We start from the raw sequence: 288358 nt of genomic DNA, 5'->3' as shown, positions 1-288358 counted from the left end.
AAATAAGTAAACTGTAAGGATATATTGTACAGCACAGGGAATATAGCCAACATTTTATAACTATAAATGGAATATAATCTATAAAAATTTTGGATCACTATGTTATACACTTGAAAGTAATATAATGTAAGGCAGTAATATCTCAAAATAAATTTTTTAACTCAAAGGATATTCTAAAAATAACTGTTAGAAACTCTGCAAAAGAGTTAAGTCACATTTATTGAAAGACAAAGACTAAGGGACATCACAGATTGGAGACTAAGGAGACACACTAATTAACTACAGTATCAGGTTCTGGATTGAATTTCAGACCAGGAAAACAGCATTAGTACAACAGTTGGAAAATCCAGAAAGTCTATGTATCATCTAATAATAAAGTATCAATGTTTGTTTGCTGATTTTGATCGTTGTACTATGGTTATGTAAGATGTTGTCACTTAGGGAAACTGGATGAGAAGTACATGAAAATTCTTGGTATGCTTGCAACGATTTTGTAAGTCTGAAATAACTTTTTTTAGTCTACAAAATGAAAAAGTAAGAAATTTTAATTATTAAACTCAGTAGGATAGAAGATGGACAATTGAAGAGGACCCTTGAAGTCAGACAGATTACAAATGACATCTGTCATATTTAGATGGATATTGGCTGATCAGAGCAATGATTGGCCACACTACTTTGGGGCCACCTTACCCCACCCATTCTCCATACACACACAACTTCTCAACTCTGTTTTGATTTATGTCAAAAAATCCTCAAAATTTCAAAATAGTATTGCTCACAATTCACTTTGATTTTACAGTGTGAAATATCCTGTAGAAATATTTTTTACAAGGGAGAAGGGAAAGCAGAGGGGAAAATCATACGAAAAACAAGAAACTAATTTCCAAAGAGGTAGTTCTGAGTTTTAAAACCATCAACAGTTAAAGCAGAACCACCTGGGTGACTTATTTTTAAAAACTCTCATGCCAAACCCCATATCAGACCTAGAGAATCAGCATCTGTAGGAATAGGGTATTTGTACACGCTCACTGTGGGATTCTGAGACCCACCAGAAAAGTTTGAGAACTACCGGTTAGAAAATGACTGGTCTTTAAAACAGGATTCATTAACCACTAGATGGTGCCAGGATTCCGAAGATGGAACTTTCAGGTACCGTGTACATTTCCCTGAGTCTCCTCCACATCTCCCCAACTTTTAGTAAAGGAGGATGTCACACCAAAATAAGTACTCAGTATCAGAGTGGCACTTTTTCCTTCAATTTATTTTGGCTGTAATAGTCTTGTTCTGAGGGGATTTGGGGGGAGGCTTTTTTAGCACTCGTTTTTCCCTTAGGATCTTCCTTTCTGACTGCAAATGTTTGGAAGAAGGAAATCCACTGTGAGTAGTGACCTCATCAGCATGTGGTGATTGTCTAAGAAAAAACTATGTGACAAGTTCCTGAAAGCCATATATTTTTTTGCCGTTATTTATTTATTGAAGTATAGTTGGTTTACAGTGTTGTGTTAGTTCCTGGTGTTCAGCATAGTGGTTCATATATATATATTCTAAAAGCCATATTTAACCACTTGTAGCTTTGATCTCTGCTCTTTCTCCAAAACTATGACTTTAAAAACATACCAGAATCATTAGTTTATTCTGCCCTGACTCCCAGTGCTTCCATGCAAAAGTATTTCACAGCTTCTTTAACAGTTTATCCTTTATATCTCAGAGTTCCTGCAAATTAAAAAACCCTGCATGAAGATAATCTCTTTTCAAAATTTTTCTGAGAAGTTCATTTGTTTGAAATCTGCTTCAGGACATGTATGTAGCCTTACATGTGTTTATTTTTAAATGGATACTGAGCAGAAATGGCCGGAAAGCTAAGCAAGACAAATAACATATCTCTTTTATTAATCCTGCAAATATCTGAGTAACTGTGTGTACCAGGCACTGTGACACATACTAGCATAGAGATACAGGTTCACCAAAACAAATAAGATAGAAATCTCATGGACTTGCATTCTAGTTAAGAGAAATATATAAATTAATGAAATAATGATGGTGACAACTCTTTTTGTTGTTAAGGATAATCGGTTTACAATGTTGTATTTATTTCTGGTGTATAGCATAGTGATTTAGTTATACATATATATAATATTCCTATTCATATTCTTTTTCATTATAGGTTATTACAAGGTATTGAATATAGTTCCTTGTGTTATATGGTAGGACAACTCTTTTAAAAAATAAGGCAGAATGATGTGATAGTTTCTGCACAAGGTAGGATTATTTTTGACAGGGTAGTCAGGGAAGGCAGCCCTGAGGAGGTGCCATTTGGGTCAAGATTGAATGATGACAAGAAGAGCTGGAGGTTCAGCTGCCCAGGCACAGGGTAGAGCAAGTGCAGAGATTTGGGGGTGGGAACAAGCCTGATACGTTGCAGATCAGGAAGAAACAGAGTGTAGGGAAGCATCAGCCAAATGAGGTTGGAGATGTGAGCAAAGACCTGATCAGGAACGTAGATTGCAATTTAGATTGTTAGTTTTTCATAAAAATGGGAAATCATCAGTAGGTTTTAAGGAGAACAGCAATATGGTTTAAAGTCTTTTTTTTTTTTTTTTAAGATCATCTTGGCCCCTGATTGTAGAGAGAACACAGTGGAAGCAGAGAGAACAATGGGAATAATGCTGTCATAGTCCACCAAGTACAGCTGATCAGACTTGGTGGACTGCTTGTGGGGAATGAGGGGATGAGAGAATCAACAACACCTAAATTGCTGTTTGATCAACCTGATGGATAGGGAAACCATTTACTGAGAATAAAATGGAACAAGAAAGTTTTGGAGGAGAGATGTGAATTTGAGATTCTGGTTCGGTGACAGTTTGAGATGTTTATTTAATATGAGTAAGATCAGGAGGGAATTATAAAACTTGAGTCATCAGCATATAAATAGTATTTAGAGCCACACGGCTGGGTGAGATCACCTAGAGAACATGTGCAGATAGAGAAGACTGTTGAGGGCTGAGCCCACTGACTACGTCGATGCTGTGTTATCACGCTCTCACTAAGACTGCAGTGGTTATAAAAAAAAATGATGAGGTTAAGATCAACATTGGTAAGATGAGAATAATAGTACTCTGTATGGTTATTGCAAGAAATAAATGAGGAATACACAAAATATCTAAGTGCCTGACAGAGTAAACAATCAAAATGCAACTTTTTTTTCCTATTTCATTCCTTGGTAAAAGTCCACTCTGCAGTAAGTTGCAATAGAACTAAAATCTCTCCATTTGCTCAGATATCTGCACAGCGAAAGGAAATCTTACGAATCATCTGTCTCCACATATCCAAAATGAGGTTCTTCTAAGGTACTCACAGGTTTCCAGGATCTCTGTTAAACCTGAGTTAATATAGTTTAACAGATTTCCTAAATACATCCCTTCACAAAGGTTTCTAAGGAACAAAACTTGTATCTGGCATTTCCCAATTTTCATACAAGTTGGAGAAATTGTCCATAGACTGCAGTATAAGAAAGCACTGAATTACTCCAAGCCCACATTTTACAGATGGAAAAACTGAGGACAGGGAGGATAAAGTCTCCTATCTTGAAGCTTGTTACTGTAGAATATTAAGCTACTGTGATATTGCTTATTGTTACTCACATCATCCCAACCTTCTCACCAGCCTTCCCCTCTGAGTCATTTATTCTTGTTCCTTTCCTAAAAGCTCAGTTTATGAGGTGTCTATAGTAAGCTTTCAGGTTGATGAACTGCCTACAGAAGGCCTCCAGTTCCTTTACTTGTCTGAATAGCACCCATGTGGTTTATGAAAAGTTGTCTAACTAAGCATGACTGTGTTACATATCTACAACATGGAGTGGGAGGTACATTTTTAATTTTTTTAAAGTGCAAAGTAGATTATCAACCTGTTGCTCTATTTATGGCTTCACGTGCAGTCATGTGTGTGACTTTGGATCCATCTACATCATGTAAAATCTCTGAACTTTCATTTCTCTGGCTGTTAATAATAAGGGCAGTAAAATGAGGGTTAATATTTGCTAAAGCTTTGGCCCATAACTCAAAGTTTCCAGATCAGCAGAAAGTATCTTTTACCAGTGATCAAAAGAACCTTGAACTAACTTAAAAACTTTAAAGCACTTTAAAAGCACCAACTTCTGTTTCCCTAATTTCTTTCCTTAACTGTAAGGCTAAAGCGTTGAGAGAGAAAACAGAGCTTTGCTGAGGGGCACTCTCTCATCACTATTTTGCAGAGAAGAAAACTGGAGCACACGGGCGTCAAACTCCTAGCATGTCTGAGGACCCATGACACGTTAGGCATGAGCCAAATTGGAAGCTGCTTCATCTTACATGGAAAGTGTGTTATCCACAACGCAAAAAGCAGGAGCACAGTCGAAGGAGAGGTGAGAAGAAGGACTTCCATCACAGACCTGACGAGAGTGAGTGGCGGGTGCTGCTGTCAGCTTCTCGTGGGATGTAGGGGGCTGAAGGGGAGGCTGGGGAGGGGGGATGTGGTGGCAATAGTTTGTAGTCTACCAAATATGATTTTGAGGTCTTTAAAAGATGTCCTCTACCCCACCTTAAAGCTACCTTTCCATCTTTCTGATAATAGTCCTCTGAAGCCTATTCGGCTATTATCCCAGGAAGATTCCACTGCATTCCCCGAGATCCCTCTAGTCATATACTGAAACTGAAGACACTCTCATTCATTCATTACATTCATTTAGTGCAAGCAGCTGACAAGAGTTATTATACTCCCTGGAGGAGCTATTATCATCTTCCCTGTTAATAATATGAATATAGAATCTGAAGTAGTTAGCTATTGCTGCATAACAAACCATCTCAAAACATATGGGTTTAAAACAACTATTTATTATTTCTCATGAATCCACAGCTTAGCAGGTAGTTGAGCTTATTTAGATTTGGCTGAGCTCAGTCAAGTGTCAGATGACACATCATCTGGGAGCTGAGTGGTCTATTAAGGCTGGCAAAACTCAGGTCCACTCCATGTGGTCTCACTTGGAGCAAGCTCCTAAAGCAGGCATGTTGTGATGGTTACCAAAGAGAAGCCAGAGAGGATGCAGAAACGGGCAAGTCTTTTTGAGGTCTAGACTGAGAACTGTCACATCACTCGTGCCACATTGTACTGGCCAAAGCAAGTCACAAGGGCAGCCCAAGTTAGAGAGGCAAGGACTACAGAGTTATTAAGCCAAGTGGGTAGACACACAGAGAAGCCATTAATTTAACTGAGGTCATCAATGCCGTCAATCTAACACAGGATGGAAGGCAAATTTTTATTGAAAGAGTCAGAAAGGGAGGATACAAATGAAAGTTATTTGCATTCTTAACAATCTCATGCATGGAAGTCTCTTTTCTATTGTCTAGTTTTGAACTCAAGCAAATTGCACTCTTCCTTCTCTATGTAAATCTTCACCTTAGTATTTCCTATAAAAACTAATCATCTCCCTACATACATTTTGTTTTGCAATGGTCTTAGATTAAAATTAATACTTAAAAATATTTACTTTTGAGTTTAGCCAATTAGATTTTTATTTGAAACACAGTAAAAAATGTTTAATGTTAGTTTATTATTCTTCTAATTAATGAGCAACTTTTGTGTTTGCATTAGTGTCATGGTGGAACAGCTAAAAAGAAAGAAGAATAATGAAGATCAACTTCTCTGTGCATTTGCTTCTAGCATAACAGGTTTATTATCAGTAAATATTTATTGAGCCCCCACCATGAGGAAAGAACCATTATGAAAGCAGTACAAAATCTGTTCTTTAAAAAAAGTATATTCTGATTATAGAAAGCACAGATGAGACATGGGTGATAAAATATTGATATTTTATCAATATTTTGAAAATATCAAATTTGTTATGTTGGATATATTTAATTTAAATAATGTATAGCCATGTACTCCTAGGAGGAAACTGAAAACTATCTAGGGAGAATTAGGGAGGAACCTCTGAGGTAGCATATACTCACTATCTTCTAAATTGAGGAAAGACATCAGGATTGGAGTAAGACATAGATCATCAATAAGGGGTCAATGGAAGTAACCCCATACCAGCCTCAAGAGAAAATGAAACTCCTGAGGCAAAACAATACTTTTATCTTAGGAGTTCATAGAATGTCTCTGTGGTCAATCGCTGACCCACAGATGTGGGTTTCAGGTGTGGTTGATCTGTCCCTCTGAGCAGACTCTGAGAGAGAAACTTTCTGTTATAGCACTTGTCAGGCCACTTGGCCAGAAGGGCTGTCATTGGCCAAATCAGTAGTAAACATAAAGTTCCTTCCTGGTACTCCTCAGAGTTTTTTGAAGATCAGCCGGCCTCCAAAAGATGTGGAGAAGACAGCAGGCTCTCCCAGCAAGGAGGAGCATCCAGCAGACCTTCCGAGCACAGCTCACGCCCTGGAAGAGTGGGCTCCAGGGAAAAGAAGTGAAGCAAATGGATCCAGACCTGGAACTGTAAGTGACAGGTCCCAGACCTGGAAAAAGTAGCTGGGAATACAGTGTTGCCTCTTTGCTATATGAAAGGTCTTTTTGGTATCTCAAAGACAGGAAGTCTCCACACGGAGGAGATCTGTGGTTGCCCATTGAGGGCAGTTTCCTTGTTTATCATCAAGGACTTGAGCAAAAACATGACTGACCCCACATGCTTTCAGGTGCTCAGGAACCTCTGACACACATGCCTTTTGCTTATAGGTTGATTGCATAAAAGAATTGGCAGAGTTTGAGGTTTTACATGTTGTGGAAGTTGAGGAATGAGAACTCAAGCAGAGGGGCAACGAGCAATGCTAAGAGAGGCCAGAAGTATGGATGCAATCTAGGACTGCTTGTCCAGGAGAACTCACTGTATTCCAGCTAAGGGAAAAGGGGGTGAACACATTGCACTGTCACCCTTGCTTTGTCAACTCTGTATGTTTTGGTTTTAAGTTCCTTTTAATCCAGAAAGATACATTTGGCTTTAGGTTAGTTTCTCTGGCTTCCTTGTAAGCAGACATTGTGGGTTAAGCTTTTGGTTTTTTTGGCTTTGGCCATGTTTTCCAGTTTAAAGTTTGTAATACTACTAGCAGAGCACCAAGTATATGGGGAGAGTTATTTAATTTTTTTAAAAATTCCTCTAGAATTCCAATGACAATTGCTTAAACATCCCTCAAAGGATCCTATCTTCAAAAGATTCTCTTTTGGGAAGGTTATTAAGCTCAGTCCAGACCTGGGGCAATAAAGAGAAGGCCTCCAGGAGGACATCTGAAGGCATTCTGCTGGGTACACATGGACATTGGAGGCAATCCTGTGTGAGGCATGATGGGAACAGAAAACATGCTATGAAATGTACGTAGATCAAAGAAACTAGGGACCATGTGTTTTATTTTCCTTTCGGGAAGACTGTGTACAACAGTTGAAAGACACAGGGCTTACATGTACAGACCTGCATTTGAATTTCAGCTCTGCTGTTTTTTAACTGCATGTATGAGCTACAAAAAGAGACCATTTCTCTTGAGTTCAGTTTTCTTATCTCAGAAGTGGTGAGAAATATACCTATTTCTTAGCATTATAGGATTAAATAAGTTTCCACATGTAAAGTGCCAGGCATATAGAAATTACACAATAAATAAGTTGCTTTCCACACTCTGTCCTCCCGCCTCTAAAACCTAATGAGAAACAGTCCGTGTCTCTGCAGTTTGCAAAATGAGGATGGGAACTCCTTTATGGAATCATTTCCAGCTTTGCGCACATGCATGTTAAGAAGCCTACCACCGTCACCACAAATGTGGTGACCTTTTGAAAACTGCCAATTTGTTGCCTAACAGGGGTCATCATCTGCATTTTTTTAACTAGTGGAGACTATTTGTCACTTGTTTATTAGCCATGTGCACTTCCTCCTCCATAAATTGCATGCTTATATCCTGACTCACATCTTAAGAGATTCCATGAAATAAATTTTTAAGACTGAACTATCACAGACAGTACCATCTCAGTCAGCTGTTGTAAATTCAGCCTAGCCTTACTGCTTTCCACTGTTTAAAAAAAAAATTGCAAGATGAATGGTAAATTGAAGAGACATAATCAACAGTAACATAGAAATGTATTCGTGTAAGAATCTTTGTCTCTTTGATAGTCTTTAAGAGATGATGATAGTTCATGATCTTCTACATGGCTGAAGAATCATCATTATTAACATTCTTTGTTATACCACCTTTACAAACAGGTGAAATAAACAACCACGCAATTTCAGGACTACCAAGAAGGATAAAACAAAAATACCATAACTCTGAGCCCTGGACTTATGTAGATTGCATGAAAAAGGTTTTTTTTAATATCTTTAAAAGGAGCAGTAGTGATCAAATTAACCAATTGTGAATACATTTCTAGTTATATCATTTAAAATAACCAAAACTAAACCCTAACATTTATGGTCAATTCATTTTCAATGATAGAGTGAGAAAAACTGCTGAAAGAATTAAGTGCTAGGACAATGTGCAAAAGAATAAAGTTGGACCCCTACCTCATGACACACTCAAGCATTAGCTCAAAGTGGATCAAATATCTTACCCTAATGTTAGTGCTAAAACTATAAAACTCTTAGAAGAAAATATAGGAGTAAATCTTTACCACCTTGGGTTAAGCGATTATTTCTTAAGTATAACACCAAAAGCATGAGTGATAAAATAGAAGGTTGATAAACTGGATGTTATCAAAATTTAAAACTTTTGTGTTTCAAAGGACACCATCAAGAAAGTGAAAAGAATGCGGAAAAAATATTGCAAATCATATATTGGAAAAGGGATTTGTATCCAGAATATATAAAGGATACCCAATTTGAAAGGAACCCAATTTGAAAATGGGCAAAGGATTGAGTACATTTTTCTCTAAGCACAGAAAAATACGCTCATTATGCAAATCAAAAACATAATGAGATACCATTTCACATGTACTAGAATGTTGTAATCCAAAGGAAAAAAATACTAAGTGTTTGCAAGCATATGGAGGTATTGGAACTCTCATCCATTGCTGGTAGGAATGTAAAATGATATAGCCACTTTGAAAAACAGTTTGGTAGTTCCTTAAAAAGTTAAATATAGCAATTTCACTCTTCAGTATGTAACCGAGATAATTGAAAATACATTTCCACACTAATCTTGTACACAAATTTCCATAGCAGCATTATTCATAATAGTCGAAAAGTGAAAACAATCCAAATATCCATCAACTGAAGAATGGATAAATAAAATGTGGTATATCCATGCAATGAAATATTATTTGGTCATAAAATGGAATAAATTACTGATATATTCTACAATATGGATGAAACCTGTAAACATGCTAAGTGAAAGAAGCCAGTCACAAAAAATCACGTATTGTATGATTCTAATTATATAAAATATCCAGAATAGATAATTTCTCTCTATAACTGATATGTGAAATGCCTCATATAGAAAGAGTGGTTGCCTAGGGCAGAGAAGGAGGGGGGTGGATGGGTGGGGAGTAACTGCTGATGGGTACAAGGTTTCTTTTGGGAGTGATGAAAATGTTCTAAAATTAGACAATGGTGGTGGTTGTGTAACTCAGTAAATAAACTAAAAGCCACTAAATTATATATTTTAAAAGGTGGACTTTATGTTATGTAAATTATGTTTTAAGCTGTTTCTAAAACCTTCAAAAACAGATAGTTACTTTAAATAAGGCCCTATGATTTTATTATAAATGTTGCTCAGAGTAATTATAAATGTTGGTAATAATAATTACAGCAACTTACTGAGTGCTTATTATATGCCAGGCAATATTCAAAGTCTTTACAAGTATTAACTAATTTACTTTCCCAACAAACCCATTAGGTAAATACTATTATTATTCCCATTTTACAAATTAGGAAACTAAAGTTATTAAATGGCAATATAAGAATTCAAACACAGAGAGTCTGTGTTTTTAAATAAAATATGTACTGGCTCTGGAACCCAACAGCAAGATATGGGGAGAAAATCCCTAAAAATCAGAAAATTGGGGAAATTTTTAAATATTGTAATTAATGACCAATTCAGACATTTACCAAACACTGAAGTTGGAACATTTAAATGTTTACTGCAGCATGAGGGAGTCAGCTTGTACTGGCTCACAAGACCTAGTGATCAGCACCTCTTCCTAAAGCCTTGTTCAGTGGCATCACGTTGGTAGCTTAAAATCAGCCATGCTGGGAGTATTTACAGTCTGGAACTTGGGTGTTCTAATTTCTTTCCCCAATATGACCAAGAAAATCCACGAAAAGAAAGATTGCCTTAAGTCTGATATTACCATGTTTACTGGAAGAGCAAGATCACTTTCTAATCTTCCTGAGAGCAAAACTTTCTCTGAAGTAACCAAGTGCTGCAGATAGAAATAGTTTCCCTTCATGGGCAACACAGTCATTCTCTCCACATCATCTCAGAGAAGGGCTCACGACTTTAGGGGAGGAATTAACCTCTCTCAGAAACCACTGAATAAAGGAGCTTGAGGCAAGAGGAAGATACGATTTAGTCCATTAGTTAGACTGGAGTATTCCAGGCTGCTTGGCAGGGCTGTTAGGGCCACCAGTGTCAACACTCTATGGGCCCAAATTGTTAACACTTGCTCTGCCTGTGGGATTAAGTCTTCTACAAGCCACATGCAGACACACAACTAATGTGACATTCAGAAAAGGAAATCATAACTTTCAGTAATAAGAAGAATCCACTCAACTTTAGAGAAATATGACCAGCTGAAATCATAATCTTCCCTCCTTCTCCTCATCAGTGGTATTTTCTGAATGCTTACTATGTACAGGCTTCATACTTGAACTTTACATTATCATCAAGTGCTCACAATAGTCTTTTATATATTTTTTTCATATTCTTTTCCATTGTAGTTTATTATTACAATAGTTGTTTTATACAGGCTTGGAAAGGGTAAGTACCTTTCTAAAGTAGCACTGCAGGGAAATAATGGAGCCACCCTTCCAATCCAGGCAACCTGACCCCCAAGCCCACACTCTAAACCACAACATTACACAGCCCACTCCAGGAATGTGGGCATATTCACATTACACCCAACTGGCTTGCTAAATATGGCTATTCCATGATCAAGTCTGACTCTCCATGTAACTCCACCAGGCCATAGGGCCCTTTAATCAAAGGGCGGGAATATGGGCTTAGTTTACAAACTAATTTTGTTAATACTGATCTGAAAAAAACACGTATCAGATAAATCTTAAAGCACAAATATTTATGTTGCTTAATCATAGGTAAAATCTAGTTTATTTATAAATGAAAATTTGTATACCATTCCTTAGAAAGTTTAGTTCTGAAGCTCTGTTTCTCTGGTATTTTCAGTTGGGTCCCCACCTCCTATCTATCCTGACACTAGGAGGTATATTTTTTCTTTATTTGTGAACTTCAGAATGGTTGGATATAATAATCAAAGATTATCATCATTGCACAAGACAAAATTCTTGGAACCATGGACCTTGTTTCACTGAAGAAAGAAAAAAAATTTTACAGTGAAACTTTCATGAGCAGGGTTTAAGGAAAGAAAACTAGAACTAGAGAAAATGTTCAACATCACCTAGGCTGGGGATTTTAAACTCAGATGCAGGTTATGAGAATAAGTGAAGCAAAGCAAGCAGAGTGAGACAATAAGGAAAGCTAGAGACTGTGGTAAACTGCAGAGGTCAGCCCCATCACAAGGGGGCTCTGCATCTTAATACCAGACTATTGTCAGACTCTTGTCAGATCTGATTTTCTAGGTTTTCTAGATTAACCATGATTTTCTAGATTAACCATGTTTTCTCTGAAATGCATAGGAAATTTCTACTTGTAAAACATGGTAGAGGCCAAACAGAACCTGTCAGCAGGCCAAATCTAGCCTACTTTCTCTTCATGTAGTAGAAGAGAACAAAAAAAATCCAGAGATGTTAACCAAATTTACCAAGTGGAGAGCCCACATTCACTCTTCTCTTTTCTATGTCAGTCTATTTTTCAATCTCTGTTTATAAGGATAGAACATTGCGACTTATTGGAGAGCATCAGAAAATTGAGGTATTTCAATCATTGGTGGTCCTGCTTAAAAGTTGCTGCTAGTTGTCAATTTTCATCTTGTCTGGTTTTGCTTATTAATCTTACTTTCCATGTAAGGATATAAAAGTTCTCTGCTACCTTCATTTTTGTTGTATTCTGGTTTTTATCATACATTATTCATTTTTTGCCAGTGTCTCTGCTCCTTTCACAGCTATATTTACAAAAATATTCTACTCTGGTTATTTACCTTTAATTGCCTGGTCCTTGTTTTAATTTTCACACATAAAAACAAAAGCTGTGGCAAAGGCTAGAAGTATCTTGAGCAGAAGCCATATCTAAACAATCAGAGGGGTCAAACAGTGGCAGCTCTGTGCTCGCAGATGTAGATTGATGCACAGCAGTCAACTGCCATTCATTCTAAAAATAAAACCATGGTGGGGAGGACAGGGGGAGTATAGCTCAGTGGTAGAGTGTGTATTTAGCACGGGTAAGGTCCTAGGTTCAATCCCCAGTACCTCCCTTAAAAATAAATAAATAACGCTAATTACCTCCCCCTTCTTTTCCCCCCTCCAAAAACAAGCTTGTCAAAATTCACGTTTTCTTTCAGTGGTTATGTGCCATCAGAACCTTATTCCTGTTTGAACATAAAGTCCAAACATAACTACTCGCAGATTTCAGAAGATTGATTATAGTCAGCTCATATCAAGCAGTGAAATTCAGGGCAAAAGCCACAGCTGAATCCTGCCCTCAGATAGGTTGAGTTGCCCCTCCCACCAGCATTTGTAGTTTACCACTTAAACGCCCCTAGAGAGGGCACAAGCGCTCCACTTAGTTCTACCACTCTCTGCTGACTTCTGTTCCCTGCCCCACCTCATAGTTTTACTCACCTTCCTGGCTCTTGAAGGCATTTGAGTTTGTGACCCATGCTCTAGAGTTTCAGCAAATCCCATCTCTGACACAACTTCTTCTGATAAGGAATTAACCCAGCATCTTACATAAGAGTTCAGTCAATACTGTTTCAACTTCTTCAGAGCTGCCTCCTGTAGACTGGTAGTTGCTGCATAGATGAAGTAACCATATCACTAGGTGATGGCTATATTAAGCCCACTTATCCCCTTCTGCTTATAAAGCATAATGCCCATGGCAATCAAACTAATCTTCCATCATTTTATTCCCAGCACCTTCAAGATAAAGCTTCAACTACCTGCTGGCATTCAGGGTCCTTCATAATTCAGCCTCCATCTAAATGTTCAGAGCTCTTTCCCTGCCTCCCCAGTGCAAACTCTCCACTCCCATACACACCTGGTCCACGCCTGTTAATTTGCTCACAAGCTCTGCTCCCTTCCCTTTCTGCCTTTCCGATATCTCCTCATTCTTCAGACCTCAACTCAAACTCCACCTTTTCCACTAGGCTTTCCTAAATCATGCTAGTCTCAAATGATCTTGCTTCTTTTTAAATGTAAATGCTCAATACATTTGTTGAATGAATGAATCCATTCTGGCATGACCACATTCTTACGACCACTTAATTATGGCCAAACTGCTTAACCTTTCTAAGATACATTTTCATCATTTGTAAAAACATGGTTTGGGCAAGGATTAAAATGAGATGTGATTCTGAAATAATCTAGCAGAGATGCTACATAGACTCAAAAGATATTAGTAGTACAGAGGTTAATGAAATATTAGCCTGTTTTATTGCCTTACTTCCTCTTTTATTGGTAACTTTTCAGTTATGTGTATTTTCCCTTCTTAGCTACATTATTATAGCAAGGATACATTTCTTAAAATATTTTTGTATCATTCACTGCAGCTAGCATGGAGCCTTGCTGATAAAATATTGTTGATTGAGTATTAAGAAAGCTCCTCTATTGAAAAATATGTCCAAAGACTGGCTACCAACACTAGAATTTCCTCCTTAGAGATGTTTTGTCCTCAGTTAAGCATTGCCCCCTGTTAAAATCCAAACCTGCCTGGGGAACAGTAACATACTATGCTTTATTAGATACAATATCTGTGCTGATTAGACCTTTTTGTTTACAAGGAGCAAACTACCTTTCAGGTTGTTGGTATTATATGAGGTATGGTGCTGGCTTTGATTTTTTTTTAATTGATGTGTATATAGTTGATTTACAATGTTGTGTTAGTTTCAGGTGTACAGCAAAGTGATTCATATATGTATATGTTAATATATGTATATACATTCTTTTTCAGATTATTTTCTATTATTGGTTATTACTACATATTGAATATAACTCCCTGTGCTTTACAATAGGTCTTTGTTGTTTATCTTTTTTATATATAGTAGTGTGTATCTGTTCATCTCAAACTCCTAATTTATCCCTCTCCCTACCCTTTCCCCTTAGGTAACCATAAGTTTGTTTCCTATGTATGTGAATCTATTTCTGTACTGAAATAAGTTCATTTGTGTTGGTTTTTTTAGATTTCACATATAAGTGATACCATATGGTATTTGTTTTACTCTGTCTGACTTACTTCTCTTGGTATGATAATCTCTAGGTTATGATGGGTTTGATTAATCCAGTTTAGTATACTTTAGCTTATTTAACATATTTCTAACATACCTGCAACATAAAGGGAGAACATAAGAGGAAACTAAGGGGAAAAAGAGAACTACAGATACTACACTATCAAAAAGGATAAAGAGGGGAGCTGGGTGTAATGCACCATCAGAATTGTAGCAAGACGACACTTGGAACAAGGGTGACCACTTGTCCTGGTTTGCCCAGCCTTAAGAAGTTCCTATGATGTGAGGCATTCAGTGCTGAAACAGAAAATCCTGGACCAACTGGGCTAAACTGTTCACCTTATTAGGCACCAGTAAAATCCCACTAAAAGATATACTTTGTCTAATTTCAAAAGTGTGCTTGGAGTCAGTACTGCACGTGGAACAGCCCAAATTGTCCCTGGCTGGTTATCAGCTGATTGGAAGAAAGTGCTAACAAAACCAAGGCTAAAAGTTTAATTTCCCAGGAAACTTTGCCCTCTTCCACAATCAGAATCTGTGGACTTCATTTAAGCCAGACATTCTCCAAGGTCACTTACTAATCACAAGGGAAACAGAAGAGAGAGAACATAGCTACTTTGGACCAAATCCTTTCCTGCTGCTAAAAGACATGAATGGAGGGACACATATTTTTCTTGTGCATAAACCTTAAGTGACTGAATATCATCACATAGGAAATTCATTTTCCTTCCTGCTTTTAGTAGGGTTCCAAGTAACAAGAATGATAATGCAAAGCATATTCTTCTATATGATTTCATTGTAATCTTGTGAGAGTTGCATGGTAGACACCAAACTCAGCAGGGTTGGGATCACCTGTGGTTACACAGCCAGAAAGCAATGGATGGAACTGGATCCCTCGCCTCCTAGTGTTTTTGATTTGTTTCATTTTTTTAATGTTGGGGCTCTCCTGACTTTGTACATATGGTTTCCCTAAGAACTCCGGGACTTTTCAGGTCCCAAGGACCAAGCAGCACAGCCTGAAAGCTCCTGTGTGTCTTACCACACGTGGGCTGGTTATTTCTTGCATATATAAAGGCATAAAACACATTCACATTCCTCTTTCAGAGGTTTAGAGAAAGCATCCCTGCTTTTCATGTTTAGATGTTGCCTTTCTCTGCACCTCATCCTTTTATTTTGAGTCTTTACTTCTCCAGAGATTTTTCTACCTAAATCCAGAGTTGTATGGTGTTTATATCAGTAAACTGAAAACTGGACTTCCGAACACATCTACTTTTCCTTCAGAGCAACTGTGGATAGGATGAAAACCACTCTGTGTCATACTTACATGTTACTCATTAACTGACTTCAAAAAAAAAAAAATCGCCTCAGCTAGATTAGGAGTCATGTGAAGAAGGAGCTTCCTGCAATGCGGCAACCCAGCAAAGCTAAAACGCAGAGATTTTCACATTATCAGGGAGGTTAAGAAATGAGCCCTTGAGCTTATTTCTCGACTTGGCTGTTGACAAGTGCACGATGGGGAAGAGAAGGCTGCAGTCGTCCAGTGACGCGGTGTTCCGGTCTGAGATTCCCAGCAGTGCAAGCAAAGCAGGCGCAGAGGTCCTGTACAGCAACCCTGACAGCCCAGGCTCGGTGTTTCCCAGGTGGGTGCGTCACGTTTGCCCCCGATGGCCTTGGCACCGACAGGTGTTCCTTGGAGAGCTCCTTCCTCATCCTCGGAGGGAGCAATCAGCCAAGGAGAAGGCTCAGCCGAGGCTATTGGGCCGGTGGATATTAAGGTGGTCTATAGCAAAGGACGTGATCTGCTGAGCATATAGAAACTCTTACCACCATTAGGGGAAAAGAATTATTAGTGCCTTCTTTAGTACTTTCTTAGTACTAGAAAACTAGTTGGCTCTGCAGTTCCTCAATTCCTGACTCATTCTTGGGCTCATAGGAAGTAAAGCCAAATTGCTAAACCAAAAACCTTACTTTGATATCAAAATTACTGTACTATTATCAAAATAGTAATTTTTAAAATATTTTAAAATTGCACTCTTTTCAGCTTTCTTAATTAAATATTAAAATAATACTAGCTGAGCTCTGGTTCAACTACTTGCTGGACAGTGATTTATAGCAGCTTTGACTATATACAGAACTTATCCTTTTTAGCTGTAAATATTCATATCTATATGAAACCACTGACAATTATGTATTTTTAATGAAAATTCATTTATCTACTCTTTTTTTGCTTTATCACATAATAATTCTCTAGCCACTTGTAAAATGTAGAAATCAAGTGCAAGCGGAAATCATTTAGAAGAAAAAGTTCCTCATCCAGCTTCTTTTTTTATTGAGGTATAGTTGATTTACAGTGTTGTATTTGTTTCAGGTGTACAACACAGTGATTCAAATTTTTATAGGTTATGCCTCATCCGACTTTGATGCAAACTTCTTTTCTAACTGAGGTGACATTGGTTTATAATATTGTGTAAGTTTCATGTTTACAACATTATATTTCTACTTCTATATACCTTATAGGGTGCTCACCAGCAAAAATTTACTTTCCATATGATGTAAACTTTAATGTAACTGCCAGATAAACTTATCAAGTGAAGGCAGAGGAATAATCTCTCCACCTGTACTTTGCGTTTACATAGTACCGTATATCAAAAGTCGATTATTTGATTTATTTCTCATCAACTACACAAAAAAGTGTTCAAACTTACAGCTTTTAAAAATTAAATAGAAAATAAAGAAATTCCACTTCATTTAATAGCATTCATATATCAGACTGTCAGGTTAGGAAAACAAATTCAGTAATTTTTAAAAAGAAGTTTTAGAGACCAAGAGCCTGAATTTATGCAAAATGTTTCTTAATATATCTATTTAAAGTTAGCGTAATTTTTCCATCCATCATTAAAACGAATCTACCTAGCTTGTATTATGGTTGTTTAAGCAAGAGCACAATTCCTGTGATTGAAAATGTAAAACTTTTGCATTATTTCCATATTTTGCTGAACTTTGAGTGTTTCTTGAACCCCTTTGCTTTAATCCTGCTGTTACGTTGACTGTAATGCGAACTCTTCTTGGAGCTCAAGTACCAACCAGGAAAAATAAAATTAAATTAAAATGTATTAAAAATTTTAAAAATATAGACAATATATAAAGTATAACTTAAATAAATGTAATACATATGATTTAAATAAGTATAGATAAATAAATGAAATAAAAAATCTGCATCAACCTAAATTCAAGCCTTTTTAAAAAAAAGGCCAGGCCTATTTCTCCTGCATATTTGAATATTCAATATCAAATCTCTATATTAGTATCTATAAGGTTTTTTAATGTGTATTGGAGCCAGTCTTAAAACATTACACATACCTCCAAGTTGTCTGGCACTGGAGAAGTTCTAGTCTAGTTGAAAGATCTACTTAACATATTGTGTATAAAATCATTCAAAGGAATTTGTAGAAACACTAGGGTACATGTTGGTTATTTGAAGTAAAAAAAAAATCACTATGCTGTACACCAGAAACTAACACAACATTGTAAATCAACCATACTTCAATAAAAAACAGGAAAAAAAATAAGATAGATAAATACGTCCCTTTACCTGCTAAGTAAACATTAAGAATTTGTATGATTCTTGTGATATCCCATTATCCTTCTCATGAATTAGAGCTAATCAAATGTACTGCCAGAACAACAAACCACTTCAAATAGGCACAGATACATTTTATGCAGTCTTCTTTTTCAGTCATGCAATTCAACAAAGATTTGTTGAGTAAGTATTATATGCCAGGCTGTATGGAAGCAAATACAATCATAAGTGAGGTAGACCTGCCCTCACATAGGTTAGAAGTTTAATGTCAAAGACAGGCAAAAAAAATATGAATGAATGTACACATACATATATAATTCAAATACTTAGGTATATTATTGTAGGAAACAATTCCAGGGCAGAGATGGAGAATAAGACGGGAAAAAATTTATATGTGGTGGCAAGTCAAGGACTCTCTGAGGAAGTGATGTTTAGGCTGACTTCAAGGACGGGAAAAGGGCCAAGCATGAAATCACTGAGAAGGAGCATGTTGCCCTGAGGTGGAAAGGTCTGTGTCCTGAGGAACCTGGGCCAGGGGAGGGAGGTGGGCGGCGGGTGGCACCTGGAGGGTTTAGAACAGGGAAGTACCATGACGTCATGTTCCCTTTAGAAGGGCGTTCTGGCTCCTCTCTGGGTTATTTTCAGTTTGTTGCTTACTCACGCAGTACTCCATCGTGCCCGTGTCTCCAGGTGCTTGTGCAAGAGTGTCTCTAGGGTGCACACCCAGCAGGGGAACTACTGGGCCATTCCTCTTATTAATGGACATAATTAACTGTACTCATTATGCCAAATTCTGTTCCAAAGTTCTGTGTCATGTATGCTACTACCAGCAGTTATTCTGCTGCCTCAACAACATTGCCATTGTCTGATTGTTTAATTTTTCTTATCTGGAAGGTGTGAAATGGCATCTCGGTGTAAATGGTTTTAATGTGCCTGTCCCTTATTAATACTGCAGGAGCATCTTTTCAACATGTTTGTTGATCATTTTCATTTCCTCTTCTTTAAAATTCCTTCTTATGGATTTAGGGCCCTTTGGGAAAAGAGATGAGGGGAGAGAGGTTACTAGCTTCTCCTTATTTTAGATGGCTTTTGAAGTACTGCAGGTGCTGACCTTTTGTTAGCCATGTGTGTTGCAAACATTTTATTCCAGCACATGACTTGTCTCTTCGTGCTCTCTATTATGTCTGAGTTCTTATTTTTAATTTATCAACTTGTTTATTTTATTCTCTTATTGAAATATAGTTGACTTACAACATTATATTAGTTTCTGGTGTAAGTAGCAATTTGATGTTTTTATAGATTATATCTCCATACAAAGTTACTATAAAATATTGACTATATTCCCTGTGCTGCAATGCACATTAATTACATCCTTGTAATTTATTGATTTTGTGCCTAGTAGTTTGTACCTTTTAATCTTCTTTACTTATTTTGCCCCTGCCCCACCCCTCCCCTTCCATTCATTTGTTCTCTTTATCTATGAGTCTTTTTGTGTTTTGTTATATTTTTTCATTTATTTTATTTTTTGGTTTTCCACATATAAGTGAAATCATACAGTGTTTGTCCTTCTTTGACTTATTTCACTAAGCATAATACCCTCCAGGTCCATCTATGTTGTCGAAAATGACAAAATTTCAATCCTTTTATGTCTAAGTAATATTCCATTATATATATATATGTGTGTGTGTATTTTATATATATATATCACATCTTTTTGATCCAGTCGTCTGTTTATGGACGCTTAGGTTGCTTCCATATCTTGACTATTATAAATAGTGCTGCTATGAACATTGGGGTGCATATATCTTTTCGAATTAGTGTTTTTGTTTTCTTCATATAAAAACACCCGAGTGGAAATACTGAATTGTATGGTAGTTCTATTTTTAAGTTGTTAAGGAAACTCCATGCAGTTTTTCATAGTGGCTGCACCAATTTACATTCCCACCAGCAGTGCATGAGCATTCCCTTTTCTCCACAGTTGTTTGTTGTCTTTTTGGTATTGGCCATTCTGACTGGTGTGAGGTGATATCTCATTTTCTTAATCATTTCCATTTTCTGTGACTTGAGAAATCCTCCCCCACTGTGAGGTTATGAGAATGTTATTATGTATTTTCTTCCAAAAGTATGTTTTTCTTTCAAAGTAGGATCCTTTACATATTTGGAATTTATTTTTGTTTCTGGTATGAATTAGGGCATCATTTAATATTTTATATGCATAATTAGTTGTCACATTATTTACTGAATAGCCTTTTCTTTCCCCATTAATCTACAATGCCAGCTCTACCATACATCGCTGTCTTTATTAATATCATTTTATAATAAAAAGTTTTGTTATCTGATAAAGCAACACTTCTTACCCACTTCAGAAGTGATTGGCTACTTTTGATCCTTTGCTCTTCCATTTAAATTTTAGAATTTAGCTTGTCAAGTAAGGGCTTTTTTGAAAAATTGAAACCGCTTCTAATCTATTCCTCAGTTTGAGGAAATTTGACATTTTATGGTGTTAAATATACCTATTCATACACATGGTGTGGGTCTCCATTTAATAAGGTCATCTTTAACATCCTTCGATAAAGTTTTAGAATATTCTACACAAGATCTCACACATCATTTCTTAGATTTTTTCCCAGGTACTTTACACCTTTGTTGCTTTTGGAAATACATTTTTAATTGCATTTTCCTGTGTTGTTGCACAGAAATGTAATTAAATTTCTAAATCGATCTTATATTCCACATTCTTGCTAAATCTTCTTATTAATTTTAACAATTTGTAGCCTAAGACATTTTCTTTGTACACAATAATATTATTTGAAAAAAATAAATTGTTTTTACCTTTCTGATCTTTAGTCCTTTTAAATCTTTTTTATTTTATTGCACAAGCAAGGGATTCCATTTCAATGTTGAGTACAAATAGTATTCCAGGCATTCTCATTTTGTTCCTAATTTAAAAGGGTGTGCTTTTAACATTTCAGGTTTTATCAGCCTGAATTATCTCAGGTTAAAAAAATCTCCATCTAACTGATGTTTTCTAAGAGATTTTTGAAACTACTGAGTACTTCCCTGGCCTCCACTGAGATGACCCTTGTTTGAAAATCTTTCACACTCATACAGTGCACAGCACCTCAACATTCAAAATTCACAAGAAGTCATCATTTCCCAAAATATACAGAACATTGGACAGCCTTGAAAAACGTGAATTACTTTAAGCTTTAGAAATAGACTGAAAAAAGCTGTGATGAATTAATAGTTCCATAAATTAGTCATTCAGCAAATAAGAATCAGAAATGTTTTTAATTTAGCTTTTGGAGATTTATTATGAAAATTAGCCATTAGATCTATTGCTTTTAATAAATTTGTTTTCCCAAACTATTCCTTTGTAGAGTATCAGTCTAGTTCAGTTTCAGGCAAAGATGAAAGTTGCCCAGGGGAGCTAATGTGTCGAATGGGGTGCCATGGGCTTTGGGGCACAAACAAGGTCCAAGATGATAACTAAAGAGGGCAAATATGGGACAGTACTAAGCTGGAATGTGGAACCAGGGTGGGATGAGCCCAGGCCTGCTCAGAATCCTCTGGGCTCTGGTCTGGGGACCACTCCAGGATGTAGTCAGTGATGACTGTGGCAGGTGCAAGGCAGCCTTGAGGCACCTTAACTAGGCCTCCACTTAGTGGCTCCGGTGACTCTGCTTCTGCGCCTCTGCTCATCCAGTTGTCACCAGTGAGAAGATGAGACACTGGCTCTTCTTCTCTCTTACCTAATCTCCATCCCAAGAGCCTTGCTTTTTTTTTTTTTTTTTTAAGCCAATTCCACTTCTCCGGCTATAAGGGAAAGGATAGAAGCACTATTTGGTACCTGAAGAACAAGAACAGAGTAGACATTATATCTTGACCCATTTTTACGAGGAAAGCCCATGGCTTCAGCTCCTGTTCACAAGAGTTACAGAGTTAAGAGCAATATTTGGAAGCTGAAGGGAAGCTAAGTTCTAGGAAATGGGCTTCCTTCTCCAGGAACAAGGATGTGGGGGTAGCAATCAAAGAAAGCAGCACTGTGTTAAGGAGAAAGATAATAGTGTCCTGAGTGTGAGGCGAGTATTTCAGGAAATGGAGTAAATCTGTTCTTGGTGGGTGTGATCGGGGTGGCAGGACCAGTGAACTCTGGAGGAGAGTAAGGGATGCTGAGTCAGAAGGCCAAGAATGAAGTGCACCGTGTTGTAATGAAGTGGGTCTGTGGAAGTTAGAATGAGGAGGACGTGTAGAGGAATAGCTTCTTGGACCGGAGACTTAGAATTTTCCAAGCAGGTGAAAATAGAACTCCCCAGCAGCTGGCATTGCCAGGGGAGACACAACCTAAAGTCTCTTTGCCATACTGTGCCACACACTTGCCCACAGTCTAGACAAAGCACCCAGTATCCTCTCCATACACATGCTCTGTCCTGTTACCAGGCTTTTAAATGAGCAGGAAGTCTGAAAATTCCTATTCATCTTTCAAGGTGCACCTCCTGAAAGGTCTAGGATAACATCAGAGGAGACCCCCACCTTGGCCCCCTGACTTCCACACCTCAGAACTAACAGCCTTTTCTTTCTTTCTTTCTTTGCATTTTTTTAAATTGAAGTATAGTCAGTTTATAATGTTGTGTCAATTTCTGGTATACAGCTTAATTTTCAGTCATACATGAAGATATATATATATTTATTTTCATATTCATTTTCATGATCATTTACTATAAGATATTGAATATAGTTCCTTGTGCTATACAGTAGAAACTTGTTTATCTATTTTGTATATTTAGTTAGTATCTGCAAATCTTGAACTCCCAATTTATCCCTTCACATTCCCTTTTCCCTCTGGTAACCATTTGTTTGTTCTCGATATTTATGAGTCTGTTTCTGTTTTATGAATAAGTTCATTTCTGTCTTTTTTTTTTAAAGATTCCACATATAAGTGATATCATATAGTATTTTTCTTTCTCTTTCTGGCTTATTTCGCTTAGAGTGATGATCTCCAGGTCCATCTATGTTGCTGCAAATGGCATTATTTTATTATTTTTATGGCTGAGTAGTATTCCATTGTGTAAACATACCACAACTTCTTTATCCAGTCATCTGTCGATGGACATTTAGGTTGTCTCCATGTCTTAGCTATGGTAAATAGAGCAACCTTTTATTATTTGCTGTTACCACATCCCATATTAACCACTTATCAGAAGGTATTGCCATCAAGGGAGTACTTATTACAAAACCAAAGAAGTTTAAACTTCTACCCTCACTTATATGGGCCCTAGGAAGATTCCTAGCAAGATTCCACGTAGTCATATGCTTTTTTAAACTTTTAAGTACAATTTGAATTGCTGTCGCTCTCCACTTCAATTTTTCCTTCACTACCCTCCCTTCCAATCAGGTGGCCAAGGGCTTTTTTGGCATTGTGAGCCAAGGGGAAATTGTTTGGAGACACATTTAATTTGAGATTAGTGGAATATATTTATGTGATTTGCTGTCATTTCTCTGTGCATAAAGTAAGTTATTGCTAGTCATCTTGGCTGCTAGGAATCCTCCCACTTCCCACCAAACAAATTCGCCCTCCTTGGTGACACAGAAGTGCGGGGCCAGAGGTGGTTTCATCCTACAAACATGTCCTACAGGTGCTGTGCATCAGAAGTATATGGGTAGTGGAAGAGAAACAAAATTGGAAGTGTGCAGAGCCAGAAGCTAGTCTCTGGCAAATTCTTCCCATCAGCATACCTGTCAGTTGTAAGTGCTGGATTCTGTTCTCATTAATGTCAAGTCAAAACAGAAGTTCTCTCCTGTTAGGACTTGATACTTGATAATGCAGCTCATATAATTATAACTATCCCAAACTTTATTTATGCTTATTACACAATTTATCATAATCCCTGTGTTTATTGGGCACAAACCCAAAGGTAATACTAATAACAGCCATTGTCTCTGTGTGTGTCACAAGTACATCACATCTTAGCATGACATTACCAAGAATAGGTTTGAATCTGGAAGAAAATGTCTAACTTATCAGTAAAAATTCAGCTTTTTCTAGAGAAAAGACTAGACTAATTCTTTATTGAGAACATTATAAAACTGTTGCCATATGAAGAGATCGACAAGGATCAGTTAAAAATAAGAAAGTAGCATAGAGGACGTCAGGCAGTTCATTTATCAGATGCAACATTCATTTTCTAGATTTGGAGGTGTAATGGAATTTATCAGCTATTTCAAATTAATAGCTTGATTTCTTTCACATCCAATTTTTAATTCAAAATTTTTCTTAAAGAAGACCCTAAAGTTGTACAAGCTTCACCTTCACAAAACCTTAGTCTGCTACTGATTCTAACCACTTCTATGTCTGTGTACTCCAATAGACCTGAGCGTTTTGTTCCTGTAGAACTTGGCACAGGCTGTGTCTTTTGTAGCGCTGAGTGAAGAGGCAGGTGGGATTCTTCCAGCTGCGGGGATGAAGTCCTGAGTGGTATGCGTGTTGGCTGATAACTGACTGCCTGTTATTGGTCCCTCACTTTTGGCAATTTTGAAAATATTTACAGAAAAACTAATTTTACAAAAATATTTGTGATCAGTGTTCATGTCATTCAATTTTTTAGAACACCTAAAATTGTTTTTAAAAAAAAAAACACAGTTTAATAATCTATGCTTTAATCTTTGACTTACTTTTTAAGTGAGGTTTTAAAACCTCGTGGAAATCTATTACGGATGAGTTTTAACTTAAAGCCCCACTTTCATTAAAAGCCTTTTATCATCACAGATTTTCAAAAATCAGGTTTATTTATTTGCCTTCATCTCTCTCTCTCTCTCTCTCTCTCTCTCTCTCTCTCTCTCTCTCTCTCTCTCTCTCTTTCCTCTGTGTTTAACAAAACAAAACCAACCAAGGGTAATTGAAGTGGAGGTCCTAGGATTGCTTCTGTGTGTAACTGGGGCTACATGAGGGCAAACTGAAAGCCTGGCCAAGAAGTACGTAAGTGATGAATGAGTGTTTCTGTGTAACCTAGCGGTAGTAATAATAGTAGTCTCCTCTATTTGCATAGAGGCTTACTCATGGGAACTTTTTACGGACATGACCTTATAAACCTTGGTGGCTTTTCACTGATGGATTACAGTTTTTCCTTACATTGCTTAGGTGAGGAAAGCAAGTAACAGAAAAGGAAGAGAAGTTTTCTGTTGTCCATAAGGCAAAATTAAGCCAATGAACTTAGTTCATGTAGTGAATGCACAGCCAGATACGTGACCAAAACAGCATTATCCAACTTCATTGACCAGTTTATTTATCTGGCTTGGCTCAAATTATTTGGACTATTTCCAAAAATCGAATCCATCTTCAAGGGTCATTTCATTCAGTTTCTTCATCGCATCTAGGCTGATTTTTACAACCCAAGAGGGGACACTGATTTCAGAAGTAGGCATGATTCTCTGAAAGACTAAAGACTTTCTGGGATTCTAACTTCTATACTGAGCCATTATATGATTCTGTGAGTTTCAGTTAAATTTATCTGTAAAAAGACAATGGTGTTTGCTCTATGAACTTTTGAGTGGTGATAAAAGAACAAATATGATGGGTAATTTCATTCAGTAAACAAAGTTACAGAATACCTTCTGTAATCTCTGTGTCGGGAGGCTCTGCTTAAGGAGGACTGCTTGGTGTATGTCTGGTTTCATCACTTTCTAAGCTGTGCAGTCCCTCTGTGCCTCACTTTCCTCAACTGTAAAGTGGGGATAATCACAGAATTGTGGAGAGTATTAAGTGAGATAATACATAAAGTGCTTGGCACACAGCGTATGTCCGAATGGTAGCTGTGGTTACTGTAAGGCAGTGGGGGAAAGCCTTGGAGGGATAATGGGAATATTCACTGATCACCTAGAGCTTGGAGAGGCTAGGAATGCACCGAGCGCCTGGCAAAAAGATGAAAGTATAGTGAGCAGAGACCCTTGTGGAATAAATAAATGGCTAACGGCCCCACTGTCTGTTGGTGACAGACCCGCACTCAGGCTACTATAGAGGGTAGGCAATGCACGTGCACCTTGAACATTAAACTATTAGCCTAACTCTCCAAACTATAATTTCCCACAGCCTGTTTCCTGTTAATCCTCATGTTGCAATACTTAGATCGAGAAATAAACAGCACATTTCAAATGCTTAGTGGAACAAAATAAACTTGGCCTGATGTGAAAATCTCACAGCTGCCAGGATCATCATGGAGAAAAAGAAACTTCTATTTAATTCCCTCTAATAAACCCAAGGGGGCAGAACCACGTGCTATGACCAAGCCTCACTCCAAACATGCCCCTGCGACAGGGGCAAGAAACCAGGAAGCAGGAGGTCATACGAGTGTGTCCGTTTATCTCAGAGAGTTGGCCTTTGGACTGTGAGGAGGACACTCTGTGACCTGGTCTGCTCCCCCGTCACATCTGTTGCCCTCTTCTTGCCCCAGAAAGATTACACTGCAGCCGTGTGTGCTTGTTCTGGCCCTTTGAACCTTCTCTGCCTGTCACTTGGCATAGTACGTGCTGAGCTGTCTTTCAAAACTGGACCAGGTATCACTGCCTTCAGAAAGCCCACCCTGACACCTGTCTCCCTCTGTCTGTGCTCACATTGTACCTTCTGTTTATTTCCATTCCAGCATTTCTCACACACTCAGCCTCACTTGTTCTGTGTCTTTCTTCCTCATTCTGCTGCCTTACATTCCTAACCAATCACTCAGCATAGTGCCTAGCAGAAACTAGACAATGTTGGATGAACAATAAATGGCGGTGGGTGATGGATAAATAAAGAGCTCCCTTGAGTTGACAAGTGAGGCTGACCCTTGCTGGGGTGCTGCTGACCTCACCCTATGAAAGCTGAAGGTCAGCAGAACAGGCAGGGCACGCAAGTCAGTCACCTGCTCAGTGCGGGGACAGTAGCTAATATCATAGTCATGACCTCTCAGACTTTCTGATTCAGAGTCTAGACCTTCTCCCTCCTCCACAGGGATTCGTTACTAGATCTCAGCTGTGGTCTTTACCTCACTGTGGTCCCAAGTGTTTTATCCTTGCCACTGGGAAAAGAGAGGGGAAAATTACACAACTAAAAGACTACAAGGATTAATATAGGCTGAAACTTCTGTTTCCATTGATTTAAATATAAGCTTATTTTTAACTTAATTTCACAGTGAATTAATTTAAGTGTAAAAATAAATTTAATTACTATAAAATTGAATTAAATTAGGTATAAGAGAAATAACTTCATAAAACATTGGTTTTTAATTTAATAGATACTCCCTCACACATGCCTCATATTCATATCTTCACGCCTCTGTGCCTGTTTCCTCTCTGCTTGGAATTACATTTCCCCCAAACGGTACTTAATCAACAAGTATTTTGCACTTTTGCAATATTCTGTTGGTGACACAGGTCAACCCTGGGTTTCAGTGTGTAAAAGGACTGTGCAAGGGGGAAAAAAGCAAGAGAGGGGATCATCTGGGGCCATCTTGGAGGCTGACCACATAGTAGCTATGGGTGACACCAAAGCCAACACATATTTCTTTTTTTTTCAATTTACTCTGTGTGTGTGTATATGTGTGTGTGTGTGTGTGTGTGTGTGTGTGTGTCTATGTATTTTATTGGTGGATAGTCAGTTTACAATGTTGTGTCAGTTTCTGGTGCGCAGCACAATGCTTTAGTCATACATGAATATACATATATTCATTTTCATATTCTTTGTCACCATGAGCTATTACAAGATATTGAGTATAGATCCCTGTGCTATACAGTGTGAATTTGTTGTTTATCTATTTTATATATAGTAGTTAGTATCTGCAAATCTCAAATATTCCTAATCTGAAAGGTGGCATATGATGAAAGGGCAGTAGCTGTGGGATTACTCAGACCCGTATTTGAATCACAGGTACCACTTAACTGTGTCACCTTAGTCCAGTTATCTAATCTTCTTAAACCTCAGTTTTCTCATCTGTAAGATGGGACAAATAACACCCACCTCTTAGGACTGTTTTGAGGATTAGGTAGGGGTAATAGAGGGTGGCTGGCACAAGTAAGGCCCTCCAAAATTGATGTTATTATGGTTACCAGGAAGGTGAAGTGTTACTATAGAAACACAGTTGGAAGTCGTAATCCACAGAATCCTGTATCAAACCTTAAGGGTTTTTTTTCCTATTTATTTTATTATCCCCATGCATTCTTTCATAAATGACTTAGTGAGAGCTAAACACAGGGAGGTAAAAGTATATAAAGCTAGAGAAATGTTCTTTTATATATTTGAAACATGGAGAAACATGAGGACTTGAAGAGCCAAACAGCTGTCAAGTTATTTCATTTCTCCCATATGGCTGAAGTTCATATTATGGTGATCTCAAAGAAATATGAAAATAAGTTAGGGGGAAAAAAAACCCCCACCAGTACTGGGCTAAGTAGTTTTCTCAAAATTACAGCTCTCCTGGGGAAAGAAATGTAATTATCTCTAGAAAAAAAGACAAGCTACAATGGTCAGGTTCTGTCTCACATCAGAACGAAACATTTTTCCAACTGTGCTACTGGCTACAAGGTTAAACAATGTTCTATAGTCAGGAATTTGAGCCTTTGGGCTTTGGCTTTCTTGTAAATTTGTCCAACCTTAGCTGATTCTCCAGTAAAATAACAATAAAGACACTAAGAGAAGAGGTTTCTTCATGTCTGACTCAACATGTTATTTCTCCAAATTCATGTACTGAAAAAACAGTGGAAAGAGCCCAGGTCTGGCCATGACCGGCCTCTGTGACCCAGAGCGAATCACTAACCCTCTCTCTTTCCTCATCGCACAAAACGGAAAGAGCTATTGTGAACAGGATTTTTCCAGACAATTGAGAAGTTAAAAGGAGAAAAAAGTCAAATGAGGTGATATATTAAAAGTTTAAAATTACAAGCTCCTTCTGGGGGAGATAAAAGGAAAGAATTCTTCTAGGTATTATTTTATTCTTATGGTATTTTTGAAAAATGGTTTTTTGGATTGCAAGTTAAGATAACAATAACTAAAATAGAAAACCATGTAGCATAACTTAAATATTTCACAGTATAGGATCATTACAGGCTTTTTTTTTTAAGGGTTTTCAAGATTTGCTAAATTGTCCACATTACTAAATATAATTACGCCAATTACTGACTAAGAGTTGAGCTTTTGAAGATGAATAAAGCAGGAAAATTTTAGGTTGAGTTGTTTAAACAGAAGGTTAAAAAAATTATCTTTCTATTAAGTATTAATAAGTATATTTCTACTGGAAAGAGCCTCATTTATTGGTCTACCTGCCTTGCAGGGGGAGGCTGAGAAGATGATTTGACTTTGAACTTTCATCAATATCTGGGTTTACCATAATAAAACAGAGTATGTTTTATTGTGGTGCTGAACTGCTGTGTTCCTGCGAATACTAAAATCATTGGGTTATTCAAATGAAAGATCTGAGGTAATGTTGTAAAGTATAGTAAATATTTAATGGAAATATCAAGTGACCTTTCTTAAACTCTTCTACCTAAATGACAGGGAAGGAATTTTGTTTGTTAGTTTCCATGTAGTTATGTAAACGGTCCTTAAATAACAAGCACACATTGGGATGAAACCACTGAGACCACACATTTTAAAATGGGCAATGGATTTGAATAGATTTTTCTCCAAAGAAGATATATAAATGGCCGATAAGATGCAGTATGGTGCTCAACATTATTAGTCACTAGAAAAATACAAATTAAAACCACAATGAGATGCTACTTCACACTTAGTAGAATGACTAGACTCAGAAAAGAAAATACCAAGTGTTGATGAGCATTTTAGAGGAATTGGAAGGCTCATACATTGTTGATGGGAGGGTAAAATGCTACAGCCAGCTTGTAAAACAGTTTGGCCGTTCCTCAAAAAGTTAAATGTAAATAAAGTTACCATATGACCCAGCAACTTCACTCCTAAGTATACTGAAAACACATGTTCATGCAAAAACTTGTACATGGATATTCATAATAGCTAAAAAGTGGAAATAACCCAAATATTCATCAACTGATGAATAAAATGTGGTATCTCCATAGAGTAGAATATTATTTGGCCATAAAAAAGAATGAAGTACTGTTGCATGCCACGACATGGATGAAAGAAGCTAGTCGCCAAAGACCATGTGATTCCATGTATATAAAATCTCCAGAAGAGGCAGAGCTATACAGGTAGAAAGTAGATTCATGGTTCTTAAGGGCTAGGGAGAAGGGACGATGGGGACTGACTACTGATGGTCACAGTGTTTAATTTTGTGGTGATGAAACTGTTCTGGAATTAGTGGTGACAGGTACATAACTATTTAGTGATACTAAAACCACTGAATTATGTATATATTTTAAAACAGTGATCTTCATGGTATATGAATTATCTCAATTAAGCTGTTACTTTTAAAAAGCTAATGAGAGATCCTAAGAAATCCTTTCTTTTTTTGAAAGTTCTTATTCTGTTAGTACAAAGTATGTAAGTAAGTTTTCCACGACCAATACATTGGCTTCCTGACTTTCAGAAGGATTGATGTATTTTTATTTAACCAGGTCTTCCTGATCAATATTTTCTTTATTTGCCATTTAACTTTCCAGAAATGCTTCCCTTTTACCCTGTCACTGGAATTGTGTAGGGTGAGGATAGGGATGTAGGAGTGCTGGAGAAAGGAGATGGTGTCAGAGGTCCTCAGGACCACCCCACACTCAGAGATTCACTTGAAGGACTCACAGAACTCAACATCTAGTTGCACACAGCTCAGATTTGTTACAGTGACATAGTAAGCTAGGCCACAAGGGGAAAAGATGCAGGTGGAGTCTGAGGACCCAGGTTCAGGCTTTCTCATGCTCCCCACCTCCCACAGAGGGTCACAGAGATTGCACTCCTGCACAGCAACATATGTATGATCTTTCTGCCCAGAGAATCCCATTAAAGACTCAGGACCCCAGGTTTTTATTGGCGGCTGGTCAGTTAGGCACCTTCTGCCTAGTACGAAGTCCCAATTTAACCCTCCCGAAAAAAAGCAGATGATCAGCATAAATCATATTATTTACATAGTCTAGTCCCAAGGAGCCACTTTTACCAGTTGGGGCACAGTGGGAACACCCCCCAAAATCCAAGTTCCCAAATGCCAACTAAAGTCGACCTTGCACATAGGTCTTTCTAAGAACAGCAGTCTCAGGCTTGCTGTGTTAACTCTTTTCTGCACCGGGGTAGAAAATGAAGATCTCACAACCACCGTCAGATGAAAACAGATCCTTGAGGGAAAAAGGAAGAGGACTAAAAGACTCTTGAATAGACTCAGCAGGGTTTCTGGGCCAATGGGATACTGTAAGATTTAGTTCTCAAGTAAAAAGTCTCCTGACACCCACAACCCTGAAATAGGACTGATTCAAGGAACAGCCTAGGGCTAGTCAGGCCGAATCACCTTGGTGTGGTCCCAGGAGTTTTTGCTTAAGTCTTATCTGTAACCCCTGTCATGGGCCTGCCAATTCCCAGCCCTTCAAGTGAAAGTAAACCTTTGGTGCTTTCCTGGAACCAGCATGCTTTCTAGAGGAGCAGTAGAAGGAAGGATAGATGGAGTACAACGTTTCCTTGACTCTTACCTTTTGGCCCTGGGATTCAAGAAAGATTCCTCACAAATAAACAGACGCTGAAATGATAATCACCGAGAACGGAGTTAATGACACACTCTTGAAATATTTATGAACCCAGCTGTTCTTATTAGCCCAGATGTGATGGCCAAAGAGGTAACCTTGAAAAAAAAATTAGGAGGACTCTAATTTAGTCTCTTTCTTTCCTGCAAATGCTGAGGGAGAATTACCTTCTATCTCATGGAAGGGTGGAAGGATCTGTTTGCTGTCCCAGCTCTTTTTGGAACCAGTAACTATTGTAAATCAGCTAGAATACATCTGAAAAAGAAACTGAAAGAGGTGTCTTTTTTCCTTGAACAATAAATTTCTATTACATAAGAATTGTTTCACTTTACCCTCGAGTTACTAAATATATCATAGTGCACACAAGGCAATAGTTAAGAACTCTGTGGCCGCTTGGAATTTCTTAGACATTCTGCCTCTCTCTGTCCCCTTTCCCTGTTAGCCCCCCTTCTTCCTTTTCCCTTCCCTGCTTTCACCCATCTACTTCCTCCTCTTTCTTCCCCTGCTTTCCATCATCCCCACCTCCCCAAGCAATTATAAACTAATTGTAATTTCAAAGGATTCAGATAACTACCAAGAAAGGGTTTCCTTTTACAGTTTTATTTCTCTACCCAAATGTAAACATATTATCTCACTAATAAATTATTTCTAATAAAAATGCCTACATGTTTGCATATATGTGTAGCTACATCTTCCACATTATTAGTTTGATTTTTAAATTATCTCCAGCACATACAAAAGTTCATGAAAGTCAATAAAAAATTTTCGTTTTGCTAAATTGTACCTTTAGCCCTATGAGAAAACATATAGTAAATTCTTTTTTATCAGCAAAGTTCTGCCTTGACTATCAGGCAGCCTCATGGGGAAACCTTCATTTCCCAAAATCATACTTGGCAGTCCTGATAACTGGCTTAACTGCCATGGGGGAAATGTTCCTGGCAGAGATCACCTAGGGAAAGATGCTCTGTCTAACCCTCCAGGTTTAATCTTCACAAAGAGGCACATTATCTTGAATTCAAATAAGTCATCTTGGAAATGTGACACAACAGATGAACAATTAGCAAGCTAAACCTGTCTCCAAGATAACAATCATCTCCCGTTTAATTTGCCTTCCTTTTAGGTAGGGTTTGTTAAAACTGAATTAGAGGTTCTCTATTAAAAGCTGAAAAAGATTGGTTCCTCCAAAAAAATTAAAAAGTTAATTTGATATCAAAGAGCATCAGTAGCCTCCAGAATGCAGAAGGTAACCACCCCATCCAGGTCAGGCCTTCTCTGACTATCCTGCCTACTTAAAGGTGATAATCTGGAGCATGCTCAGAGGGGAGAACTGAGAACATGCCAGGACACTCGGATCTTTGCCCCTTGTGAAAGAACTAGGGATAATTGTTTGCAGAAGCAAAGCTCAGAGGCCAGGTGGAAAGAGTGGGGCATGAGGGTCAATTCAAGTATTTAAAGGTTTGTCGTGTAGTAGAGCAAGTCTCTGCAGCCTGAAGGGCTAAAATGGAACAAATGAGTGGGAAGAGATGACAGTCCAATGAATAAATAAATAATAAATAATAAAAGTAATTAATTAATTAAAATAAATTAAAAAGAATGCTGAACAACCAGAATTGCCCAAAGATGAACTGGGCTGCTTTCAACAGTCCCTCATAGCCAGAGGTGTTCAAGTTTTGATGGAGTCAGTCAACATTCTACATTTCTTTTATCAAACACTCACTCCGAAGGCTGGGCATAGGCTATGCGCAAACAAATAGAACCACCATGGTTCCTGCTCTCATCCCACTAGAGTCTGGTGGGGTGATTTGGTCAGATGTACAGAGAGGACTCAAACATATATCTAGGTAGGACCTGTGAAGATTCTCCTAAGAGCAAAAAATGGATTCTATGAAGTAAAACCCATGGGATTTTTTTTCTGCATTTGAAGAGCCCCAAATGTGTTTTTATTCTTACCAAGAATGAGCCAGCTAAATTAGTAACCCTTTACTATGAAACAGCTTAAGGCTAACATTAAGAATATTTGGGATGCTATTGGGATTAAGGCATTAAAGTTATAACTATGAGTCTTCAAAGTACATTAATGAAGGAGCCTCAAATCCATTTTCCTAAAGTGAGCTATTTAGAATCATCCTTTTGCTCTCAGAGTTTTTCTAATTGAGTTACATATGTTTCATAGTTGGAAGCTATTTTTCCTTTGGAAAAATTGAATAATAGTGTTTTGTAATTAGGAAAGAAAAACAAGGCTGGATTATATTGAAGAGAAGGATTTTTTTAAACAGTTAACTTCTAGTCTCAGAGTTAAATTCCTTAATGAACAAAGCTGGTTAGTACAATCTCTTTTTGCCTATTAATTTTAATTATTGAAGTTCGTTTTCTAGTTACTTACCTAATCACATTTCAAGATATGATTACTTTGATCTGTATTTAACAGCTGTGATCTTAGACTTGGATCACATGAGGATTTGGAAAAATGACCTGTTGTTGCTAAAAGACCCCTAGAGTTTGCCTAGCTCCCCGGGGAAATTCCAGGAGATTTGGCTCCCTGAACCTCCCAGCACGGCTCCAGGCAGCACAGAACTCACAAACATGCCTTTATGGAAAATACACCGGTGTTAACAAAAACTCATTTCTTTTTTGTTTGTTTGTTTAAGCTTTTTTTTACTGCTAAGACTAATCCCAAAAAATCTATTAGCCAACTATGTTAATCAATTCTAGAATGCTAGAAGTGTAAAAGAGAAGGAAAAGCACAATTTCAGGGACTGAAAGAAAAAAGCAGCAGGAGAGAGCCTGCTACTCAGTTGCCAGAGCAAGAGGGAGTGTTTTATGGAAACTTCTGGATCAAGTCTTGAAACTTAAACAGGAAAGTTTACTGGCAAATAGAGCATTACATTTTACATTTACTATACAGTTACATTGTGTAACTATACATTACTATACAGTTTCTAACCACATCTTGAGCAGACCATATTTACTCAGTATAGTCCAGATAGCTCTGCGGCTGGCTAAGCTCAGACAAATACTGAGGGGACCCTTATGACCCCACGTCATTCGCCGAGGTCACTCTAATCACAACAGCTGGCACAAATGTGTGAATCATAGAAGTAACATAATAAGAACCACCAGGCCAGCAGCAAACCATAACTTTCCCAGCTTACTGTTAGGGTTTAAAATTCTAACAAAACACACTGGTTGGTCATAGTTAGCTGAGGGTCACCATTTTGTAACTGTTGAAACAGCCATCGGGGAAATCAAAAGTTAGGGGAGTCCCAGCTGAATCAGATTTCAGGCCCACCCTGTCCCATTATTGGTCCTCCCCTCCAGCTCCTTCAGTAGCATCCCACCCTTTACCTGTATCTGTGAGGCTTCTGCTAACATCCCCACTAGGGCCACTGGGCTATCCTGTCTCCCTACCCCAGGTAGAAAGTCTTCTAAGTGTGACAGTTCTTTCAGCCAATTCACAAAGCCTGGCTTCATAAGCAATTGCCCACTAATGACAAACTATGGCTAACAAGCTCAAAGGTTGGCTGAGCCAGGAGGCACTAGTAAATAAATACCACCTTGAAAGCTGTTCTCAGCCTTCATCCCAGGTGCTGTGCCAGCCTCCTCAAAGGAAGTAATTCTTCTCTGTCACTGGGTAGGGTCCCTGCTGCTTCAGAACCAAGTCCAGGATTCTGAGACTGGGACAACCTTCATCATTTTTCTTCTTTGAGACATAATCCCTCTGGATTACAGGTCTAAATCCCCTACCAGCACTTCCAAGACAGAAAAAGCTCTAAAATCCAAATATTTGTGACTTGACTTGCAGAATCTGAATTGAAATGATATGAGGCTATAAGCAATATCTATTTATCTTACTTAGTGGGAATATTCACATATTTAGCTGAAGAAATACTATGTTGAATTATAAGCTGGGGAAATTATGTAACATGTAACATATGTGTCATATTACCTTCCTAAAATCCAAAAATCTCTCTGAATTCCAAAACACATCTGTCCCTGTGGGTTTTGGATAAAGACCTGTGGATCTGTCTGTGCTGGCATCAAAATTAGTTCCAGAGCTTTTTTTTTTTCACTATTTCCCTCAGAGGGTGTGAGGTAATTATACAGGTGTGGCTAAAAGGAGGTCACATACAGAAATTAGAAGTCCTCATAATTTAGTGGGGAATTTAATGGAAAGAGAGTGCCTCTACAGAGCCAGTAGTTAGGCTGGTCTCCCCTAAAGCCCTGGAGAAGACAGTATTTACCTGTTAATGGCCAGTTCTTCATCTCTCTGGATACCTTTGACTAATATTCATCTAGGAAGGAGATCACACAGAGGAAAACCTATTCTTAAATTCAGTGAGGAGTTCATTGTAGGATAAGAAGTTCTTTCACCATATAAACAAGTTTTAAAATGATGATTTGATTCCTGAGCCAACCCCCAAAAAGCTTGCTCCTAGTGTAGCTAAAACAATAGAATTCCTAATATGGGCTGAACTCACCTTTAGAAGTGAGTGTAGGGATCTAAGTTCTTTTCACGTTACTGTTTAACATGAGAAAATATATTCTACAACCCAAATAACGAAATTCAAAATACCACTTAGAACACAATGCATTTTTACGTTGGATGTTGCCTGTAGTATGTAGTGTTTTTCTTTTGTCATTATTTGTTTTTCAAGAAATATTTACTATGGGGTTGGTAAATGAGCACTTCTCATAGGTGCTAGGACTAGAGGGCTCGACAAGAGACAAAGAACCAGCCCTCACACAGTTCAGACACTAGCGGCAGAGACAGCAGGGGGAAAACATGTAATACAGGCTAAAGTAAACTCACCTCGTGTAAAATTAAGTATTCAATAAAAGTACATTTTTCTTGTTGTAATTTTATACATCAAAACATTCATATGATGAGTTTTATCTTATATAAAAGCAGCTTTATATTTCCTGGTATCAAATTTGACACACCGAAAGATTCATATTGAATAACTTAAAAGTCCCCAAACTTTCCCAAAGGTCAGAGAGGCTTTCTAAATGCCCATATTCATCCCCCAGGTTCTGCTAAGAAGGAAGAAGTTATCTGGAAAGGAACAATTTACAAAATTCACTGTGGAATAACAGCATCATTTTTCCAAAACATAGACATTGAACAACGTTTGAATCTCAAAACAACAGAGCTGAATTTGTCATTTAAAAAAAAAATCCACAACTTTGCCAAAAAGAGAATGGAATGCTGAAGTCTGATTGCTGTAGTCCACATTTTTGGAAAGCTTGTCACAACATTCCACATATCATACTTTTGAAAACAACAGTCCCCTGCTGCTGAGATGCCCAGGTTAGATTTTCGGAGTGGAAATCAAAAAACAATAGCTACCTTCCCTGAAATCAGGAAATCTCAGGATTCCACGATCTCAACACAACTCAGGGAAGGAAGCCTGGGACTTTTCTGAGATGGCAACGTTTGATAGAGAGCAGAATGTGGAGGGAAGCAAAAAGCGTTAAAGGCCTTTCTTTCCCTCCTGGCAGCTTGAAGCGGGAATAGAAGAAACAGCACTAGTGGAAATGGGAAGCTGTAGGTAGAAAGCACAGATTAGGATTACTTGCTTGTTACATTAGTTCAGTTTGCATCACCCACATAATGCCAAGAATAGAAAGTCCAGTTCATGCATATTCACCCCGGAAAGGAACAACAAAGAAATAACTAATTCCTAAATTGAATCATGGGCCCATGCAACCACCCCTGTACATGTAGATTTCTAAAAGCAATGAGGAATCCAGGGGATAAATGAAGGCCTGGAAATCAGTCACTAGGAACTTCAAGAGTAGCAGAATCATGTTGGGGAGACTTGGATTCTGCACTTGGAGTCCTTAACTGGGGAAATTTGGAAAATGTGGAAAATTTGGAAAGTCATTAACTAAGTAAATGAAATCAATCCAATAAGCCTTTATCCTGTGTCTAGAATTGTTAAACCCTATGTAAAAATAGATTTTAAAAGTTGTCGAACCCTGATCTTGGCACTGACGGGAGAATAACTAAGATGTGCAAGACACCATCTCCATCTCAATAGAAAAATGAGCCTGTACACATGTAATCATAAATCAAGAGGGAAGTGCTATGCAGTGTAACAACAAAAATGAATTGCTAATATTACATGCCACACCCCATTCTAAAGGGCTATGCATGTTTTAATTCATTTAATTATCACAACAACTCTGTGAGATAGGTGCTGTTATTCTCTTCTTGTGCACAATGAGGAAACCAAAGCTCAGAGAGGTTGAGTAACTTACTCAAGGTCACACAGCTCATAAATGATAGATCAGAGATTTAAACCCAGGCTCCAGGAGCTACTTGCCCTTGCTTACTGCAGAATATAGTATGCAAAAGATTTTAATTCTAACTATGGTAGGTTAGGGGGACAAGATGAGGTAAGGAGGTGAGAAGAGGATTAGAGGGAGCTTCTGGGAGAAAATGGCTATTGAGCTGTGTGTTGCCCACTTCAGAATTCACCTCTTATGACATCACCAGAAGTAGCACGTAAGGAGCAAGCTTTGGAAATCAACACAGCTGAAATATTAGCTGTGTGATCTTTGGAGGGTTGTTTACTTTTTCTATACCTTAGTTTCTTTACTGATGCAATAAGAAAATCCTCATAGTGTTGTCATAAAGATTAATAACCTATGCTACGCACAGTGCCTGGCACACAGGAGGCCCTCATTTAATTTTAGTCTTTCCCACTCCCTTTACTTTTTCTTTAACTGTATATAATCTCAGTTCTTGAACTCACCTGAATCTTAAATCATCGTGTGACTGGCTACGCATTAGTAGAGCACCCTTTGGAAGTAGATAGCAAAATAAAAGATAGGATATTTGAGGGTATCAAATATTTTCTAAAATGCCAGTTAGGTTCTAATTTGCAATGCATCTATTTTATAGTAAAAGCTATTTGCTTCTCTCGATCCTTTTGATTATACAACCCAACTAACTTACTAAACAGTCCCATGATAAACTGGAAATCAAGAGGTGAAGGTACACACTCTTCATAAACCATGACTTACATGGCTCGGAAAGCTTTTGGTAGAAATTTTGTGGGTTATGCAAAAAGTATATAGTTAAAAGAGTTTAAAACTTTGTAATGTCACATGCTAAAATAAACATGTGAGTGGAAGTGGAAAAAAAAAAGTCCTGTCCAAAAGCTCTTTTGTCATAATTCGAAGTTTTTTTTTAATCAAAGGTTAAGGATAGAGATAATAAGACTTACATCCATAAAAAAAAAAAAAAAAACAAAGAGTAAGCAAAGAGACAAAGATCATATTGCTATCCAGGAGAAAAAAAGGGATAAAAAAACTTAATGTAAGTAGGTGTTTTGTTTCTTCTTTCTGTTACTTTATTAACCAGAGTACATTTTTGGTTTTTTAACCAGCTCAGGCTAAAGAGATTTAAGGCTTTTCTTTTACTTCTTCTAGTTGAAGTTTAACTTGCATACATTAAAATGCACAAACCTTAAGGGTACATACAGTCTGTGGATTTTTACACATGCATGCACCCACAGAACCACCAGATCAATATACAGAACATTTCTAGCACCCTTGAAAGGCCTCTGCCCCCTTCTTAGTCCTTACCCACAGGTAACCACTATTCACACTTTTAAATAGAGCAGATACAAAAATAATAAATGAAAAAGTAAAGGAATCCTAAACCTGATTTTTCTTGTGTTTTTTGGTGTGTGTTGGAGTTTTTCTTTACAAAGTTTACATGGACAGTTTAGTAACCATTAAATACCCAAGACTCTAAGGAATTAGCTCACGAAGTGAGAGATTGAAAACCGTAGTCTGGGGCTTAAGAGAAGCAGCATCCTTCAAATTCTTGCTGTAGAAGAGTCAGGTGACCTATTTCTTTCTTCTATAGCAAAAGGATTTCAGAAAGCTTCTGGAGAATTAAATCAGATTGTTTACAACCTCAGGATCAACATAAGTGTGACTCAATTAGGTCTAAGCAAAACTTCTGCCTTGTGGTTAGCAAAGCCAAACAAGTAATAACAATGAGTCACTTAGACCCAAACTCTTGGTTGGATCGTGAGGGTATCAACTCCGTGCACGCCTCTGATTTGACATCTGTGGAGCATGAGCGTTGAGTTGTTTTTCAAGTAATTGTGGTCATTTGACATTCTTATATACATTGATTTTCACCCCAGTGTTCTGATATGTTTCAGGTCATTTAATAAAAGTTGGGAATTCAGTAGGTGACAGAAGTTTCCCTACTGAGCAGCAAGGCAGTCAGATCCAAGAGTCTGGCTCATGAGATGCCTAGCCTCAACAACTAATATGATGTTTCGCTTTGGCCAGTACTGTAGATTAGCTGTCAATAAATTACCCAAACAGGGACACTTTCTGAGAGTGAAAGGGACATTATTATAATTACTCCAGAACAGCAGGACTAAATCAGGACTGTCCCAAACAAACCAAGACATACAGTCACCCTAGCTATCATAAGCCTCCAATCCATAAGGTTCATATTGATTAACTCTTAATTCCAGTAACTCCTTTACTAGTTAAACTAAAGCTTTTACAGTGGCAAAGATATCTGAGAGAGGGGAGAAAAAAAAAAGACACATGAGAGATTATAACTGAGTTCTAGCAAGTGAAATATACCAATACCACTGATACAAGAATGCAGCCTTAGCTTCTGACATAAGGGAATCAACCTGAAGAGGGCTGAGGACTCAGAGGAACAGAAGTTACATCTATAGCTTTTGTAATTCCATCTAGCATGTAGCATAATACTCCACAAACTGTCTTTTTATACTGAGAGCTGATGAACTAGGAGGGGAATACCCTCAATTTGTTAAAATATTATCCTGGTCAGTAATAATTTAATGATGATAGTGTATATGAATTGACTGCTTACTATGAACCTGGCATAGTGTATTATTCCTTTATATGTATTTGCTCTTTAAATTCCCCATTAATCCTATAAGATAGATACTACTCCTATTCCCATTTTTTTTCCCTCCACAGATGAGGAAATTGAAGCTTGGAGGAGGTTAAGTCATTCGTCCAAGGTAGTACTATATATATTAGGGTTCTTACATCAGTCTGACTCTTATCCACTCCCTCACTTTACACGTCCTGCTCCACTCCTTTTAAGGCTCTTTTATTGCCAGATCAACTCACTTAACCAGATCAAACAAGAGGAGTTGTTCACTGAGAGGATACCACAGGCAATCACTTGGACTCCAAGGGCAGAAAAGCAAATACTGTAGGACCACCTGGGGCAGGGGGTGGGGTGGTTGTGCAACTGAGAAGCTAGGAACCAAGACCATTCCCACCAGCTCTCATCTCCTTTTTCTTTGTAGTGTCTACTACAGGTTTATACAATAGTTTCTTGAAATCCTGGGGCTTGAGATTCTATAGGACCAAGCAATTCCAATGTCTGATTTGCCCTCTAATATGTGTCTTATTAAGGAAGTTCTTACATATTTTTTAATAAGGAGGAAGGATGAACTATTTATTTAGTTGACTGACTACTATTAGAAATAAAAATTAAATTCTGATTTTAACTAGTCTGTGATCTTAACACACAGGGAAACATCCTATTTTCATCTTGTATGCTTTTACAAGTAGAAATGAGTACACTAGTGCACAGACATAGAAAACAAACTATGGTTACCAAAGGGGAAAGGGTGGGGAGGGATAAATTACAAGTTGGAGATTAACAGGCACACATTATTATATATAAAGTAGGTAAACAACAAGGATCTACTGTATAGCACAGGGAACTACATTCAATTTCTTGTAATAACATAATGGAAAAGAATCTGAAAAGAAAAAATATATGTGTATATGTATAACTGAATCACTTTGCTGTACACCTGAAACTAACATTGTAAATCAACTACACTTTAATAAAAAAATTAAACAATAAAACTACTGCAAAGAAGCACAAAGTCCTATAGGAAGGAGGTCAATGCACTTAGCTTCCCCAGTGAACAGATGAATTATTCTCCTCTCATAAAATTTATTTAAAATTGTCATTTGCAATTGGTAAACACAACATTTCTGTGTAAGAGTTTTTTCAATCTTCTTTTATTTTTCCCCTCATTCCTATAGTTAGTCTATGTAAGGCAGAACGTGATAGTGCTGTAACCATGAGTACAGGGTCCTTTCCTTGAGGCCAGCATTCTCTTACTTCAGTGCCATATTCCATTAATAGAGTCACATTCCATGACAAAGCACAGTGCTTGGACTAGAGCCCAGTCCTCCTGACTTCCAGCTTAAGGCCTTTTCAACAAGTTATGCAGATGTCTGGGGGCGGGGGAGGGGTGGCTTGTGTGTGACCCAAAACAGAAGAACTTGAAGCATCATTTTATGGGCATCTCCTTCCCCTCACCCCATATGACATCATGATGTTACTTGGTCCAAAGTGTCTGGTTGTGATACATGAACATGATAGATTTTGACTAAGTTTCTGTGTATGTATGAATTGTAAGTATCTGCATCTTGAACTCTCCCACTTAACTGCATACTCACTTACAGCCGGCAGGTGCTTATTTATTTTTATATCTCCATCACCCAGAATATAGTCTGGCACATAAAAGGCATCAAAAAAGTATTGATGGAAGGAAGGAAGGAAAAAAGAAAGGACAGACAGATTGCACAGCTTGCCTCAAATGTAGGGTCTATATATAAGATTCAGCCAAAAAGTAAAAGCATAGAAATCTATAGCTACTTGAGAGAAATAGAAGAACATCCTTATTTGCCTGAGGTCTTTTTTTGCGTTCCCCTCGCCCATGTTCCTTCTTTGCCAGCTTATTTGTTAGATAATTTTTTAAATGAATAGTGCTATAAAGAGAACAGATTGGAAGAAAAGATAACAAAATGCTAAAAGGAATTGTCAAAAAAATATGAAAGTATGTAAAACGAGAATGAAAGGCAATTAAAAGTGTGCAATATAGGTGAAACGAAGAAAAAAATGTAGCTTGCAGAAACCACATTCGCAATAATTAAATACTACCGACTTTGAAGCAGTGTGCTGATTGCACTACCAGGCTGCAGTGTCAAAACATTTCACAGGGAGGAAAACGGAACACGCCAAACCAGGGTGCAAAGAAAGAGAAAGGCCAGTCCTCATATTGACGGCATAATCATTAGTTCCCAAAACAAGGAAAGGAAGTAGCTGTATGAATGTTTCTCTAAGAAAATATTTGCTATTTTAAATTGCTGCCTGTGGGTTATAAACAGTAATTCTTGGACTTGTTCCGGAGCTGGACCAGCTGGGAGTCATGGGACCTCTCTGACCTATTTGAAGCACTTGCACTCAACTAGCAGACAAGTGATAAGTAGCATGGGTCAAAGGTTTTCCTTCCTAAGCTCAGGGTGGTGGGCATGCAGTCAGGAGGGATTTAAGTTATATTTATTTTCCATGCACTCTTTTTTTTCCCTGAAAATCGGAAAAAAGAAAAAAAGATCAATATTATTCACCATTAACATCTCAAGTCAGCTAGAGTTCCAGTTGAGAGAACCACTGGTTAGAAACAATCACTCAAAGCTTCATTATTCATTCAGCACATATTTATTAAGCATCTAACATGAACCAGGCACTGTGGATACAGTGGCTAACGTAACAGACTAGTCCTTTATTTTTGAGAAGACTTCATTCTTGTAGGAGAGGACAGATAATAAGCAAATGGACAGAGAAGATATTATCTCTAGGTAACCCTCTCCCGCCAAACTTCCCTTCCCTCCTTATACCCCAGGTGCAGTGTAGAGCAGGGACTTCCTTGCTGTCCCTAGAATATGCCAAGCTCAGTCCTGGCTGCAGGCCCTTACCCACATCCTTCCCTCTGGGTGGCAGGCATTGCACCCAGACTTCACATGGCTTCCTCCTTCCACTCCTTCAAGTCTCAGCTAAGATGTCACCTCTCAAAGAGTCTTCTTTGATCATCCCGTGTAAAATAGGCCTCCCTCACTCTCCCTGGTTTTCTATTTTATCTTCTTTCTCTTATCTGTTGAAACTGTGTTATTTATGTGTTTACTTTTTTTATCTTCGATCTCTCCCACTAGACTGTAAGAGCAATAGCAGCATTCACGTCTGTGTCTCGCGTTTAGAACAGTGCTGTTAGAAATGCCCGTTTACTCACATGCCCAGTGGCAAAGTAGAGTCAGAGGACCTAATCTATCATCTGCACTATAGTACCTGGTCTCTAAAGATGGTCCCCAGTGAACTGCACTCCTGGTATTCACACCTTGGGTGGTTCTCTTTCTTTGAACCTGAGCTGGTCCTGTGTCTCACCTTTGATCAACAGAATGCAGTAGAGGTGAAGATGCCTGATGTCCTAAGCGATCTCATAGGGAGCCTTGCAGGTTCCATCTTGATATCATGGAACACATTCTCTGGAGGAAGCCAACCACCAAGTGAAAGTGTCCAGCTGTACTGGGACCACCATGTAAGGAAGCCCAGGCTAGCCTTGTGGAAGGCCACGTAGAGACTGAAGCGCTCGGCTAGTCCCCAGGCTGTTCCCGCAATCTCAGCTGAAGCACCAGACATGAGAGTGCACATCCAGCTCAGTAGAGCCTTCAAGTGACTCCAACCCTGGGGAGCATCTTACTGCATCTTACTGCACCCCAAATGACAACTGTCCAGCGGAGCTCCAGCAATCCACCCTACCATAAGAGAAAATAATACTTTATTGTATTAAGTCACCAAGCTTTGAAGTGGTTAGTTATACAGCAATAGAAAACTGCAAAATGAAGCCACCAAAGACAGCTCTAGATTCAAACATTTCTTTCCCCACCATTTATATATGTCTAAGGGTACTTGGGCTTTGGCTCGCATACACTCTCCTATAAGGCCTTTGTTTCTGCCGTTAGCACTGTTCACTCTCCTACGCCCTTTATGAGCACCCATCGGAAGTCAGGAGAACTAGGTCTTCATCCTCATGGGACCACTGGAATTTTGGCCAAGTCAGTATACTCTATGGAGCTCGGGCTCTTCTCTGAGAAATGATGGCAGGGACTTGATTTTTTAATTTTGTTCAGTGTGTAGCAGACAACCCTTTCCCCTTCCCTCAAGTGGAAACTAATACAGAACAGAAATAAATGGAAGAAATACAAGTAAAAGAGTTCTAACTGAAGCAGGACAGGCTGTATGTCAACATAGTGGTCAGAGGTAGGAACTGGAGTCAGAAGACGTGAGCTCAAGTGCCAGCTCCTCCTCTCACTAGTTCCCCCAGAACCTGATGTGAAAACCACTGTACGGCATGGTGTCAGAGGCTTCCCCATTTCACACGTTGTGATCTGTAACATTTACCACATGGAAAATAGACATACATTTTAAAACTTCAGGGTAGATTTTAATTTATTGTTTATATGGTGTCATTTAATTTAAAAACAGAATATTGAACTGGAAGTGTTTTCTTATTGCTTCTGCTTTCTCACAGAACCAGATTTATACTAGTTTTTCCCAACTACCATCTGCCCCTAGAACAGTAAGCCCCTTTGGTCTTGCCTATTCCTCTTGACACAGGTGCAAAATTTGGTTCTGGCCTCTTCCCTAGAGAGAGAAATAAGAGTATTTCAAATTTCTCCATCTGCAGTATAATGTGGCTTGGGAAATACTGATTTAAAACCATTCTGTCTATCACATGTATATATATACATGTATATATATATATTCATTTTCATGTTCTTTTTGATTAAAAGTTATTATAAGATATTGAATATAGTTCCCTGTGCTATACAGAGGAAACTTGTTTTTTATCTATTTTTATATATAGTATTAATATTTGCAAATCTTGAACTTCCAAGTTTATCCCTTCTCACCCCCTTGCCCCCAGTTAACATAAGATTATTTACTATGTCTGTGAGTCTGTTTCTGTTTTGTAGATGAATTCATTTGTGTCTTCCTTTTTCTTTTCTTAGATTCCACATATGAATGATATCATATGGTATTTTTCTTCCTCTTCCTGGCTTACTTCAATTCTCTTTCTGGCTTACTTCATTGATTCTTTTGTAAGATATTATTTTCAAAGGCCTCTAGAGTAAGAGAGTCCATAGCCTACTACAGATCCCCATTCCAATGCTTAACAGCTGAATATATTAGGAAACTTTCCTTCATTTCTGACAGAAACCACTCAATAAAGTTCCCTTTTACATGATGCTTCACAACTTTCATTCTTACAACTTGTAAAAAAGTCTTATAATTAAGTTCTTCAGTGTCATTGTAGAGCTCTCTTCTGGACTCTCTCAGTTTTTTCCCATTTTCTCCTTTGCATAGTGACCTTCAGTTGAAAACAGGAATGGTCAGAAGTGTTCCTGGGAAACAGGAGTATTCCTGGAATTCTTGGACTTATGATGTTGTATATTAAACATTACACATGTTTTGTGTTACAAATTAGTTAGCTACTTGACCATACATTGCAACCAGATAGCCACTCAAATCTCCAAACTCATATTTGAACTCTGCCCCTGAGACTATGGACAGATGCTCAGTGTACCGGATCAATCTAAAAAAGAGACCACCATTTGATCAATATTGTCAATCGAAGAAAAGTGCACAACCTAAACTTGCAAGTTAAGTTTTATTCAGGGATCTTACAGAGGACAATAGCCCAGGAGACAGTCTCTCAGACAGCGCTGAAGAACTTCTCTGAAGAGGAGAAGTAGGAGCCAGGATATATAAGAGTTTCCTGCTGGAAAAAAAAAAACATGTAGTTGAACATGAAAAGATAACTGCTAATCACAAAGAACAGACATCTTAAGGTAATGATTTTTAGTGCTTTTCTGTGTATGAGAAGATAAAAGAATCTGGGTTCATTGAAATTATTCCTTATATATGTATCTTAACTATCTAATATCCAGGGCCAGTATCCAAAGCACAGAAAGCTTCTTGGTTTTCTCCATCCTGAATTCCCCATAGGGCACACCACCAGTGGGCACCTGCCAGGGCTAATGGCCTGGTCTTTGTAGCAATGGAATGTCTAGGAACATAGTTTGTTTACTGGAATGGGAGGCAACATTCCCTATCTACAGTATTCTAAGCTGTTGATAGAAGCCCCCACCTCTTGATAGGTTAGGCATTTTCTACTTGACCTGCTTCAATAACTGGGAAAAGTATCAGCTAGTACTTTTCTTTGATGTTAGAAAGAAGAAATTATGTTCTCATAGGCTTGGAGGAAGAAGAATAAAGGGTAGGGTTTTTATTGGTACTAAAGCAAAAAGTTCTCCAAAATATATTTTAGACATAATCTTATGTCTCTATTTTATCACACTACAGTGAAGTTTCCTCTGTCATTTGTCTTTTACCTTTTAAGTACCACATTCCATTTTATTGTATAATAGTCCCAAGAATAAACAAGTTAGGAAGCTTTTTGATAATGTCTTTTAAACTTAAGCAAATGCCACTAAATAAAATAATGTAGTTTACTATTTCCTTTCTAATTCCCCATTCTAGGAAAGGACTATTGTCTTTTTTCCCCACTAGACCCTTCTCCAATCCTCCCTCACCCCACCCCACCCCCCACCTTTCTCTCCCTTTCTCACTTAAGACCACACTCCTGGAAGTCCTCATCCTATACACAGAAGAACAAATTTTAGGACAACTGAGTGCTCCTTAATTGAGTTGTAAGCCATACTGGGGAAGCTATAAGCACTTGCTCTTACTCATGCATCAAAGGAGGCTGTCCATGGTTTCTCAAAAGGTTAAATATAGAACTATTGTAAGACCCAGCATTCCACTTGTAGGTATATACCACAAACAGTTGAAAGCAGGGACTCAAATAGATACTTGTACATCAGTGTTCATAGCAGCATTATTCACAATAGCCAAAAGATAGAAACAAATCAATTGTTTCAATCAAGAGATGAATGGAAAACAAATGTAGAATATACATACAATGGAATATTATTCAGCCATAAAAAAGAATGAGGGATTAATACATGCTACCACTTGGATGGAACTTGGAAATGTTATGCTTAGTAAAACAGGCCAGACACAAAAGGGAAAATATTGACTGATTCCACTTATATGAGGTACTTGGAATAGACAAATTCATAGAGACAGAAAGTAGAACAGAGGTTACCAAGGTCTGGGAGGATGTGGGGAAGGAGGAGTTATTGTGGAGTTGCTACAGTTTATTTGGGTTTTTTAAAGTTTTGGGTATAGAAAGTGGTGATGGTTACACACATTGTGGATGTATTTAATGTCACTAAATTGTATACTTACCAGTGGTTATAATGATAAATATTACATGATGTATATTTTACCACAATAAAAAAAAATTACTTAGGGGACCAAAAAAAGTGATTTCTGATCTGAGTTTTGCAGTGAGGGTGGCTTGAAGGGCATCTGAGTTTTAAAGAGAGAGTCACTGCCCAGAGTTTGGGACAACCTCCTCTATATTCCAAGTCCACCCTCATCCTGAGTACAATAGTGAACTAGAGAAGGGATCTGGAGGCTGAAGGCATCAGTAATATCCCCAAGAACTGATAGCTAAAGAGACAGTTTCCAAGTCCTCAGGTCACCCAGAGCCTTCGCCACCCTGCCCAGCCAGGCTTCTGCAGTTAGGGGGTCATTGATGATCAGATAGGAAAAAAACGGGGGGGGGGTGGACAGAGAGCAGCCTGACCAGACCAACTCAAATGGAATTTCTGTAAACGTTTTTCTTTTACTTATTTTCTAGAGTCATGTGAGTCAATTTTGGAGCAAGCAGGTTACAAAAGATGCTTTTGTTCTCTCAGCCAAATAAACAAGCTAGTAAGCAGAGACGTAATAAGAAAACTTTGGAAAGGACTTGCATCTCCAAAATGTTTGAGGTTATTTAGAAGGGTAGGTATTTTCTTTTACACACACACACAGACACACACACACAATGTCAACTGAAAAAAAAATGCACAACCTAAAAGTTGAGAATTATGTTTTATTTGGCAGACATACTAAGGACTTAAGCCCAGAAGACAGCCTCTCAGATAGATCTGAGGGACTGTCCTGAAGAGGTATGGGAGAAGCCAGGATATACAGGAGTCATTGAAAACAAAAAACAAAAAACCAGGTAGTTGGAACATCAAAACATTAATTAAAGAAAACCAGACATCTCATGTTAATTAATTCGGCACTTTTCTATATATGGGAAGATGCAAGAGCCTGGGCTTACTGAAAGCATTCCTTTGATAAGCACCTTAACTACCTTAGGGCCAGTACCTTGTTTTTCTTCATCCTGAATCCCCTCAAGATGCACACTTGGGGAGGCTGCAGTGGCTGATGGCTTGATGGCTGCAACACCCTTTGTTTACTCATATGGAAGGCGATATTATTCCTTCACAACGTAAATATTATGGTTGCATATTCCTTGTAATTATCCTTAAATAAAAAATTAATTTTAAAAGAAAAAAACGAAGGTACCCCCAGAGCATAGAGTCAGTAATTTTTCCCCCGCCATGTCAGGTTCAGCTATAGATACTTGTAATTGTTTTAAAATTAGGCTTCCAACAATAAGATTTTATATTAGTTATTCTCATTCTCAACTACTTTGTAGCAAATCAGAAATCTACCAACACATACATTATTTGCTATTGTAGGGGAGCAAAATTTTCCACCCCAAAATTATCTCTTTGACATGCAGATTACTTCAAGCTAAAAACAATCAAGCTCAAAAGGCTCTGACCTTTCCCATAAGAGCCTAAAAAATTCAGACAGAGGACCTGTCCCAGGAAGGGAGCTATCACTATAGATAACTACAGTGTAATATGAACTCCCTGTATAAGCAAGGAGGAACATAGCGAAGTCTATTTGTTACAATTCCTCTCTGTGTCCCATTGTTTCTATATGGCCCAGCAGACTTTTTTTTGTTTGTTTTTAACCAAACATTTGCTCTTTTCCTTCTTCCTGTAAATTGCCTTCCTTCTCTTTGAAGTCCCAAACCCCTGACCCCTTCTCCTGTCTCAGGTGACATATAGGCATCAATTGCGTAATTTGTCCTTGGGCCCTCTGTACGCAGTTAATTAAATTTGGTTTTCTCAACTGTTAATCTATGTTGCATCAGTTTAACTCTTAGACCAGCTGGAAGAACCTAGACAGTCAGAGGAAAAGTTTTTTTCTCCTCCCTCACTATAGTAAGTGGATGTTTAGAATAATGCCTGGAAGATGGTAGCTAACAAAGTTCCTTAAATTAGTAAGTGGTGCTTCAAATACAAACCTTAAGACAAAACCAGCAAGGCAGGAAGAAGAGGCATTGTTTTATGGGTTGGGTGCCTAGGAAGTAAGATGCTGGTGAGGTTTGAGGACTGCTTCTCCATCCTTGCTCTGCCCCTACCTAGGAAGGATTAACCAGGCAACTACTTGATTACTTTTGTTACTAAACTGACCTATTGTTTAAGCCCTGACAGGCAGCCCTCAATGAGGCTACATCCTCTTTGAATAATTTAGGCTGAGGCACAGGCCAGACCTCACGGTGCATCTGTGCAAGAGAGCCTCACTTAGTCGTATCGTTTCCTTTATCTACAGCTGGTTGCCCATTTATCAAGTCTAGTTACCGTCCGAGTAGAGAGGAGCGGGGAAAAAAGCCCAGTTTACCAGGGCTTTCTATACGGCGCCTGGATAGGCAAATGTTTCACCTGCTTGGCCAATTAGCTTCCTCTCCCAGAAAGACTAGTTCAACAGGTTTCCTTTTTCTCTTCCTCTCCCCTCCCGGGTTGGGGAAAGAGGCTGTCATTTCGCTTCGACCCTCCTCTTCCCTCCCTCGCGGCTCTGCCCCGCTCGCTTTCGGACCAATCGCGCCGGCTCGAACGTGTCCAGGTTGGCGGCCCGCGGCGCGGGCGGCCCGGATGCGCCGAGCCCCCAGGGCGCAGGGGAGGGCGCGGCGGGCGGGCTGGGCCTGCGCCCCGGACGGTGGGAGCCGGGGGAGCGGGAGGAGGAGGCTGTCTGCGCGCCCGGGTCTGAAGGTGCCCTCCGGACGCTGCCCTGATGACTGAACTACAGCAAGATGTGGACGACGCAAAGTCTGCCAAAGTGCTCGGCAAGAGAGAGAGCAGAGTTGGCTCAGCCCAGTAAGTATCCTCCTCCGGATCCCATCCGGGACGGTAGGACGCGCGCTACCCAAACTGCTCTGCCAGGAACGAGTTGGGAGTGGAAACGGTTTTCTGGAACTTTAACATTGACAGCCTTGGGGCTTGAACTCTTTCTGTGGCGCCTGGTCTCTTTTTCCCTACTTCTTCTAGTAGAGAAAAGACACGGACTGCAGCGTTTCAGGAATGCCCTGCCGCTTGCAGTCCGGTGGGGATGTGAACTTTTTGAGCCGAGAGCACGATTGTTTAATTATAATTCCCAAGGGTGGTCTGGGGCGACCTTTCAGATCTCCAAGCCATATCAAGAAACAGAGCGCTTATCATTTGTTTTACTTGTCTTTCTTCCTAATGACGTGTGTAAAGATGCAGCTGCCCTGTATACGTCATGTGGTCATTTGCTTCACAACGATGCACATTTTGTTATTTAATTAGAGCCTGAGGGTGTTTTCACCTTTCCCTTTTCACTGTTTTCCCTCGAGAGAGGAAAAGTAGTGGAAAACATGAAATATGCTTTATCTTTCGTCTTCGAAGACTGCCTGCCTTTATTGGGTACTTAACACAGACTTACACACTTTTTTTTTTTTTGAGAGGGTGTAGGCTGGAGTAGGGGAGCACAGGGAACATATAATAAAATAAAACACATCAAATATTGGGTTGACTGTCCTCTTAAAAGATTCGTGTGTGTGATAGGATTTGCACATTGTTTGACCTGTAAACGCTTCTGGTTTAGCAAACTGAAAACTCAAATATTTGATCCCAAGGATTAGCTTCCTATAATAAAACCTATTTACCATACGTACTTTTTTTAAAAATCTGGAAGTATGATTATTTACGTGGTTGTTAGTCCCAAACTCTTCTTTTAAAAAGGAAAGGAATCTTTATTTGCTTATTTTCTGTATCACTATAACATTAAATGAGATTAAGATGAACATCTAAATAAGTTCAATTTTAATTTTTATGGTACCAAGCTGTTGGGTATCTAAAATGCTTTCTTGATACTAGTATGTAAAGATGACAAATGTATTAATAGTAAAGATTCAGTCCCCATCATTCATTGTTTCAGCATTTATTGGAATACCTACTATTTGTTCCATAATGGTGGGGAATACAGGAATGAGTGTGATTTGGTATCTGTCTTCTGTAACCCAAGAACAGTGTTGAGGAGAGGCACACATATGTGTTACAGCTTTTCGAGGGACATTGGTGGCCAGTGCCCCATTAAACATACAAACAAGGGATTATAAAAAGTTTGGCCTGTAACTGAATCATCGCCACAGTTAGGATGTTTATCCATTCAGCAGTCTTTTGTTAATTGGGTTTTTTGTTTTTCCCTGCAAAGTGGGAATTCCCAGGCCTACTGAAGTTGCTTCTGATTCAGTCTAAGGATTTTAGGTGCTCTTTTCTTCTGAGCTCTTAAACTCTTGCTTTGGTAACAGAGTAAAAATAATTTAAAGACACAGGTGAATACATTATCACAGTGATATATTGGTTTGATAATTCCAACTTTGAAATCATGTTGAGTCGCAACATTTTTATGCTTGGAAACTCAGTGTAATAACTTCTCTGTTTTGAATTTCATATCTTAGATTAATTATCACTAAGCTCAAAGTTATTGAAGTCAGAGTGTCCCAATGAACATTTTCTTCAAGCATGTTAGAGTGGCTTGCTCCTCCCCAACCCGTGCATCTGTAACTAGGCCCTATCACCATGTAGGCCCTGTCACCTGGAACCTTAGCCTCTTAATTAATAACAGCTGCCATTTGTGGGGAATGCTTGCTTTGTGGCAGGCGGTTGCTCAATACATTGCATTCATTTTCATACAGAATCAGGTAATACTATCACTATCCCCATTTTACAAATAAGACCACTGAAACTGAGAAGTTAAGCAACTAGGCAGGCAGAGACAGAGAGCAGCTCAGCTTCAAGTCCAGGACTCCTAACTCTAGAGCCTGAACTTGAATCTTTATCTGTACTTCTATACTCTAGAATCTATGATGGCCCTCCATGGCCTTCTCTAAAAAGCAAGCTCGTCTGCCAAGAATTTAAGACCCTTACTGATCTGGACCCACATGGACCACTTCAACCTCATTTCCCAAATACCAGTCAGCATGCACAACTTCTATAGCCAAGCTGTCACACTAGCCACCCCATAATTCAGAGGTGATAATGAGAAGAGTAAGGAACAAGTGTCCCAAACATAGTACTGAATAAGGTTCCCTCCCTCTTCCTTCTCGTCTCTGTTACTTTGTTCAGCAGTTCCCTTTCTTCTTTCTCCCGATAAACTTCGAAAATCAACTCAAGCTTTCCTTCATTTAAAGCCTCTCCTGGAGGGGTGGATATAGCTCAGTGGTAGAGCTGATGCTTAGCATGCACGAGGTCCTGGCTTCAATCCCCAGTACCTCTGTTTAAAAAAAAAACAAAAAAGCAAACAAACAAAAAACAACAACTTTCTGGGAAAAAAAATAAAATAAAATAAAGCCTCTCCTTATCATTGGCCACACTCTTCTTTCTTATCAGTGCTCACCTTGTATGTACATGGTCAGCCCAGGGAATTTTGCTGCTACTGTTATTACTATTAATTAACAGTGAATGTTTATGTAACGTTTAGTATGTACAAAGCACTGCTTTAAGTTGTTAACATATATTAACTCACACCCTAGATCAGTGTGTATTAGTTAACTTTCCCTAAAATAGATTACCAACTCTGATCACATTTTTTCTCAATGAATTTCTCAAAGGGTCCAACAGATAATCACTTTGAATAACTATCTGTTGATGAGCTGTGGAAGCTGACACCCCCCCCAAACTCCCTAATTAAGGTATTTAATATGCTTATAGCTGATTTTCAGTTTCACTATCTCAGGGGAAATTTTACTCTTAAAATTTCTAAATCAGATTTTCTATCAGTAGCAGTAGAGCTTACTTGCCTAAGAGCTGTGGCTTATTTATTCATCTTTGTGCTAGAAGTGAGAGTGCACATTTACTCACCACCAAAATACATATTTGATTTAAAAAATAACCCCCTTTTAATCAAGAATTGGTAGTTTAGTTGAATATTTCCTTTTGAGATCCTGGTTTTCCCCCACTTTATCTTTCTCATTTTTAATTTTATGTTTGCAATGCATAGACTTTTCTAATATAACCTAACTTTTTTGACACACATTTTATGAGATACACTTTAAAAGTCTTAAAGTCTCTGGCAGATCTAACTTAGTAATGGCCTGGTTACTTGTATTTGCATGACTTTCAGAAAATACCTAACATTAATGCTGATATATTTCTGGGCAATTGATTCATATTTTAAGTAATAAATTACATCACATGTAACTGGTAATGCAATTTGAATTTTAAACATTTAAATTTCAATAACTTGGGACATAAGAATTCTAGAAATGTGTTCAATTTCATATACATATGGAGAAAGAGAGGGTGAATGTGGGTAACATAAGCAATTTACCTTAAAAGGAAGCTCTCTGGGGTTATCAAGAAGTAATAATGATACTAGGGACATATTTTGACTTTAAATAGTGAATTCAAGTAAAAACATTACCTGCAATGGCAGCATTTATCATCGAACTATGCTGTCTTTGTGCATATTGAGGATACTTGACAAACAGAATTAAGGGTTACAGCTGGAAACTGATCTAGCATTGGAAGCAAGAGGAGCAAAGATGAATAATTATTGAATATAGCTCAATCTCTTAGAGCTTGCTTAACTCCAAACATTGAAAGTGCCTATCTAGGAAAAAGAAGTCTCTCTGTATTATCTATCTTTCTGTACATATAGGTGTATACTTTTCTCTTTTTTTTTTAAATTCAAATTTCCAGGTCACCAAATCTGACAGGTTAGCCAGTGTGCTTCTAAATATAAAGTTTGGGAAAGGAAGACAAAATTCTAACATGTTAGAAAATATTAAGATTAAAGGAAAACAATCAATTGAGGAGTTTGAAAAAATGGAGAAAAATAAACAATGTTCCCTGGTCTAAAATGTTTTGAAAAGGAATTTAATGAACCAAATCAGCTCCATGGCTAGAGGGTAGTACCACTAAAAGTTACCAATTTCCAAGGTACTGGTAATTTTTAACCTTTTTATGTACCAAGGCAGTACATAAAGAGGTTAAAAATGAAGGTTCTAGGAAACCAGGATATGAAATAAATTTGACTTTCCTATCTCCTAAAAGTGTGACCCTGGCGAGTGACTTAGCACCTCTAAATCTCAGCTTCATTATCTGTAAAGAATGATAAAGTCAGTTGTTTCACAGAGGCTTGTTTTGAAGTTTAAATGGGAAGTGTAAGAAATGCACTTCACCTTGTGCCTGACATTGTCAGCTCTCCATGAGCCATAGCTGTGGCGGTCCTCACTGTTGAAGTTCTGGGATGTGCTATGGGGTGGGCATGGGAGGGTGATATAAAATGTAACAAAACGGAATTCAAAAGGCCTAACTCTTACAGTAGCAGGCACCAGTGTTTTATTAAGTGAGCCTCCGTTCCATCAGTTCGGCCTTGAGGGTACCTGTGACAGCCACGGGGCTTTTCCATGAATCCAACATGGCAGCTTGGTTTTTGTTTATGCTAAAAGGACCTCATGCCATAACTATTTAGTGACCTACCAGCTTATTTAAATACTACTTCCCGATTTGGAATTCTCACATCTAATCTCTGATCCATTGATTTCTATATCCTGCTGCCTTGCACTCAGCTTTTCTTTCTTGGCTCGTCATCTTTAAACTGCTGAGTTGTTTCCATTTGCTGAACTCCAATAAAACTCTCCTTCAGCATCTTTCTAATTCTTTAAATGCTCAGCTTTAGGCATTTCACACATTTTCAAATGGCTTAAAGCACAGGTCCTGGAGAGAGGCTCCTCTACAGCCACCTTAGTGACTGTTCTTCCTCTGTAAGGAGGGTGTTTTTATCCACACTTAAATTTGATTATTTGCCCTTAGAAGAGAAGCAGAACCAACTAAGACTCCATTCCCTAAGGTAAACTAGTTAATATGTTCTTGTTGGTCACCCATGTGCCAAAGGTTCCCATATTCACGATGGGACATGATGCCCCCAAGATGCAGGTTTATTGAGGTGTATTTTACATATCATAAAATTTATCCATTTCATGTGTACAATTCAGTGACTTTAAGTAACTTTACTGAGTGGTACACCATCATCATACCCAGTTTTAGAACACTCCCCACACCATAAGAGTTCTTTGTACTAATCCCTGCTCCCACCCCCAACCCCATGTGGTCACTGCTCTACTTTCTCTCTGTATATTGCCTTTTCTGGGCATTTCATATAAATGGAATCATATATAATAGGTGTCTCTTGTATCTGGCTTCTTTCACTTACCATCATGTTTTTGAGGTTTCATCTGTGAAGTAGTATATGTCAGTGGTTCATTACTTTTCATTGCTGAATAGTATTCCATTATATGGATAAAGCACATTTTGTCTGTCCACCTGTTGGTGAAAATTTAAGTTGTCTCCACTTGGTTACTATGAATACTGCTGCTGTGAATATTTCTGTGCAGGTCTTCATGTGGACATATGTTTTCACTTCTCTTGAGCATATACCTAGAAGTGGGATTGCTGGGTCATATGATAATTCTATGTTTAACTTTTTGAGAAACTGGCAAACTGTTTTCCAAAGCAGCTATACCATTTTACATGCCTACCAGCAGTGTATGAAGGCCCATGGTATAGAGTTAAGAGAAAGTGCTTTCATATAGCAGGAAAAAAAGATCATAAGCACCTTCAACGTAGGTCATTTCCTTACACTTTATAATATAATAAATATCTGTTAAATTGCTGAATGAGTGATAATCATACTTAGGATTTTGAAAATTCCCCCAAATCTCAATGTTAAGGATAACTCAGGCTGTCATACTTGGTTACTGTTTTTACAATCCTCTAAATTCTCTGCATGTAACATTTATTATTGTTTTTTTAATGACAGAATAATACAAAGAAAATTTTTTTTATTCTTTTCCATTATGTTTTATTATAGGATATTGAATATAGTGTCCTGTGTTATACCATAGGACCTTGTTGTTTATCTGCTCTGTGTATAGTAGTTTGTATCTGCTAATCCCACACTCCTAATTTATCCCTCCTCCACCCCCTTTACCCTTGGGTAAATGTATGTTTGTTTTCTATGTCTGTGAGTCTGTTTATGTTTCATAAATAAGTTCATTTGTGTCATATTTTAGATTCCACATGTAAGCGACATTGTATAATATTTGTCTTTGTCATCTGTCTGACTTTACTTAGTACGATAATCTCTAGGTCCATCCATGTTGCTGCAAATGGCATTATTTCACTCTTTTTCTGTCTGAGTAGTATTCCATTGTGTATATATACCACATCTTCTTTATCCAGTCATCTGTCAATGGGTATTTAGGTTGCTTCCATGTCTTGGCTACTGTAAATAGTGCTGAAGTGAACATTGAGAGATGCATGTGTAAGAAGAAATTTTTAAACAGAATCATAATCTTCCCCCATCCATGATGCCGTATTTTAAAGCAATACATGTGTTCAGCTAGAAAAATAAAACAGTGTAAATAGGTACAAAATGAAAAGTGAGGGACTACCTCCTGTCTCCTTCCCGATAGTTCTTTGTCTAAAAGGTAACCACTTGCCAAGGGTTTGGGTTTTGTCCTTATGCTATTGTCATTTAAGGCCAGAAACGAGTTTTTTATTGGTTTGTTTTTCCTTAGAATATCCACCTTCCAGTACACATCCAAGTGTGTTGAACTTGTCAAGACGAAGCGCCTCGTGAGACAGGCATGGGATTAAGTATGATTATACAGCATTTGTACTGGACACCAGAGGAGAGCTCAATAAGTGGCAGACATTGTTCTCATAAACCACTTTTTCCCCAGACTTCTTTGCACAATAGTGATCTACCAGTGACCTACACACTTTCCATATTGATAGATAAATAAATCCATCAGAGCACAGCTCAAGTGCCCTTGGTCAGGTGGACTTGGAGTGTTAGGTGGAAGGGCTGACTTCTGACCAAGTCATCCTCAAGTTACCAGTTCACCTTCTAATCTCTTCTGTCCCCCTTACCTAACTAGATGATCCGAGACAGGCCCCCAGTCAGATGAGGTCGCAAGAAATCTGCGACCACCCTGTGAACAGCCAGGTAGAGGTCACAGCAGTAACACCTCTTTGAAAAGAGCAGAGACCAAAGTGGTGAAATGGAAATGTGAAATTGGAAACAGTGAGTAAGGAGGTGGGGAGGGAAGAGAAGAATTAGGGAAAGAGAGGGGGAAATACTGAGTCATATTGGAAAGATGAAGAAAAAAATGCTACTTTACCACTAACCTGTGTGATGCTCCCTTCTATCCTGGCAGGTGGTCCTCCTCTTCTTCCCCTGTGCTATTCCAGGTCCTGTCAGTGAAATCACAGGCACTGAGCTGCGTGGCTCATGGGCCTCTTCTTCCCTAATGGAGATTCTCATCTGTATATAAATGTTGGTATTTTCTTAAAGTCCATATATATCAGGTTTATAATTATATCTATGTTTGTTATCTCCCAGATTTTTCTAATTATGTCTTTGGTCCTGTGCAATAAGTTAACAACTGGGAAGAACCTCAGAAATATTCCAATTTTTATGTCTTTTACTATTAAGGATTGTGATTTGAAAATGGTTATCTTGTGATCATACAGATTATTTTGAAATCCCTTGTGTGTAGGGCTGTAAAAGGTATACTGTGAGTTGAACTGCTCTGTGTCAACAGTAAAGAAAAACTAGTTCATCATGACAGCTTTATCGCTGTACTGTTTCTATAATTCATTGGAAAATAACTCCTCACTTGATCCTAACAACTTAAGTATTTCCTGGGTGCTTCATATGACATGTAATGCCAGTCCTCTGAGAGCCTATATGAATTGTCAAGAATATTTTTTCCCTCCGTCGTGTCCTTCTCTTCTAAAGTTGGACTTTTCTGGCGTGAAGTTGGTAGATTTCTTATACCTGTTCTTGGTTTGATCAGAATATTTTCGGAAAATTTTACAAAGAATCACAACATGTTTTCTAAACTCAAATTCTGAAATCACAAAATGTCACGCCTTTCATGAGAACCTGAGATGAGAGCAAGATAAAGGCTTATGAGCTAGGAGAAAGGCAGTATTTAACAGGTGATAATGACCAGAGAGACTTGTTCATGTCGTCCACTGACATTTACTAACTAATTCTGGCGCTGGGTACCCCGCTGGGTGTCACGGAGATCACGATGAAGAAGGCCTTGGCCCATAAGGAAAACAGAGTAGAGCAAAGGAATGTTTTGTTCTGAGATTTGATCTTCTTTCACAAAAGAATTTAGGTAGCTCCAGAAAATGTACCAAATGTATCAGTTGATCTATTTAGATAAGATAATATCATCATTACATGCTAGACATTGTTCAGGTGCTTTTACTTATGTGCAAGTAATGAGGTAGGTACGGTTATCATCACATTTTATGCTTAACAGAGACATAGTGACTTGCCCAAGGTGACAACAGCTGTTGAAGTTTTGGAGTCACAATTCAAAGCAGGCAGTCTAATCTGAACCAGGCTCCTAAAATCACTGATTGCATAACCTCACCAGATTTAAGAAGAACAAAGATAGCAGAAGGCAGAGTGGCCCCCATCAGGTGTCTGTGTATCCCTGCGTAGATCTCTTAACTTTTGTAGGCCTGCTTCGTCAATAAAACTTCCTTTCTGCAGAAAGGTTCACTTCCTTTCTGCAGTTCTAGCAGTGAAAGGATTTCTAATGTTCTATAGAGGACAGAGTAGAGAGAGCACCTTCAGCTATTAACCGGGCGCTGCTGCTTTCTCTGGGTGCTGTCAGACACAGGTGTCTCTCTGGATACTTGTGTCTTTATCTGTGCTCAGACCTGGCCGTAGGGAACTGTATTGTTTCAGTTGCAGCTTTACATGGTGATTTGCACAGCAGTCATTCATAATTCCAATTTTGAAAAACCATAGTTGGGGTCTTCTTTGCACAAGGACACAGTATTTCCATAAACAATGTGACCAGTTTGTTTAAAAAACATGTGAATGTTGTTTTTTTAAAAAGTAGTCACCGAAGGAACCCAAGAACTTTTCCAAAAATGCTGCAATTGCACAAAATCTTTTTTGGAATTCTTCTTGCGAGTTACTTTGAAAGCCTGGAGCTCATTCTTTGAATAGTCATAAGGCTGGCAAGTCCTCTTTCTTTGAGAATGAATTCAGTTTTTTTTAAAACAGCCTAAAGCCAAATCTGGTGAATAATGTGGATAAGAATAGTCTAAATACCTTTAAACCATTCAATGGATATGGTCGTTTTTGACCCCAAAACAAGATAAAATAAAATATATAAAATAATAAGATTAAGTTTCTGGTGATCCTTACAAACCAATTTCTACACTTCTAATTTAGATTGTATTGCTTTGTAACCTCATTAGGAAAACAGTAAAATGTTAAACGGTTATTATTCTGTCCTAAAATCATTTTTCAGTGTTTATAATATATCCAAGAAGGTTTTGGGCATATCATAAGCATCAAAAAATACTTCGAGGATGCAGATGTAACATATGATACCTTTTCCCGAAGAGTATACCCTATGTGTTATGAAAAACAATTTTTGAAAAAATTCCCATGACAGTGAAGTAAGGTTCAGCTCTCACAATCATCTTGCCTTCTCTTCTACTTCATTACACACTATGGGAATTTGCATGCAAATTACACTTCTCCAGGTTCCCTCCCCATATCTTAGTTTTATACCTGATGGACTTTCCCACTGTATGCAGGGCATTACTCCTGACTGTCCCATACGATGGCAATCAGTTAGCTATGAAGCTAGTGAAACTTTACACTTTTTTCCATTCTAAGTGTCACCTGCTAGTTAGTATCTGTGAGATGGTTGGTCTACTGTCTGGTCAGTCCTGGAGCCTGCTTAAGGACACGAAGACTTTCCTGTTCCCTTTTCTTGACTTTTGGTCAGAATGGATTCATTAGCATAGCATATCTCAGATCTGACTTTCATCCTCAATTGTGTGGTAACTTCTTTGTGACATATCTCCACTCTTCTCTAATCCAGGGACATTCAGCAAGCGCTTCCCTGCCATTTTCTCTGTGCTGGGAATAACCGGCTGAATTTGAGATGTGGGCAATGACCTTTAGGAACCCCTAGTCTGGGGAGAGGAAAGTGGGACACACACACACAACTAATACCGTATGATAAGAATTCCACGATAATTATGAAGTACTCATAGGAACAGAGTCATAGGCGGTTTGCTTTTCTTGAGGCGAGCTGAGATACGATCAGAAGTGAGGTTGATGAGTAAGAAAGAATTTGGCCTCAGCTGGAGGGAAAAGTTATTCCAGGCAAGAGAAGAACAAGGATAGGATACTAGGAAGTTCAAATGTGTGTTTTGGATGAATACTTAGGGGGTCTCCTGTGGCTGGACTGGCGGACTGGTTGGGGTAGGAGTGTAGAACATGGAAGAACCTGGGGCTCCCAGTGAGAATGCTCACTGCTTGGTTCTCTGTGCATCACTTCTGGGTTTGGCTCTGCTACTGATTCTTTGAAACTTTAGAGAAGTCATTCTCTGGTCTTTGGTTTCATCCTCTGTAAAGAGAGAAGGCTGAGTGACCTGATTTGTTAGATCCCTTCCAACCTTAAGAGTATGAGTCTTGGAAGAAACTGCCCTACTTCTTTGCTTTCTTCTGTAGCCTTTGTGTACAGAATTCTATCAGACAGAGCAAACTGAGGAAAGTGTTTTGAATATGAATAGAATCCTTGCTTTCTTACTCAGTTTGGCCTCTTTCATTTTTTTAATTTCTTCCCCTTGGTAAACTTATCCCTGGTTGTGGCAAGACTGCCTCTGAAACATACCACGACTGTCGTCTTACACATTTACAGATATATATCAGCATTCATGTTGCATGGGGACAACCCTGCTTTGCCCTTAGGCTGCGGGTGACAGGAACACAATGCCTTCTGGACAACTCAGAGTAGAAAGGTCTAATCAACTTAAGGTAAAGCCTAAAACACAAATGGGGAGCAAATTCATTATCAGTAGAATTGCAAACTTCTCTGGTATGAAAATCATATATAATTTGATTACACTTGACTACAGAATACAATTTAAAATTAAAAAGCCATTTTCCTCAGAAATGAAGTCAGGGACACTGGTTTACCATTTCAACTTAATAATGACTGTAGAATTTTTATAGCACTTTCTATTTCATAAAGTACTTTTATTTATATCAGTAGCTGGAATTTAACACATTTTTTGAAGATCTACTATTGTTAGGCATTACAGTATGTTACAGGATATTAGGAGGTTTTAGATGTGGACCCTGCCCTCAAGAACATTATAGCAGATTTCACAGTAACCTGAGCAGTATCTCACTATGGCAATAAATACAAATTTCAATCTATTGTGGTAAATTAAGGATATGTACAAGCATTTTAAGAGAATGTGGAGAAGAAACCAGCCCCATGTGGGGATTGAGTAAAAGGCTTCTTAGAGGAAATGATGATACCTAAATTTTGAAGGAGGTTTGGGAGTTAGGCACAACCCCCCTCAAAAAAAAAGAGAGAAATAATGGCCTAAATGAAGACCCAGTGATGTGAAGCAGATTGGCGATTATGGAGAATATTCCTGGAATGTAAAATGTAACGTGTATATTGATTGTCATCACCTGAGTCAAGAGCAGTAGATTGGAGGAAGCTCACAGAGGATGCCCTTTTTTGCCATGAGAAGGCGCTTAGACTCACCTAGAAGACATAGGGAGTCGCTGAAGGGGGGGTTTACCCAGCGATGTGCTAAAGTCAGGTTTGAGTTTTTTAGAAATGACTCCAGTAGCAAGGTTTAAGATAGACTTGATAAAGAACAAAAAAGGAAGCAGGGATTAGCTGACTGTGAAGCAATCCAAATGAGATTGTTTTAGTAGGAAAAATGGGAGAATAGATCTGAGAAATGTCAAGGGGATAAAATTGGAAGAATCAGGTGATGGGTTGGATTGACTGAGGGAGGAAGGTAGAGTAACTCTTAGTTTCTTTCCCCAGGAAGGCTGCATGGACTGTGATGCCTTTAATTAAGCCATGGAACATACAAGGAAAAGGAGATTTGGGGTATTAAAACAATGTTTTCCCTTTTATAAAAGTTGACATTGGAACGAAAGTCTGTGCTGTAATGAGAAACATACTTGGTCTTTGTACCCAATTCCTGGCCCAGAGCTCCTAAAGTTGGTATTTCCTGAGTGATAGGAAGGAGTTTCTCTTGTTATTCCTAATGACCCCTTTGGATCACACCTGAGTTTATGCTAATGAGCTGGTATAGGGTACAGCCCCTAGATGGCCTCAGGGTGGGGCTTGTCACCAAAAAGTTCCAGTGATTAGAGGTTGGGAGCTTTTGGCCCCATCCCTAACCTCCTGGGAGGGCCAGGAGATTAAGCAGTGTGAAAACTCTTGAACAACAGGATTTGATGAGCTTCCTCATTGGTGAATCCATCAAGGTTCTAGGGGGGCACTGCACCCAGAGCCAGCATGGAAGCTCAACATGCCCATTCTTCTCTTCCATCTGGCTATTCTTGAGTTGTATCTTTTATAATAAACTGGTGCAGGTAAGTTAAGCATTTCCCTGAATTCTGTGAGCCATTTTAGCAAATTATTGAACGTGATGAACCCCTGGTTTAAAACCAGTTAGCCTGCAACTTGCAGCTGGCATCAGATGTAGGGGCAGTCTTGTGGGACTGAGCCCTTAACCTATGGTGTCTGCCCTAATTCTGGGTAGTTAGTGTCAGAATTGACTTGAATTGTTGGCTATCCATTTGGTGTGTAGAGAATTGGTTGCTGATGTCAGAAAACATCCCAGAAGGTCAGAGTTCCTGAAACACCCTTCACATTTAGCAATGTAGAGATCACCAATGAACTCTGCCAGAGAAATGTTAGTGGAGCATTGGGAACGATGACAGCCAGGCATTGGCGGTGATTTATGTGAAGTGAAAATAAAGATCACTGGAGTTAATGCCAAGTTGTTGGATGCCACCCACCTGGACACTGAAGGATCCAGGTGTCAGTATTCTCAAGAAGGGAGTGTGATCAGTGTGTGTAAGGATGAAGGCACTAAGGGACATGAAATGAAGCTTGGCCAGGGGAACCCACAGGAGGCTGGACTCTGTGCTGAGTCTAGATGAAGATTAATTTTATTTTTTAAACTCAGGTGAACTAACAAACTTAGAAACAAGAAGATTCAATAAGTTAACTGATTATCAGACAAATTTTAAAAATCAATTACCTTTTTTACTAACAACACAAATTTTCAAAATAAGTAAGTTGGAGGAAAAGGTACTGACAAGCAACAGAAAATTAAAATTCCCAGAAACAGATTTTATAGGACTTAAAGTGAAACAATACACCTACTAAAGGAAACAACTTAAATGGAGAGGTCTACCGTCTTTAAAAGGAAAACTGCAGATCATAAAGATAGCTGCGGTGTTCCTTAAATTTATAAGTTCAGTGCAACTGAACAAAACCTCAATAACTCTCTTAAAAAAATTACAGAATGATTCTAAACTTCTTCTAAAAAAAATAAGCATGTAAGAATATTCAGCTTAAATCTAAATGATAAAAGATAGATTTGTGGCTTGTCATGATGTATTCTCAAGCTATAGGATTTAAATTTAGCACATTAACCCATTCACTCCTAATCTCATCATCAACAACCTTCTTTACCTGAATATTTATTTACATCAGTCATAATTTTGAAAAAAACTCATTCAGAACCTTATTTAAAATGCATTTTCCAAGGTGTGTTCAAATTTATGCACTATAATACTTTTAGATTTCCTTGTGAGCCTCCTGCTTAAAAAATCCCTCAAACCTTTACTTGAAATCTGCTCTAATTTAAGATACTGTGCATAACTGGTGTTTCAGAATCCACTGTCATCCTTTTTCCTTCTATTTTTAAAATAACTTTTAAACAGATTAACATCTATGATTATAAGAAGCTTGTTGTAGTAACCTTGACAACCACAGATCAAAGCAAAAAATAAAACAAAAACCACCAGTGATTGTAACTCCTAAAGGAAACTCAAACATGGTTCGTATTTTTTTTTTTGGATAGTGCATTTAACTAATGCAGACACTTCATTCCTGAACATAGCATTACATATTCAAAATTACCAGGGTTACTTTCCCAGAAGCACTGGTTTGTGCTAAAAAATTTACCACTCTCCGGCCCTCATCATATGACTCCTAGGTGAAAGAAACAAAAGTTAAACCACTTGTTTCAATAATGCTGACATGACTGACACTCAGCTCAGTAGTTTCAAGGTTTTAGTGGGTATAAGACTTAAAAAGCTCTGAAGTTGAGCTAAAAATGTGCATTTTTACAGCCCACCCCCCAACCCCAGTGGTTCTGACATGGAAAGGCCTTAGGCCCCACTTTGAGGACCACACATTTGTGGCATTCACAGACTGATCTCACCAGAAACCCTGTGGCTCAAGAACACCCAAAATCCCCATCCTGAAGGAGAGAAGAGTTCTTCAGCCTGATTTGTATTCTCAGACCTGGTTTTGTTATGTGTGGTTTCAGTCTGTGTATCTGTGTCCTGAGTGGAGGTCCCATTAGTTAGTTAAAACAGGCTCCAGGCAAAACCCAAGGGCACAGAGCCCTCCCGCATCCTCTTTCACATCTCCCTTCCCCCTCCGTCTCCAGAGGCACCCTTTACCCAGTCACCTGCTGCTGTCCCAGTGGAGGTGTTGACACAGTTGATAACTTTCCTGCACAGTAACTTTTCTGTCTCCCTTCTGAAACACCAGCTTCAACTCAGCTGTGATGGAAGGAGGGAAGGATGCTGTCAGTTACTTCATGTATTGGTGGTATTACATTCGTAACAGTAAAGCTAGAGATGCCTTCCAACACCTGTCCCCTCCCCAATCCTAGCTTCCCTTTTCAAAGATTATTCTAAAGAAATATAGGTGGAGCACATTGGGTGGGGACACCTGGGGTTGTGGTACCAAGATTCATGGATGCAACAAAAGTGAGGCCCTGCCCAGGATCTCACACTGTTGAGCAAATCATACTACTCAGATAGCTGCCTTTGAAACAAACTGTCTTTCCAGCTTAGGAAAGATGTTTCCTCTGTTTCCTTTAGAAGATAACCTGCCTGTGCGGTAGCTGAAGCCTTTCAAGGAGAGAGTAGGAATCGTTGTTACATAAGAGCTGTTTTTCCTGAACAGAATTCTGTAGGTTTTTGTTCTAAAAATTGGCAGAATTCTTGCAGAAATACAGGGGCAGGTACCATTTGTGGCGTTTATTTATGATTGACAAATTCTGAGAATCTAATACTGTTGAGAGTGCTGATTTTTGCACCTGGAACGCCATATTTTGTTTCAGACCCACATACTGCTTGCTTTTTACACCAGTGTAGAATTAATCACTTTTCTGTGTTCTGGATGTCTGACGTAACTCTGCAAATTCTCAAAGCATGTCTGTGGGAAAGCCCAGACAATCTCCAGGGCTAGCACAGCCCGAGGCTTCACTGAGACCTAGTGTTGATGGGCCAGAGGATACAGGTGTGGCTCCATCATCCCACCGAGATTTCTGGTAGCTCATCCAGTTGGATACATCCTGCTCACAACTGCAGCAAGCTTCATGTTGGTGTATATAATTTGAATCTCTTTTTCTTTACCCTCAAGAAAACATGACCTAGCCCAGGTGTTGAGATTAGGGAGTGTCATGTCTGTTTCTTCCTCTCCCCAGAGTAGTCAGAGCAAGTAGGCTCCCAAGAGAAAAAGGCAGCCCAGCAAGTGGAGATACCAGGGTGGGTACCTTCTGTTGCCAAGCTGGAGACAACCATGTGGACCAACACAAGGAATGGGACCTCTCGCAAATCCCATACTGGATATTCAGTATCCAGCTCTGTGCCTAGAGGTGATTTAATCTGTTCCAGTCCTACATACTGGACAGGAAGAAAAATAATTTTCCCCCTACCTTTCTGAGTTCTTAGCTGAGACCCCTGTAATTCAAGATAGTTTAACAAGAGAAAAACAAACTATAAATGAAGTATAACCTTTAAAATTTGTAAATCACTATATGGTGCACCTAAAACTTATATAATATTGTACATCAACTATACTTCAATAAAGATAATTTTAAAAAAGAATTTTATTAACATATATACCTCATGTATTGGTGGGAGAGTCCCTGGAGGGAAAATGAGTAACTCCCCAGATGGTTACAGAATTTAGGATTAAATACTATCTTAATAAAGAAAGAGGAGGGAGGATCTAGGCCTGTCAGGGACAGTAAGTGATTTTCAGGGAAGATGACGGGTCCATAGAATAAAGCGGAGGTGTGCTAGTTTGTGATGGAGTTTGGCTGTGGTGTGGGCTTCTAGTCTTCTTTCCATGGTAAGAATCAATCTTCCCTGGTTGATGAAACTTGGGGAGGGAATTTATGACAATTCAGTTCCTTTTGGAGGATCTGTCCAAGAGAAAGTTTCTCCCTGCCTTTGCTGTTTTTCAAGTGCCTACAATTTAAAATGAATATACCAAATTGGCATCTTTGGGGGTGGCATGTCCTGCTACTCTTCAATAATGACACCAATGCTTAAACCTTCTCTGAAGAAGAGCTAGACCTCACTTTTTTTTTAATCAATTACGATTGCTAAGCCTTTTTGAGTTTGTTATTGGTGTTGTGTTTATCTTTTTTTAAAAAGAATCCTTATCTTTTAGATCTACATACTGCAGTAATTACAGATGTGAAGATAATGTGATTTGCTTCAAACTAAATAGGAGGTGGGAGGAGTGGGCAGAGATACAGATGAAGCATAAGTAGATCATCATTCTTCTGCCTACTCTGTGTATGTCATTACATTTTCATAGTAAGTGGCTGGACATTTTCGTGATCGTTCATGAAAATAAGTGGGTACCTTTAATTACTCAGCCAGCTATGATGTAAATTAAGTAGTAATCCCCCATACTAGACCAGTCTGAGTTTCTTTAATGAAACCTGGGACTGACCTTCAAATATCGTCCCTGTTCCTCTTGTCAGCACCACCTCACTTCACTGGTCAAAATGAATATATTCCCCTAAGCTCCTTTACCCCTAATTTTTTTTAAAGTGGGGAAAAAAAAAACCCCATGTGTTTTCTAAATTCAGGTTTTACGTGACAGGCAGCAGCTCTGGGCACTGCAGCTCTGTAACACATGCTGTGGGAGGGAGGATCTGGTGTGGAGGCGAGAAAGCCGGGCTCTTATTAAGACACTGAAATATGATAACCATCTCTTATGAAGGCACCACTCCCAGAAACCATGCATTGGCCTCCTCTTAGGAAGCCACAGATCATGGAATCAATTCTTCGCAGGGAGGCTTTTCCAGTTCAGAGGTGTAACATGAAGAAAAGACAACCTGTTTCCTTGCTGTTTCTTGGAATCTGCAATAACTAAGCATTGCCCTTTAAACTCTTACAGTAAAGCCAGCTGAGGTGTGATGGCCCCTCCCAGCAGTGATGACAGCTTATGCGGCCTTCCGCAGGCAGACTCTGCTACCTTTCACCCAGTTTAGGGGGGAAGAAACGGCGACACTTCCTCAATGGAAATGTTTCTTCTTTGCCCACAACCTTTGCAGGATGGATTTGTCAGATCTTTGTCTGAAAGGATTGGGAGGGTGGGCCACTGCCTCACGGAAACTGCCCCTGACTAGTATATTTAGTCCGAGTTTGGCAGAACATGACCCAACCCTCAGCAGAAAACTTCCCTGGCCTTTCCCATGCCAGTCTCCCCAAGTCCAGGAATTCCTAGTAAAGTACATTCTTCCTGTTTCTATTTATACTGTCTAGTGTAGGGCTCTGGGCTGGAAGTCAGGATGCCTGGCCTCTGGTGCTGCTGTGGGAACATGAGGTACTTAAGGGGAATAAGTAGAGCACCTTCCCCCACCTCAATACAGAGACGTGATAAGACCCTGCCCTCTGGGGGTTACAGTCTAAGGAGGGGAAAGACAGGCAAATAGTACCCATTCATAATTTTTAAACACACTCCATGTTAAAGCATACACTTGCCATGGCTGTCATACCCTTACAAGATCATATAAATAAAGGAGGGTCAGTCTTCAGGGCACAAAGAAGGTTGGGGGAGGCTTCCTGTAGGAGGAGGCCCCAGCCAGAGCTAAATCTTGGAAGCTGAGCAGGGCTTCATGGGGCCATGAGAAAGGGCTTGTGCAGCCCAAGCGCAGGGATGGGCAAAACATGGCAAGAGGTAAAAGCCAGTGAGGGAGGTTCCAGATTACAGAGAGCCTCCTGTACTCCACCTTCACTTTATCCTGTAGGCAATGGAGAACCAAAAGGGCTTTAAATGGGATGGGGTCAGGGAAATGATGTATCAGATCATATTTGGGCTTTTCAGAAATCACAGGGCAAAGTGATCGTCTGTATAGATGAAAGGAGGAAGTGTTGCATATAACTCAGATGAGGTGGGGAGGTTTAGAGGTCTGGGCAGGAGACACTGAGGACCCTAGCTAACCCAACAGAACTGGGAAAGAACAGGAGGGGACATAACTGCAAAGTATTAAGAAGGTAAAATCCATAGGTCTTGGTGTCTCACTAGGTTTAGTAGGAGACAGGTAGTCAAGGTATGAGAGTAATGGAGTTTCCAGTCACCCAGATTGTTGTTTGGTCCCTCAGCGCTCCCATCTTAGTTTCCTTGTTTGTGAAGTAAGGATAACGCCTGTCTTACAGACCTGCCTCATAGGCTGGCATAAGGGCTAGTATGGTATCGTGGTATGGGCACGAATGCTCTTTGGGAACGGCAGTGCAAGTGTCAAGTCATCTGGAAAAGCCAATAAGAAGGCGTGGCAAGGAAGACGGAAGGGGCCAAGAAGAGATGTTTTCCAAACCAATATATTTTCAGCACAGGTAGAGAAAATGCCTATTTGTGGTGGGAGAAATTAAGGGCAGGAAATAGGGACATCAGGTGTAAGATTTATTAGACTTACTGCTTATTTCCTTGAAAGAGGTATTTATTGTCAAATTTCATTGATTCTAATTCTTCTATCCTGTGCAAATTAGGTCTTTAAAATATTGGGGTAAACATTTCTTTTCAACAGCCATGCAGAGTTACTAGTTCTACAATTATTCCATATTTTGACACATGTAATACCAACTATATATAATAATAGCTCATATATGATATCCATGATATTTTGGTATAAATAATATTCTGATGCATTAAATATAATTTATATCATATATGATATATAATTATAGAATAATTCCATATCATTGACACTAATATGTACAAAACACAGTGATGAATTCCAGGGAAAAACAAATATATCTAAGAGACAGTTAATAGGTTTACTTTCATAATTAGGGTACATTAACACTTTGGGACCTTACAACTTGAAATACCTAAACTCCTTTATTTTCTGCCGTAGGACAACATGAACTGTTCTTTCCTTAAGTACCTTTCGTTTGGAAGTGTTTTGGTTAAATGAGATCCTTTTATAGCAAACTGTTCTCTCTAAGGTAGAGTTATCCCATTTTTAGAAAGTGACAGTATCTTTCTTCTCTAGAAATTAAGTCCCATTAATGTTTCATTTGAAAGGGAACCTGAGTTTCAGTAACACTACATCGCATTTAAACAAAGAGAATTTTCATGTGAGCCAGTGGTATCCATAACGTCTCATGCATTTTGATCACTGGGGATGATGTAGCCAAGATAGGAAGCTGACTTCTGGGAAATTCCTATGTGGCACACCCTGAGCTGTCCTCATCCACAGGCCATTCTGAGGCATGAGATCAGAATACAGGAGGGTGAGGAAGGGGTACTGCTGAGTCTCAGTGGGGGGCAGCAGAGGAGAGACACGTTTCTGGAGTGGTCTCTGGTGCTATTTTGGACCTTAGTGGCAACTTTAACTCTGCTGTAGTGCCCACATACCTCTGTCTTTCAGCTCTCTATCGTTTGATCTTTTTTTCCCCCTACATGGAACAGAAAGACAGAATTCCAGGAAGGGAAGGGTATAAGGAAAGAAAGCACTTTAGTCATCACAGATGACAGCCAGGGTGATGGGAGACAGCTCAGATCTCCGATGCTTCAAGTCCAAACACCTCCTGCAACAGCAAAGGGCCAAAGTAGCAGCTTGTCTCCACGGGGACCGGGCTCCTCAAAACAAAAGCAAACGTTTCTCTCTTCCCAAGTCGGCTTCTAATGGCCCTGGGTTTCTTTTATTGCTTTTTTTAACCTTAAATGTTACTGTGCTATTAATAGGTAAAATATTCCCTTCTGGCTAAGTACATGTATTTCTGGTATGATACATCCTCTCTCTCTCTCCAAACAAAAGTTATTCCCGTAGGTATGGTAACAAGAGAGAGGAAGTCTAACTCAAAAGGAATTTCTGTGAACATGAAAAACTCTTCTGCCCATGAAGTTTACCAGGACTGACTCCCTTTGGGGTGTCTCTCCCTCCTCCCTTTTCATTTTGTCATTTACCACCTGGTCCTCATTCCTTCTCTTTCCTAAACGAGTACCCCTAATTTGGGTCTCCCTGACATGACTCTCTTCCAGTACCCATCTAGCAGAAAAGACACAGTAATTTTTTCAGGGGTATCACTTTCCTAAAGCTGAGCCTCATCTCAGGAGACCATGGCAGGGTCCTGGGAATCTCGCAAAAACCCAGAACTCCTCTGCTCAGCTACACCCTCATCCTTGCAGCTGCAACTACCGCACCTCAGGCACTCGGCTCCTTGTAATTCTACTCACCTCTCAGGTTCTTAGGCTTCCGATACCTTCTTACTGGCATTACCCAATATGCAGGTTACTTGTTCTTTCCTTTCCCCTTATTTGAATACAGTAAAATTTTACGACTTTTGCCCGAAATCCTCAAATTCTCAATTTTGTTCTATTCTTGGTCCTCTGGTCCTTTAAAATGGGGTTCCAAGTGGATATTCTGTGCAATGGACTCCACTTGCTTCTGAAAAATCCAAACTGAAGGTCTTGACATTGTTTGATTCTGGGTTTTAATGGGGTCAGTATGTGCTTAGTCTTAAGTACCTGAGGTAGTTTTCAGTCTTACTGAATGTTTATGATATGTTGAATATTTGCCGTAATAGCTGAAGATTTGTTCATGTTGTACATTCTCTAAAAAATTTTTCCTGGATTTCATGCCCTAGCCTTTTGCATTCTTATCTGTCTGTTTTGGTAAGTTTCTCATTACACTTTTAAAATACAGTTCTTCCCCCAAACACTTCCTTCTGGCAAAAGCCTTAATTAAACACATTCCCTCTAACATATCTTAGATGTATGAAAAGTGGCTTATTCTGACATTCAGCAGTTGCTGGTGGAAGAACAACTTCAAAAAAGAGTAGAGACAGAAATGCAAAAAATGTTTAAAGTTGTTTCCCCCAGAAGATGACTAGTTTGAAGGAGATATATTAAATATATGTTTTTAGAAACTTTGTGAGCACTGAGCAATGCACTGTACAAAATCCTCTTTATGTGCTAAGGGTGTAAATAACAAAAAGGAACTATCAGCAGCATCAGTCTACCTTTCCTGGAAATTGGAAAAGTCAATTGCTGTCTCCTTGATGTACTTCCTTGTCATTTTCCTTTGTTGTTTGTCAACCATGCTTGGCCTCAAAATACCACTGCTGAGAAGTTAACTTAATTTGATTATGATTTTGCTTTCGATTGTTGTTTCTTCCAACAGTGAAGACAGTCGAGTCAAGTTTCCATATAATTTCAAATTATTTTTCATCTAACTAATGATCAGTTTGAGAAGATTGCACACAGTGCTGACTCAGTGAAAGGGAAAGTGAAAAGATAGCCTTTTTCCCTCCTTCCACCTTCAGCATGACCCTCTTTCAACAGAACTTGTCAGTCACACTTGGGAAGGAGTTTACGACATAGGTCTTGAGATAAAATTTAAGCCCAAGCCCTTTTTCAAATGCTGATTATTGTTCTGAACTGCAGGTAACTCAAAGTTGCCCAATCAAGAAGTATGAATTGCATGATTTCTTATAACCAGATATTGGAAATAGAGATGGGGGCCAATATTAAGATGGTGTATAACTGGACATGTCCTGGACTTAGAACAATGGATAGTTATGAGTAAATAGGATAGAGCAGAGAGGAGAGTCCAGGCTAGAAGAACCAAGAGCCATGCCCAGAGGGAGGATGGAGCATGACGCAAGCCGAGCAATGGTGAGAAGACCAACATGGCTGGAATGGAGAATTACTTTTGAAAAGTAGAGGGAGACTGCAGAACTCTGGAGGGTCTTGGCTCATACCCAGATGCCTCATTCTGATGCTGAATAGAAAGCCATTGTTGGATCTGGAGCAGGGGCAGGACATAATGGGAGCGGTGTCTAAGGAGGATGAATCGGGCATTGATGTCCCAGAAGACTTGGAGAGGGGGACCCTGGAGATCGCCGCTGCATGTTCCCGAGGTTGAGGGGACACATCTGCAGCTGCAGCTATTCTCCGCTGTTGACTTCATCTTAAAGCAGTGACAGAAGCCCTTGTGGGTGGTTTTTTTTCTTTTTAAACATAAGCTAGTTTGAATTGGGGTTCTATCCCTTCAGAATCAAAATTCCTGAACTTTAAACACTTTTTGGAGTTCTGTGAGTTGCCTTAGGCTTTGAAAGAAAAGCAAGAATTTAGGAAAACAGAATTGGGAGTCGACATAAAGGTGGGAGTGAATCACATGTCTGCTCATGAGACCAGGTTAAAGAGGCACGTTGGGGCCAGTGGGTGGCCTGTGCTAAGCCATCGCTCCAGCCCTGGTGCTGCAGCTGAGATCTAGGTACTCTTGTCTGCCATGCAGTGTGCTCGGGACTTAACCGAAATCGCTTCCAACTGGCAGAACCCTTCCTCTGCGAAGTCAGTATCCCTTTTTGTTGTTCTTTTGGGCTCTTCTCTTTTTTAGATACAGTTTCTAACCTGCTAACAGTATGTCTATTATATCTCAAACGAGATTTGCAAAATCCCTCCCCCCAAACTACATTACCTCGTGTGTTCCCTGTAACTTCTCATGGTGGTGCTAGTCGTCTCCTTTCCCCAGATAACCTTTGGGTTATCTTGGCTGTTCCTCTCCACTGATTGCTCTCTAACTCATTCTGGTGTTACCTCTGAATTTTATCTCTCCACTGTGGTCTCTGTTTCTTGCCTTCAGACTCCTCCCCCATCTGCCTTTCCATGTTCTCACTATCTCCAGCCTCCACCCCTGCCCATCCTCATTCTTGTACACCAATGCCAGTATAATCCTCCAGAAGCACGTGTCTACGTGTCTCATCCAGCCTCCCATGGTGTGTGCAGGGGGAGAAGGTGGCCACTTAATAGCTCGTCTTCGTCGTTTCATTCCTTCTGTCTAAAAATCTTCAGTGAATCCTTACTGCCAACCAGATGAAGTCTAAAAGCAGCGCTTTCTCATTGGGAATCAAACTTCACAACAACCCTAATGTGTTTCTTTCTGCTGCCTTACTCCAGGGAAAACCAGACTGCTAGGTTTTTCATCAGCTCCCCTCGCCACCTTCAGTAGTTTTAACTATGCCTGATTTTAGTGGTGGTGGTTACTTCATTATCTACAAAATGTATGTATTTTGCTCTTTCTTGCTAATTCTACATATTATCTCTCAACTTCCTGTTTTGATGGAACATAAGAGTCAACTCACTTATATTACCTCTCTGCTTCCACCTCTTCCTGCTCCCAGTTTCAAATAGGCACATCATTCTCTCTGCTTCCTATTTTCATCTTTAAACAATACATCCACCTAAAGCTCTTTTAAATTAATTTGACTCCCAACTTTTTAGAATAAAAAATTAGTAACCTCTGCCCTTATTTCATCTTTTTTTCTGTTTAGGATTCCTGTTCATTGGATATGGAAGTGCCTGTCTTAAACATGTCTTCTTTCTCCCTCTTACTTTTTCTTTTTTTTTTTCTTTTTGAATTTCTGTATCTTGATGCTATTTTCCAGCACTTTGGTTAAATAAATAGGTCTCATTGAGAAGATGACACTTGAGTAAAGAGAGGGGGAAGCCACGTGGCGCCAGGCAGAGGGAATAACTAGTGACCAGATCTTCTTGTGGCAGTCGGGAGTGAGGAGAAGGGACTGGAGAGAACAGGAGGGTGGACAGGGCAGGTATGAGGTGCCTCTGAGGCTGGTAAGAACTTGGATTCTGAGAGCCCTGAGGAGTCAGGAAGGTTCCCTTTTCCATAATATTGTGATCTATTTTATGAATTCTGTCCTCTCTCTCTGAAGATATTAACTAGAAGGTTTGGTTTTTTTTGTTTTTTGTTTTTTCTTGTTGGCTTGTTTATTTCAAGTTTTCTTCTGTTCTCTGAAGTCAGTTTTCTAAGGGTTTTATTTTCTTGTTGGTTTATCTTAGTCTTTTCTTTAAAGATTTTCTTCAAGGGTCTGCCAATCCTTTGTTGTCATTTGACATTTAAGAATGCGGGACTGGGGAAAAAAATTAAAGGACTAGAGGAGCTTTGGCAGAACATGGATAGGAAGTAGGTACTTAGCTTGGGACCACTTTATTCAAAATAGAAGGTAAAGAAGGGATTTACCCTGGGGTTCTATGCCCCATACTAGGTACCTTGATTTTCTGCAGCTCAGTTACTCAGTTTTTAAATTGAAAACCCTTCTGATACTTTTTCTTCATAGGCTAGTACTCTGCTAGGCACTTTGAATTTTTTTCTTAAGTGTAACACTTTGATTAGAATGTGTGAACACTGCTATGTATTATAAGTCTGTGGCCTACCTCTATGGAGGGCAGTTTGGCAATGACTGTAAGTTTTTTAAATTGTGTACATTTTAACACAGCAGTTCCACTTCCAGGAAATTATCCTCTGCATATATTCACACATAGTAAACATACAAGGACATTTTTTGTGGTATTGTCTTTATTTGTGATATGACTGAAATCACCTAAATGCCCATCAATAAGGAACTGGTTAAATTATAATTCAGCTACTACAGTGGAACTCTATGCAGTCATTAAAAAGAATGAGTAAGCTCTGTGTGGACTAATAAGGAAAGAGCACCAAGATACTGTTAAGTGAGGGGAAAAAAGCAGGGTGTGGAATAGCATGCTATGAAGGTGCCTCTGGAGAGAAACAGGGCCACCATAAAACGGGGTTAGAGGGGAGATTTGTTTTTGAATTGCGTTCCTGTGCTTCTAGCACCTATTCAGAAATAAATATAACTTAAAGCTTCTAGAACTTCCAGTATGGAAATTCCTCAGAAAACTAAAAATAGACTTACCATATGGTCCAGCAATCATCCCACTCCTGGGCATATGTATGGAGAGAACTCTTAACTTGAAAAGATACATGCACCCCAATGTTCACAGCAGCACTATTTACAATAGCCAAGACATGGAAGCAGCCTAAATGCCCATCAACAGATGACTGGATAAAGAAGAGGTGGTATATTTATACAATGAAATACTACTCAGCCATAAAAAAGAATAAAGTAATGCCATTTGCAGCAACATGGATGGACCTGGAGATTGTCATTGGAAGTGAAATAAGCCAAAAGAGAAAGCAAAATACCATGTATCACTCATATGAGGAATTTTTTTAAAAAGACACAAATGAACTTTGTAAATACAAAACAGAAACAGACTCACCGACATAGAACACAAACTTATGGTTACCAGAGGGGGGAAGGGGAACTAAAGTGATAAATTGGGAGTTTGAGATTTGTAGACACTAACTAATATATGTATATAATAGATAAATAAGTTTATACTGTATAGCACAGATATTCAATATCTTTTAGTAACCTATAATGAAAAAGAATGCGAAAAGGAATATATGTATGTATATGTATGACTAAAACATTATGCTGTACACCGGAAATGGACACACTGTAAACTGACTATATTTCAATTTAAAAAAGAAAGTTTCCAGAAAAAGATACACTTATATCAGAACTGTAAATGAAAGACTTCTTCCTGACTTAAAGTCTAGTTTGGGAGATTGCATTTACTTTGCTGTTGGAGAGGCTGGGGGGCCTTGGAGAGGTCCTGGTCTCCGTCACCAACTCCTGCACCTTCTGTGATGTTTGTTTGCACTATGGCTGCTGTCCAGCAGTCCCCAAGGCCCTCCTCTGTCCCTGTAGCCCATTTTTTTGCTTCCCAAGTATTGTCACCCTTCTTTGCCAGCCACCCCTGTGTGTGAGCCATCGAGCAGGCCCCACATCAAAAACAAGAGTCTGTGAGGCCCCAGGTCTTGGCGAGTCCAGGTGAAGCCTGGTTTTCAGGACACGGTTTCAGCAATACTCTAGTCTCACAGACCTGATCTCAATCATGACCATCCTGTTTCCAGGATTTGATCTTCTGGAGATCCTCTGGTGAAACATAGCCTATCTACAGGTCACTTTGTAACCTTTGTTGGTCAAGACTGGTTTTGATCATCAGGGAGTTTTATAAATGATAGTGGGTATAAAATTATCTCACCTGTACTATCATAAGGGAGGTCAGTGACATTTTTTCTGCCTAAGCTTAGACTAATTTAACTTGAAGGTAGACAAACATAGATTTATCTCTGTAATTAGGAAGGAACACAGCTTCCTAGACTGATCCACAGTGAGACATTTGTTTGCATTTACCCGAGATAACAGCTTAGTCACTCACCTGAGACAGAACTTAATCATCACTTACATGTGATGATGCCGGAATCCAACACATTCTCAGCAGGAGAGGTAAAGGGCCTAGGAGATTGATATGACAAGAGAAAGGAGTGCAGCGTTTACTTAAAACCCAGAGTGACTCTTTCCAGGAGGAATGATCGTTGACACCGTGTAAAAATTCTAATTCTGAAAAACTATGAAATCTCAATCAAGTCGTCGTCAGTCTGATAAGGTCTAAGGAGGTGACGAATATTGGACTGTTGATAGGGCCTGTCCAATCTGTTTTTTTATTTATAGGCTGTGTAACATTGTGTGGCAGTGTCTCAGTGAAGCCAGCGCTTCCTAGCTGGTAATAAAAGTGTCCCCTGGTAGGTGAAGTCAGGCTTGGTTGGTGTAAGCGTTTCTGTCTGTCTCACTGCTCTGAAACTCCTGCTGAGAAGTTTTCAGGGCCCATAACTGGCTTAAATTGAGCTGGAGATGGGAGAAGAAATAACCCGCCAAAGCCAAGTGAAGGTTGATCCCGTGTTCCCAGCATCTGCTGCTGCTTCTGTGGATACTTAAAACTGCCACTCATTTATCTGTCTTGCCCGCCTGGCTCTGAGCATCCTCCTGGCCAGCAGGGACCCTTCAGTAAACATTTGTTGAAAGAAGAGGACTGGTTTGGTTTGTTTAGTTGACTCTTGGAGTTGGTGTCCCTGAAAGGGCTTTATCCTCTTGTTTTAAAAAAAATAGCAACTGAATTTTTTATTTTCATGACTTAAGTGAGATGTTATTTCCTCTGCCTTGTCAGTGGGAGTTCAGCTTCACTGACGGTAACTTTAAAGTTACTGAGAGGCCTTGAGGAAGCGGCCCATTTCCCCTCCCACGCTCTCCTCACTCAAACACAGGCGAAAGTCTCTGCTGTTTGGATTCTGCATACTTTCAGTTTGCTGCTGACAAGACCTGCGCAGTCAGGGGTGCCTCCAGGAATCATCTTGCCTGTGTCAGGAATGAACTTGCCTGAGTTTCCATGGTGTCTTTAAGTACACAAAAACCTGAAATTGAATTGACTCATAGATGAATTTCGCTTCCGCTTTGAGAAGCTCCAGAATTAATGCCACATCAGTCAACACTTATAAATGACGACAATGAGCAAGATGCTAAGCTGAGTGCAGCAAAAAAAAAAAAGTTCCTTGCTTTTAAGGATCTCAGTCTCGTAGGTGTATTGATAAGGCAATTGGGAGAAAAAAGTTAACAGTGCGAGGTGTTAATTGATGAGGGGGCGGGTGAGTTGTAAAGCCGGCAGCAGCAGGGCCCAGGTGACTGGGATGGAAGGCTCTGTGGAGCTTGAGCTTGTGCTCGCTGGGGAGGCCTTCAGAGGAGGAGCCTGTTCAGGGAAAAGAGGGGTGGAGACTCTCTAAAAAGAAGTCATTTTAACCTGAGGACACCTGATACTCTGTCATTAAATGACACTGATTGGGTGGGTTGGCATAGAGGCGAGCTCTGCAATCCAGTCAATGCAAAGCTAGGGGCCCTGAATCAGGACCACCACGTGCTGAAGGCACAGTGCCCTGCCCTGCACAGGGAGGGCAGGGCACAGACGGGCTGAAATTCAGCTGCTGCGCTTCCTTGGCACCTTGGTGCTGGGCTCTTTCTGCCCAGAGCTAGGGGCACCGTTTCTCTGCCAAGCTGTGCATCAGCAGAGCTGCATCCAGGCAGAGAGCACCTTTGAAGAGTCCTAGGCAGGAGTGGCTCTGTGAGTACACAGAAGTGCCATACAGGACTGCTACCTCCCTGCCTCCGAGTCTTAATCTGGCCCTGCATGGAATTCAGTAAATGTTTGAGTCAATGCAGAGGTGGATTACTGAAGTTCCACACACACTTCATCTCTCTACTTAAAGAGGGACTCTGAAGTGGATTTCTTACACTTTTGAAGAATAGGAGTAATGTGTGTGTGTGGTGGGGGTGGAGGTTAGAAAAGGCAGAGATGGCTTGAAGGGCCGCTAACAGTTCTAAATTTTTTTGAGTCCATAGGTTATTAAACTTGATGCTAAATTAAAATGAAATCATCTATTTTAACCCAAGCAATATTTCAAGGCTTCCCATGTACTTTCTGTCACATAATGCAACTCAGTTATGGACTGAGCCCTTTTATTGTACATAAGTGCTTTAAAAGAATTAAAGAAGTAGAAGGTTGAGCCCATGTCCTCAGATGTTTACCTACTTAGGAAAAGAGAAATGCTCACTATAAAATGAGAGCATCAACCATTTGTAGAGATTATTACTCAGATACCTTGTCAGATGCACTTGGTCTTGATTTTGACATTACAATAGGACTCCTATGCGAGCTGGAATCTTCATGTGCTGTGAGAAGTGGTAAGCAAGCAACCACAAAGGTTCAAGCGACCAATAACATTTCCTGCCTGTGCAGTCGTTTGCAAGTGAGAACGCCAAAGGGGTGGTAAGTTAGGATTAGAATTAGCTACAGTGTCACAGCAGTGCCGTCTTCCTTTGTGCCTAGCCACCGTGGAGTTCTCACATTCTAGAAGTATGTCTTGTGAGTCCTCCGCTGTGCAGGCTGACATCAGAGATGGCCTGATCTGTGCGTAACACCTTGTGTTGTCCCTTACCACATTCCTTCCTCTCTTCCCGTAATGGAAACGGTTTCCCCTGATCCTGAAACTCAGGAAGCTCACCTCTATGCCCACCGCACTGGCCACCCTCCATTCATTCGTGGTTCAGCATGCGGACCTTCTCGACTTACTATCTCCTTTACTCCTTCTTTGACCAAGTCAGACCTCGTTTTCCAAAAGCCTGTTGAGCACAATTATCTACCAGCATTGTCCTAGACCTTGTAGGCAGAATAAAAATCAGTAAGGTTCTCCTCCCACACTGAAAAGTTAATAAGGGGGCTTGATGGAGACAAAAGTGTTGGGGGGATGGCTGGATGGCAGCGGAGAAAGGAGAATGGATGTGTACACAAAGGCCTCCCAGATGGACAGACCTGAGTTTGAATCCCATCTCAGATGGACACTAGTTCTGCCAACTTGGGCAAGATAGGGAATCTGAGGCTCTCAGATAGTGAATATCTATGAAATGGGGGGTAAAAATTCCCAGCTAGCCTGAGTGGTGGCACGGATTAGAGACTGTAAATTGCTTAGAGAACTGCTTGGTGAAATTGACAGCCACCCAAACCGGGACGGAAAACTACAACAAAAGGTGAATAGTGACGTAAGTGCAAACAGAGCAGGAAGGCTCACACCTGGCAGGAGGCCACATGTGAGCCCTGCGTAGGGGCCCTCCCAGCCTCCAGGTGATCTGCCACCTCCCAGGTGGCTGGGCAGGGCAGAGCTGGGCAGCGCAGGACCCACGGGCTGCCAAACCGGGAACAGCAAGTCCCCACAAAGTCAGACGTTTACCTACACTGAAACCTGCACGTGTTCCTGAAGCAGGCCTGCCCTGGAGCTCCTACCCTGGGGGCAGTAGCTGAGGAGGGGAGAATGGAGAGTTGGAAAGGACACAGCTGCCCAAGTTGACTTCAGCCTCTCGTGGGGGTTGAAGATCATTCCTCTCTCCAGAAAGCAAGGTTACTTCATCGTTTCTGCATTCTCCCTCCTCTGGATGTTTAAGGTGAAGTGTTTTCTCTTCTCCAGCTCAGAGGCTGAGAATGGTGTGGAGGAGAAAAAGAAGGTCTGCAGGTCGCCAACAGCCCAGTCCCCTGCTCCGACCAGTGAGGCCGAGTCCCAAGACCAGAAGAGAATCATTTCCCTGCGGTGAGTCCTCGCACTGACTCTCTCCGTTCTTTTGGCCTCTGGGGAGGTGGGGTTGCTGCAGGAGCTGATGTGTCTGGTTTTATGGCGGTGGTTGAATGAAGATCTCCTGTAGGCAGATAAGACCCCCGAGAAAGAAGTGGGCCCTGGTGCTTGCCTTCCTCTCTCACCTCTTCCTAGCAGCCTCTCTACACTTTCCTGCCCCAGCCTTCTGCAGAATTTCTGCCCCTTTCTGAAAACACTGATTTTGCTAAGTGGTAAAGCCAGGGTGGCCCCCTCTCTGGCATGCAGTTATAAAGCACTTGGAGAGGCTGGCAGGGTTGCTGATGCGGCCCGCCCGGGCTGGAGTATCTGCCCAGCCTGTGGGTGTGAACACCTGCTGTCTCACTTTCCTGGCAGCCAGGAAAAGAGCAGAGGGGAACCCTGCCTGGGTGTGCTGGAAGACAGACTCAGTTTGGCCACGGGGCTGTCAGGGGACAGGCGGTTTTGAGATGGGGAGCTCTGGTTCCCATCACACTCAGGGGCACTAGTTAGGTGCTGTCTTTCACATGGAAGGAAGAAGTAGGAACTTCAGGTTGCTTTTTTTGCCCTTAAAAGAGAATGGTTACGCCAAGGATCAATTATAGGTAACTGTGGCCGTTTATCTACACCTAGTGGAAAGGTGCTAGCTCTCCTCCTCTTATTAGAACTGTCAGAACTGCTGCCTTCTACATCTTTTGGCCTCTCTAAAGGATGAGTAAATAACTCCTGCTTTTCCCTTCCTTCCTGGCTACTCAGCCCATATCTTCTCTCCAAACCTATACCTCACCCAAGACCAAGCGTAAGTCTGCACTCGGCCCCCAGCATTTTCTTTTCCGACTGTCACTCCCAATTCTCTATCTTTTCTGCATGCCTGTTTCAACACATCTCACTTTTAACCTTTCTTTCTATAGCTGTTTCCTGTCAGAGCATCCTGCCTCACTCACCAAGCATGTTGTTTCTTGTATCTTTCACCACTGTGGACTGGCTACCGCAGGCACTCTGAAAACATGGCTGGTTTAACTCCACCTTCCCCAGGCTACGGATGAGAACAGTACACATATCATGGCCAGGGCATGCTTGTTATACTTCACGGCGTGTGATCTCTGTAGCTGCAAAGAGCCCTGTGCTTGGTTTAATGCTCAGCTCTCGCTGTCTGGAAAGTTTTTAATAAAAATTCTGCACTGGGCTTGCGGGCCTGCTCATCATCACCTGTAGGAAGTAAGATTAACACCATTGAGAAGACACAAAGAAATCATTGTGTGCAAATAAGCACCCAGCCCCACCTCAGAGCCCAGTGCTGTGCAGAAAGGCCCCTTCTGCTTGTGCTTCTCGGAATCATCAAAGGCACAGCTGCCCTTCTGTCACACTGGCTTACAGTCCATAGTTCTCCAAAGGTCTGATTGTTGCCTTGACGGTACCATTAACATTTATTAATTTGAGTCAATAGAAGTGATAAATTCAAATTAGTCAGTAGTATAAATAATAGGTAATTTGACATTTGTAAAAACAACTTTAATTTCAAGTAGAGTACAAATGTTTACTCGTAATCTTTTTAAAAGTAACTTCTGGGGTTCTAAAGGAATTTTATATCTGTGAATTGGTTCAAGGGCCAGTAGCTGTATCCAAATCCATGTGCCTTGAATTGATGAGAGGTATTCCACCTGTGGTTTGAGCATCGTGGACTCAAACTGATGGGGCTGGCAGGGGCCGAGAACATCGCGTAGTCCATCTTTTCAGAGCAGAGAAAACCAGAGCCTAAAGTCTCCCTAACTTGATTTCTGTCCCTCTGTCACACGCACAGACCACCCAAATTGCATACGATTTTTCTTATATTCACTGTGAACCAAATATTGTTTTTAACTGAGCCTTGTCCTAAAGAATCCTGCTATGGAATCATGGGTTTCATGTGCCATTTTCCCCTCAATGAACAAAAAAAAATCTACATAATTGTATCAAAACCTTGTTCATGTACATACGTCTGAAAACGGTGCTTGCGTTCCACTCTGAAATGGCTGTTTCACTGTAGGGTTGAAAATATGTGCAGACTGTACTCAGACAGAGCCAGGAGTGGAATCACTTTAGAAAGAAATCCTGGAGCCCTGCCCTCTGCCCTTATGAGAACAACAGAAAGGTTTCCAAACATGTCCTTCTTTTTCATCTTGATTTCACTTCTGTTTTCCCACTCTGGGATGCTGTCTCTCTTTTCCTCACATCTAATTCCTGCTCACCCAGTTAGGCCCCGTGTATTAAACCTACATCGTCCTGTTTGTCTCTTTTCTTCTGTCCTATTAGACTTACTGTCTCTATACCTCCTCCTGACGCCTACGATGCATATTATTTCGGTGCTGCATCATGCCCTGCCTTTTTAAAAAGATGTTTTTGATGTGCACACAGGCTTCTTGTGCCCCCCAAGGCATTTAACCCAATGCCCCACTCAATTAACACTTGTTAAATATTATTAGAATTCTGAAACAAAGAGTCTTTGATTGAACTATAGCTGCCATTTTAATAATCAGCCTCTAGTACTCCTCTTCATACTGCTTAAAATACTTTTGAGATGATAGAGTTACTTTCACAACTCCATTGATAACTTCTCCCATCCATAAATTACAGTTTCTGCAGTTTGAGATTACAGCCTGCTGACATCACCCCCGTCTCCTAAATCCCGTGCTGTGTCATTGCCCTTAGACTATTAGGAGTGACTGTTAATGTCTAGTAGAGAAAAATGAATGTCAGGACTTCTTGTGAGCTGGTATAATAATCAAGATTTATTACAATAAAATTAATGAGTAGTGTAAAAAAATTCATCTTATAGGCTCCTTGGATTTTCTTTCTTCAGGTCGAAATCCAGTTTTGACGGTGTCTCTTTAGTAAGTGAGAAGAACGACTGTAAAACTGAAAGCAAAAATGACTCTAAGATTGAAAGGAAAAAGTCCTCATCTTCCAGCCAGGTAATTTGGGAACGAGATGTGTCTTGTCCCAGAGGGTGACAGAAGCATTAAAGCTAATGGAAGGAAGGAACGCAGGGTCAGGGACTAACAGAGGCTTAGATTTTAGAGAATCGGAAAGGACAGGCAGTTCCTTCAGGCGTCTTTCATCAGTATGACATGTCACAGCTGACCTTTCAACACATACTGCATGCTGTGACCTCTCACCTGACAAGTGCTGGAGAGCAGGGACCAGCCCAGAGGCCTGTGCTTGTCTGATGATTAGCCAAGACCAGGTGAGGTGTGACATCTTTGCAGTACAATTAAAGAGTCTGATAGGGCACCTGTGTGAATACAAGGCCTCCCACTGGTGCACGGAGGAGGAAACCTGGGAACAGGGTCATGGTTCTCCCCCAGAAGCAGTTCTGGTTCTGCTCCAAAATACACCCAGATGTAGGTCACAAAGCCGGTTCTGTGTCGTAGAGTGTGGCACACTTCCTGCGGCCAACAGTTTGGGGCTTTTTGACACTTCAGCCCTAAATACTTGAATATGTGTCTCCTAAGAACTAGACCAAGAAACTATTGGCACACCCAAGAAATTTAACTAAATAGCAAGTATACAAAAATATTATTAACATAAAATCCATTTTTGAATTTCCACAACTGTCTCAGGAGGGACGTCCCCTGTCTCTAAAAGCCCACCATGAGCCCTGCACTGACAACACTGTAAATCAACTATACTTCAGTAAGAAAAAAAAAGAGCTATGCATTGCATGTATTTGTCATGTCACCTTTAATTCAGATCAGTTCCTACCTGCTTAAAAATGTTATTTTTACTAAATTCACATTTTTGAAGACTCCATGGCCCAGGATATTTTTAAATCAAGCATGCAACCAGTGCTCACTGTAGCCATTAAAAAAAAAGTCTCAGTAAAGCCCTCACAGGAGACCTAGCTTTAATCAAGGAAACTTTCTGGATGCAAGATGTACTCCTGCGGGGAGCGTATAGCTCAGTGGTAGAGCACATGCCTAGCATGCACAAGGTCATGGGTTCAATCCCCAGTATCTACATCAAATTAATAATAATAATAATAATAAGTAAATAAACCTAATTACCTCCCCCCAAAAAACAAACAAAAAAATTATTTTAAAAAGAGGTACTTCTGGAAAGCTGCATGAGCTCCCCTACTTTATATGAGGCATTCATCTGTGAAATAGCTGGCTTGCAGGGACCAACCATCATCTGCATGGCCTGTCTGCAACTCTTCTCTACAGCAATCCTAGGGACATTTATGCCCTTGAGACCACTTCTAGTTTGGATAATTATCATCAAGGGCCTACTTGTGCTTTCTCTCTGTTGTGCTCATAAGACTCTGCCCAATAGGATGCTTTTGAAGAAGAGTGGTCCTGTGGACGGAGGACCCAGCTCTCCCTCCTGGTAGCCGTGTGGTGCCTGAGACACAGTGTCCTGACCTATGCAATGGGGACATCAGTTCCCAGGTCATTGTAGGGGTGGGGGTGGTGTCTGTGAAAGCATTTTACAAGCTATATAATTGCTGTCTATCCACAGTTGTCACAGCTGTGGAAACAGATGCCTCGAAAATGAAGTGATGTGCAGCATGTCAGACTGTTGGGCCTTGTACCACCCTAGGGCGTTAAGTCTTGTGTGTGAAATCCTACTTGTCATCTCCCCCAACACTGGCCAAGGAAATGCCTTCACAGCAGTACTAGGGAAAATGACAAAACCAGGGAGTAGGTCCTTTAGTTGTCTTACCCTGTTCAAGCCTTACGGCATCCCTTTGAGGCAGGTGCTGTTTTACCCTCTGGCACAGAAGAGAGGACTGTGGCCCAGAGAGGTTAAGTAACTAGGCCGCAATCACACACCACAGAAGAGATGCGGCCAAGACTTAAACTCAGGGTTATCTGAGAACAGAGCTTTTAATCACTACCCTCTTCTAAGAGTACTCTCTTGTATCTTTAGTGTTCTGGGATCCACTACCTGGTGAGATTTCTTACAATTCCATCTCACGCCTTGTTAGGGACGTCCTTGTCCAGACACTTCGGCAGAAGGCTGACCACCAGCTGCATCATGCTTATAGATGACTGTCCAACTAGCAAGTCACTAATCTTGCTGGAAAATGACACCTTTGTGCCTTGCCTTCCACTGTTGTTCACTGAAGGGTTGTGTTGGAGATCAGATCAGAGAGAAGGAATTCTTAAAGATACTTTATTCAGGGAGGGGCAATTTGTTGCATAATTTAAATTGAAGTTACAGTCTGTGATATTTCCACAAGCGAGACCAGTGGTACCTGTGTTCTGTCCCTCTTGTAGGACAAGGCAAACATGCACTTCCACAAGTTGTTTCTGGATGTCCCCACCGAGGAACCCCTGAGGCAAAGTAAGTTCTCACCTTTTTGACTTTTTAAAAAAATTTTCTGTGTGAGTTAATACAGGGTGATTTGTTTGTTTTATTTATTTTTAGGGGGGAGTTAATTAGGTTTATTTATTTATTTATTTAAACGGAGGTACCGGGGATTGAACCCAGGACCTTGCACATGCTAAAGCACACGCTCTACCATTGAGCTACACCCTCCCCCTCAAATTTGTTTTGCGTTTTTTTTGGGGGGGTGTAATTAGGTTTCTTTATATATTTTTTAATTAATTTTTAATTTAATTTTTTTTTTTAGTAGAGATACTGGGGGTTGAACCCAGGACCCCATGTATACTAAGCATGCACTCTACTACTGAGCTATACCCTCCCCCTTTTTGACTTTTTAAGCTACCTATTTGAAAAGATGATCATTGATTTGGGGAGAGAAGAGCCTGGGGACCTAATCACGAAGGGGAATAGGTTTCTGAAAGTCATGGTGTAACAGTAATGCCGACTTCATTCATTCAACTTTCACCAAACACCTTGAAAGGTAAGGGAGTAGAATGGGAAACTGAATTTCTCTCCGTGATATGGAATCATCCATTGCCTCCCATGTTCACTGCTGAAATGCGTTGTGATTGGATTGTACTGAGTTTTAGGACAACAAAATAAGAGCAAGAGAGGCCACCAGAAGAAGGCCACATAGACCTAGATGGACAGATGTGTCAACCTTGAGCTTTGCAGGGCTCAGTGATCACATCTAAACGTCTGGCCAGTGGGCCAGATAAGCACCTGTTCCGCTCCGCTGAGGTGCATCAGGGCCCATGGTTCCATCCCAGCCTCCCTTGGTCTACAAATGTTCAGGCGACACGCTGGATTCCCACCACCATCTCCAAACAGGAAATTGTGGGTCACGTGCTCATCCCACAGTGAGACCGCCTATTTCAAAAGGAGTCATTAGTGGCCATCCCAGGGAAGGAGGGGCAGCATTGCTCAGATTAGCACAGGGGTGACACACCTTCCCAAACAGAGGAGACTTTTGAAACATCATTCTTGAACTCTCATTTACAATGACAGGCTTACCTTTCCATTTTGACGTTTACACTGAAGCTTGTGAGACTTTAAATTAGAAACAAACTCTCGTCCCCGTAGCTGTGTTCCACTAGAGGACTGAACAAGAGGTGAGAGATCTTTTGTGGATGTGCGTGTGTATTCTCTCTGCCCATCCCTGGGTCACCAACATATATACACAATTTTCATTTGAAATGGGAATTCTGAATGATGCTATACGTGTATTTGTTTTCTCAGGTTTTACCTGTGCTCTACAGAAAGAAATATTATACCAAGGGAAGCTCTTTGTATCTGAAAACTGGATTTGTTTTCATTCCAAGGTCTTTGGGAAAGACACTAAGGTTGGTATAATTATTTTTTAAAAGAAAGCTAACCACATTTTTTAATATATTGTGTATCTGACTTGTTTTAAATATAGCAATGTTTCTAAATATTTGTGTCATTATTATACTTCTATAGCAAATTTCCTTTACTGTAGTTCCAAATACTACAGGCTGTAAATGCCTCCAGATGACACTAACTTCCCTTTTTCCCTCAACACTACTCTTTCATGCATTTCCTTACATACAGGCATCTCTCCCATAACCCTACCTTAAATCCTTTTTACCAGCTGTCACCAGCAAACTCTCAAAGTTCTTCATATGGAGGGTGTGCCCTACTTTGTTTCAAAGACATACATTAAACCCAAAACAATTTTTTAAAGAAACACCAGCACAAAATGAGCAGTAATTGGGGCATTTTAGGTCGAGTCTGGAAGAGTCACATACCCACAATCCCCTGTGGTCATTGATTGACATCTTCTCATCCTCACTAAACACACATCTGGAGGCACAAAGGCCTGTGACACCTGCATTACGGAGAATAGTCTGAAGGAATTGGCAGCTTTCCCAGGGCACCACCTTCTAAAATAAGGACCTTGGACTTTGGCACCAGAAAGAAAAAGCTGCTTCCATCCCACTGACATTCCTTCCCTTTGAGCTGTGATATCACACAGTTCATTCAGGCAACCAGAATAAGGAGTCAGAGAAACACCCAGGGTTTGTGGGACGTCTGAGTTTTTAATCATTTTGATTCATGCTTCTGAATACGCAGCTTTTCTACTCATGAAGTAGCTGATTTAAAAACTCTTTTTGTTTTGAATGGGAGATGTTTTATTTAAATATTCTCCGTAAAGCCACTGGCAGCCTTATGCATTAAGACCACTTAACAAATATGATGGCAGTTCCTTACTTTGGTTGGTGTTGAATCAGCAGACTAACATCAAACATGTGATTTTTATTGTGTAGGGTTATGTGCAGATAAACATCATTTTGATTCACAGTATTATTTGAATCAGTATAATGCAAAGCAGTATTGAGTAGTGTTGCACCGTATTTCTAGATTTCTGGATTATAAGCACTTGTTCAGGGAGTGGGGAAGGGGACTGAGTAGTACTCATCTCCAGTCCAGTGGGATTAAGATTAATTCTTAGGAATACAGAGAGCCAACACCTCCAACCAAAGCAGCAGGGGTTGAAAACATTAGTGAACAAAGAATTAGTCTTTGTTAAGGGATGAGGAATTCACAAAGCCAGTGAGTGCAGTTTCAAGCTAGTATGACTGCAGCAGTGGTTTCAAAATCCTACCTCTACCTTAGAGAGAACATACCAAAAAAAGCTTAAAGGAGCGAGCTGGTTTTTTAAAGGCATGGATGCGCTGGAATTGCTCTTGCATGTGCTGCATCTAATCTAAGAGACCAAAGTGAGCGGGACAATGTGAACCACGATGGTGACTTGCACATTCCTTCCCCACTGAGGATGGTGTCAGGGAGACTTGGACTTCAGCTCACTAGCCAAATTTCCTCACTGCCAAAAGGACTTAGTCCAGTGTGATCCAATATGAACTAAAAGCAACTCAACAATTTACTCTAGGAAAGGGAGTTTTCTAAGCCCCCTACCCAGGAAAAATATTAATAAGGTGAAACCTTAATTCAATCAGGACCTTTCAGTCAGCCTGTGTGTATTTTTAGATGCAAGTAAAATTAAATGCACACATCCCATTCCATCCAGGCTCAAACTGAGAAGTGATTCATGCTTTATTTCTCAAATGTTATCTAGTTGTCATTTTTATACTCATGAAGCAGTTGATTGAGAACTTCATAAGGGTGTTTGTTCCATGCCTTAGATTATGCAAAAATCCAAATTTATAGCCCCTTGTCACTGTGTTTGTGTTGCTGCTCAGAAATAAAATGAGACTCATTTTTATACTATCATCTATCTTGGTAGAGCTTTCCAAAGTGATCCCAACTTATAACTTCTGAACTGTCTCCCACACTTCACAAGTTTTGTGGGTAGAGTTCTTTGGCAAAAGAGTTTTTTTCTCTTTAACATCGAATTTAAATTAGCCCCACATTCTCCCATGGTCTTCCATCTGGTACTTTGAGGAGCAGTAGCCTAACTCTATCTCCTAAACCTAAATAGGAATGCAAATATTCAAAATTAAAAATTTTCAAAATTAAAAGCTCAGTTTTCATCCTTCCAGCTGGCAGTACATATACAAGGCCCTCCTCGTCCCCACTGACCTTGCTGAGCTCTTTCAGAGTACGTGAACCCTTTTTTACAAACCATACATTCAAGTCAGTGAGTGCACCTGCGGAGGGATTCAAGTCCTTTTCCTGCCACCAGGAGAGGGGTGTGTGACAAAGAGATGAGATCCAGTTTTGAGACTAAACATGGTTGAAGGGACATAGCATTACAGTATCAGGAACACCTGCTATTCTTTGTCGTATCTGATACAGTGTGGTCCATGCTTTGTGGCATGGAGCACACTGTATTAAAAAGAACCCATATTTTGGATCAAATTAGTTCACATTCTGTCTTTGTAACTTATTATATTTATGACCTTGAACAAATCCTATACCTCGCCAAAGAAACTCCTTTATCTCGTAGAATATCTACTTTATAGGAATGTCATAGTTAAAGGACATGCGCCATCTGGTAAACAGGTACTGACAGTGGTAGCTACTATAACTGTCATTGTTAATCTTTATTTCTTTCATTTCACCGATCCTCTTTTTATGAGACAAATGAGGAAGTGAATGACATTTTTACTGCGTGTTAGGCATTTTCCATATATTATCGCATTTAATCCACAGCCAATTATGGGACGTAGGTAAGACTATCTCTGTTTTACAAGTTGGGAAACTGAGGCCAAGGAAAGATAGCTCTTAAGTTTGAGTAGGTCATGTAGAAAGTAAAACAACTAAGAATTCATGTCTTCAACTTCCTGTCCAATAACGGTTCTACTACACCAGGGCATTGCACCGTTTTCCCCTAAGGTCAGAGGGGAGTCAGGTATGTGGAGATTAGCTCAAAGTGGATGACCACAAGCATGTAACTTCTTCAGAGCCTTGGGCTTACCTTTAAAATAAGTGTACATTTTGCATTCTCTTCCCATGTCTACAGATAAAGGTTTCCCATCAAGCCCTTCAGTAGACTTGATCCAGATTTATCCTCCAGCTTTGTAAACACCACGTTGAGGAGCTCAAGTGATATACCTGTGCCACTCTTTAAGATTCGTTTTTCTTCATGGAGGCTGGAGAGCTTGCCCCTGGTTTTGATTGATCTTTTTTTATTTTCCCTTTATGTGAAGATTTGGAGTGCTGCTCTGTGAAGCCCAAACCAGTGTTAACTCAGTGATTCTGTTTCAGATCTCTATTCCGGCTTTCTCAGTAACCCTTATAAAGAAAACCAAAACTGCCCTTCTGGTGCCAAATGCTCTGATTATAGCGACGGTCACAGACAGGGTGAGTACACAACAGGCAAGGGCACCTTCCTTTGTCCTGCTCAGGGTTTCACTACCTTAGGGGCCCCTTGCCAAGGACTGAAACTCTGAACCATAAATACCATCATCTCCTACGGTGAATCAGGAGATATGCTATGAAAACTAATTAATGAGATCACAGCCCTTAGAGATGTGTGTGTTGTTTCCCCAACAAGGTGATTTATTCTAATATAATTGTTGCCAGTTTTGAATTTCCTGCTGAATTCATTATACTTGCTTGACTAGGGTCAAAAAAATAAAATTCTTTCCCAACTTCCCTTTCCCTAACATCTATTAGGTCAGGTCAGGCTAACAGGATATATTTCATTGCTTTCATATTATTTAAAACACCACCACCACCACCTTGTTCTCAGGGTGAGGCAGGGTGATGCTGAGGAGTCCCTGGGGCCGGGTGGCCATCCTCCCCACCACCGCCATTGGAGCCTCTCCAGAGCCAACCCAAAGGCATCAAACTTGTGCTTGCTATTCACGTGCAGCTTCAGGACCAGTTCCCAGCCTCTCTTTGCTTCCAGGTTGTCTTAACTACTCTTCGATACAGCAATTCGAGAGTTGTCGTTGACTGTTGGGCTACCCCAGACATGTGCAGTATTTGCCTGGAGAGTGGTGTTTGTTTTAGCTTGGCAAGAGAGAGGGTGTGAAATAGTTTGCTTACTCATTTTGACTTGAAATGATTCTTTAAATATTTTACCTCCTATTTCTATGAAAGCATAAAAGCTACATTTCATGGCTAACCACACTGAAAAACTAAAGAAGGAGAGAGAAGGAAAGATAAAAGAGGCTATTCTGATGAGCTAAGAAACATGTTAATATCTATTCTGAGATTTTTTAGTTTTTTAAATACTAATGGCTAACGGGCATCAGGTCCTTCTCACCAGGCATGCACAAAATGCTCTTCTTACATTTACACGTTCTTTCCACACTACCACGCTGTAAGGGGATAGGAATTGTTAAGAAACCTGAAACTAAGCGGGATTAAGTAAGCCATTTGCCCAGTGTCACCCACTTGGTAAGTATCAGAGCCAAAAGCTGCAAGTCAGTCTGCCTAATGCCAGAATCCATAATGTTAACTACTTTGGAATACAGTATTTGCTTGGAAAGTGTATCAAGTTCTGTCATGGGTGAGCGAGAGGGTAATTACAAACTTTGGAAAAGGGGTGTGAAAAGATCCCGTGGCTCAAATAGAAGGAAAAGAATGAGCTTTTATATTTTCTCAGCATATGGTTCATGGTAAAATCATTTTTCCTTACGTTATTTGTCTCCAAATGACTTGTCTAGCTCTGATTTTACTTTTTCCCCATAACTTACTTAGAAGCATCCACGAGAAAGTCTCCATATTTGTACAAGAAGGAATCTGGAAGTGGCTTGAAAAAGAATGAGCCTATTAGAGCTGCTGGGAAACTGTCAATGGAAATCTAGGTCAGAGCAGACAAAGCTGACCTCGGGAATTGTTAAATACCTTTAAAAGGGGTGGGCATAGGAAGGGAGGAAGAGGGACTTTAAAGAGGACCTGGCAGATACCACTAGCCTTTTTTTTTTCATGTCCAGGTCTTTTTCTATCAATGCTTGTTTAGGGCACCAGTGTCAGGGTATTGGGACTTCATTCTGTCCTACACTTCTGTATTATTTAAATTGTATTTTAGGGTTTTGTTGCTATTATGGGATATATTTGCTTTATTCCGGGAATGGAATAAAAAGGTGTGGGTGTGGGTAAGTAGAATAAGAATATAGACTCTGTATAGAATATAGTCTATGTCAGATGGACCTAGGGATTATCATATTAAGTCAAGTCAGACAGACAAAGACAAATAGTATATATCACTTACATGTGGAATCAAAAAAAAAAAAGATACAAATTTTATTTACAAACCAAAAATAGACTCACGGACATAGAAAACAAACTATAGTTACCAAAGGGGAAAAGGGAGGGAGGGATAAATTAGGAGTTTGGGATGAACAGATACACATTACTATACATAAAATACATAAACAACAAGGATCTACGGTATATCACAGGGAGCTATATTCAATTTCTTATAATAAGCTAGGAAAAGAATCTGAAAAATATATATATGTATGTATATGTATAACTGAGTCGCTTTGCTGTACACGTGAAACATTCTAAATCAACTACACTTCAGTAAAAGATAAAATTTTTAAAAAGAATGTAGTCTATGTTGTTTGAAAATGAAAAATACATATACAGATAAATTTTTGAACTCTGGACTCTCACTTCTCATCAGGCAGTATCTGTTAATAATTGTTATTTTGTTTTTCAGTACATATTTGTCTCCTTGCTCTCCAGAGATTCAACTTACAAACTACTAAAATCTGTCTGTGGACACTTAGAAGTGAGTACAACAACCCTGAGCCTCAGTTGCTGTCTCTTCTGTGATTCTTACGGTTTCATAGTTGATCTGATTTTTTTCATTTTGTTTCACTAATTTCAGAACACAAGTATTGGCAACAGTCCCAATCCGTCTCCTCTTGAAAACAGTTTCCGGGCAGACCGCCCTTCATCTCTGCCTCTGGTGAGTTGCCTACACAATTATCTAAATGCAAGAGAAAGTGAGAATGTCTCATAATTACACTTCTTCTTACACCTCGACTGGGGTGTGGGAGGAACTTAGGACCATGATATTAGGCAAAGTTGAAGAAACAGGACATTTCTGTCCTAAAGAAAAGGGGATCAAAGAGGCCATAAACTTTTTCAAGTAATAGAAGAGTCATCCTGCAAAAGGAAAGAAACATGATAGAAGGCTGTCTTGGCGAGTTACTGGTCCATGGAGGTATTCATAAAATCTTGGTCTTTTTGTCAGTGTTGTTTTAGAGGGATTCACCAATCTTTTTGGGGTAGGGCATCTTTCATCCCACAAGGTGTCAAATGTCTTTGATGGTCAAGGCACCATGCTGGTGTACCCCTAGGATACCAGGAGAAAACAAAACTAGTTACTTGCCTTCAAAGACTTTACAGCTTAGTAGAGAACATGAGGGATACCCAGAGATAACTGTAAAAGAAGAAAGCTATAATGCCCAAGTCAAAGGTAGAGATTCTTTGATTCCTTTAGACTTTGTTGAGCACAGAGTAAATCTCTAATGGAAAGTAGCTCTTCCTATTTGTGCAAGATTTATACCCATGATGGTATAATGTAGGCCCAAGAAAGTCCTAGCCATATTTTTCAAATGGTTGTTCCCAAACTGACTACTGTTCAGTGTTTTAATACCTTTGGTAAAGCAGTATGAGCCCACAGTTTCAACATCTACAAATCTTTTTTGAGAGCGGTAGTACAGGGATTGAAAGGTGAAAACATGTTCACACAAAACTTATACAAGAATGTTCATAGCTGCTTTATTCATTATAACCAAAAAGTGGAAATAACCCTCATATCCATCAACTGATAAATGGCTAACTAAAATGTAATGTATCCATACAATGAAACATTATTTGACCATAAAAAGGAGGAACTACTGACAGATAATAATACAACATGGATGAACCTTGGAAATGTTCTGCTAAGTGAAAGAAGCCAGACATAAAAGGGCACATATTGTATGACTCCATTTATATGAAATGTCCTGAACAAATTCATGGGGTCAGAAAATGAATTAGTGGTTGCCAAGGGACAGGAGGAGGGAGAAATTGAGTGACTGCTAATGGGTAAAGCGTTTCATTTTGGTGAGGGGCGGTGGAGTGGAAATATTCTGAAGACAGTGGTGATGGTTGTACAACCATGTGATGATTCTAAAAACCACTAAACTGTATACTTAAAATGGCAAATTTTATCTCATTTAAAAAAAAAACCCATCTTAAAAAAATAGTGGGAAGCGATACAAAATAGAATGAGACACGTATGGTTTGGAATCCCACAAACCTGGTTTCAAACTGGGTCCCACCCAGCTGAGCCATGCCGTCGGGCAAGCTCTCTAACTGCTCTGACTTAGTTTCTTCATCCAGTAAAATGCCAGCCTCTTGACGTGCCTGCGAAGAGCAGGTGCAGTCACGTGTGTGCAGCTTTGCCTCCTGCCTGCTATGTAACAGGCATTCAAGCAATAATTATTTAATTGAAGAGACCTGCATTTTTTGACTTGCCTCTCCCTATAAGTTCTTGCATGAAATTGAAAAGACTGTTGAAATGGTCAAGTGACAGCTAGTTGAAGGTGAAAGGCTGTTAACTTACTTACAAGATGAGTCCACTCTTCTTCACTTGGCTGCTAACTAAACAGTGACAAGCTCAGCCTAACTGTACCTTCACTGGGACACTTTAATGTTGCCTCTTGTGTCTCCCAGTTCTTAAGTACTTTGGGGCAACACTGGGTGACAAAGTAGAACACCACTGCTTTTTCCCCACCTCCCATTCCTCTGTCACCCTTTTGCCACTTAGAAGCAATGTCACTGACCCCATTTTGATCTGGTTGTGGGAAGAAAAAAGCAACAACTTTCCTTCCAGTATCTTTAATTTTCCCTTTTCTGTTTCCAATACCGTTTTTTAAGCTCTTATTTGAGAATACCTTTCTCTGCATTTAGAACATGAATTTAGAGCTTTCTAGCTCCTTTTTTCTCTTGCATATGTCTATTTCAGTCACGTTTTCTCCTTACAAAGTGCTCAGGAGACTTCTCCAGCTTTACCCTGGAAGCTTTTCAATCATCAGTGTTCCAAGTTTTTTCTACACACTTGTTGTTTCAAACAAGTTGGCCACTGTTTCTTGACAGAATTCTCATTGCCCAGAAAAATCTGTTGCAGTAACCAGACACTCTGTGATGTGCTGGGAAAACCCAGTAGTGTGGGGTAATCCTTCTTTCTTGCCCGTATGTTACAAGTCAGACCTAAGAGACAGGGCCAGGAGTTACAAAGGCCTGCCTGTTGAATAAGGGAAAACGGGCCTTTCACCATTTCATTATTTCCCCTCAGGATTTCAACGATGAATTCTCAGATCTGGATGGAGTGGTTCGGCAAAGAAGGCAAGACATGGAAGGATACAGCAGTTCTGGATCTCAGACCCCTGAATCTGAGAACTCGCGAGGTCTGGGAGATTCGTGTATCTTTACTGAAATTTAATTCTTGGGGGGAGGGTATAGCTCAGTGGTAGAGCATATGCTTAGCATGCACAAGGTCCTGGGTTGAATCCCCAGTACTTCCATTACAAAAATTAATTCTCCACAAAACGTCCTTATCTCACCCCTGAAAAACAAAAACAAAAAACCAACCCAAAACAAAACATCTTCCGAGTTAGCAACTAAGAAGGGACTCTCAAGAAAGGCTAGTTTGAAAGTTCAAGGAAAAGGGATTGCCTCTGTCGTTAAAAAAAGAAAAAACTCACTTCCCTTTACACACATTTAAGAAACATCTCTTGGATAGACATACTATTGGAGTGGTTGAAAGAGAGAAACATGTACTATTTTCTGACCTCTTCTTTAGTAATATTATGAAGTGCTGTAGCTGAATCGTCCCCATGAGTCAGCGGGCAAGGACAGATTGCCCTTGTATCTTTTCAGTCCTTATTTGCTTGAGAATTGGATTTCAACCCCAAAACACTCAACCAGCTGGTGAGGGCATCCGTTTATATTCTTGGCCATTGTGCACATTGAGGGACTGATTTGCCTTGTGGTTGACGCTATGTGTTTAAATACACTGGGGAGAAAACTTACCCAGCCCTGTTTTGATAGATTTCCATGTGACAGAATCCCAGACAGTTCTGAATGTCTCCAAGGGAGAAGCAAAACCAACTCGGGCAGATGCCCTCGTGAACAGAGTACCTGAAGGAAAAGCCAAGAGCCTCCCTGCACATGGTAAGGAATAGATTATTTTGGGGGGTGGCAGGAGCATCTGCTTGTAACTCTGAAAGGGTCCCCAGGTTTCACTTTATGACCTGCTGTAGGTCTTGGCATATTAATTCATTTATTCACTCAGCAAACAGTACCCAGTTCTCTGCTTTACTATGGGGGATACAAAGGTGAAGAGCCTTCATGGAGGACCCTTCATTGTTCGGAATACTTTGAGACTGTGATTCAAAACTTACTAGTAAAATTCAAATTATTTAATTATTATTTACTGATTAGTCTAATAACTGGTTACCAGCTGTACCAGTAGGAAATCGAGGATGGTGTCTGTATTGTTCACCAGCCCTCCATCGCAATGCCTGACACAGAAAGCTCCCAACAAATATCTATCGAATGAAACACGTGGGAAGGAATTGTAACCAGTTAAAATGAGAACCGGCATGCTTCAGTTAGTATTTTGTCTGATTTCTATTAGCTGGAATTAATTCTGTCTCTCCAGTGCTTCTTCCCTATAGGAGTGCTGCTGCATGAAGAAATGTGTTAACATTTTTAAACAGTTGAAAACTTTCTGTTTTCCACCCAGCAGGTCAGCCAGAAACCATTGGAATCGTACACAGAGTTAAGTCTCAGAAATGTCCAACTCTCCACCATATTCTTATATTCTATGCAGTTGTGTAAGTAAATGAATTTACTATGAGTGCCTTAAGAACATGATTTCTTTCCACTTACAGAATAATCTCACGTTACCAAGAGTCACTGTGAATCTCAGTTGTCTCTAGTGTGACCCAAATCTTCTGGGGGGCAACTTTTGTCTCCTGCTTCAACATCTTTTTTCTAAAACTTAGGTCACATTTTCATATTTGTCCCCTTCTTGTTTAAAATAGTGAGAAGGGAGGAAGGAAAAGCAAACTATGCCAGACCCAGCAGAGGACTAAGTTCTGGGTGGATACTCTCAGGTGGGAAATCGGGTCCTGAATTACGAAGCATCTTTGTTCCTGTTGTTTTCCGTCTCTCCCATGTCCTCTGGGTAGAGACCAAAACAACTTTAAAATGTCACCCACTTTTATTGAAAGCTTAGGCATAGACTTTAACTTCCTCCTCAGCTTCCAGTCTATAACCAATTGTTCTTCTAAAAATAGCCTGACCCAGTTCTAGGCTGTTCCTCACAACCAAGGAGGATGCACCAGTTTGGTTTCCAGATAAAGCAGGGATCTGGGGAGTCACAAGGCTAGACCCGCACTGGCCAGGGCCTCCCACAGTACCTGGTGGGAGGAGGGGTACCAGCTCAGTCCTCTACCCTGCCTGGCCTCAAGTGATGCTGCTGAATGGCCGTTATTTGTAAACTGAGGAATTAGAGAATTTTCAGTAATATCCCTCTAGTTCTAAACTTTTGTGACAAGCTTCTGTTTGTTGGAAAAAAAAAAAACCTTTTTAAAGTCTCTTTAGCCAATTTATTTTGGAAAAATATCTTGCCTCAAATGTATAATGTTGCCTCTGAATTTATTGTTTTATGACCATCAGGTCCTGGCCATTAACCTATGGAGAATTTCTCTTTTATCCTTTTCCAGTGTCTGTGCACTAATCATCTCGACCTTCTACATGAGATACAGAATTAATACTCTGGAGGAGCGGCTGGGCTCACTCACCTCCATTGTGGACACTCATCAGACTGAGTAAGACAGTTCTCTCCTTGCTGTCATCTGCGTGCTCTTCACATTAGTATAAAATTCAACCTAAGCTTAGCATCCTTCTTAGCAAACATTAATTGAGGATATATTCTGCATGAGACATTTTGTTAACTGTGTATATGGGAAGTTAAGAGGCAGGAGGGTCCTAAAAATAAATGAGTGACCTGACTCTCCATGTTCTTGAGTTGCTATAGTGTTGCCAGTGATAAGGCAAGAAACAAGCCTAATTTGACAGTATCTTGTTCTTTTATCCTAAGACTCGGTTGTGACCTTGGCCCATTTATTAAAGTATTCAAGTTTATCTTCATAAAATGGCAGTGAGTCAAGACAGTTATAGAAAAAAGACAATTCATGCAACTTAGCACATTTCATCCTATATAGCTCTTTATATGAACTCATTTATTTACAAAACTCTTGATCACCGTAAATATCCACGTGACTAGTAATTAGGTAAATGTGTCTGTGAAGATTTTCTACCACAGTATTTTTAACATGCCTGACCTAATTAAATCTATTGACAAAGGTCGTTCTTTTAAACCTATCTACATTAGGATTTTGACACATTCCCTAAAAGGTAAAATAATTTCATGTTAAAAGCATACTTTTAGCCCAAGTTTCAAAATTAGATATAATTCTTTACAGAGTATATACCATGACTTAGAGACTGTATTAGAAAAGACACGTTCATACACCAATACAAACAATTTTCTCTCATTATATCTTCATCAAAATGTTATAAGATAGCAATTATTCCCATTTTACAGATGAGGAAACAGACTCAGAGAAAGAATTCGTTTGTGATGGAATTAGGATTCAAATGCAGGTCTCTATGACTACGAAGACCATGGGCTTCCTAGTCTACCAGTGGTTCCCTGCTTGTGAGGAACAGCCTAGAAGTGGGTCAGGATCTTTTCAGTGTGCGTGGCAAACATCTGAGCGGCTTTTTAAAACAGACAGCAGGGCCAGTCCCCAGTTTCTGGTGCTGTCCTGGGGTCTACACTTTGATAACTATTATACTATACCATTCTAGGGCCTTTTTACATTCTTTAACAGTTATCGTGAAGTCTTTTGTGACTTATGAGTATGCTGGTGCACAGGTTATTTTTGAACCACAAATATGTATCTGAGGCAGTAATACCCAACTCTAAAGAATGGTTTGGAATAAATCCATACCCTGCTCTTACTTTCTGCCATCTTGTTCATAATGTTAATAGACTTAGATCTAGAAGGTGACTACATTATTGCAGACTTTTAGTTCACTATCATTTAAGGGATGGATTTTATTAGGAAAACATACCTCATGTCCTGTTATCATTTAATTAACTTGGTGATGAGGAGGAGGAAATTCCACTAATGGAAGGCAAATGGAATATTTCTTCTGCTCTTTAAATAATCAGCCCAGAGCGGGTACAAGAAAAACAGCATTGAAAAGAAAAAGATCACAAATGTCACATATGACAGGAGGTCAGGGCACATTGATGATAAGGTCTGTTAATAAAGTAATTTAACAGGACTCGAGCTTCCTCAGTATCTTACTTCATCCAGGGTCATCCACTCATGTTGCCCAGGTAGCTGAAGCCACACTTGTAATCTGGTGGTTTTGTTACTGCAGAGGCAGAGACATCTGTCTGAATACATACAGGGTACTAGCTTTGTTAGTATGTTCACAGCCTACAGACCGTCAGAGTCCGTCAGAATTTCATGTAGATAAATTAGTACTCTGGGTCTCAGATCCCTCATCTAGACACCAGAAAATTTAGATTCAGTTTCCTTCTTGGAATCTAAGGTTTTGATGCTATAGATCAAGGATAAAGGAAAAAACTGTCTTGGTACTACACAATGAAACACATCTGACCACTGTCTTCACAGTTAAGGTAATCATCAGTAAGTTGCCAAGTGCCTTTATCTTAAAAACGGATCATATGTAAAATAAATTAGACCAGTCATTGCCATCTAAAAATTTGACAGCTAAAATTAAATTACAACTGAGAAATACAGAGGAGATACAGACCATGGTTCTTAACCTTAAAATGAAAATCTAATAAAGGGGAGCAGGGTCTAGCTCAGTGGTAGAGCATGTGCTTATTTTTTTAGCATGCACAAGGTCCTGGGTTCAATCTCCAGTATCTCCTCTAAAAATAAATAAAATAAAATAAAATAAGTAAGTAAATAAATAAACCTAAGTACCCTCCCCACCGAAAAAGAAAATCTAATACAGGGTTTTAGACTAACTCTCCAGGAAAAAGTACACACAACTCTAAATTTCCTAGTTTTAGCAGGCATAGGACTTCAGTGGACCCCAGAGTAAAAGTCAAATGGCAAATAGTGACTACATCAGTTATATTACAAGGGCGATTCTGTTTGTACAGCAGGTCTCAAAGAAGGAACTACAAATGTCTCACATGTCAACAGACATTTGATTAGATAAAGACATTCTTAAATGTTATGAAAGTTCTAGTGTAAGTGGTTGCTTCCCCCATAAGCACTGTGTATATGACTGAGAAGATCAAAATCCTTGCAAACATGTGCTGTTGTGGGCAGAGAGAGGATACCAGGAGTTAATAAATAGGATCTAAGAAACCGCGTGCTTGAGAATAATTGTCTGATCGCACAACACCGCCACTTAAACAAAAATAGCTTGAGGGACTTCCAGCTGAGCTTTGAAGAATTAGTCCCCTAAACATCTCATCCAGACTTGTGGATTACTGCAGAGCCTTTCGGATGTTAAGATGTTAAATGCTTACTGTCTTCTATTTTAACCTAGGTTTCTGTTCGAATCAATTTAAACTGTGTTCATCCCACTTCTTTCTTTGCCATCCCTGCCCACAATAGTTCTTCTCTTTGTTCTTACAGACAGACAGCACCATCCGGCCTGGGGTCACAAGTACAGCTGAATGTGGAGGTCCTCTGCCAAGAGCTCACAGCTAACATAATGAGATTAGAAAAGGTGACGGCTTTCTTTCCATCTTTCTGGGGACAGTCGCAGTAGTACCTGTCCGTGGCCGTAGGTCAGGGGTTACACACTCACTGGTGTGCAAGCAGGCAGGGTAAATGACCAAGCCCAGCCAGGGAATTTTCCACAAATAGGTTTCAAGATTATTTTCCGTGTTGGTTGATCTTGTGGTTTTCCGCATCGGTTAGAAATAATGCTCTGCACCGCAGGGCTCAGCAGGAAGTGACAGCTGACCCAAGGCTCAGGGGAGGGACACAGCAGGGAGTGTCCCGACCAGAGAGGACAGCCCCAGCGCCACCCAGGCTGACCGGTGCCACACACAGAATATTGCATGCAGTCTCTATACCATACGTGTCATTATTTCCATCTGACAAAAGAACCAAAGTTTCAAGTTAACTTGCTCAAGGAGACACACCTCAAAAGCTGGCAGACCTGGAAATTTGAACCGGCTCTGACTCCAGCGTTGTGCTTAGAAGCCCTCTGCTTTACTGCTCCCCAGAACCCAACCTCCGGCTCTGAGAATAAGGCCACTGAACAGGGGGGGTGAACAGGAGAAGGTAGGCATGCCAGAAATATTCCAAAGCTAAACCAAGTTAACATCGCTTACTTCTCCTTTCAGCATGTCTGTCCCTTCCCATCTGAGGCTTTGTCTTGACCCTTAACCCTGAAGAAAAGGTTTACAGTGAATTGTTCACATCGTTGGCACCAAAGCCCAGTATCTGGTGGCTTTCCTTAATAGTGCAGTTAAGCTCACTTGAGAACATGAAATACAAATGAGTCAAGTTATACTTGTCCTTCGATACTGAATGGTATCTAGCATGTAACCAGTTAAGTATGTAGAGCAAAGGAGTTGGCAAACTTCTGTTCTAAACCAAAGCATGACAGATCATTCCCACTGAATCACTGTATCTGTGGATAACCTTGGAAATTTTTTCTCTTTGAAATCCAGAATCAACCTAGAGAAGGTATGGGGTGGCAACCAAAATTGTTTCCCTTTGGGAAATGTTAGTTGCTAAGAGTTGAGGATAAAAAAAAAATTCTTTGATGAAATGTTTGGCTTCCATGCTGACCTAGAGAACAGGGTGGTGGTAGTTTTCTCGTTCGCTCACTCTGGCATGCAGTGATGTTCTTTGGACTGGAAGCACCCAGAACCCTGCTGCTCTCTTTTGCACTTCTTCCCACTCTCCTGCTGGGCCTGGTGGGGACACCACATTCCACAGTGAGGGACTGGAAAACAGGAAAGCTTGTCCACTACAGGCAGGCAGCTGGCTCCATCTTGTGCAGGGCTTCAGACAGAGCCCAGCTGCTCAGCTAGGAGGCGGGTAGGACCAACAGAAACCTTGGTCCCGGAGCAGAAGAGTGGATTTAGGGTCAAAATTTGCACCTGTTGAAGTTGTAAAAAGTCCTTAGTTGCACACATTGCTCACAGGGATCTTGGCATAAAAACAGGCCACAGAGTTCTCGTGGCTGGGCCTGCTCACCCCCACCCGCCACAGGCGGTCTGGCGGTGCCCCAGGGGCCCGGCACGGTGGGCGGACAGCAGCTGTGGGAAACTGGAGCCAAGTCTCAGCTCTGCCCACGCAATACCAGCCACTCCTACTCCGCAGGGACTGCTCACGTCTCAGCCCCTTGACCTGCCCTGTGTGTAACATCTCAATTTCTGTCCATGGCATCACTGCCCTTTCAGTCCTCGTGGGAAATTTAAGAATAATTTTTAACTCCGGGCTTTTTCACTTGTCACTGATAGACCAATTAGTTGACAAGTCCTGCACAATCCAGCTACCAGTGTCTCCTCAAATTCTCCGTTGCGGCCCCTCCTGCTAGTCTGATAGTGTGAAATCAGATTTCAGTATGGTTTTTGTTTTTACTTTCCTGATTATTACTGCACTTGAGCATGTTTTGATGTATTTGTTGGCCATATGGATTTTCTTCTAAAAATTGCCCATTTATCTCCTTTGTTTTACTTTTGGGGTTGTTGTCTTTGTAGGTGTTTTAAATATTTTGGGTATGTCTTTTATTTCATTTTTTTTTCTACCTTTCCTTTCCTGCTTTTTCATTTATCTTTGGTCCTGAGGGATGGGTAGGGAAGACATGAAGTAGGAATGTGGGTGATAAAGGCAGTGCATTCTACAGGTAAAGAAGTAAATACCTTCTTAGCGCTGGAAATGGCATTACTGGTGGAACAGTGCAGAGGAAAGAGCATAAACTCTGGAGTCAGATGTCTGTTCTTTTCCCTACTCTGCCACTTAACGAACTGTGTGACTGGTCTTGTTACATAAATGCTCTGGTCCTTTGATTCATGTGTAAAACCTGCCTCTGGGTGGTGGTGTGTGGTTACGGTGGCCACACATGTTCCCGGCACGTGCTGATTAGATCTCTTCCTCTCCACTTACCCTGTGTGTGCCTGTCCTCCCAAAAGAAGACTATGTTCTCTTCCTTTTGTTCCACGGGGTTCCCTACTCCCATCGCAGTATTGGTTCTTGAGAATTCCTAGTTCGTTTACCCAACAAACATTTACCAAGCGTATTTTCAGTCCCCAACGCTGTACTGTGGTCTTGAGATCCAAAGACAGGCACGGTCCCCGTGCAGTTCTGTCTTCTGGGAAATGTTGTACCTGACGGGGGTGCTCATTATTTGTGGTGTTTGTCTGATTCAGACCATTAGATGGACTTTGTCAAAACCAGCTTCTCATTGTCACTGAATGCATCTGGGTCACACCTGGTGTTGCCTGAGCTTTTGTTCTGTTTCTCTTCGTCTCTCCTGACATTTTCATCTTTGTTCCACTCTTTCATTTTTCACCTTGTCTCTTTTCATTTTAAAATGGATTGTCAAATAGAATTCTATTCCATGACAATGCATTTATTTGCTTGGTCTAAATTTAACCCATGTGTAGCTTTTTATTCAAGGCAGAATAGATTAATCTGAAGCATTATATAGGCCATAGCAAATATGACCTTAATATACTCCATTCTATTTAATAACAGGAGCTTTTCTCTTATTATTTCAAGATACAAAACAACTTACAAAAGCTGCTTGAGAATGGGGACTGACCGGCCAGACTGCTTGGGCTAATGGAATACCTCGCACTTCCCTTTCAAGTAGGTGCTCCCCGAGGTGTTCTGGTGGAGCACTCCCTGCCGGCCAGAGGAGCGAGCGGACAGGCAACCCCAGCCATGCTTGCCCCTGGAGGTCTCTGGCTCAGGAAAGGGGGAAAGGGGGACAATTTTGGTTCCTGTGCAATAAAAGTGGACCTTGACTCTCTGAGGACGTTTTCAGTATTGCTGCCTGAAGAAAACAGACCCATCTCTGGAGGTCTCAGGAAGGGCCCAGTGGTCACTCTTGGATGAGTGTGGTTCAGTGGGTTATTGTGACTGTGTCACCAAACACACTCCACTCCGTGCCTTTTAAGTCCTACCCACGTTCCTCTTCTCCCCGTATAGCCCGCTTAACCAGCCTTCAAACTAAAGGATATATCATGTGCCAACAAACTTGATATGGTCCTTGAAAGAGTTTGCCATGACTTGCCAAAAAAGTGAAGAAAAAAAAAAAAAGCTCTAATGGATAGATTTGACTCAAATAAATAACATTTTTAGTTTTGGGGTCTTTTTCCTTCTGCTATTATGTTCTGGTTTAAGTCACCTTGTATCTTCTCAGTTGAATATTGGCAAAAATATCAAGCAAAGCAGATTAAACTATCCCGTTTTATGTTTTGTTCCTCTAACTAATACTTAATAGGACTGATTCTCCCCAGATCACGAATCTGTGAGACATGAGACTAAAGCACTAAATTAAACTTACTTTGAAACCAGAACTAATCTTCAAAACAAAAAGTATTTTTTGTACTGATTTGAAACTAGATGAAAAACATTGAATTTTTAAGAATGTACGTGGACTATGTTCATTTCGGAACAGGATGTCCGTAATTAATGCTGAAACCCAGTGCAGCATGATGATAGCATGTTTTTCTCTTTTGCTGACTAAAATATGTAACTGGTGGTTTGCTAACTTCTATTTACCATGTGGGTTGGCTGGTTTTTATTAATAATTATTTAGGTACCCTAAGATCTGTAATATAAAAGATATTCCGTTTATCTACAATGCATTTTATAATCATTTCTATGAAATGTATTTTGTTTAATCAGATAAACTAACAAGTGAATTGGCTACATCATTTGTATTTGCTAGCCTGCTGCACAAGAACTGTGCCTGGTGCACCCCTGGCTTTTAATAAATGCTCATTGGCTAAAATGCCCAGCCAACACTGTGTTTTGTCAGTTTGTAAATCCCTTTAACTAAGACGACATGCCTTTTAACTGCTTCTCACCTCCTTTTTCCTGCTTCTAATTGGCCCATATATCTTTCCTCCCAAGTATTCATTTAAAACAAAATGATTTAAGGTCTTGGGTTGCAATGATATAAGGGAATGAAAATGAACTTTGAAATCAGAAAACCGATGCTTGATTCCTGAGTCGTCATTTTATGAGTTATGTGATCTTAAGCAAAATATCTGGTCATTTCCCCCCATTTTATTGATGAGATAAAAGTACCAATGAAAGTGCCATTGTGAGGATTAAATGTGATAATGTCTCTAAAGCACGTTGCCATGTGAGGCAAGTAGTACACTCCTAACGGGAACCATGTTCATTCTTTTAAATGTTTGCAGTCTGACAATCCAGTCTTATGAAAGTTCTGTCAGTGCTTTATAGTTAAAATCCATTAGAGATTCAACAGTGGATCAGCCACCTCTGGAGAGAAATTTTACAACTGTACGAAGAGCCTTTAAAAGCTTCAAATTTTACTGAATTCATAATCTGCTATCCAGGAATGTATCCCAAAGGAAAAAGCAGAGATCTAGTCAAAGATTTATATATAAGAATATTCTTTGAAGCTTTAGCAGCAAAATATTAGAGACTCTATTCAATAGCTGAGCAGTTAAAGTATGTCGCTATTTAGAATTGTCCAAAAATGGCATAGAAAATAGCATTAAAAGAGTAAACATAAAACTATAGGGTATGAGCCAATGCGGTAAAGAAACTCCTACATATGTGTGTGTACACGTACACACACACACGGAAGCACGTATACATTGACTTTCTATAGTTCCTAAATTTTGTATAATGACCAGCTGCTACTTTTTAATCAAATTGATTAAAAATATTAAGTGGAATCAGATCTTAGAACTGCACTTCCCCCTGTCCTGCCCCCCATAAACAACACTGCTGCTAGTCCTGCACCAAGAGGCACTTTTTTTAGTGGTTTTTTCCAACAGCTGCTACAGCTGACTCTTCCAAAAAAGAGAGAAAACACTTCATCGTTTCTAGATTTAGTTATTATTTTTGCTTTGGGGATGTTGCTGCCTATTTTATTTTTGTGTTACTAGCTCCTAGTCAAAATCGAGTGCAGGTAGATCTGAATGGTGACAGCAGGTCACATGTCTGCATATGAACTCCAAAGGAGAAAGCAAGCATCTAGGATTTTCCACCCTCCACCTTCTAGACACAAAAGCAGGAAATTCCAACACAGAAAGGAGTTTCAGATGCCGAGTGGCCAAAACAATAGCAAATACCTACCATACACCTTGCCCTTTAAAACTGAATGTTACCTTCCTAGAGTCAGAAAAACAAACAAAACTTTAAATACATTCTATTTTAGTAAACAGAAATTACGAGTCTTACAAATATAAATGAGAAATATTATTACTCCCTCTCAAGCCTCTAAAATACTTTCCAAAATATATGCCGCCAACACTCCAAGGCATTTCCTAGGTATTCATTTATGAAATTCTTTGAAACCATCCCAGACACATTTTTAAAATGCCTTTTCCTTGCCTTCCACAACTCATCTCAATTCATAAATTCATTGGAGTCAGACTGAAAGTTTCCCACTTAGATGTGAACTGTGTTGTATGCTGGTTTGCTGTATGTATCCCGAACAGTTAAATCCAGTTGATACTTTCCTTATTTATTTGTTTCTGGTGATCTAAAGGTCGTGGACACTAACATGTTAAGGAGCACCAGGTGATTTTTGCTCTCAAGTATTTTCTCAAAGTCAAAATTCTACTCATCAGTAACAGTTAATTCTGTCATTTGGGATCTTCCTACAAAGGAGCTCAGTGATATAATATTATTTTCATACACTTCTTTTAAACCTATCCCTGCTAATAATGATGAAACTACCACTTCTCGACTTAAAAAAAAAAATGAGAGACATTAAATGGAGCATCTTTGACCACTAAGTTTATAGCACTTTCATTTTTTTCCAGATGCTAAGCCTCACCCAAAGCAATCTACAGATTCAGGGCCGTCCTGATCAAAATTACAATGCCATTTTTCACAAAAATAGAGCAAACTCCTAAAATTTGTATGAAATCACAAAAGACCCGAATAGCCAAACAAAGCAAACTTGAGAAAGAGGAACAAAGGAGGCAGCAACACATTTCCTGATTTCAAACTTTATCACCAAGCCATAGGAATAAGAACAGTAATGATCCTGACATAAAAACAGACACATAGGTCAATGGAACAGAACAGAGAGCTCAGAAATAAACCCACACAGATATGGTCAATTTATGACAAAGCAAGCAAGAATATACAATGGAGAAAGGACAGCGTCATCAATAAATGGTGTTGGGAAAACTAGAAAGCCACATGCAAAAGAATGAAACTGGACATCGATCTTACATCATACACAAAAATTAACTCAAAATGGATTAAAGACTTGAAGCTAAGACCTGAAACCACAAAACTCCTAAAAGAGAAACATAAGCAGTAAACTCTTTGACATCAGTCTTGGCAATGATTTTTTGGATCTGACATCACAAGCAAAGATACTAAAAGCAAAAATAAGTGGGACTATATCAAACAAAAAGCTTCTGCTTTTTAGCAAAGGAAACAAAATGAAAAAGCAACCTACAGAATGGGAGAAAATATTTGCAAACCATGTATCTGATGGGGCTAATTAATATATATAAATGATATATAAAGAACTCATACAATTCAATAGCCAAAAAAACAAAACAAAAAACAATCTGTTTAAAAAATGGGCAGAGTATCTGAACAGACATTTTTCCAAGGAAGATATACAGATGGCCAATAGGCACATGAAAAGATGCTCAAAATCACTAATCATTAGGGAAATGCAAATCAAAACCATATTTCACACTGTTAAAACGGCTGTTACGAAAAAGAAATAACAAATGTTGGTGAGGATGGAGAAAAGAGAACCCTTGTGCACTGTTGGTGGGAATATAAATTGGTAAGCCACTATGGAAATCACTATGAAGTTTTCTCAAAAAATTAAAAGTAGAACTACCATACAATCCAGCAATATCACTTCTGGGTATTTATCTGAAGAAAATGAAAACACTAACTCGAAAAGATATATACACCCCCATGTTCACTGCATCATTATTTACAATAGCCAAGATAGGGAAACAACCTAATTGTCTATAGATGGATGAATGAATAAAGATATATACACACACGTACACACACACACATAAATATATATATGTATAAACACACATAAATTTATACACACACACAAAATATACGCAATGGAATATTATTCAGCCATAAAAAAGAATGAAAATTTGCCATTTGTGACAATATGGATAGACCTTGAGGGCACTATGCTTAGTGGAATAAATCAGACAGAGAAAGAAATATCCTATGATCTCATATATATATAGAATCTTAAAAAAGCAACAACAATACAGATACAGAGAATAGTTTGGTGGTTGCAAAAGGCAGGGAGTGGAGGTGGCAGGGGTGGGAATGGGTGAAGAGGTTAAAAAGGTACAAACATTCAGTTATAAAATAAATAAGTCATGGTTATGTAATGTACAGCATGATGACTATAGTTGATAATACTGTATTGCATACTTGAAAGTTGCTAAGAGAACAGATCTTAAAAAAGTTCTCATTACCAGGAAAAAAATTGTAACTGTATGGTGATGTTAACTAGACTAACTGTGGTCATCATTTAGCATATACACAAGTATTAAATCATTATGTTGTACACCTGAAATTAATATGATGTTATATGTCAATTATACCTCAAGTTTTAAATAAGAAAAGAAAAAAAGAATTTGCTTTTAGCTACTCCTGCTAAGGAAAAATTCTCAGTGTTTGCTTTTAATCTTCTAAGTGGCTGCTCTAGGTCTAATTCTGTCTTCTTGGGAAGAATATTTCCTCAACATTTTTTAAAGCAGCAAAGATATATATGATGTTATGATAGTAAAATGGCTGAGCACAAAATTATACGGTAACTTCTAGGTAAAAATATTCAGCCTTAAGGACAAATCCCTGGAAGGGAATACAAAGTAACAAAAATGCTTGTTAAAATGGTGAAATTATGATAAGTCATCATCTCTGGACCTACGCAGTGCAGGCTCTTGCCCTTCCTTATCCTTGGGCCCTGGTCAGGCACTGATGCCTTTACCCCTTCGCCCCTTCTCCATTCAAAGATTATGACTGCGCCTCCTATTCCTTCTTGTCTGCACAGGCATGGGCCAGTAGGAAGTAACAAAAATCTTCCCCAGGACTCAGAGCTGGGGACTGCTTGCCCTAGGATGAAAGCTACTTTAGTTAGAGTGCAGTCCAAAGCAGTAGAAATAGGAGAGGGATAGGTTTGTTAGCTGCCAAAAGAAATGTTATCTGCAGTTTTGTCTAACAAACATTGTCCTAATAGCATTCCGATTTGTTTTTCTCTAATCTTTAACACCTCTATTAGGTAAAATTTATATACAATAATGTACACACATTTAAAATGTACAGTTTTTGACATAAATATATTCTTGTGAAACCATCACCAGACTCAAGATTAAAAACACACCCATCACCCCGAAAAGCAATTCCTCTGCAAGTTCTCTCTTGTGCCCCCTTGACAGCCCCCATCCTCAAGCAACCCCAGATGTGCTTTCTGTCTATATATATCTGCATTTTCTAGAATTTTATATTAATGGAACCAAACAGTATCTATTTTTTTGTCTGGATTCTTTCATTCTGAATAATTCTTGTCAGATTTATCTACTTCTTGCCCCTTTCAATAATTTATTCTTTTTTATTTCTGAACAGTATTCCATTGTATATATACACTGCAAATTGTTTACTCATCAGCCTGTGGATGAACATGTAGGCTGTTTCTAGTTTTCGTTTATTACAAATAAAGCTGCTATGAACACTTCAGTACAAGCCTCTTTCTGGACATACACTTTCATTTCTCTTGGGTAAACACCTATGAGAGGAATGGCTGGGTCATAGGGCAGGTATATGTTTAACTTGTTAAGAAACTGTCAAGCTATTTTTCCAAAGTGTACCATCTAACATTCCCACCAGCAGTGTATGAGGTGCCAGTTCCTCTCCGTCCTCACCAACTTGATATGATCAGTCATATAAATTTTAGAGTTTCCACCCTAGGTGTGCTGTGGTATCTCATTGTAGCTCTAATTTGCATTTCCCTAATGACTACTGATGCTGATCATCTTTTCACATGCTGTTTGACAGCATCTGTATACCTTCTTTGGCAAGGGGTCTGTTCACATTTTTTGCCCATTGTTTCATTGGACTATTTCCTTATTACTGAGCTTTGAGGGTTTATTATATATTCTAGATAAAAGTCTTTCATTAGAGATGGGATTTGCAAATAATTTCTCCCAGACTGTGGCCTGTCCTTTCACTCTCAGTGTCTTTCAAAGAGAGCTTCCCTCCTCCTGAATACTCTGCTCTGCAAACTCTAGTCACCTGGGCTTTCTCCCACCTCCATCTCTGCAGCCGCCTTCTCCGTGGGCTCCCTCCCTGCACCACAGCCTGAACGCTCTCTCCAGGAAGTCAGATGGGGCAATCGGAGGGCTCACCTCCATTGTTTCTCTTCTCTCAGGCTTTAACTGTCCTTCATAACCTGATCTTGAGCGTCTTGAAAAATACTGTTTATATATTTTGTCTGGATTTTTGTTTGTTTGTTTCAGGTATTAAAAACAAATGTAGATTGCCTTGAAAATTCCTTGAGCAGGCAAAAAAAGTTTAGTCATAGTAGCAAAGCTCAATTTAGTTTATTCTACAAGACTCACTTGCCCTGGGTCATTTCCTGTTTATGCCTCTGGAAATTATAAGCAAAAGTTAAACTGTTTCTCAGCGATGATGTGAGGTCAACACTGACCAGTTCTATCATTTAAGAAAATTCAAATATTATAACCAATCACTATGAAAAAGTCATTGCCTTCCCACTGTGTAAGATGCTCTGTAACAATATACACCTGAGCCTCAAAGCAGAGCCTCATTCCTTGTTTGGTTTGAGCGCTCCTGGGTCATGAACTGTCTTTTTGGTGTGTGCATGATAAAATTCTATCACTGCAGTGATTTATTGGTTTTACTTCGGCTGTTGTTCAACTTCTGACACACCTGAAGTCAAATCTAGTCCCGTTACTCCATCTTGGATGGAAATTCCCACACCAGAGAAAATTTAAAGTCAAGGACTCTGAATCAGTCCTTGAAAAAAAGAACTGTCAATTTGGTGACAGAAAGGGGAAACAGAACACTAAGATACCATGGAGGGAGCAACCCCAAGTGTGGGGGGAACAGGAGAGAAGTGGCTGAAACTTTCAAAGCTTAGAAGCTCAGGAGGGGCTCCCGGGGCTGAAAGTCAGTCCCCACTACCCCGCAGAAGGGGCACACCAGGTGGCACTAACGTCCCGGACGGGGTGTAAAGAGGCTGGTACTGCAATCTAGGAAAACTGCAAATTGGATCCAGCTGCTGCTCCAGAAACGCACTGCCATTGCCAGGCTGAAGACGTGAGGATAGGGGGACACTCAATGGAACAAGAAGTTAGGAAGTTCTGAGGGAGCGAACAGGACCGAGCGATCCCTTTTTCCCTTCCAGCCTCATGGGCTCTCCCTAAGGCCTCCTGTTAGCAGAATCTAACAGGGAGCAACTGGCAAAACAGAAATATGGTTTGAAGTCTTAACATCAGAAATATGGTTTGAAGTCTTAACATTAGCATCACAAAGCAGAGTCTAGAAGCGCCGGCTTCCAGCGGGGCCAGAATCCCTTCAATACTGGCTACCAGCCTCAGGGTTGGCTACGCAGCGTCCATACACATCCCTTCTGAATATAAACGTGAGCTCTCACGCGAAGAGAAACACCACTGTTTCTAACGAAACGCAACTACACTTCATACAAAGGAAGATACCCTCATCCTCACCTGAAAATGGTGAGATGCAAAGCCCCGTTCGTCGTCTCCATCTCTGTGACACAGCAACTTGCACGAGCCGTGTGAATACGGGGCCAACGCCGGCCCACACCCAGCGCAACCTCTTCCGCCTCCGCCTCCTTCCAGAGACCCCTGCTTTCCTCCGCCCCACGCCCCGCGCCCAGGTGTTCTGTGGTTCCCGGACTACGGATCATTTAATCAATCAAGGAGTCGCGAAAGGGGGCTGAGGATTTGCTTCCCTTCACCGCGCACATCCCGGCACTCAGCAACAGCCCGCAACTCTAGTTCATCGCGGGTGGGGAGGTGACCCAGCCCTCCCAGGTGTCCAAGGACCTGCACATCCTGCCACCCTCTCTGATCCCCACATCGCCCCCACAGGAGCTCATTCTCTGCCTTATGAGGCTGCCCAGTAGACCCTGGAGCTCCTCTTTAACTGTGGGGGCAGAGGAGGCATCCAGTTGCCCCTGCCGAGGCCCACTCACCGGACTGGGCTTGCCCTCTTGGACCCCTTCTCCAAGGAAGAAGGTGCTGGCCTCAGTCCTACCGGCCTAGGTGAGCTGGCAGCCATGCAGGCAGTTTGAAAGGCTAGACCTGAAACCTTGGGAGCCAGGAGGGCAGGAAGAGGAAGAGGAGCGAGGACCTGCGCTGCCTATCTGAGCTGAGCCACAGAGCTCCTCACCCAGGCCCTGCGGGAGAAGGCAGGCACCCAGCCCTGAAGGGCTACTGGGATGGCTGCACATCCTGCTTCAGGGAGACCCCAGTGATCCATTCCCTGACCACAGGGACGGTTGAGGAAGAGAGTACCTGAAGCGGGCAGAAGCAATCCTGTCCCAACCCCCACCCCCAGGAGTGGACCTTGGCTCCCAGGCCTCCAGCCCTTCCAGCCACCTCCTTCTCCTCTCCCTAGTGCCTGGCCCTGTCTTCTTGTCTTGTAACTTGAGGGGCCATTTCTTTATGTAACTGGACCAAGAACGGAAAAATAATTATTTCAAAGCTCCTCTAAAAGTTTGAATTAAAATAAAATTAATGCAACTAATTATTGTTAATTATTCCTCAAATTTGGTCACAGTGCCATCTGACTATTCCATTCCCTAGTGACTAAATTGTAAAGTTAGCTTCCAACAAAACTGATATAGAGTATTAAAGAGAATAAAGAGAAAAGAAGAAAATTGTTACTGTACATACATTTACAATATACATACCACACAAATGCACGCACATACAATTACACACACACAAAGCAAGAAAATATGCACACCTGCTTTAGTCTTCATTTCTGTAACTAATCAGAAAGGTGTATTCATAATCTTCTTCCATCTTCCATCTTCTACTACCCATTTCATCTTTGCTCTCCAGAAGAACTGGTCACAATTCTTTACCTGGTGAAGTAACCCAAACCTTTATTCCTGCAGGATCTGAATTCTCAGGGCCTTTCTTTTCTTTCTTCTTCCTCCCCCCACCTTTGTTGTTGCAGTTGTTGGTTGCCTGTTAGTTCAAGTACATTAATAGTTCAGAACAGGTATCGGGCAGTCTTAGTTTCCAGTTCAATGGAAACATGTATGTTGGGAACCAAAACCTCTAAACAAGCAGAGCTCAAAACTGCAGGGATGGGAAGCAAGAATTCCATAAGTGGGTTATTAGTTGTAATAGTGAAAGGATCCACTCTCACCTCCAACTTTGACTCTTGGACCCATGCCTACAGCAGAGGCACACATATGTCAGTTTCTGCTTTATAGCATCTACTGCATCCTGTAAGATAGAATCCCATGCTTTCAGGGTGTCTCTCCTAACAGGTAGTCGAACAGGGCCTTCAGTAGACCATGCCATTGTCTTATTAAGCCAGCAGCTTCTGAGTGATGGACTATGTGGTAAAAACCAGTAGATTCTGTTGGCACTGGCCCTCTGCTGAAATTCTTTTGCTGTGACACAAGCTCCTTGATCAGAAGTATTATGAGATGAAGACACCATGATAGTGACTAAGGCAGAAACATTATGGACAAGGCAGGCAGATCAACATCAAGAACACATATCTATTCCAAAGGCAAATCTCTTTCCCCTCATGCTGGAAGTTAAGAGTCTTGCCCCTAAATGGCTGGTTGGCCCACAGAGGAAGGACGCTATGTCAAAGGCTGTTGTCAAGTTAGGCACTCAGCTGGGTTGGCCTTGGATGAGAGGAAGACTGTGTGTTGAACCCAGAACAAAACTTTATGAATTTCATAAAGATTGAAGTGTGAATGGGCTATTTTAGATTGAATGCAGAACAAGGACTCTAACCCTTGCAGCTGTCCTTTCAAAAAAATAGGTAATCACAGGTTCTGCTCTGCCTCCATCAGCCCTGGACTTGTTAAAATGCTATTATTAGTGAATGCCCATTTAGGAAGTCTGTGCAAGCCAGTAAGCTGTTGGAGGGGTGGGGGTGGGGGGTATAAGGAATCTCCTAGATTCTCAGCATTAATCAGTTCTGCTGGCTACTCCAGGAGAGAACAGCAGTGAGTGAGCAATCTGCATCTCTTCCACTGCATAGCCCCTCATTTTTAAGGCTGTGGCAAATTTCCATTTAAGGGTTAAACTCACCCACTGGAAATTAAGTCATTTCTTGCTAAACACAGAACTAAGGACAACAATCACGTGATAATGCTGGGCCTCTGACACGGTTGATCTGCGCAACGTTGCGTGGAGGATGTGATGTGCTGTCGGTTTTACAGACAAGCATGTGTGACCCAATTTGTTTGCCAGGCAGTTGTTCCAGAGAGGTAGTTTACTGACAGAAGAAAAATGAAGGCAGAGTACTGACTGCACAATCAAAGCCAAGAGGCTGCTGAACAGAATAAAATGCTGTGTAAATCCAGATGCTACCCTAGAGTAAAGAAAACTAAATAACAAGAGGGATTCCCCAGAAATGAAATACTGGGTGATTTCTACTTGCATCGCAACTCCCCATAAAATATTTTTTAACATTTGGTAACTAAAGTAGGTTATGGGCTTTACCTTGGTAGTGCTACTTCAGCTATACATTTAACTTTCTTAAATTCGTTTTAAACTTAATTTTATGGTTTCGGTTTCAGACTGCAAACATTTAAAATCTGCAGCAGCACGTTCTGTTTTGCCAGTTCTTTTACTGTCATGTAATCAAGTAACTTCATATGTGGATTTCAATGTAAAGTATACATGCTACTTATTGTGTATTTAATCATGAAATTTAATTTTGCACACTTATTTGTGATGTTTGTTTTCAATAAAAGTGACTAATTTTGTTGTAAAAAAAAAATGGGAGAAGGGGAAAAAAAACCTAGTAAATCAGTCTCCATTTGGGCTCAAATGCCTCCCCATGAGCAGAATCTGACTAGCGATCTTAGTCAAAGAAGCAAATAAGCTCTGGGTTACCACACACATCCTTTGTTGTCATTGTTGTTTAAGTTCTCTTAGGAAACCTTAAGAGAGATTTTCAATTGAGTTTTACATCCTTTTGTCTGAACAATGAGTTGTATATGATATTGATGCTTTCCTTGAACACTATTTTCTCTAATGCTGCAACATGAAATTCAACTTGAGGCAGGTCTATCTTGCAGGCTTGTGACTGTATGATCCTAATGCCCAAATGGATTTTTAAGTTAAGTTTTTATTAAAAAAAAAAAAAACCACTATATGCGGGCTTTTTGAGGGTCTTGAGCCTCCTCAAGGCTTTTGATCTTTTTCCTTAGACTTTCAATGCTAGGAATAATCATTAATTTCAAAGAACGAATGATATGAAAACAGGTATCTAAAAGTGAGATGAATTTGGTAATCATATGAAGCAACTGTAAACTTTCCTGAGCAAGTGATTCATTTCTCCTTTTGAAGGACAGAGTATTAAATTGGGTGGGAATCCAAACTTTATGCCAAGCTGTAGTCACCAGAAGGACTTAGTCAAGGGAGGAAAGAATGTAACTGGCTCCAGTCAGACCTAGAGTCTTCCATTTTTACATGGAGCCTAAATGAAGGTTAAAATTTGCTAGATTCAGATGATGATGGTAGAGTAGGAAGACCCTGCACTCACCTCCTATCATGGGCACACCAAAATTACAATGATTTACAGAGCAATTACCGATGAAAACAACCTGAAGGCTAGCTGAAAAGATTTTCCACAACTAAAGATATAAAGAAGGAACCACAATTAGATGGGTAAGAGGGGTGAAGACGCAGTATCAAGATCCACATCCCCAGGTAGGCAACCCACAAAGAGGAAGATAATCACAATTACAGAGGTTCTCCCTAAGGAGTGCGGTATCTGAGCCCCACACAAGGTTCCCCAGTCAAGGGTCCTGCATGGGGAAGAAAAGCCTCCAGAATGTGTGGCTTTGAAGGCCGGGGGGGCTTACTCTGGGGAGAGCCAGAGGGCTGTAGGAAACAAACTCCACTCTTAAAGGGCTCTTGCAAAATCTCACACTCAGAGACCCAGCATAGAGGCAGTAATCTGACAGGAGCCTGGTCAGACCTGCTTGCTGATCTTGGAGAGCCCCTCAGAGAGGCAGAAGGCAAGTGGGACTCCCCCTGGGGACATAAATGCTGGCAACAGCCATTTGGTAAGCCTGTTCTACCCCAGGGACACTGGTCCTGGCAAGCACCATTTTGGAGTCCTCTCTCTGGCCTGTTGGTGCTGAGGAGTACCTGCCCACCAGCCAGTCAGCACCAGTCCTGGGAACCCTGGGCTGCACAACCAACTGCCCCAGGATTTGGCCCTGCCCACCAGCAGGCCAGCATCAGCCCCAGGACCCCCTGGGTCATGCAGCTAGGGGCCAGCCTTGCCTACCAGCATGACACCACAACAGAAGGGCCCACACAGCCCACATAGGGGGCACCCCTAGAGCATATAAATCTGGTGACCAGAGGGGAGTATGCTGCTGAGCCCCACAGATGTCTCCTACATAAGGGTACGTCTCCAAGATCAGGAAATGTGGCTGACCTACCTGACACATAGAAATAAAAACACAGAATTAGGCAAAATGAGTAACAGAGGAATATGTTCCAAACAAAGTAACAAGAGGAAAAAAATACAGAAGAACTAAGCAAAGATGAGATAAGCAAACCACCCAATGAAGAGTTCAAGGTAATAATCATAAAGATGCCTAACGAGGGTGAAAAACGGATGAACATAGAGAAAAGCTCAAAAAGGAGTCAGAAAACATAAAGAAGAACCAAACAGAGCTTACGAACGTAATAAATGAAATTAAAAATACACTAGAAGAAATCAACAACAGATGATTCAGAAGAACAAATCAGTAAACTGGAAGACAGAGTTGTAGAATCACTCAAGTTGAACAGAAAAAAGAAAAAAATTATTTTATAAAATGAGGATAATTTAAGAGACCTCTAGGACAACATGAAGGGTACTAACATTCACATTATAGGGGCCACAGAAGAAGAAAAGAGAGAGAAAGTGTCAAAACACTTATTTGAACAAATAATAAATGAAAACTTCCCTGACCTAGGAAAGGAAACAGACCTCCAGATCCAAGAAGCACATAAAGTCCCAAATAAGACTAATTCAGAGAGATCTACACCAAGACAAATAACAATTAAAATTGCAAAAAATAAAGAATCTTAAAAGCAGTAAGGGAAAAGCAACTAGTTATATACAAAGAAACTCCCATAAGCCTACCAGGTGACTTTTCAACAGAAACTTTGCAGGCGACAAGAGAGTGGTGCAATATATGTACAGTGATGAGAGAAAAAACCCCACAACCAAGAATATTCTTCCCGGCAAGGCTCTCACTCAGATTTCAAGGAGAGACAGAGTTTTACAGACAAGCAAAAGCTAGAGGAGTTCAGCACCACTAAATCAGCTTTACAAGAAATGTTAAAGGGACTTCACGAAGTGGAAAAGAACACAACTAGAAATATCAAAATTACAAAAGGAAAAATCTCGTTAGTAAAGGCAAACAAACAGTAAAGGTCAACCACAGAAAGTCCTCCTGTCTGATACTGCGTCTGTATTTTACAAAAGTGCTGGGAAGAGAAGTATGGCAGGAAGGTTATGCCCATTTTACAGAGAAAGACATGGAGCCTTAGAAGAGATGTGGTTTTCCCAGTGTTACATGGCCCAGAGTTGGGAATCGAACCCAGCTCTTTTGACGATCCGGATATGAGAGGTTAAGTATCTACTGAGCCAAAGTAGAAAATAGAGCTAAGGGGCAAGGCTGAGGGACACTTACATCTGGTCCCCAGCCTCCTTCCCTTTTCTCATTCTCTTCCAGCAGCACCGACTTTTCCAGGTACCTACTCTTCCCATTTGGCCTGCTGGCTCCTGAAAGGATTTCCTATCTTTGCCAACCCTATCTCCAACTGTCCCATTTGTCCAAACTTACCTCTCCCACCTCCTGCTCTGTCCTAAACAACATATAGTTTCCCTGAAAAACAACAAGGTCCTACTGTATAGCACAGAGAACTATATTCAATATCTTGTAATGGCCTATAACAGAAAAATATGAAAAGAAATGTGTGTATATATGTATAACTGAATCACTAAGCTGTACATCAGAAATTAACACAACATTGTAACTCAACTATACTTCAATTTAAAAAAAATACTTCTCTAAATAAAAAAAAATTAAATTTAAATTTAAAAAAGGAAAAAAATTTTCCCTGTTTGGCTGCTTTTGAAAGCTGATTACTTCTATTTTTCATGAAGGGGTGAATGACAGATAGCCCTGGGAAAGGATAACAGAATCGAAACCAATTCTCAGTTGGCTGATCTGGCTGATCGTCAGACAGCACAAGAAGTAAAATGACATGTGAGGAGGACATTCTAGACAGTGGGTGGAGGGGAGTATTTTGAACACATACTGTTGTGGAAGCTGTCCATTGTCTCCCAATACCCATCTGTCCTCTCTCAACAGAACTGAACACCTAAGTTTGGCCAGAGTACGCGGATCCCAAAAATAAAGGTTTGTCAACCTCTTGTTCAGCTGTATATGCTCTGTGACTGAGTTCTGCCACTGGGATGTGAGTGGAAAGGACGTGTTCGACCTCTGGGTCACACCTTAGATGCAAGAGGGCCCTCCCCTAGATGTGTATGAGCTGAAACAGGCGGCCGCGGTGAGCGACCTTCCACTAAGGAGACCAACCACCACAAGCAGCGCAAGGCCCGGACACCGTGGGGTCACCGGTCCGCCCTAGACCACCCACACCTGGACTGCTTCATGGGCAGGAGAAACTATCTTGTCGAGCCTTCATCTTTGTAGTCTCGGTTAGAGCAGCTAAAATCCTACCTTGAATAATAATACCAGGGCCCTGAATGGAACTGTTGCTCTTCTTGGTAGAAACAGTCTTGAGCCAAGAAGGGGCAGACTGAGGCAAGTCCGATTCATCACTGCTTGGGGAAGAAAGCCACAGAACCTGTGCGCTACAAGGAACACTGTGAAGCTGGGAACGGTCCTCTGAGCCGTAACCTTCCTGCAGCTAATTGGAGCACACAGCCTCCAGCTCAAGAAATTCCAATTCGATTTTTCCGAAAGCTAATTTCCAAGTATAAATCAAGCACTGAGGCCAATTTTGGCTCATGGGATACCAGCTTTCTATTTCAGATTTGCTCCAGCCTATTCATTTTACAGATGACAGCACCAAGGCACAGAGATGTCAGATTATTTCTCTAAGAGCATTCAGCCCGTTAGAAGCAGAGCTGTGCCTAGAACACAGGTGCTTCACCTTCCAAACCTGTGCCACTTGTATTTCCAGCTGAAGCCCCAGGCATCTCAGCTCCTGGACAAGCAAGCAGGGTGGGAGACAGTCAAGTACCATTTTGATTCTGACTCAAAATTCTACATTTAAGGAAAGGTCAGTTCCTCTTTCTCTATCTCATTTCTTCCAGAACAGTTCAGTCCTGAAGCCATCAGGTGGGTGAGAAGGAAGTTCCCATGTAGGGGCAGCTATGCATTTGGTGCCTCAGTTAGGTGAGGAAGACATTAATGTCGGGGACGAGACCAGTACCCTCAGAATGAGAATGAGGTGAGGGAGGTGTCCTTACAAGGACAGGAGATTCGTTATTCCAACGAGAAAAATGCACCAAGGGTAATGAGAGGCAGGTTTCTTACTATAAGATGTAGAGTTACAAATATTGAAAGGAAAAAAACTGAATTGAACCCACTGATGTTGGCTTGAAAGGAATACTGCTGGCCAAATGAGGGACATCAAAATGCATTTGCAGCATCAAAATAAGTAATAAAAATAAATGGATTATAACTCACTGGATAAAATAGGAAAATAGAAGATAAAATAAGTGAATGGAAAATTTGAGGGAGAACTGGACATCTAGGTTGTCTCAAAGACTAAGGAGAAACACTACAAAGGAAAAAGCTGGCAGACATCAATGTAATCAAGAGATCAGTGTTAACATGAGAAACAGAAAAATCACCACCAGGCATCACGGCAGGATACATTTAGGGGAATATGGCATCACTTCTGCAAATGTGCTGCTTAAGATGCACAACCTGAACCATATCATGAGGAAACACCAAGTTGAGGACCATCCTACCAAACGAGTAGCCTGTAGTCCTCAAAGTATCAAGATCATAAAAGTCAAGAAGAGACTAGAGGAAACCAAGGACATCTGACAACATGGCCCCTTTTGCTATAAAGGACATTACTGGCACAAGTGACAAAAGTTGAATGGATCTTTGAATTATGTTAGTAACATATCAGTATTGGTTTCCTGATTCTGATGGTTGTACATGGTTATGCTGGAAAACGTCTTTGTTTGTGGGAAATATACGCTAGAGCTGGAAGTGATGCGGCATCCAGTGAACGACATAGTCTCACTTTAGGCGAAAAAAAGTTCTTCATATTGTATTTGCATTTTTAAGTTTGTGAATTATGCCAATAATAAAAACATTACAAAAGAAAAAAAGGAAAGATCAGCAGTTGAGAGACAGACAGGCAAGGAAGGGAGGCGTTCCAGTCTCAGTTCACATCACCAGAGAACTAACTCGGGGCCAGACTGTTCAGGTGCAAATTACAGCCCCACCGTTTACCAGCTGTGAAACAGACGAAGTTGCTTAACCTCTCCATACCTCAGTCTCCTCATTAGTAAAATGAGGACCATGATAGTATCTACTTTGTAGAATTATTATGAGAATTAAATGGATTTGTATTTGTTAAGTGCTTTGAAAAGTACCCAGAATATAGTGTAAGAAAAATAAAATATCCCCTGGAGTTGTCAAAAATGGAGTAACTTCACACATATGCTCACTGCAGGGAAGGCAGAGTGGATGGAAAATACAACAACCGAATTAGTTTCTTAATTTAAAAGACACTACTCTGCAATTATAGCCATTCTTTTTTCTGACATTTTGGGGCTTATGTTTTACCTAAGAACAGTAATCAACTGCAACAGAGGTAATCTGTGTAGTCAGACGGAAGGTAGGGGAGGTGGGTTACTAATGGTGCTGGAATGAAATACAGCCGATATAAGTGGGGCACTGAGTTTAGCACATCTGTCTGCTGAACGCAAAACCTTCTCCACAGTGACTTCCAGGACACCAAAGTGTGGACACAACTCATATCCCTGCCAAACCGAGGCACTTGCTCTGAGCAACACTGCCACCTACAGGTCAACATCGTGAAGACAACTTCATAATATGTGATTCCTGGCCGGATTTCTAGAATCCTGCAATTACTAGAGTGAAAACTTCCACAAGCAAACAGATAATGCTTAGGAGTTAGTGGATTTGTGTTCCTATTTTCATACCTAATCTCCCTTGGAAAGTAAATTGCCTCTGCATCAATTTACACATAAAGAAAAATCCAGCTGACAATAACAAACCATAAAACACACAGGAATACACTTAAAAAGAATTTTGCTAAGAATAATAAATATTTGAATTCAACAAACATATGGCCTAGATTTTTTAAAATTTAAGTATTATAAATTAGTTCTTTCCTAATTTATAAATTTAACATTATTTCAATAAAAATCTCAAAGAACTTTCTTTTCAAAAACCTGAAAAATGCATCTAAATTTCATTTACAGATTTAAGACTATAAAATGTGGAAAACACCCTAATAACAGTAGCCAATATTTATTGACTCTTACCATTGCCAGGCACTGTTACTTTTGTGTGCGACGGGCATTATCACCACCCCATATAGTGGAAATGCTAACCACTGCTCCTCACGTCCACGGTGGGGGCTGGGAACTGATAGCATGACCGTAATACTGGATGCAGGCAGACAGGGATAGTCACACATAACTCAATATAACCAGTAACCAGCAGTACAGGATTCCCAGCACCTTAAAACAAATGGCAGTAATAACACACACAAAAGTACATTTTAACTTCTGTGGTTAAAAACACTAGTAACTTACTTTTATTAAGTCAATAAAAAAGAACAAAGGGCCAATTTAAAAGCAGTATTTTTTAAATAAACGTTATGACAAAAAAAGTCCTTGTTGCTAGAAACAGGTATAGAAAAATTGTGGATTAGTTTCAAAGAAAGCTTTCAGAACCAGTTTAATTTGACTTAAATATCTTAAGATTAGAGCGAACAGTCACCCTCTTTCACCAGTAGATTATTATTCGAAATTGATGACCACGGCCTGGGTTTAGCAGATACACAGGAGGATGGTGAGTCTCCTTAAATACCCAATTGGAGAGACATTATAAATGTAAAAATTTAACAACAAAACCACAGATACAGCTTGTATTTTAAAATACTTGTTTAAAAAATTTTAAAAATTATATGCTTGGAAAAAACAGAATACAAAAATATTTCAATCAAAATTAATCTCATAGAATTTCAAAAATGAAAATAGCCAATTATCACATAGTTCCTAAAAATGTTTTAAATAGTGCTTTACTTTCTTCAGACAGTGTTACAGTTACTAAAGAAGACAGGGCTAGAATACCCAACATTGTGACTTACAACTTAAAACCACAGCAAGGATTTTTAAAATAAATGCCCAAATGGCATGATTTTCTTAAGCAACTATTTACATTACAATGTATGTATGTATCAGTACAAGGTAGTCTAGTCTATTTTGGACTTCAAAAATAGAAGAAAACTTGGCTTTCAGCATGATCTTTTAGTGAGATGTTTTAAAAGCATCCTAGTGCAGTAACAGGGAGCAGATAACTGCATGTATGTGCGCTGGGGAAGCAGGTGGGGGGAAGGGGACCTGGAAATGTAGGACTCCAACCACCTGATTCTTCAACATCACTTTCTTCTTTGCTGGTTTTAGTTTTTAAGTTACACATCCTGTTGACTTAAAAAATCAGATATCTTTTTAAAACTTATGAAAAACAGCTCTCTCTCCAGTCTCCGTGCCCTACCTCCAATTTGCCCTCCCCTGAAGCAATGATTTTTTTCAGAATTTACCTATCTGTATAAGCCTATGTTGCTACTTCTTGCTTTTGTAATTTTAGGCATTACTAATTTTCCACTACAGAACCTAAAACTGCCTTTCCAGCCTACCCTCAAACCCTGAGTTCTTACTGCCAACATGCTCTCAGAAGGTCTACTGTTAGTGCTTGGCTTAATTAATAGTCAAGGTTGACAACGGCACACTTAGGTGAACACTAGTCACAGCTTGGCCAAGGAGCATGTTATGAATACCTTTCCTTCCCTGATAAATTTATCATTGCTTGGTTTTTTCATCTGCCTGCTTCTCTGTCATGACTCAACCTCAAACTCTTGGCCAGTAGTCTAAATCTTTCCATATGTCCTGACCCATCAGGTCATCTACAAATGTCATCTTCTTCCAAGGCTTCTGTCCCAGTCCAGTCTGGCAGGAGTAGAGGGGGTGGTGGCTGCTACCCACCGGGGGAGCATGGGCTGCCGTGAAGACAGAACTGCAGGAGAAGGCATGAGCTCCACAGGGCCCCGAGCTGAACCATTCCAGGCGCTCCTGGGCTGCTTCTCCAGAGAAGCAAGCGGACCGTCAGCAAAGAGACAGTGAATTATGCGGAGTTCACTATGAATACATGCTGTCACACACATGGTTATTCTCCGAGGACAAACCTAAGGGCAATTACAGAAGCCTAACAGCTCAAGAAAACAGACTGAGGCTGCCTAAGAACTCCAGGAGAGCTTTGCATAGAATTCTGCAGTCGTCAGCAGGTGCAGGTTCTAGGACAGGAGCAAAATCTACAACCACCCTGCCAATTTCTTCTTTGGTGACACAAGCCATCCTGAGCAAGAGAAGCCGAGATGGCTGGAAGTGCCCTCAGTCATCTTAAACAGCAGGTCATTCCACAGGGATACTGTGCTATGGTCCTCCACAAACAAGGGACACACTCCCTTCAGTCACACCCTCTCCAGTACCTGCTGAGGAGGGAAATGTGAGCCAATGCTCACCACCGATTTCCTTACCTGCTCAGGGGACGTTCCTGCATCTACTGATGAGACTTCTATTTTCTTCTCTATTATATTCGGTGTTTTCCCAAATCCCTACTACTTTTTCTAACCTATAAAATAATCCTAAATGTACTACTTTTTCTAACCTATAAAATAATCCTAAACTTTAAAGAAGTCAGTAACTACTAGTAACATAAAAATCTACCTGATCTATCTTTTACTCAATACAGCCATGGCATCACAATCTTTATTTTTAAAAAACAAAACACGTCTTTTGACTGAGGCCTCAGAGGCATAAGAGGTGAGCCACTGTCATATTCAAAATAATGCATTTGTTCTAGGCAAATCTGAATTTTCTTGTCTTCTTCAGAAGAGCTGCAACAATGCCTGAAAGACTGGAGGTGATGTCAGTTTAAAGCACCTTTACTGAAACTTGATTCCTTGGGCCAGGGGAAGGTCCTTACTGTAGTTGATGGTACTAAAAGAGAAAAAAATGAACAAAATTAAATGATATAGGATATCTTATCCCAGTAAAAAAGTGTAGCAGAACTGTATATATTAACAAGGTGAAATGTCCAAGTTCTAAGTTGGTGTAGAAAAAAAAAATTAAGATACAAAACAATGTTAGTATAGATCCAGTTTTATAAAAGAAAATAAAATGAGAGAGAGACCCAAAAGTCTGGAAAGACACAGAGCATAACTAAGTCCCTCTTAGTCAGCCATCTGGTTTTTCTCCTGAGAGAGAGGTGTCCCCATTGAATGCGTTCGGGAAAGGCCACAGCTACACACTTACCCCTCTGGATCTCAAGTGCACAAGAAAAGTAAAAGGGACATAACTGATTTCAAAGAATGGGAATCGGGCAAAGAGAGTGCATGCGTCTGAGACTAAACAAGCCACAGCCAAAGACCTCACAAGTTCCTGACATAGACTTAAAATTTGCTGAGAGTAGATCTTAAGCATTCTTACACACACACACACACACACACACACACACACACACACACCCCCGTTGTGAGGTGAAGGGTGTACTAACCGGATTGTGGAATCTTTTCACAATGTATGCCTATGTCAAATCATCAGGTGGCTGACTTTCAATATATTACAATTTTATTTATCAATTATACCTCAATAAAGCTGGAGGGGGAAAAAAATTCCTGGCAAATGTGAAGTTGCTGAGGGGATAGGAGCTAAGGTGGAGAAATCCACCCGAGGTTCCACAGCCAGTGAGAAGCAGGAAATAGGACTAAGACGGTGTCCTGGGATCCGCACTGTGCTCTTTCTACAACATACCACCACGTGGGCCTTACCCCACGTACCATTTATTGCACTTGGATAAAGCTACTTCTACCCAACAGGCAGGGACAACAGAACACAGGTCAAAGAAAATACTCCTAGTCAAAACCTCCCAGCTACGCCTGTGCTGGGTGAATGTGCTACTCCACTCCCAAGGCTCGTGCTCACTATTCCCAGAGCTGTTAACCCCCAGCTTGTGAGCCAGGCCCACGGGCCACCTGCCCACGTCCATGTCCTACTGCCTCTGCAGTCTGCAGGGCTGGTAACCGCACCTAAGGGGAAAACTCAAAGGACAGCCTCTTCCACTTTCTCCTGCTGGTGGACCCAAGAGTCCTGCTCCTGCCCTCTCTCTAGACAGAAACCATCCCAGGATGGTTTCACCATCTGACGCTGGGCACTAGCTGAAGCTGGACAAAGAAGAGTAGGGAATTATCAGTATCAAATGGATGCTTTGGGAAGAAAGAACTGTGGAATGTTAGAAACAAAATCAAGTCATACTGCATGAAGACAGAGCACAAAGTCCAAGAGTGTAAAAGCACGTTCCAGAAGCGTTAAGGCTGAACCAATTTTCCCAAAGCCTTTTCTTACCAAGTAGATCTTCTCATGTACTGTTTCCAGGCATCACTACCGGACTCCCTGCCACCGCCAGTGTGCTTTTCTCCTCCTAGAGAAACACAGAAGCAGCTCGTGAATCTTGGGCGGCGTCTCTGTGGGGGCTCCTAGTCAGTATCACCGAAACGAAGATACCAGAAGGAGACCAGAGCCAGCTGGCCAGTCACCTTACATGTAGCCAGAATATCTCCCCTGCAAACAAATATGAGACAGACACCAAAACAAACAGGAAAAAGGAAACTAAGAGGGGAAATTAAAGGAATTAAGAAACAGATATGGCAGGAAGCAGAAGAAAACCTTAAAAAAACCTTACCATTAGACCAAGGTGTTAGGAGTGGATAGGAGAAATGTAATTTTATTTTCTCATTTATGCTTATGTATATATAATTTTCTACAATATACATAAGCTGATTTTATATTAAGTATTTTTCAATGTTATATTACTATCTTTAAAGAGGTTATAGAAGATAACGATTCCATAAAACAAGAAAAGAAGTGTGCCATCAATGCTCACTTCATACCATTTTTTTTTGTTGTTGCTCTTCTTTCAATAGAGGTGCTGGGAATTGAACCTGGGACCTCATGCATGCTTAGCATGTGCTCTACCATTGAGCTATATCCACCCCCTGATACTGTGTTCAGTAAAAGAAGAGGTAAAAAAACTTAATAGAAGAATTAGAAGCTTGAGGAAATGTCCCACATAAAAAAAAAAAAAGATTAAAAAAAAATTTTTTAAAGGCAAATAAGAGGAAAAAAAAAACAAAATTAGATTAAGTCTTCCAGAGATAACATTCAAATAATAGGAGTTCTAGAAATTAAAACAGACAAAAATTAAAGAGAAAAAACTGTCAAAGAAACACTAGGAAAACAAAATAAAACTATCAAAAACTTCCCAGAACTGAAAACCCTAAGCCCTAATATTCTAAGGCCAATTTCTGGCCCACTGACTGTTAAACAAAACTTTTTATGAAGATCTCCACTGAGGCATATTATAATGGAATTTGAGAATACGAGACGTAAATAATAGACACAAAAATTTTTGAAAGAGGGTAAAAAAAGATCAGCTATCAAAGTGGATTACGCTTTTCAACCACAGTACTAGAAGTCAGAAGATAGGCAATACCTCCAAAAGTCTGAGAGAAATTACAAACCGTGCAGAAAAGGCATAGCAGGAACCCCAAAATGTTGCTGGCATTTGGGAACTTGTCTGAACAGTTCCCTACACTGTCTCAATGAGCCTAAACTGGTTTTGAACAAAAAATGTGGTTTATGTTAAAAGCCCACTTTCCTTTTGGGAGCCTGGAATTTGGATATGTGCTAGGCAGAGGGTGCCGGCGTGACCAGCTTCACAGAAAAGCCTTGAGCACCGAGTCTCTGCTTTCCTGGGAAACAGCATCTCACATACGTTGTCACAGTCTGATGCTGGAAGAATTAAGCACAGCTTGTGTGACTCCACTGGGCCAAGACTTAGAACCTTGCACCTGGTCTCCTCTAGATCTCACCCTGTGCAATAACATCTTTCTTACCAGTAGGGAAAGAGTCAAGAGGGGTTTAAGAAGCTTAAGCTACAGTAACAGAGGGTCAGTACGCATCTAAAGTTGTGAAAGAGAGAGCAGTTAAAGCACATTACTTTAAATTCAGTTTTTCCTTTTTCCTTTAGTAAGAAACTCACAGGAAAAGAAGGAGGAAGAGGAAAATGTGGGGCACATCTGCTTTTCTCCAATAGAAGACTTTAAAACTTTAAAAGTTAACTGTCAAGGCTGAACTCAAGAGTCAGAAGAAATGGGTGGAAACAGGGACTTGAAGGCATACAGAAGGAGCAGACGCTCACTCAGCAGTGCAGGGCGGAGGTGAAGGGCCGAACTGAAACCAGGAACTTTTACCAAAGTCTGCACCCAATACTAATTGTAGTACTTGCCCCAAAATGTGTACAAGAATGCCTCAAATGATTTAAACTTCTATAGGTATCAATTTATGTTGTTTTGCTTGTGTGTGTATATGTGAGTATATATATATATACGGCAATATGTTTTTACTATCCTTTGCATTTTTTTGAGGTATAGATTATGTACAATATTACAAGTTACAGGCATACAATATAATGATCCACACTGTTTAAAGGTTATACTCCATTTATAGTCATTATAAATTATTGGCCATATGCCCTGTGTTGTATATCCTCGTAGCTTGTTTATTTTATACATAATAGTTTGTATCTCTCAACCCCATACCCCACCTTGCCTCTCCCCTCTTCCCTCTCTCCTAAAATAACCACTAATTCGTTTTCTGTACCTGGGAGTCTGTTTCCTTCTTGTTAATATTCACTAGTTTGTTTTACTTTTTAGATTCCACATGTAAGTGATATCACACAGTATTTGTCTTTCTGATTTATTGCACTTAGCATAATACCCTCCAATTCTACCCATCCTGTTGCAAATGGGAGTTTTTCATTCTTTTTTATGGCTAAGTAATATTCCATTGTATACATGTACATCATCTTTATCCTTTCATTTGTTGATGGACACTTAGGTTGCTTCCTTATCTTGAGAACTGTAAATAATGCTGCTGTGAACAATGGAGTGCATCTTTTTACATCAGTGCTTTCTGTTTTTTTCAGTGTTTGGGATTATTTTTAATAAGTAAAAGTTAATACATGATTGTTGGCAAAAGCTTTTGTAAAAAAAAAAATACTGTTAGTATTGAGTTGAAGCATTAAAAGCTCAACGCTTATTAAAAGAGGAACAAGGCCTAATGAAAACAACCTGGCATTTTTTTCTAAGACAAATGATAATGTATAATATTTACTAAACCCACTTTGCAAATTTTTCATGTGAAATTTTCTGGCTTTAAAGCAGGGGCTCTTAAGCTCTTTTTGGGTCTTGGATCCTCTCCCAAGAAAACATGCCCCCATTTCAGGGGTTCACATATCTCAGGTTGGGGGCCCTGCTCTAACATGACGCTGCATCTGAGAATGAAACAGAGGACCTTGGACAGTGACTCTGAATACGGAGCACAAGCTCTCTCACGCATGTTAGACCAGATATTATATAATAATGAAATATTATTTCATTTCTTGGTCCAAGTTTTCTAAAAGCTACTACTACTTTTTCTTTGCTGCCTGTTATGGACTAAATTGTGTGTCCTCCCTGCCCACAATTTCATAGGTTGAAGGCCTAACCTCCAAATACCTTAGAATGTGGCTATACTTGGCAACAGGGCCTTTAAGGAGGTAATTAAGGTTAAATGAAGTCATTAGGGTAGGGTTTTAAACCAACAGGACTAATGTCCTTGTAAGAAGAAAAAGAGACACCAGGGGTGTATGTGCCCAGAGAGAAGGCCATATGAGGACGTGGGAGGAAGGCAGCCACTTACAAGGCAGGAACAGAAGCCTCAGGAGGAACCAAACCTGCCAACACCTTGATCTTGGACTTCCAGCCTCCGTAACTGGGAGATAATACATTTCTGTTGTTTAAGCCACTGGTATGTTGTTGCAGCAACCCTAATAGACCATACACCTAGCAGACTAATACACCGCCCAACGTGGGAACCTAGCAGACTAATACACCGCCCAACGTGGGAACCTAGCAGACTAATACACCGCCCAACGTGGGAAAGGAGAAGCAATTCTCTACATACCAAATGCACCTCCAATCTCAGCCCCACTTGTTGGAATGTTGACGTTTACAATGCCACAGTCTGATCCTTTTGGTCTGTGTGTGAAAAGGGAGGCACAGTGAGAGCAAAGTATAGGAAAGTAAAAAAATACAACAAATATACAAAAATGAATAATCCAGACAAACCTCTAGGACTCTCAATGTTGAAAAACAGATTTTCACCTAAGTGGTTTCATTTTCTTTTTTAAAGTTCAATCAACACAGAAAACAGACTTATGTAAGTTTTCAAAATACACAAAGTTATACCCAAGCCAGCGGAAGATTCTGCCCAAATCCTTGGTAAAGATGCTACTTGAAAGTCCCTGTTTGACTTCGTTATTCCACACAAAGACCTCATCTTCATTCTAAAAGGACAGACATTGGAAGCTGTTAGATGATACACAGTGTTCAGGTCCAAGTTCACTGAAGGTAAACTCATTTTGTGAGACTTAGCAGTATGATTTCAGTGCACAAAAGGAAACTAAAGAGTGAACAGCTTCCTAATTCTATGTTTCTCTTACACAGTGCTTTGTGGGATTTTCCCCTTATGTGAACTTTGAGAAAAACATCTGAGTCCATTCTTCCATTCAGGCCACTACTTGTAAGAGCTACTATCTACTGAGCTCTTACTATGTCCAGCACACTGACCTAGACACTTAGCCTGCATTTAGTTATTTAATCCTCACCCAATGACAAGGGTTCTACATTATCCCTGGTTGACAGATTAGGTAAGAGAGGCTAAATATTCTGCTCAGGAACTCAGTCAAACACACAGACACATCGCAAAACATGAAATTATATTCTCTAGTCACATGTAAAACAATGATAGACAATTTAAAGCAAGATTTTAATCAATGCAATCATATAATTGCAACAAGGTGTTTTTAAGTCTCATTATCTCTTAACTGTTAATCATGGTGCAGTCAGGCCTTGATTCAATCTCTAAGTATCTGCTAGTAATGACAAGGGCCTGTCACATGCTGGGGGGGAGACCCTCTAGGTACCTTTATCTGTTAAAACCTCCGCAGCCTGTCCTCTGACAGGTTGTAACTGTAGGTCTGTTGATTGCCCCTGTATCTCCTCATTTTCTGCACTGCTACTGAGCACTCAGACTATCAAACTATCTGATTCCTTTTGTGAAGAAGCTGACTTCATAGCCCACACAGCTCAGCATCATGTGACACAGGGGATGAGGGCCACACCCACCATAAATTCCAATGCTGGCTCTCTGCTTGTCTCAATTCCCCTGGCAGCTGGCTTGACAGGCTCTACTGTTTAAAGTGTTCATCTCATGATCGTTTTTCCTTAACCTTCAAAAATCTCTACTAACCCGAGTGACTTTCTCATACCTCCTTAATGGCTAATTGAGTGAAATTTAATACATCTTCATTTTCTCCTAGTCCTCTCATTTGCTTCAACATTAAACTAGAGGAAAGAGAGACAGAATCCATTTTTTACCTTGAATTTAAAGACATAAAGAATCGGGGCAAAAGTCTCTGTGTGTGCAATGCGCGCACTGTGGTCAAGACCTGTCACAATTGTTGGCTCTACATAGTTTCCAGGGCGGTCCATAACCTGCAGTAGGGAAAGGAAATAAAACCAGTGAGGGCATTCGTCTTCTGGTACTTGGGGTCAGAGGATACAATCTCTGCCTATACCTTCGAGAAACAAATAAACACCATTTACAAGTGAACTATTTCTAAAAAATAACTTCCCAACATCAGTGAAAATTTTCTCTGCCTCCTATTGGTTCTAACTTAGTTGCTCAGAAAAAAGCTGAAATAAGGAGACAAGGATAGAGATCTGTGTCATGGCTTATGACCAAGTTACACTGAAAAAACACTGTTACAGGCAGTTATTTTTAAATTTACATAATTTAAAAAGAGGTAATCTATACTTACTGCGTTACAGACTGTATTGTGCCCAGACCACTCCTCCCCCACCAGATTTATATACTGAAGCCTTAACACACTGCCACCCCTCCCACCCTATCCCGTATGACTCAGTTTGGAGACAGAACCTTTAAGGAGGTGATCAAAGTTAAACGAGGTCATGTGGGTAGTGCCCTATCAGACAGAACCCATGTCTTCACTAGAAGAGAAAGAGACACTGGGGCTCTCTGTGCAGGAAGGAAAGACCATGTCAGAACACTAACAGAAGGTGGTCATCTGCAAGCCAGGGAGAGATGTCTCACCAGGAACCAACACCGCCAGCACCCTGATTTCTGACTCAGGCTCCAAACAGTGAGACAATAAATTTCTGTTGTTTAAGCCACCCAGTCTGTGATATTTTGTTATGACAGCTCTAGCAAACTAATATGCATTAATATAGAAATCAAAAGCTCCACACTTCTAACTAACCTCCACATAACCAAATTACTAGTTCACCTCCACTCAACTAACACGCACTTTTCCTTCTATAAAATATTCTGCCGCCTGCCTGCCGCAAGCTGCTTAGCTGGCGGTCAACTCTCCAGCATGCTGTGAAATCCTGCTCCCACCCTCTGAGCTGTAATATTTACCAAGAGTCATCTGTACTTATTATAATACCGTATTGTATTATGTAAATAAGTAAATATTACACAAAGAGCTACTTCTGAAGATTACGTTAAATACTTAAAAAAAACTCAGTGTAAGTTATAAGAGATACAAATACGCATATACAACTCTATCCAATGAGATGTGGGTGTGTCAATGTTAAGAGACGAGGGAGAAGGATTCTGCCCTCAAAGAGCTTTGTAAGAGACTCAGTTCTCAGCGATTTTTAAAGAAAGTGAAAATAAAATGTAGATAATAAATTACAAGCATAGCTTATTCAAGGATGAAGATAAGTTCCTACTATACATGAAGAAAACACCTTGGAACAACATCTGAAGATTCAAACAAATATAGTGTGAAATAAAATCCATATTTTATGGCAAGACAAGAAAAATTTAAACAAAAAAAATCTCTCCGCCCTTTGGCCTCCTCTCTCCCCTCACTGTGCGTTGTGTGTCTGCATCACCCATCGACCAAACCTCCCCTGTGGGCAGAACACCCGCTCAACCATAAAAAGCAACACTCTCCTACCATCAACAAGACAACTCCTTAGAAGATAACATTCCTTCTTGATCTTCAAGAGGCCATGATGACTCTTAGATCTGGATTGTGTAACCTATCAATAATTTGTCATTTAATGCACAGCCCTCTGTCTCAAAAAACTTATAAAACTGTGCCTTGACTCCCAACAGATGGAATGGTTCTCAGAGCCTTCTGAGATGCTGTTCCCACGTTACAATCCTCAAATGTGACTCGAATAAAATTTTCCATTTCTTTCTTAGATAGACAGATTAATTTTCATCAATAATAGTAATATGTGTTAAATTACAATGTTTGGGGTATATATTTTTTTGATTCTCTGCCTTAGATGACTTTTATAAATCATAACTAAATACGGATTTTTTAAATTGCCCTAAATACAGTCTTCTACTGCCCATGAAAAGGAGGTCTCCCTTCCATTCAAATTCCCAGGGACTGAATACAAAGGCAACTAGACTTTCAGTGTGTGTCCTTCAGTAATGTTCCAGGCATTTTATGTTGCCATTCTTTAAAACATGTACTTTCCCATTATAAAAGGGATGGAGGAAATCAAAATGACAGTTGGGGACCCTTCACCAATTTACCCAGAGCCCTGCTTGTGTGAAAGGGAAAGTAAAAGCTGTCACTCCCCATCTCGAGTTGACATTACCTTGCCACCATAGACCACTGTGCCACCTTCTTTCTTTGCTTCCTCCACTGCTCCAAGAAACATGCTCACTGCCTGTTTGGTGTGGAGCGGCCCATAGAGAACATTAGCTGGAGAGAAAAAGGAATGCTCTTCACTTCACCATAAACGGCATCATTTTATGACTATAACAGCTTTCCCAATGAACAGACCAGTCCCTCATATATCCTCTTATGTTTAGAGAAGTCAGCACCTTTTCCCTGCAAAGAGCCAGATAGGAAATATTTAATGCTTTGCACAACATATGTGGTCTCTGCCATGACCACTCAACTCTGCCAATGTGGTATAAAAGCAGCCACAGAAGACACAAAAAAGCTGGTGTGGCTGTGTCCTGATACAGAAACAGGGAGGGCCAAATCCAGGGAAAGGGCCAGCAATTCATCAGAACACTGCAGTAAAAACATAGGCCCTGCTTATCATTACAGCGGTGCTCATTCACCAAGACTTCACAGGCTCAGCAGTCAGTGCACAATTTAAGGGGCGGAAGATAAGGTTGCCCTCTGTGGCGGCCAGAAGCCAGAGCATGAAAAGGGACAGAGGAAGAAGGAACATAGGTAGGCCTCAGTGACAAGGTGGGAACTGCTGGACAAAGAGCATTTCCAGCAGGGCAGAGCCTGGAACGCTCAAGCACCGAAAGAAGGCTGGAGAAGCTGGCATGCTCAGGGAGCAACAGGGCAAATGGTACACAGACGGTAGGTGGTTGAGGAGGCAGCCGAGGTCAGATCATGGAAGATTGTGCATTTGCTAAGGGTCTCAGGAAAAATCCAGGTTTTAACTGAAGAGCAATGAGAAGTCACTGGAGTGCTTTAAACAGGAGAGTGAATTATCAAATTACATTTTGGTTACTGTGAAAGGCAGAAGTGAGTGGAAGGAAGTGGAAGCAGAAGTCAGGCAGGCGACTCCTGCAGCCTTGCCTGGGGCAAGATGGTGGTGCTTGGACGAGGGGAAAAGCTCGTCAAACCCATCCCATCTCAACACCGTCCCCCAGGCTCACCCACTAGCCCACATCAAGCACTCATATCCTAATCTAACAGTAGACATGACTCCCCAGATGCCCAATAACCTGCTTTATTCCTTCCGGCCTCTCAGTAAAGGGGAGAAAAACAGAAGCAGAAAATCAGAAACACTTGTAACACCAGCTGTCAAAAAGGAACATCTCTGAAATCAACCAGATACTCACAGTCCAATGGGTTCCCGACACGGATCTGTGCGTAGGCCTTTTTAAGTCTATTAACAACTTCATCATGGATGCTTTCTTGTAAAAACTAAATGAAAAAACAAACATTCAAGGGATTACTGCATATAAATGTACTATAAATACTACATATAAACATACAAAATTAACAATGTACAATTTTTCTTAATAGTACTGATTTATACAGTTGACCCTTGAACAACATAGGTCTGAACTACATGGGTCTACCTGTATAAAAATATTTCTGAAGAGTAAATGCTGCAGTACTACACGGTTCCCAGTTGGCTGAACCTGCTGACATTGGAAGAACCATGGATACGGAGGGCCAACTACCAATCACGGAAAAGTCCGTAGCACCAGAATGGGTTTCCCCCTATAACACTACTGTCCCTGCAGAAACTGATCTGGGCCATGACTAATAGTATCCCCTAATACTGAACACTAAATACAAAGCATGGCTATGTGTATTTGTTCCAGGACACAAAGGAAAAATAAAAGTTGACCAAATAAAGAAATGTTTGATTTTTATGTCATTTCATAGTTTACCATGCAATTAAGATTATAATCTTTTGGAGTACCCCGTTTCCTTTTTAGCATTAATGGAATAAATGTTAAGGTGAACAAATTTAATAAATTATAAATACTTTATGGAGCCTGTAACTTAGATTTTTTTTTTGAGGTTCAACTGATAGAACAAAGGAAAGACTGATGTTCATTCATTGTAAAATATAGGAAAATGTGAATGTGAAAAGTTATGTGCAAATTAAAGACAACTTCCCTTTACCACTTACCTTACTCTAATTAATTTAGACTATGTCAACCATAGTAAAATTTTGTTCTTACTCATTGTGGGTGACAGGAAAAACCCAAAGACAATTCCTCTATAATTCAATTGTAAAATGTGTTTTTAATTACAGGAGGAAAACTCAACAATAATAATTTTTAAAAAGGCAAACATAGCCAAATTTTTTATCAAAACTTGCTTGTAGTTCACATAGTTTTCCAGTAGCATAAGAGACATGAGAGTCAAGGTTGTATCCCACACAAAAACTAAAATCCAGCTCAAATCTAAATGTGGAGACTAAACATCCCAAACCCCAAACGCTGATGCTAAATCACTCTCATCATATGCACTCAATATTAACACATCCTCTGTATATGGGTACGGACTATACATTTATAGAGAGAACACACATACATTTACTTTTCAATAAATCATGTCACATCAAGTCAAATTAAGACTTGACTTATAAACCAAAAATCAAAAATTTTAAAATATTTTACTACTTAAAATGGTTTTAGAAAAAAGCCAAGACTGCCTATCCAGTAGCTAATTGTTTTGAATTTTTCAAATTTTTAGCTTGTTTTATTCTAAGTGACGTGGGACTTTGTCCACCTTGTTGTAGGTATAAGGCTGACAATACGTCTCATCTCCCAAGTCCAACTCCAGTCACTGAGGGCGGGACAACTTTCAGCTCCGGGAGGAGGTAGGGCAGAGTCCCAGCTGACCAGCAGTGCCCGCCCTGAGCACAGGACAGAGCAGCAGGGCCACATACATGCCAACCACGTCCAGGGAATACATGTTTCCAGCAGCGTTTCTACGACATCTCTGTAACAGTACGATGCCTTAAAAAGTGGTGTTTGAAGAGGACAGTGTGCCCACGCAGCCACACTCACCAGGCGCCTCGCAGTGGTACACCTCTGGCCGGCTGTCCCCACGGCCGCAAACAGAGCTGAGGGAACGACTAAGCTGAGGTCCGCATCCTCAAAAGCTTAGGGAAGCACAAACACACTCATCAGTGTCATGAAGAAGGCAGACAAGGCACCCTTCTAACTGCTCTAAGACGACGCCTTTGGCAAGTGCAGCGAGAGAACATCAGAAGTATCCTGTAAAATAAGCAGGTTCACACCGCAGAGGCAACTCTTCTCCCAGGGGAAATGATGAGAACAGAGCAATGAGCTCTCCCTCCTCTGGCCTCCTCTTCTTTCCTGTCTCCAAGTGTCTGATACTCACTAAGCTTCCACTGCACCCTCCTGTGGTCTCTTCTCGAAGACCACCATGTCTCTGGCAGTTTCACTTGCTTTCCACCTCAACCCCATGGCCCATTTAGACAGCAGCTTCCTGGGGCCCACAGAGAGCAATGGGACCCTTCTGATTTATCACTGCCATCAAGCCAAGCTCTCTAACAACATCAACACCCTCACCTGCACAATCCATTCCCTTCAATGCCTCCTGCTGCCCCCTCTCCAGGAGCTTCTTCCAATCTCTGAAACCCTTCAAGCTCTTTACTACTGCACCAGATGACCTCATCCTCTACTTTGTGGAAAATCTCAAAGTGATCACACATAAGGCCCTTTTCTGCTTCCTCTGCAGTTATGAAGAGATCAATGCAAACATCGCTTTCAGATTCCTCTCTACTTTGGTCTATTCCTTCTTTCCCCTCTTCTGCCCACAGTGTTTACAAGGTTAACCTTTCCACTGATCCACTGTATGAGTTCTAATGTTTCCTATCCCTTCCAGAAGCATACAGTCCCAGTTCCCTCTTACATCTTCCATTTTCCCCTGTTTAATCTAACAGCATTCTCAGACCAGTATGATGGTTAAGAAGGTGGTTTGTACAGCAGACTAGGGTTCTTATCCATCCTCACCACTTTTTAGTTGTGTTATTTTACCTTCTTAAGCCTCAAGTTTTCTTATCCATAAAATGGGATAATATCTGGGGGTATTAATGGATGGCAGTAAGGAGTCAGGGAAAGAGCTGTGCTCTGTGGTCTGATGACCAGGATGCAAATGCCGGCTCTGTCACTCGCTAGCCTGTCACTTCAGGTCCATATCATTTTAAACTTCAGAGTGTAACCTTTAAATGAGATTATTAATGTTATCTGCTTCATGGGATTTTTGTGGGGATACACTGCCTATAAAACAGCTGAGCACAGTACCTGGTAATTACCCACTGATCAGTAAATACGAAGTGTATTTTTTAAATCAACTCTCTCTTCCACAAGATTAGAAGTTCATCCAAAACAAACCCTTCATTATGCACTCTTAAAATTTCTGGTGATACTGATGGCAATATACAACTAACAAGTTTTTTCCTTTTTTTTTAATTAAAAAAAAATTTAAATTTAATTAATTTATTTTATTTGGGGGGGGTAGTTAGTTTTACTTATTTATTTTTAGAAGAAGTACTGGGGATTAAACCCAGGATCTTGTGTATGCTAAGCATGAGCTCTACCACTTGAGCTACACCCTCCCCCCACCAAGTTTTTCTGTTTTACTACAAAATCCACAATTCTATGAAGTCTCAACCTACTGGTGTTCACTATATTATCCAGAAGTTTTGCTGGTAGACTATTTCCTTTTGTGCCAAACAATTGAAAAAGAGAACGAAATAATCTCCAAGACTATAGGTAAATGATAAAATGCCTTAAGGAAGTGTTGTTTTCCAATATAAAAGTACTCAATACTCTACTAAAGACAAACTAATATTTTTGGAACTAGCAGGTCGTGTAAGAGTTATTTATTCTAAACACGTGGCCAGTTTTCAAAAAATAGGAGAAGGAAAAACAAGAAACAATGCCACACTAGGAAGTCTCATACACAAGTTTTAAGCCCCAGGTAACAGTTTCCAAACATGACCACCTTTCCCTCCAAGTTGTCTCTGCTTCAAACCACTGTGTCCTGTTCCACAGGAATGGGATCTCAAAGACAACATCAAAGGCGTGAGTTCTTACACAAGTTCTAAACATTCAGAATGGCTATTAAAGAGATTCCGAACAGAAAACAAACAAAAAAGGGCAGCCTTACCTATGATGGCATTGTTTCCTCCAAGTTCCAACAAACTTCTCCCTTTAAAAACATAAGCCCAAATTAATGCCTATTTCAGTGTTTAATGCACACAGCTAGATGGCCTCAAATCAGCTCATCCCAATTGCTTTTACTCTCTGATATAAAACATAATAGCATGAGCATAAGTCAAATGTACCTCAATAAAAAAATTTTTTCAAGACAGAAAACATAGTATGAGCATTACATTCATGTCCAGTTTCCTGATTTTAGTAATTGCATCATGGTTATATGACAGAATATCCTCGTTCTTAGGAAATACACCAACATATTTAGTGGTAAAGAAACATAATGTCTTCAACTTTCTCAAAAGGTTCAAAAATATTATGCCCTCACAATAAATATGTATATATATGTGTGTATGTTGCTTGAGAGAGAAAAAATGATTTTTAAAATGGGGCAAAATGTAAGCAGTTGGTGAATCTCTTTAAAGGGTATATGGGAATTCCTCCTGTTAGTCTTAAAATTTCTCTCAGTTTGAAATTATATCCCCCTAAACTTCGAACACTTAGTGTAAAAGGGTGTAGTCACTGTGGAAAGCTGTGCAACAATTTCCCAAGAAACTAAACACAGAATTACGTAAGATCTATCAATTCCACCCCCGAGTACTTAAGCCAAAAGTGAAAGCAGGGACTTGAACTTCAGTATTTGTAGCAGCATTATTCACAACAGCTAAAAGGTAGAAGCACCCCAAGTGTCTTATTAACAAATGCATGGGTAAACAAAGAGTGGTATATCCAATATTATGGAATATTTTTCAGCCTTGAAAAGGGAGGAAGTTTAACACATGCTACAACATGGGTGAAGCTTGAAGACATTTTCCTACGTGAAATAAGCCAGTCACAAAAAGACAACTACGGTATGATTCTACTTTATGAGGTTCTTAGAATAGTCAAATCCAGAGAGACAGAAAGTAAAATGCTGGTTGCCAAGGGATAGGAGAAGGAAGATACAGGGAGTTAGTTTTTAAAGGGTAGAGTTGAGAAGATAAAAAAGTTCTGGAAATGAATGGTGGTGATCATTTCACAACAACGTCAATGTAAACCTACTTAATGCCATCGAACGGCAGTTAAAAATGAGATGCTTATAATCTATATAAAACAAAATGCTAAGTTTGATGTTATACATATATTTACCACAAAACAAGTTTAAAAATTAATGTTTATTGTAGAAAATTATTTTTCACAAGAAAAGCAAAAACAATCAAGCTGGCAAAAAGCTACAGCCCACAGGCGACCCTGAAATCTCTCCTTGTATATTGGTATAGTGCCTTCCAATCTATTTCCTATAGATTTATATTTAGTTGAGATCATACTAATTAATTGTTTTGTTTTCTGATTAATAACTTCTACCTTTTCCCTAAGTTATTAAGACCTTTTTTTTAAATCGGTGCATGGTATTCCAAATCAATGATGTGCAAACTTTTATTTAGCTACTTCTCTAGTGTTGAATATATTGGTTTTTGATTAGCGACCTCTTGATTGTCTACTTAGGTTGGGGCCAAAAGGCGTGACTATCAGAGCTCCTGATACACACTGCCAACTTACATTCCAGGAAAGGTACACAGCAGGCGGAGTGCCATTCTAATACTCCCTAGCATAAACGTTTGAGATTCGTTTGCCTCAATTTAGAGCTGTGTTTACTACTGATCTTTTAAATATAAATTTATCTTGCCTGAACTGCACTTTAAAATCAGCGTCTATGTAAGTAGCTTTTATTTATTTGTGATATCAGGAACATATGTGACAGCAGGAGAATATGGTCTCCCCTCCACCACTCTGAAACAGTTAAGCATCAAGTGGGTATTAAATTATAAGGGGAGACGTGGCTGTCATTGCCCAAAGGCACTGAGGGCTGCGTCAGCTCTAGTCTCAGCTCTAACAGTCGATTTAATGACAGCTTGTTGGCTGAGCACTGTGCTCAGTGCTAAGAAAAAGAAAGAAATAGAAGTATCTACACATAACACCAACTCCCCCTGCTTGGCTTCAAATAATATGTAGCAGAAGAGACAGGACCTATACCTTCTATATCCTCCCAATTCTCTATGTGCTCCCTAACCACATTCAAAACCACTAACCCTTTCCAGGAAAAGCACCTAGAATTTAAGACAGACAGGTACATCATGTTAAAATTATAATCCTACGAATGGTACTCTTTATGAGAGAACAACAAATCACAGCTTTGAGTAAGAAGGGCAAGGAAGGAAGATTATTTATCTGCTAGTGGGAGAAGCAGGGTTAATGATCTTGAGCACCACTGCACATACTTAATAGCCATTTGTTTTATCTTTGACCATTTTTTAATTGGACTGTCTTTAATATTACTGAATTTTAAGAGTTCTTTATATATTCTAGATACAAAACCCTTATCAGAAACAGATTTCCAAATATTTTCTCCCATTCTGTAGGTGGTTCTTCATTTTGGTGGTGTCCTTTGAAATAAAGCTTTTAATTCTGATAACGTTTAACATATCGATTCTTCTGTTGCTTCTGCTTTAGGTGTCATATCTAAGAAACCACTGTCTAATCTAAGGTCATGAAGACCTATTCCTATATTGTCTTCTAAGAGTTCTGTTTTATAATTCTAGCTCTTATATTTAGGTCTTTGATACACTTTGAGCTAATTTTTGTGTATTCGGTAGGGAGGGGTCCAACTTCATACACCTGTATTTGGATATCTAGGTGTCCCAGCGCTATCTGTTGAAGACCGCTTTTCCCCAGTGACATGTCTTGGCACCCTTGACCACAAGCATAAGGGTGCATTTCTGGACTCTCAATTCTAGAGCACTGATTCTTCCATCTTTATGCCAGCACATAGTTTGGATAATTATAGCTTTGTAATAAGTTCTGAAATTGGGAAGTATGAGTTGTCTCACTTTATTCTTCTTCTTCAAGATCGTTTTGGTAATTGAGTCCCTTTGCACTTCTTACGAATTTTAGGATCAGCTTATCATTTCTATAAGGAAGCCAAGCAAGATTTGAAAGGGATTGCATTCAATATGCAGATCACTTGGGCAGTTCTGATCTTGGGCAGTAATACTATTAAACTGTTTCCAAAAAGTGAAAATGGAAGGTCTTTACACTTATTTAGGTCTTTTAGAATGTCTTTCAATGATGTTTTGTGGTACTCTGCATGAAACACTTGAACTTCTTTTCTTACATTTATTTCTAAGAACTTAATTTTTGATGCTGCTGTAAACAAAAAGGTTTTCTAACTTTCATTTTTAGATTGTTCATTGTTAATCTACAGAAATCCAAGTGATCTTTGCACACTGATTTGTATCCTGCAACCCTGCCGACCTGGTTTATTAGCTCTAATAGTCCATTAATGTCTTTTTTAAAAGCAGTGCCCATGTAGCAAAGTAGGTGACAGATTAACTATTCAAGTCTCATTTTCTGCTAGGGCTAGAGTCCAAATTCAGCAAAACAGCCAAAAAATGACAGTCAACATTATCTTAGAAAACCTATTTAATGAGCCATAGTGCAGCATACAAAGTTACATCTTACAACCCTTTTCAGTCATACGTGCATGAAAATATAAATCAAAGAACAGGTCTAAGTCTCTTATGCCACATTCACTCTAGGTACTGCACTCACTGGTTCTATTAAAACTGCAAGTTTTCTTTTTTTATTTGTCAAGCAGGTCTGAGAGAAACTGATAAATATTTTTGGTATGATTCTGCTATGGTCATTTAGAGGAAAAAATGACCTCCTTTTCCAAATTACGCTATTAAATGTGCTATCTCCCTAATAGTAACCCACTTATAACTGTACCCTTCCTTTTACTTGGACACCCAAATAAACATGGCTGGCGTCTCCATGAAAAAAACCCAATCTCTAGGTTTCACATGCATGTTTGTGGGAATTAAAATCCTCATTAGAAAGCCAACACTTACCAAACCTCTCCTGCACCATAAGGGCCACCTGTTTTCCCACCTGGGTGCTCCCGGTGAAGGACAGCAGGTTCACCCGCTCATCTTTGGCCATTGCTGTGCTGCAGAGGAACAGACATGGTCACCCAAGCAGAGAGACCCAGCAATGTCAGCACCTGATGGTACCTGCCAGAAAACTATGACATAGCCCTTGTCACGGAAAGGCGGTCAGTCAAGGACACAAGGATCCGTCCCAAGGGAAGGTCTTCATGAAAACGAATTAGATTTTCACAAGAACCATACAGTGGAACAAGCTAACCCGTTCTGCGAGCTCTCCATAAACAGCAATCACCTCAAGGATGCTGTCAAGGAAGACGTTCCTTTCTGTACTGATAGGTCACTGGTCAGTATGACTTCAGCAATTCCTTGATGAGCATCCCAGTTACTTTGCAGACTCTTAAAACTAATTCCTAAAGTTAAAGACTGTAGGGAAATATCCTAAGTAACCTTCATGGAAGCTGACTTACAAAAGCTGTGCTAGGATTTCCAGTTGTTTCTCAGGAATGGAGACCAGACACTATTGATCTGAGCCTCCTTGCTCACAGTCCAGTGCTTCAAAGGGGTGGGCCAAGCAAGGCAGCCACAGCATTAGAGTAACGCAGGGCTGGAACTGCGGGGTGAGACTACGCAGGTAGTCCTCCTCAAGTCATCCCAGCACGCATGAGCACTGACGCTCAAGGTGGCTGCTGTGTACAGCACTCCTGCACACACTGCTATTATCTGAGCTATTCCAAGGCCAACACGAAGGACTGGGTGCCCGAAGTACAAGAACAGAGTGGGTCAAGGATTAGACCGTGTTTTAAATGACATTCAGATAATACTTCACTATGCACTCTTTATGTGGGAGCTATATTTTCTATTTTCTCATTTATCTAAAAAAAAAAAAAACAAAGAACAAAAAGGAGCCATTTATTACTCCTTTTTGAGATTGCCCAGTAAGTACAATAGTATGGTACAAGTGCTGGAGAGAGACTTAACATTTTAACCACACCAGTAAGAGTTCTAAGACCTGAATCCTATGAAATGTCACCCAATCAAAGTCTAGGCTGGCAGAACCAGCTTTCACCACAGTTCAGAGAAATTACAGTCCGTTCCAGCTTAAAAAATGTTGTGACATTTTGCAAAATGAAAGAAGCTAGACACAAGGGTCACATGTTATATGATTCCATTTACATTGAAATTTCCTGAATAGGAAAATCCATAAAGATACAAAGGAGATTCCTGGTTGCCAGAAGTGGGGGGAGGGGGGGACTGCTAAGAGGTACAAGGTTCCTTTTGGAGGTAACGACAATGTTTTGGGATAAGGTAATGATGATAGTTGCACAACACTGTGACTATTCTACAAACCACTGAATTGTACTTTTTTTTTAATTTTGGGAATTTAAAAAAATTTTATTATTGAAATATAGTCAGTTTACAATATTGTGTCAATTTCTGCTTTTTAATTATACATTTTTTAAGAGAGAACTTTATGGTATGTGAATTACATGGCAATTTTTAAAAAACAAATATAACTTAGAAGCTGTGTTTCCAGGGTTCCCTTTTTTGGTCAGTTGAAGAACCCAGAGAATAGGCTAGGTTCTTGGTGGAGAGTGAGCCACCAGAGCACAATTCCACAGCTTTGCTTTGTAAGTGAGCACATTTATAAATCAAGCATCAGGAAGCCAGGGACTGCCCACAGGCATAGCAGGTCGTCATTTTAGTATATAAACACATTACGATAGTAGTTCTGGGCAATGAAAAAGACAGTTCTTACTCATGCTCCAACAGAGGCTACACACCAATAAAGCCTAATGAGATCCACAAAATAACAATTCCAAAAACTGTTCTCACCTCCTTAGCTATATGGGGTTTTGAAATTCTAGTAAAGATGATTGTAGCCGATCAACCCAGGGCCCTGACCTACCCGATATCCGCTCCACCACAAGTCAAGGAACAAATCGCACCAGGCAGCTTGTTGTCCTCCAGAACCTTGGCCACTATCCTAGAAAAGAAATAGCAGTCAAGGAAGGGAGCAATTTAATTTCTTATCACTTTTTGAAAACAGCAATAAATTCCAACCACCTGACTTTCGTTTTTCAACTTTCTCTCTCATCCCTCAAATAGGCAGGCCTGGATTTCACCTCAAAATAAGAGATGAGGTTTTCCAACACTAAAAAGGAGAACCTTTTTTTTCCTTCCCCCAAAAAATCTTAAGAAGAAAATGGCATGCAAAATAAATGACAGAGGCATGAAACGTGTTCATCTTATGAGTCTGAATTTTAGTTGAATTTAAGAACTCCCAGGGGACATTGGTTAATTCTGGCACAATTTAGAATTATTTTACTTACTGTCTTCCATTACAGTATCAGATAATATTCTCAATTACCTAAAAAATCAGCCATGTTCCTATATGAATGCCTCAGGCCCTTCAAAGGTTTAAAGCAAATAAATATTTAAAAGCTCAAGCTTTAGAACATTTGAAACAGAATCAAAAGTAACAATAACTGAACCAGTTATTGAAAAGCAACTGGCAAGTCAGTTCACTACAACCACAGTTCTTTGAAAGGCTTATTTTTAAAAACGGCCTGTGGAATCTTATCATTTTCATGTGTTTTGTTTATCAGAGTTCTATTTAATATTTAATTTGAACACCTCTGCCTTGAAGGATATTGTTTTCTCAACGTCACGTATCCTTTCAATTAACTACTAACATACATTACTCTCTTCTTCAGCCGAATTTCAATTCGTCAGTCAGTATTCCTAAATGATCTCCCAACATTAAGGAGCTTCTTACACAAGCTCTCTACTAATGATTGTTAAATCAGAGAATGCAGCTCATGCAACCAGTGGAATATCAGGGCCCCTCATCCCCCTACATGGAAAGGCACCCTCTTCTAAACATTGTCTAAATTCTGGAATGATAAATTAATAACATTGATTTTATGACCTAACCAGAGTTGTCAAGTTCCCAAATATGAATAAACAATAATTTTTTAACCAAAAGATGAAGTGCATTTCAGAGTGTTAGAAGAATCAGTGGAACAGTATAATAACAATTTCTCTCTGTTTTGCTGGCTATTAGACAAAAGTAATAAATGTATCAGATGAGCGGAAATCAAAACCACTGACATACTCAATAGTTATAGCATATAGCCCCTAAATTGTAAAACTATTTCCTGTCTACTGGATTTGTTTTTATTTTCCAAGTGACAAAAAATGTTTTAAGAGTTCAGGTTCAACATATATATCAATATCTAGCATATTTCCCAAGACTTAAATGATATGGTTCTGAAAAAGTTCTATAAACTGCATAATGATATAAAAATGTTATTACAACCAAAAGTTTGTCCAAAACCCATGCTAAAATAAAAACGACACTTCCACATCAGATTAAAAATCCAGTGCCTATCAGTCACCCTTTTCAGATTCTTCCCTACCCACACACACAAAAAAAGCCACATATACTTACTTTGTAACGGCTACACTAATGAGGGAAGTTGTTGGAGCTCCTTTCCTTGTAAGGGTCAAAAAAAAAAAAAAAAAGGCAGCTTAATTGGGTGGAAATCATCAATATCTTTTATTTTCAAGCAGAAGCAAAAGACTTTGTGAGAACAAGTTCCTTCAAATTAAGCAACTGAGCCTAGTAACTGAAGTAGAAATCTATCCTTCAGCTTGGTGTCTCAGACCCACGGGGCTGTAAAACTTTCAAATATAAAAATGGCATCAAACAATTTCGAACCTGCTTGCTGCACCAATCACAGGAGCTGTTACATTAACCTCTGTCACTGATGGGAAATGAGTGAAACAGAAATCAATCAACACATACTTTCACTGGAAGGGTCAGAGGGCTGAGGAAAATTGTACAACTAGCCTTTGGAAACATGGTGCCAAATCATTAATCCTCCCAACTATGCCTTGCTTTTTACACAGTCTTTGAGTACCTTCAACTGAGTACAGCCTTGAGATCAGTACATATAAGTGTGACAGACGCAAAATGGGCGGACAACTCTCCTGGTTTTCCTAATCTACGTTCCCTTACTGAACATGAAAGCTAAAAGCAAACAACTGTTTTGTCATCTATAAAACACTGATATCTTTCTAGCTAACTTTTACTATCATATATTTTATAGAGATGTAACATTTAATATATCAATGGGAACATTGGCCAAGTGACTCAGAATCACTTGGGAATTCACTATCAAATTTTTATTGAACTTAAAAAAAAAGAATTTTAAAAAGAAGGTTATGACTTGTATCACAAGTTCTTCTTTTCCTCCTACTTGTTCACTTAGTTTTCTGTTTGTGAAGTGTACTATAATAAAGAATGTATCTGAATCGTCGCTCCCAGTTTCTGGCACATAACATGAAAACCCCTCAAATTTCCTGATAGAAGGGTTTTTGTTATGCTAAGGAGGTCACTAGTGGGTCAGGATGAGGACTGGTCACTAGAAAGATCAACCATGGAGACAGGAGGGGAGAAGGGATGGAGACTGAGTTCAATCACATATATAATAATTTAATCAATCATGCCTATGTAATAAAACCCCATAAAAACTGTGGACACCAAAGCTCAGTGGAGCTTCCTGGTTGGGAAGGGGATGTGTGCTGACCTCACAGAGGGCAGGAAGCTCTGCGTCTGAGACCCGTCTAGACCATGCTCTATGTGTCCTTCATAACGAAACTGCAGTCATTGAGTACTGTGCTTTCTTGAGTTCTGTGCATAATGCTAATGGATTACTGAAACAAGGGCTGACAGGAACCTCCTCATCTGCAGATTGCTGGTCAGAACTGCAGATGTCCTGGAAACCTGAGGACACTGGCACTTTGCATATAACGTGGGGGCAGTCTTGTGGAGGACTGAGCCCTTAAACAGGTGGAGCCTGACACTAAGACCAGGCAGTTAAGTGTCAGAACTGAATTACAGTAACCATCTTGCGGTAAAAACAACTGGGAGGAATAGGGGACAAGGCTGTGTTAAAAAAACAAGTCAAAAAAATAAATTTTACCAATAACAAAATATCTAATAATTTAAAATCTACATTTCACAACTAGCAGGTGTTGACTTAATATGGAAGAGCAGAGTAGTAGAAAACACTTCGATACATTTACAGTATTTTGAGCAGTACCTGAAAACGGCTACCTTTACCATCTAACTGCTGGGTAAGACAGTGAGCCGTTCTTACCAAAGGCAGGCATTCCCACAGATCATGGCAATGGCATTGTTCCAGCCATACACCGCCACAGGGAAGTTGAACGCAGTGATGACTCCGACCAGGCCTACAGGGTTCCACTGTTCAACGAGCACGTGGCCGGGTCCTGAGGACAGGGAAAGTGTGGAACATTCTTAAGCACGTTACTTAAATGCCTGTCAGCTAAGTAAGCACTAAGTCTGGACCCTCATTTTCAGCCCAAAGGGGCATCAGACCAAGTGGGGATTCCAGATGCCTTGTAGCTGATCATTCCACACAGCTGTGGGATACTGGTGTATTAATTAGCACACAACCAAAGCTGTTATCACCACAGTCTCATAAACCATAACGATATCCATGAGGCCTCTGCTCCTCATAGGAGCTCCGTGTGGATCAGAGAAATTTTTGGAGCTCTCTGTATCAGAATACAAAACTCTTAGCTGAACTGACTTCCTTGCTTACTTTCAGACGGCAGGATGGGTCCCCCGATCATCCGTGATAAGCCCACGGCATAATCACAAATATCCACGTACTCCTGAACTTCTCCCACACCTTCCACTAAGATCTTCCCCATCTCCAATGACACCTAAAAACACAAAAGACCAAGCAGCTTTTTTTCCAACAAAATTCATGCTTTACACATTAAATTTATGGTGGGGAAAGCAACACATTTGTTTCTGCTTTGTGAAGGTAATAAATATACTTCAGAAAGTCTGTTCATATTTTTCTAAAAGAATTTTAAAACCCAAGAATTGTCTTCACTTTTTAATGTTCATCTTTTTAATCTTTCCTCTAAAGATTTTTGCAATATATAAATCACTTTTCTTAAAAATCACAATCTTATACACAGAAGTACAAGATAGCCTCATTCCCCACTCAAAGGATTTTATGGACATGAAGTACAAAATGCTTTACCAAGCTTCCTAGTACTTGGATCTTCTCCCGCAAGGCATCACCAATCTGTCTCACTACTTCTCCTCGCTTTGGAGCAGGAATCTAAGAAAAGAATGGAATTTTAGTGTCTGATTCAAAGTGTAAACCTGCACATGTAACACAGTATTAGATAAATGTGCTGTAAAAGAACAGTACAAGCACTTCAAAGACAACTGCTTTGATCCCAACAACAGGGTGACGTGGCAGGCTCTAAAATCCATACAGCAGACCTGGAAAATATTCAGATGATACATTTTTTTGTGAACAAGGGACTGTGCCAAGTACAGAGAGAAATTCAGATTGAACGCAACTTTTTGGAGTGATTCCAGAAAGCTCAGAATACCTTACATACCTGTAAGCCTTTATGATTGCCAGTGATGTTTTCATATGGGTCAAACTGATTTCATGTCCAAACAATACACTGTTTACTTATAAAGCTGGTATTCCATAATCCATTCAAATCATACCACTCACTCACCAAATACTTTCTGAGAACAACAGTACTGCCACACACTGGGGCTAAAATAAGTGAGGCATTTGTGAAGCTAGTAACTATTCTCTAGTGGCATTCGTGGCACTAATAAGAGGGGAAAAGGACAATAAAGAATTACAAATTGCCACAAGGGTTATAAAGACCAAGGAAATAAACATGGTTCTGAGGCAGACAGAATAGCAGGCTTGGAGGATAATTGGGTATGTTAACTTTATCGTCAACCATAGGAATATTCTACACCGGGGGCAAAAACAGTCTAAGAGATCCATGGAAAATAAAAGAGTGTCATATTTGAGGAGCTGATTGGGAAGGACACCATGCCCACAGCTAGGAGGCGCTTTAAAGAGTCTGGATCTTATTCCAGGTACAATGCTAAATCTTATAGTTTTTAAGAAGCAAAGTAAGATGACTTGCTTGACCTTATTTTATAAGATCACTGCCTAATGTGTGGAGAATAAACTGGAGAAGAAAAGAGTAGAAGCAGGAAGACCAACTAAGGACACATTCTAGTAACCGAGGCAAAAGATAATGGTGACTTGGCCTTAAGATTGAAGCAAGAGAGACAAAAAGTAGATTCAGGATCTATTTTGTTGGTAGGACAGAACTCACTAAGGGAACAGGTATGGGAAATGAAAGAATTAAGGATGACTCCCAGATCTCTGGCTTGAATAGCTAGGTAGATGGAAGTAGAATCACAGGGATGAAGATTACTCGGAAGATGAGTCCAGATTTTTTTGGAGGTGCAGAGTACAGGTTGGGCCATATTAAGTTTGAGATGTGATGAAAGAATGGAGACATACTTTCACCAACTATGATATCACCCCTTTTTGCCTTTGCAGCTCTTCCTTTAATTCCACCTTTCTTTCAGAAAGCAACTAGCAATACCATTCCTACTCCCGAGGCTGGCGCCTGTCCCCCACCCCTGACCCCCCCACAGAGAGGGGCTCCCAGAGCTTGACTGGGGGCTCAGGGCTCTTCTTGGCTCTCCTTCTCAAATACATCTCAAATGTCTTAGGATGGCTTTTCTGGAGGGTAGCTTAGGATTCTATTTACATTTAAAATGCCCCTACCCTTTGAATAGGCAGTTCTACTTCTGGAACTTGAGCATATATGTAAGTGTGCAAAAGTATAGGCTCAGTAGCATTTACTGCAGTGCTGTTTCCAGTGGAGAAAAAGAGAAACCATTTAAATGTCCATCAGTCTATGGTTAATTACAGGACAGCCATAAAATGGAATATCTGACACTCTCTAAAAAGAGTAAGATAGATTTATAAGGAAAAACGTTTAAGAAATATAACAGGTCAACAAAAAAAATAAAATAATGCATACTGTAAACAAACTTTTGCTTAAAATTAAAGGAATATACCAGATGTTAACAGCTGTAATTTCTGGGAAATGGAATTATAACAGACTTGCATTCCCCACATTTTATGTCTGCAACATTTGCCATTTTTATGATCAATAAAAATTGTAACATTAAGTGATGCAGTGCAAATCTTATACATTTTCTAATGCATGGAATGGGTTTAATAATGTTTCAGTTGAATTTAGCCTATGCATTTAAAAGCTTAGCAAATTGGTTAATTTCAACTGAGAATGGCCAATACAGCACACATGGCCTTTAACCTCCCATCCCGAACATATTTATTCTATTAGTCTTTCTACCAACACTTACTGCACACTTTCTATGCATCAGGTATCATGCTAATCCCAGGGACACAAAGGAAACAAGGCAGCTACAATTCATGCCTCATGGAGCTGACAGTCCAGTGGGGGTGACAGGGACACGACACAGGAGATTATGATCTCAGGTGGTTAAGTGCCGTGATGGAGGAGCCAGACTGTACAACTGGACCACCTGCGAGTACTAATCTGGCGTTACTCGGGGAAAAGGAGGTGAGGAGGAAGGAGGCTTTTTAAAGAAGTTTAGAGTTGAGACCTAAGACCTAAAGCAGGATTGGTGTTTGCCAGCTGAAAAGGTAGAGAAAGTAGAAGAAAATTACAGATCAGGGAGTATAACACATGCAAAGGCTAAAAGTCAAGAGCATGCGGTGAGTTTGGAAAACTATAAAGCTTAAAGAGGCAGAGAAGAAAGCAGGGGCCACAATGCAAAGGACCATGTAAAGGATTCAAAGAGCAGTGGGGAAATCACTAAAAGGCTTTATATAGTGAAGTGAAAATCACAGACTGCATTTTAAAATACCACTCTAGATGTGGTATAGAAAATCGATCAGATGGAGGAAAGACTCAGGCAGGAAAACCATTAGGCCAGACAAGAGATGGTAGCTGTCTGGACCACAAAAATAGCAAGCGATAAATATAATTCAAAATGTTCAAGACTTGGTAATTGATTGAGTCTTAGCTCTGACTATACATTAGAATCACCACTCAACATCCCACACCACTCCAACCTGGCATTTTATTTTCCTCCAGCTTCCAAGATGACTACTAGGAGGAGCCAGAGATGAGAAAGCCAGGATTAGGTATGAGGCAAAAGATATGAAGGGGGAGCAGGACACCGGGAAGACAGCCACATTCTCCGTGCGGGCTTGATCAATCCCAGCATGACAGGGCATCAGTAACCTCAGACACCCCTGAGATGGGCAACGAGAGACCTTGCGTTCATCCCTGCACAATTCACCCTGAAATTTGGTCTGGAATAAGCATCAAAGACAGCCACGAGGAGGGAACCATGAGACCTTGGGGAACTATTACAAAGACACCCATGTCAGAGAGCTACCAGGGTTCTGGTATTCCTCTGTTCAGCCACAGAGGGCCCATTCACAGTTCTCTGCCATCAAGAGAGGAAAGAAAGCCTAGCTCTTCCTCACCAGAAATGGAGAGGAAAAATGATGACACACAGAGGATGCAGAGGGGCAGAAATAGGTACCACACTAATGCAGGGTGTTATTAATAAGGGAAACTTGTAAGACTGACGGAGAGTACAGAACTCTTTTCGTGGATAGGGTTCAGAATAAGCCACCTGAGAATGTGCCAGTTTGGTATGTTCTTTGGTGTTATTTTGAGCTAAAGGCAATCAAGGCCCAGCAGCCTCAGGGAAGCTTTCTAACTCCTCCTTAATAGCCTAAAAGAACTCAGAAAGGGGACCTGTACCAGGACAGAGCTACCACCAGAGATAACTTCTTAGATCATTATTTCCTTTGTTCAAGAATATTTTTGATTGTATATAATGGAACCCTGAGCCTAACTTATAGCCAGAATTAGTGAAAGTAAAGATGTTCTTCCAGCTTTGCACAGGGGCAAACAACTTGGCAGATAACTCTGCATCCAACCCAGGGCTCTCCTGGAGCATCTACCCCTCCTCAAGTCCCATAGCAATCACCGATTCAGAGAAAACACTGGGTCAGCAGTCCCAAACCCGCCAGCGTGTGGTTTTACATAACAAACTGACAGGTACAGAGGTTTACCCCTGCCTGATTCTCCCGTAAGCACTTTAAATGCATTCATTTAACCCTCAGGTCAACTGAGAGGTAAGCACATCCGGTCTCCCCATTTTACAAGACAAAGCACTCTAAAGTGAATCAATCTACCCAGGGGCAGAGCTGGGTTAACCATCCAGGGTATTCCTACAGCCTCAGGCTTAGTTAGAATCTTTGGTAGGAGATCTGAAACTCAGGGTGGGGGAGGTAAGGGGAGACTGGGAGATCCAGACTAAGCCAGTTCTTTATTCTCCCTTCCTCCAGAGCCTGCTCTTGCAGTGCCAGCTCAGCATGGCCCAGCCCAACTCCAGAAACAGCTCCTACACTTGCATTCACAACCCTCGTTGGAAACAGAGACAGAGAAGGCAGAATCTGCCTCAAAGCCTCATCCGACTGTGGAGGAACTGGAGCCTTCGCCCTGTGAAAGAGCTGCCGCTGCCTGCACTGCCCTTTGAATCAGGAATGTCGACCTACCACTAAAATCCCCTCCCCTCCTCCCCCCAGTAACACTGGCAGGGGGAGGGAGATGGCGCAGATGGGTATTTTTAGCATAGATATTCCTTCCTCTTTGCTAATTATAAATTCGAGTAACTCCAGTTGGAGAATAGAGTACTCATAGACTGAGTTTATGTTATCTCAGCAGAGAGTTCTATTCCATTTAAAATTGCCCAGTTCCTGAGGGCCAAATATGGAAAAGGGACAATTTAGGACTACAGCAGAGGAGATGGTCTGAGCCCCGAAGGAGCCGTTTCAGCACAGGGGCACTGGCCTACTCATCAAATGTCTCTGTGTCTCGTGGTAATTACAGGAGGTAACCGTGCCCTGGCCTCCATACTTACATCTGCCCAGATTCTCCATGCTTCTCTTGCTTTCTTTACAGTTTCTTCATAGTCAGCCATGCTGGCCTAAATAAAGATTCAGAGGAAGACAAAGAGAAAAGGAAAGGGCAGTAATGATCTCCTTCTAACAACATAGAGATTATTTTTGGAAAAGAATTGAACAATCTCCAGGTGACCCTAGGATTCATGGTTTAGAATGATTTTCACAGCTTACGCTTCCAAAAACTTGCTGAACTCAGTAAGTTAGAACCTGTGCGTTTGTAGAAATTGTTTCTCAAAGCAAAGTCCCTGAGCTTCATCGGGGAGCAGTACTTAAGGTGCATTAGAAATTCAGAACATCAGGCTCCAACCCAGATTTGAGAGGTCAGACATAAATCCCCAGGTGATCCAGATGCATGGCCTTCAATGGATCCCTCCCTGGTCCCCTCTAGGGTTCTCCTTTTCTAGTGCATCTCCTCCCACAATGAGTGGAAAGTCTCTCTCTGACATTCTTAAATGTTAAATTAAAAAGAAACATTATTCTTTGACTTTGTATCACTCATGATCACTAGCACAAACTGGACAGTTTGCTTGCATTAAAAACAAAAACAAAAAACAAAACAAAACAAAAACCTTACCTGTCTGACTCTTGCTATCGGCTCATTGTTAGCAGGACAATAGGTGGTGATAACCTTAAAACAAAAAAGATGACCACCATAAATAAAAAATGTAATCCCAAATTCGGGGAGCAGAACAAATGGGGGAAGAAGAAAAGGAGTGGGGGTGGGGGGGAGATTAAGATACAATACCTAAGCTCAGAACCTTTACATTAACTTGTTTCAAATAAGCAAGTCTACAGAGCTCTTTCATTTCTGACCTGAACATCCAGAACCACCTATACTACAAAACTCACCTTTGCCATCTAAATATTAGAATACAAACAAAAGCCTAAATGTAACCTGTTGTTTTGCCTCTTTTTCCATTAAAAACAGACCAAAGTTGTGAGTTTAACTTACTCCCTCTGTCTCTTACTCTACCCACCTCTGGTCAGAGGTGAAATGGCCAAGGCCAGACAATTATGGGAAAGACCTGTGGTTTTGTTTGTTTTTAAGTTAAACATCTATATGAATTTATTAAGTCCAGACTTTATTAATAAAGTGCAGCAATCTGGGAGGAGGGGGGAGGTGGAGGATTGAGGGACAATATGATGGATGGCCATGGGGGTCCCACAGAGGGGCCCTGGCCCCTCCCCCACCTGTCCACACAAACTGGAGAGGTCAATTAGAAAGAAAAAGTCCAGGTGTAGCTTTAAAAAGAACTTCAGGAGAGGTATCCATGAACCTAAGGATTGATGACACAAGAAAAACAAGATGAAACCACTAATGAGGGAGGCAGAAATTTGGGAACCAATGAAAAACCACTCGCATCTCCTGCAATCACAGATAACCAAAAGATGTGTTTCTTCTAACAAGGCAGGTGCATTCAAGAAAATGTTCGGTATTACATAACATTTTCTCATCAAAAGCTTTCTTCTGTATGCGGCTCCCAAAAAATTTCGGCGATAAAAACCTTACCTTTCCACTGTATTCTATAAAACATCATACTGAACATTAACTGGGTGTCAGGCATGGAGTGAGGCTCTGGAAATAGAGAAATGCTGAAAACTTGGCCCTCAAAGAAGCTGAGCTCAACGAAAACATGACACAATTTCAGCAAGTCCGAACTTGCACTCCAAAGGATTTCGGAAAATATGTAAAACTATCCACGTCACATATAAGGAGCCACAGTCAAGCACAAAATTCAGGTAATTTCCACCGCTAAGCGTGTGGCATTTCTCACCATAGACAGAGTGTTTAACTATGCCATACGGTTTTAAGTATGCGTAGGAAGTTTAACCCCAACCAGCTCCAAAGTGACCGATACTCCACAGCCCACGGGCCCTAAAATCTAACGGTATTTTTAAGACAGTATACATGAGAAAACTTCTACTGTAGAGCTTTAAAGCTTCCCACTCAGTACCACCGCCGACAGCGTGCGCGGGGACTGGAGAGGGGCAGTGCCCGCCCGGCCTCCCGGAGAGAAGTGAGGCCGCAGAGATTTCCCGGGACTCCCGCATACCTCTCCCCGGCCTCCCCAGCTGCCATTATACACGCCCTCGTTTTCCTCGCGGAGCCCCAGCTCCTTCAGCCAAGCATACTGGGGCTGATTGATGAGCAGAGTGGACATGAAGGCGGCAGGCCTGTTCCAAGGTCCAGAGAGCTTGCTCCCCCTTGCAACGCGCACGCACAGCAGACCGGGAACACGCCACATACTGAGCCGGGGGAGCGCACCGCGCCTGCGGCCCGAGGCGCGGCTGAAGTAGAGCCCCGCCCCCCTCCCGGGAGAGCCCATTGGGCAGACCCGCCCCCACCGTAGCCCTGCCCACCCGGATCTGGGGTCGGAGCTTAACTCCGGCCTGGACGAGGGGGCTGAAACCCAGAGGAAGTGAGAGGGCTACTGCCCCCTGGTGAAAGACGCCAGAAACGGCGGCACCAGCTAGGACTTTTGTTCAGCAAAATATTGGCTCTAAAATACAATGGGTTACAGCAGGGCTTCTCAGACTGTAACGTGCACGTAGTCACCTGACCATCACGTTAAGTGCACGTTTTGATTCGGTGGGTCTGGACTGGGGTCTAAAAGTCGGCTTTTCTAGCCAGTTCCCGAGTGATGGTGACACCTGCTGTTTGGTGGAGTAACTAAAGGAGGGTTTTTTTCTGGAGGGGAGAGGGTTGTATGTTTTCATTATTTGTTAAATTAATTACAAATTAGAGTTTTCTAATTAATGAAAAATGTTAAATTGTGGTACTTCCTTCTAAATATCCTTCTAAATATATCTTTGCTTTTGAAGAACAAAGACAGTTTTGAGCAATTTCCTTCATTCTCCATTTCTTGTACCTTCCTGCAGTATCTCCCCCCACCCCACCCCCCACCATCCATCTCCCATTTAATTCCACAATCGGCCTACCCTATAATAAGGGAAATACTAACATCACAGTCAACATGATTGGGGCATTATTTAAAAATAAATACACACTTTCAAATCAGTTGAATTAATTCAGGTGTCTCAATAATTCCCAACCTACTTTTCCATAATATTACTTCTCACTACTTGCTTTATGGCCTTCCACATTGCCACCAAAGTCACTGAATGTTTCTATACAAAGCCTGTATTTTCCTCTCATTGTGTCTTTGCCCTTGCTGTTCTTTCCACCTGTAAAACACTTCCTTCCATTTCTGTATTTAAGCTTGAGCTTTATCTGTTCCATCCTTACCACACAAATGATTTCAACAAATTATGTTGAGATCAGCATGTATCAAGCACCTACCAGAAACTGTAGTTACAAGCACAAGAGATACATGAATGATACTTTCATTTGTAAATGTTATATTTTTCCCCATTAAGGCAAGGACCATCTCTGACTTGCCCTTGTATGGCTCCACAATTTCCAGCATTGTACCAGGCTCACATCAATTTACTTCCATAAACAAATGAACACACCTCAGGAGTAGTAAGCATGGATACCCTGTCCAGGACTGGTAATCACCTTCAATAACCCAGCTACTATCTTCCATCCACCCTAGGACTGAGGCACTAACTTCCTTCATTTTAATTCTCATACATTTTAACAGAGAATTTAATTCTCCTCACTTTCTGGCCAAAAGTAAGAGTCTTTGTACGTGTATCCCAGTATTGTATACTTCCCTTCTCTTACCCTCCATTTGATTCAAAGAATGAAAAGACATTTACAGATGCACTAAATTTTAGGAGCAACACGTAATGTTCCCAAGGAATTTCAAATTCCTTCTCCACTAAGTCAAGGAGATAGACTCATGGCTGTCTCTCTAAACCAGTTCTAGGGTGACAGACACCAGCAACTGCCTGTATGGAAGACAGGGACTGCATCTCTCTTTCATCTTCTTTTTTCAAAACTCACTTTTAGCCTGCCAATAGAAGGTCAGGAAAAATCACCAACAATGAATTTTGATGGGGCAGAGAATGAACAGATAGAATTAAATGAATCCTATGAAAGTACATTTTACACAGGAAAAAGAATTAAATGGATCATATATGAAAGCATATATAAAAACTGCAAAGACTTATAGAAATTTAAATGTACTGACTGAACTCAGGACACCTTGAACCAATTCTGTATTGAAAAGTGGAAGAGTTAGCAAATGGCAAATTCTGCTTTTCAAATGATTTATCAAAGGCTTCACAGGGTGGTGATTCAAGCAAAGGCTCTGGAGTCACAGTATGAGTACAAATGACCCATCCTTGGGAAGTCCTCAGTGAACGCTAGTGGTCTTCATTTTCCAAGACAGCTGGCCAAAAGGTGGCAGGATGTGACCTGAGTATGCATGCTTGCCCCAAGGCAGCAGTAAACTGGAGAAATCACCACCACCCAGGATACAATTTCATTATTGCAAATACAGAATCTGACTTAGAGTATGAGTGAGTGACACTAACTATTGCTCTAGGGAAACATATTAATCAAGCTCACAAAAAAAAAATGATGCTGCAAATAAAATGCCGGCTTATTATTTTACAGCAAAAATTATTTTCAGAAAGGACTAAACATTCACATCCTCTAATTACTGCATTCTCTCCCAGGGTACATACTACGTATCTAGTGGTTTAATGAGCCCAGAGTCAGAAGAAGAGTTATTGATTAACAATATATGATTTCAAATAAACAAACAAAATATATGATTTCAGGGGGATGGAGGCATAGCTCAGTGGTAGAGCATATGCTTAGCATTCACAGAGGTCCTGGGTTAAATTCCCAGTACCTCCATTTAAAAAAAAAAAATAAACAACATATGATTTCAGCGTTCAATGGCATCAGGCTACAATAGTCTCCCCAATGTCCAAATTAACCTATAGATTCAGTGCAATCCAATCAAAATGCTAGAACTGGCAAGCAGAGTCTAAAGTTTAAATGTAAATGCAAAGGATCCAGAATCGCCAAAACAATTTTGGAAAAAAGGAACAAATCTATATTACCTAATTTTAACAATTATTATAACAATTTTACAGCTATTATAAAGCTATAGTAATCAAGAAGGTGTCACATTGGTGTAAAGATAGACATAAAGATCAGAACAGAATAGGGCACTCAGAAACAGACCTTCATATATACAGTCAATTTTCAATGGAGGTGTCAAAGAAATCCAAGGGAGAAAAGAGTCTTTTCAACAAATAGTGCTATATTATTTGGATATTCAGGTGCAAAAAAAAAGTGAACCTTGATTTTTACTTCACACTATGTACAAGAATTAATTCAAAATAGACCACAGACCTAAAGCTTAGAACTGAAACTCTAAAACTAGCAGAAAACACTGGAGAAACTCTTTAACGTGAGGGGCTGTTCTATGCATTATATGATATTTAGCTGCATCCCATGAAATGTTAATAGCATGAAAATATGCTCCTACCTTACACCATACACAAGACTCAGTTCCAGGGGGATTGTAATTCGATGCAGAAAAGATAAAACAATAAAGTTTTCTAAGAATTAGTAGCCATGGAGTCAAGACTCAGGTCATCAATAGCTTAGCTGTGTAATCTCTTCATTTACCAAAATAAATTGGACCAGGTGATTTCTAAATTCCTTTATAGGTCTTAAATTCACATTTCAAAAATCTTTATCACTCCTTTCCATACAGTCTAGAGTTGTATCCTTAGGAAATACTAAAACAAGTTTGTAAAGAGACATGTAATCACAAAACCGGTTACACCCTCAATTTACACCATCAGAGACTAAATAAATGATGGCACCTCCATGCAATGAAAACTCGGAGTCATTAAAAAGAACGAGCTAGATCTTTATATTTCTGTATGGAAAGGAAAGGTGTCCAGGATAAACTGCTACACCGTTTTTTTAAAGTACATCACTGAACAGTAAAAAGTAAAAGTAACAAGATCCCCTTCATGTAAAAAAAAAAATTCAATATATATTTCTTGACCATCTTTATAAACAAGTCACTGGACTGGACACTGGTGGAAACAGCAGTGAATAAAACAGATATGTTAGTGGGAATTAAGACAAAAACTAAAGCAAATACATCTGTGATTATTGATCCCATGAAGAAAACAAAAGGGGTTGCGAGTGACTTTAGAGCACCCTATTTTAGTTAGAGCGATCGAAAAAGACCTCTCTGAGAAGGTAGCATTTTCTCCGACTCCTGAATCATGTGAGAGAACCTGTGGGAAAATTGGGTCGGGGTGTTAGAGGGGTCTGCCAGGCAGAGGGAACAGCAATTGCAAAGGCCTTTGGCCGGTAAAGGACAAAGGGTGCCTGAGGAACAAGAGCGTGGCTGGAAAGTCAGGGAGGGACAACAGACCCGCAACCTTGCTGACCGTGCTGGGAACTCAGGCCTTATCGTGCGGAGGAAAGCCCAGGTCTGAGCAGGGCGGCGACCTCCCATCCTGCCTGGAAGGCTCCCCGGAAAGCTGCCTGCAGGGTGGACTGCAGAGGAGCGAGAACGGAAGCAGGAATACCTGCCTCGAGCATCCAGGAGGGGATGCCAAGGCAGGAATCCTCTACGGCTGCCATTCATGCACATCTTTAGGTATGAAGAAAACAGTTCGGAAGAAAAGGCGCCAACGTGTCGGAGCAGCAGGGGATTCATTTTCCCCGAGTAGCTTAAGTGAGCAGTTTGCAAAGACGACGCACCATCTGTTAGTTTCCACGCAGGCGTCGGGGCCACCCCCTCCCGCCGCCGCCGCGGCCGCCGCGGCAGCCCCCGCCCGCCGGCCCCGCCCGCCGCCCCGCCGGAAGTGCTTGCCCGGCTCGCCGCGCCGCGCCGCGCCGCGGGAAGATGGCGCAGGAGGCCGGCGATATGGAAGATGGGCAGCTTTCTGACTCGGACTCCGACATGACGGTGGCACCCAGCGACAGGCCGCTGCAGGTGCCGGTGAGTGCGGAGGGTGGGCGGGTGCTCCTGGGCTGGGAGCGCGGACCCCGCGCTGTGACGAGGGGCGCGCGAGCCGGCGCGGCGGGGAGGGTGAGGGGCGGGCGGGCGTCCCCGGCCTGGCGCGCGGAGCCGTGGGCCGTACGAACCTGGCCCGGCATCTCGCTGCGAGGCGGGGCCCGCGAGGCGTGCGGCCTCCCGGAGGCGGGCGTGCAGCTGTCTCTTCCCCGCCTCCGGCGCTCCGCTCCTCGTTTTCTCAACCTACACGCACCGCTAAGTTGTCCCGTAAGGACGAATTTTTGAGGAAGATGCAGAACCTGAGACTATCGGCCCGCAGACAGCATGGCGCTCATTGTCGCCCTGAAGAGCTAGGGAGTGAGGACTAGGGATTAAGTTCATCGGTTGCTCAGGGGCCTGGTCTTCCGTTTTCCTACGGAACCGAGCTTCGTCATCCCACAATGTGGCACCGGGTTTTGTGTTAGCCTCCCAGTTTTCTAAGTCGGAGTTTGTCTGGGCTGCAGTGCTGAGTAGCAAGCTCTTTTGAGAGGGCTTTACTGTCAGGCTGCCCGCGTTCGAATCCTGGCGCCACCACTGTGTGACCGCTGACAGGGTATCTAGCCTTGCGCCCCCATCTTTAGAATAGGAATGGTAGTAGGACGCCTCTGATAGCGTGGCTCTAAGGCTTCAGTGGATCCTGAGTAATGGCTGACTAGTGGTAGCTGCCATTATTATTTCAAGATACAAAGACTTACCTTCTTGACTTAACGTCACCCCACCCCCATTCCTAGAGCATAATAGGAACTCAACAAATATTTTGTTTAATGTTTCGTTGAAAAAAGCAAAGATGATTCCTTTTGCATAGAAATGTCTTAGGAAATCGGTTCCAATTTATTTTGTTTTTCAGTCTCTTTCAGTTTGTTTTCCTTAGATTGACCCATGACTTGGTAAATTTAATGCTATGAACTCTGCAGTTTTAAAAGCAATTTGTCGGAGATTCCTACCCAAAGGAGTACTGTCTAGTCTAAAAGGAATATTGTCACAAAACCACGTAAAGTTAGTTGATGTGTCCAAACGCATGACACGCATCTTTGGAAAGAAAGAAAACATTGTTTTAACTGCTAGTAACAGTTATTTTGTATGTCATTTTCAAACATTCTGACAATAACAAGAAAATCCTCTAAAGGTGAGAATTAGGAGCTTTGGTAATTTTTTAGAAAGAGACCTTAGAACTAAGTGCTACGTTAGCTATATAGAAATAAGAATTTGTGGCTTTAAAATTGGAAATTCCATATGGATCTCTAGAAATACAAGAATTAGATTGGATTGTCTTTGAAGATCATTTCTGCTTCAAAATGGTCCGGCTGAATCCCTAAATAATTTTTTAAAATAGCAAATGGTGGATGGAGTTAATGTGTTTTGTGGACTTGATTGTATTTTCTTTGACTTGCAGAAAGCCCTAGATGGGGACTGTGCAGTGAGGCCCTTCCAGGGCACTGCAACCACTTGTGTGCCAGTATCACATTATCGGACTGTTAAAAGTGTGGATTCAAGTGAAGAGAGTTTTTCTGATTCTGACGATGACAGCTCTCTTTGGAAACGCAAGCGACAGAAATGTTTTAACCCGCCTCCCAAACCAGAGCCTTTTCAGTTTGGCCAGAGCAGCCAGAAGCCCCCTTTTCCCGGAGGAAAGAAGGTTAACAACATATGGGGTGCTGTGCTGCAGGAGCAGAATCAAGATGCAGTGGCCACTGAACTTGGTATCTTGGGAATGGAGGGCACTATTGACAGAAGCAGACAATCCGAGACCTACAATTATTTGCTTGCTAAGAAACTTAAGAGGGAATCTCAAGAACATACAAAAGAATTAGACAAAGAGCTAGATGAATATATGCATGGTGGCAAAAAAACAGAATCAAAGGAGGAGGAAAATGGGCAAGGTCACCTCAAAAGGAAACGACCTGTCAAAGACAGACTAGGGGACAGACTAGAAATGAATTATAAAGGCCGATATGAGATTACAGAAGATGATTCTCAAGAGAAAGTGGCTGATGAAATTTCTTTCAGGTGAGCATTTAAATTTGTCCTACAAGTGATCACTTGACCAACTGTCTTCCATTTGTAGGAAATAAAATAGATTCCAGATACATTAATGATGATGTTCCTTTTTGAGATTTTTAAATTTAAGGCACAAACTCTGGGCTTATGTGGTTATATGTATATATCTGGGTGTTCTTAAATTTGGACAGACTTGATTGAATAATTTTGTAGATTTTTATGAACTTTTAAGTAGCTCTTTGCACTTAGTGCTATAGAATTCTTTAGATAAAAAGGTCTTTTTAAAATCGTGGATTTTTTGAGTGTTTTCAAGCATTCATGACTTTTTTCTTTTTACAGCTTTAGTGAGACATGTTATACATATGATAAAATTCACCCATTTTAGGTGTTGATTTTTTAGTAAATTTCCCAGTTGTCCAAACACCAGCATGAAGCATTTTTAAAACATTTCCATCACCCTTTAAGATTGCTCATACCCATGTGCCCATTTAAAGTTAGTTCCTGTCCCATTCCCAGATAACTGCTAATCTACTTTTTACTGGTATCAGTTTGCATTGATACCACACACACACACATCCATATTGGCTAATACACTTTTTGGCAATTATGAATAATGCTGTTGTGAACTTTCACTTGCACATCTCTGGACATGTATTTTCATTTCTTTTCAATAAACAGAAGTAGAATTGCTTGATGTTTGGTAAATTTACATTTTGTGTATTTTTAACATGAAATTTTAAAGGTTGAAATTTTGTTTACTTTTTAGTAGCTCTAAATCACTAATGAACAGTGTCACAAATTTGAAAACAGGTATGTTCAAGAGTAATACAGCTAGGAGGAAAACAAGTGTTTACTAGTACCAGATTTTTTAAATACTGAGAGAATTTGGAATTTGAGTGCTGGAAAGGAACTTAGAGATTTTGTAAACCAAAGCCCTCACTTACAAATAGGAACCAGTAATTGTGTGGCTTGCTCAGAGTCAAACCTGGAACTTAATTCTAGCCCCTTGTTCCTAGTCTAGTGCTCTTTTCACAATAGATAAGAAAGAAGCCAGGTCTGGTTAGGGAACACCTAAGATTTCTTCATCTTTATGAAGTATGGCTTCTGATATTAGAAGTGCTGCTTACTTAGGCTCCCTATGCTTTTACCTCTCAATGGTAAAATAAAAATAATAAAACCCATTTCATAAAGTTGTTAGGATTGTACTTATCTCATAATAAGCCTTTAGTAAATATTAGCTTTATCCTTTGTTCTGAGGCAGTGAGACTGTAACGGGAAAATCCAATCCATTTTAAAGTTCCCAGACATCTGTGGAGTTAGAACAACTAACTTTTAGGCATCGTAATTTAAAAGCATAGTGTATGTTTATTTGTTTTGATGAGAGTGGACTGGTTTTATCTTCTTTTGCTTTTAGGCTTGCATTCGCCTTGCTGTGTGCATGTCTTTTGAAATCTACCATGATCCAAAAAGGCAAAGTGAAGAGGCCAGTTATTAAGACCTGAGATAGAACCCTGAGGTTACTGTCTCCTTGAGTGACCCCAGATAGCAATGTTTCCATGTCAGTGATTCCAACATTATATTGAAGGTTTCGAAAAACAAATGTTATTAGAATGAGATTTTAATTATAGTTGGGGACTGATTACAGACTGAAGATAGATTTCCTCAACTACACAACAAATAAAGAGATTAATATTATTTTATTTGTTCCTTATCAGGTTGCAGGAACCAAAGAAAGATTTGATAGCCCGAGTAGTGAGAATAATTGGGAACAAAAAGGCAATTGAACTTCTGATGGAAACTGCTGAAGTTGAACAAAATGGTGGCCTCTTTATAATGGTAAGACTAACTGCTTCGTTGTTTCCAGTTTTGCATTGTATTACGTGATTTTTTTATACAATGAACTTGTCTTTGTTGGATGTCCTATTTGTGAATCATTACAGTGTGTTTCAGATTTTTTAAAACTTCATTAATAATGAAAACTGAATTTAAAAGTTCAGTATAGTCAGTTTTTGCAATTAATGCTTCCTTACAAAACATACATAAACTGTTAGTGTGCAGTCAACAACAAATCTCTTACAGGATTCATTAAGAGTAGGGGCTGAAATTTTAAGAGGAAACTTTGATGAGAACCTGGAAGCTCAGATTTTGAGAATATAAGTTTTGGCATTTGAGGTGCCTTGTTTTGATTTTGGGTCTGCAACTTACAAGGTATGAGATTTGGCTAAATTATTTGACTTCTCAGACTTCAGTTTCTCTTGTAAAATGGGATTAATCCCATATTATAAGGATTAGATAAGATAATGTATATGAACTAATTATCACAGTGCCCAATACTTAGCTACGGTGAACAGAAGTTACTTTTGGTTTATTTAATTCATACATTCTTGAAGATTGGTTCTTGGGGACACACAAAAATAAATCTTATCATTTAAAAAGCACAGATAGATATAAAGTATATCTGTGAATGTTAAAATTTCATGAGTGGTGGGGGTGAACAGAAAAGAAAACGTCTAAAGAGGCTTCTGGCATTGGGGAAGCAAAAATGAAAAAAGGGTTAAAAAAACACTTTACTGTTTCAGAATGGCAGGAAGATCAGTTCGCTGGCTGGGGCAAGATCACAAGCGGTAGCATTTTATGCCATATAATGAATTGTTTTGCGAATCTCATTTAATTCACTTTTCACCACAGGATGAGAATGAAGTTTGAGTGGCTTTCTTGTTTATTCCTCATGGATTTGAATAGTAGCATCACAAGAGACTAAATTAATATTATGCTGTGGAAATGGAGAGGAAAGAAACCAGTTAGAATCCATAGCACTGGCTGTGGAAATAGCCTGTGAACATAGATTATGGAAGTTAACGAAACAAATTATAATAATCATGAATGTACTGACATCCCTATTTGTGTCACTGTTTAAGTGACAATTTTCATTCAGCTGTGAATGAAGGTAAAGATTTTATCAATATTTTAGTACTGTAATAATAAAAGCAGTGAGTTAATGGAAATCTACTGAATGTTGGGAAGACACAAGTCCCCATTCACTTTTTTGATTCCTTCTTTCCTTGTGCAATTTATTGTTGTGTGTTATGTTCTAGACACAGGAAGCTTATGTTGTAGTTGGGGATGAGGGAAATAGTCCATAAAGAATAAACACAGTATCTTCAAGTGTGCTAAAAAGTGATACATGCTATGGGGAAAAGAATAGATCAAATGAAGTATGGAGAGGAGAGAACACTGCGGTTAAACAGGAGTGGTCGCTGCTGACCTTGATCTCTCCTTAGGAATGCCTCTGAAAGTTGCTTTGGCCATTCATGGGAAGACTCTACACAGGGTAATTTTTTCGGTTCCTTTTTGTAGAATGGTAGTCGAAGAAGAACTCCAGGTGGAGTTTTCCTGAATCTCCTGAAGAATACTCCTAGTATCAGTGAAGAACAAATTAAGGTAAAAATAATAGTGACCATGACTTTTAAAGATCAGTCGTAAGTTGACTTCCACTCAGCCTCTAGCTTCATATTCTACTAGTCTACATTACCTGCTCTGCCTTAAATTGACCAATTTTGTCATTGCCTCTCTTCAAGTAAAACTTGTGCTTTTTGTAAAGCTTTGCTTCCTCTTTTTCTCCCCTTTCAGAGCTAAGATCAAGATTTCTTTTATGGCAGTTTTCCTGGTCTCTTAGCACATAACTATTTTTTCTACCCTCCTACAACTTTTATTAATGAAACATTTTACACATGCTGAATAGATGAAAAAATAATAGGATAAATATGCATATATCCTTCAGCTAGATTCAGGGGTGGTTATTATTTTGACATTCTTATTTTACCTATACAATTTATTTCCTGTACCATTTGCAAACATCTTGATACTCAGCCCAGTAATAAGGATAATAGCCTACATAGCCACACCTAAGAGAAATGAAAACAGTGTCATAGCATTATCTATCTGGACCTGACTGCAATTGCCTAAATTGTCCCAAGAATGTATTTTTGAGCTTTTTTCCTCCCTCAAACCAGGATCCTATCTAGATTTCCACATGCCATTTGTTACATCTCTTTTGATCTTTTTAATCCCACGTTTTCCTCTGATTTAGACCTTTTGAAGAGTCGAAGGTCATTATCTTATAGAATGTACCACATTCTGATGATGGCCTCCTCATGCATTTGTTTTGTTCATTCCTCTATCTGTTGTTTCTTATATATTGGAGTCTAGGCACTTTAGTATTCTTAGTCATTTTGTATTACTCGAATGCCATATGGGAAATCTTATATAGTGTGGGTTTTTCACAGCTAAAAATTTGGTATCTTTTGATTTGTTAGTCAGGGAACATGATTTACATTTAGCAGATATGATCAGAATTGAGAACTGGCTTCTTAAACAGGAAGGAGATGGCACATGTGTAACACAGTTACAATATTGGAGGAGTTTTGTATTCTCTTTATTATCACACTGGGTGATAAGGGTGATACGATGTGCTTTTGCCGTACTAGTATAATGCTAGTGGTAACAGATAAATAAAAGCCATTTCTCTTGAGCTGATACTCCATGTGAGCATATTTTGCATCTATTCAGTGTTTCTTTTTTATTTTTTTGATCTATTCACTTTCAGTTTTTTGAAATGTTATTAAAATTCTTATAGAAAATGTTACTGTTGTTGCACATTTGAAATCTCTATTCCATAACTACTTTTTCCCTCATTGGAACAATCATTTTGATAGCATAAATTTGTAATGACATAGATTTCCTTGGAAACACACCTTTTAAGTGATAGAACAGAGTTTATACCATAATGCTCTCCCTCCTCTCCCACTATAATCCCTGACCAAAAGTGTGTACTTAGAAGGAACACTCTTCTTGGGTTTTTTGTTTGATTGTAATATGTTACTCTTTTCAAAGAAATAGCATGATGTGATGAAAAGAATTCTCTTAAGATTTAAAATCTGGGCTTTAATCTTATTTTTGCCATTTAATGATTATATGAGTATGAGCAGATTATTTACTCTTCCTCAGCCTTAATTTTATCACATAAAAAGTGGGGACTTTAAATATGTCCTGCCTATTTAGTAGTGCTATAAAAGAGTTAAATAAAAATGATGTCTAGAAAACCTTTTTGTTAGTAACTAAACCTGAACAATTCCTAGGAATAGGAGAGAAGAAAATGACATTTATTTACCACTCACCTGGCGGTGGACCAAATGTTTCTGACTTAATCTTTATCACAGTCTATTAGTGGGTATTACCTCCTTTGCAAATGAAGAGCAATAAAAAGAATATTTAATTTTAATTCAAGATCACACAGACCACTGACCGCAAACCTGTGTTGCTCTCACTGAATTACTGTCTTTGAAAGGGATTTCTTCTAACTCATTGTGGAGAAAGGGATTTAATGTTAGTAGTTTTTTAACCTTAAACTGCCAGAAACATTGCATTATAATAAAAGAAATGTTTAAAAAATAAACAAATGGGATCTAATTAAATAAGCTTTTACACAGCAAAGGAAACTGTAAGCAAAACAAAATGACATCCTGCGGAATGGGAGAAAATATTTGCAAATGAGACTGACAGAGGTTCAATTTCCAGAATATATAAACAGCTCATACAACTTCATAGCAAAAAAAGAAAAAAAAAAAGCAAGCCAATCCAAAAATGGGCAGGACACCTAAACAAGCAATTCTCCAGTGAAGATACACAAATGGCCAATAGGCACATGAAAAAATGCCCAGTAGCATTTATCAGAGAAATGCAAATCAAAACTACAGTGGGGTACCACCTCACACCACTCAGAATGTCCATCGGTAAAAAGTCCACATACGATAAATGCTGGAGAAAGTGTCGAGAAAAGGGAACCCTCCTACACTGCTGGTGGGAGTGTAGTTTGGTGCAGCTATGGAGATTCCTCAAAAAATTAAAAATAGACTACCATATGATCCAGCAATCCCACTCCTGGGCATATATCAGAGGGAACTAATTTGAAAAGATAACATGCACCCCAATGTTCATCGAAGCACTGTATACAATAGCCAAGACATGGATGCAACCTACATGTCCATTGACAGATGGCTGGATAAAGAAGTTTTGGTATATATATACAAATTTTAAAAAAAAGAATAAAATAATGCCATTTGCAGCAACATGATTGGACCTGGAGATTGTCATTCTAAGTGAAGTAGGCCAGAAAGAAAGAAAAATACCACATGATATCACTTATATGTGGAATCTAAAAAAAGAAGAAGAAGAAAGAAGACACTAATGAACTCATCTATAAAACAGAAACAGACTCACAGACATAGTGAACAATCTTATGGTTCCTGGGGAAAGGGGATGGGAGGGGATAAATTTGGGAGTTTGAGATTTGCAAATGTTAACTGCTATATATAAAAATAGATTTAAAAAACAATTTCTTCTGTATAGCCCAGGGAACTGTATTCAATATCTCGTAATAACCTTTAATGAAAATGGAACATATGTATATATATATGCATGACTGGAACATTAGGCTGTACACCAGAAGTTGACACATTGTAACTGACTATACTTCAATTAAAAAAAAACTAAAAAAAAAAAAGAAGAAAAGAAACATTTGTAATATCTAATAATAGGGGAATGTTGGCTTATAGGGACATTCTTAAAAAGACTGTTCTGTAAGCCTGTATCTTTATGAAGCAATTTTAAGAAAATTAGAAAATGCATTAATAACTGAATTTTTTTAAAGGCAAAGTACACATTTATAAAGAAAGTGGGGCAGGGGACAATAGATTGGTAGATAAAACACCAAAATGTTACCAATGATTTGGTCTGCTTTGAGGGGCTATAAATGTTTTGACTTTTACGATTTTTCTGCATGTGTATGAATTGACTTGTTATTAGAGGGAAAACCCTGAAGGCAAATAGAATTTTATTATAGGTAATTTCATATGCCATTCAAATAAGGATGTTATAACTATTCTTTTAATTACTACATTGCTAACAATCACAGTCTGTAGAACTTGGAAGCCAGAACTGAACTGAGTGAGCTTCTTTTCAATTGTTATTCATTTGATTTTGGTTTGGTATGAAGCCTTATTTAAGTTTTGTTTTAGAAAATAAAAAATTTGTGAAGAAAACAAGGAAGAATAGTTAGAAGTTGATTTGCTGTATTTTTTAAAAGCGCAACTATAATCGTCTCCCTCTGCAAATAGTATACGGTTTAGGTTCTTAATTTATACAGTTAATTATAGAGATGTGGATGGAAGGGGGGAAAATGCTCTCAGATTGTCTGTTGTCTGCATTTGTTGTTAACATTAACAGTATGCTACAAAGACATGTCTTTGGGCCATTCCCCAGTTTGTTCTATTTAAATTCATAACTCATGGGAATGACATTCCTTTTTAATAAGGCTTGCCATATTTGGAGGGACAAGGGGCACTTCATAATTTTATTTAGTGTTGCAAAGCATTGTACTAGTTAGAATTGTTCTTATCAAGATATTTGGATGTGCTCCCTTATAAAATGAAAATACCTCTGCTATCTCTCCGCTTGAAAATACATAGACCCTTGAAAAAATTGTAAATTATCACACTTTGGGAAGGCCACATAATAAGGTTTCAGAATATGAATTTGGAGAAATCATGTATGACTTTAGATTTTATGCCTTAATGTGATACATCTAATCTTGTGCCTTACTTTCCCCACTGAAAACAAAGATAATCCCCACCTTGTAAGGTTCTTGTGCGAATGAAGAGTTCAGACATGTGTAAAGTTCTTAGCGTAATGCTTGGCTCATAAAAGTGCTCATTCAGGAAGTGCTTTCTGGCCTCTTTTTCCTCTGAATTAACCTTTTTTGTCCTTCCTGCGCTGTTTTCTCCCATATGTATCTTCCTCCTCCACCCCAGTCCTTCTTCATTTCTTAGCAAATACTTTTATTCCTTCTCTTCATCAGAGCCCTCCTTTTCTGAAGGTTTCCCGTATCGCCTTCATTTTAGGGTTCCTTACTCCTTTCTCTCCTAATTCTGTGTGCTGCTTATAATCACTTAGCGAAGGAGAGGACGCCCTTTATCTCACCATCCTCCATGTTGCTTTTTGTAAATAAGAAGGGATTTGCACTGTGTGCACTTAAAGAATATAATAGGAACTGGCTTGGCTAGTTACTAAGAGTCCCTTTCTAAGGAGGGAGGGTATAGCTCAAGCAGTAGAGCACATGCTTAGCATGCACGAGGTCCTGGGTTCAATCCCTGACATTTCCTCTAAAAATAAATAAGTAAACCTAATTACTGCCCCCTGCCAAAAAAAAAAAAGTCCCTTTCTAGAACAGAAGAGGGTGTCAAAGTCTGTCCTGCCTATACTAGCTTCTTTTGTAAACCTTTGAACCTTTTCTGTATTAGCACTGTCATTTTGGCCTTCTCTTTGAATCCCTGACCTACTGTTTTTAATCTGCACTCAAAAATTACACTTAGTTACCTGTATCAAGTTTCCCAGAAGTTATTTTATGTTTTTCCATGTAATGCTTCAGTGGACATGTACTTTCTACTTGAACAGTTCTCATATGCTCGCGATTTTACCTCCATTTGGCAATGTTTGGAGATGTTTTTGGTTGTTACAATTTAGGGGTGGGGTGGGTATGTGCTAGTGGGTAGAAGCCAGGTATGCTGGTGAACACCCTACAAGACACACAACAGACTGCCATACAAAGAATTACTTGGCTTGAAATGTGCAATAGTTGAGAATCCATATACTTAACAAGATTCTCATACTTTCATGCTATGAAGTCCCTTTTCTGGCATCCTGGAATGGATCCCAGTTCTGACTATATTATTTTTATGCCTTGTGATTAAAGTTTTTGACAGAGATTTACATTGTCACATATTAACTACAGTAACGCTTCAGGGATGGAATTCTTCTTACATTGTGTTAGTTACATGATCATACTTAAATCACACAGTTCAGGCATGGCTCAGTTTCTTAACATGTGCGATCACATATGGTTATGATGACATTTCAAAGTTAGTGAATTATTATACCAGAGACTTTGGTAAAATGCCTTCCTATTTGATTGTGACAAATTTATTTTATTTTAATTTCAAATAGTATGATTTTCTACTTTATCTTTACATTTAAAAAACCTTTAACTGTAGATTAATATGCTATGGTAGGGTAAACATTGACCCTAGACCTAACACTAGGTTGAGTTTGAATCATAGCTTTATCCTCAACTTGCAATGAAGATGTATCTAATATCGTGGATTCTGTGTCTAACTATCAGTCTAATACTGATTTTTTTGTGAGAAATTGAATATTTTGGAGATCATGAATGTAAAGGGTCTGCCTTGTCACAGACTTTTAATAAATGGTAGTTCTTATTTACTGCAGTTGTTCCTTTATTGTAGGACATTTTCTACATTGAAAATCAAAAGGAATATGAAAATAAAAAAGCTGCTAGGAAGAGAAGAACTCAAGTGTTGGGAAAAAAGATGAAACAAGCTATTAAAAGTCTGAATTTTCAAGAAGAAGATGATACATCACGAGAGACTTTTGCAAGTGACACAAATGAGGCCCTGGCCTCTCTTGATGAATCACAGGAGGGACATGGAGAAACAAAGTTGGATGCAGAGGAAGCCATTGAAGTTGATCATTCTCATGATCTGGACATCTTTTAGTACAGTTTGAGGAATAAGCCTTCCTAAAATAACATTGTAATAAGCCATTTCTACTGAGATTGTTTTCTTTTACTTTGCACTGATAAACAGAAATCTGGAGAGAACTGTTTTCTTGTTTTCAATAAAACTGAATATGTGGGGAAATGAATGCGATCAATAGAAACATTGTAAAATTTCTCATGTCTGATAAAATACATAAAAATACATAGCAGAGGATTTAATTTCTCAGTCTGTTGCATGTGTTAATTATTACTAGTTGATAGTTTTGTCCAGGTTATAACTGGCCATTCAAAGTTTGTTTTCTTTTTATAATTTATCTTTGCAATGAATTATGATTGGTTTCAAAACATTCCATTAAAAGATCCTAATAATATTGTTAAGCTATTACAGATGCATTCAAGTTTGGTTCTTCTATGATCTTAGAACTCTTAGGCAGTTTTAATGACAGAGACTAAAATTAAAATAGGTTTTTACTAGTGATTCTTTCTACTTACTTGTCTGTCCAGAAGTAAATAAACATCAGAAGCTTTTCAAAGAAGTATTGGTTCTTAACTTTGTTTATGACTTCTTACTAGTTACCTTAGTCACATGCTAAATATTGAGTATGATCTATACCTGCATAATTACCATGACATTTAAAAAGTTCCTGGGGGTGGCCTGCCTAAGATTTTTTTACCTTATGTTAAGGAGTCTAGGTATTGAAAATGTTTCATCTGCATGATGTTACAAATTACTCATTTTTATTTAAGGAAGTAAAGATAGTTTACTTAAGATGCTCCAAGAGTTGACTATAGTTTACAAAATAGATTAAGCAAAAATATTTAGGAAGCAATTAGAAAGTATTCTTTACAGCAGTGTACTTGAAGTCTTTCAGTAGTTCCTAAAATACATGGTCATTGAAGTTGGATCTAAGGGTCTAAGCAGAGAAAAAAGAGAAAAATGGTTATTGGTTGCTTTTTATTATTAAAGAATGCAAAAATAAAATTAGAGTTTTGGCGGTCCTTAATGAGTTCCAAGTGACTTTATTTTTTAATCTCAAATATTCTTTCATAAAATTGTTATAACCAAGGAAAGATACATATTTTAAATAGGTAACTGGATATTATCCCTGAGATTTTTTTTAAAACTTTATTTTGGTGATTTTTTTTAATTGAAGTATAATTGACTTACAGTAATATATTAGTTTCAGGTGTACATCATAGTGATTCAGTTTTCTTACACATTGCAAAATGATCACCGTGGTTCCTGAGATTATTTATTTTATGTGCGGTGATTTTAAAGATACACTATATTAGGAAAAATAAGCAACATTCAGAAACCTAGATGCCACATATCCATGTAAATACTGCTCATTTTTCTGGTGAAACTTACAGTTTTTGAACGACGTTAATGCCTGAGGCTACTTTATCGTCATTAAATGGATTGCTCCTCCCCACCACCTTTCTGGCTTGTTTTCATCAACAGTTGTTTTTTTAACTTTTGCAGACTACACAAATTTCCGGCTTGTACTGTATCCTATGTTATATATAAAAAACAGTTCAACTTTTAAGGTTCTTTAAAGTTTTGTATTTTAAAATTACTCTTTTCTAGATCTTTCTGATGATCCAGATCTAGGAATGTCTATCCAAAACTTGCCAGACATGTGTTCAGTTAATACTCTCACCAAATCAGTATACTTTGCAGTCATTCTTCCGGCTCAGCCTAACGTTTTCCCTACTTGATGGCTAGTAGGATTGACAATAATAACCTTCCACATCTCTGGCCTAGTAGTTTAGGTGCTCATCCTCACTCATAACCTTACTTTATTAAAATGAGCTTTGTAATCAGAAATACTCTGCGATGTAACTCAAATCCTAGGGGATAAAGTGGATTGGGTTGGTTTGGGTTTAGGCAAGTTAGGCAAGTAACGGTGAAACATAAACAGGACATTTATCGGCCATGTGCAGATTTAAGGAGGAAAATCAACTAATAAATAGTGTTCATATGAAGTGATTATTTGTGAATACTTGTTTAGTTCAATATATTTTTAATATCTTTGTCAACTTTGTAGTATGTCTGCAAGCATCCTCATTTTTTAATTATTCTTGATAAGAATGATGTACTCAAGAAAGAGTATTAACACTGAAAATAGCTGTATGCTCTGCACTCTCAACTGCTAATGTAACTGCTGCAGGTTGCTATGAAGTTAGCAAAACATTGTTACATCTGAGGCAGCAATGTCATCATAATTAGACCAGTAGGATAGTGACATTCTGGATGAGAATTCCTGTCACTACTGGCAGTGATGGCTTCAGGCAAAGACACTTGTCCTATTCTACCTAAACTTACCAACAACTATTCTGATGCGAATTCATATAAGCCTGCTAACAAGTGAGGTCTCAAGGGTTCTGGGTTTTCGGGTGGGTTTTTCTGTTTTTTGTTTTTGTTTGTTTGGATTTTTTCTTGTTTTCCAATCTGGGAGCTAGAAAGGTGAAGACAATAATTCTGTACTTCCCCCTGGCATCTATACAGAAAGCTTTATGTTCCAGAATGAAACTGAGTGTATACAGAGAAAGCAAGTCTGACCTGTGCACAAAATTCAGAAGCTAAATTAGTTGTTTGTTTTTTTTTTTTTGTGACTGGCCAGGGATTCCTTCAGGCGATGAGTGAGCCTGGGGCAAATGATAGTGTACTGCCTTCCCCCTTAAAATCAGGCCAAAATGAACATCATGAGCAAATTGTGAAGGACAGCATGCGTTTAGAGGTACAGATACCCCAGATTCCCAGCCCCGACTCTCGATCTTGGGAATTTAATGGCTGGTTATCTGTTAGGTGAGCCTCAAGTGGCAAAGCTCTATCCTGCAGCTGTGGGGGTCCAAACCTCACAGATGCAACAAAACTGCCTCCATTTGCTCGAATGATGCTAAAATGACTCTATTTAACTCACAAGATATCCTTTCTTCTTGCTTTCCTAATATTCAGGTGTGATGAGATTCATTTGCCTCGGTTTTCATTAAAGCAAGGGATGATCCCAAGACGTTACGTAATGCCTTGGAAAGAAAACATAAAATTCAGGAGTGTGAACCTGAAGGTATTTTCCTATAAGTATTAATAATTTAAAAACTTGTACTGTTTAATATATCTGTGAATAGACATACATAACTATGAACATTAGGTCCTTAGAACTTATTCTTAAAACTGAAGGTTTGTACCCTTTTATTTCCTCATTTCTCCCTCCCCACAGGCCCTAGCAACCACCATTCTATTCTGATAAAAACTGATGCACTTTCACATAAACTTGCAAGTAAAACTTAAACAGCAATATCTATTCAAATAACCCAGTTGCAATCTTAGATAAACTGAAACATTTCACAACTATATGTTCACCTTTTTCTCTACATAATGCCAACTCACAGATTCATCAGAAGTAGGCGCCATTAATATTAAAGCTACAGTACAGTGTCTGTATTTTTAAAGTTGTATTGTATACTCAGGTTGAGAGCTATGGGAACAGTTAGGCTAGATTTACAGATAAGACTCCTTGCCCATTCAATGCTCCTATTCAGTAGTGAATAGTTTCAAAACATTTTCCAAATTTATATTGATGATTCACTTGTGAAAAGCTAAGTTGTTTCTTTAAAGGAAAATAGAATATTTTGTAATAAACTGTAAGAGGAGATTTCAGGCTAGGATTCCTAGAAGGAAATGTGTTTATGTAACTAATTTGCAAATTTTTAATGGATAAGCAATTAATATTGAAGAAGAACATACTTTGCCAAGACAGAGATGATAGTACAAAATATAATTCTTACATGGTATATAAAATCTGAAAATATGGTTCAATTTTCTTACAAAATACACAATACAGTATAATAAGTAAAACTACCATTTGCCTTGAGATGATTATTTGATACGTATTTTTAGCTGATATTTTGAAAACAAATGTAAAACTAAGAATATCAAGACATATAACAGACTTAAACATAAAATTGATATGGTTAGTAAGACTTTCTAAAATCTTAATATTGGGCTTATTTCATGTAACAGTGTCTTATCAAGTCATTTTCAGTTTCCTAAGTTGGTTTAGCATGGTGACAGTATTACTACTGACTTTTATCTTTTTCATTTATTAGAACTATAGGAACTACAGGGTATAAACTGAGTTGAAGTCAATAACGAAGAACTGTTTTGAATGCATTATTCTTGACCTTACTCTTTGAAACTGTAATTTGGCATAAGTTTCACATATTTATTACATTTCTGCCATTTAGTTGACAATGTTCCTAACAATTTTTAAAATATAGTTAGTGACTAGGGTATGGAACATTCTACCTTACAGAGTAAAAACGAAAATTAAATGAGAATATTTTTAAGTGAAAGCAAGTTTATTTAGAGAGATACACACTCCATAGACAGAGTGCAGGGCATCTCAAAAGGTGACAGGCGAGAGCCAGCCCCAGAGCATGAGGTTGTCTAAGAAAGGGAGATTAGCCCAAATGAGAATTAAATGAAGCGAATGAACACTAAGTAAATGCTAGGTATGCTTTCCTTCCATTTTACCATTTTTCCTATAGGAAGTGATACAGCTATTTAACAACATAAAAATAAGAACACAGCATAGAAGAGATGGGGGCACCCTAAGACCAGGCCAGACTAGTATTCAGCAGTATCAAAGAGTCAGAAATAGATGTACACTTAAGACAGTAACCTCAAGTAACTCTTGTTTATCCAGCAGCAGTTGCAGTAGCGGCCACGTATTGTATGGCTATTTAACTTAGTACTCATTACAATTTATTCACTCACATATAATGTTTTATTCAACACTCAAAGAATCCTTTAATAGTTCCCACTTTATGTTTGAGGAAACAGAGTCTCATGGTGGTTAAGTGATTTGTACAAGGTCACATAATTATCCAAACTAAAGTTCAGCGAGCTAACTCTAAGTTTATAGTACTCACTCCACATCACTCGCTCTTCCTGGTAGTGAGAAGACCAATGAGAGAGCACTGCTCTTTAAAAAAGGATGTTGCTCTGCCCCCAGACCTACCTTCTCGGCAGGAATAGTTAGAAAAATTACTGGGCAACCTTCATCTCAACCTAATAAAGCTATGTTTGATGTAATACACAGCAGATTGTTTTTTCCTCTTAGCATGCAGAAGCATGTGGGATCCACACCAGCCCTTTGGAAGACTCTCTGTTTCTGAATCACAGTGAAAGGCTTTGCCATGGGGAAGATCGTAAAGTTGTCTTGAGGAAAGGCCCACCAGAAATAAAAATTGCAGATATGCCTCTGCATTCACCTCTCTCCAGGTACCAGAGCACTGTGATCTCCCATGGCTTCAGAAGGCGACTGGTCTGATGAAAGGAGAATAAAGTGATTAAGTATTTGTCTCTCTCTCCTATAGATGTTTAAGTCAGTTGTACACTTGTATTTCGCCTACAGGTTCAATTTGTTCAAAGGCTATTGGTCAGTTGCATGCTTTATGCATTATAATAGTTTAGAAAGGAAATAGGCTCTGAGAACATCTGAGATGAAGTGGGGGAGCAAGGAAAACCATCTCACTGAAATTAATGTCACACCAAATAGTTAAGAAATGCATCTACCTTTACCACATTCCTCTACCTTTCCCCCTCACTCCATCCTTATTATTCATCCCCTTCAAAACTCAGTGTCAGGTGAGCCAAACTGAAATAGGGTTGTGGTGGGGTTATTTGTGCTACTTTCTGAGTCCCAACACCCTTTTTTCTGCCCTACCCCAGCAACACACACTTCCCTAAGGCTATAGACACTGGTAACTAATCAACGTGGTAATTAGAAGTGTCTGGTAGACAACTCTATGACACATCATACAATTTTAGCTGAGGTGAGCTTTCCCTATTAGTTCTGTGTATCCAAGTAGCAATTCCCTATAGTGAAAAATTGATTCATATAATTGAACAGCATAAAAATGACCAAATGCAAAAATGGTGCACCATGTGGTAGACAGTATGGTGGTTACTCAAACAATTACACACAGAATTACCTTATGATCCAGCAGTTCTAATTCTAGGTATATGCTCAAAAGAACTGAAAGCAGGAACTTGCACAGGTATTTGTGCACCAATGTTCATAGCAGCATTATTCATAATAGCCGAAAGGTGGAAACAACTCAAAATGTCCATCAACAGATGAATAGATTGTTGAAGAAGAAACCCTACCCTTCTTAGGTTCTTCTGACTGGTTTAAAAATTAAATTTACATGAGACAGATTAACAGGAGAAAGTCAAACAAAAGTTAAATAATATGTATACATGGGCGATACCTAGGAAAACTGAGTAACTCGCCAAAATGGCTAAAACCCTCACCTTAGATACCATCTTCAGCTAAAGACAGGAGAATGTTGGGAGTATTGGTTTGAGACTTCAAAGGGAAGGAAGGCAATTGACATGGAGATGGAAAAGCAAATGCTTGGTAAATAAATGTTTGCTGGGCCAGGCAGAGACAATGAGACACAGAGTGGACTCTGATCTCTAAGAGTTCCCCTACGACAACTTGCCATGTTCTTTGTAAATATTTCTGGGGATAGATCTATTCCTATAGTGGACCCCTTATCTAAATTCTTTTAGGCAGTTGGGGGAAGGTCAGAAGTTCTTCCTGGGTCTTGTAGGTCTTGATTGTTTTCAGCTTAAAATAATTCACATGGCAGAAACATTTTAGGGTGGCGAATTTTGTTCCCTTTACAGATAAACAAAACGTGATATAGGAAATGGAATATTAGCCACAAAATGTAATGAAGTTTTGATACATACTACAACATGAAGGAATCTTGAAAACATGCTAAGTGAGTAAACTGGACACAAAAGGACAAATGTATGATTCCACTTGTATGAAATACCTAGAATAGTCAAATTCTTGGAGAAAGAAAGAATAGTATTTACCAAAGGCTGGAGAGGAGGGGAGAATGAGGAGTTACCATTTAATGGGTGCAGAGTTTCAGTTTGACATGAAAAGTTCTGTAGGTGGATGGTTACACAATAGGGTGAATGTACTTAATGCTACTGAATTGTACACTCAAAAAGGATAAAAATTGTAAACTTTATGTCATACATTTTGCCACAATTTTTTTTTAAAGACCATAATGGGTCTGAGCTATGCTTCATTCAGCCAAGTGTTCGTATCTGATAACAGCATCAAGGAAATGATTACAAAAAAAGATACAGCTGTCCACCTAACATCAGTGTATAAAGATCTGTAAAGAAAGCATAAATAAGGTAAATGTACACACACATACACACAGTTAAAAAATGATTAAAGAAGACAATTTAGGTTATACTAAACTGAACTTGAGTCCACTTGCCAATTTACTGACACCAGGTTGTCGTGAAGGAATGTACAGTATTTATTGCAGGTACCAAGCAAGGAGAATGGGAAGCTCATGCTTAAAAGACCCAAACTCCTTGATGGCTTTCAGGAAGGGTTTTTAAAGGCAACATTTGGGGTGAGATTAGAGGGGATACAGCTTTCTTCTGATTGGTTGGTGGTAGGTAACAGGGTGGTGTTTCAGGAATCATAATCATCAACCTGGTTCCAGCCAGTCTAGGGTCTGTGTGCACCCTGCCCCGGGTGAGGGTCTTAGTTCCTGCAGAATAACTCAAAGGTATGAGTCATATGTATATCCCTTGAGGAGGAACTAGGACTCTGTTTTATGACTGTTTGCTGTTCCTTGACTGTTTTTCCTTTGTTTCTACATTCCTTCACGTCGCTAATTAGTAACTGCTTGTGCCTGCTCTTTGGAACTCAGGAAGGCCTCTGAGACTAAAAGCCTTTTTCTACAAATAAGAAACGAGGGACATGAAGGAGCTTTTATAGAGGAGAAGGTCCCACAGGGTCCTGCTTGGTTTCAGCCTCCCATCTTCTCAGCTTGCTTCTCCCAGTGTGGAACCATCACCTTATGATCTAGGGCAAGGGGAATTGGGGACCCAGTGTTCTCAGAAGTCTCTGCCCAAAGCAGAGCTTCTAAAACATGAATTGGGGCTGAGCAGAAGGGAGTGAAAGAGTGGAAAACTAACAAGATGGCTATTGAGTTGTTCAGGCCTGTACTTTTAGCTAAACTGATGTTATGACTAATAGGCTCCCCTCCCTGTGCACTGTTTTCTTAGAATAACTTATCCTTTTTTACCGTAAAGGTCTTGAGAGACGGTCATAGACTGAACCTCAAGAAAATGAACAGACCCTTCTAAATTCCTCCATAACAACAGCAAGTTCCTATCAAGATGAACCTGTAAAATGCCCTGATTGTTACCACCTTTTCTGTTCCATCTAGTTTTTCTATGAAACCTCAAGACCCCAACCCCAAGATGGATTCACAGTTACTAAGCCATTAGCCTGCTGTGACTACCCTTTGCCTGGCAAAGCAATTAAGTTGCTCTTTTGTTTGCTGCCAAACTCTCTTTGAATTCGCCTTTTGGGGTGCAGAAGCAGATTTTTTGGTAACAGGAGTCCCCTACCTTTTGGCCACACTTGTGTGGGACTCAGCCTCAGAAACAGGCAGCTAGAATCAGGATGAGATGCTGATGTCCTGCCCCTTCCTAGGAAGACAGCCCTCCAGCTGAGAGCTGTGGGGAGAGGAACCCTGTGCTCTTGGCTGCACCAGTCTGGCATAGAGTTTTCCTGGTGGTGAGCTGGGAGGGGGAAGGGGAGAGGTGAGTCCTGGTTCAAACACCTCAGCATTCACTGAACTTTAGGAGATTTTCTCAAATAAATATTTCTTTGTTTGCTGTATGCACCCAGGACCATGTCCAGAGACTTCAAATATTTGTCCCTTTATAATTATCACTGATTTTTCTGAGTAGTGAGTCTGCAGAGCTGCTCATATTTGTCATGCTGAAAGTGGAACTCTAGCCTTACACTTAAAAATAATTCTAAGGAATCCCGTGGTTCTGTTGCCAAAAGATTAGCCCCTGTCTCTGATGAGCCAAATTGAAACTCAGAGGCAGGATCTTGGAGCTTAGAAGAAAAGAGACAGCTTTATTACTTTGCTGGGTAAAGGGGACTCAGAGCAGGCTAGTGCCTTCAAAACTGTGAACCCATCTTGGGCATGGGGTAGGGTGATTATATAGGCATAGCTCAAACAAGAAAACAATAACAACCAACAGAATTATTTTCTCATCATAAAACTTGGAATGGCGTCATGATACCCCAGGCAACCAGTTCTGTAGAGGTTACTTTTACTTTTTCAATCTCTTTATCTCCTAAGTGCCCAAGGCATGGTCTTGATAATTCAGGCAATTTTGTAAGGTTACGGTTCCATGACCTTCTCCCTGGAGAACAAAACTTAGAAACCAAGTATGATTATTACTTTTGATTACTGGAATAAAGCAGAAATGGTAAAATCAATAGCTTTATTTAACAACGAGCCTGGAGCTATAAGTAGCAACCGGTCAATCAGGTTAGTTAACCGTTTTAAGGGCAAGCATAAAAATAAGCCATCTGTTAGCCTAAAAGCAGCCATTTTATTAATTCTTCAGTTCTTTAGATCCAAGTTCTCGAGAAAACGTACACTCCAGTCAGAAGAATTAGAAGAGATGCTAGAATAAGTCTGTTTCCTCACCTGAGAAGTACTGGAACCTAAGTAAAGGTATGTGAGGAAAAAGAACAGTGAAATATTTATATAATTATGTCATTTGACTCTCCAGTTCAGTCCAAACTTGAGAAATTGGTGGGAGGACCCCGCAAAAGAGTTATTTTATATGTCTTATTTAAGAAAGAAAAAGCAGGTAGTTCTGAACTTCTAAAAGCTATTCAGGATAAGTCAAAGATTTTTGCTTGCTACAATCTCCTACCTTGCTGCTAAAATATGCCTGAGCCAATTAACCCACTTCTCCTCAAGGGTAAGTATTGGCAGGACTCTGTTCCTGTCAAATATTTCTCCATTATTTTCTCTTCTGTGGAAGACAAAGGAAAATTTGACTGGCAATGGGATAATTTTCACCAAGGTCTTCAAGTTAAAATTGGAGATACTTCTTTGTGTCTGTGTCACTCAGCTAGAATTTAAAATTCAAGGTGACGCCTGAGGCCCAGTTTCAGAGCAATGAGGCATGGGACCACTGCAGGATGTCCTGAAGAGGGTCAGTGCTCTGCGAAGGGGTACCTGGAGCTGCAGAAGTTCAGCTGAGTAGGGTCTTTCTATATCTCTAGGAATAAAATGGGGGAAATAATCGTGAACAGAGGAGTTGCACTGAACAACGTACAGTGCTTGGTTCTTGCTTCATGAAAACGTCTGATTATACTGTTTACATCCAGTTGTGCAAATAGTGAGGTCTGACTTAGTGAGTCTTATCACCCTGTGGTATCAGTTATTCTGTCTTTCTACTTACTTTTCTCTAATTTTGTGTGACCCCTAAGTTATTTCCCAGTGAGTGATTCTCTTTCAGATTGTTCCTCATGTAATTTCACTCTCTTAAATGTAATTGTGCTTTTGGCCTCCTCCTTTCAAAGCTCCCCCTCTCCACAATGGGTTAGTTTGAGACTGTAAATTTCCTTGCAAGAGGGCAGAAATATCATGCTGCATCTTGGCCTAGGTGGGAGACCTCTGGGATTCCCCAGGTCAAAAATGCCAATAGATAATATTTTCACATACTGAGAATTCTGGTGATCATATTTGACTGTTACTAATTAGCTTTCAGGCAGGCTGAGGGACCACCCAGAGCAGGTGAATAGGTGTCCCCCACATAGGGGAGTCCAGCAGAGAAGATGAGCAGCAGCTGGAAGGCAGCCAGTGCTTTACTCCCCAAGCTGTGTGCATCTAAGTGCATAACTGGGGCTGTGGTACTACAAAATTATTCACTGAAACTCCTCTGGCTTTTGCATGATTTACCAAAAAAAACCTGGCCCTCAGGAAACATCTTTTTCTTCTTTTAAGAATGTGGCCAAAAGACGCTGAAACGCTGGCAGCCAAAATGAAGTTCAATCCCTTTGTGGCTTCTGATGAAAGCAAGAACCAGAAGCATGTCAATGCACCTTCCCACATTCACGGGAAGATTATGTCTTCCTCTCTTTTTTTCAAAGAGCTGAGACACAAGTACAGTGTTCAATCCATGCCCATCTGAAAGGATGATGAGTTCAGGTTGGGCGAGGGCACCAAAAGGGCAGCAAGTTGGCAGTGCAGTCCAGGCTGACAGGAAGAAGTATGTCATCTCCGCTGAACAAGGCAGCGGGAGAAGGCACAGCTGTCCACATGGGCGTTTGCCCCAGTAAGGTGGTTATCACGACTAAAACTGTACAAAGACCCCCAAAAGATCCTTGAACGTAAAGCCAGATCTCACCAAGTGGGAAAGGAAAAGGACAGAAATAAGGAAGGAACAATTGAGAAGATGCAAGAAGAAAGTAATCTTACATACAACTTTCATTCAAAACTCTTAAAATGAAAAAAAGGAGAATGTGGCAAAATGTGTGTGATAGCACACTGGATGAAAAGTCAGGATGTATAACCAGTTGTGTGGATAAAAAAGAATGCATATGGCCAGAAAACAATGCTGGAAGCCAGTGCATCAAAATGTTTACAGAATTATTTTTGGATGGCAGAATTAAGAAATTATTCTTATTTCTTATATCTTCTTAAATTCTCTACAGCGGACATGGCTTTGATCCTGATTCCCCATTTGTGGAATGCTCTCCTCTCTGTTCTGCTGTCAGAGTTCCAAATCCAACACAGGTGTCAACTCTCCCGTGAAACCTATTTCATATTCTGTTTTCTCCTTTACCTGCTCTCTCCACCTTAACCTTTTTCAAGTTGGTTCTCTGCCTAAGACTTCTACTTCTTGACCAGAAGAGGTCTCTGTTGTGTTGCTTTAAAAAAAAAGTTTTTTTTTTTTTTTAACGTTTTGTTGGTTTGCACTTTTTAAATAAGGGAAATCTTTGTCTTTACCTGTTAGAGATATTGTGGTATTATAGACATCAGAAGTAGCAAAACGTCAGTGCCTCTGTAATTGCTGAATTTTCAAATAGCATATTCTGTCTACAAAGGGGAGCTTAAACCCTTTGGTTATCCTCATCAGTAACTTGCACTTTACTGAGCCACAGAGGAACTTCATCTGATATGTAAAAATTTGAAAATTGAAAAGAAGAATACAAGGGAGTACACGTTTAAATAGGAAAACATCTTTTCTAGGGGCAAATTAAAAACCATCAGTAAAGCGCTTCAGAGAGCATGAACTTTGGATTTAGGTGGGCCTGAGTTCATAGATGAGTCTTGCCCACCACAAAGAAAGTACTTTAGGTTCTCTGGATCTTTGCACCAAGAAAGTTCTTTCAGATGCTCTTCTTAACGAAACAATACAAAAAAGTGATTTACACCTAGTTTCTCCCATCAGTAGGATGAAGAATTGGCAGAGGCTTTGAAATCACAGGAGTTTTTTTCCTGAAGATCATCAGAAGGAGAAAAGTATACTGTCTTCTGTTCAGTATAACTCCACAAAGGAATCACTGGGACTTTTTGTTCTCGCTCGCTTGCTCTCTCTCTCTCTCTTATGCATATGCACACACACACCTATACCCAAAAAAACCACATGTATGTTTTCTTGTGTACCCTCTCAGCTACAGGGATGTACAGTTTATTTGGTGTTTGTCAGTTTTTACATGCAGTCTTTTTTCTTTTGGTGTATAGTCTTTTTTCTTTTGGTCTGTGAAATTTTAACACAAGTGTAGTTTCAACTAACCATCACGAACATCAGCATGCAGAACTTTTCTGTTACCACAGAGAAATTCTCTCCTATTATTCCTTAATAGGCACACCTTTCCTTTGGATCTACTACTACTGATCTGTTTCCCATTACCTTAATGTTGTCACTTCATGAATGTGATTTAAGTAGAATCATACAGTATGCACCCCTTTGAGACTGGCTTTTGTCACCAAGAGTAATGCTCTTGGGATCCATCCAATTTGTTGTTTGTATTAGTAGTTCCTTTTTATTGCTGTAGCGTATTTCACTGTATGGATGTACCACAATTTGTCTACTCATTCACCCATTGGAGGTATTTGGCTTGTGTGTTAGAGGTCCCCAAGACCGTCTCCAGGTTCAATAATTCACTAGGAGGATTTGCAAGACTCAGCATATAGTCATACTCATGGCCATGATTTATTACAACAAATGGATGCAGAGCAAAGTCAGCAAAAGAAAAAGGCACATGTGATGAAGTCCAAGAGAAAGCGGGCACTGATTTCCAGGAGTCCTCTTTCAGAGGAGTTATACAGGACATGCTTAATTCCCCCAGCAATGAGCTGTGACAACTTTGTCCTTCCTTTGATCAGGAAAATAAACTTGCTCATCCTTTGGTCTTTCTGGAGAGCTAAGAGAATTTTTTTGCAAGTACAGCAAGGTTTATCATCATCCTGGTATTGGAAGATCAAGATCATGTTGCATTTATATGAATACTAGGGAATTAGTTCTCTGTTGTTGCTACCTTTCAGAGGTGAGAGGAGCTTTAGGGAGTCAAGGAAATCAGGGTGGATTCCAGGAGGACGCAGGATTTGAGCAATGGGTAAGATGTGAGCTAATAAGAACTAGAGAGGACTTACTACACATGGGAAAAACATAATGGAGGCAATGAGGAAGGGAAAAGCTGCTCTCTTTACGGAATGGTGAGAATATCCGTGGCAGGGAAAATTTTTTCTGGTGGGAATAAAAGAAGGTAATCTTAGGAAAGGGAATCTAGCTCACTGAGGTCTTTAAATCCCCAAATCAGTGATTGAGGTAGATTACTATAGGAAGTTATGTTAATGATCACGACAGTTTAAGAAAAATTATCTGGCAATAGTTATAAATTGGAGATTAAGAGATAAACTTATTTGAAAATAAATCCAGGTGAGGAGCCCCAATTAGGATCAATGCTATGGGAAACGGGGCTCCCTCAAGACAGTGTTTATTGGGGTGAATGAAGTGCACAAGCAGGGCTCGAGCACACAGAGATGTGGTCAACCTGCAGGGGGAAGGAGCTGAGTTGCACTTGGTAGTTACCTTTACAAACGAGGTCAGTAAGGCACTATGAGAGCCATTTTAAACCTCCAAGAAATGTTATAAAACACTTTCTACTTGAAAGACATAATAATGCAGAGGGGGAAGAAGTCAATGTGTGGTGTAGGAAGTAGCAAGAGGTGCAGTGTTTTTTATGGTGAAGTATTTTAAGAAAGCCACTTAGTGTGACTAATCTGTTTCCCTTTCAAAGATGGTTCATTTTAGTGTAGCCTAGTTATGAAGGAATAAATAAAGCGCCCAAAGTCAAGACTGGACCTCCTTGTTACCTTATACAAATTCTTGACAGCATGATACCCAAGATCTGATGACATTTATATCTAAGATATGATACATCTGAAATGAGCTGTGAGCCGATATGTGGGTGTGTATTTTTAATGAAAGAAGGAATAACATTTCGAATCATGTCACTAACTCAGATTCCTCAGTGCAAAACCAAGTATCATTATTAACATGCTTTGAAGGTGTAAAGTGCCTTGAGGAAGCGGTAGTCAGAGTCAAAGCCAGCTCCTGTCTGTTTGGTGCTGCTCCTTCAGATTCACAAGCTCAGTCTCTGTCTTCCTCGCCTCCTTCACCCCATCCCACTGGCTCTGGCCTTCTTTCTGCACTTCAAACATGCTGAGTTAGTTCCCATCTCAGAACTACCTGGAATGTTCTTGCCAAGATTTTCCCAGAGATGCTTCCTCATCGTTCAGTTTTTCAACTGTATCATCTCCTCGAGGAGGTACAGCAGATGCTGCTGGGTGCCCTGCCCATGTGCCCTTCAGAGGCTGTGCATTCATCCCCTGCACGCTGTGAATGTTGGCTGCTCATGACTCAGGCCTTTGTCCTTTTATAGAGAATTGCCCTTGGCTGGCAGGAGCCTCCTCACCTGGCAGTGGTCCTAAAGGTAAGCTATGTCGTCTACCTAGGGGAGGGCCGTGGACAAAGACTAAGTGATGAAAGGATGTAGTGGCCTCTTCACCTCTGGGTGGAACAAACTTTTGTGGTGCAATTCGAGATTCAGGACTTCCCATGGGATCAGGCTGAGACTAGACTTCTCCTAAAGTCCTGTCTCAGGGAACTTCTTCCCCTGCTGTTTCAGTCCCCAGTAGGTTTCTCCTTAGATCATTTAAGCAGGAATTCCCACCTCAGGCTCTGCTCACAGGGAACATAATCTAAGACAACTGGTGACAGAAATGGTCCCAGGAAACCTACTAGATCCAGATTTGGCAATGGATAACTCCTCCACTAGATGGCAATGAGAACCTCATCATTGGTGGTGCACAAACTATTATTAATCCTTGACTTGCACTTGGGGTGGTGCCATTGCTAAAATTTTAACCTGCAGCAAACTGGGACAAAACATGGGTGGAAGAGGCTGCATGAAATTGAGCAATAATGCTGGCAATTAACATGCAGGAGGAAAACAGGGGAAGGCTTAGTTCACAGGAAGGCTTGTACGATTTTTGCCACTTCTTGGGAGTCTATAGTTGTTTCAAAATAAAAAGTTAAAAATGTAAACAAATAAGCAGCAATACTATGAAAACAATATTGTATCCTAGGGGGAATGGCAGACATTGGTGCCCTCCTCAAGGACTTAAGGGATGGAGAGACAGTCGTTCCCACATAGCCCCACTTCATTCAACAGCTTGACCTCTTCAAAAACCAAACGAATTGTGGCACAAGACAGGGACTACCTGAAACTCAGTCAAATAGTAGCCCCAACTAAAGATGCTTGATTGAAGGTGAGCTCTTTATCAGAACAGATTAACATACTTTGATCTGTGCTGTGCAGCCATAACCAGCATATTCTTTTCTACTCCCATCAGAAAGGTGAATCATAAGCTATGTGCATTCATAAGGAAGGAACAATACTACACATTCACAACTTTACCTCAAGGTTTCTTTGACTCTCCTACGTCTGTCATAATGTAGTCCACAGGGCCGTGGATCATGTAGCCATTCCAGAGAATTGCATATTGGTCCACGATATCCATGCCATCATGTTCAGTGAACCTGATATGAAGGAAATGGTAAGGACACTGGGATGCTGGTAAGACACATACACTTAAGAAGGTGGGAGATGAATCCTAAAAAAAAGAAGAAGCCCACCACATCGGTGACGTTTTTGAGAGCACAATGTTCTGGTGCATAGCAGGACTTCTCCTTTCTGGTAAAGGACAAGTTATTGCACCTTGTGCCTCCTACCACTAAGAAAAAAGTACAAAGCATGGTGGGCATTTGGGAGACAGTATTAATCACATCTGGGGAACACTGCTCTGACCTGTATTGCATTAAAATCAAATCTCTTTAAGGAATGTAGAGCAATGCTCTTTATAGGTCAGGAGAAGTGGGAGCACAGATCTTTAGTGCATTAAATATTGCACTAAACTTAACTTATAGTAAACCCTTTAATCACAGAGTATATTTTATTATTGGACTTCAATATTTGGAGATGAGTCAAAGACACTAGATTTTTTGCTTTTGGCTCTAGATATGGTCCAGTTACCTCAAATAGTTCAAATACTCCATTCATTTGAGGCAGTAATTGGGGATGATTTGTTTCAGAGGAAGAGGAAATGGGGCCAAGTGAGCCCAGTGGGAAATGGCTGCGTTTGGCAAGGCAAGAAACACTCCAGGGCACTTGGCCATGGCTATGTCAATGACGCATGGCCCGGGCTGAGACTGAATCCGACAGTAAGCTATAGGCTGATTGAAATTTTGTTTCCTTCACAAATAGGCATGGCTTAGTTTCAATAAAACTTTGTTTACTGGTTTCAGTAATTATTTTTTAAAAAATTAGCAAACCTAAAGAAAGTCATTTAGAGGGCACAAAATTATCAAAGAAAAATTTCTGCAGACTACTACAGATAATTCTATTTCCCTGGTAAACATTCTGTGTCTGACATTCTGTGTCTGAATCATATAGGGTTTTTTTTTTCTTTCTTTCTTTTTTTTACTGTGAAGGGTATTTAACTAATCTCCTGGTGTTTGTGTAAGAAAGGTAGGACAAGTGTAGATAAGGAAGGCACTGGAAAGTATCTGGCACTTTCTCTGACCTTTTCCTGGGCTGCCTTTAGTCTTACCCATTGTAGAATATGCATATTTTCATTAGGCTGATTTTCTCGCAGGTGAGGATGACAAGCAGTTCTCAGAGGTTGGAGGAGCTGCTGGATTCAATCTAAGCTGTTGGGTTGTCTTTCTGAATAGCCATGCAAACTTCTGTCAAGTTCTAGGGAGCTGCAGCTCGAGCAATGACATCTGGTAAGTCACTTTAAGGGACAGAAAAGGCAGATGATCTCCTCAGCCTCTTTACCAAGCGTTTGGCTCTGGTCAGCTCCCCACAAACCTGGCTCCCAGTGTTGGACTATTGATTCCTTGCACTCCTATTATTGCATAAGGGGAATGGCTATTTCCTTAAGCACCGAGAGCTAAGACATTGCTGGATTTCTCTGCTGAGAATCTGTGGAAAAACTCTTGTCTCCTTACATACAAAGGTATCAGACCAACAGAGGACATGTGGAAGGATCCAAGACCTGGTCCCATAAGATGTCTAGGATATGCTTTAAGGATCACCCAGACTTAAAATCTCAACACTATCTGTCCCTACATCCCATCCACCTTTTATCTTCTAAAGCCAATTATTTGCCAGTTTATGTTTATTCAAGATACACAAGGTTTTCATTCCTTTCTAGGGCCACTGTCACTTACTTCAAACTCTCTCACTGACACTGAGCATTAGATTCTAAACTGCCTTTCCAGCCTCAGTACATCTTAGACATGCTAATAGACTGGGCATTTAAAATCCATTTCTCATCATATTAATTTCTGCTCAATCCTTCTCAGTGGTTTCCTATTGCATATATGATTATGTGTAACCGAAGACTGGCCTCTCTTAAAACTAAGCTCAAATTTGCATTTTGCAGCCTTAATTTCCTAGTACCTATTTCACACATCCGACTCTAACGTAATTACCTGGAAAAGCTTGAGCTTTCTTACACATGTGCCGCTTTTCCTACTACACCTCAATTCTCCTTTGAAACTTTTTCCATAAAAGTAGGGTCTGGTTTTGTTTTCCTTCACAACCTCCACTGCTTCAAGTGCAGAGCCATTACATAGCCAGTTTTCAGTACACTTTTGCGGAACCGAATTAGAAAATGAAGTCCTTTGGGTATACTTCAAAATTCATTCATAGTTCCCTGGGTAGCACTCTTTAAATAGACTACTCTGACATCAATTTGACTTCCCGGTGTTCCCATCTCATCCAGGGGGTTCCTTGAAAGCACCCATTCTCCTTCAGGTAACAGAGGAGGAAAGAGAAATAAGCACAGTAACTGTGACTTGAGAAAGTAATTTACAACTCTGTTTTGAATGAAATGCCGTATTTTATCTCCCTGTCTAATTTTAGTTACAGATTCTTAGCTGCATCTAATTTGAATCCATTACCTTTTAAAATAGTTTGGCATTCTTATCTTTTTCTTGGGTCTCTTTTCTTAATTATGAAATTAAAATATTCATATATTACCTGGACTTACCAAAAAACAAATGTGATTGAAAGAGATTTAAGAGATAAAATCAGTGGAACTCATTTGAATCATGAGGAAAAGAAAAAAAAAAGACCACTGCAAATGAATAACTGGTTTTTTTGTTTGGTTTGGTTTTAAAATGGAGATACTGGGGATTGAACCCAGGATCTTACGCATGCTAAGCATGCCCTCTACCACTGAGCTATTACCCTCCCCTGCTAAATGAATAGTTTTGAGATGATCAGGGAAAGTGGTACATGGACTGCATATTAGATTATATCAAGAAATTATTTACCATTTTAGTAGTTATAATTTAAAAGTCTTTCACCAATTCATATTGAATTATTTGTGAGTGAAATAACATCTGGGATTTGTTTTAAATACTGCAACTAAAAAGGGGGGCAGAAAGGCAATGGGGTAGATAAAAAAATGGTAAAATATTAGTAATTGTTGAAGCTGGGGATGGACACCTGGGGTTTAATATGCTACACTTTCTAGTGTTGTTATATTTTAAAATTTCCATAATGAAAATGACAAAATTTCATATATCTAAGTACACGTATTAACTGTGTCTTCTCCCTGAATTGTATCATTAAAAAATGATAATTCTCTTTTTATTTTGTTTTGTTTATTGAAGTATAGTCAAATTACAATGTTGTGTTAATTTCTGGTGTACAGCATAATGTTTGTCATACATGTACAGACAAATACCCCTTTTCATAGTTGTCTCTTTTTTTAATCGAAGTTTAGCTGATTTACAATGTTGTGTTAGTTTCTGGTGTACAGCATAGTCGTATATATACATATATATATTATATTTCATTATAGGTTATTACAAGATATTGAATATAGTTCCCTGTGCTATACATTAGGACATCGTTGTTTACTTTATATATACTAGTTTGTATCTGCTAATCCCAAACCCCCAATTTATCCCTCCCCCAAATGATAATTCTCTTCTGGCTTGATATAATTGGTGGATCATCAGGTCTTTAATTGTTCACACACCGCTGGCTGTATTAGACTATAACCTGACATTCTACCATTGTCATTTCCTGCACACAAGCATTACATAGATGATAGTCTAGGCTAATGATCGTAGCTGTGAAAAACAAGACAAAAGACAGTGTTTCCTAGTACTTGTCAAAGTGAAGCCTTACCATATACTTTTTAGTTGGTGGCAGAGTCTCATGTATTGGCTTATAAACTTGTCCCACTGAATTAATTTATTAATTAATTTGAGCAAAATTACACATTCAAACCAAAATGAATAATAATAAACTCACATGTTAACATGTTTTTTAAGAAAAATAACTGTTTTTCTTAAATATGAGGAGAGTGACCAAATTTGTACATTTCTTTAATGTCTTGATTAATTGAAGGCAGCTGGAGTCTCATAGCTTCTTCTGCTTTTACTCTGATGCTGTTATCACTTAACACATAGTCTTCAGAAAACACCATGTACACTAGGGTAAGAATGAGAATGAAAAAGATGAATAATGTCTTATTATTAGGCAGATAGATTCAACTTCACAGACCCTCCCCAAAAGGCCTTTGGGACCCTCAGTTATCCCAGGACCCCTCTTTGAGAACTCCTGCTAGATATCATGTGTGTATGTAGGGAAGTGTGCCCATGTGGGAAAGGTAGGAAGAGAGTGGACCCACTTGACTCTGAGACCCATGGAGACCCAGTGGTCTCAGGCAATTGGCTGTCGCCACAACCCACATTACAACTACCACAGAAAGGATTCCTGAGAGACCATCTAAAGAGAAGGACTTAACCCTTGCTGTCTCAGTCTGTTCAGGCTGTGATAACAGAATACCATGGGTGGCTTAGAAACATGAAAAATTTATTTCCCACAGTTCTGGAGGCTGAGAAGTCCAAGATCAAGGCGCAGGCAGATTTCGTGTCTTGTTTGTGTCAAACGTCTTTTCAGTGTGTCCTCACACTGAGGAAAGGGGAGGGAGCTCTCTGCGGTCTCTTTTTTAAGGGAATTAATGCCATTCATGAGGGCTTCACCCTCATGGCCTAGTCACCCCACAAAGGCACCCCTCCAAATGCCCTCACATTGGTTAATTCACACTTATATCAATTTGGCAGGAAGGTGACACAATATTCAGTTTATAGACCTTACCTACAAGATGTTCTAACTGAGAAAAGTTTTTAAACAGGGATTTAAAGTGCTCTCATGGCACAAAATCTTAAAAAAAAAAAAGGAAATTAGTTTTAAACTTAATAGTAAAGTTTCAAAATTCTGTTATGACTTTTATTGCCAGATGTTTTATTTGCCTAACATCTAAAACTTTTATTTTACTAGGTAAAGCTGGGCATAGTTGTGGTTTTAATCTTTCCAATGCATTATTTTCCCTGCACTTCTTATTACAGGGTGGTATTTACTTCCATTCAGTAAGAAGTGTTTAAACAAGCAGCTTTGGTCAACGTTCTGCTAGGAATGCATTATGTTTTTAAAAATAAGTTGTATTTATTTATTTCTGATTATGAAAGTAAGACATACTCACTGAAAAAAATTAAAAAAAAAAAAGAACAAATAAAGATTACATAGAATCCCAGGGAGAAGGGTATAGCTCAGTGGTAGATTGTGTGCTTAGCATGTATGAGGTCCTGGGTTCAATCCTCTCCAGTACCTCCATTAAAAATAAATAAATAAATAAGTAAATGAATGAATGAATGAATGAATGAAAGAAACTAATTACCTTCCCCACCCTGCAAAAAAAAAAAATACATATAAGCCCAGCTTCCAGAGACAACCGTTGACAATACTTTGTGGCCTAGTCTCCAGATTTTACTATACAATCACACCAGTTTGTCATCACAGTACACAGGTCTTAAACTCAGATGTAGCAAATAATTAAAATGTGACCCATTTGCTTTAATGTTTGGAAGCACGATGGTGACAGACATTGGTAAAAACATTGGCTTTAGTTTATATCGAAAGAGCATCTTGTGAATCTAGGAACTTCCTGTAAGAATATTTTTTTCACAGTTTACTAAGGCTATGAAGAGTTAATTTTTTGATGCTACTAATGTATCTAGATTTCGGTCTCAAGGTCAAATGCTTCATCATGGACAAATAAGCCAGAGTTTACCAATTTGTTGGCAAGACTGTAGCTTTGCAAATTATAGGCCTGATACACACGCTACATAATTTTACACAGGTGCTGTGGCAAACGATCATCTGATGAGACCTTCCAAATTAACCAGATACGCTCTTGTCTGTCTCACTGTTGTTGAGCTTACCCCATTCATTACCCTTTTCATATATTTCCTTTGAAGTGTTCATCCAGTTAGTCTTCTGAGTAGATGGTCTCCAGAAGTTACTTCATTCAGAATAGGGTAGTTAGGCATGAAAATTATGATACAAAATACGATCCCATCTTCCATAGAAAATACTACAAAATCCTGCAGACGGTGTGGATTTAAACAAAGTGCCTTCAGGGGTGTTGTGCTTAGAATGGAGGGTAAAAGACGCCCAGACTTGGGTGAAACAGGTTCAAGAAGAATAGAAGCTGTTGTTCTTGTATTTCCAGTTAGTAAGGGAAGAACTTTCAGAGTTCACTGGCTATCCAAATCCCTGAGGTTTTTAGTGGTAAGTCCCTAGTGAATGTGTCAGGTTTTGCTAGGGCCCTTACCTTCTGCATGATGAGTAAACCCACTGCAAATATAAATCAGTGGTACTTTGGTAGATTTGAATAATGAAGAGCTTGTTATTATCATTGTTGCTGCTTTTACAAGAAGTTACCAAAAATACCGTGTAATTTAGGGTAAGGTATTGTGGAGAAGACAACACAAATGGATGAAAGACATAGTCTTTGAATGATTTGCTAAATAACCCTGAGCTTCCTTCCTATATAATGTATGATTATAATTCTTAAAAAACTCTTAATAAATAAACTGGAAAGGAAGCTACTGGTATTTATTGAATAATTGCCCTTTTTTTAAGAACTTGGTAGGCATCCTATCATGTCACTTGTAGTAGCTTTAAAATTATGTAATGGCATAAAAGAGTTTTGCAAATCTGTCTGACAGCCCTGGTGGGTGTGAACATTAACACTATTCACTTATTCATTTGTGAGAATAAAATACCTCCTTATTTTCTCCATTAAGACAGTATGTTGTCTTGGCACGTTATCCATCATTTAAATTTCTTCCTCTTATCTACAAATACGGATCACGTTTGTTCCCCTGCTATTTCATTTTCTGTTTTTCTTGTATGGAATATCTTCTTAGTTCTCTTAAATCCTATCCTATTGATGACAAGTACTTGCAAGGATCTGACTACTTCATATCCAGGTATGATCCCAGGGCCAGCAGCCTCAGCCTCACCTGGGAGCTTGTTGGAATTGGAGAATTTCAGCCCCTTCTAGAACTACTGAATCAGGATCTGCATTTTTTGTCCTTTTTTCCCCCTTTTTTCTTTTTTTTTTTTTTGTGGGGGAATGGTTATTCGATTTATTTATTTATTTATTTGTGTGTGTGTGTATGGGTGTGTGTGTGTGTGTGTGTGTGTGTGTGTATTTTTTTAATGGAGGTACTGGGGATTGGATACAGGACCTCATGCGTGCTAAGCATGTACTCTACTACTGAGCTATATGCTTCTCCCAGGATCTGCATTTTTGGCAAGATCCCCAGGGCATTCACATGGACAGCTAAAGTTTGAGAAGCACTGTGATAATGTCATCATGCCTTATGGCTCATATACTAAAAAATTATATACTTTTTTTTTCTTTTTCTTCTGAGCTTCAGATACAGATTTTATTATTTTTTGTTTTTTTATTTATTGAAGTATAGTCAGTTTACAATGTGTCAATTTCTGGTGTACAGCATAATGTTTCAGTCATACATGAACATACATTTATTTGTTTTCATATTCTTTTTCATTATAGGTTACTACAAGATATTGAATATAGTTAGTTCCCTGTACTATACAGTATAAACTTGTTGTTTATCTATTTTATACATAGTAGTTAGTATCTGCAAATCTCAAACTCCTACTTTATCACTTCCCATCCTCTTCCCCCCAGTAACCATAAGTTTGTTTTCTGTATCTGTGAGTCTGTTTCTGTTTGTAAATGAGTTCATTTGTGTCTAAAAAATTACATAATATTTTATTATAAATTGTGTTATGGGATGAATTGTGTTCCCTCAAAATTCATATGTTGAAGCCCTGACCTCCACTACCCTAGAATGGGACTGTATTTGGAGACAGAGCTTTTAAGATGTGATTAAGTTAAAAAGAGGCCATTAGGATGGGACTTAACTCAGTCTGACTGGGATCAAAACAGTATGGTACTCTCATTAAAATAAACATATTGATCAGTGGAACCAAAAGAAAGCCTACTAAGTAAACCCATGGATTTATAGTAAATTAATTTATAACAAAGGAGCCAAGAATATACAATGGGTAAAGAAGAGGTTCTTCAATATATGGTGTTGGAAAAACTAAGCAGCCACATGCAGAAGAATAAAACTGGACCCTTCTCTTACACCTTACACAGAAATCAACTCAAAATGGATTAAAGAACATAAGATCTGAAACTGTAAACTCCTAGAAGAAAACACAGGGTAAGTTTCTTGACATTGGTCCTGATTGCTCCTTTCTATTCTACTGGTTGGGAAAGTATAAATGCAATTTATTTTTCTCATTGGTAATCCCTAAAATTTAAATGTTCTTATATTATCAGACAAAGTCAAAACTGATGATTTGATTTTCCTCCTGAACAATTCAAGAATTTCAATATACTTTAACTTTGAGTGCACCAGTTTCATCTCCACTTCTTGTGGTTGCCTAGTATTTTAGTATATCCCTCTTGATCGTAAGAGGGATAAGAGTTACCTAAGGAGAGGGAGGGTATATAGCTCCTACTTAGCTGCATGAGGTCCTGGGTTCAATCCCCAGTACTTCCTCTAAAAATACATAAATAAATAAATGAACCTAATTACCTCCTCCCACCAAAATAAATAAATAAATAAACAAGAGTTGCCCAAGAGGATTTCTTATCTTTACATATTTCAGTAGAAGGGCCTTTAGTTTGTGACAACTTCAGTACGCACAGTTTTCTTGTATTATAATTACAGAATGTGGCCTGTATTATTTCTACTGATCAAAATTTGTTCAGGTTTTTTTGTGGACCTGACCACAATATATAGTCAATTTTCAGTGGGCACTTGAAATGACAGTGTATTATCTATTTTAAGGGAATACAGTATACCATGTTTCATTGAATCTAGTCATAATTTCTTTCTTTTGCATTTTAAAATCCCTGCTTGAGATTCATCTTTCAATTTTGGCATCTTGCAATACTTTAGGCCAGATGGTAGTCATAATGCAGTTGTTACTGCTGGCACATGTACAGACGTGGTCACAGCTGTTTACATCATTGACACTTGAACTGAGTTATGTCTACATTGCTGGCCTCATACATGCTGGGCTTAATTACCATTTTAAATGTGGTTGAAAAGATTACAGTATGTTTTGGCATTGAAACTAAAAGTTATTGGGTGCACAGAAAAGCTTAAAAAAGTGCCAATTTGATACTAGTAAAGCAAATATTATTTATGAAAGAATTACTACAATTCATATTTTCTTCCAAAAAAATAAAGACTTGACAGAATCTTAATACAATAAAGGACAGTACTTGTGAGTAGACGAATCTCTGTGGCATTTTGTTCCTGAGACATATGCGAGAATTATTCACCAATAAAAGCAAATTTATTTAGGAGTAATTGCCAAATCCCTTAAAATAGATGAAATAAATTTCATAACAAGCAGAGGGTAGTGAGACATCATGCATTTTGCAGGGCCATAATTAGGGCACTGTGTCAGGGTTGAATTGATAGAATTTATTTTCTGAGTGTTATATTAAAAAACGACGTTTACAAGTGACAGCATCTTACATTCAATGAAATACAATATATTCACCACCTCTACCTTATCATGTTATTTATGTTGTCTGTATCCTCACATCCTTTTCAAAATTTCTTTGATCTGCCTTGGACTCAGATGAAAATTGAAGTCTCCTAATGTAGGTGTTTCTACTTCCCCTTGTATCTCCTGTAATTTCTGCTCTTTGAATACTGCTACCATGCTTTAAAAAAGTGCATATATACCACAACTGTTATATCATCATTTAAATTGTATCGTTCTATAAGTAGCCCTAGTTGGTCTCATTTCATGGTTTTTTGGTATGAATTTCTATTACCTGATATTAAGATTGCAACTCCTGCTTTCTTTTTATTTGCATTTGCCTATTTACTTTTGCCCATCCTCTTATTTTCAACCTCTGTGAATCACTTTGTTCTAGGTGTATTTCTTTTATGTACTTTAGAGCTTGGGTTCATGCCTTGTGCTCTGATCTGAAAGTCTTTATATTTCTATAAAGTAAGTAAGCACATTTTCATTTTTTGATATGACTGACATATTTGGTCTTTTTTCTGTCATTTTTTTTTATAATTTTAAATTCTTTCATGGTGTAATTTGTTTTCCTTGCTTTTTTTAAAAATAATTCTGATACTTGGAGAATTTCATGGTTTGGGGAATCTTTATAATTAAAATTATTACTTTAGAAAATATATGCTTTTACAAACCATAATCTGATAAAGGAATTGTACCTAGAATATATAAAAAACTCAATTCAATAATAAGATAAAATCCCATTTTAAAATGGACAAAGGATTTGAATAGACATTTCCCCAAAGAAGGGACATGAAAGGCTAATAAACACATGAAAAGATGCTCAGCATCATTAGTATTGGGGAAGTGCAAATGAAATCCACAATGAGATATTACTTTACTTCCTATATTATGGACTGAATGATTGCATCCTCCCAAAATTTATATGTTTAAGCTCTAACCCCTTTGTGACTAAATTTGGAAATAGAGCCTTTATGAAAGTAATTAAGATTAAATAAGGGCATAAGGACAAAGCCCTAATTCTGTAGGATTAGTGTCCTCATGAGAAGAGGAAGAGACCAGAGCTTTCTCTTTTTGAGCACACAGAGAGGTCATGTGAGCACACAGTGATATGGAGGAGAGTCTCACCAGGAACCACCTTGATCTTGGACTTCCCAGCCTTTAGAACTATGAGAAATCTTCCTGTTATTTAAGCCATTCAGTCCATGGTGTTTTGTTACGGCAGCCCGAACTATTATACCCTCCAATAGCCATCATCAAAAAGACAGATTGTAATAGGTGTTGTTGAAGATGTGGAGAAGTGCAAAACCCTCAACACTACTGGTGGGACAGTAAAATGATGAAAATAGTTTAGAAATCAGTTTGTCAGTTCCTTAAAATGTAAACATTGACTTCCTATAAGACCCACCAATTTCACTCCTAGGCATCTACCCAAAAGATACATACGTGTGGAAAGCATAAGTACTCACAAAACTTGCACATGAATGTTTATAGCAGCGTAATAGCCAAAAAGTAGAACTAACCTAATCCCAAATCAATTAATGAATGAATAAACAAATGTGCATATCCACACAAAAAAGTAGCATTCGCCAAAGAAAAGGAATGAAGTATTGATACATGCTATAACTATAACATAGACAAACCTTGAAAACATTATGCTAAGTGAAATAAGCCTTGGGGGAGGGTATAGCTCAGTGGTAGGGTGTGTGCTTAGTATGCACAGGGTCCTGAGTTCAATCCCCAGTACCGCCATGAAAACAAATAAATAAAAAACCCAATTACTTCCCTCCCCCAAATAAAACTAAGTTTAACAAAAGTGAAATAAACTAGACACAAAAGGACAAATGCTGTATAATTCCCCTTACATGAGATATCTAGAATAGTAAAATTTATAGAGAAAGAAAATAGAATAGTGGTTACCAGGGGCTGCAGGATAGGGGGAGTGTGGAGTGACTGCTAATGGGTGGTCTTTTTGGAGTGATAAAAATGTTCCACAATTTTATTGTAGTGATGGTGGCACAATTCTGTGAAAACTATTGCACTGTATACTTTAATTGGATGACCTTTATGGTATGTAACTTATGTCTTGATAAAACTTAAAAGCCAAAAAGAAAAAAATACTTTTTTCCCCTAGTAGAATGATTTAAAGTTCCATACATTTCAAATATGAAAAAAATATACAAATAATATTTAAAGCTGAGGGGGCTATAATAATATCAGATAGACTTTTAGGGAAAAAGCATTACCAGAGTTTAAAAAGATCACTACATGTTAACAAAAGTCTCAATGAATTGATATACAAGTAGAAGATATGCAAGTTCTAAACTTTTATGTATTTATTAACATTGCACCAAATATAGAAAGCAAAATTTATTAGCACTGGCACAATAATCCACCATCCAAGAGATTTTTTTTTTGACAACAAACTTGAATAATGTTTATTTTGTTTCAGGTACTATTAACTTACTGAACACAATAACCTATGAGTGACATGTTTTGTGCCAAAGTAGGAATTCATTTTTAAACGGGTATATATCATGGTAGACACAATATCTTTTTTCTTTCCATTAGTGTATATTTGACTTTACGAATATTTACATATTATGGCACTCGCATTTCATAAGCCTCTTAACTTTTTCTTTCTTTTTTTTATTGAGTTTATAGTCAGTTTACAATGTTGTGTCAATTTCTGGTATACAGCACAATTCTTCAGGCATACATGAATGTACATATATTCATTTCAGTACTCTTTTTCCCCATGAGCTACTACAAGATATTTAATACATTTCCCTATGCTATACAGTATAAACTTGTTTATCTATTTTCAAGAGATTTTAATATATCTCTCTCAGTAAATGGTACTTCACGCAGGAGAAAATCAGCAGGACAATAAAAGATTTAAACAACACAATTAGTAAGCCAGATCTAATGGGCATATAATCAGATACATTCTTCTTGAGTGCATATGAAACACTTTAAGATTAGGGTATGTGCCAGGCCACAAAATAAAGCACAAAAACTGTCCAAAAAAGACCACAGTCTTTGTCTGTAGCACATATAAGTCACATCTCAATGTTTTAAAAAATAGTGAATTTCTAAATTAAAAGGATTCTTTGAAAATAGCAAAAATTTGACTACCTTCTGCAAAATAGATCAAGAAAAAAATAAAGAAGACATAGACAATATTATGAATGAAAAGTGTATTTGTAGGAGAGATTACTAAGGAAGGAAAAATTGAAAGTAATGTTATACTAATAAATTTAAAAATTTTCACAAAATAGATAAATTTATATAAAATACAATTTAATGAAATAGATCAAAACAAAATAGAGAAACCAAATAGTCTTATAACTATAAAAGAAATTGAGTCAGTAATTTAAAAGCTTTCCCTGCAAAATAAACCAAACAACTTGGTCCAAATGATTTTACAAGCAAGTTTTACCAAAAATTCAGATGCCAGGTAATTACAATCTTATTCTAGAACACAGAAAAATAATAAATCCTTCCCATAACATGTTAATAAACTAGTATAATCTTGATACTAAAGAAAGTATAAGAGAAAAACATAATTTAAGTCCAATCATTAACATAAAGACAATAAAAATCTCAAGAAAATATTTGCAGACTGAATTTAGCAATATGTAACAAAGATAATGTCCCATCATCAATTAAGGTTTTCTCCAGAAATACAAGGTTGAGCCAACATGAGACAATGTATTGAAGTATTTCACCATACTGAAACATTTCAATATATACAGAAAATTTTTTCCAGATGCAATTCCAGATGAGAGGTAAAACAAAGCTTTTAGAGGATAACATAGGAGAATATCTTCTTGATCTTGGAAGAGGGTAAGATATCTTAAACAGTACCTAAAATGCATTAATTGTTAAAGAAAAAAATCATGGGCTATATTAATATTTAAAACTTCTATTCACCAAAAGACACCATTAAGAGATGATGAAAGCAATTCACAGAGAGAAGATATTCATTATATGTACATCTATCTGATAAAGGACATTTATCTGGAATATATAATATTTTCTATAAATCAGTAAGAAAATGACAGACAATCCTAATAGAAAAATAGGAACATGATTTAAACTATGACTCCACAAAAGAAGATATCCAAATAGCCAGTAAGCATATGAGAAGTTTTATAACTTTATTAGTAGTGAGGGAAATGTTAATTAAAACCGCAGTGAGGTACCATTACATACCCACAAAAATGGCTACTATTAATAAGGAAGAAAAACCAAGGGTTGCCAAGACTGTAGGGAAACTGGGATTCACAGACATTCCTGTTGGGACCATAAATTAATACAACAACTTTGGAAAGCTTTCTGGCAATATCTATTAAATCTGAACATATGTATCTTCTATACCAGACATTTCACTCCTAAGTTATACCCAATAAAAATTCTTACAAAGTCACCACAAGACACGCACTAGAATCTTTATGTCAGCGCTGTTTGTAATATTCCCAAACTAGAAATAATTCAAAAGCCTGTCAACAATAAAATGAAAAAGAAAAAACAACTGTGATATGTTCACACAGTGGACTACCATACAGCAGTGAAAAGGAGAAAGTATTCATGCACCATTTCTCAGGAGGCTAACGGTGGATGTGGCTTTAACAAGAGTAAACCAAGATAGAAGAAGATATATGTTCTGAGAAACCAAGGATTCAACACAGTAGAGAGACGAAAGTGTTCTCCAGAAGGATGGTCAAGGGAGATCCCAGAGCAAGACCCCCTCAGCAGACCTGGAAGCCACCTATCCTGACAGGCCCTCATTGGGAAGTTCCAGGAGGGACTTCTGCACAGAGAAGGAGCTGACTGAATATCTAGCGTATCTGACCTTACAGAGAAGAGAATTCCAAAACTGGGGAATGTTTAGGGTTTGCTATGGTCTGAATGTTTGTGTTCCTCCAAAATTCATATATCGAAATCCTAACCCCCAAAGGTGATGGTGTAGGAAGGTGGGCCTTTGGGAGGTACTTAGGTCATTTGGGTGGAGCCCTTGTGAATGGGGCTTTTATAAGTGCTCTTGTAAAAGAGACTCCATAGAGCTGCCTAGCCCTTTTGGCTATGTGAGGATACAAGAAGTCTGCAGCCAAGAAGAGCTCCCTCACTACACCATCCTGTCACCCTGATCTCTGGTTTCCAGCCTCCAAAACTGTGAGAAATACATTTCTGTTGTTTACAAGCTACCTAGTCTGTGGTAGTTTGTCATAGCAACCCAAATGGACTAAGACAGCTTTGAACTAGTAAGAAATACATTGACTCTTGAACAACAGGGGTTTGAAATATATGGGTCCACTTTCACATGTGGATTTTTCTCAACAGTAAGTACTATGACACTACAGCATCTGTGGTTGGTTCAATACGTCGCTGTGGAACCATGGATAGGGAGAAAGTGCAGGTACAAAGAGCTGACCATAAGCTATAGGCAGGCTTTCAACTGGGAGGGGCAGTGCTGCATCCACTAACACCTGCATTGTTCAAGGGTCAATTGTACCATGCAGAGAAAATTACGCAAATGGGAAAAAAGGTAATTATTAAAGCTAGGGGAATGGAGTGGAGTTAGGGCAGGATGGAATGCTGTACAGGAAAGGGAGAACATTCAAAGTATACCACCTGGCTCAATGGTAAATAGTGTTTACACAGTCATAATAATGAAATTGTGGTTACTTATATAGCACTCTTAAAATATAACTTTATTTGGAGACAAGGGGAATGAGAAGTGTGTGTGTGTGTGTGTGTGTGTGTGTGTGAGAGAGAGAGAGACAGAGCTAGACTCATGTTAATTCCTCATCTCCCCATAATGCGAAATCAATAGATAATGCCTAAAATTGGGAATTCGAGAAATGATATTGTAAGCACATTACTTAGAGACACAGAGATATGTATCAAAAGAATGTGCAAAAACAGTTTAAAAGCATTGTTCTGGGAAATGGGAAATGGAAGTAGGATGTTGGGGTGACATGTGGAGGGTGGGGAATAGCTGGGATTTTAAAGTTAAAAAAATTTTTGATTTGCATTTCTCTGATAATTAACAACATTGAGCATCTTTTCATGTGCCTATTGGCCATTTATATGTATTCATTGGAGAAATGTCTGTTTAGGTCTTCTGCCCATCTTTTGAGTGGGTTGTTTGTTTTTTTATTGTGTTGTAATGAGCTGTTTGTATATTCTGGAAATTGAACCCTTGTCAGTTGTATAGTTTGGAAATATTTTCTCCCAGCTCATAGGTTGTGTTTTTGTTTTACTTACGATTTCCTTTGCTGTGAAAAGCTTATACGTTTAATTAGGTCCTATTTGTTTATTTTTGCCTTTATTTCTATTGCCTTGGTAGACTGCTTTAGGAGAACATTGTGACAATTTATATCAGAGAATGTTTTGCCTGTGTTCTCTTCTAAGAGATTTATGGTGGTCTGTCTTATGTTTAAGTCTTTAAGCTATTTGGGGTTTATTTTTGTGTATGGTGTGTAAGAGAGTATTCTAACTTTACTGATTTACATGTGGCTGTCCCATACATTTTAATTAAGTGTTATCTTTTTTTAATGTGCTTTTTCTTATTTATGTATAGAACCTAGAAGAACTATCCATATAAATATTTTTAGTCAATTATGAATTACAGGTTATCCATTGCCATTCTCTCTAAAGTCATTTAGTCGTAGGAAACTTAAAGGATAAATAATGTGTAGTTTCCATTCCTTCCCACCTGCCTGGCACTCACTGAAGTTCTTCACTTGTACCTTGAGGACCTCTCCCAGCAGCTACAAATGAGTCACTCTTGCTTCAGAGGGTGGGTTCCACTACTGGCATGTTGAAGTTAGAAAGCCAATGGTCTCAGTAAAGACTGAAAAAATTCAGATACACTTTTATAGTTCCCTGTGCTCTTCTCGCTACCCACCCCTTTTGACCTTCTGACCAAATTAAGATTCCACTAAAGGAAAGGAGAGAAAGAGGGGAGACACCACACAGGGCAGAGAAAGGCATCAATGTTCAGTCTGAACAAGGAGGCCCAGTGTGAGTGGCAGGTCAGCTCCCAGAGGCTATCCAGTCTCCAGGCAGGAGTGGATGATTCTGTGCTCTGCCATGTCGCCGTGTCAGTTATCCTTGTCTGGGCATTCCCCTTCTCCTCTCTGACACCCAGAGCAGTCAGTCTACTACCCACTGTTTGTCGGGAACGATTAGCCTCTTTCCCAGGAAAGGATTTGCCGTCTCCCACCCCACTGGCTGCATGGGTTCAGCTGGCCTTTCTGTAGCTGTCACTGAGCCCTCTTCTGAGCAAGACTGGACCAGACACAAGCAGGGAGCCATCTCCCACTGAGTTAGGTACTGGGGAGACACACTCTCCAATGGGTTCCCACCGGGGGTTGGGCCATCAGGAGGAGGCAGAGCTTAAGGACAGGGAAGGGTAGAGGGGCTCTGCAGTTACTTCTCAGCTTGCATTTTAAAGAACACCACCTAACTCTGCAAACTCCACCTCCAGAGATTCCACCCAGGACCTTTGTCTCCAGGGAAGCTGGAGAGGAACGGCCAGTCCTAGACGTAACCTGTCCGTCTGCCCACCCGTAAGACAGTTGTCTTTTTGCAGGGTGACTACTTTAACATCAATAGTTTTGTTCTATTATTTGGTATTTTTTTCAAAGAGTTTTCAAATGAAACATGTTGCCTTTCTCTACTTTTAGAAATATGAAATATTTCAAGTACATAAACACAAAAGTTGGCCCAAAATACCCTGTAATCTTCCCTTTACGACATTACATGTTGGATAAGGTTATGATTATCTTGAGGCCAAATGTGATTTAAAATACTGAAGAATGATGAAGTATGAAGTAATGTGTTTTGAACTCATAAACTAGTTTCAGCTGAATTATTTGTAAAATTCTTAAATGAACCAAATAGGCTTTTAAAAAACCTAGAAACTCTCTTATTTGTAAGAACTTGACAAATTCCACTTCCTCTGCTGGACAGATATGCAAGCCCTGGCAGTTCCCAGCACCATGATCTTAGCGCTGACATCCTGTGTAACATTGATCTCTGAGGTTTTTAACACTTACCTAAGCTACACTTAGACAAAGGGGCTACAATTCAGTGCTTGGAAAAATCTTGTAAGGTTTCCTACACATTGCACACACTTACTCTAATTTTAATCTTTTTAAAACCCTTGAAGACTAAAACTGAATTTTAGTTTTCTATTTTGAGTTAGACTTTGTGATCATGAAAGTAGCTGGTTTCCTGACAGGATCTCAAAAATTAGTCTTTAAGCTTAATACAAATATTCTATTTTTTCCTGAGACTTTATTGTTTTCAGAACTGAAATAGTAAAGATACTTCTACATTAAACCTAAATTCTATGTGAAAACCAAAAGAATGACTTTAACTCAGGCTGTTTCTGTATTTGCATAGCAAGGCATAATTGCTAAAACATTAGAGAAACTGTCATCCTCTCTGGCATTTTAAAAGGTACTTAATTATTCTTTTCTGAAAAGATCCAACTGGCGACTGAAAACATTAGATTGTTTGGAATCTGGAGACAGAGACTTAATAATATTGGATAGACTGTTTCCTCTGTTGCTAGAACTTACCCCTGAGGGCATTTGAGTCTCACAGGAGCCCAGCAGCTGCCTTGAGCAAAGCAAAAGCAGGGTTTAGCAGCAGCTCATGTCAGAGTGATTTAGGGAATGCAGGCAGCGGTTATATCAGTATACACCCATTTTGAGGTTTCCACCAAAAAAAAAAAAAAAAAAAGAAACTATGATCTTGATCTGCACTAATAGAAAACCAGGGATGATAATTGCTCTCTCTCTCCAGAAACGTGACGTTCAATTCTGAATGTCATGTCTATAAGGAAAAGAGACAACTGCAAAGTACTCTGAAAAATCAGGAGCAGGGAGATCCTTGACACATGTCACACAAGGAACAGTGGCACAAACTAACCTGAGCACTAACGTTTAGCTTTGAAGAGTGATGCCTCAGCTAGACTGGCTGCCTTTACATTTTCAATGGTATTTTGTGGAGGGTAGATTAGACTTAGCCTTAATTGCCTCAAGATGTAGAGTCAAAGGGTGCATATTACACAGAGACAAATGCAGGCTTAATTTTCAAGATCCTATTTTATTAATGTTTCCAAATGTAGAATGAGGTGCTTCAGAACAGTGAATCCTAGTCTTGAGATCTGTTGAAATAGGCTGGACAACTCCCGGCAAGAAGGTTTAAATATTGGGTGTGTCATTAATGACACAATCTTTAAAGTCATTGTCAATGTCCAGAGTGTAGATTCTAGTACCTCAGAGCAACAGCACAAATGCCCAGTTCTCGTCATAATGTAACTGAGTTTACTTATGATGATTTGGGGTGGAAGCAATGTCTCCCACTTGCATATAACCTCAGATTATCACCAAGTTCAATTTCTACCCCTTGGTCCCCATACCCCCAATCCCAATATGTTTAGGAATCTCTCAAAGTGCTGCTATGAACCAAATTTGTTTTGCCCAATGCCCAGCAAGCCAAACAGTGCTATGCTGAGGTTTGAAGCAAAGAGAGGGTTAATTTGCAAGACAGCCAGGCAGGAGAAGTAAAAACAAGTCTCAGATCCACCTCCCCAAAGACAAGGGCTCAGGGTACTTAAAGAATAAAGCAGCATGGTGGTCTGAGGCACGGGAAGGGTGGGGAGTCGGGAGCCAGGGGAAAGGTGAGTGGAAAAAAGGTGTGGTAATCTACATTCTGCGCAAGCGTGGCTAAGCTACAGGCTTCTGCACATTCAAAAGTGGAGGTGCTTAGCACTGTCTGAGGGTGGAGTTTTGGGCCCTCTGACTTCAAAAAGGTCACCAAGCAGACACTCACACATGCCCAGTTGGAGGGCTGGCAGTCTTGTTCAGTCTTAACCAGCTCAACTGGAACTAGACACAGCTGACTGTGTGACTTCCAAGTTCCTGGAAGACAACTTGGGCAAGCATCTCTAGGCTAGGTGCTGCTTGGAGGATATGCGTGCCTTGAAACCACCTTAATTAGCGAAGGCAGGTGAAATGGACTTACACGGTTTCAGTGCTTCACTTCAAGGGGCAGCCCACCTTGCTCGGGTCTCATTGCTGGAGGCAAAACTCATTTGCCCACCCTCTACCCCCTCACTTGCACTTGGGGACATCCACATCTAAAGATAGTTGCTCTAGAGTAGAATGAGCCTCCGTGATGCTATTGCTGCAGCCAGAGGGAGGGGGCCCAGTACCCCAGCTGAAACCTGGATAATCAGAGCAACTTCTACACATCTGTTGCCATGACAGGCCATTGTTCATCATATCCAAAGCAACGTGGCTGAAATTGTGTCTCACTAGCACAGACCCTTCTCACACTCTTAACAGTTCTGCAAGGTGTGTCAGGGAGCAAGGAGGAGCAATATTCGCTCTGATCATAGTGCCTGAACTCCCAATTGAAGAAACAGCCTTTTAGGCTCAAACACATAGCCAGTCCCCAGGTGCAAGCTAAGTTCTGACCAGACCCCAAGGCTTAAACTCTTTATACTACACTGGGCTGCCAGGAGAGAGGCATAATCAAGAAGCGTGGAAAGACTTGATGCGTCCCCAGGAAGGGTGCTGGAAAAAAGGCAAGGATGCCCATATTACACTACTGAACCAAGCTAGGAGAGCGGCAGTCCCTTTGACCCAGATGACAAGTTTTTAAGTTCATTCTGGATTTTTAAACTAGGAAATTGCCACTTAGTGGTTAGGATTGGGGGTTCTGGGGCCTATCTGCCCGGGTTCACCTCCCAGTCACATTACTTCTCAAAGCCTCTTCTTCCTCATCTCGGCATTGGAGATGATAACAGCACCTACCTCACTGGGCAGCTGTGAAATGATCCGTATAAAAACAAGGTTTAGAAAATAGAATTCAGTAAACTCTAGCTATAAAACAGATGCCTCTGGAGAAGGTTCATGGTGCTGGGAATCCTAAGATTTCCAGGTACAACCTAGGAATACCTGAACAGAAGAAGGCTTTCTGCTAAAAACCTAAATTAGTAATTTAGGATTTCCAGTCAAGAGGGTGGAGTAGTAGGACCAAGAGCTCGCCTCTCCTCGCGATTACAACAAAACCGCAACTGACTGCTAAAGCAACCATCGGGGAAAAAAATAAAAAAGACTGGAACCTAGCAAAAAAAAAGATCTTCAGCTGGAAACATAAAGAGGGAACCACAGCAGGACGATAGGAGGGGCGTGCTTGCGATATAATTGGACTCCATACTCCTCTGGGGTGGGCGACCCACAAGCTGAAGAGTAATTAAGTCACAGAGGCCCTCCCACAGGAGTGAGAGTTCTGAGCCCCAGCTCAGGCTCCCCAGCCTGGGGCTCCAGCATTGGGAAGAGGAGGAGACCCCAGGACATGTGGTTGTGAAGGCCAGCAGGGCTTAGCTCCAGGAACCCCACAGGACTGGAGGAAACAGACTTCATTCTCTTGGGAAGTACACACAGAATCTGCCAAGTGCCAGGTCCAAGAGCAGAGGCAGTGATTTCAGGAGCCTGGGCTGGACCTGCCTGCCTGTTTTGGAGGGTCTCCTGGGGAGGTAGGGGATGGCTGCTGCTCACCCAGGGGACATAAAAGCTAGTGGCAGACATTCCAGGAGTGTTAATCTACATGAGCTTTCCTGGAGGCTGACATCTTGTTTGGATGATTAGCACCAAGACTAGACCCACTCAACAGCCTGTAGATTTAAGGGCTGGGAAGCCTCAGGCCAAACAACATACTGGGTGGGAACTCAGCCCACCCATCAGCAGACTTCCTGAGCCACAAACACCTCTAGACATGGCCCTACCCACCAGAGGTCCCGGACCAAACTTCATCCAGCAGTGGGCAGGCACCGACTCCTCCTGCCAGGAAACCTGTAATTTACGGGGTCATCTTCTACATTACCTAGTTATCTCCTTTTTCTTACTAACATCTTTAGGATTGTATTTTTCCCTCTTCAGTATGCCTGTACTCAGATATCCTTGTACCCATAACAAGACTGCTCAAATCACACAGGAAACAAAGCTTAAGATAGATCATCCTCAAAAAGCTTTTTTTGGATTTGATCCAGAACTTGAACCAGACCTCAAACCAGACCTCTCCTGATAGGTCCCTTTCTGTCCCAATTCCTCCTTCAAGTGTGCCCTGCATATCCAAAACTCCCTGCCCAAATTGCCTTGAGAAGTTCATTTTTGAGCTCTGACTGACTGGGCCCTGTGTCCCCCAATCTGTTCTCCCAAGAATGGACCACACCACTGGTGTGTTTGCTGTTAGCCCTGAGGGGAGGGCAAGCATGTGGTTAGAACTTGGACATGAGGATAAGATGTTCCCATGGGTGTACACAGCCCCCTTATGGCCAGAATAGAGCTGGGAGCTGGAAGAGAAAGTGGATGGGCCACGAGGGACCCAGAGCTGGGGCTGGATCTGTCCTTCTCCAAACTGTGGTAGGGTAGACAGTGCATTTGAGAATTCTGACTTGACATCTGAAATTTCAGGTTGTTTTGAAGGTAGATAGGTCTGAGTATACATAATGATGCGCTAAATACTCTTGCACGTATGTAATTGGAATGTCTCCAAATTCCCTTACCTTCAGGATTAGCCTTTTCTTCACTACAGAAACAAAATAACTGTGTCTTGTTCCCCTGTGAATGCAGGAGGCTTGGTGCTCTCCCAGCAGTTGTGAGAACTCCTGGATGGGAGGCGGTGTTTAAATTCCCCTGGAGATGTCCTGTTATCTCAGTCCCGCCTCCTCTCTGCTTACGTTCTCGGGCCATTTCCAGATCGTCCCTGTGTGCTTCTGTTTGCTCCCCACAAACGCAAGCTCAAGACACAACCATCTTTAGGCTTTTATGTTTTATAGATTTTAACAGAAATTCTACAGAAATTACTTGTAGAAAAAGAATGAAATTTGAGCTGATCAGACATTGCTGGTCCTCCAGTTTACTAACTGTTCTTGGCCACAGAGCACTTCCTTACTTTTCATCTCTTGCTGAAAGCTCCCAGTTGCTTCCAGGATCTTGGGGTCCATTTCCCCATCCTGAGAGTTCTTCACCACATTGTCTCATGATTCTTAAACCAAGAGCTTCCACCACTTGGAACTTCAAAGTCAAACCTAAAAATTCCCTAAGTAAGCACTTACCTTATTACTTTTTCAACCTATCCCATTCAGACTAGCCCAAGACTTCTGTCTTCTAACTAAAAGTCTTATTAAGGTAAGATAAAATTAAAGAGAGGGTGAGGTGGTGGGGAGGAGGAGGAGGATGAAGGAGAGGAGGACCAGGAGTGGAAGGAAGGTGGAGAAAAGGGGAGTGGAGGAAGAAGGAGACAAAAAAGAAAGTAGTTTCCTACTTAAAAGACAGACTGCTTGTTGTCTATCAGGACCAGGTGCAAATTTTCTCCTCTTAACACACACAAGTCTTTGTTCTCAGCCTTGGTTATTTTATTAGGCCAAATCCCTGGAAGTAAATTGCTGAGAGAAGGGTATGAACATTTGTTAAGCCTTTTAAGACATGATAAGCCGTATTATCAAGTTCGTCTGCTGTAGCTCCCGTGGCCTGGTATGTGGGGCTCTCTCCTTGACTTGATTCAGGCTTTCAACTGGCCACTCAGCTTGCTTGCCCACACCCTGTTCACAAGGCTTTGACGAAATGAGAGCCGATCTCTGACACCCACTCCCTAAAACAATCTGGAGAGTCATGTGGTAGATGATCATAGAGACCGCCTGGCCTTATTGCTGACATTAATGGCAATGTTTCCTGATGTTTCATCATTAAATAGAATGTTGGCTTTTGATTTGAGATATACACTTTCTAAGTCAGGTCAAGAAGATATTCATCTTGCACTAGTCAAAATTTTTGTTTTCAAAACTCCAAACAGAATCTGGGTAGCTTAAGGGAAGAAAATTTTGGAAGGTGATTTGATAGCCCACAGAATTCCTGGGAAGGCTCAAGATACAAACTCAGGGAGGGGTGTGGGAAGGGATAAATTGGGAGTATATATACACACACAAGTTTATACTGTATAGTACAGGGAAATATATTCAATATCTTATAGTAGCTCATGGTGAAAAATAATATGAAAATGAATATATGTATATTCATGAATGATTGAAGAATTGTGCGGTATACCAGAAATTGACACAACATTGTAAACTGACTATAACTCAATTAAAAAAGAAAGATGCAAACTCAGACCAAAAGAACAAGAAAGACTAGGAATCATAAAATTGGGGACTCTTCTGAAATTTGGGGTTTTGTTTATTCTTGAACTGAGAAGCATTCATTAATAAATCTCTGGTTTGTAAACATGCATTTATTTTTTAATAATGCTGTCCAAGTACCCAACTGGTCCAAGTACCCAACTGATATTTGAACCTTCTCTGCAACTTTCCTACCAAGTGGAGACCAAGCATCCTCTGTCTAAATGCCAGTAATGGTCTTGCCAATTTTCTTTGACTTTCTGGAGCATTTAAACATTGTTACTAGTTTTATCCCTTGGGTCATCAGAACAAACTTAATGCATTCTATTACCTCTACCTGGAATGCTTTTTTCCCACCTTCGAAAGACACAGTAATAGTGATCTTTTTAACATAAAATTCAAATTTTGTCTGTTTTGCAAGAAAAAAAATGCCGGGAAGCCAGACTGCAGACCAAATTATGCCTCAAGAGCAGTCAGTTTGAGATGCCTCCTGCCTCCCCCGCAGATCCTATTCATCTCTGCTTCTTTGCATTACTCACTCCTGACTCAAAGTTCCAGGCAAGGGTCTCTGGTTGACCTAGTCTGGGTTGGTGCTTGCTCTGTGGCTCCCAGGGTCAGGGAAAGCAAGTGCCTGGCTTTTCTTGTGGAAAAGATATGAAGACAATGTCCCACCAAGATTCACACAAACTCCATACCTCAGAATAGGAAGCTGATGCTGGATAGCTAAAAACAGAAATGACAAATGTCTACTATTCATCTATTCTGACTTCACTAAAAAATTTCACCAGGAGTCAGTATTGATTATCTTTCCAGCATTTGAAATGATTGTATGATTTTTTTTGCTTCAGACTTATTGCCGTAGTAACTATATCAATAGATTTAGCTGAACTAGCTTCGCGACTTAGGAATAAAACCCACTTGGTTGTGATATTGTATTTTTTTAATGTATAGCTGGATTCTATTTGCTAATATTCTATTTAGGATTTTCATGGTTAATTCATAGGTGAGACTGGTGTGCATAATCCTTTTCAGGATTTGATTTTAATGTTTTTGATTCCATTATAAAATACTTTGGATGATTTCTCTTCTATTTTCAGTTTAAATACTTGGAAACACTTGTATGTTACATACATATTTATACATCACATACTTATTTATTACACGTACTTTTAAGTGTATTACATTAATTCATTTAATCTCTGCAACAATCATGAAGTAAGTACCATTATTTCCATTTCACACGAGAAAATATTGGCAGGGTGGATAAGTAACTTGCTCAAGGCCACAATGCTAATTAGCATCGGGATGACATGTTCCTTGAAGACTGGAGAGATTTTTACCTGAGAGATATATCAAGGAATATTTATTTGGATAAGAAGCTCTTTGACAATTTAAAAAGTCAGTCTCAAGACAGTGGTTCTCAACATGTGGTCCTCAGATCAGCAGCATCACTTGGAAAGAGACTGCGGACCAGAAACCCTAGGGTGGTCCCCAGCGATCTGTGTTTTCATAAGGCATCTAGATGTTTCTGATGCGTGTTAAAGTGTACGAACCAATGAGCCAGAATATAATTGTATTAGTCAAACATTCAATGGAACATAGATGAACCAAAAAGTAAGGGCAGATTTGAAGTTGGCATCTTCAGGAATGTCTTTTGGCTCTGTCTATGTAGCTCTTCCTTTGGGAGACTGGTTCTCTCCCACAGCAGTGCAATCGTGTGATTTTGGTCAGGCAGCTAAACCAGGACCCTGTTCCATAGTGGGCACAAAACGTTCATTCCAGACATTCCCAGTATCCCATTTACCTGACTTTAGTAGTCAAGGGCATGCAACCCAGTCAGGTCAATGAAAATCCCTCTTGGGATTTCACATTTAGAGTTGGAGGGAAAAGCACTTTGCTTTTTGCTTTATGGATATGGGGGCAGATCTTAACTGGGGAGATTGTCTGATAATTTCCCTGCCTTGTGGAAAAAGCCCACCTGCATAGAAGAGAATAGGTCCAGAACAGTGAAAGAACTAAGTGGAGAGACCTGACAAGCTCATCTGAGACCCTGGATCTGTCATTCTGAAACTTACCAGTTACACACAAGATGGTACACTCTCGTATGCTCAAATGGTTTCGAGGTGGGTTTCTGTCACTTGCAGAGGAAAGCGCGCTGGTTACTACACTAGAGGTAGGGAGTATATGGAGGGTGCTAACCTATTTCATAATCACAATATTTTAATTTTCAAATCTACTAGTATTTTGGCAACACCAAGTGGCTTATCTAAATTATGCTTTTATACAACTGCATACCTTAAGCATTGTGTCACCAAAGTAATTTGCTTTTTGTATGTTGTTGGTCTATAAACTTGCAACTTTTTTTGAACCCAAGCCATTACTTCCATCTGTCACCAGTAAGCTCTGATACTTTGTTTCCTCACAGCTGGTGGCTGCCATGGAAAACATCAAGTCTAAACTGCGGACTCCTTTGGCAGTTGGTTCACTTGGAAGAAAACCGAACAGGGCAAACCTCGGCTGCTCTCTTTCCTCTATTTGACTTAACCATAAAGAAAACCCTAACACATAGGAAGCACTCAATATATATTTTTTGAATACATGAAACAGAACTTGGGAGAAACTTAAAGTTCCAATTAAAAATGAAAAACACTGAGGATTTTATTTCAGCAGCTATATTCGGTATCCCTGCATGAATTTAGGAACATTTATTCACTTGGGCAAATGTTAAGTATCTGGGGTGAGCGTAGTTACAGTAACAGAGGTAGGATCCTGGAGTCTCGGAGCCTTAGGCAGGCACAGCCAGGACACCTGTGCTGCACAGACCCGGGTCTGAGCTTGTCAGGTCAGCCAAGTGCTGCTTATCTCTGACCCAGCTTCACCCTCGCAGCTGTCCAAGTGGATTACTGTATTGTCTTGGCTTCTAGCCGAGGCTGGCTTAGATGCATATTTTTGAGATGTTTATGGATGGTGAGATTCCAGCCTGAGTGGTGCTAAGCACTTACTCCGCTGAGACATCATCCCTAATGGGCTATAAATTCCAGTGAAAAGAAAGCCCAGGAGACTTCACTCCTATTGGAGCACTGGGAAGATTCCCTTCACAAGTTGCAGTTTTCTGTGGGTTTCTGGCAGTTTTGAAAATAGGGCTTGTTAAGAAGAAAACAATTAGATCTCTTGGCAGATTCATTGGGTTTTTTCCCCCCTCTAAAAGCATATTTATTTAACCTTCAACTATAAGTATCCTTTGGCTATTTGAGTCTAAAAAGTACACGCTTTAAAAATGAACTCTGAAAAAGTCCATGACTGCAACTTTTGTATATTCTAGTTGTAGTTTGCTAATTCTTTCTGCATATTCTGGACATTCAAAGAACAGAAAAGAATTTGTCTCATGTTCTTTGAATCAATAACCTGTTTTTTAATCAATCTGTTTTTAAAGAATTTTGATGAATTGATACTGCCACTAAATCAACACTTTAGTCTGCTTTTGCTATTATTTCCTTTGGGTAATTCCACTAAATGTCCTAAAGTTTTGATTCTGAGTGGATTTAACTGAGTAACTAAAAGAGTCCAACTATTTAGAAATATGAAACCTAGCCAATATTATTCCAGAGTTTTCACTGGATATCATAACTGTAATGGTCCCTATAGTAGACCCTCAATATTTGCAGAGTCAGTCCAATTTCTTGACTCAAGCAGATTATATGATGGCTATGTTTGAGAGATTTTCTGTAAATGCCACACCAACACAACCAAATTGATATGGCTCTCTGATGACATTTATCTTTTGTTAAAATAAAAGATAATCCTGTAGATCTGTTTCAGCAGGTTGGAATTTGATTTTGGGGAGTAGACAGTTTCACCTTTCTTTAAGTAGTTGAGAAATAAACAGGTCACATTATTTATTACAGAAATATACAAGTTCTAATTTGCCAAAATAAAGTGTCTGACACGTACCTGAGAGGTCTTGGCATGCCCTGAAGATGCTGTTTGCCTTTCCTCATTATATATTTACCAGATGATCATGGGTGTCTTTTGTACAGTGTAGCAGGCACTCCCTTTTGGGCATGGAAAGCTTCAGGAATGAAAACTAAGTAAACAAAAACAACACCTCTTCTTACAGAGTATTTTATACAGATGTGTACTATGACAAAACAGAAGTCAGTTTCTTTTTAAAACTTTAAGAAAGTAACATAATACCAACGATGACGATGAAGAAAAGTTAAACAATTTTTAAGAAAAAAATTACACTTTAAATAGAAATATCCAATATCCTCATTTCTTTAATCCCATATGCCAGCTCTTAAGCCAAGTTCAAGAGTTTTAAACCTACTTAAACACTATTTTTCAATATTTATTAGAACCAGCTCTCTCAAATAACTGAATCTAATTCATTTTGGTTTGTTGGAGCCACCTGCCTCTGCTCTGTTCCATGTTTTGTGACACTGACCTCAAATGTCATTTAAACTTTCTTATTCTTCTTGTGTGTTCTATTCTGGAACGTTTCAAAGCATTCAGCCTACCCAACCAACATTCTATTAGTAGAGCATAAAGCTCTGCTTTAGGCTCCAGAACTTTCTCATTCCTCTGCTCTGTTGGACACGTTCCTTGTTCTTACCTCCTCAGGCATCTGACTCCCCTGACTCTGCACCTGTCCCAATACCTGCCTCAGGCCACTTGCTCTCTCTGACAACTCTTTTTAGACACACCTCCCTGGATGATGCTGTCCTGGATGGATTGGATCCATTCACTGTAGCTGAGGGTGAAAAGTGCTTGTCCCAACCTGACCCTGAGGACAAGCAGGACCAGAAGACCAGCCAGTAGTGTCAGCGGGCCAGCCCTGCCCAGCTGTGTTGGATGCTCCACCTTTGCTCTTAGCTGTTTCTAATGAACCCTTTCGGGCTCTTTGTGAGTGAATAACTCAGACCTTATCTTTCAGAAAGTAAGGCCAAAAAATGCACACTACTTAACACAAAAATAACAAATGAAACTATTAAATCTATTAAAATAGATTTCTTTAAAGTACCTTTTATTATGTCAAAAAAGCTAAAAGCTCTTTAAAAGGTATTTAATATATGTAGATATATGTAGATCAAAATAACTTAAAATTTCTTCAACCTCTGGATTTCTGTAGTTAAAGAAAAATCCACCAGGCTCTTATAAAGCACCAATGTCATAAAGACTCTGAAAAGAAGTTTTTAAGTTTTAATAACCAAATAACCAAATGTGGAAGAGAGGAATTTTCTCTGCCATGCTCACATCCTGCTTTCCCTTTTCCCCAAGTTTTTTTTTTTTAACATGATAAGACCCTAGAACATATGTCATCAAAAGTAAACAATTTTAGCAAGAGAAAAGTTAGTTTTCTGCTTGTGGATGCATCTGCAAGCCAAGGAGAGAAGCCTTAGAAGAAACCAAACCTGCCGACACCTTGATTTTAGACTTCCAGCCTCCAGAAGTGTGAGAAAATAACTTTTGTTTAAGCCACCTAGTCTGTGGTTTGTTCTGGTAGCCCTAGCAAACTAATACACTACGTGTTCCAGCAATTTCACTCCTAGGTATACAGCCAAGAGCATTGAAAACATACAACCACACCAAAATTTGTACATGAATGTTCATAGCAGCATTACTCACAACAGCCAAAACCCCAAATATGCATCAACTGATGCATAAACTGTGGCATATCCATACAATGGAATATTATTTAGTAATTAAAAGAAATGGAGAGAACTGATAGATGCTACAACATGGATGAATCTTAAAAACATTATGCTAAGTGAAAGAAGCCAGACATGAAAGGCTACGTATTATATGATTCTGTTTAAATGAAATGGTGAGAATAGGGACTTCTATAGAGGCAGAAAGTAGTTGCCAGGTGTTGAGGATGGAAGGGAATGAGAAGTGACTGCTAATGGGTAGGAGGTTTCTTTTGGAGATGATGAATGTGTTCTGGAAATAGTGATGATGGCTGCACAACTAAAACCCACTGAATTATACAGGTAAAGAGAGAATTTTATAGTTTGTAAGTTATATCTAAAAAAAAATCCAGGGTGTCTCACATTGTTGATCTAGATAGAGAAGCAGTAAATACCCAATAGTCAAAAACCTGATCACACCAATCTGGGTTTGTATTCTAGCATCAACAGGCTCAATTTGAATTCTTTTTTTCCTCTAACTTTTTTTTTTCCGGTAGGGGTGGGCTGGGGGAGTTAACTAGGTTTATTTATTTATTTTTAGTGGAGGTACTGGGGATTTAACCCAGGACCTTGTACATGCTAAGCATACACTTTACCACTGAGCTATACTCTCTCCCTCTCCCCTATCTTTTAATTTTGGTATAAAATCAAATTTTAAGTTGCAGTGATAGCACACTGAATTCCCAAATATCTTTCACCCATATTTAACAAATGTTAACATTTTATCATATTTGTTTTTTTAACATTTTTTATTGATTTATAATCATTTTTATCATATTTGTTTTATTCTTTTCCCCTCCACTTACACATATACACATACTTTATGGGGAAATACTTGAGAATAACCTGCAGACATGATGCCCCTTTACTTCTCCCTTCAGTGTGTATTTCCTAAAAATAAGAGCATTCTCTCACGTAACCACAAAATCAAGAGATTATCATCAATACAATATTATTGGATAAGCTCCAGATCTTATTCAGATTTTTCCAATTGTCAGAAACTCTTCTTTATAGCAGAAGAAAATCCTAGATCATGTATTATTTTCAATTGTTATGTCTCTTTAGACTCTTAATCGGGAACAGTTGCTTTTTTTTTTCCATTCATGACAGTATTTTTAAAGCGTCCTAGTCATTTACTTTGCGGAGTGTCCTTCAGTTTGGGTTAGCCTGGTGCTTCCTTATGATTAAAATCAGATTTGGTACTTTGGGCAGAAATTCCACAGATTTTTCAGTGCACTAGATCAGGAAACACATGATGTCAATTTGTTCCCTATCGAGTGATTTTTAACTATAATCCTTGGATAAGAAGCTGTTTTCCAATTTTCTCCACCGTAAGGTAACTAATTTTCTCTTTGTAATTAAGAACATCGTGGGGATCTCTGTGTCCGCTGCCAAGCCTGAGCTGCTCTTAGGTCAGATGGGAAGAATAATGGTGCTTACGGGGCTGTTGCCCACAGCGCACCTGCTCACCCGCCCCGCCCCGCCTGCGCGGGAGTGCTCAGCCCCGCCGGCCTCCCGCGCTGCTATGTCCGCGGGGTCCACCTCCTTCCCCAGCTTTCACCGCGCTCTACTCCTGCTCTGATCACTGCGTTTCCCTGGCTGTGCTGTGATTTGTCCTTTTGTAAATGTTTACGTAATGGTCAATAGACTGCTCACTTCTTGGGAGCAGACTTAGGTTGTATTTATTTTTGTGTCTTGGAATGTGTTAATTTGTTGTTCTTTTCAGTGAATGTGCGTCTACGTAAGGAGAGATCCAGGGAAAACGATTTGCTTGGGTTTCGGGGCTTGTGTCCCGTCACTGGGCCTCTACACTGAGTGATGAAATGTGAAAGGAGCTCTTGTGGAAGATAGCAATAAAGATGTAGATGCCTCTTGCTTTTAAATCAGACGGTTTACTTCTGGAAGAGACTTAGGTGACAAGATATTCCAATCCTGGATGATGATGATGACGATGATGACGACGACGATGACGACGATTTTTTTTTTTAAAGGCATAGAGAGGTTAAAGGGTCCCCAAGACGAAGCAGAGCTGGGATTTTAACTCAGATTCTGAGCCCAGGACTCCTCAAGGTGCTAAATTCCTTTTGGACAGGTCCAGCCCTTTACAAACACAAAGCAGGATGGACAAATTTCATGGCCTTGGAAAGACTTTAACTGCAAATTAAGGTTGCTTGATTCATTTTTTTTTAATTGAGGTAAAATTCATATAACATGAACTTAATTATTAACCATTTTAAAGTGTACAAATCAATGGCCTTTGCTGTATTGGGTTTTTGTTTCTTGTTTTCTTCTTAAAAAAATAAAAATTTCACATTTGAGATTCCATTAGACCTGGCCCCACTTAAACCCCAGATAAAGAATTATTTTCAGAGGCAGACGAGTGAAAGCTTATGCAGAGAAGGAATGAAATCACCTTCTGCTACCTGCCTCCTCTCACACAAATCACGGGGAGGGAGAGATGCAGTGTTAGACCCTTCAGTGGACACTTGCCAAAGATAATAAATAAGTCACTCCTTCAAGCACAATTTTATTACAAAAGTTTTTGTTGTCTTTGTATTTTCCCTGTTATGCCTTAGATGCAAAAAGAAAGAGGAGGGAAAGCCTATTAGCTTTCATGTCAGTTTTGGTTTGACTCAACATCCAACTGAAGAGTGGGAGTGGTGACTATTTCTGAGGCCCTGGGGAGGTGGGAGTGGCTGGCTTCGTCTGCCTCTCACCCAGTCATTGCAGTTCCAGTGGGTTCCATCTTTCTTTTGAAGCTTTCCTGAAAATCCTCAGCCCAGCTTGGTTTTCCCCTTCTGGGGCTTGCTTTGGGGGCCAGTCACCTGGTTCCTAGAGCAAAGTCTTGAGTTTTTGAGTGGTCTTTTTATATGCCTTGTTCAGGCCCTCCAGTTTGCCTGAAGACTCTGTATTTAAAATCTCTTTGTGTTTGCCAAACTTACTATTTTTTCTTTAATTTGATAAATACATATTGGGATATGTCTTAAGGTCTTTCCTTGTGCATGAAATTTGTCTGACCTGTATGGAATCTAACGTTGAGTCTTACTCCCACTGAGAGCTAAGTTCTAGTAGGAAAGACAAAGAAGATATGCTTATTTAACAAATACTTACTGAGCTTCCCAATAGCCCACATGATGGTAGGTGCTAGGGATGCAAAGATGAATTGGACAGTGTTCTGGCACTCAAGGACTCATGCACAGTGTGCTGAAAATTGTCACTTTGGGCTGACAATAAGACTCATTAGTGAACTTAACCAGGAGACCCCTAGGACATGTCTGAATTTCTCATTTAGACTAGGGAAGGTGTGGTATTATTAGACATCTTTACAAAAGCGCAGGTCTGGGAATTCTTTTAGTATCTTCTCTTATAAACAATCACTTGAGTGAGAAAGAACCTCAGTTAATTGATGGGAGGGGCAGGAGTCCATGAAAGGATGTTCTAGACAGGGACAGACTGGAACTCTAACCCAAGTCACCACATCTTATCTTATCAAACTCTGTCCCCAGCTTTAGGCCATTTCTTTTTGTGCAAAAAGGAGATCAGATGTGTACCTGTGCCCTGGATGGAGATTTTCAGGTACATCAAGATATGGCTGCTTCCAGATACAAACTACTATACATAAAATAAACGACATAGAGGGATAGCATGGGGAACTGTATTCCGTATCTTATAATAAACTATAATGGGAAAGAATATGAAAAAGTGTGTATATATGTATATCTAAAACTGAATCACTTTGCTGTACACCAGAAACTAACACATTGCAAATCAACTATATGTCAAATAAATAAATTAAAATATTATAATTGAAATTCAAAAAATTGCTTCCAGAAGAACGGGGGTGGGAGGGGGAGGAGCAGAACCATACCATTAGTTTTCGTGATAGAGATCCTGAAGAAGAAACCAGAGGTGCTTGTTACGATTTTAGTTTAATTGGAGACACACCCTATATGTTAGACAAAACCGAAATCATTGCTTTCATCTGAACTTGAGAAGAATTAAAGACTATGGGTTTAATTACACTGCTCACTCCCACTCTAAACAATATATACCTATTAAGTTCTTTCAGAGTTAACTGGGTCTATGAGAGAGTATAATCCAGCCCAGTGAATGTGGCTGAACAGGATACTACATATTTTGTGGCTGCTACTGTAGTCTGCATGTGTTGGTAAGAGTTCTGCTCTATTTCCTGCTGTTTAAATTTTTTTGAAACCTCACTAGCCTGTAATGACTTAGGACTTTTACATCCTGAGTCAGTCAGCAAGAACATTTATATCTGGCACTTAAGCCAAACCAAGATTTCCCTTTGGTTATAAGAAATTGAATGGCTTTTAGTGGTGGTGAGACTGGGATACTGAAAGAATATCAAACAGACGTTTTTACTCAAAAAAAAAAAGAAGTTAGTGTTTAAGTTAACAAGTTCTACATTTCCCCACAAATTCCATTTTCTCTGATGCTGTTTTAACTTACTTCACATCATTCTAAACACATCAGCTGTGGCTATTCAGAGTTCTTCAGATAGGACAGAGTTAGATGGAAGATGACTCTATGATCTTCATTTTATCATAAACCATAAATTCCACATTAGCACTGAAATAGTATCTTATTAAACGTGTGTTGTGTTATGTTAAATTGAGATTTCTCTGTTTACAAGTGAACAAAAACAAAGAGAACTTGAACAAAAAAAGAGAAAAAACGTGAGGGGTGGAGGCACTTGTGGGAGACTGCTAGGGCATGGCCTTGAACGCAGTGGGGAGGGGGCACCAGGCCTTCAAGGGGCAGAACCAGGGCATCTCTGGGGACCTCGCTGAGCCCAGACAGTCAGAGACTTTGGGTGCTTGCTGCTGCAAACACTTCTTGGTCAAAATATCCACTCGTAGGAGAGAGAGAATGATTTCCCTCTTTGCTCTGGGTTCTGCTCTGGACTGATCAGCCAGTCTTGTAGGAAAGAACCACACAACAGAAACAACACTTAGGAGAACCCACTTGCCTGGGCTCAGTGGGAAGTTCTTAAGGAAGACGGGGGCAGTCCACTGCCCACCACACCTTGAGTTTAATACTATAAGCACATATTACAATCAAAGATGAGCTTTGTTTATTTTCCATATGAGTGATGAACACATTAAATGATGTGTTCTTTCCTAATATTCTATTTTCAAGACTTTGTAAGAAACAAATTAAGGCTTACTGCAGTGATATGAGTCAGAGGTGTGACCAATGGAAAACATAGGATGAATTTGGTATCTTACTATGCAGTGGGAGATATATGAGAGGCAAACAACTTGCAATTACTATGAACATACAAGGACAGATCTCTTATTTAATTAGCTTTTAAAATAGAATTTAAAAAGAGATTTAAGGTCCAAAAATGTCTCATTCTTGTTCTATGCCATGGATACTAATTGGCTTCTGATCTTGAATATGTGTATGTATATAGACATATGCACATATATTTTGACATCATTGTCCTTCATCACATCCCAAAATTGTACTATTTACAATCTCTCTAAATATATAGATGGAAAACCATAATTAACTACCTATAATTATGTACTCATAAATATAGCTGTTCGAGTCACTATTTCAGTAGCCTGTCCTTGTTTGAAGTCCCACACAAATGTCCTAAGTGTATTTCCCATGGCTATATGATACTTTGGGTGTGATACATCTTCTCCAAGTCCTGAGGTGAAAATGCTTTTCTGGAAACCCAGAGAATGCCTCATCACACCTACGATGACCCCAGGTTTGAACACTTCACTACTAGGAAGGGAGTTGTCAGACCTACTCTGTCTTCAGTTCCTGGTGTTGTTAGAAACTCTGAACTATAGGCCAAGCATGTGCAGATTAGCTTCCTGCCTGGTTAATAAACTGTCTGCATTTCTAGAGACACCTATAAGCAAATGTTTCTTCCTCTCCTGGAATTTAATATATACGAGAGTCCTGGAAATCCTCACTCCAGACTGCAACAAACCCTTACATTTCATGTGAATAAACGAAGATGTCATCTTTTGAGCTATTTATCTCCTTATCATCCCATCAACTGGGATTTTTAAAATAATTCTGTAAAAAAAAAACTTTCCCCCTTCCTTTCCATTTTTTAGTAATAGAAAAGGTGCCTATTTTACTCTCTCTGTCAGCCTCAATGCGCAGACTGTGAAAACATATTAGTCACTCACTTCACACCTCTGGAGGAAAACAAAACACCAAATAGGAAAAAAATCTATCCAAGCAAGTTCCATGATTCTTAGATCATCAGATTTTTCCAAACAAAGTTTACATGTTTGTATCTCAACTGCCAGACCAAAATTCCAGAAACCTGGGGTCACAGGACAAAAGAAAGGGAGCCATGCTTTCCTGGGAATCTGCAGTATTCCTGGGAGAGCCCAGTCCCGGAGCCTTTAGCTCTGCACATGACACTCCCAGGTTCCCCAAGGAAGCAGGGTTAATTTCTCCTGCAGGCTTATTTCTACCCTTTGTTCTTGCAATATCTTCCAGGAGGACATACAAAGAAATTGTGGTTTGCAGTCAAGCAGGCCTAGGTTCCAGTTGCCCCTCAGACCCTCTGCTGTGAGGCCCTACCTGTGTCACGTCCTCAGTGTTTACTTCTCCCTTAAACTGGAAATAACAATGTTTGGTTCCAGGACTGTGGCAGGATGGAAAGCAACAGCATCAGTGGCAACGGGAATGAGTGCTGGAAGTGTTGGTGGCTGCTGGTGGTGACCCTTGGTTCTTCTCCTGGTAGACACCTTCACACCTCCGGGGAGGCGGAACAGTAGGTCCCACCCTGAGAAATTTAACAGTAGTTTTTCTCATTCCACATAATCCTGAGCATTGAGTTAATTTTTTTAAGAAGGTGGTGGGAGGTAGGGATGGAGGGCATCCTACCCTGGCGTTTCCTTCTCTGTGTCCTGGTGCAGAGAAATGCCTCGAAATGGGTTATGGGCCCCAAGGTGTTGATGCTTCTGCCCCAGGGAGGCTGCAGGGATGAGGCTGCAGGAGTTCAGAGGCCTATTTTCTTCCAAGGAGCAGCCTCATCTTTTCTCCCCAGTGTGCTTTACAGATATTCTCCTTTTCATGCCAAATGCTGGTGGCACCGTAGGCCTCTAGGAAACCTTATATACAGCTTTTAGAGGAGTGTAGTCTACAGAGCAATAGAGGGTACGTAGTCATGATGAATGTCTATGTACTCTATGATCCGGCCGTTCCCTCCCAGGTCCATAAGGGGGCATGTAGGAGGGTATTCATCATGGTGGGGTCTGCGGACCCAGGGAGCTGCTGCAGTCAGGGTGCCCCTCGCTGGGGTGGGTGCTCATGTAGGCGATGGCCACCATGAAGTCCTGTGTAAAAGACTAGATGTGCACTCAGCAACAGTGTGGGTCCCGTGCTGAGGGAATGAAGGAAGAAATGGAATGAGATCTGCAACCTGATGTCACACAAATTAAAAATGCAGGAGTACAAAATAACGCTACACTTTACAATAATACAGAAAACAAAATAATATACAGTAAACACGTCAAAATGGTTGCCTCTGGGAGTGGGGAATGGAGATAAAAAGGAATGGATGGACAAGGGGATGGATGGATGATTGAATAAATAAATAAATATGCTCCCTGTGCAGAGGAATTGGGGATGTGGTTGACTCAGCCTTTTGCTTCTGTGTTCCCAAATTAAAAATTATTTTCTATGCTTGTGACTTTTAAAAGATTTGGAAGCAACTGCTCCAGGTAATGCAATTATTTCCTTGGGAGCCACTAACATAAGCATTTAAGAGTAATTCAACAAAAGTTAAATGTCACACCAGGAGAGAAAAAATGTGTATACAAGGTGTTTTACCATAATAATTATAGAAGACTAATTTGTAAAGAAAGGTCATTACCTTGAATTAAGATGTTAAAATCACTAGCTACACTACATGAATAATTATTTTAAAATGCCTCCTTTGATATTGAAAGAAGATCCTTAGGTGATCTAAGAGGTCTAAACTTGTAGGACAGTAGGGAGCCATAGGGATGGTATTTTCCCTTCTCAACATGATTTTGCTGGTCTTCCCATGCCAGCAATTAGAGTCATGTTACACTTGTGATCTCCACCTCCAACCCCCTACCTGGTCAAAAATATCTGAGAGGTGTGTCTGCAATCATCACTTTGGCTTTTTTTGGTTTGTTTTTTTACTTTAAAAAAACTTTATTCTGGAAGTTTTCAAATATATGCAAAGGTAGTAAGAATAGCACAATGAACCTTGTATATCCATTATCCAGCTTCAACACCTAGCAACATTTTGCCAATCTTGTTTCACCTATCCTTCCCACTTTTAGTTTTTCGTCAGTATTCTAAAGCAAATTTAAAAAGTACACATGACATAATTTCATCCTTGAATACTTCACTATGGACGTCTAATGCATAAGTATTTATAGATACGTACACACCCCACACCTGTGCCATTATCATGCCTAACAAATGAGTAATAATTATGTAATTTAATACCCATTCTAGGTTTACCTTTTCACAATAATGTAAAAAATATTGTCATTTATTTGTTCAAATCAGATGCAATCCTCACTTTGAAATCAATTTGGTTCGATCCGAACGTGACTTTCCAGCTGGAGAAGGGAGAGAATGCTATTTTGGCTGAACCTTGAGTGATTGGTGGAATTGGGGCACCTGCTGGTAAGTGGAAAAGACATTCCAGATGTAGGGAACAGCATGATTGATGGCAGGGACAGAGGAATGGCCAGGGCAAATACAGGAACCGGTCCAGAAATGAAGAAGCTACGCTGCGCAGCTGTGAGGTTTGGCCTGGGCGCCTGTCGCAGCTCTGACCCTTCCAGCTGCGGCTGATCCAGTTTTGGGAGCTTTCAAAGATGTTGTCTGACATTTTGTGGACCTGAAGCCAGCGGCTTCTCATTTAACCTTCATAGATTTTAAAAAAGAAAAAAAGTGTTACCAGCAAGTAACTTGAATATTCTCAACTTCCCTCTGACAGGGCTGCCAAATCTCTAGGTGAGGGTGTCTATCTATGCTAGATTCTTGATATTTACTACATTTTATTTCTTTTCAGTGATAAACTCGTGATGTATTCCAAACCTTGGGATGTTCGTATTACTATTGTCCCTGATACATGCATCTAATGTGCTGGGAAAGGGAAGTGATCCATTAGACAGGAGGGACAGTTTCTCAGTTCCCAAAAGGTTGCAGTGTTCAGCACCAGGTGCCAAATGTTTAAAAGTGAAGATCACTAAACACTTAGAATAATTTTTAACTGCTTTGTTGAGGTATAATTCACATAAGATACAATTCACCCATTTAAAGTGAACAATTCAGTGGGTTTTGGTATGTTACATTATTAATATTTTTAGGTAGTGGTAAAGGATATTTAACAAAATTTGCCATCTTCACCATTTTAAGCGTACAATTCAGTGCCATTAATTACATTCATGATGTTGTGCAACCATCACCACCATCTATTTCCAAACTTTTTTATCTCCCTAAACAAAACAGCTTACAAAATTGCAATGGTATCATTATTAGGTCTAGACTTAAAGAGTTTTGTTTATGAAATAGGGTGTTTGATATCATCATACTCTGCCACAATTCCCCACCCAGGCATTCTTACAACCCCCTGCTGCCTGTTTTTACCTGAGCTGGGAGCATCAGCCTCGTGGTGAATCCCATCAAAACCTTCAGGCTCTGTTCTGCTCTGCTTCTTGCCAAGCTGAAAGGAGGGTCAGCTGGAGTTTCTTTCTCTTCTGGAGATCTCAGGGGCAGAGGAAGTGGCACCAAATATGTGGACCAGATGTCTTCAAATAGAGGCCCTGCATTTTGCGTGAGTTTATTCAGCTATTCCTTTTCTCCCCCCCCCCCGGGGGAAGGTAATTACGTTTATTTGTTTGTTTGTTTGTTTGTTTGTTTGTTTGTTTGTGGCAGTACTGGGGATTGAACCAGCGCATGCCTAGCCACTACCAGCTACCTCTGAGCTATACCTTCCCCTCAACCGTTCCCTTTTATCTCCACTCCCCACTCCTATTTCCAACTCCCACTGGCAAACATTTTCATGTGTTTAATGTACGTTATTTTGTTTTATGTTTTTGTAAAGTGAATACAGCTTTGTGCTCCTGCATTTTTAAGCGGTGTAAGTTATCTAGGCCTGGACCTAGATAAGAGGATAAGATTTCCCATCCTTGTTTCTAGATTATCACCGCAACTGGCCTTGCCCCATGTATCCCAGACTGATGTCCTTGTCTTACATTAAAGGAAAATATACACATATCTCTTCATTAATGAACTTACCTTCAACTCTTTTAGGGGCAGCTGATAGCTTATAAGAGAAATTATACTCCATTCACTGGTTTCTCTCTTGTAAATTCTAAGTCACGATGCCAGAGGCTCTGTGTCCCTTAGGGTTCTTGGCTGCAAGCAACAGAAGTGAATTCTAACTTAAGCAGAGAAGGAAAATGCTGAAAACATACTGCGTAGCATGCAGAATGGTAGGAAGGCTTGAGGCCCTAGGTCAAAGGAGGCTACACGCTGCGGGGCGTGTCTTGGGAACTTGTCTGGGAAGTTCATTAGTGTTCCGAGCAAGAGTAGATTCTGTAGCTCCTATCCCCATAAACCCTGCATGTAGGACAGTGCTCTGTCCCCAGTGCCTTTGGAAATTGGATGTTGCTACCAGAATGGATTCGCCAATCTTCCCATTGGTTTATGTCGAATTCTGGAGCTCCTGCACCTGGTTGGCTAAACCTAAGCCTGCAAAAGAAATGACTGGCTGGCTTTTTTAGCATCTAGAGTGAGAGGCTGTCTCTTGCTAAGACTCAAATGGTTAGGAATTCCCCAAACATAGGAAGACAGTTCAGAGCAAGCAACCAAAAAAGTTACAGATGTCTCCTACAGGTAGGAAGCATCTGCTGTTCTGTACAGATCTGAGTCACAGCTTAATTTTATCCAGCTTTAAAAAATACTCTGAACTGGTTTGTTGGCCTCTTTTTCCTTCTGTTATTAAAATAAAAAGATACACTTGGGCAATTTCTTTCAGCAAGTTCTTTTAGTAAGGTAAAAATTCTGACATCAAAACCTCACAGTATTTTTGTCTTTTTCAAGTTAACATTGTTGTGTTGAAATATAACTATGGGGCAAGTCTTTTCATATTAAGTGTAACTACAGCTTATCCCCGAGATTCTAATCAAATTCTTATTCTGACCCAATATTTGCAGTTTGTAATTTTCAAAGGTTGTTTTCTATTGTCTTTCTTCTTTTAAACTGAAACAGTTAGATTTTCTTTTCTAAACAGTATATAGCTTGTATTAGTTTACAAGGTAGAAAAAGAAAAAAAAAGTCTGACCAAGAAGTACAGGGAAGTACAGGGGGAAAATACTGCTATTTGTATAACCAAATCCAAGGTTAACAAGGATTTTTGTTAGTGAAATATCAGTTTATCCAGACTACATTATTTCTCAGGTAAATAGAATCATATTTCTTGTGTGTTAATAGCTAGTCTGTATTTACCAGTTAGAAGTCTCACTCTGTTTATTCTTCAAAGTCTCAAAATCTTTGCTTCACTGATGTCCTGTGTATCTGACATCTTTTTAATGAGTAATAACTTACGAGCTGTCACGGCCGTTTCACATTAAGTTTACCCCCTCATCATTTCCTGTGGCTTTACGGTGAAATGTATATTTACTTAGTGACTGGGTATCCCATTTCTGCCCCTAAAACGAAGGTGAACTTGATGAGAGAGACTCAGTGTGGGAATTAGGTACTTGCCTCTCAGATAATTGTCAATTATAAAATAGATTGGATTCCAGACCTCCCAATTTTCCTGGCCAGGGTGAAAAAGATGTTTTGAGGAAGATCTGATCAGTGAAAGAGAAGATTGTTGGTGGGAGTGGGGGAGGTAGTTTGCGTAATTTCCTTTCAAATTTTAGAAATTCATGGCCCAGGCTGTCGCTGAAGCTCACTGTTGTTGCTTCCCAGGACAGGCAAACGTCTCTGACCTCCCTAAGCCAGAGAATACAGAAAGAAGCTGGTGAAAGAGGGAAGGGGAGGCCAGCCAGCTGGTGGAAGCATGGGTAGTGTGGGGGTGGGGTTGTTAATTAGCTTCACTTGTCTCACCAAGAGCCAGTGGCAAGCAGATGGCTGCACCCTTAATACCACCCATTTTTCGTCTTGTAGTGGTTGATCTTGTGGTCAGGCAGAAAGCCTGCACTTTTTTTTTTCTCTTCAAAATGTAGAAGTGGTGGAGAAACATACAAAGGGAAAAAATCTATATTTAAATATTATACATATCTAAGAAAAATAGATCTTATCTCCTTACATCTTTTGCAAAAAGTAGATGCGGATTCATATTTTGACAAGTGAGAGTGATTTGTTCTTTCTATTACAAAAATCAATCTAAACTAATCAAACTGTGTCTGGATGTCTAAAAAATAATCAAAAAATGATAAAACTGGCTATGAAGTTCAAACTCAATACCACAGCATCTTGTATTTGGAGAGAGGTTGACTTAAAGATAACTATAAGATTCATCAGAACACATGTCACATGTACTAATGCTGACCTCTTGGACACATACTAGCAGTTTCTAGGGGGTGGGGACTGTGGCTTGATTATTTTATAATTTCTCTGGAGCAGGCAATAATGATAAGTCACTGAAAATTTATTAAATGGAATGAAGCTGTAGTAAGTCAATTACTACTACATGTACTATTCAATATTTATATAATTGTTGCCTTTATGCCAAGTAAACATTAGTAAGCATGACAAAGTAAACAGTTAACATTCTGAAAATGCAGTGTTGTAGCAGGCACTGATTTTTCTCAGTGCTGATATTGTACTTTATATGCTAAATTAAAGAGTTTTCAAAACTGGAAAGTACGGACCCTAATATCTATTTTTGTAGAAGAAGGGAAAGGAATAAATATTTACTGAGCACTGACTATGTAACAGGTAGACCTTACATACATGATCATATTCAATCCCTTCAACATCCCTGTATGGTAGTTCCTTCTCTGCTTTTTACAAATGAGGTTCACAGATGTCAAGCAAATTGCCAGAGGTTGCATAGTGAGTGACTTAACAGGATTCACCCTCGGGTATGCCTAACTCTAAAGCGTGCACTGTCCTGCCTTTATTCTACCTGAACCCCAGTATCTCCATTGGTCCCCCAGTGTTCTTAGTTTTATCTGTCCAGTGATTGATCACATCAGCCCACTCTACCTCTAAAGCAGTCTCCACATTCTTTCTCGCCTCCAGCCCCAATGGCAGAAAGAGATCTGGCATCCAGATCTCCATCTAGTTAACTCTCCTACACATAAGTCATTTTTGGAGCTTGAAAAGACAAATGGGAAGTGAAACAGTGTATTACTGGTAATCTGAACAGAGCATTAGTTTTGATCCTAATAAGCAAATCTGCAATTCCCTTCTACCAAATTTCCAACCTTCACATTCACCTTGCGTTTGCTAACATGTGATACATGTATCTTACTCTTGTGTTTGATATTTATCCTATGGGCTGAAATGAACATCTTTTAGACCTAGCAACATGTAGGATGTTAACTAGATTCCATCTGGGGCAGGTGATATATCTATGGTTCTCTTTCTCATTGCTTAGCATGCCACGCTCAGTTGTTTTAATATGCATTTTAAATCAAGTGGTTGATTTTCTCCAATTTCTTTATGACCAAGTTTCCTGGAAGCATTTGCCATGACATAGTAAATCTGAAACTGAGATAGGCTGTTGGTATTTAAGGAGAAAAAGTCTTACATTGTATGTTGTTTACTATTTTATCAGCAATAGATACATAGTCACAGAAATAAACATTACAGATCAGACACTTATTTTCAGACAAAAGTAATAGAAAATCTGTTTCCAAATGGAATTCTTACAGTCTTTAAATAATTGTTTTGAGAAGTTTTGAGAGTATCTCTTGACTTGCCTTCTAGAGTTCGTTGTTCAAGGAAGTATGCAGAATATCTTTTAGATGAGGTAGACTCATTATGAGAAATGAGAGATTAGTCAGGGTACTTAGATCATTGTTGTATGTTGCTCTACTCCTGTATGAATGTCGTAGCCAGAAAAGTGACAAAATTTTATCCTTTGCACTGTCCCCCGGGGAAATTCTCCTACCTTAAAGAGTCTTATAATTTGGTCATAATGATAGACCAAAAGCAATATGCTTGGTTCCAAATGACTGCTATAGATGATAATGCCATGAAGGTTCATAGGAGGAATGACATCTTAATTATCTGGGGGTGAAACAGACATTCTGAATTCACTTTACTTTTAAAAATGAAAATACTGGACTCACCCCTGTCACTTCCTTTTTCCCTATGACAATTGAGATTTTGTTTCTCCATCGTTCACTTGAGGTCAACCCAACCCAAATCCCTTAAAGGAAGTATATAGTAAATGAAAAAAACTAAGAAGTTAAGACTGGGAAATGAAACCAATTTCTTTTAAATGACAACAGTCTTCTGAAACCTTGTGAAGAAGTTGATTCAAGTTACTACAGGGTGATTTTTCCAAGTGAATGTCACAGTGATGGAACTTTTCTGCAGTCATGGCTGTCATGGTGGGCTGTCTGACTAGTTATGGTCTGTAATGGTAAATGGGCTTATATAATTCTGGCTGTAACTCAAGAGTCCCAGAGAGACTAAGGGTAGAGTTATGTGCTGTATTTCCTTTATGTTCTCCACTGCAGTGTCTCATAACTTTATCATCCCATGATCTCTCTCAGTAAACATGAAAATCCCATCTGCCCCTCAAACCTGAGAAAGCCCTTTAAAAACAGGGTGCTTTCTGTCTTTCTCCACCACACCAGTTGAGAATCACAGCTTTTGAGAATCACAGACTGAAGCTTGCCTGACCACAAAGATTCAGTCAAACTTTTAAATAAATATGTTTATTAAAACAATAGGTAATTTTTTGATACCATAGATTTTGATAATTCCCCTTTTCTTTTCTTCTTCCTCACTCTCACCCCCTTTGTAAATTATTTCTCTATCCTTATTGAATTAAACTTGTGGTGTGTCTTTAGTGTTTAGAAAGTTGTTATAGTAATAAAAGAATTTAGGTCCTTGGATGACTAGAGATCAGTATTTGTATCTGGTAATAGAATGATCGTGTCCAAATAGGAAATCTTATAAAATAAAATCAATATAGTAGTGAAAAACAGAATTTCATAGGTAGAAACTATTATTTTAGACTTAGTTTTTCTTTACTAAATTCTCAGTTTTTTAGTATTCATATTCCAACCTTATCAAGACAAAAATGTCAATAGCTCTCAAGTCACCAGTTTTACCCTTAACACCTGACTTCATTATTCAAATGCATCTTTTAAATCTTATTAAGTCATAGGCTTTGAAAAAAAGTGGTTTTATATAATTTCTGGCTTCTGAAGAAATCACACAGGTTTACAGTAGGGTATAAAAAATGAAGAGTCCACAGGAAATTTAGAATTCAAGCAACACATAAGGTGGAAATGTTACCCACTTACAAAAAAAAAAAGCTTCAAAGTATATCTTATGAGTTTTAAAATCTAACCTGTAAGATTATGCTTTCATTGTGGTAAAATTTACATATAGTTACATGAACAGATTTTAAGAGTACAATTTAATGAGCTTTGATAACTGTATTTATCCATGTACCTATGAGCCTGTCACTCTAGAAAGTTCCTTAATGTCTCCATCCAATTAATCCTTACCATGGTAGACAACCACTGCTCTGATTTCTATCACATAGATTACACTTACTTGTCCCTGAATTTCATATAAACCAACCACTTAAAAGTACTTTGTATTGCTCAACATAATGTTTGTGAGATTCATCCATGTCGTTGCATGTATCTGTAGCTCATTCTTTTTAAGGGCTCAGGAGTACTTATACCATTATTTATTTGTCTATTCAGTTGACAGGCATTTGGATTATTTCCAGTTTGGGCCATTATGAATAAATCTACTATGAAGACTTCTTGTGCAAGTGTTTCAGTAGACATGTGCTTTCATTCTTCTTGGAAGTAGAACTGCTGGAATATAGGGTATGAGCATTTTTAACTTAATAATGAGCATTTTTTACTTTATATATATAACTTTGTAAACAGTTTTCTGAAGTGGTTGTGCTATTTTACATTCTCATCAGCAAAAATGAAAGTTTGAGTTCCTATTTTACTCAATCTACGTGTAAATCAGAGAGTTCACTAATTACTTTTCAATGTCATCTCTTTGCAGAGACTTTAACAGAATGTTTTTTGTATTATTAAATCCCAGGTATGTGGGTATCCAAATTCTGGATAATATTTTCCATATTCTAATATACATACTAAACATAGATAGAAATATTTCATATAAAATGTAGAATCATTTCACTTTATGGAATAGTTCTATTCCTGAAAAATTATATATAAAGATAATTTTTTGTAAATCAAACCACTTACTGAATAAGACTATCCCTACTTCAATGTCCAGTTAAATCTTCTTTTTCCATGTTGTCCTCTTATTCTCTAATTTCTTCATTCTCTAAATTTTAGCAGCCCCAGAGATTTGACCCTTGCCATCAGTGTCACTCCTTTGGGCCTTTGTCATTCATGGCTTGATTGCCTAACCTATTTATTCGCATGTATACATTTCATTTCCAGACAGAAAATACAATACCTCTATAGAGGGAATGTCCCATACTTCATGCTTTAAAATTTTTCTTTGATAGCATGTGATGCTGTGGCTTACACTCAGGAGCTACTCAGTAGAATCTCCTGCTTAATTTGTTTTCTATTTTTGTTTTGCTTTAGGCAAGGCATAACTGTGATTTTATGACTCAGCTTAAGTGATGTACTTGTTTTAATTATATGATCACTTCCTCCATTTTCCATTTTTCTTGCCTAATATCAGCCAAGCCTAAACACTGTCGACTAACATCTGCTTCCCTTACCACCTTACTAACTCCCAGTGTAAAGCACAACTACACAATGGTTTGAAATAAAAAGCACACCATAAGGATGTTAGGGATTCCATCTGGGGTTTTCCTCTAATTCTCCCTGGAGGTGTGGGTTGCCATTTCCAGAGCTCTACAAAGTACTGAATCCATTGACCAGTCCCTGGGGGCTGACATTCTTACCAGCTCAGCTCAGAGAGCATCTGTCTGTAAGTGGTTTCCTCTTCCCCACCACAGAGGCCTGACGGGTCCTGAGTGCACCTACATTACTTTGTTCATGCCACCTTTTTAGTACTGGGCACTGTGAGGCAGAATTTATGTATATGAATGCTTGATTATCCACAGTTGAACTGGTGAGCGCCTCAAAGTGGGGATCATGGACTTCAGTCATTTTTTTAAAAATTTATTTTTATTGAAGTGCAGTTAGTTTACAATGTTGTGTCAATTTCTGGTGTACAGCACAATACTTCCGTCACATAGGAATATACATACATTTGTTCTCATATTCTTCTTCACCATAGGTTACAAGACATTCAGTCATGCTTGTTCTGCATATAAGTCTGCAAATGTCTGCTGAGTAAATACATGGATTAATGACTGAGCAAACGAGTATGACTTTTCAGGTATCGTGAACTTTAATGATTTTCTGTTTTAATGGTTTTTATATGAGAATTTTTAGGCCAGAAAAAGTACTACTTTATTAATTCTTTTGCTCTCCTTCCATGAGGTTGATGTATGCTGTTTTTGTTTCTCCAGCATCCCCTCATCTCTTTTGGGGATGAACTCCTCATTCTTGATGGAATCCCACCCTATCTGGTTTGGTGAGACCACCCTTGACTCCTGACTCTCCCCCTCACTCCTGCCTATTGAAGGGTGGATTCTGGGCCTAGACTTGGCCCATCAGAGTACCGCTTAGCTCTGGACGCAGTAGTCAAGTCACAGGTAGGCATGTGACCCAAACAGTAAAATCTGTTTTCTTGAGATTTGTTATATGTGAGTTATCAGGAGAACTTAGGTTTGGGGTGCTTAGAAGCCAGCTTTTTAACCCTATGGGGAGAGCTTAGGATAGAATAAAACCTACTTGGGGGGAAAAGCAGTGTGAAGAGATATATGAGACCACTCTGATGATGAGATTGCAATCTCCCAGAGGCATGGACAAGCTGAGGTTTGCATATCAATCATATTAAGTTCAATACCCCATAGATTCTTCATCTTTCTGACCTACCTGAAGCTGACTCAAAGTCCAAGGAGATTCTTACCAACGGTAAGGAGAGCCTCTTGGTTTTGCTCTGTCTCCATTCTGCTCTGGCCTTCTCTATATGTGACTTACTGTAGTTCCCCAGGACGTTGGCCTCTGTCACATCTGTCCTCAATGCTTCTGCTGAGTTTTCTGCAGTCCCACCATCCCTCAAGTGGCCAGTTCACCCAGCTCAGCCTGCAACTTCCCTGTCCAATCCACTCATTTCAATCTGTTGGCTTTCCTTAGCTCTTCCACATCCTTCTTATGGGCATAGAAAAGGTGTATTTGCCAGGGTTCTCCAATAGGAGATCCAACAGGAGGTGTATATATAGACAGATTTATTTTAAGGATTTGGATTGTATGATTAGGAAGGCTAGCAAGTCCAAAATCTACCAATCTACAGGGTAAGCTGGCAGGCTGGAGACATAGGAGGAGCCGATGTTGCAGTTCAAGTCTGAAGGTTGCCTGCTGTTAAAATTTAATATTGCTTGGGAAAGATCAGTCTTTTGTTCTTTTCAGGCCTTTAACTGATTGGATGAGACCCACCCACAGCAGGGCAGGAAATCTGCTTTCCTCAGAGTCTACCGATTGATTGATTGATTGATTGATTTTGACATTTTTTATTGATTTATAATCATTTTACAATGTTGTGTCAAATTCCAGTGTAGAGCACAATTTTTCAGTTATACATGAACATATATATATTCATTGTCACATTTTTTTCTCTGCGAGCTACCATAAGATCTTGTATATATTTCCTTGTGCTATATAGTATAATCTTGTTTATCTATTCTACATTTTGAAATCCCAGTCTATTCCTTCCCACCCCCCACCCCCTTAGTAACCACAAGTTTGTATTCTATGTCTATGAGTCTATTTCTGTTTTGTATTTATGTTTTGTTTGTTTGTTTTTAATTTTAGATTCCACATATGAGTGATCTCATATGGTATTTTTCTTTCTCTTTCTGGCTTACTTCACTTAGAATGACATTCTCCAGGAGCATCCATGTTGCTGCAAATGGTGTTATGTTGTCGGTTTTTATGGCTGAGTAGTATTCCACCTCTTCTTTATCCTGTCATCTGTTGATGGACATTTAGGCTGTTTCCATGTCTTGGCTATTGTAAATAGTGCTGCTATGAACTTTGGGGTGCAGGTGTCATTTTGGAGTAGGGTTCCTTCTGGATATATGCCCAGGAGTGGGATTCCTGGGTCATATGGTAAGTCTATTCCTAGTCTTTTGAGGAATCTCCATACTGTTTTCCACAGTGGCTGCACCAAACTGCATTCCCACCAGCAGTGCAGGAGGGATCCCTTTTCTCCACAGCCTCTCCAGAATTTGTCATTTGTGGATTTCTGAATGATGGCCATTCTGACTGGTGTGACGTGGTACCTCATTGTAGTTTTGATTTACATTTCTCTGATAATTAGTGATATTGAGCATTTTTTCATGTGCCTATTGATCATTTGTATTTCTTCCTTGGAGGATTGCTTGTTTAGGTCTTCTGCCTATTTTTGGATTGGGTTTTTTTTCTTATTAAGTCATATGAGCTGCTTATATATTCTGGAGATCAAGCCTTTGTTGGCTTCATTTGCAAAAATTTTCTCCCATTCCATAGGTTGTCTTTTTGTTTTACTTATGGTTTCCTTTGCTGTGCAGAAGCTTGTAAGTTTCATTAGGTCCCATTTGTTTATTCTTGCTTTTATTTCTATTGCTTGGGTAGACTGTTCTAGGAGAACATTTTTGAGATGTCAGATAATGTTTTGCCTGTATTTTCTTCTAGGAGGTTTATTGTATCTTGTCTTATGTTCAAGTCTTTGATCCATTTTGAGTTTATTTTTGTGTATGGTGTAAGGGAGTGTTCTAGTTTCATTGCTTTACATGCTGCTGTCCAGTTCCCAACACCATTTGCTGAAGAGACCAGAGTCTACTGATTTAAATGTTAATTTCATCCAAAACACCCTTACAGAAACATCCAGATAATATGTGATGACATATCTGGGCACTGTGGTACAGCTAAATTAACACATGAAATTAACCATCACAGAAGGTTAGGCTGTTCTGCACTCCCCTTCTTGCCTTTTTTTTTTTTTTTTTGAGGCTGCTTACTACAGTGGTTGTAGAGAAGCCTGCGCTTGGATTTTGTTCCGTTGCCCCAAGATGGAAGGAAACAGGAAACTTTGTTGTGAGGCACAAACCATCTCTATTCTTGGATCTTCCACCTCTATCCTCAACTCAGCTCAGGGATGGGTCAAAGGACTGTGACTCCCACAATGCATCTAGCTTCAAACTCTCCTTCCTTTCCCAGCCAAGAGGTGCTTATTGGGGTTGGGGTGGTAGGGATGGGAAGATGGGGTGGAGGGGACTTGTTACCTTTCTTTTAAGGTCTTTTCTTGTCCCTATTTCAAGGCTATTAAACTTAAAAGCTGAGAATGGTATGATTGCCTTTAGCCCTAGTTTGACCATGCCATTCTGGGAAGAGTGGCACCCCAAAATTGCAGTAAAGAGGAAGAAGAAATGAACACACACTGACACCTGGTTGAAACTTCATTCTTTTATTTTACCATATCAGCTATGCAAATATTGTATCTTTCTTTTCCTCTACTTTCTTGAACTCACCTGTGGGGTCTGGAAACAGTGTCCTTACTTTTCTAGATTGATCTAAAAGACTCAGTTTATGGGGAAACTTCTGGCAAAATGAGAAAGGAAGGCTATTGAGGAAGATAATTTGGCAAGGAAAGTCTAACCTCAACAGTCTAAGAACTAAATGAATAAATTAAAATGTTATTGAGACAGACAAACCATCCAGCAAGATAAAGTGACTGAAGATTGTGAAGAAGGGAAGTTCTTAACTCTTTGAGTGGGGTTAGTTCTAATTAGAGCAGAAACAGCTTAATTACATGTAAATCCTACACTTAGACTCCAGTCTTTATTGTTATTTGTATCATTCTAAAGGCAGAGATGCAGAATATAGGGTGAGGGGGCATACTTTTATAAGATTAAAAAAAACCTTTTAAAAATCAGATGCATAGGGAATAGTTTAACAGATGCTTTAAAGCTATCCTCAAAAATAATTTAAAGAAAAACATTGTAGTGTTATGACTATGTTTTGGCATAAAAATAAAATGCAAAAGTGCAAATTGATTTTTCTTTTTGACTAAATCATGAACTATCAGTAAGATGGAACCACTAAGTTCAAATAATACCACCCATCCCACTATTGCCATGTCTCTAGGTCTTAACAAGCAATTTGAAAAACAATTTTGAACAGTATATAAACTTTACGGGGCTATGCTAAGAGAACTCTATTGAAGATGATAAATACACTTTCAAACTCAAGCTCTTTTTAAGACACAAAAATTAAAATCAGAGTTAGAAGGGATTCTGGATAGTCATTCAACCTTCTGAAACATGATTTATTCTTTTTTTCAGAAAACATGATTTATTCTTAAACCTGCATGACAAATGAAAAAAGTATCAACTTTGCAAAATATATTAAATAGAAACAGTCTGGCCTAGTGGAAGACCATGTATTAATTTATTCCTTAATTTATTTCTTCAGCAAGCATATATCAAAGAGATACTACTTAAAAAAAAAAGAGGGATACCACTTAGCAATTTTTCTTCATTTTGTACTACAGCCCTAGCTACCCCATTTGTTTGCACTGTGTAGTCAGCTATCTGCCAGCTATCACTCCCCTCTCCTGGGACAAAAGTGGGTTACTGCTAGCTTTCAGTCTCTCCTTCTTTATTCCCTTCCTCCCCACCTCCATCCTAGTCTTAGTCTCTTCTGCCCAAAGATGATAGGTATCCTGTATTTTTCTGTCCTAGATCCAAATGACACTCAGAAAGTAGGGTAAATGTCAGATACATTCTATGCAGTGAGGTAGCTGTGTGTGTTGTGGGAGGGGTTTTAAAGACTTTAAATGATATCATGGCAAGTTGAGGCTTGGTGGCGATAAACATGGCCTAACCGATAATCAGAACATGTGCACTGATAATTAAGTGAAGGTTTACAGAAAAAATGAGGCAAAATATTTGAAATCACAGTTGTCCCTGAAAATGCAAATATATCATCACCATACTCACGTAGTAATTGTGACTTCTCGTTTACTGGGGAAAATATTGGTGGTGATCAGACTGCAGGAATGATTTACTTTTTTCTTTTTCTGTTTTGTAGGGGGAGGTAATTAAGTTTACTTATTGAGGAGGTACTAGGGATTGAGCTCAGGACCTCACATATTCTAAGCATGTGCTCTACTACTTGAGCTATGCCCTCTTCTGCAGGAATGATTTAAATCAAGAGGGCTGGACACATTTAGTATGAAAAAGAGCGGGGAAGAATTAGGCCTTACGCCAGGGTCAGAGTTAAGCATGGGAAAAGCTGAGAGAATAAGGGAAGTTGTACATTTAGTAAAGTACCTGACCAAATGTTTGCACAATTGCCTAATTCTAAGGCTAAGAGATTTCCATTTTTTTCATTGCTTTTGATTGGAGACATGCGATTACTATTAGTGAGAATTACTATTTAGCCATCCCATATTATGTCTAACACATTATATATATAATTTTATTTAATTATTGCAAATCCCTGACAAGGTAGGAATCATCCCCATTTTCCTATGAGGAAACCAAGGAATAACTTCTGTAAAGTTACATTGCTATCAAAAGCAAATTCTCAACTGTCTGACTCCAGTGTATTTGTTGTTTCAGCTAATAGGGTATAATCTGAGTTTCCAAAAACAATCAGAGATTGAGGGATTCCATCACCAGAAAGTTTCATGGGGTTGAAAGCAGTAGAGATCACGCCTGAAATCACTTCATACATAGTCTTAAAACTTCAAAAACAGAGAGAAAATAGTTTTTTAAAATTTCCAAAAAAAGTTTTTAAAGCCTAAGGTAAAAGGAGAATAAAGAGTGAAAACCAAGCCATCTATATTCTACGACATTGGGCCCAGTGCTCACCTTCTTTAGGCCTCATTTATTTATAAGTAATTTAGACTTTCAAGGTCCTTTTACGTTATTAAAATTATCTGAATACTTACTTATAAACTACCACCAGCTTCAAAATCGAACCTTTCCAACTCTTTAATTGTCAATGAGGTTAAGGAAGGAGGTATTTTAGGTGACAGGACAGAAATAGAACCATTAATAAGGAGAGTATCATCACTCATTGAGTGAAATGCATGGAAAATGATATGCAGTTCAGTGCCCTTCATTAATTCTTATGTACAAGACATGATTAACATTTAAAAAACATTCTAGTCTCCATTTCTGCCATTATTAAGGTAACTAACTTTTAATTACTCTACACATGCGTCCCTAATAGGTTATGAGGTGGCCTTCTAGTTTTAGTTAAGGGCTCTGGAGGCAATTGAAACCGCCTGGCTTCGAATGCAGTCCTGTGGCCTGCTGGGTGGCCATGAGGAAATTAATCTATTACATGTATACATTTTCAAATGGAAAAAATCCAGTTCCCACACCACAGAGCGGCTGTGTGGACGGATAATCCATGAAAGCCTAGTGCAGTGCACGTAGTAAATTTCAACAACTATTAGCCTAAAAGTTAAAAACTTTTCCAAGGGACTAATGGACATCCTATTAAAATTGTTGTCAGTTACATTTTAAGGGATCTCCTTTTAAAGCAAAAAGTCATTTCTGTTAAGTTTTCACAAGTTTAGATTTTGATGCATCGGATTTCAGTGAAGCATGACAATGAACAGTCTGTGCTATTTACTTAGTTGCATGTTAATCATATGACTTGTGAGGTGGTTTTGATTTTTATAAGACCCTAAATTGTTAAGTAAACGGGTCAGAGGCCGCCCGGCAGCACTGCTTTTTCTGTGGCCTTTGCCGGCTTCGAGACACGCGTGCGTCAGTTTATGCTTGGAGGTGTTAAGACACACCGTTTCCCATCTGAGAGAAAAATAAAGGCTTCCTGCACTTGGAAGCAGCACACAGTGGGTTCTGAACCTGGGACACCAGCGCCCATTACGTAACTCCACAGCGGCGGGGCCTCTTGGCAGTTTTCCCAGCCCCTTCGCGGGGCGGGGACAAGGTTACGACGCCCGCGGTCGTCTCGGCCTCTACGAGTTTGCGTGTGGCTGTTAGAGACGTTTATATTTGAATTTCCCTGAACCGCCGGGTGTGGGCGGCAGCGCGGACCCGCCCCGGAAACCTCTAGGCTCCTTCCCGCCTTCCGCCGGCCCGGCCCCTCCAGGGGTCCCCGCGGGGTGGTAGGAAGGCCCGGCCGGCGCTGGGCCCAAGGCTGCAGCGCGAGCAGTCCCCGACGCCCCTCCCTGCTGCCCTCTGTCCTTCCCCTGCCACGCCCAGCCGGGCGCGCTGAGCCGACGGTTGCCGGAGAGCTTGATTTTGAATTTCCAGGCCCGGCCCCCGAGCTGCCGGCTCCCCATTGGCCGGTGACGGTCACGTGGAGTCGCCGGCGCGCGCCGGCCATGTTGGGGAGCGCGGCGCAGCGATCCGCGCCACCTCCGCCTCCCGCGGCTCGCTGCCAGCCCGCCCCTCCGCCCCCTCCCCCCGCCCGCGGCTCCGCGCCGCCTGAGAGGAAACAAAGTGCTGCGGGCGGGAGACTCGGCGGTGGTGGCGGCGCGCGGACTCTGCTCGGCCCTCCTGGCCACCTTCGCCCCGTATTTCCCGAGCGTGTGTATGCGTGCGTGTGTGAGTGTGTGCATGCTTTCTTACAAAGGGCGATTTACGATTGATTCGTAGTCCGCCCCCTTGGTCCTTTGTGCTGTAACCCCTCTCCCGCCACCCCAGGTGCTTCGTCCTTCCTCCGCCGGCCTCTCCGCGAGCGCGGGTCGCCGGTTCGTGCCTTCCGTCCAGCTTCGCCCCCTGCCACCCCTTCCGCGGCCTCCGCGCTCCGCTTTCCCCGCCGCTCGCCCCTCCGCTCGCCATGGCGACCTCGACCCCCGTGCCGCCGCGGACGGGCAGCCGCGCCGGCGGCCCTGCCACGCCGCTAAGCCCCACGCGGCTGTCGCGGCTGCAGGAGAAGGAAGAGCTGCGCGAGCTCAACGACCGGCTGGCCGTCTACATTGACAAGGTGCGCAGCCTGGAGACGGAGAACAGCGCGCTGCAGCTGCAGGTGACGGAGCGTGAGGAGGTGCGCGGCCGCGAGCTCACCGGCCTCAAGGCGCTCTACGAGACCGAGCTGGCCGACGCGCGACGCGCGCTCGACGACACGGCCCGGGAGCGCGCCAAGCTACAGATCGAGCTGGGCAAGTTCAAGGCCGAGCACGACCAACTGCTGCTCAAGTGAGTGCTCGCCTGGCGGCCGTGGTAGCTCACATGAGGAGCGAGAGGCGCAGCTCTCGAGGGTGGACGAGTGCCGGGGTGCCCACGCCTTTCGGGAGGGGCAGGGTCTTCGTCTCCGAGAAGGAGAAGAATCTAGTGTTTTTCAGCGGGTGCCTTGAGTTATAGCGGTGGTGGGACCGAGATGTACATTTCCCAATCCCGGATACCCAGTAGGACACGGCGACGTGCGTGCTTGGGGCCGCCAAGGAGGAGCGCCTAGCTCTGGGCCTCGGACCCCAGGATCCAGAAGGCTTTTCCTCGCGGAGGCCAGGCGGGCGCCAGGTGCGGGGATGTGGCGTCTGGGCGCGCGCTCGAATGCGCGCCCCGGTTTCCGGCCAGGCCGGAGACAAAGCGTCTGGTGGGTTTGCGGTGCAGGAATGGCCGGCCGGGGAGGACGGGTTGCCCGCCTCGAGAATGAATGAGCTCTGCGCGGGCGGAGAGAGGAAGGGGAGGGACCTGCCTCCGGCGTCCCGGTCTCCCGGGGGTGGGTCCGGCTTTGGCGCGCTCAGTCTTCGCCCTGTGACATCTTGCGATCGTTCTGCGCCTGCTTTGGGCAAGGAGGGAGGGGCGGAGTCTGAACTGAGCGCCACTACCGGCACAGGGCAGGATGGGTTTTCAAGCTCTTTAGCTTTCTGTGGAGGAAGATGTTCTTTAGGCCGAGATAGGCGCGGGCCCTTGGGTGCTTCTATGCACCGGCCTCCGCAGGCTGGGTTTTTGGGTGTCCTGGCCACCGTTCTCCGATCGGCAGACCACCAACCCCCTGGCAGCTCTCCCGTTCCCTAGCTTTTGCACCCCCAAGATATAGTGAATTCGATTTTTTGGAGAGACCGTGCTCAGTCCTCATATCTGTCATTGTGCTGACAGGCCAGGGCAGGTGAAAGGGTGTTGTGGAGAGTTGTGAAAAGGGAGACCCACGTAAGAGGGTCTGAATAATTTGCAAGCCTTTGCTGATCCTACCTTTCTGTTGAACAAAATGGCATGATTGTCATCAGTAGGCTGCTAGTGTTGATGTCATGATTTAGAAATATGCTAAATTTGCCTCTAGAATTCATGGTCTTAACCCCCCACTGCCAGTTGAAATTTCTGGAGATATCTGATTCTGATTTTGACTCTTTGTTACCCTGAATGTCTTTTTGTTTGTATCTATGTTAAATGTCCCAATCTCTGTGATTTTGTATGAATGAATCTCTACTTGCCCTTCTTGTTAAATACTTGAAAACCAGTTCATAAAGAACGTGTGTACTTAGTAAAAATAAAATAGTATAGATTAGCTTGTAGTGAAAAACGGTAAGCCTGCTGCCTCTTTCTAGGAAGCAATCACATTTAGCCCTTTTTGTTTTTATTTGAGTGTTTAGTTCTGTAGAACAAAAATAATAATAAACGTATATTTCTGTTTTCTGGATTTACCAACTTCTGGAGTCACCTTTTGAAATGGATCACTTCATTGCCTCCTGTCTGCATCTTCCTCCACATTCTTTGTTACTGAATTTCTTCAAAGCTTAGGTGCTATTGCTTATGTGATTTGCCATTATCATGTGTACCACTAAGAAGAAAGAAACTGCTGGGCCAACTATGTAGGATCCATCCTGTTGGACCCATCCTGCTTTCAGAGATGTTTAAGTGTGACACATACTAAATAATCTGTTATGTGCTAGTCACTATTCTAGTTGGAGGATACAGAGATTTGAAAAGATAAGTTACTGCCCTTATGTTGCTAAGTGCAGTGGGCGAGATACCCAGCAAGCAAATAAATATATTTTATCAAATCTGAAGCATTTTGATGCTGATGCTATTATAATCTTTCCAGAAGGTGTCCACTGAAGGTTTTTGACCCAGTAACAAGACTGCCACCTGGCTGATTGTAGTTGTAAAATGCTCTGTATGAATTGTAAAATGCATGCTGGTTTAAGCAGGATTAAAAAATGAAGAATATGTGTTCTAGAATCAGTGAAATCTTTGTATGTGATTATAAAATAAAGCAGAGTGAAGGGATAGTGTGTTTAAGGAAGACCTGTCTGAGGGCTTGACAATTAAAAACAATTTTCTTTGAGATGACAGGTTGTGTGTTGGGAGTATATATTTTTTTTAATCAGTTTCTTTTGTCATGATTAGATGTATTGTCTTTTCTAATATGCTGTCAGTTCCTCAAAACATGCCACATTTTACTGTTATATTTCAACCTTGACTTTCCTTGTACAATTTTATCCCTAAATAATCTTTCATTTTTTTTGATTAAAGAAAAATTTGCCGTCCACATATATTCAACCTTTTTGAAGATATCTAATCGTATCTGTTACATGAATCTCCTTTCTTCTCTGAAGCTCTCTGCGTTTAAGACATGCTGTGCAGCTGACATTCTAGGAGTTTACCCAATTTAGATCTAGCTTCCTCCTGGATCACAAATTTTCCTTTCCTTGGTTTCTTTCCTCATTTTGTTGAAGAACATCCTTAAGAAACTTATTCAGAAAAGATGGCAGGCAGTAAACTTTCCAAGTCTTGTGTGTCTGAAAATAACTTTGATTTTTTGTCTGATGCTTGATCGATAGTTGGGCTAGGTATAGAATGCTTGTTCACAATTTTTCCTCAGAACTTGGAAACTATCTTGCCATGTTATCTTCGAGCCCTCAGAAGATTAGGCTAATGTCTACCTCATGCCAGTCACAGTTATTTTCTGTTGGTAATTACTTTGTTTTTCCTTTTTGGAAGCTTTGAAATTTTCTTTTCTGGGATTTGGAATTTGGTTTTCTGGGATTTCATGGTGATAGGTCTAGGTATGGGTATTCTGTTACGCATCATAGTTCTTGTAAGTGGGTCCTTTCCATTTAAAGTCTTGATATTTAGTTAGCTCTTGGAAACTTACTTTGTTCCCTGACTTTTCTGTGCTCCATTTTCTTTGTTCACTCTTGTTGGAATGTTGAACCCTTAGGTCTCTTGTTTTCTCATAATTTTTTTATCATTCTGGGAAATTTGACTATTCTCCAGCTCAATAGTGACATTTTAAAGGCATAAATTATACTTTTAATTCCAATAAATCTTTTTGTACAGATATTTCTTTCATTCAGCTTATGTCTATTTTAAGGATGCATTATTTTCTTTAACCTGTCTGAGGGTAATATTTAGGGTTTTCTTTTTAAAATTCTCTTCCGTTAATTGGGTTATCTTTTTCCTCCCTGGTCACTTGTTCTTTTCATTTGGCTTAGTTTTTTTTTTTCCTGCTGATTTTTGTCACTTTCCTTGGTTGCCTACATTTTCAAGTGAAGGGCTAGATCATGCTATAATGTTACTGCTCCTGTTGTTTAGGTGGCTCCTCCCCCCTTTTCTGAATGGAAGAACAAGTTAGAACCTCTTTATATATGAATAGGTATACTCTTGGCCAACTTTTGGGAAGGCCTGCAGTTCCATTAAAGGGTGCTCAGGAGGGCCGGGTGTAAAACTCTCATGAGTTAGTCCCCGTTTTAACTTGGTCTCACTTTCTCCTGTAGCCCCCGTGTGCATGTTTGTTATAGGTACTTCTATCTACATTTCATCCATTTGCAATTTGTTGGAATGTCTGCTAATGATCCCTTTTCTGTTCCTTTGGGTACTATGGGTTTATTCTACGTTGTCTACTTTACTGCCTTTTTATTGGGGTCTAGCGGGGAGGTCATTGCCTGTGCATAGTAAATCTTGGAAGTTATTTAATTTTGAGCAATAATTGAAGTATAATTTTTAAGATAAAAAGAAGTGTTTTATTGTCTGTTTGGGTCTATTGAGTTCTTTTGTTTAAGAATAATTTTCTCTATTTAACTTTTTATTTGGAGTCAGTCTTTGTAATTAGTCTATCATTTAGGTGGACTTAGATTAAGAATGCAGTCTTGAGAGAATTTATAGATTCCAAAATTACTTAGTCCCTTTTTGGTTCTTCAGCATGCAACATACCTCAAAGACAAGAATTTGTAGACACCTGCCCTGCTAGGAAGAATTTGACAGCAGCTTCCGTGCAGGTGGTTTCTCACAGGGAAACTGATCTCAGATCTAAGATTCAGCTACTCCCATTCAGTCCAAGCCTAATTATATTTCGTTAGAAGCTTCTTGGGGGAACACTTTCCCAGAATGATGATGAATGCTATCAGTCAACAAAAAGGTAAAGTTCTTATTTTAGAATTTCATTATTAACTAATGATGCAGGAAAACTAAATATAAGAGAAAATTAAGTATGTTGATCAGTTGTTCAGCAAGTAATTTTGTGGATACATGCCTTTTTTCTTTTTTTTCCCTTCAGTGGTACTGGTCCACAGTCTTTTACGTAAAACCCTTATGGCCACATATGTTTGGAAGTAAAAGCAGTTCCAACTTTAAGAAGGTGTTATGATGTGTATGCTGTATATGACACCCCTAGTGGGGTCTGGGGTCATACTGTATGTGAAACAGATATGTCTGCAGGGAAAGATATTAATAGTCACTGTAAGTTGAGAAAGATAGTTAAAAATAGCCTCGCATCCATTCAGGTCAGGTTTATCACCAAATGGATTAATGAAAATTTAGGTTTTAGAGCACTGGAATTACATATAATGATTTATGTTTTTAATTGACTGCTTTTTAGTAAGTTCACTTGACTCATCAGTTTCTAGAAGTTGTGCTTTATTTCTCAAACACAAACTTTATTGGTTGATTGATTCATAGTAGATACTCAAGCTTGAAAGGCTGCAAAATTAACTCTTAAGTGATTTTCTCTTTTGAGAATTAGAAAAGTGGAGATGGGGGCTCACTGGTATATAACTGATATAGTGGCTGCTGTAGGATTGTTTAAGATGTTGAGCAAGTCAATCTATTGTCCATTCATTAAAAAAAATTTTTTTTTAATTTAAAAAGGATGTCCCAAGAAACATAGTTTAGTGTCTTATGGGTATTAGGCCTCACAGCCAGTGTTTTCAAATTAATCTTTGAGATACTGGACAAAATTGTTGTTATTTAAAGTGGAATTTCATATCTTTTCAAAACTTAGTGCTTCTTTTTAAATATAATTTTATGAAAATAACAGATTTTTTTTCTCTAAACAGAATAAGGTATAATGTTGATTGTATTTCTTCCATGGTATATACGTACCTGAATATTGTAGGCTTCCTGCCCCTGTCCCCAGGCATTGTAGCTGTTAGTAGGATGGGATTGAGGTTAAGGGGCTCAAGCCTACATAGTATGTTCCTTTGGGAAAGGGGCATTCCTCTGATTTTGCTTTGTCAGTACATTAGGAAGGAAACATCTATTGGGAAATTTGAATTTGTATGTTTTCATTAAAAATGTGTACAGATACTGATGTGCCAAGTATGTTTGGGATGTTTGTCAGTCACAGTAGCCTGAGATAGGGTAGTATTAAGCAAGAGCACTATGTGAGGTTGCAGCTTCCTACTTTTTGTGACTTGGGATGGGTACTTGAATTCTTTGAGCCTTCGCTTCCTCATCTGTATAAATTGGGATAAAGTGTCTCTATTAGTTTTCTGAACCTCAGGAAGAATTAAGAAATCTGTACCTTTTTCTAGCCTAGCAAATGAGTGAATTTTTATCAGGATTGGCAATTTGAAGAAATTAAGAAGCATACTGAAATGAAATGTAAATAAAATAAACTATTTCTCTTTCTTAGGGGAGAAGAGGGTGGTGGGTATTTACTGCCTGTTTGAACTTACTATAAATATTTACTGTGTGACTTTCTACATATTTTGGTCACACAATGAAATTTTGGTGCAAGGCTACACAACATCTACAGAATTTTTTAATTAATTAACTTTCTTTAATGGAGGTGCTGGGGATTAAACCTAGGGCCTCATGAGTGCTAAGCATTCACTCTACCACTGAGCTATATACCCTTTCCCCTTGCAGGGTTGTTTTAACTTGTATTTTTCAGCTTTCAAACCTAAAATAATAAATGCTAATCTGCTTTAGGCCTTTTCTTTGTACGTAGAATATTAATTAAAAAACAAAAACCTTGATCCCATGTATTACTTGGTCTTTTGTTTATGTTCTGATTTTGCCCTGGTAGAATAAAGTTGCCAGTAACACCCTGGCCTTAACATGAGAGCTGTAAAACTTCATGATAAATATTACTTTAATTTTTAAGGGAAGAACGGAAAGGATGAGACTCCTAGAATTGGTGTTACAGTCTGGGAGACAGGTCCTAAGTAATTAAACGGTCTTGGCACTTCCTTCCCATGCTTTCAAAGGATGTTTGGTAGAGCAAGATAATCTTTTTGGAGTTGTTTATTTGAATAGGAGATTAGACTAGGTAATCTTTTGGTGTACCCAGATTCAAGGAAGTAAATACACAGAATGAAAGATAAAGTACTATAAAAACATGTCTTTGAATCTCTTTTTTTCCTCCTCATATTATTATGCTTGTTCTTTTCATTTGTCCAGGTGACTTCACCACAGGTATTTCTGGGTTAGAGATCTTTAGACTTGTATATCATCACTGTAGGTCTAGTTCATGCACCGTGAGAATGAATGTTAAATGTCAGTTGGGTGATGGGACCCTAACTGAAATTCCCAATCATTCTGGGATCCAAGGAAGTTTCCTAATCAGAGTTTTTAACTTCTTCCCCTCTCCCATCCCGAGTGTATCTCCCTGATAAAGGGGATTGTGTTTTGGCTGTTACATTTGGAGAATTTTAAAAAACTTTTTTGGTGTTACTCAAAAAATTGTATGTTCATTATGGAAAATTAGAAAATACAGATAAACACCAAGAAGAAAATAAAAGTCACCCTTAGTTCCATGAATAAGAGCTCTGAAGTTTTTCTGTGCATATCCATGTTACTAACAAAAATGCGTTCATGGTAAATACTGATATGTAACTTTTCATGCTACATTACTTTCTGAACTTCTTTACATGTCAGTAAATGTGCTGTGTCATCATTTTGAAGATATGTCAACAACCTTTATGGGCCACTTAGTTTGCTGTGACCAAAGATGTTGGCTTTGCAGTGACTGTATACACCTAATTTCCTAAAGGCCATAGAAGGTCACGATTATCCTTTTCTCTTGCTGACAGTATCAGATTTTTCCTCCTGGTTAACTTAATGGTTAAATATTAACTAACTTACTGGTAAAATGTTGACCATTGCTTAGATAATTACAACTTTGCCAATTTTTGATGCTGCTAACAGCAGATGAGTGTCCATTTCCTGTTTGGGGGAGTTTATTTTTTATTTTTAATTTCTGTTGGTTCTTTCTAGTTCTTGATCATTTTTATTGTTATGCTTATGTTGCTAGCATAAAGGAGTAAAAAGATCCACATTTGGGTCATAATCTTAAGTTTCTGCTGATGTTTTTTGGTTTTTTTTTTTTTGGTCTATTTTTTTGAGGGAGTAATTAGGTTTATTCGTTTATTTATTAACGGAGGTACTAGGGATTGAACCCAGGACCTTGCACATGCTAAGCATGCACTCTACCACTGAGCTGTACCCTCCCCCACTGCTGATATCTTTGCTGTAGTCCTAGATGATGACACTTTCCCTAGCTAATATGTTTACTTTGTCCTTTTTAAATCTAATTTTTTTGTCTTTATTTCATTTGCATTTATTGATCATAGATAGAATTATAGCACTTTTACTGCTGGGAGGGGTTTTGGATCATCTGATCTAACCAGCTCGTTTTGTAGATTCACACACTGAGACCTAGAGAGATGAGAATACTTGTGCAAGATGCAGGACAAAAAGAGCTAACATTTCTTTCATGCTTATTGTGTTCACCAGGTACTCTACTAGATGCTTTACAGACACTGTCTTAAGTCTTATGATAACCCTGTTTGTTGAGAGAAGAAACTGAGGCTCAGAGAGGTTAAGTATTTTGCTGGGACAAATTAGCATATAAATGGCAGAGCTAAAACAGATCTCAGCTCCATCTTCTAGCCTTGTTATAGGATTTTTGTATGGATCACATCATTTAATACTGACCTGAAGCAGGCTCATGGAGCACCGTCATCTATTCTTGGAGTTGAAGTCTTAACATAAGACAGTTGACTTTCGTCAAGTTCCTTTGGGCGCTACTTTTGGAAATGGTACTAGATGTAAGATTTTCACAGTGATAGTTGAAATAGCTTTTATTTTGTCAGGAGGGTGCAGTAACTGAGACAACTGTTTGAAATACTGAGGGCTTTATTTGCTAATAAGGAAAGGGTGAAAATGAGTTACTGAAAGAGACTTCTTTTGTTTTTTCTTCCTTATTGAAAAGCTACTTTCCTACTTGACCCTGTGCCTTAATAATAACTTTAAAAGAAAATAAAATCTCTAAATAAGTCTTTAATACTCATGACAGAAATATTCGTTTTTTTTTTTAATTCAGCACACATTTGTGGAACACGTACTGAGTCCAGACTCACACTACTCATCACACAACAGGTCATTAAATCGAGAGGAGTTGTTGGGCAGGGAATAGTGACTATTTGGAAAGCCAGCAAGCCAAGAAGATGGTGGATTAGTGTCCCAAAGAAACATCTTGCTGGAGTTTTGATGCTAGTTTCTTTAATAGAACAGAGTGGGAGGTGAGGAGGTAGAGTAAAAAAGGCAAGAAATTGTTGCAAATATTTCCTGGTTCCGAACTGACTCTGGAGGGGATGTATTAATTGCTTTCCTGTAGCCATTCACAGGTGGGCCTGGTCAGGATGTTTCCTGTGATTTAAACAAAGGTATTTTAGCTTAACACTTAGGTATGGGAAGCAGAGTTCCTGCCTGGAGATGGGCCTTTATGTAAATAGGCAACATTCCTTTAGTGATTAACTTATAGCAAAAACAGTAGAATACAAAGGTTAAAGTAAAAGAAACAAATCCAATATGGAGTCAGAAGTGTTCTCTGTTACAGTACTATAATGGCAGGCCTTGACTCAGATGCTGGGGAGATGGGACGCTTTGTCTCTGTTACCAGGTTGCTTACAGTCTAGTGAGGAAGATAGAAACACTACAGTATTGTGATCCTGTAACTGCTGTACACTGATACTGTGTAATACGTGCTATGATAGTAGTATCCACTGGTGCTGTGGAGGAAGGGGCTACCTACCACCCAAGGCAGAGTAAGAGTCTTACAAAGTTTTGAGAGACATCCCAGGGAAACTGGCAAGGCAATGAAATCTGAGTCGAGTGTTGGGAGGTAAGTAGGAGGTGGCTTCTAAATGGAAAACGTTAAGGGAGGTGTTGTCCCAAAGGACAAATAGTTTATCTGACCAGAGCCATATATATGTATGTTAATATGTGGTGAGGGAAGGTTGGATTTTTAAGTAATGAGGAACCTCAAGAATTACAGGCAGAAGAGTGACAGATCAGTCTGGCTTTTGTGTGGAAGAAAAAGAGTAGAAGTAACACTAGTAAGAACACTTAGGGAATAATGAGATACCCTTTGAATTGAGATAGGCAATAGGAAAGGGCAGAAGGTGGAATTAAGAGTGTGGGAGATCAGGGAGAATGGAATCTGGGGTGACTGCTTTCATGCATGGGTGCCTAGGAACATAGTGTTACTCTTAACAGAGATTAGTAGGGAAGGAACAGATTTGGAGGCCCCTACTCAGAGTTAGTGGTGAATTAGTGGCATTAGTGAGTTAGTGGTGTTTTTTGGACTTCTAGGTGGAGATGTCAGCTGGCAATTTGGAGTGTTTCTCTGGAGCTCTGAAGAGAGGCTTGATTAGAAATAGTTTTTGGAGTGTGGATGATATTTGGGGGTAGAAAGAAAAGAGAAGAGGGGCAAAGTCAGAGGCATGGAAAACATCTACATGTGAGGACTAAGTAGAGGGTGGAAAACCCGCAGTGAAGGTGGTAAGGAATAGCCAGAGTGGTAGGACAAGAATTGAGTCATGGATGGAGGAGATTTACGAAGGAATCCTAGTACTCGCTTGGTTGGTAAGGCCAAAAAAGTATCCATTGACTGGTTTCTGGGAGCTTATTGTTGACTGTGAGCAGCGGCTAATGCTGGTAAAGGGCAGTGGGGTCAAAGCCACTGACCATAATTAAGGAAGGAGTTTCGGAAATGAAGATCATGAGTTTAGGTCACAAAGAATGTTTGATGTGAAAGGAACAAGACATTCTTAAAGGTCAATTTAAAGTAGATTCTTACTCGATGTCTATGTAACAAAACGTTAGATAGGGTACGGAAACATCCCTCTAAGATTCTGCACTAATAAAAGGTGGTCGCTTCACTGCCTTTGCATAAAACACTTTAAGTAGTTTCTAAGGTAGTTGCATCTAGGTACAAGGAATAAAATCCTTGGTATTGCCTAATAGTAGGGTGACCATGCAATTCAGCATCCAAAGAGAGATACTTCTGTGTGTGAAAGAAAGAGCTATTAATATTTATGCTGGGACAGCTGACATAAATGGAAATTGTCCTGGACAAACTTGGACATAATGGTCATCTTTCCTAAGAGTTAGTTCTTCATTGTGTGAGCCAGTTCCTGTCTGATTCTCCAGCTTCAACTCACTGTCCTTGGTCTTGCTGTCTCTTACCCAGCCGCAAAATGTTTTATTTAGTCCTGTTTACCATGCTCCCTCCTAATAGGGCCCTTACATGTGTGGTTTCCTTTATCTGGATTTCACTCATCATGGGGTTAACTCCTCCTAATCCCTCAGATCTCCACTCTATTCATTTCTTAGGGAAATCTTTGGTATCAGGTTTTTCTAATACGAGCCTTAGGGGAAAAAACCCTGTGATTGTCCAGCAACATGTATATGTGTACCTATTTTAAGGACTCAGATTTCTAAGTCTTTTCATAAAAAAATTACCTTCAACTGTTTTCACTGCTCCTTTGGTATTTATCCTGATGTATTGTTGACTTTGTGCTATGGGAGATGAGGAATTGAGTTTTTTGTTTTGTTCTCCATAACACAGTGTGTTTTTCATCATATCCTCCCGTTACATTTTGGTTGAGGTTAGTTTGGACCATTTTTGGTATATAAAGTATTAATTCAGGGTACTCGACTGCAGATACTTCTGTACACCAATTTGCTCATATGTGACTGGTAAGTAGAGAAATTGTATCATTGTACTCTGAGGTTGTCCTAGTAAAGGGAAGCCAGAATATCGAGAGTAGAGTTCAGAGGGAAAGAAAGCCCTCAGCTCCTATTCAGCTCTATTTTAAGAAAATTATAGGAGTGCTTGCACCCTGGGTCCCTCCCCCACAGAGGTGCACCCTTTGCTGGTACTGTGTTCAGAGTCCAATTCTATCTCTGTTGTCTCAGTTCCTGCAAGCCAGCATGGCTGCCTAATGTTGTGCATCTCCGAGCATCTCCTGAGGCAGCTCTTGCCACACTAAGCTGACTGCCTGCATTGTCCAAGTTATCTCCTGGGGTACTAATTATAGTTATGTTACTGCTGATTCTCTGGTTACAAGGCTGCATTGAGTTGTTTGTTCCAACCTTATTTTTCCCATTCTCTTTTATTTTTAATGTGTACAGATTGTAAGAGTTTTCAGGAACACTTGTATTGTGTTATAAGAGACATGCATATACTCTTAAGAACATAATCCCCAGCAGAACTCCGTAGTATACCATAGTTTGTTTTTCTTCCCTTTTGATTATTTGTGAAAGTAGTGTTTTCCAACTTACTTAGTTTTGTCTAATTATAAAGAAAGATGATACCAGTTGTTAAAACACCAAGTCATTCTGAATCAGGAGGCTTTCTGTTAGTTTTATCTTATTAAAGGAATATCATTTGGAGTCTGCTCTTTTCTAGTCTAGTTGCATTGCATAAGTGTTGATTGTTTGGGCATAGAGTTGTAAGTTTTGAAGACCATTTCATCAGGATTTTGAAGGCATGCTCCACAGTTTTCTAGCTTTTGTTGTTGCTAATAAGTACTAATGTGTGAAAAGTTAAAAACTTGTAGGATCTTTGTGGCCTAGTTCTTAAATTTCACAAGGATGTTCCTTGGTGTGAATCTCTTTTTTCATCCATTGTGCTAGTCATTTGGTGGGAATTTTCCAGTCTGGAAATTCTTGTCCTTCAGTTCTTGGAGACTTTTCTTACATTGTTTTATTGATGATTTCCTCCTTTTATTACTTTCCAAGACTCCTGTTATTCAAATGTTGGACCTCTTAAATTGATGTTTAGTTTTCTTATCTTTAATTTTTTTTCTCTGTTAAATGTTCTCAATTTTGTTTTCCAGTTTTTGCTACCATATTTTAAATTTCCAATAGCTTCTTTTTATTTTCTTGATATTTCCTTATAGCATCCTGATCTTGTTTCAGTTTCATTGATGCAGTGGTTTCTTTTATCTTTTCAGAAGCCTCAATTTTTCTTCATAGTTCCTATTTGTTCCAAGTTAATTTCATTTTCTGATTGTTTAGTTCTTTGTATCTGTCAGTGCAGGGGATGGAAACCAATAGTTATTTTAAGCAGAAAGGAAAACAATATGGAATGTAGGTGCTTATAAAAAGTTATCAGAAGGGCCAGAGAAGCAGGAACAATACCTAGAACACTGTAGAACTGACCTTCTTTGGGAGCTTTTATGTCTGAGGCCACCACTGGAACCACCGAATTAAAAAAAAACAGTGAATAGTTATAATTCAGGACCAGGAAGCTGCCACTTCTGTTACTATAAGAACAACTGCCTCATGACACCCAAAAACTGGAGAATGGACTTGGAACATTGTTTCAGAAAAACTTTACAGACCAATATCCTTTATGAATATAGGTGTAAAAATGCTGGCAAGCCGAACCTACCAACATGTAAAAGGATTTTACACCATCACCAAGTGAGATTTATCCTGGCAATGCAAGGCTTATTCAGTCTATGAAAGTCAACAGTGTAATATACCATATTAATAGGATGAGGGACAAATACCATATGAGCATACCAATCGAGGAAGAAAAAGCATGTGACAAAACATACCACCCTTTCATGATAAAAATATTTAAATGAGGGATAAAAAGGAACTTTCTGACTTAGTAAAAGGTATCTGTGAAAAACCTATAGCTAACATCATTCTTAATGGTAAAGATTGGCTACTTTCTCCCTAAAATCAGAAATAAGACAGGATTGCCCACTCTTTACCACTTAAATACAACATTGTACTGGAGGTACTGGCTAGGGCAATTAGGCAAGAAAAATAAAAGGCATTCAGATCAGAAAAGAAGTAGTAAAACACCTACACAGATCCTTGAACAATGTGGAACTTGGGGGCACGACACTCTGCACAGTTAAAAATCCATATATGAATTGCAGTCAGCCCTCTATCCAAATAACTGCAGATCATGTAGTACTGTAGTGTTTGCTATAGAAAAAAAATCTGCATTTAAGTGGACCCTTGTAAGTAAAACTCAGGATGTTCAAGGATCACGTGTATCTCTGTTAGCAAGTGAAATGATTTCTTAGAAAATCTGTAAAAAAAAAAAAACCAAAAACTAAAACCAAAACCAAAATCTAAATACTGTTGAAAGCTAATAAACAAGTTCAGCAAGTTTTCAGGATATGAGAGCAATATACAGAACTCGGTTGTATTTCTCTAAACTAACACTGCACACTTTTTCATTTTCAATAGCGCCAAAGACAGTGAAATACTTATGAATAAATTGAGCAGAAGTACAAGATTTGTGCACTGAGAACCACAAAACATTGTTGCAAGAAATTAAAGGAGACTTAAATAAGTGGAAAGACATCCCATATTCGTGGATTAGAAGACCTAATATTGTTAAGATGCCAATTCTCCCCAAATTGACCCATAGATTCATTGCAATCTCTGTAAGAACCACAGCTGCCTCTTTTGCAGAAGTTGACAAGCTGAGCCTAAAATTTATATGGAAATGCATGATATCCAGAATAGCCAAAACAGCCTTGAAGAAGAACAAAATTGGAGGACTCAGTTCGTGATGTCAAAATTTACTATAGTAATTAATGTGTGTGTTATTGACAGGAGGACAAAAAAACTTCAGGTTTTAATGACTCTGCTTGTCAGCAGAAAAATTACCACAAAAACCAGGAAGGTGGCACAATGATACTTCCTTTTTTCATACTGCTTATAAATATATTAGTTACAGTACCTAATTTGCATCCAGAATCCTAGCTGCAAGAGATTCTGGCAAATGTAGTTTTAATTTTAAGCTTTTCAGATTAAGAAAGCACAACTAGAAGGGTGGAATGGACGTTGGGTAAGTCAATTTACAAGAGAGTTTTTCTCAGAGGTCTGTTGACTGTTGTGTGTCCTCTGTATTCAGAAGTAGGGCCCTAAAAATCTGGCGGGAACTCTGTTCATGAGTGGGGCTTCTTTACTAAGCTTCATTGTAGTGTAACGGTGGAATCATTTCATTAAGAACATCCAGTATCAATGTCTTCAAGTCTTCTCAGTTCTATTACTGGATAAAATCTGGGTTTGAAGGTGATTTTCTGACTTGAAAAATGGCTGTTGGCATAAAATCAGTCTCTTTTTGACCACATGATATAAAATGATTGTCCTCCCCTTCCTTTAACTCTTTATAATGATTTATTTTCCTTCAATGTACTAATTACTCCTGCCGTATATGTATTTGTTTATTGTGTGCCTCCCCCCACTAGAATGTCCCTTAAGATCAGGGGCTTGGTATATTTTGTTCATTGCTGATTTCCTCACACCCAAATCAGTGAACTGACATATGTAACAAAGTTGTGATTCTTGGTGGTTCTTTTTCCTAGTAAGTCATTTTTTTGTTAGGACGTAAACTGTATGTGTCCTCTCCCCATTCCTGTGTCTGTTTGTGTGAATGGATCTCTTGTTCAAAGAAATGGTTCTGTGGTCCAGTGTAAGTTTTAATTTAATATTTTTCCTAATTTTAATCCGATTGCAATTAGGGTTTGCCTGATTTTGGTTGGGTTGTTACTAATTTGTTGACTGCTCAGTTTATTGAATGCGTAGCAGAATTTAATTACCACCAGAAATTACCAATGGAAGCTTTTGAGGTTGTGCAAAAGCATTTTAGTCTTTTTGCTTGTGCCAGAGGAGACCCTTGTTGTTGGAAATAGTGATCACACGACTTTCTGGAGATTTTGTGTATTAAATTACGTTTATTTTAATTGCAGAGAGGTTCATTCATTTTCCTCGGTGGAAATATTGTGGATCACATCTCTTCTCCCTTTGGAAGGGGAGATGCTTTGAGGACAGTATTGAAGATGATGAATGAATGTTGGGGCAAACACATTTAATATGCAGTTTGAGTCTGTTACTATTAGATAGATCACTTTGTTTCAGGAGAGAAAGTTTTTGTTTGGGCATGTTAATAGCCTATACTTTAAATTCAAAATAAAGTTTCTTTTTCCTCTAAAAGTCTGGACGGTGGCTAGATAATAAAAGGCATGTTGATTCTGAACTCAAGGTATGAAGAAAAGCCTCAGATGCTGGATTATTTGATAGTCACTTGAATAACTACACTAGTGTTGAGTGGTGTTCAGCTGCTATGAGACAGCTGTTCAGAAGAACCTTACCATACATTAACACAGAGCTCAAACAGCTGGGCCTGATTGGCCTGGTCTCCATGTAGGGTGGGTCTATTTTGAGGCATTTAAAAATCTTTGTTTAGTGGGTATGATTAGAAATAATTTTATAAAGAATGGTTTCTGTTGTGTTTTCTGATTGCAGGTGAAAAATGAAATGGCTTTTCCCTTTCATCCCCTGTAATTTATTTGTTTTTTTAAATAAGAATGATCCTGAAGTGAAATGTTGGTGATGAATGCTGAGTTAAGAAAGGTAGCTGGACACAGGCAGAGAAAGGGTGTCATTGGCATGGAGTTCTCTTTGTTGGTCTTTCTTGTTCCTTTGTAGTTTCATTTCCACCTAAGAGATTATAAATTAGGGAAAATTCTCATTCTGTTTGTTGAGTATCTACTCTTGTGTAAGATAAACCTGACAATGTATAATAGCTTCTCAGAATTGCTAAGAAGTGATCTAAACATCCAGTGAGTTGCCTAGTATTTTGCTATAAAATGAGTGGAATTTAAAACTTACTTGAGAGTAGTCCCTTTTTGGTTTCTGTAAGCTGTTTTGTCTGATATGTGAAGGCAATAATTTAAAAAATCCAGGTACTTACATTTCTAATTTTTATCTTTAGAAACATGAACGTTTGTTTATCTTTTCATATATATATAGCTTTTAAAAGTCTATATTCTTAAATCTATCAATATTATACCTTGGATGGATTTTTCCCTAAGAATACACATCTCCAACAGACTTTACTTATTTAGCAAGCATTTAGTGAACACAAATTCTTGCTCTAGTCTGTTGTATACATGCAGTATAATAATCTTTGGTAAATTTCATGGAAATGCCATTTAATATCCAGAAATGAATTTTGTATACCTCTTTCTGGATATGTGATTATTCCATCCTTTAAGAGACCGTCTTATAATTTAGGTCTCTTATTTTGAATTGCTTAATGTGATGCTTTGTATTTATATTTCTGTATATGAGAATCAAATAACAGGGACAGAAGTACTGGAGAAGACAGTGAAAATTAATGGCGCTTGTAGAAAAAGGAAACCAAATTCAAGCATGTATATAGATCCTGCCCTGAAAATGAACATGGATTCTTTGTTCATGGGTACATACTGGGTGATTTAGAGAAGGTGCATTCAGGGACTTTTGTGGTTATGTTGTTAGTCAAACTAGACAGTTCATTCAACTGAGCATCTGTGATATAAACTGACCTGTATGGCATAAACTGAGCAGTGAAATGTTAACAGCAGGACAATAATTTGCCAATGCCTGACTAATTAAAACTGTTCTGTAATGAGTTTCAGATTATGTTCTAAGTATGTATTTGTCCCTCTAGTTTTGCTTCTTAATTTGTTTCACACTAATTCTTTGTTCCCTGTTTAAGTGGTCAATCTGATTTTTTAAGTGTTATAATTCCAGTATGATTACTAATTCATTTTCAGGTAGTTATTATATACTTATGTAAGGTCTTAGGTGATTTTCTGTGTGTTACATGTATGTGGTATGACTTTATCTAAAGTGTGCTCTACAGTTACTACCTAGTAACGATGCATTTCCCCTAGGAGCTCTGTTGAGCATTCATTTTCCAGTGATCCTGTAATTGGTTGCATTTTCTAATCTCTATTTCCTTATTGGTGGGACTAGTCTGGAGTGGGGACTAGTCTGGAGTAGGGTACTTAGAAAAATGAAGGATACCAAGGAAGGAGATTTGAGTCACCCCTTGGTAGTGCAGAGACCTAAGCAAGCAGACACTGAATTCCAGAGCCAAGTAGTTCAGTGCAGAAGCCATGGTTGAAATGATCCTAAAACAAGTCAAGTTCAGAGAGTTGTAGGTTGAAAAAGCATGGTGATTGAAGCAGTGAAGTACAGTGGTATTGCTGGTCAGAGGTGGTCAGGATTGATTCAGGAAGGGCCAAGTAACGAATTGCATTTAGGTTAGTCCTACAGGTCTCAGGAGATTATAGGGACAGGTCCCAGATTGTTAATGGTACTAGGTTCTGTTGGGGAAGTACATCGACTCTTTATCACTGAAGCTGTGTCTGTTACTCTTGAGTGACTGCTATAGAAAGTTAACAGAAATGTAAATATATCCATTCCAGCTGATTATTTTTGTAATGGTCAGATATTTAATTACGCTTGGTTGCTTGCTATGTCTGAAATTCAAGGTTACTTGAAATGAAAACGAATTTTATTAAAGGAGGAAATCCTTGATTATTAGAATAGAGTGTCGACTACGTTTTATAAAATCTTCTTCCTGGCTGCAGTTAAAAGTTTTGGTTCTCATGTAAACATCTACATTAAATGGGTGTGTTTCCTGACTTACATTCAGCAGTGTGCAAATTTGTAGCGTTAGATACACATATTGAGTTTAAATGAAAACATGGGAAGGTCTCCTTACGTGAAGGTAGGAGTAGGCAGGTCAGTTACTGAAGAAGTTCCAGATAGGAAATGCAGGCAAAGAAAATGCCCGTCAGCCCCTTAAGTGACAGCTTCTGGTAACTTTGGATTCCTGTCTAAATTGCTCTTTGTTCTGGAGCCTTGTCAGATGTCACCCTGTGCTTCGGTGATGGCTACAGCTAGTTCATGCTTGTATGCTTTACAATATCAATTTTGCAGGTTGATAATTGGCCCAAGTCTTCCTGTATTATTTTTAATGAACGAAAAATAATAATACAATTAGAAAACTGTGACAGCAGTTCTGTTCAAGTTGTTATCTTGTTACCTGGCCCCAGTGTGTGCCTGTTACTGTGTTCATATCACATATAAAACTCATTGATTTGTGGCTTCTTATCAGATGGAGACTTGAGTGTAAGCTTAAGAATTTTTTCCATGATCCGTCTAGCCTTGGGAATTGGCAGGGTGATAGGGATGACCCCTAAGAACGTGAATTTTATAGATTATAGAAGTGTCAGTTATTTTTTTCTTTTAGGAAAAGGCATATTTTTACATAGCATTAAAAAAGCCGAGTAGGTTTTTTGGCGTAATGTATGGGGAAGTTTCTTTTAACAATTTCCAAAACATTCATTTGTCTACAAGTTGTCTATGTAGTAGATATAGGAATAAGTCATGGCCTTTGCCCTCCAAGAGTTCTCAGTCTCTTGAGGTAGCAAAGTATGTCCACAAATAGGATCGGTTTGGTAAGTCTATTATAAGTACGTGCAAGGTGCCAGAGGTAGTATTCAACTGTCTTCCCTCCACCAAGGGCATATAAGGGGTTAGTTTTCATTTGTAATTTTAAGCACATTTCCAACTTCTGATTTATATCTCCCTAATTTGTTCAGTAATATTAAAGTTACAGACTTAAGAAAAAATTTATAATGGAACAATTTATATTTTTACAGAGTAACAGTAGTATAAGTGACTAAGAACTTGACATCAAATTTCAGCTGGTACCGTTGGGTGGCTCGGTACCTACTACAGGATAATAGCATGTCCTACTCATTCTTGCTAGCCCTTGTCTTACCTGGTCTTGATTTTTGTTGAAGAGATCACCATATTCTAGTCATTTAGGTGCACTCTCCTAATTTTTGGCTTCTCATATTTCCTGTACTCCATAAGACATTGTACAGTATCTTACACTTGTGCTATAGTGTTCTGCCTTTGGAATCATGACATGTGTTATTGTCCATTAAGTCAATGAAATTAAACACATGATACATGCAGTGGCATGTAAAATTGTTTTTTTTTTTTAATTCAGTATCCTTCTTGATGGGTTATTTGCAGTTTCACTCTCCTGCCTTGAGGTACCACATTGAGAACCACATTATGATCTGAGACTTAAATATTAGACAGACATGCAGTAGAATTTTTGTAACTTAAGTAATTTTGAGTCAGTAGCTTTTATAAATATTGTGTAATACTCTATAAAATAAGATCTTGTTTTAAATATAAAATAAGATCTTGTTTTAAAACCGTATGTATTACGATGCCTATCTCCGCCAGCCAGCTCTGGTAATTTATATAGTGGGATAAAGTAATAGCTCCTGCATGAGCATTGATTCCCTTCTATGGAGATTCCAGCTTTTGGACCCAGCACTTGTATGAACTAGACCTTTTTATTTTAAGTTAATGACTCTGGGATCTTTTTTTAATGGTTGATTTTATTTTCCCTTCCTAAGCAAGTCTTCGGTGAAAGGCTGCCATCTTGTGGTTTTTAAAAATACAGGACTTAAGAAAAAACTTGTGATATGACTGCTGGGATTTTGTGTGTGTGTGTGGTTGTTTTATAGTACCAAAGTGAGTAAGAACTGAGTACTATTAAAATCTAAATGATATATGCTTATCCTTCTCTTTAAATCATATGTGCTTATCCTTTGGATAGGTTTTTCTTCATTTTAGTATAATATTACAATATTTTAAATTTCTATTAAGTAACAGCTCCTCTCTTAGCCTACTCTCAAACATTAGTAGTAGAAATATTCTTCTATAATAGCAGTTTGAAAGAACAAGTATTGTGAATTTTGATATTATTAAGACTTTTCCATGTCACTACTTAATGATAATGGAATTATTTGGATTTTAAAAATACTGATCTTTATAATTATTTGACAGGGTATATCCTAAGGAACCTTAGTTTCATAATGTAGAATTCCATTTGATAGAAATATTTAGAAGTAAAAGAAACCTTAATTCAAACTTCATTTTGGGCAGTTAATAGAATAAACTGAAAAAAAATATGTTATCTTCAAAATACTAGGAAGACCCTTATTTGTAATTAAGGAAATCTTAAAATCACCTCTTACGTAAGAAATGGAAAACTGCTTGCAAACTTGGGGTCATTTAGTTCTTAGGTAATGTCCAGGGATTTTATGTATATCATCAAGTTAAAACATTACATTTTAAAGTAACTTTTCATTTTCATTTACTTAATCTCATGTATCTTGATTTATGTCTCCTGTACATCTTGGTTGATGATATTCCTTGTATTTAAAAATAACAAATTTCCATTTCTTAGAAAATGTCTTTTCTTACTGAAACATGTAAGTGCCTCCTTAAAGAACAAAGAAGGCTTATGTTCTCCCTCAAAGACAACCAGGGTTCTGGTACATTGAATCAGTGGACTTCTTAGACCTACAGTCATTCATAGTCAGGGGAGGGGAATCTTTGAAAGAGAAAGTTATTATCTACCCAAAACTCTGGATATAGTGCTCTGGAACTGCTCCTGTAATTTTAGTAGGTTATGGTACCCTGCCTTTAAACTACCTCTTCTCTTGTTTCCCCCTTAAGCAGGGTGGGAGAAGGCCTCAAGTCAGGGGTATTATTTGATGTCTTATACTTTTTCAAATATCTTACAGTTATGCTAAGAAAGAATCTGATCTTAATGGAGCCCAGATCAAGCTTCGAGAATACGAAGCAGCGCTGAATTCAAAAGATGCAGCTCTGGCTACTGCGCTTGGTGATAAAAAAAGTTTAGAGAGTGATTTGGAGGATCTGAAGGATCAGATTGCCCAGGTAAGGGAAACTCTGCCCTTGAGCCATATTTGGCAGGTTGATTACCCCATCTGTCTTCATTGATTGATTGATTGATTTTGTGTGTGTGTGTGTGTATAGTTTATTTTATATTTTTTTATTTTGAAAAATTTGTTTATTTTGGGGGGTGGTTTAACTCCATTAGAGTCCTGAGCTAGCTATCTAAAGCATCCCCACCTCTCTGCCGTTGTGTCTGGGTTATGCAGATCATGTTGCTGCCCTTCCTCTCTGTTGTGCTTATGCTCACTCTGTTTCTTGCTCTCACAGCCTATTTCATTATTGTACCAAAATGCGAGGTAAGAAGAGAGAAGGTGTCATAATGGTGCTCTGCACACGGGAAAAAATGAAAGTGGTAGCTAAAATCGTTGGTTTGAGTTTTGAAATGTAAGTCATAGGTTTCTGTTCATTCCCTGTTGCCATTTATGAAATTTGAGAGGTGTTTTGATGTAGTACTCTGTGGGTGGGGCTAGTAGTTGAACCCACACTCCTGTGGTAAAGATTATCATGAGAGACTCTCATATGTTGACAAATGTATAGAAATTATAATACTTGATTTGATTCAATCCATAGGTATCTATTAAGTTCATTACTAACTGATTGCTGTGTAATTTTCATTAATTCTTTTTCCTTATATTAGTTGGAAGCCTCTTTAGCTGCTGCCAAAAAACAGTTAGCAGATGAAACTTTACTTAAAGTGGATTTGGAGAATCGCTGTCAGAGCCTTACTGAGGACTTGGAGTTCCGTAAAAACATGTATGAGGAGGTAACTATATATAATAGTTTCTACTTTTTTAAGGAACGGGGGGATCCCATAATAAAGAAGACTTTATTATAACTATATGTGTGAAAAATGGGAAAATTTTTGTAGACAGATTATTTATGGCATTGCTGCTAAAAGGCTGCATGTAAGAATGCAGGCTGCTATGGTAAGCAGATATGATTTTACTTCATCTGACTTATAAACGCTTGGCCATAGCAGTTAATTACTGTCGACCTCTATAAGCATTTCTATTAGTAATCTGTTGCTGCCTAGCAAATTACTTCAAAATTTAGTAACTTAAAACCACAGACCTTTTATTATCTCATAGTTTCTGAAGGTCAGGAATCTGAGAGCTGCTTAACTGGATAGTTGTTTCAGGGTCTCTCATGAGGTTGCAGTCAGACTTTCAGCCTGGGCTGGGGGAACTGCTTCAGAGTTCATGCACAGGCTATTGGCCGGAGGTGTCAGTTCAGCCTGGGCTTCTCTGCAGAGCTGCTCATGATACGGCTGCCCTCAAAAGTGAGTGATGAGAGAGCGCGCAGGGCAGCCCCATTACCTTCTGTAACCTAATCCCAAAGTGATACACCATTACTCCCCATCACAGACCAACCATGGTACACTGGAAGGGGGATCACATGGAGGGTGAATACCATTGGGGGGCTGCCTACCCACAGCATTTATAGTTATGTATATATTTTTAATTTTATTTTTTGACTGAAATATAGTCGGTTTATAATGTGTTAATTTCTGGTGTACAGCATAGTGATTCAGTTATACATATGTATATTCCTTTTTATATTCTTTTTCTTTATAGGCTGTTACAAGTATTGAATATAGTTCCCCGTGCTATACTGTAGGAACTTGCTGTTGATCTGTTTCATACAGAGTAGTTACTATCTACAAATCCCGAACTCTCACTTTATCCTTCCACACCCACCCCCCCCCCACCCATAACCACAGTTTTGTTTTCTGTGTCTGTGAGTCTGTATGTATATTGTTTGTTTGTACACTGACAGGTTTATTCTTTTCTTAAATTTTGAACAAATACATCTTCACACACACAGAAGTTGGTAAAAAGTAAACCTTTACTGCTTTATTAAAAATAAAACCCGTACATACAGCTTTCTGGCCAACTCCCAAGGCAAGAAGACGGTACATTTCTACAGTATTCACTTGTTTCCCCAGAGGTGTTTTTTTTTTTTTTTTAAGTATGATCAGTTTACAATGTTGTGTCAAATTCTTGTGTACAGCATAATGTTTCAATTATACATACACATAAATACATTCCTTTTCATATTCTTTTTAATTTTGATTATAGGTTACTACAGGATATTGAATATAGTTCCCCGTGCCATACAGTAGGACCTTGCTGTTTATCTATTTTATATATAGTAATTATTATCTGCAAATCCCAAACTCCTAATTTACCCACCCCGCCTTTCCTTTCTGGTAACCACAATTTTGTTTTCTATGTCTGTGAGTCTGTATATATATTTTAAAATACCATTTACATGCCTTAACTTCTGTGGTCAAGGCTTGGGAGGTGAAGGTAGCAACTGTTGCCCAAAAAAGAATTATACTGTAATACATTTGGAGAAAGGGGAATGTATATTTTCTCAAAATTGAAGAGGGTTGGAATTCACCCATGTTGGAGAACATGCAGTTAAATACTTAATGTTCTTAAAAGTAATATAATTTTGAAAACAATGGCTAACAATGACTTTTAAAATAGGAATTTGTTGAAAAGTTCTTAAAAATTTTAATTGGAGAGAAAGTAATATAAATAGAAATTTGATCATTTTTATGACAATACGGTATTAAACTAGCAATTGTGGGGGCAAAGAGCAGTTACTGGACAAGCAGTCAGTCTTTGAACAATTCTTGAGTCAATTTCTTTAAAAATGAATTACCAGTACCTGCTCTTTTTTCTTCCAGCGAGTGGTGAGGATCAAAGTGTAGTATTGAATTTGAAAGCTTATAAACTATAGTGAATGCTATCCTATAATTGTTAACTGCAGTTTTGCTTATAATCTGAGGTGTTTTTACAGTAAGTTGACTTACTTTTTTGTTTTGTTTTGTTAAAATTGTGGTCTCCTGTTAATTTTGATGCTGGTGGACTCCTGCATCTTTAAACCAGGAGTTGGGTATTTTTTTTTCTTTATAAGTCACTGATTCAATATAAAATAACAAATGAAAAAAGGCACCAGTAAAAATTAATGTAATATTTTTAGGTTGTTTGGGTAGCAACTTTTAATTTTTGGTTTTTGCCTCTTTGAGAATGAATTTAAAACATTCCTCATTTTTTTACATAAGAGATAAAATTCTATTCAATAAATATACCTAAGTTTCTTACTATGAACAGTTAAGAGGCAAGAAAGAGGAAGGAGAAAAACAGGAAGAAGAAGGGAGGTAGACAAAGGGCAAAATCATTAGCAGGTGCTCAGTATTAGTAAGTGCTCAGTATTTGTTGAACTAAACCTTTTATTTGCATGTTTTCATGATTTAAATATCATTACTCATTATTTAAATATCAGTATTCAGTAAGTGGATGTGAGCCCTTGGAGTTTAATAGCAGAACTGGAATTTGAACCCTGGTTTTCTGATTGTATCAAGTGCATCTTCCTCAAATTAAGAGGAGGATGAGGAAATGCATAGAAAAGCTTCATGCAGTAAGATGATACAGAAATAAGTTCTTGTTATAGCCCCCTCTTGTGGCCTCTTTAATTATTACCATTACAGACGTCTGTTTTTTCAGAGCTAGAAGCTGGCTTGGAAATTTTGTTCTTGGACTTCTGTTCCTAGCCATTGTAGTTTTGGATAGTTCCTTAAAACTAACTGAAGGATTATCCCTCCTATTTCTGTTCTTTAATAATGAATTTTCGTATGTACTTGAGATAGCAAAGTAATACTGCTAATAAGATTCCGTGTCAGTTGATGTTGGTAACTTAGCACCACCAGATGTTAGGATCAGTCATGTAGATTAGCTTGCTCTGCCTACTGCATCTTAGTATGTCTAGGAAAAGTTTTATTATGCATAAATCTAGCTAAAGTTGTCCTTACTCATAAGTTTAACTTGTGGATTTTTTCCAGAGGTGTCCTTAGTATCATCAGCACAACAATTGAGAAAAATAATTACATACTGTTCAATGTACCTAGTTGTTCATGATTCATAGGACTTTAGTAAGTCTTCCAGCCATTTCCTGCCTTTCGAGAAATAAATAGCTATGTTACTGAAAAGAAATGTAAAATTCCTAGGGCTCTAGATGCTACCATTTCTGTCATTAATTCCATCCCCAAAATCTTCTCATTTGAAAATGAAGGCAAAAAAGTGTCTGTTCACATGGCTGCCCTAGGACAAACATGAAGAGGTTGGTGTGTACAACTTCAGGTGACTCTGATGTCACTCAGACTTGTACCGGTGTAGCCGTGATAAGTAACTTGGCTTTATGTCATTTTCCTCCCTAGGAGATAAATGAGACCAGAAGGAAGCATGAAACTCGCTTGGTAGAGGTGGATTCTGGGCGTCAGATTGAGTACGAGTACAAGCTGGCTCAAGCCCTTCATGAGATGAGAGAGCAGCACGATGCCCAAGTGAAGCTGTACAAGGAAGAGCTGGAGCAGACCTACCACGCCAAAGTGAGCAGACTGCCGAGGGACGGCTTTACACGCTTGCGGCCGTTGTTTCCCCGTCTCCCTGAGAACATGACTTGGTGTTTGGCTTGCTCTAGTTTTCCTGAATGAATTCCCCTAGTTGCCATGAATATTGAAAGTGAAAGTTTTAAGGCAGTTTTTTTATAAAGTTAATGTTACTAGAAATTATTCAAAGAAAGCAGGGTTATTCCAGTTTTATCAGAGGTAAGGTTTGTCTTTTTGTCCCATTGATGATTCGTGTCAAGTCCTATTGATTAAACCCCAGCCATCTGAAAAGAACTGTTCTTCCAATAGCAAGTACTGATCTTCCTGTCCCGCATGTCCGTTTAACAGTAGAGGAATGTCGGGCTGCATCTAGTTCTGACTTCTGTGTCATTGTACATAGATTGTGACCACCGCCCCTTGGGCTTTTTTGAACAAAGGCCAAATGGGCAGTCTCTAATACTTCTTCCTCTGCCACTATTCATTAAAAAAAAAAAAAGACTATAGAAACTTCCTTCTTATATTAGGAGACCATGTAAAATTTTATCAAATCATTGGTATAGGCTTTCCTAAATAAAAAATTGATTTTACCCCAGTGTTAAATGTTACATGATTTGATTAAAAAGTTCATGGAAGATTTAGGAAATTAAGGTCATAGAGGTGTGGAAAATGATTTCCATTGCATGGCCTCAAACTGTTCATGTTGCCTTTAATCCCTTTTATGAAGTAGTATTGGCTGGTGAGAGGGAGAGGTCTTTTAAACTCTACATTTAGTTGTTCAGCACCTACTCAGTGCTGGTCATCGAACTGGGCAGTGAAGGAGCCAGAGTCAAAATCGGTCGATCACATAGGCTGTGGCCACAGAGAGAGCCAGGGAAGAGACGACTTACATAAAAACATGACTGAGACGCATGTTGTGAGCATTTGGAGGAATAGGATGTTACTTCTACCAGAGGAGCTATTTTTTTGCTTCTGAAAGGAAGTGTTTCTATTCTGTTTGAAATAATCTCTAAATTAGTACTTTCTGCTCACTGCTTTATATTCTGTATCAGATACAGTGGGTTAGGGATATGTGATGCTTGTTTTCCTACAAATATCAGTACAGTTAAATTGCTTCTGCACTTCAGAGACATTAGAGATACAATGATGAAATATTGGAGCATTAAACTTTGGGTAAAGACCCAAGTATATTAGCTTTGTTAAAGCTCCTACATTGGGAATTGAGCTGCAAATGCAGAAAGACTTTTAAGGTAATTCATACCACGTCAGCAAACTTCATGATGCTTTTCCTGTTTCATCAGCTAGTTACTGGCAGGGCTTAAGTTTGAAATGAAATGCCTTGAGATGAATCATGCTTTCTCATTTGTTTGTTCAAAGTCACTAGATGAGACAGACTATGGTCTGCTTCTTTTTTTAGCTTGAGAATGCCCGACTATCTTCAGAGATGAATACTTCCACTGTCAACAGTGCCAGGGAAGAACTGATGGAAAGTCGTATGAGAATTGAGAGCCTCTCCTCTCAGCTTTCTAATCTACAAAAAGAGGTAAGTAAGCATCTTGCCCTAAGAAGAATCTGAGTTGAACTTGAAGGCCATTTCACCATGGTAGTCTACCTGCTCTGCTCTGCCTGAAATCAGTTTTCAGAGAGGATGATATTTTCCTGCATTCTGGTTTCACAGTGCTCCCCAGATTTTTTCATTTCGCATTGCATAAGCATCCTCAGAGCAGACCCTGTTACTCCTAACTTAATAGATGAAGCTAATAGATATAAACGTAATAGATTAAGCTTAATAGACCCAGAGCTACGGGAGTTGCCCTTGAGGGAGTGATCTGCTCGTTCATTCCTTGGAATTACCCCTGGACCTGTGGTTTCTGACCCCTCCGGCAGCCCTATCTCCACACAGTGCTCCTCCCAATGTCCATCACATTTAGAGCTATAATGAAGAAAGATCTGCAGAAATTCTTTGTGCATGGTAAATCTTTGTGTTTAGACAGATTCTCTCAGTGCTCACAATAGTCGAATCTTCGGAAGTAGCATCAGTTTTCATATTAGCTAAGAATTTAGTGTCTAATACATTCACTGGCACACCTGTTACGTTCCCATCGTTGCAGATTTTTTGGTTAACTTCAGGTTAGTGGTCTTTAAACGTTAGGCAGAGCCCTGGGGGTTTTGAGGAGCTGACTCCTTAGGAAATAGGAAGGAAACACCTCCTTCAGCCAGAATAGTTGTACATTTCTCTGTCAGGGTGTGGTGTGGGGGTCATCCTTTCATCTATTCATTGCTGGTATCAGATTTTGTGATAATATATCTTGAGGGATATCTTCTTTGGTTGATAAACGTAAGATCTTAAAAAAGAAAAAAGCCCTCTCGATTTTTCCTATTGTATATCTCAACATTGTTGTTGAGTCTTGTCAGTTTCATCATGCTGACTGTTGGGCCATAGAACTTCCTTTTTTGGTTATGTGACTCATGTTAGTGAAGTACTTCTTTAGTTTTACTTAAAATTGACATAGCCCTTAAAATGCTGACCTAGAAAATATTTTAAAATAATAAATATGGTAGCAGCCTCAGAGGGAAGAAATGGATTTCTCAGTTTATAGCCTGGTTTTTGCAAATGCAGTTAAATTCAAGTGCTCTCAGGCAGGATTTTGTTTGGCATCATTCTTAAGGTGAATGCCTGCTTCTGATAATGTCTCTGGACTTTAATTGATTGGTTAACTATTTTTTAAATAACCTTTTTACTTTGACATAATTCCAGATTTACAGAAAAGTTGGAAAGCTGGTACAGACAGTTCCCCTATATCCTTCACCCAGTTTTCCCCATTGTTAGCATCATGGAACATTTCTCAAAACCAAGACACTGACATTGGTACATTGCTGTTAACTAGACGCTAGACTGGATTTTACCAGATTTTTTGTTACTGTCATTTTTCTGTGTCAGGATACCACATGTCTCCCTAGGCTTTGTTTTTCATGACCTTGACAGTCTTGAGGGGAACTGGCCAGGTATCTTGTAGACTGTCCCCCAATATCAGTTTGTCTGGTGCTTTTCTCATGATCAGACTGGGGTCATGGATTAAGTGCCCTTGTGTCATCGTATCAGGAATTACATGACATACACGTGACATCTTTTGTGATGTTAACCTTCATCATTGGTTAAATGTTTGCCAGTTTTCTCCACTGTCAGATTACTGTTTTTTCCTTTCCATACTCTTCATGGGAAGCAAGTCACTAAGTCCAGCAGGAATTAAATTCCACATCTTGAAGATAGTATTTAACTTGATTAAATGGAATTTTTTGGTAAAATTCATCTCTTCTTCCCCTATTTGTATATTTATTTATTCATTCGTTTATATCAGTATGGAGTCGTGGAACTATTTTTTATATATAATTTGGGTTGTAATTGAATTCTACATTATTTTATTAGCTCTGATTGTTCCATGTTTGGCCATAAGCAGATCTGTCAAATTGGTTACCATGTCTCTCCTGTTTTTGAGCACTTCTTTACTTTCTGGTTCTGTAAGATCCTCTAGGCTCATCTTGTATTTTCCCTGCTCCAGCACTAGAATCAGCTATTTCTCCAAGGAGCTCTGGGTCTTTTTATTGGAGAGTGGTATCTAGAAATTAAGATCTGAGCACTGAATATGCTCACTGGTATTGGGATATCACTGCTTCTAGGCCTGCTTGCAGGCAGAGCTAGGTAATTGAATGTGTGTATGTGAACCCATGTTTTTACACATTTGTCTATAATTGTATGTCTGTCTTCTTGTATTTATATTAAGGTAACCAGGAGTTTATGCAGATGTCTCTAACCCTGTATCACTGGGTTCACTTTAGGCTTCCTTCCTTGCTTACCTGTGACTTCGCTTTCTGAGAGTGAGAAACATGATTTCTACCGTCTCATTTACTTATTTGTTCACCCCCAGTATCCAAGTAAAGCAGTTTCAAATTTTTTAACCCATACCCCTGTGAGAAATAAATTCACTAACTAGAGTGTAGCATTTCTGCACAGTGTAGAGCTCCTTTGTTTTATCTTTAGCCTTTCAGATTTAACTTGCACGCACAGTTTGTGCCCTTTCTCTCCTGCTTTGATGTGCAGGTACTTGTGATTTAAGGGCCTCAGCTATACATCAGTCTTTTTGAGTTGATTACCTTTGTCATTTCCTGAGGTTACTGGGATGAATTGTGTCTTGGAGAAATGCAGAAGAATAATTACCTAGGGAATCACAAGGTTTCTAAGATGAACCTTCTGGTGTAGCTTTTTTTTCATACTGAATGTGAAGTTTCTGTGTTTGTAATAATATATACAGACTACAATGTATCATAATTTTTGTGCACTGACTGAGCGTAGGAGAGCACAGCAGTCCTAAAGGGATAATCAGAACCGCTTTCCTCCAGCTTCTGAATCACTGCAGAAGTTCTCTGTAAGATACCTGCACTACCCTTAAGTGTCTTCCATCAATGAGTTTTCTGTTGTTTAATTTTTTGCTTTTGTTCCTTTATACTTTTGAGCTAAAGAGGTTTGTAGGGGAGCCACACTTGACTTTTTACTAAAACCAAAGCTTAAGTTTTTGTTTTATTTGGCTAAATAAAGAATTATAGGTATATTTATGACACATTTGATGAATATATCTTTTTCTAGTGTTATAAGACAAAACTTTCCTGAAGGCTGTATTTTGTATTGGAGGAATTTTGGTTTTTGATTTCTTAATACCAGTCTTCTTGAATTCTCATGTTAAAGGTTGCTTAAGGTTCTGTTTGTTCCAGCCCAGGACATGGTCTGAAATAGCTGCCTTGTGCTAATGTTGGAATGTTCCTAGAAAGTAAATGTGTTCCCTTGAATCTTAAGTCTAGAGCATGTTTGGAGAGGATTCAAGAGTTGGAGGACTTGCTTGCTAAAGAGAGAGACAACTCTCGCCGCATGCTGTCTGACAAAGAGAGAGAGATGGCGGAAATACGGGATCAGATGCAGCAGCAGCTGAACGATTATGAACAACTTCTTGATGTGAAGCTAGCCCTGGACATGGAAATCAGTGCTTATAGGAAACTCTTAGAAGGTGAAGAAGAGAGGTAAGTAACCTTACCTCAAAGTCTACTTTTTGCCCCTACCCTTTCTATTTAAAGAAAAGGAAATAGGATTCTTTTTTTTAACAATTAAGGCAGCTTCAAATATTTTCTCACTTCTTTTAATACCTAGGTGTAAAGGTAAGTAGTCATAAATCATACTTCTACCTCAGCAACAGAAGATGTTCAGTCTTATTATTAGTACTTTAAATGCTGGACTCTGTCAGGATAGAGTCTTTCCTTTGAGATTTTAAATATTTTGATGATATGTTGCATAATACCAGATTTGCAGAAAGAAATGTTATAGTTACTTTTCATATGTGGTTAGTATATAAATCCTTTCACACCTTTTTTAAGAAAAAAGTTCCAAAGGGAAAGTATCTGATTTAGAATAAAAAGCTATTTAATTTCATTATTGCATACACTGTGATTATAATTTTGTAAAAAGAAAATTCAAGTATGAAAAAACTAAGGAAAGTATACTAAATATAACAGTGGTGTGAGAGAGTGGTGGTAGATGAGATGTTCACATCAACTGCCCAGTTTTCCAAACTTCCTGCATCATGGTTATATTCAATAGAATATAAGATAAAACATTCAAATAATTGGTTTTTTTTAAAGAAAATTGATAGTGGGCATTATGGCACAAATAAGTTTCTCTTCTTTAAGATGCCCATTGGCTTTGTCTAACAGATTGTCACTAATTTTTTTTAATAAAGTGTGTGCAGAATATTACTAGCCTTTTTTTAAGGTAGAAAGGGCATACGTGTTCCTAAGTGGAATGTGTTACTCCTCCCGTATAGATTGAAGCTCTCTCCCAGCCCTTCTTCCCGTGTGACGGTATCACGCGCGTCCTCCAGTCGCAGTGTGCGCACAACTAGAGGAAAGAGGAAGAGAGTGGATGTGGAGGAGTCCGAGGCCAGTAGTAGTGTCAGCATCTCTCATTCCGCTTCAGCCACTGGGAATGTCTGCATTGAAGAGATAGATGTTGATGGGAAGTTTATCCGCTTGAAGAACACTTCTGAACAGGTGAAAACACAGATCCGTCTTTTCCCAGTGAGGCTTTGCTGATTGGTGGACAGTCTTGCAATTGAAATAACTCCTCAGCCTTTATTTGGATTCAGTGGTCTTCACGAAATAAGAGTTTCCCTCTCCTTTTTACTTAAATTCATGAAATGAAGTATAAATTCAAAGAGGAGGAGGAGGGATGGTGCACTTAGTGGTGTAAAGATTTTATTCATGAGCCCTTCTTTACAGAGCCGGAGCTTTTTTTCACACCTGGTCATTTTGTCACCATGGCCTTCGTAAGGGTGATTTATTAGTATTTCCTGTCCTAACCAGATTTGTGAACAGGTTGGGTTGTGGGTGTAGATGGTAGATATTCTTTCACAGCTATTAACTTTATGAAAGGAAGGAAATGTGATCCCTGGCTCAGACACATGTAGGAAGTATTTTTCTCTCTAAATGAATGAACAGTATTGATTTAATTTATATCAAGACTAGAATGAAGCCCTGTCTTGAAGTAAACATAGAATATTCATAGCAGGGAATCCTCAGCTTTTGAGCCAGGGCTGTGAAGGGCTGTGAGAAGATGCCAGAAGGCAGGTCTGGGGTGTAGTGGGTGTGCCGTGGGATGGATCACATTTCTGGAAGCATTTCAGGATTTGTAAAATGTTTGTAAAGTCACTCCTTTTCTCAGCAAAGCGATTAAAACTCTTGCACATGCATGAATAAATAATGTGGCTGGGCAGGGGAGCTTCAGCAGCTATAATACGGAAGAGCATAGGCGCTAAGCTTCCTTAGTCATGGCTTTAGAAGCTAAGAGCAGAGTATCCTCTGCTGCTCCATTGTAGTCTCTTGGCTCTTTTTCAGAAGGCATTGCAGCCCTGCGTGGAGCTGTTCTGAAGCTGGCTCTCAGCCTCATTTATCCTTGTCTTTGAATTAGAGATGGATATAAATAAATTAGTGTAGCTTATGGCTTTAATACTCTGCACCATTTCTCGGTGTCAGGCAGCTCTGGGCAGCCTGCAGGCTGGTGTTGATAGCCAGTGCTTGGGACTGGCTCATGATGTCACTCACCCTTTTTGAGCCCCTTGTGCTTGAAGGTAAGAGTTAAATATGGGCAGAAGGATGCAGAAGGAAAAGGACATACTTTCTTCCTTCTCTTTCCAAGCTTACGTATCTGTATTTTAGAAGCTTACAGCCATCATACATTAGATGTTTATATTTGTAGTAATGAAGTTAGATTGTGTTGTCAATTTAAAATATGCACCTGATCTAGCAGTGAATATGACCATTTAATTTGGTCACATCCCTTTTCTTCCAGTTTTGTCTTTAAAATTAAGCACCCTAATAATTAAAACTGCAGCATTGTCAAAGTTACTGTTTTACAGAATGACAAAACCATGTTTTCTTTTTATAGTAGGAAAATATGAATCATGGGAAGATAGTCATAAGGTGTCTTAGTTTAACTGCCTGTAGATTGATGTATTTAATTATTCCATAACTTTATGTATATTTGAGGTGACCTTGTTTTATTTTGTTCTGTCAATAGGATCAACCAATGGGAGGCTGGGAGATGATTAGAAAAATTGGAGACACATCAGTCAGTTACAAATATACCTCAAGATATGTGCTGAAGGCAGGCCAGACTGTTACAGTAAGTTAATTTAGTTATCATTTAACTTCATTGTCTTAACCAGCAGTTAAAGTAATTAAAATCATTTTTGGCTTAAAGAAGCATTTTAGAAATGGGCATTAAAATGTCTTTGACATTTTTAGGGGATTACCAGTACTGTTAAAGATTTTAAAAATTTCATCATATTGAGAGTGGTAATTGACTATAAAAGTGAAAGAATTGAATTTTTGAATCTTGAATCTTTGAATTCTTTTTATTTTGTCAACACCAGTAGATATAAAACAGCTGTAGTTCAGCAGATACTGCTTGGCATAAAGAGCTGTTAGGAGATAATCTGTTAGTGCTAGGGTGTGCCTTAAAACAGCAGTCTTCAGTCTTGGGTGAACATCAGAGTCATCTGGGTAGTGTTTTGGTGTCCGGGTCCCACCTCACTCTTAGTTTAGCATCTCTGGGTTTGGGTTAGGGGGTCTGTGTTTCGAACACAGGTGATAGTCACTGTTGTAAAGAATCGTTCTTTAAACTTAATATTTTGGTAAAGGTAACGTGGTTTTTCAAATATCTGAGGTACCTACATTTAGAGAGAGATGGGCTTTGTGCCACTCTTACTCTATTTGGAGTTGCTATGTTCCGAGATTCCACGTCTCTGGTAGTTACTAAATATCATTAGCTCACTTTTTAGAGAAGTACTCTTCATTGAGCAAATAGAAGATTCCTTTGCTTTTACTCAGTAAGTAGATGAAGCAAACATAATATGTTAACTTTGATACAGATTTTAAAGAAGTTGCTGTTTTCATCCCTAAAGAATGTTGAGGTGACTGTCTCCTTTTATTGGTTCTTTTTTATAAATATTAAACACATGTTTAAAAGTTTAGGATTGCTACAAACCTTACTTAGTGTTTAAAATCAAAGGCTCAAACAGGTTAGAACTTCTCTTTAAAAAGTGTATTCATTGAACTTGCTAATTTTGTAATAATGGGTAAAAATGGGACCAGATATCCTAGCCCCACTAGCTTTTTTTCTCTTTAGTAATTATTTCAGTGAGGAAAATTGCTCAGTCCTAATAAGTGTCTTATGGAAGCTGTATAATGTGGTGGAGAGAATCTGACATTCTAATTCAAAAGGTTCAGATTTGAGTGTGCTCTCTGTCTCTTAAAGTACTGTAAAATCATTATGCCAATCATCTGCTTTTCCCACTGGATATAGTTCCTCAGGGACTACCTAGATATGTGTTCTGTAGGTCTAGTGGAGAACTTAAGAGAATTTTCACATAAGATAGCATAATGTGTTTTTTCTTTAGTAGCTAGCATTATTAAATGTGTTAAGAAGCTCCATTGGAGCATGGTAGTGAGAAGTGATCTTTCTGTAAAATTGTACAGGGCATGGCAATAGCAGAGATTAGTTTAAAACTAGAACAGAAATAAGGGAACTATATACGTAATTTTAAATTTTCATGTGGCCACATTAAAAATATGTGAAAAAGAAATATGTGACATTCACTTTAGAACTATGTTTTATTTAACTCGGCGTATCCAAAATATTGTCATTTCAACATGTGATCAGTATAAAAAATTATCAGTTAGGTATTTTACCTTCTTTCTATTGGACTGTCTTCACACTTAGAGATACCCTTTCAGTACACTTCATCTGGGACTAGCTACGTTTCAAGAGCTCACAAGCCAACAAATGGCCACCATATTGAACAACACAACTCTAGGACGTATTAGTTTTAGGTTATACTACCCAGTAAGGTTACTGATTGACATTTTATGATTATTAGCACTAAACCAACTATATGATTCCTTGTGGACTAGCGAAAAGTATAGCTTGGAATTAGGTTAACATTCTACATAACGTGAAAACCAGCTCAGGTGCAGGTCCCTTTTTCAGTTTTATTCTAGTAACTGCTCCTTGCCCCTTTCAGTTTCTAGTGCTGATGAGAGACCTGGAAGCCGCAAGTGAGCACCTAAGGAAGAAGGGGTGTCTCCTAGTCAGTAATTGATTGGCTTTTCTCCCCATTGAAAAAACTGCCTGCCTGTGCCATCTCCAGTCTTACTTTTGCCGTCATATAGCTCTTTATATTGCAAAACAGTTTATGGGGTGCAAAACTTTACTATTTTCAAATGGTCTTTTAGAAAGATCAGGACTGGTAGTATTGTCCCTAAGGTTGGGGACGTAGAGGTTTGTAGCGGTGTAGTATTATGTCTGAGGTTCAAACTAAGTTTTTTGACTCTCAGATTTTCTCTATTCTACCAATACTCTTCTGCCAACAAATACATAAAAAATGTGGCACAATTTCCATGCTTATGAGAAGGGAAATATTTCTTTTTATTTGTTTTGCCTATTTCAGTAGCAGTGATATTTTCCGTTGAATAATAGGTGATTTGTCTGTTTCCTGAATTCTTTCTGGAGTTCAGTCTCAGGCACTCGGGGGTATTATGATGCTGTCTGGTTGGATACATACTAGTTTCCATAAGGGTATTCTAAATAGACTGTCTGCTGCAGAGGTTTGGAAAGGAGTTAGTCATCTCAGGTCCTGCTGGAGGCATCTGGAGGATACCACTGGGGGTGGGGTCAGAAGGCTCTAACATGGAAGGATGCCTCATAAAACCCACAGAATAATAGAATGCTAACAGTGGGAGCTAATAATCATTGAGTGAGCTGTCCCCTCTGTGTGGATGATCACTGTTCCTTCACGACAGTCCCAGATATTATAAGTGGCATTTCTGTCACGTTATGTGGTGAGTAAGGTAGCTTGATCAAGGTGAACTGACATTAGGGAAGCTCAGATGTGAGTCTAGGCACCTTCATTTCAGAGCCCTGTGTATCAACATTTCCATTTATTGGACAGGGAAGCTGAGGCCTGCATAAGCACTGTGGTTTCTCCTGGACACATGGCTAGTTCATATGGCAAGTCTGAAGCTAGGCCATAGTTGTGGAACTTTTAGAACCAGTCCTCTTACAAGTTGTTAAAGTCTCATCGTTATGCTGTCCTTGGCATATGGGAGAGAGAGTGGGCTGTACGTACACTGATGTCCTTTCTCTTTTCCAGATCTGGGCTGCAAATGCCGGTGTCACAGCCAGTCCTCCCACCGACCTCATCTGGAAGAACCAGAACTCTTGGGGCACTGGCGAGGACGTGAAGGTTATACTGAAAAATTCTCAGGGAGAGGTATGGTCATTTTATCAGTACCACCACAGGGTCAGTTTCACCCGAGAGTTCATCATGCAAGTGTGATTTCTTTTCACAAATCAAATTGAAGTGTGAAGTAACAGATTGCTTAAATCAGACCAAGGCTGCTGAGTCAGTCACAGTGAAGCTACCTTCAGGTTTTAGGAATCAGCAATAAGTGTGTCGCAGTTCTGATTGTTAGCACAGGCTCCAGACTCGGTCTGTGCCCAGTTTCTGTCTCCACTGCCCGTTGGCTTTGTGACTTTGGTTAAGTTCCTTCACCTCTCTTAGTTTTAGCATTTTAAAGTGGAAATAATAATAAGACAATTAATGTAAATGAGATAATAACATAATAATAATATAAACGAGATAATCCTTGGGTGACGCTCAGGACAGGATCTGGCCTTTAGTAAATGCTTATGTTATTAACCTTGTTACTAGCTCTCACCATGCTTGTGAAACTGAGTTTGAAGATTGTGGATTTGTCTGATGTCCAACATGTCAGTTGTAGAATTTTTGTCAAAGAACCTTACCTACCCCTACTGTCATGTAAAGACACCCCCACCTAGACACACACACAGACACAGACACAGACACACACAGACACACACACACACACACACACACAGATAAGAGTGTCTGCAAAGGAAGGCATGGCTGCAGGTCAAAGTCCAGCATCCCTGCAGGGGCCAGGTACAGACCTCTCACACTTCTCAGGCTGTCCTCTCACCAGAGTGATAAACACATTGAGGGAAAGGACCTGTTCTGCTTCTTCCTGGCACATCATAGGCATTTAGTAAGAATTTACTGGATAAAATTTTAAGAAAATCAAACATGAACCTTCACTTAAGTTCAGAGAAGTGAAGTAATTAACAGCATTCATTGGGGATCTGAGGTGTCTGCATATAAGAAGTCCTTTGCCCGGCCATCTTCCCATCCATCCCTCCCTGTGAACATCTCCTCATGTTCAGGCTGCTCTTCATAAGGAATTCACTGTCTGCTGCATGAAGAATGCCTTTGAGCTCAGACTGAGACTGAAAATGAAAGGGCATCTGATTTTTTTCACTGTAGACCTCAGTACAGTTCACCTCCAAATATCTGCTAGGATCTCAGGGTGGTGGGAGTGTTTAAAAATGTCTTCAGTAATTGACAGACTTCAAGGAGCCAAGTCTTCCTGCTGTTTTCCGTGTGGGAGCCCTTGGTTGCTTCTTGCCTTCAGCACTGTGGACCTGTTCCCAGCTGCCACTGGTGTGCCCCCACCCCCACCCCAGTGCTGAAAGGACTGCAGGTCCTATGCTGGTGGTTCCCCTGACGTCTGGAACTGGCAGAGTACATGTCTCTTTCAAAACACTGTTATGAGTGGCGATTTGTTCAGATTGAGAAGCACTGTATAAGGGGCTGTGGTTGATGAAATAGGCTTTTGTGAGCTGTGGAATTAGTCCCCATTTTTTTCTGTGTGAAAATGTGTCCCAACTTACAAATGATCTTATAAGGGGATATCTAGGATGCAGCAGGTTTAAAAGCCCACAGAATAGATACAACAAGTGAACCAGGTAGGTACCGTGACATGGGCTATGTCTGGAGGTAGTATTACCCATTACATTTCAGGAAATCTGCCTGAAGTTCAGGTTTCCTGTCATAATTCAGACCCTGAATATTAGATTATTTGGTTGGTTTGCTTGCCTGTTCTCTTAACAGAATTCTGCTGCCTTCTGTATGCTAGGCTCTGTTAAGTGACTTCTGTCAGAAATGAGGAAAGTGTTATGAATGCAGTTTATTCCTGTCATTGTCACACAAGTACTTTTGGCATTTATTGATTTAATTCTGTAAGACTTTATTAGAGTAATTATTACAATGATTTATATTTAACAGCATAAAGACTACTTTTCTGTAAGACTGTAGTGATTGGCTTAAGTCAACTTAATTTTTTAATGTTTATTTTCTTGCTGAGGTGTTAGAGATATCAGAAAACCCAGTTAAACTGGCTTTAAAATAATGGGAATATATGAGTTCACAAAACCAAAAATCCAGAGTGAGCTTGTGGCTCACCCCATGTCCCCAGGGATCTTTCTGTTGTCCTGTTTCCTGAATGTCTCACTCACTGATGTAAGGGAGCTGCCGGCCCTCCTGGAGGTGCATCATTCCAGGCTGACTTCTTGGGGCAAGTGCGTCTGCCCTGTCACGTCCTGGTTCTGGGCTTCACTCCTGCAGTACCAGCCTGGGTCACGTGCCTACCTCTGAGCCAGTTCCTGGAGTTGAGAGGACAGAGTAAGGGCTTTAACCTTCCTCCTCCTCCTCCATGGCTTGATCACACTTGGCTGCTCTTGATGCATGTGTCCCATCTCCATGGGAGGGAGGGTACCCAGGGAAAGCTGGAGGCTCTTAACTGAGAAAGGGTGGTGGGGGCGGATGCTGGATGATTGAAAAAAGGAAATATCACCATAGAAAAATAAAGCAGTCTCTCTGTACCTCCTAGAATATAGGATCACTGAAACTTCTGTATGCAGATGATTACTTATGTATACAGAGACATCATAGTTAAGGAGCTTAGCTCCTTCATCAACAAAAACCACCCTGATTTTTGTAGTATTTGCTGATTTCTGTGGTGTAAATACTCATGATGGTGATTGCAGGCTACCCGCGCGTCGAGACTGAGCGCAGAGTTGAGGAGACAGCACAGGAGCTGGTGCAGCCAGCTTCACTGCACTGCTGGGCAGATGCTTGTACCTGTGTGTGCCCAGGGCTCCAACCGGGCAGACTGATGACACGTTTACAGAGAGACTTTTGTGTGTGCCTTTCAGGGCACTTGATTGGGTTGAGTGTCCTGCTGAGATTTTTTTTTTTTTTTTTGGTAAAGACATTTATCTTTTAGCATCTTGGCTAATTTGGCTAATAACAATTTCCTGTGCCTAAACCTTCCAACAACCTTTGGTTCTAAATTTGTTTTATTATTTTTCTATTTAAGTGTTTAGATGTTATTTAGCGCACTTATTTTCCATCCAGGTTTTTTGCATTAATTGGTTCTTAAATGTTGTCAAATGAGAAGTGCTTAACAGCAGGCTTACATTAAAGGCAGTTATGTTGAAGTAATTCATAATTAAATGAAGTTGGGCAAGTTGCTGTTTTCTAAGCATCTCATTTGGGGCTGACAGTCCCAGGTCACATCACAGGCTCTAAGAGCCAGTGTTCCCGTGTGGGCTCTGTGTACACTGCCACGAGCTGCTGAAGCTGGAATGTGAGGATTCTCTAATAGATTTTCTTCGACTTTTCTTTTCTCATTTTAAGATGAGTTGAGGGAAGCTGGGTACTCTGAAAGCTTTTTGAGAATCTTCTTTCTGTTTTATATGCCACCGTTGCCCCCTTTATATCTTAGTTCAAAGAATTGTAATTGATCTAAGGAGTCACATACTTTTTTATTAGCACTGATTTGGTTAGGGCAAGCTGGTATTTGTGAAAAGGCTATTTGTGTGTATAAGCAGAGGCTGATTTCACAGAATTGAAGTTTCTGGATAATTGAGACTCAGGATGGTCCATCTTTGGCCATGCAACAATAATCAAAATTCCGTACAAAATACTACTGTACTACCTTATTTCATTTATAAAATATATCCTTGATGTGTTTTAAATTGAACTCGTATCTATGACACTGTTCTTTGGTTATCTTCCTCTGCCATTTTAAACTAGCTGGTCTGTGTTAAATTTCAGATTAGCTTTTACTGATGTGATTTTAGCATCTTCCCCAGTAGAGTATCTTTCTTGAGTGACCTTAGGACATGGTGCAGAGTAAAATTAGATGCTCTGTAGCACTCTAGGACACACTCATTTACTTGCTGCTAGATCATCAGGTTAACCTTGTGCTTAAAGGAAAACGCTGCTGCATTTGTGCAAGTCAGCATTCTCCACCGGAATGTCCTCTGTATTTGCGCCTTTCAGTGGAAAATGGAAGATTACTTTCTGTCATGCCTCCAGTGAATGATAGGAGATCTGCTTTTTGTGTGGATATATTATTAGTCAATAGTGTTTGTCTTGATTCTGTTTCATTCAAGAGGAACTAGTTGCTGAAAGAATGAAAGCTTGTTCTTTCATCTCCTCACGTGGTTCTTGCCACCACATCCCTCAGGGCACAGCAGTTGTCCTCTGACTTCATTTTATTCACCATTTACTTAGCACCGACTCTTTGCTGGGAGCCAAGATCTTTAAGCTGCATTCATGTTGAGTGTTATAAAGAATTTAGTGTGCCAAACCATTTACAGAATTCTTAGTAACAGAATGGAATAAAAAGCAGTGGAAACTTCTTAGCAGGTATTTCAAATTGGATACCAGTAGCTCCCCTGCAGGAAACAGTGAAGATCTAAGAACTGCTACTAATTATGCAAAAATTCCTGTTCAGTAGCTAAAGCTCCTGATGAGCCAGTTAAAAAAAAAAAGGTCCCTGATACAGGAATACTGTTTCTTAAATTTACACAAAGAAAAGGTGTCATTACCCCCCTCCAAGTCTTTGTGATTTTTATGCGTAGTATTTTAACTTAAAATCAAACTCCTGTGTTTAGGAGGTTGCTCAAAGAAGTACAGTCTTCAAAACAACCATACCTGAAGAGGAGGAGGAGGAGGAGGAAGCAGCCGAAGTGGCTGTGGAGGAAGAGCTTTTCCACCAGCAGGTATTACTGTAATGTATTTCTTTGAAACTTTATTAACAGAGTTACAGGAAAACCGAAGCCAATAGTGGAGCTTGGATTTTTCCCTTTACTTGCGGAACCAAGTGAGTGATGTACCAAGTGGAATTTGTTTTTTCCTGAGGGGATATTCAAGATACAGTACTTTAGGTTCCTGGAAGAAAATGTTAGCCCTTTTTAAAAAATTACTTCTCATTACATCAAATTTCAGTTTTGTCTGTTTTGTAATGTACGTAATGTTATAGTAGGACACATACATAAGTAAGTATGGTTGGAATGCTTGCTCAAAAGTATTTATTGAAGGGCTCTTTGAGAAGTTTAGATAACTAAATTACAGCAGGTATCTGCATATAAACTTTAAAAAAAAACTGAGTAATTAACTTCAGTGTAAAACAAAATACTTGCTTTCTTTAGTTTCTGATCATTTAATTGCAAGATAAATTTTAGCTGATGCTTGGGCTTTTGAGAGCGCTTGAAATAAAGAAGCTCCAAATTTGATTTTAATTTATTAAATTGAAACTATTACTAAGTAAAGAAAAAAGTGAATGAGCCTCAGTTTATATTCTCAAGCTATTCCAGTCTGATCATTAATTAAAATTCCTACCTTTATCCTTATAAGACTTTGTCTCCATGTCTCCAGATTTATAAATCTGTTCATTTTGCATAGTTAGCTCCAGTCCTATTCCAGGTAAACATTCTCTTAAGTGTTCAGCCTCCAGAGTTGAAAACCACTTGAGGTGGATTATAGTAGAATGGATTTTTGGTATGGATACTTCCTCATACATTTTGGAGGAGTATTTAAGAACAGACAAGTTTATACTTGGCTTTAACAAGAATCAGGCACAAGATCTATTTCCTGCTCTCATGGGAAGCATTATAGTGACTGGAAGTGAAGTAACAATGTAAGATATAGCTCACAGTGCCAGACAAGTGGCTCAGAGCGTGAGTTGTAGCAGGTTAGATGCTGGAGAAGGCTCTTTAGGCCACCAGGATAGTTGAGAAGATCTCTGGGAAATAGGCTCGTCCAGTATTTTGAAGGATGAGCAATTATTTGGATATTGGAAGGCAGATGACGGTGTTTTGTAGGTGTTTGAATTATCTGTTGCTACATTAACAGACTGTCTTAAATCTCAGTGACTTAAAACAATGATTTCTTCCTTCCTGTGATTCTGTGCTTTGGGTTCAGTTGGACAGTTCTTTTGTTCCACATGATGGAGAGTGAAGTCAGTCATGCGGTTGCATTCAACTGGGAGCTTGACTGGGGCTGTTTCCATGGGTTTGTCATCATTTGGTAGTTTAGCCTGAGCTTTCTTATAGCATGGCAGCTAGCTTCCAAGAGAGAAAATGGAGAGCACTAGATCTCTTACAGCCCATATTCTCTTAGTCAAGGTAAGGCAAAGGCCAGCTCCGGTTCCAGGGTGGGTGAGTATTTACCTCATACTGGGAGGAGTAGAAGAGAATTGAGGATGATCTTTAATTCATCACAGGGGATATGTCAAGACTTAAGCATCAAGTATATCTGTCCATCCAGTTGTGTTGTAGGGTGTGTGTGAGATATGAATGAAGTGGGAAGGTTGGTGTTAAATTGACGTAGTCTGGAATGCCTGGGGAAGTAGCTTCTGCACACTCTGGAGCAAAGGAGAAGTTAAGACATATCAAAGGGACTGACTCTAGAGGGGAGATTGCAGAGACACCGAGGGACTGTGAATGGAGAGTCACTAACACATAGTGACTGAACTTGAGGGTGAGAGAAGAAAGAAAGAAATTAGAGATGTGTGAGATTTTTAGCTTTTGTGATGGGAGAAGATAATGATGTCAAGGTTCTGAAGAGGGAAGATGGAAGAGCAGATTAGCTATTTTGACTTCACTTTAGAGAATGAATCCAATGGCCTTTCAAGTTGATTAGAAGTCTTTTTGAGCTTCAAGAAGCCAATTTCCCTTTAAGTCAAATGGTGAGTCACAGTCATATTGTGAGATTTTAAGGAATTAGTGAGTGATAAAAAAATGGATAGTGGGGGCCATTTTGACTTTACATTTGCGGATAAACCCAGTGCAGATGCTTCAGGATTTGAGAGCTGAGGATGCAGTGTCCGTGTTCCTGGGTGTGGTTGTTCAGAATGCAGTCCCCTGATCTGCTGTTTCCTAAGTTATGAAAGGAGGTTATTGAACAGCAGTTTTCCACTTCAGCTGCATGTTAGAATTAGCTTTAAAATTACATATAAATACATACTCTTCCCCAGTTAAATGAGAGATTCTTATTTAATTGATTTAGGGAGCTAGATGAGAGTTTGAGGTTTTTTGTTTTATTTAAGCTCTGCAGGATCTGACTGTGTAGCTAGAGTTGAGAATCACTGTTCTGGAATTTGTTGGAGTATTATAGGGAAGAAGTCCATAAGAGAAGGTTAAAAATGAGGATAAGTGAGAAATAATGACGGTCGATTTGAAGTTAGGTAATGATGAATTTGTAGTATCTCTGCCTTCTTTTAAAGTACCTTGATCTATTTTCTTAGCACTGATTTTTCTTTCTGTTTTCCTCATTAGGGAGCCCCGAGAGGTTCCAATAGAAGCTGTGCAATTATGTAAACTTCTCAAGTCAACTGTCTTCCTCAAAATAAAGAAGTATGGTAATCCTTACCACATGCAGTGCAGAGCCTTCTCCGAAGCACAGAATATTTTTATATTTCCTTTATGTGAATTTTTAAGCTGCGAATCTGATGGCCTTAATTTCCTTTTTTGACACTGAAAGTTTTGTAAAAGAAATCATATCCTTTGTTGCAAGATGTGAATTATTGACACTGAACTGTGTACTGTTTGGAAAGGTTCCCTCAAATTTTTGGACATTTTTTTATATGTGTGGTTTTTGTTTTTTTTTTTAAAGTTCTTATAAGAAGGGGAAGGGAGGGTAAATAAACCACTGTGTGTCTGGGTATCATTTGAAGATTGCTCCATCTAGATTAGCAATCTGCTCTTGATTATTCTCTGCTATATATAACGGTGCTGTGAGGGAGGGGAGAGGCATTTTTCAATATATCAAACTTTTTTACTGAATTTTTTTGTAATAAACAATCAAGGCTACAGAATTTTTTTTAAAATAGAAAAGAGAAATTTTGTAAGAAGGCAGTATGAACTTAATCATCATGTAAGCACTCTAGATGAAGGATTCCACAAAACTTTGTTTTATGGTTACTTCTTCTCTTAGATTCTTAATTCATGAGGGGAATGGAGGGAGGGGAATGAGGGGGGAGGGGAGGGTTTCTCCTAAAACGCATTAGTTGTGTTTTTTAAGATAGCATAACTTGCTTAAATTTCTTATGTGACATTAACAAATAAAAAACTGTTTTAATATTAATCTACTGTCTTTTTAAAACTTTAAACATATTTTGAGGGGAGAAAAGTATTGTTTCAGTTTTACCTTTGGGAAACATAATTTGGCTTCCTGTTTGAACTAGATTTTTCTTTAAGGCTCTGACAGTGGGGAAGATAAAACACTTTTTTGGGGTCTCCCACTTTTCAGTACTCTGTTGTCGTTAATAATTGCACTAATAACAGTAATAAAAAGCAATTATAATAGCTAATGTTTTGAAGCCAGACATCTTGCTCAGTGCTTTATATTTTTTTTAGCTTATTAACAATAATGCCTTTCAAAATCTCTTAAGTAGTA

General features: G+C 39.4%; 5 protein-coding genes, 5 long non-coding RNA genes and 2 pseudogenes across 11 annotated transcripts; 9 read left to right on the top strand and 3 right to left on the bottom strand.

Annotated features, from left to right (window-relative positions):
* The first annotated feature begins 50227 nt into the window (after positions 1-50227).
* On the top strand, positions 50228-106029 carry GRAMD2B (GRAM domain containing 2B). Of its 2 annotated transcripts, none has more exons than XM_006213891.4 (14): positions 50228-50767; positions 81026-81145; positions 84003-84114; positions 86422-86488; positions 87770-87873; positions 91220-91315; positions 93630-93701; positions 93801-93881; positions 96261-96372; positions 97016-97138; positions 97716-97803; positions 98698-98802; positions 101671-101764; positions 104779-106029. In XM_006213891.4, the coding sequence occupies exons 1-14, from the start codon at positions 50685-50687 to the stop codon at positions 104818-104820; spliced, it is 1299 nt and encodes a 432-aa protein (XP_006213953.1). In that variant the 5' UTR covers positions 50228-50684; the 3' UTR covers positions 104821-106029. The 2 variants fall into 2 exon arrangements, with proteins under 2 accessions (XP_006213953.1, XP_015103139.1); XM_015247653.3 differs by having other exon boundaries at positions 50449-50767; positions 97713-97803.
* A 6955-nt stretch (positions 106030-112984) lies between these two features.
* Positions 112985-113771, top strand: LOC116278161 (sorting nexin-15 pseudogene; annotated as a pseudogene).
* Positions 113772-125535: 11764 nt separating this feature from the next.
* Positions 125536-156813, bottom strand: ALDH7A1 (aldehyde dehydrogenase 7 family member A1). Its single transcript, XM_006213888.3, has 18 exons — positions 156574-156813; positions 155094-155147; positions 154477-154542; positions 149687-149767; positions 149234-149357; positions 148766-148898; positions 147052-147096; positions 145507-145584; positions 143565-143662; positions 139631-139672; positions 137500-137594; positions 135808-135892; positions 134592-134698; positions 132324-132440; positions 131133-131230; positions 130849-130922; positions 127189-127264; positions 125536-125784 (listed from the first exon to the last, which is right to left on the bottom strand). Exons 1-18 carry the CDS (start codon positions 156763-156765, stop codon positions 125730-125732), a joined length of 1620 nt encoding a protein of 539 aa, XP_006213950.2. The 5' UTR covers positions 156766-156813; the 3' UTR covers positions 125536-125729.
* Positions 156814-161276: 4463 nt separating this feature from the next.
* On the top strand, positions 161277-174094 carry PHAX (phosphorylated adaptor for RNA export). Its single transcript, XM_072957578.1, has 5 exons — positions 161277-161412; positions 162860-163473; positions 165180-165300; positions 166822-166905; positions 172824-174094. The coding sequence occupies exons 1-5, from the start codon at positions 161317-161319 to the stop codon at positions 173091-173093; spliced, it is 1185 nt and encodes a 394-aa protein (XP_072813679.1). The 5' UTR covers positions 161277-161316; the 3' UTR covers positions 173094-174094.
* Positions 174095-175343: 1249 nt separating this feature from the next.
* SPMIP10 (sperm microtubule inner protein 10) lies at positions 175344-178459 on the top strand. Its single transcript, XM_006213887.4, has 3 exons — positions 175344-175463; positions 176055-176163; positions 178222-178459. The coding sequence occupies exons 1-3, from the start codon at positions 175378-175380 to the stop codon at positions 178429-178431; spliced, it is 405 nt and encodes a 134-aa protein (XP_006213949.1). The 5' UTR covers positions 175344-175377; the 3' UTR covers positions 178432-178459.
* Positions 178460-182585: 4126 nt separating this feature from the next.
* Positions 182586-188910, top strand: LOC140689495 (uncharacterized). The gene is made up of 3 exons (XR_012064506.1): positions 182586-182689; positions 187921-187971; positions 188627-188910. It is a non-coding gene; the product is annotated as an uncharacterized lncRNA (long non-coding RNA).
* LOC107034506 (large ribosomal subunit protein uL24 pseudogene) lies at positions 184011-184478 on the top strand (annotated as a pseudogene).
* Positions 188911-189009: 99 nt separating the features above from the next.
* LOC140689496 (uncharacterized) lies at positions 189010-197174 on the top strand. The gene is made up of 3 exons (XR_012064510.1): positions 189010-189097; positions 190196-190328; positions 197108-197174. It is a non-coding gene; the product is annotated as an uncharacterized lncRNA (long non-coding RNA).
* On the bottom strand, positions 192921-216808 carry LOC140689494 (uncharacterized). The gene is made up of 2 exons (XR_012064498.1): positions 216680-216808; positions 192921-193056 (listed from the first exon to the last, which is right to left on the bottom strand). It is a non-coding gene; the product is annotated as an uncharacterized lncRNA (long non-coding RNA).
* Positions 216809-224647: 7839 nt separating this feature from the next.
* LOC140689493 (uncharacterized) lies at positions 224648-228889 on the bottom strand. The gene is made up of 4 exons (XR_012064496.1): positions 228703-228889; positions 228052-228227; positions 226915-227325; positions 224648-225799 (listed from the first exon to the last, which is right to left on the bottom strand). It is a non-coding gene; the product is annotated as an uncharacterized lncRNA (long non-coding RNA).
* Positions 227000-236249, top strand: LOC116278130 (uncharacterized). The gene is made up of 5 exons (XR_004187502.2): positions 227000-227082; positions 228019-228238; positions 234315-234443; positions 235855-235956; positions 236090-236249. It is a non-coding gene; the product is annotated as an uncharacterized lncRNA (long non-coding RNA).
* A 6857-nt stretch (positions 236250-243106) lies between these two features.
* On the top strand, positions 243107-288046 carry LMNB1 (lamin B1). Its single transcript, XM_006213886.3, has 11 exons — positions 243107-243844; positions 264586-264742; positions 265398-265523; positions 268986-269156; positions 270571-270696; positions 274003-274223; positions 275021-275246; positions 276772-276876; positions 279905-280024; positions 284575-284682; positions 287239-288046. The coding sequence occupies exons 1-11, from the start codon at positions 243486-243488 to the stop codon at positions 287278-287280; spliced, it is 1761 nt and encodes a 586-aa protein (XP_006213948.1). The 5' UTR covers positions 243107-243485; the 3' UTR covers positions 287281-288046.
* The last annotated feature ends 312 nt before the right edge of the window (positions 288047-288358 follow it).

This window comes from Vicugna pacos, chromosome 3 (assembly GCF_048564905.1).
Source record: "Vicugna pacos chromosome 3, VicPac4, whole genome shotgun sequence".
NCBI lineage: Eukaryota > Metazoa > Chordata > Mammalia > Artiodactyla > Camelidae > Vicugna > Vicugna pacos.
Note: the sequence above shows the minus strand (reverse complement) of the source record. Positions and strands in the feature narration are given on the sequence as shown.

Excerpts from the sequence above, each read along its gene's own strand:
- LMNB1 (XM_006213886.3), top strand. The coding sequence starts at position 243,486 with ATGGCGACCTCGACCCCCGTGCCGCCGCGGACGGGCAGCCGCGCCGGC. Across the intron at positions 264,743-265,397 it reads TGAAGGATCAGATTGCCCAG|TTGGAAGCCTCTTTAGCTGC; the intron begins GTAAGGGAAACT and ends TCCTTATATTAG. Across the intron at positions 269,157-270,570 it reads AGCAGACCTACCACGCCAAA|CTTGAGAATGCCCGACTATC; the intron begins GTGAGCAGACTG and ends TTCTTTTTTTAG.
- GRAMD2B (XM_015247653.3), top strand. The coding sequence starts at position 50,685 with ATGACTGAACTACAGCAAGATGTGGACGACGCAAAGTCTGCCAAAGTG. Across the intron at positions 97,139-97,712 it reads CAAGAGCCTCCCTGCACATG|CAGGTCAGCCAGAAACCATT; the intron begins GTAAGGAATAGA and ends TTTTCCACCCAG. Across the intron at positions 97,804-98,697 it reads CTTATATTCTATGCAGTTGT|TGTCTGTGCACTAATCATCT; the intron begins GTAAGTAAATGA and ends ATCCTTTTCCAG.
- SPMIP10 (XM_006213887.4), top strand. The coding sequence starts at position 175,378 with ATGGCTTCAGGCAAAGACACTTGTCCTATTCTACCTAAACTTACCAAC. Across the intron at positions 175,464-176,054 it reads TCATATAAGCCTGCTAACAA|GTGTGATGAGATTCATTTGC; the intron begins GTGAGGTCTCAA and ends CCTAATATTCAG. Across the intron at positions 176,164-178,221 it reads TCAGGAGTGTGAACCTGAAG|CATGCAGAAGCATGTGGGAT; the intron begins GTATTTTCCTAT and ends TTTTCCTCTTAG.
- ALDH7A1 (XM_006213888.3), bottom strand. The coding sequence starts at position 156,765 with ATGTGGCGTGTTCCCGGTCTGCTGTGCGTGCGCGTTGCAAGGGGGAGC. Across the intron at positions 143,663-145,506 it reads TGTGGTGGAGCGGATATCGG|CACAGCAATGGCCAAAGATG; the intron begins GTAGGTCAGGGC and ends GTTCCTCTGCAG. Across the intron at positions 127,265-130,848 it reads TGAGATTGGAGGTGCATTTG|GAGGAGAAAAGCACACTGGC; the intron begins GTATGTAGAGAA and ends GTGTTTCTCTAG.
- PHAX (XM_072957578.1), top strand. The coding sequence starts at position 161,317 with ATGGCGCAGGAGGCCGGCGATATGGAAGATGGGCAGCTTTCTGACTCG. Across the intron at positions 163,474-165,179 it reads GCTGATGAAATTTCTTTCAG|GTTGCAGGAACCAAAGAAAG; the intron begins GTGAGCATTTAA and ends GTTCCTTATCAG. Across the intron at positions 166,906-172,823 it reads TCAGTGAAGAACAAATTAAG|GACATTTTCTACATTGAAAA; the intron begins GTAAAAATAATA and ends CCTTTATTGTAG.